The 219,134-nt window shown below is 40.8% G+C and overlaps 6 protein-coding genes across 8 annotated transcripts; 2 read left to right on the plus strand and 4 right to left on the minus strand.

Moving 5' to 3' along the window:
* Nucleotides 1-18,421: 18,421 nt before the first annotated feature.
* LOC308394496 (interferon-induced protein 44-like) lies at nt 18,422-25,408 on the minus strand (the record flags this gene model as incomplete). The annotated part of the gene is made up of 9 exons (XM_080878852.1): nt 18,422-18,589; nt 18,798-18,898; nt 18,968-19,139; nt 19,236-19,388; nt 19,614-19,809; nt 20,323-20,356; nt 20,891-20,911; nt 21,845-22,037; nt 25,391-25,408. The coding sequence occupies 9 exons, from the start codon at nt 25,406-25,408 to the stop codon at nt 18,422-18,424; spliced, it is 1,056 nt and encodes a 351-aa protein (XP_080734978.1).
* Nucleotides 25,409-30,902: 5,494 nt separating this feature from the next.
* On the minus strand, nt 30,903-33,535 carry LOC308394498 (interferon-induced protein 44-like; the record flags this gene model as incomplete). The annotated part of the gene is made up of 8 exons (XM_080878857.1): nt 30,903-31,070; nt 31,282-31,382; nt 31,475-31,646; nt 31,742-31,894; nt 32,119-32,314; nt 32,828-32,861; nt 33,397-33,417; nt 33,514-33,535. The coding sequence occupies 8 exons, from the start codon at nt 33,533-33,535 to the stop codon at nt 30,903-30,905; spliced, it is 867 nt and encodes a 288-aa protein (XP_080734983.1).
* Nucleotides 33,536-36,503: 2,968 nt separating this feature from the next.
* Nucleotides 36,504-41,770, minus strand: LOC308394499 (interferon-induced protein 44-like; the record flags this gene model as incomplete). The annotated part of the gene is made up of 7 exons (XM_080878858.1): nt 36,504-36,683; nt 36,891-36,991; nt 38,339-38,510; nt 38,591-38,743; nt 38,984-39,179; nt 40,866-40,899; nt 41,707-41,770. The coding sequence occupies 7 exons, from the start codon at nt 41,768-41,770 to the stop codon at nt 36,504-36,506; spliced, it is 900 nt and encodes a 299-aa protein (XP_080734984.1).
* Nucleotides 41,771-64,863: 23,093 nt separating this feature from the next.
* On the plus strand, nt 64,864-175,459 carry LOC308393994 (uncharacterized protein). 3 transcript variants are annotated; one of them, XR_013971074.1, is made up of 3 exons: nt 64,864-65,413; nt 153,603-153,706; nt 174,844-175,459. XR_013971074.1 is itself a non-coding variant. In XM_080878075.1 (3 exons), the coding sequence occupies exons 1-3, from the start codon at nt 110,219-110,221 to the stop codon at nt 174,852-174,854; spliced, it is 471 nt and encodes a 156-aa protein (XP_080734201.1). In that variant the 5' UTR covers nt 109,937-110,218; the 3' UTR covers nt 174,855-175,459. The 3 variants fall into 3 exon arrangements, 1 of the variants encoding a protein (XP_080734201.1); XM_080878075.1 differs by lacking the exon at nt 64,864-65,413 and adding an exon at nt 109,937-110,574; XR_013971075.1 differs by lacking the exons at nt 64,864-65,413; nt 153,603-153,706 and adding an exon at nt 162,893-163,470.
* Nucleotides 127,350-129,100, minus strand: LOC308394135 (uncharacterized protein). The gene is made up of 3 exons (XM_080878308.1): nt 128,954-129,100; nt 128,527-128,809; nt 127,350-128,399 (listed from the first exon to the last, which is right to left on the minus strand). Exons 1-3 carry the CDS (start codon nt 129,043-129,045, stop codon nt 127,728-127,730), a joined length of 1,047 nt encoding a protein of 348 aa, XP_080734434.1. The 5' UTR covers nt 129,046-129,100; the 3' UTR covers nt 127,350-127,727.
* A 2,704-nt stretch (nt 175,460-178,163) lies between the features above and the next one.
* Nucleotides 178,164-180,424, plus strand: sox1b (SRY-box transcription factor 1b). Its single transcript, XM_080878091.1, has 2 exons — nt 178,164-179,799; nt 179,918-180,424. The coding sequence occupies exon 1, from the start codon at nt 178,496-178,498 to the stop codon at nt 179,552-179,554; it is 1,059 nt and encodes a 352-aa protein (XP_080734217.1). The 5' UTR covers nt 178,164-178,495; the 3' UTR covers nt 179,555-179,799; nt 179,918-180,424.
* The last annotated feature ends 38,710 nt before the right edge of the window (nt 180,425-219,134 follow it).

A 219,134-nucleotide genomic window follows, 5' to 3' on the forward strand; every position in this document is an offset into this window, starting at 1 on the left:
GTGTATCCCGACTCTATGACAACTGGGATAGGCTCCAACACCCCTGTGACCTGTGGGAATTTTGCTTAATCACTGAAAATTAATGGGAGATGCTTAGATGAACTTTACATATTGCTCTGCTAACAGAATGATGTGCTCCCTGTTCAGAAGGATAAAAACAGCAGTCTCACGGTGTGAAAGACTGCATAAAAAAGATACAGGTGGAAAAGGAAAGACACCGCTCACACTTACAGAGCACATTAGAAACTAGATTAGAGAAGAGGCAACAAAGAAAATGTATCTAATGGACGGAACAAAGGACAAAAGAAGAGTGTATGTGCGTTATCTTGTTTTGCAGGCAAGTGTCCATGTGAGGTGAACCCAACACAAAGAAGACCGGAGATTATTGCCTTATCAGTAAATACCCAAGAGACAACCAATCACAACATTGTGGGGCGATCGTGGCTCAAGAGTTGGCAGTTTGTCTTGTAATCGGAAGATTGCCAGTTTGAGCCCCGGCTCCGACAGTCTCGGTCGTTGTGTCCTTGGGCAAGACACTTCACCCGTTGCCCACTGGTGGTGGTCAGAGGGCCCAGTGGCGCCAGTGTCCAGCAGCCTCGCCTCTATCAGTGCGCCCCAGGGCGGCTGTGGCTACAATGACTAAACGTGTAAAGCGCTTTGGGGTCCTTTGGGGCCATTTACCATAACAGTATACTGGCTTCCACATATCATAAAAATGTTGTATCTGTGTAAGGGGCTATACGCTGCATACACACTGTCTGATGCAGTGAAAGCCTGGCGCTTCATTGTTTCAAATATCCATCCTGTTAGTAATATTCTTTCTCTCAGTCTCTGATAACATTACGGTAACAAACACAACAGACCTTGAATGAGAAGACAAGTGGAAAAAAATACATATTTAAAATGTTGATCATAATGTCTTGTATTTCACTGTGACATATTTCACTTACTGGTTTTTATCAAGTCTTAAGACATTCGTTCAGATTTTTGTTACAACATCACACTACATTTTCTGGTCCTAGCATGGCTGTGTGTGTGTGCTTTAAAGTGGTACTTTTTGTGTTATTGAATGTTACTCTTTTTAGAATTAGCCCCCAAATCCATAGAAAAGAAAAATGTAGGGATCTGAGTAGGTATGACCCCCCCCCCCCCCACACACACACACAAACACACACACGTTAAAAAAAAAAAAAAAAAAAAAAAAAAAAGACATCATACTGTTCTAGAGATTGTACTTTGTTTGTATTTTGTATTTTTCTTTATTTCAAACTGTCATGAAAAGAGCATGTGGTGTGCAGAGAGCAGACCCAAATGCAGAGGTTTAGCTAAAAACCACAGCTTTTATTTGCTGGAAAAAGGCTTAGCAACAAAAGAAAAGCACACACTGGGGCGTAAATTGCACAAGTGAACTCGACAAAGGAAAAACAGAAACACGAAAGAGAACAAATGTAACATATAACAAAACAAAAACCGGGAACTAGAAAAAACAAACTCAGATGCACTAGAGAACACAGACTTAAAGACAGAACTAATACAGAACCAAACTATATGAAAATCTCTTAAAATAAAAAGAATGAATCACAATACACTGTAAAACCCTGCTGAAGACCCAGGACTATGACACAAACCAGTCACCTTTAATGTGTCTTCACTTTGTAGCATGGGAGAGAGGAGACCCACCCATGAATAAATATCTCAAACCATACTGGATTTATCTTCCTCATTGTCTCCTTCCTAACTCAGCCATCATCATTACAAGCCAAAGTACTGGATACTCAAAATTAAATTCATTGTGTGTTCAGATATTATAGCAGTGAAGATTATTACAGTAGTTGCTGTGACTAAAATCACCCCACCCTCCTATTAATTTCACCCATTTGTCTGAGTGAATAAAATGTTGAATCAGATTTTTCCAGGTAATTAATATCTCTGCCGTCAATAAGTTATATGAGTCAATTTAATGTTTTAGCTGTTAGGAGTACTAAAAAAATCCCACCTTCCTTAAATTTGTTATAATGGAGGAAATTGTCCTCAAAGTACAAGAGTTTTTTTTTTCTATCAGGTGTTTAACGTACTCTTTAATGCTGTAAAATTTGACACTTTTGGAATAAGCCTCAAGAGGTCATTGGGGGTACTGCAATTTTTGGCACTTTGGCATTGGCTTTACTTTTCAGCACAGTATGATGTGTCTTTGACAAACAAATAATTCTAAAAGTCCCGTCAAAAAATGTTTGTTGCTTAGTGCTCAAATTTGACAGCTTTATATGAGGGCAATTCTGTAAGTTTATAAAATTAAATACTGTAAATTCATTTCTTTTTCCTTTTTGCTTGTTTGTGTTGTTATGGTCATTAAAAAAAAAATACTTTTTAAATTTTTTCTTCAGCCTGTACACTGCTTCCACTTTTCTTTCCCCAAGAGCTTTAGGTCGCCTGCTTCACAGAAAAACAAAATGTGTACAGTGAAAATTACTCTGAGGACATATAGACAGGATAAAGCAATCAGTTGCTATCCTCAAAGCTGAGAAAAGTTTATTTTAGTATTTGCATCACTAACGTTTGTTTGTTGTTCTTGTTTGTTTTCCCCCCCTTGCTCTAAGTTGATTAATTCATTGACCTTGTGTGGTTCTGGTCACCACCCTAAAGGGCATGTCTCAGGACTTCTTAAGCACAGCTGTTCCCTCGCTTTGTTGCCATCCAACTACAATTCTCTTGTACGAATGACATTCCAGTGTTGTTGCTATACATCTTAGTGGTGTTCATTAGTAAATCAATGTCACATTTACTCCTGTCATCCATATAGAAGAGGTGGGTAACATTTCTTTCATTTTGTAGTTGGTATCTGTAGCCAGTCTTGTCAATGATTTGGCTGACATGGTTTAGGCCTTTGCACCACATCCCAGTCGATGAAGGCTCTTACAGTATGGTCCTGTTGATCTTGTATAGTTCGAGGCATTCCATGTGTGAGGCATTGAATCATAGGCTTTTCAGTGATCAATCATTGCACAGGTTGGTCAGTCTGGTCTTGCAGTTTCAGGTAACTGCTCTATCTACCAGTAGCTGGTGTTTTGCCCCTCTGGTGTTTCTACCATTTCCTTTCTGTTCCATGTTCATGACATAAGTCTACTATGATGCTTGACAGGACCTTCCATATGGTACTGAGGAAGGTTGTTGGCTGGTAGTTGGATGGGACCGGTCCCTTCTGGGGTCCTTAACGATCAGGACTGTTCCGGCCTTTAGTTAGCCATTCTGGGTATCGCTCATCAACTAGCAGCTGGTTCATTTGTACTGCCAGACACTCATGGAATGCAGTCAGCTTCTTCGGTCAGTAGACGTTGTTGGGATTTAAATATATATTCTTAGTGCTTATTTGCTGATTATATTGTTTTATGTATTTTAATAAAAGAGAGCCAACTTTGAGTGTAAACTAGGTCGCAGGCTGACAGGAAACTGCATGCTTTTGCAGAGCACAGGAGGTGCAGACAGAAAGTGAAACTAAGCATAGTGTTTTGATCGAAACTATATGTGACGTAGCAGAACTATATATACACATTGTTAAATTCAGTTCTTTGCATTCTTTTGGCGGCGAAGAAAAACACGGCTAAAAGTGGTCTAACTCAAAAAAGGATCTTTATTTTACATTCCCGGGAATAGGGAGCTGCTAGGCGCTCTCATGCCCCAACAGCTCTGTAACAAATCACCAAAAAGAATCTGTATGTTCGTTTTTTTCTCAAGGGTCGGAGCTTCACCGCGTACGTCGATCATAAACCCTTGACATTCGCGATGTCCAAGGTCTCTGATCCGTGGAGCGGGCGCCAGTTGGCAGCCATTTCCGAGTTCACAACTGACATTCAGCACGTGGCTGGTAAGTCCAACTGCGTGGCTGACTGTCTATCCCGCGTGCTGGTTTCTCCCGTTTATGTTGGCATAGACTTTGAGGCTATGGCCGCTGACCAACAGGCCGACCCGGACGTCCTTGCCCTTCGGTCTGCGCAAACGGGCCTTGTACTGGAGGACAGACCCGTGTGGAACGGCGGGCCTAGCCTACTTTCTGATGTTTCCACCAGCCGTCCACGCCCTGTAGTTCCCCTTTCGTGGCGTGTCGCGTTTTTGACTCCATACACGCCCTCTCTCATCCAGGCGTCCGGGCCTCGGTCAAGCTGGTCAGCTCTAGGTTTGTTTGGCCGGGCCTTCGTAAATCGGTGAAAGACTGGGCTGCCGCGTGCATCCCATGCCAACGTGCTAAGATCCATAGGCACACACAGGCGCCCCTCGAACCCTTCCGCGTTCCAGGGAGGCGTTTTAATCATGTGCATGTGGATCTGGTTGGTCCTCTGCCGCAGTCAAAAGGTTTCACGCACCTTTTGACTGTAGTGGACCACACAACCCGCTGGCCCGAGGCAGTGCCTCTGGCGTCCACTAGAGCAGCAGCAGTGGCCAGGGCATTTTTGTCAACGCGGGTTTCGCGTTTCAGTCCCCCCGCCGACATCACCTCAGACAGGGGCCCCCAGTTCGTTTCCAAGCTTTGGTCTGCCATGGCTGACGTCCTGGGGGTCAAGGTCCACCGAACCACTGCGTACCACCCGCAGGCCAACGGGATGTGCGAACGTTTCCACCGGTCGCTTAAGGCCGCGTTCCGTGCTTCTCTCACAGTTGGCAACTGGGTTGACCGCCTTCCATGGGTTTTACTGGGGTTGCGCTGCGTGGTTAAAGAAGACCTCAGGGTTTCCCCGGCTGAACTTGTCCTCGGTAAGCCCCTCTGGGTCCCCGGGGAATTCTTGCCCAAGAGCCCACCCCCGTGTTTCGCTCCCTCTGTGCTGTCTCTCCATCCCCTAACAGACTCGTTTTCTCTTCCTGGCCCAGTGCACCATTGTCTGCCCGACACCTTTGTTCCGAGGTCGTTGGACTCTTCGCAGTTTGTTTTTGTCAGGCATGACGCTCATAGGCCTCCGCTGCGTCCACTGTATGATGGCCCCTTTAGGGTTATTCAACCAGGCCAGAAGCATTTCCTTTTGGATTTTGGGGGTCGGCAGGAGGCTGTTTCTATTGACAGACTTAAACCAGCACATGTGCGTCTGGATGATCAGGTGGTGCCGGCTCAGGCCCCCGCTGTGGCCGCACGCCTTCCACTGGACTGGACAACCCTGCTTCTTTCTCTGGGAGCGCCCCCCACCTGGCGGGGCCCGAGCTATCTTCAGCTTTTCCTGACTGAGGGCTCCACTCACACCCAGTTCTCAGGAAGTGTTGTTGCTGTGTTTTGGAGGGAAAAGTATTCAGTTGTGTGGTGATGAGTAATAAACCAGCAGTGTTAATTGAGAGCTCTCGTGTCGTCTGTGTTTACCTCCACAGTGTCAGATTTCCAGTGCAGCTTTGCACTAACTTCCCCTTTTCTCTACTTCCCCTGTCTAAGGGGCAACTTGTCATCCTTAACCTAGTGCTTGTCTCATCTGGGTCTGGTTTATAAAGGCCTACACAAAACAATATAATCAGTAAATAAGCACTAAGAATATATATATATTAAATACAACATGCAGCTTGTGATTTTTTTCAGAACTGTGGGTGCATGATAGCGCCTGTGGCCATCTCCCTGTACAACGCATCCACTTAACACACTGTTTGCTGCTATAACTACACAGCTATTTATTTATGAGTGACTTATGTATGTATGTATATATATGTATATATTGTACTATTCTTAGTTAGTGTATTGTCTGTCTAGTCTTAATGTTGGTTTATAATGGAGCACTGTAACAAAAAATAATTTCCCCCAGGGATCAATAAAGTATGCTGATTCTGATTCTAACAGCTCTCTGTTCCCGGGAATGTAAAATAAAGATCATTTTTTGAGCTTTGACCACCCTGAGCCCAGGCTTTCTTTTCCGCCAAAAGAATTAAAAGAACGAAATTTAGGCCAGGGCCTGATGCTGGTGATAGTTATTGGATCCTGTTCAGGGAAGTTGCTGTGGTCCCTTTTAGATCCACTGAGCATTGCCTAATGGGTTGCACCATTCAACCATATAATCTTCCAGTATTGCTCTCCAGCCTTGGTTGTGTTAAGTTCAGCACACAGTTCTGGAGGCCGACCGCGAAGCCAGCAGTGGCAATTACACAGTTCAGGGGCCGGCCGTGTGCAAAGCGAAGCAGCAGTGGTGTGGGCAAAGAAAATCCGGTGGCTGAGTGCCCGGACAGTACCAGTGATGTAATAATGGACTGCATTTATATAGCGCTTTTCTAGGCACCCAAAGTGCTTTACAATTCCACTATTCATTCACGCTAACATTCAGACACTGGTGGAGGCAAGCTACAGTTGTAGCCACAGCTGCCCTGGGGCAGACTGACAGAAGCGAGGCTGCCATATCGGCCATCGGCCCCTCTGGCCATCACCAGTAGGCAGTAGGTTAAGTGTCTTGCCCAAGGACACAACAACTGTCACGGCAAGTGAGAAGAGCCGTGTGAAAAAAAGGAAAAAGAGGATCCAAGTGCAGGCAACAACTCAGACTGAAACCGTTTCGGAGGCCTGCCGTGCGGAAAGCAGTGGCAACAAGAAGACAGGTCCAGAGGTCAACCGTGTGGGAAATGGCGTAGGACAAGATGACGCAGAGCCAGACAAAGCAGGACCAGATGGTGGCAGAACAGCCCCTGGCACCTGAACGGGTGACGACATGGCTGCTGTAGGTGGATAAGGCTGTTAAGCTGGCGATTGAGCTGACGCTGATGGTGGCACTGATGGCTGGATGGACCCTCCTGAGCCTCCTGAGAACAGAAGAAAACTTGGCAGGTTCATCAGAGCCCCCAGCCAGCACTGATGGCGGCGTGGAAGCCATGGACAGCTGTAGTGAGTATTCCGTGACCCCAACAGAAACAGATGGCTGGAGCGGCTCTCTAGTGTCTCCAGCGGCAACAAACGACTTGCACAGCTCTCCAGAGCCCCCAGCAGGAACTGAAGCAGGACCAGTACCTGCGAGACCTCTGGTTGAGGTGGAGTTGGCTGGAACTGTGCAGACCATTTGCTCTGTTCAGGCAGCAACAGCCCAAAAAAAAAAAAAAAAAAAGTCCGCTGCTGGCTGAGTAAACTCACTGGAGCTTCAAGCAGAGAATGGAGGTGGCTGGGTTGGCTCGCCTGCACTCTCAGCAGAGACAGGGAGCTGAGACGGCCGGCTGAGCTCCCAGGTGAAACAGGCTGTGCAGATACATCCAGGGGTGCAGAATCAGCTGAGTTTGGCAGCTCTGCCTCTGGGGAAGCGGTAGGGGAAGTTTCAGTCTTTCTAAAAACCATTTCTTTGGCAACAGAAACAGGCTAGGTAGAAAGGGTTTCTTGCTCAGAATGACCAGGTGTCCTGGCAGATTTCTTTTATTTATCGATCACTTTAGTAATTGTAACATCACTTTCTCACTTAGTTATATGCATTTAGAATAACACCACAAATGGGCCTTATGCTGTATCACATACACACACACAGTGGGGCCATTGTAAGTTCATCCCAGCCAAACACCCTAGCGTTTGCCTCAGTTACATAAAAGGCTCATTTGACATGTCACATAACTCACTGGCCGGACCGTCAGAGACAAAGAGGAAAGAGGAAGAGGAAAATGTGATGGTGATCTATAAAGATTATAAGAAGTATAACAGCAAGAGGCAAGTGAGAAGTGGTAGCAGAAAACGATTAATCTTGTAAATTCATAATTTCATACATTTAGTTTAGCACTCAGTGCATGATCAACACTGATTTATTGCCAATAAGACAGCTGCACATTGGTAAGGTTTAAATCTTTCTACTGATAGATTTACACATTTTATAATCTGCTATGACACTGACATCAAATAACAAGCACGAGTCAATAATATAAGTCACATCAAAGTTAAGAGATGGAAAATATGATTGGAGGGGGTCTTATAAGTTCGAAATACCTAAAGTGAGAACCAATGTTAAGTATAGATGTGTGTCAGTTTGTGTTTTTCTTTGTCATCTTTCAGGAAGAATTTAAACATTTGTATCATTCAACGTTACGGAAATTTGGCTTGATGAATTACTTTGTGTTGATTTAATTTGTTGATTTATCATTGATTTCTTTTCAACCTGTTATATAACTTATTTGGTTAAGGATTTGATTATTCCTATGGGATAAAGGATAGGATAATTATTGTCATGGTTGGCGAAACAAAACACCGAAGCACAAGAAAGCCCCAAAACAAAACATGAGTCCAAAAAAGAACAGTTCAGGGGGCCGGCCGTGCGGACGGCAACGGCGGCGACGTGGAAACAGTTCAGGCGGCCGGCCGTTCGGGCGGCAGCAGCGGCGACGTGGAAACAGTTCAGGGGGCCGCCCACGACGGCGATGACGCCCGACCAGTAGCCTGGAAGGTGGCCGATAAACCGCAGATCCAGATGAGGCTGGATCAGGCGACGCTGAAGGCGAAGACACGGAGGCAGAGGCAGAGGCTGCAGCTGGCGAGGCAGAAGCAGAGGCTGCAGCTGGCGAGGCAGAAGCAGAGGCTGCAGCTGGCGAGGATGAAGAGGCTGCAGCTGGCGAGGATGAAGAGGCTGCAGCTGGCGAGGATGAAGAGGCTGCAGCTGGCGTGGGTGATGACTCGGAGGCTGCTGAAGGCGAAGGCGTGGAAGCCGGAGACTGAGGCGCTGCAGGCGGAGGCGTGGAAGCCGGAGGTGGTGGCTCTGCCGGCTGGACGGATCCCTCGGACCCTCCAGCGACGACAGGAGACAAAGGCTGGAGCGGTCCCTCGGACCCTCCAGCGGAGACAGGAGACAAAGGCCGGGCGGTTCTTCGGACCCTCCAGCGGAGACAGGCGACAAAGGCCGGAGCGGTCCTTCGGACCCTCCAGCGGAGACAGGCGACAAAGGCCGGAGCGGTCCCTCGGACCCTCCAGCGGAGACAGGAGACAAAGGCCGGAGCGGTCCCTCGGACCCTCCAGCAGAGGCCAAAACAAAGCCAACAGGCATGAAGTCCTTTGGCTGACATGAGGACAACTGGCGCTGCAACGAGCACTGACTCTGCCCAGCCAATGCTAACATGGTGCAGTTCTTAGGGGGCTGCTTAAACTTCAGGGGTCCAGAATCAGCTGGGGACTGAGACCTAGCCTCTGGGGAAGCCCTGGAGTGGCAAACTGTGCCAACGGCGGCTAAACCATGAAGAGTACCCTGAGTAGAAATTAAGTTACCTCCCTGCATAGAGTGAATGAGCAAAACTGGCGACACAGGAGACTGAGCAGAGAGTGGGAGCTGAGCAATTGGAGACACAGGTGAGAGTGGGAGCTGAGCTACTGGAGACACAGGTGAGAGTGGAAGCTGAGCGACTGGAGACACAGGTGAGAGTGGGAGCTGAGCTACTGGAGACACAGGTGAGAGTGGGAGCTGAGCTACTGGAGACACAGGTGGGAGTGGGAGCTGAGCTACTGGAGACACAGGTGGGAGTGGGAGCTGAGCTACTGGAGACACAGGTGGGAGTGGGAGCTGAGCTACTGGAGACACAGGTGACACTGGTGTGGTGGGGTGAAGGTAGCAAGGATGCAGTCTCTTTCTTAAGGGAGGATCGAATAATTTAGTGATAAATATTGATGGGAAAAAATGCTGATGCTGAGAATACCAGGCGGTGAGGGCTTCCAGGAGGGCAGCTGACCCTTCCTTGCCTGGACCGCCCATGCCAAACAGTTCGAAGCAAATCCTGGCTCTCAGAGCTGTTATTAGTTGTTTTAATCTTTTAATGTACAAAAAACCAGCTGTGCAGAGGGTGGAAGACAAAAAGTTGTCAAAAAAGACTACCTGGATGAGTCTCTTGGGAGTGTCCTCAGCGTGGATTACGCCCCGGCAGTAATCCCACAACTGTGCGAGATACAGAAACCGTGAGTCCGCTGGATCCATTTGATCCATTTCAGCCTATTCCTTTTTTGGTTACTGTATGATTGAGTACTTATATGTAAAATGATAATCTGTGTTGTTGTTGTTGACCGAAATAAATTTCACTTCACTTTCACTTTCAAAGTTCTATAACTCAAAGAAGGAAACACGTCCGTAACACTAACATCCATGGTATGTTCATTTCTTTTACCTCGAAAACTGTAAAGCAAACATGTTAATTGTGTGAATCCCAACAGAAGGAAATGGATTCAAATTCATTATACATTATTATGTGTTGGTTTAATCTTAACATTTGAACAATTTTGTTTCATATTTTTAATTTCTTACAGGGAGGTGAAGGGGGAGGTGGAATACCTGCAATTAAAATATGACAATGTAGCAACATGTTAGCAACACTTTTTCCTATTCACTATTACTTTATATGTAATTTATTTCCTTATGTCCATGTTCACATCCAAAGTACATGATGGTATCTTTTCCATTATAAAATCAAATCATCATAAAAACAAATCTGCTTACCCCAAACAGATTTTATATTTTTCCAAACGAAGCTCATGTTTTTTTTGTACTAACTACATGTTGGTAATAAAAAGCAAGCTGAAGAAAATAGCGAAGTCTTTAAATTCTTCTAGAAATTAAGTCTTTTAACTTGACACATACTAGTGGCTTGTTACGCATGCAGACTTCTGGATGTTAGAAGGCAATTTATATTGTTTATGAATAGGACTAAAGGTGGGAAGGTGTCTCTTTATAACTAAAAATGTTAATGTCGGGTTGCAAATTTTGAAACCAATATGATAAGCTATTAAAATCAAATCACTCAAAGAAATCCTCTGGAATAGGAGTAGAATTCTTAAAACAGGATTTATTAAACAGTGGCCTATGAACAGTAAACAGTACAGCTGGCTCTTCTGATTCACTGCAAAGCACATTTGCACATGACACATCACTAGTGAAGATGGACAGAGCCCCAGGCGCATCCTCAGCAGGGCCAAGTTTCTTTAACCCTATGTTTGGACTTGTCACCACAGGCCATAACATGATCAAAGGTTACTTATTGATCCTAATTACTATATTTCAAACAGTATGGATCAGCAGGTGCTCATACAACAAGTGGCACAGACTTTATTAATATAATTGTAGATAATATCTGGCCTAAATATATGGGTCTTGTGATTTGAACATGTAGGTTAAATGCTTAACACAAAGATTCCAATATATAAAACACTCCGGTGTAGGTGTATGTTGTGTATACCAGTATATATGATTACATAGTACATATGATTACAGTATGTGGTATAGAGCTAGGCGATAGAACGATAACGATATGTATCGCGATATAACTTTTACTCGATAGAGAAATTAAGCTATTGCGATAGACCTCGTCGCTCTTGTCCTCTTAAAAAAAAAAAAAAAAAAAAAAAAGAACAGCCAATCCAAATTAAGTAGCGCAGAGCCGAACCAATCACAGCCGCAGCGTCACGTCGCGTGACTTGTTACGTACAGCACAAGTGCCAAGCCGCACGTGTGTTTGTTTGGGAAGCAGCCAGCGGGTAATGGAGGAAATGAGTGTGCCGACTAGAAAAATCAACCGAGCGTGACCGAAGAGAAAACAGATAATGGTTCCAACGCCGGAGAGATTGTCGAACGGAAGAGCCATAGAAGTTCCGTAGTGTGAAGGTATTTCGGCTATTTCAAGTCTGACAAAAAACAGAGTAGCGTGCACTGTAAATTGTGCCGAAAGCAAGTCTGGAAATACAATGAACTGGTGCATGCGTCACACTGTGCGCCACGTTATTGTTTTGGTGAAATGAATTTCTACAATACTGTTAATTCTACTCTCTGCAGTGTTTAAATGCTTACATATACACACAGTTACTGTCCCTCCACACATACGACTCGGTTCTGCTTCTATGCCCCAGCTTTGTTTACTTTTTCCCACCGAGGCTTCTAGACTTCTGATTGGCCAACATTTCTGCACGGTTAGGAATCTAGCGCCACCTGCTGCTTTGGCATGTTCATAGCAGCGTTTTCCTTCATTTCTGCCTTTATGTGTGGACGGGATTATTTTTTAAAACGTAAACGGAAAATCTCAGTTTTCAAAAATACCCGTGTACGTGTGGACGTAGCCTCAGTCTCTGACTGGAAGCGCTAATTCGTCATTCGGCTTTTGTCAGACTAAAGTAACTGTTAAAACTGTTTGAAAAGCTAAGCTATACAACAAGGAGAGATTGAGAATTTCCTTTTAGTTCTCAGTTTATTTGATATTGACAAAAGTTAGTCAGTTTTGTCTGTTCTTCTGTAAAACAAACTAAGATTTATTTTTAGAATTTATATTTTGTTTCTAAGTGGAATTGACAATTTAGTCTGTTTCGTTTGTTCTATTTTGAAACTTAAACGCTTTAGCGGCTGCCTTTTGTGTAGTTTGCAATATTTGCCTTTATTTATCTGAAAAAGTCTCATGTTCCTTAAGTACATCTACCCTGTTGAACTTATTATGGGAAATAAATATTTAAATAAAAACAAGCTGCTGATTATTTCACATTTTACTTGTGAGCAACGGCACATTTAAATCTTACAAATATAGTTATTTGGCTTATATCGTGATAGATATCGTTATCGCCTGAAATGAAAAAAACATATCGTGATATGAAAAAATCTCATATCGCCCAGCTCTAATGTGGTATATATTAGGGGTGCAACGATACACAAAATTCACGGTTCGGTTCGGTTCGACACTTTGGTGTCACGGTTCGATATTTTTTCGATACAAAAAAAATGTTCATGCCTTTTTAATTTGTCATTTATTAAAATTATAAATATATATTTTAACTCAAAAGTACAGTTTTTAAATTTAACCCTAACCCTTGTGCGTGTTTTTTATTTTGACAGCGAATGCGCACCTGCGGACCACTTATGTGCAGCCCTGGTTATTTAGCTCGTCATATTGCAGCCACAGAAATTATTTTGTCCATGAAACCATAAAGCTGCACTTTCTTTTTGCCTTATAGTCTGATTTGTCATAACTTCTCCTGCTGCTTTTACACGCGCACTCACATAAGCTCAGCGATTCTCTGCGCGATCAACCTCTCACATGTTTAAGCTTGCTGCAGGAGATTTCACTTGTCATGTTTGCATAGTAAGCTAACGATTAATAAGACGATGTCAGAGGAATTGGTGCACAAATTATCATCACTCACCAATCAGTACTGTCGCTCTCTATACACAGTTCGCACGATTGCAAAGTGAAAGCAAAAAAACAAGCGCAAATTCAAACGCGACTTCAATATGTCACATATTGACAGTGGCTCACCGATGCCAATGACATAATTACCCAGCTACATTTCTGAAAGAATGCAAAAGCATTGACATATATTTTTCCTACAATAGCCCGACGGGCAGGGAAGAGAAAGATTTTGGTAGCCCGACTGAAAAAATCGCTAGCTCCGGGACGTCGGGCTAGCGATATTGCAAGCCCTGTATCTGATTGAGGAATCACTCATCTTTGGAAAAGAGAGTTTATTACAGAGAAATGGCTCTTTCCAAAATAAAAGCTATACTATCCGCTTCTTCTGGGCTATATTCTCAGCAGCATAAGGAGAATCATGTGCTAACAGCTGTCTAAATGACTCGGCTAAAGTTAGTAGCATGCTTGTTGTTTTTGTCTTTGCACTAGGATGATGTCGGCGTAAATGTGCAGTCATATTCGTTGTGTTCCCACTAGTGCTTTCAGGTTAATCTCGTTGAAATGACCTTAACGCCACAACACGGCAAATCTCCGTTAACGAGCTACCGCCGATCGCTCCGTGCATGGGGCTAGACGGCCAACACGTTAACGAGCTAACTGCGCTAACACACTAGTTCACACCAATGTAATTGAGCATTGCATGGCACATCCAACATACTGTTTTACTTTAGTCCATGACTCGCTTACCTTCAGGGTCATACGTCACATGAAAACCAAAATAATTCCAAACGCCAGATCTGAATGAGAGTGGGGGAGGTCCATGTTGCTGAGAGCTTAACTTCTGTCTCGCTAGCTTGCCCTGTGCTCTTCCTCCTGACTATGCTGTCTGTGTGGAGCGCTCAGTGGATCTGCGCTCGACAGTGCAGCCTAGGCGGAGTAGTCGAACACAGATTCACTGAGCGCGCAACACAGACAGCATCGTCAGAAGGAAAATTGATAAAATAAATTACAAATGTTGTATTGTTCGATACATATGCGTACCGAACCGAAAGCACTGTATCGAACGGTTCAATATCGATACGAATATCGTTGCACCCCTAGTATATATGTATATATATGTCATAGAAAAATTCCCAACATTAATAGCACCTCTAGATTTCTATCATAGTTTATAATATAGCATGTGTATATTGGTAATAGCCTATTTATTTTAGTATAGTGGTGTTCTCGGAAAGTCCACACGAGGCCAGATTTCAGAGATCACGTGGGCGTTATCTGTGATACCCCTAAAGTATAAGTTGTCTAAGTTAACTTGAGGTAACCAAGCCAGACAGTTTTTTTGTAATGAAAATGTAAACAATTATGTCGCCGGTAAGTTACTGCAGTGCCAGTTGTTTAATTCACACAACCTTATGCTGTAACCATGGTAACCACGGAGCAGCTGGATCAACACAGGTCAGACTCTGGGAAGTATCCCTCATCTCTCTTTGTGTCACGGCACTGGGTCAGCAACCCATTGTTTTGTGTTTGTGTTTAATTTATATTCCTTGATTATTGCTATTCATAGTTTTGAGTTCTCTTGATGATTTTCTGTTCATGTTATATTTGTTGTTCCTGCTTTTAGTTAAAGTCACTGTATCTTCCCTGTGTTCCATGTGTCATATTCATTCAGCCTGTGGTTGTGTCCAAATTCTTGGGCTGCATCCTCCTGAGGACCCAGCCTTCGCGGTCTACGTTTGCCGGGTAGTAGGCCGGAAGTAGACGGCTGGGGAAATTGGACGGTCTAGCCTTCTGATTAGCGTCACCGCTATCTCGGTGGAGTTTAATAAACTCGGCCGTCTGCTCCTTGCTATCTAAAATATAACAGGACACTGGCGTAAATTCTCGACCGTCTCATACTTCTGTTTAATCAGTTTTCTGTTTGATGTTTATTCAGCTGTGTAAAAACCAAGGAGGAACCCACCAGGGGGATTAATAAAGTTTTCTTTTATCTAATCTAATAACGTTAATCTCAGCCAAACCGATTGACTCACGAACAAATAAAACACTGAAAAAAGCCCAACAATAACATTTTTAGGTTATCTAAGTGACTTATATATTACGTTTAACCTGAGTAGCGAAGGTCCGCGGTGATCTGAAAATAATGTACCGGGAGTTGTGCCGTTCTCGGCGGCTTCAGTGACCCTCAAGCTCCCGACTAGCTATTGAGCTGGTGGGTAGCAGACGTCTCCGAAAACGTCGAAGCACTTTTGCAAATATGCGATATCTTGATAAACCGAGCAGATATTTGATGTTTACACAGCTACTTTCTCGCCTGAAAATATGTTAAAAGTTTATTTTGTGACCCAGAAAGATTAGTAAGAGTAATTTTAAAACTTAGTAGCGGCCGCCATTGTTGGAAACTGGAGTTTGGGATATGGTAGGCCACGAAGGACACACCCGACCCATCCTTCAAATTCGGGGAAAAGGAGGACGCATTTGTCGGCTGCATTCGGAGGAGTCTACGAATTTGGACATCCTTCGGCGCGTCGCTGTGACGTAATCGGTCTACAAATGCGGCCTCAGGAGGATGCAGCCCATGAATTTGGACACGCTATGTGTCTCAATGTCAATTCTGCATCTTTGTGAATTGTGTCATGTTTCCTGTTTTACTTTGAAAGTCCGTGTCCTGTCAATTTATTGTAGTGATGGGATTTCCGGATCTTTTTAGAGAACCGGTCATTTATGGGATCAGAACGATGCCACCTTGAAATGAAACCGAAAAAAAATATAGTAACTGAAATAAATGTACTGAAAAATCTTATATTGAAACTGGAAAAAAAAAAAATGATAGTGAAAAACAATTAATTGAAACAAATTTTGTTGTTTTCACTTATAATTTTTTTTTTTCAGATTCATTCCAATTTTTTTCGGTTTCAATCAATTTTTCGGTTTCAAACCGTTTTTCGGTTTCACTCTGCTGGCACCGTTTTGCCGTCCGGGCGCGCTGGGGGGGGGATTCCGACCCGTATGTATTTGCAGACATTATAGAGGCCACTAGTGCTGACCAAGCTGCCATCCTTCTTTCTTCCCGTCTTTCAATGGCTGCTTCAATTTCAGCTTGACCCTCTAAACCGCGGGTAAGTAATCATTTTTTGTTATCTTTCTTTGCTGTCCCACTGAACTGGACATTAGTTTAGTTTTTTTAACTACATCTGGTGAAGTTCTGGTAAAATACTGGTATTAGCCTATTTGTCGTAGCAAGCTAGCCTGAAGCTAATATTTGCTAAATTTAGTGATACCGTGTCTCTTTAGGAGTTGGAGGCCGGTGTTTTAGGAGCGGCACAAGATCTCATCAACAGGCAGTGTTAAATACAAAATATGAGTAAATGTATCCGTTACAGTTACCGTTCAATAGGTGATATTCAGAATAATAATAATAATAATACATTTTATTTGAGGGCGCCTTTCAGAAACCCAAGGTCACCTTACAAAAAACACAATTAATAAAAGGAACAATAGTCATAAAATACATAAAATAAGTTAAAATTACAAAACAGAGCGTGACAACAGATAAAATCAGCATTAAAGCGAATAAGCCAGTTTAAACAGATGTGTTTTGAGCTGAGAATACAGTTACTATGCTGAAATATATGGATTACATGGCGGTAATTTCCTGTTTCATATGTTAGGCCAGACCTTCCCAAAGTGTGGGGCCCGCCCCCTGGGGGGGAGGGGGGGCTGAAAAGGATAAAAAAAAAAAAAAAAACAAGGCTTGGACACTGTTAGCACGGGTGCCCACACAAACGCAAAGCAGGTGATGAAGCATAGCTGAATATGTTTCCAAACCAACTTCATTTTAAGCCAAAGACTAGAAAATATGGTGAAGCATTTCTTCCCTTTGGGTTCCATATGAACCAACGCAAAATCCCAACACAATTAAATATATTATATATTCATATATTAAAATATGAAAACAAAAAGAACATGCCGTTCTCTGTAATAATGGTAAATGGACTGGTTCTTATATAGCGCTTTTCTACTCTTCTGAGCACTCAAAGCGCTTTGTACAACTTGTGCATTCACACAAGCACGTTTATCTAAGTGCTTCTTTTAGCTAACATTCACACACATTCATACTCCGATGGATGCATCGGAGAGCAATTTGGGGTTAGTATCTTGCCCAAGGATATTTGGCATGCAGACTAGGGGAAGCCAGGAATTGAACCCCCAACCTTCCGATCAGTAGGTGACCTGCTCTACCACCTGAGCTACAGCTGCCCCACCAACTTGCCAGCTTGCCATCACCAGTGTGTGAATGTGTGTGTGAATGGGTGGATGACTGGATATGTAAAGCGCTTTGGGGTCCTTAGGGACTAGTAAAGCGCTATATAAATACAGGCCATTTACCATTTACCATTTAGTGTTAGCATGTATTTTCCAACAATAAAGCTGCTGCCTTTCATTAATTATTCTGTGTCAAAGCCCAGTATTTGGATCCTAACCAAGCCTCCCACACAGCTCACTTTGTCTTTCCCTGATGAGCATCAGTAATAAAGTCATAGGCACAACTTTATTTAACTTCCTCATGTTGGCTAAAAACTATTTTACAGATATGATCTTAAACCAGGACACAGACACTGTAATTGCTGACCTGATATCAAGTGTATACGTAGACTGAGCCCATCTTTGATGTTTGTTTTTATATCTACTCTTTCCTCTCAAACTTTTAAACAGCAGCGAGCAATACATATACACTGTTTATTCCTACAATGTTCTTACTCTCACATTGACAGTAGTAACAAAGTATCAGCGTGGCTGAGTTTACTGTAAATGGAAATAATTAAACAAAAAGCTGAGTAGGAAAACTTACTAGTTTCATGAATAGTAGTCCGACTGTGACTAGAGGACAGATGATCTGTACCATCTGATTAAGCTCTCAAATGCATAGTCAAGGGGGGGGACTAAGTACATATCCTGATTTGGACTTATATATCTAACTGGATGTTTATATGGGTTGAAAACCTAAGTAATTAAATATCTATTCATCGATCCTCTACCACTTATCCAACTTAAATTACAGTTCTTTAAACAAGAAATCACTGATTCACAGTGGAGAGTCTTACATCAAGGGTTAAAATGATTTATTTGAGTTACACGGCAGATAACAGTTTACAAGCATATATGTGTCATTCTTCATGCAGTTACCATTTTGAATATATAACATATATATATATTTATTTGGATTTAATTTGCAAAAGAAAGGAAGTTTCTTTTCACACCCTTTTTGTGTGACTGTAACGATGGCAAATGAAACATGAGCATAATCACTTGAAGAGTAACTGAACATTTTCGTTTTCTAGCTCCCTCACACATTGATTACAGGTCAGGATTGTATGTCATTCAGGTAGTCCTCTCCATAGTCAATGGTCTTTTTCAGTACACTCAGTATCAGTGAATCCACATCGTTATTCGTATCAGTTTCTTTGTGGTAGTTCTTCACGAAGAAGATGCAGTTCAGTGGAATACCCAGGTCCCTGTTCACTGTGTCCATCTAAGTTTAAACAATATTACATTTAAAAAACTGAAACTGTATTGTTGCACTAGTGATATAATTATAAATTACTTGTTCAAATATTTGTACTCATTATAGCTGAGGTTTCTGTTCAAATATACTGAAATGTACAGCTGAATTAGAGATGTGACATCCATGTGTAAACTGTCTACAAACTCGTGAAACTTATGAAAGTCCTGGAACATACCAGCTGATTTAAGTGTTTGCTCCTGTAGGCGTTCTTTATGTCTCTTTTGACTTCAGGACAGGCTTCATCAATTTTAGTGATAACAGCTATTTGTGGGATCCCTGCCAATACAGAAAGCAATGCAATCATTTTAGCTCATGTTTTTCTACTATTCTACTTTCTGCTCTCACCTTTGTCACGAGCATGTAGTCTGACTTCTCTCATCTTCCTCCATGTTTCATCATTGATTATGCTCACTGTGTCAGCTGGAATAACAACAACCAGTATGTGGACTTTGTCATCTAAAGTAGGAGAACTGTTGTAGTAAGAATCCGATTCACGCAAGAGAGCTGTGGGTTTGAACTGGGGGAAAAAAAGCAAAATCAATTAAACCTTTTTGCACGATACAGTTTCTGTATCACAGACTGTGTACAAGCATCTGGATGAAAAACATCATACCGTGTAACCTTCTTTGACATGTCCACTAATGGCAAGTTTGATGTCTTCTACATGAATTCCTTTCTCAGCGCCCCTCTCATGCCCCATGGTGTCAGTGAAGACAAAAGAGTAAAAAGTTTCTGGATTTCCTTTCTGAATTTTAAATGTCCTGTACTGTAAATAAAAAAAATGTGGTGTTGTTATATTAGTGCCAGATACTAAAGATCCTAAACAGTTTTCAGAATAATTGACACACTAGTTGTGCTGACTATTTTTCACTCGTTTATAGTTTAATGCTTATAAAGCAGCTACCACTGCAGTGTGCTCCTGTAGTCATAGAAAACCTCAAAGGAAATGAGTGTGCAACTATGATAAGAATAGATACATCCTCATACATACTGCAATGGTGAAACTGTCACCAAAGGCTGCTGCTGCCAATGCTCGAGTTGCGATTTTGCCTCTTAAAGTACTGTCGACAGAGTTGATGAAGCTGGACTTTCCAGCACCTGGTGGTCCATGAAGCATAATTCTGAGATGCTGGACATCTTTGTGAGGCTTGTAATCTCTGACAAGCTGCAGTTCTCGCTCTCTTTCACTGTTCATTCAGAAAATTACAATAGGATTTAGTGTGCATTTACAGTTTATACAACAGTGTTATGAACAAACACAAAATAACACAACAAACAAACAAAACACTTGAGGGCTGTACTACTGAGACAGGCTGACATCTGTTTTCTACTACCTGCAATTTCAGAAGCCTGAAATAACCAAATATGCATTTCTGTGTCACCATGTGAAACTATGTGAATTCCACATTGTGACTCAGAGGTTTGTGCTGCTGTAACAATTTGAATGTATAAAATTTAATACTTCAGCAGAGAATCACTTACAGTGACATCAGAATGAGCAAAAATGTGACACCCACAGATGGGTTTAAAGTCAAATTGAACGAACATTAAACATAAGTTACCACAATGATCAAACAGGTCAAAAGAGATGGATTTTGTGATATAAAATTGTGACTCTAGGATTAACACAGGTGAAATTAAATGGTTAATCTTAATAATTCTAGTACACCTCTCTAAGCAACCACACTCTTAATACTCACCCCCATGGTATGCTCCTCTCTTCTACCTCTAACACTGCAAAGTGAAAATGTAAATTGTATGAGTCACACTGGAAGGCCAACGTTATAAATTAATTACACATTATGTATTAAGGCTGTTAAACACTGAACGTGTTGCATTTTTTGAGGAAAATCCTTCCTCAATAAACGCACTGTGAAAACTAAAAATGAAGCCGACATCAAACGATGACGAGCTGAGAAAAGTAAGAAACTAAGAAAACAGCAGCAGGGAGAATTTAACGGTTGGATCCAGGAGCTGAAGCTGTGTGTTCGTACATAGTTCTGGATGTCAGTGGGACAGTTTGAGGCGAGGCAGGGAAATGATTTCAGAAAGCCGCATTGAGTAGCTGTGTGTCTGAGGTAAATAGTATGACATGATTACACTTCCTGGAATTCTGCTGCTCAAACTGTCAGTGTGAACAGCTGCATTAGCTGCACTAACAGACGAGACCAGAAAATATTTGCGCAGATTTTATTTGTCCAGTGTGTAAAAGCCTCGAGTTTTTTCCTCAGGACTAAATAATTTTGTATCATATTTAAAATATCTTACGAGAAGGTGGTGAGCGATTACCTGCAATTGAAATATGACAAAGTAAAAACATGTTAGCAACACTTGTGTAGCTCAATATTACATGTTAAACCCACGAGGGCTTCACAAACATGACAATATAGGGCAAATCAAAAGAGAAGCATGAAGAAAACCACCAACAATGAATATGAAATGAAAAAAACTGCTTACCGGAAAAGATTTTTTTAATATTCAACATTTTTTTGTCATCAACTATCTGTGAATTAAACAAGCAAAAAAGACAGTAAATTATAAAACAGTAAATTCTTGAAATTCTTCTTGAAATTAAATTATTTAACTTGACACATGTATGGATTGATAACCTAAGTCATTAAATATCTATCCATACATCCTCTTCCGCTTATCCAGCTCAGGGTCATGGGGGTGCTGGTGCTATCCCAGCTGTAATAGGGTGGACAGCAGGGAACAACCTGGACAGATCAAAGGTTTATTACACGGCTGACATGCTTCACAATGATGGCTTTATAAAATAAATGGGACTTAAAAGCATACCCTAAAAATGAAAATGATGAAATGAAAATAACTATTTATGTGCTATTTATTCTGATTATTTATTTGGGAACTTATTTACCTGAACACATTGGAGTTAGAAAGATGGGAGAAGTCCTAAAGGTGGTGTCGGAGAGGCGGATGTTGTCCGCGGATGTTGTCCAAGATAAAGACAATGTTGGATAACACCTCCCACCCATTCCATGACATGCTGGTCAGTCACAGGAGCAGGTTCAGTGAGAGACTGAGATTACTGAAAAGCACCACTGAACGACACAGAAAATCATCCCTACCTGTGGCCATCTCTGTACAACTCATCCACTTAACACACTGTTTACCGCAATAGCTACACCCTTCTTGCACATGTTCTTCCTTTTTCAGCTCTTTATTAATAAGTGACTTTTATATGCATGTTGCCGTCCGCACGGTCGGCCCCCGGACCCCCTTCGCCTGAGTCGTTGCCGTCCGCACGGTCGGCCCCCGGATCCCCTTCGCCTGAGTCGCCGCCGTTGCCATCCGCACGGTCGGCCCGCTGAACTGTCGGCTCGTCGTTGCCGTCCGCACGGTCGCCCCCCTGGACTGTTCGGGCTCCTGTGTTGTCGGCCCCCGGGCTGGCCCCCTGAAGTATTCTGTTTTGGACTTTGTTTTCTCGAGCTCCGGTGTGTTTCTTTTTTGTCTTCTTTTGGTTTTGGACTCGTGTTTTGTTTTATGACATTCTAGTGCTCCTGCTTTGTTTTGCTCCGAACCCTCCTTCCTGGACCCCCGCCGCCCACCCTGGTCGAGTTGTTTTCTGTTTTTTCTGGATGTTTTTTTTCTTGTGCTGTCTGGAGCCAGCCTTTGAGGGGGGGGTCCTGTCATGATCCAGAGTCTGCGACTCCGTGTTTATCTTAATATTATTCTGTGGTTTTGGTTACCTTGGGTGTTTGTACTCTTCTGTTTCATGGTTCATGTTCCTATGTTCTGTGTCCCCCAGTCTGTGTTAAGTTGGTGTGTTATGTCATTACGTGTATGTGTTTCCTGTTTTACTTTGAAGGTCCGTGTTTGTTCTCAGTGTGTTCAGTTTACTTTCCCCCTGTCTCATCAGGTCAGATTACTCCCAGCTGTGCCCTCCTTTTGTGTTTCATTCCCTTGTTATCCTTCTGTGTATTTAAACCTCGTGTCTGCCTCTGTTAGTTGCTGGTTCGTCTGCGTTATTCCCCTCCGTTATTCCATGTTTGTTCCGCCGTCTTCCTGGTGATTCTCCCAGCAAGGTACCCTCGTTTGTGTTCTGGCTTTGTGTTAAATTTTAGTTTTCCCAGTTTAGAGTATTTTCTGTTCTGTTCCTCGCTCCCCTTCCTGTTGTGCTGTATTTCACCTTTTGTTAATAAAGCTCACTCACTACTTAGCAATCCCCATCTTGGGTCCTTATCTCCATTCCACACGTCTGCTACGCCAGGCGTGACACAAAGAGTTGGCTCTAAGAGCCGTTTCGTTCGCGACCGACACATCACTAATGTATTGAGTTTTGCTTCCCCTTGTAGTGATGGGATTACCAGCTCTTTTTAGAGAACCGGCTCTTTCGGTTCTGCTCACTAAAAAGAGCCGGCTCTTTCGGCTCCGAACCGGCTCTTTAGGTTGTTTTGTTGCTTTAATTAATTTATTATTAACAACAACATAAAATTACGCACAAAAGGAATTATTAATGTAAAAAAAAAAAGTGGTTTTAGTTATATATGTCTATATATAAATATATGCGGTGGCCCCTAGAGACAAAGCATGTACAAACTCCAAAAAGCATGTACAAACTGCAAAACACATTTCTAGCGTTAACTGAACTTCCAAAACAGAGCTACCTAGATGACTTAAATTACACAATTGAAAGCATATGTGTATTGTTTGTGTATTCATACACAAGCACTCATATATATTCAAATAATTCAAAAAAATGTTAATTTACCTGTTACTACCACACACCAAATCCGGTCATTGGTACTTGCTGGCTTGTGTAGCCACTAGGTAACAAAAGCTGGCGTCCACGACAGTGGTGACGGTGGCCAGAGCATTTTTGTCAACGTGGGTTTCACGTTTTGGTCCCCCTGCTGACAATACAGTGGGGCAAAAAAGTATTTAGTCAGCCACCGATTGTGCAAGTTTCCCCACTTAAAATGATGACAGAGGTCAGTAATTTGCACCAGAGGTACACTTCAACTGTGAGAGACAGAATGTGAAAAAAAAATCCATGAATTCACATGGTAGGATTTGTAAAGAATGTATTCGTAAATTAGGGTGGAAAATAAGTATTTGGTCACCTCAAACAAGGAAAATCTCTGGCTCTCACAGACCTGTAACATCTTCTGTAAGAAGCTTTTCTGTCCCCCACTCGTTACCTGTATGAATGGCACCTGTTTGAACTCATCATCTGTATAAAAGACACCTGTCCACAGCCTCAAACAGTCAGACTCCAAACTCCGCCATGGCCAAGACCAAAGAGCTTTCGAAGGACACCAGGAAAAGTATTGTAGACCTGCACCAGACTGGGAAGAGTGAATCTACAATAGGCAAGCAGCTTGGTGTGAAAAAATCAACTGTGGGAGCAATCATCAGAAAATGGAAGACACACAAGACCACTGATAATCTCCCACGATCTGGGGCTCCACGCAAGATCTCATCCTGTGGGGTCAAAATGATCATGAGAACGGTGGGCAAAGATCCCAGAACCACACGGGGGGACCTGGTGAATGACCTGCAGAGAGCTGGGACCAAAGTAACAAATGTCACCATCAGTAACACACTACAACGGCAGGGAATCAAATCCCGCAGTGCCAGACGTGTTCCGCTGCTGAAGCCAGTGCATGTCCAGGCCTGTCTGAAGTTTGCCAGAGAGCACATGGATGATACAGCAGAGGATTGGGAGAATGTCATGTGGTCAGATGAAACCAAAGTACTTTTTGGTATAAACTCAACTCGTCGTGTTTGGAGGACGAAGAATACTGAGTTGCATCCCAAGAACACCATACCTACTGTGAAGCATGGGGGTGGAAACATCATGCTATGGGGCTGTTTTTCTGCCAAGGGGACAGGACGACTGATCCGTGTTAAGGACAGAATGAATGGGGCCATGTATCATGAGATTTTGAGCCAAAAACCTCCTTCCATCAGTGAGAACTTTGAAGATGAAACGAGGCTGGGTCTTCCAACATGACAACGATCCAAAACACACCGCCCGGGCAACAAAGGAGTGGCTCCGTAAGAAGCATTTGAAAGTCCTGGAGTGGCCTAGCCAGTCTCCAGACCTCAACCCCATAGAAAATCTGTGGCGGGAGTTGAAAGTCCGTGTTGCTCGGCGACAGCCCCAAAACATCACTGCTCTCGAGAAGATCTGCATGGAGGAATGGGCCAAAATACCAGCTACTGTGTGTGCAAACCTGGTAAAGACCTATAGTAAACGTTTGACCTCTGTTATTGCCAACAAAGGTTATGTTACAAAGTATTGAGTTGTATTTTTGTTATTGACCAAATACTTATTTTCCACCCTGATTTACGAATAAATTCTTTACAAATCCTACCATGTGAATTCGTGGATTTTTTTTTCACATTCTGTCTCTCACAGATGAAGTGTACCTCTGGTGCAAATTACTGACCTCTGTCATCATTTTAGGTGGGGGAACTTGCACAATCGGTGGCTGTCTAAATACTTTTTTGCCCCACTGTACCTCGGACAGGGCCCCCCAGTTTTTTTCTGAGCTTTGGTCTGCTATGGCTGACGGCCTGGGGGTCAAGGTCCACCGCACCACAGCATACCACCCGCAAGCTAACGGGATGTGCGAACAGTTTCACTGGTCACGCTCCGAGCTTCCTTAACAGGTGGCGACTGGGTCGACCATCTTCCGTGGGTTTTGCTGGGATTGCGTAGCGCAGTTAAAGAAGACCTCGGGGTTTCCCCAGCTGAACTGGTCCTCGGCCAGCCCCTCCGGGTCCCCGGGGGATTCTTACCCGAGAGCCCTCCCCCATGTTTTGATACGTCTTTGTTGCCTTTTCGCCCCCCAAGAGACTCATTTCCTGTTCCTGGTCCTGTGCACCACTGCCTGCCTGACACTTTTGTTCCCAGTTCGTTGGACTCTGCTCGTTTCGTTTTCGTCAGGCACGATGCCCATAGGACTCCGCTGCGTCCACCATATGACGGGCCATACAGGGTTCTTAAACCAGGCAACAAACATTTCATTTTGGACTTTGGCGGTCGGCAGGAGGTTGTCTCTGTTGACAGACTTAAGCCTGCACATGTTATGCAAGAGGATCAGGTGGTCCCGGCCCAGGCCCCTCACCACGGCCGCCCACCTGCCACCAGGCTGATGGATTCTGTTTTTTCCCCAAGGAGCGACCCACAATCAACTGAGTCCGAGTCGTCTGCAGCTTTTTCTGACCGCCAGTGCCAGCCTCGCTCCCGGGCTGGGTTGCCCTCTGTCAGTCCCCCCCCCCCCCCCCCCCCCCCCCCCAGTTCAGCCGTTCAGGCCGTTTGCTTAAGCCCCGGGTCCTGGACTAGTTCTGCTGGGTGTTCGGGGGGGGGGGGGGCGGCATGTGTGGTGGACCACTAGAGGGCTCCACTCACACCCAGTGTTGAGGAAGTGTGTTCCTGTGTTTTGTGGCGCGATATGTGCAGTTGATGTTGGAGAGGAATAAAGAAGGAGTGAGAACTGAGAGCTCTGTGTCGTTGATGCTTACCTCCACAAACCGGCTCTTTCGGTTCGACTCACTGAAAAGAGCCGGCTCTTTTGGCTCCACACTGGCTCTTTAGGTTGTTTTGTTGCTTTAATTAATGTATTATTAACAACAACATAAAATTATGCACAAAAGGAATTAGTAATGTAAAAAAAAAGTGGTTTTATTTATATATGTTTATTTATAAATATATGCGGTGGCCCCTAGAGACAAAGCATGTACAAACTGCAAAACACATTTCTAGCATTAACTAAACTTCAAAACAGAGCTACCTAGATCACTTAAATTACACAATTGAAAGCATATGTGTATTGTTGGTGTATTTATACACAAGCACTCATATACAGGGAGTGCAGAATTATTAGGCAAGTTGTATTTTTGAGGAATAATTTTATTATTGAACAACAACCATGTTCTCAATGAACCCAAAAAACTCATTAATATCAAAGCTGAATGTTTTTGGAAGTCGTTTTTAGTTTGTTTTTAGTTTTAGCTATTTTAGGGGGATATCTATGTGTGCAGGTGACTATTACTGTGCATAATTATTAGGCAACGTAACAAAAAACAAATATATACCCATTTCATTTATTTATTTTTACCAGTGACACCAATATAACATCTCCACATTCACAAATATACATTTCTGACATTCAAAAACAAAACAAAAACAAATCAGCGACCAATATAGCCACCTTTCTTTGCAAGGACACTCAAAAGCCTGCCATCCATGGATTCTGTCAGTGTTTTGATCTGTTCACCATCAACATTGCGTGCAGCAGCAACCACAGCCTCCAGACACTGTTCAGAGAGGTGTATTGTTTTCCCTCCTTGTAAATCTCACATTTGATGATGGACCACAGGTTCTCAATGGGGTTCAGATCAGGTGAACAAGGAGGCCATGTCATTAGTTTTTCTTCTTTTATACCCTTTCTTGCCAGCCACGCTGTGGAGTACTTGGACGCGTGTGATGGAGCATTGTCCTGCATGAAAATCATGTTTTTCTTGAAGGATGCAGACTTCTTCCTGTACCACTGCTTGAAGAAGGTGTCTTCCAGAAACTGGCAGTAGGACTGGGAGTTGAGCTTGACTCCATCCTCAACCCGAAAAGGCCCCACAAGCTCATCTTTGATGATACCAGCCCAAGCCAGTACTCCACCTCCACCTTGCTGGCGTCTGAGTCGGACTGGAGCTCTCTGCCCTTTACCAATCCAGCCACGGGCCCATCCATCTGGCCCATCAAGACTCACTCTCATTTCATCAGTCCATAAAACCTTAGAAAAATCAGTCTTGAGATATTTCTTGGCCCAGTCTTGACGTTTCAGCTTGTGTGTCTTGTTCAGTGGTGGTCGTCTTTCAGCCTTTCTTACCTTGGCCATGTCTCTGAGTATTGCACACCTTGTGCTTTTGGGCACTCCAGTGATGTTGCAGCTCTGAAATATGGCCAAACTGGTGGCAAGTGGCATTTTGGCAGCTGCACGCTTGAGTTTTCTCAGTTCATGGGCAGTTATTTTGTGTCTTGGTTTTTCCACACGCTTCTTGCGACCCTGTTGACTATTTTGAATGAAACGCTTGATTGTTCGATGATCGCGCTTCAGAAGCTTTGCAATTTTGAGACTGCTGCATCCCTCTGCAAGATATCTCACTATTTTTGACTTTTCTGAGCCTGTCAAGTCCTTCTTTTGACCCATTTTGCCAAAGGAAAGGACGTTGCCTAATAATTATGCACACCTGATATAGGGTGTTGATGTCATTAGACCACACCCCTTCTCATTACAGAGATGCACATCACCTAATATGCTTAATTGGTAGTAGGCTTTCAAGCCTATACAGCTTGGAGTAAGACAACATGCATGAAGAGGATGATGTGGACAAAATACTCATTTGCCTAATAATTCTGCACTCACTGTATATTCAAATAAGTCGAAAAAATGTTCATTTACCTGTTACTACCACACACCAAATCCGGTCATTGGTACTTGCTGGCTTGTGTAGCCATAGGTAACAAAAGCTCAACACTGCGCCTAGCATGCTGGAGCACTTGTGTTGTTTTTTGTACGTGTTTTGGAGTTTTTACGTGCTTTGGAGTTTTTACGTGCTTTGTCTGTAGGGGCCACCGTAAATATACTTTTATTTATTCACTCCACATAAAATGTAATAAATAAATCATATAATACAAAAACCAACTATTCACATTTCAACTTTTAACTATTTAAATTTTCATCTTTTTCCTTTTAAACAAATTTAAAGTGAAACAACACAAAAAACCGCAAACCACAACACAATTAAATATAAATTAAAATATGAAAACAAAAAGAAGATGCACATTCTCTGTCATATGGGCCTGCATGAATAAACTTTCTGTATCTTTTATTATCTGCAACTGAAAATAGTTGTGGATGATTACTATCCGGTTGTTCAGTGATGACACGACGAATCCTACTTCCGGGTCTAAAGTAGTCTGCGTTTAATATGGCTTTTGTGTTGTTAACATGTTTAATGTTATGTATTTTCTTCTATTTGATCTCAAAAAGCTCCTAAAACAGTCAGTGATCACTGTTGACCTCCCTCGGCTTTTATTACCACTAATCATTTATTTAAGCTCAGTTTTTAAACCCTTAGGATGTAACTACAGCCCAGCCCATGCAGCAGTATATGAATGACTAACCTCGTATTGTGGATGGATTATCTCAGTTGTTCTCCTGGCTGAAGTTTGGTCCTTTTACAGCATCCTGCCATGCGATTACATTTGTTCCTGACCACCAAGAACACTCACGTTATCTTTTATCGAGTGGAAAAAAAGTTAGCTTGTTTATATTATGCTAACATAGCTGTGTCGCTAGCGGTCATGTAGCACATCATTATATACCAGCTAGCCAAACTTCAGTAACCCTACAAACGTCACTGCTGTTTAGTTTTCTGTCTTCATTTATGTTGGAAGTGATAGCAGAGCTGTACGTTTGAATTTGTTTCCAAAACCTCGCAGTCAGGACATGCTATATTGTATTTAGATAGAAGCTAGCGAGCTAACTCCCTGCTAACTTCTAACTCCATTAAATGTCATAAATTCCGTTTTCATGGATGCCTGGATGTTAAACTCAATTGTTACACCTGGTAGAGCAGAACGCTGATCATTTTATTAAAGATGAAAGACTTTAGACAGTTTTTCAACTCTCAGTAATGCCATAGTGATCGTTTTATATATGGACCTGCAGCCGAGTTTAGGTCCAGACACGGCTAGTGACGTCAGACTGAACAATCGGATACCTTTCTAATGTGATGTTGTCCCTGGCTCTCTTTCTTTCTGTCTCTCCCTCCTGCTCTGTTCCTGTGTTTCTGCCAGTGTAACTACTGCCCCTCCCCCCTCTGCCCAGCGCAAAGCACAAGGCTCGTGTGCAGAGTGAGGTGGAAAAAAGTGCGAGAGAGGGTGAGAGAAAGAAAAAAAAAACTCCACGGCTCGCGATAAGGAGCTGGCTTGCGTCGTTTACGTCAAAGATCCGGCTCTAAGAGCCATTTCGTTCGCGAGCAACACATCACTAATGTATTGAGTTCCCCTTGGTCTCATCACTTTTGATTACTCCCAGCTGTGCTCTCCTCCTGTGCCTCATTTCCCTCGTTCTCCCTCTGTGTACTAAAGCCCTGTGTCTTCCTGCTTGTTGTCACTTCTTCCGCAGTTGCTGTGGAAGCGCCTTGTTTTATAGCCACGTCATGTTATGTCTCGCCTAGCCATTCGTGGTTTAGCGCAAGATTCTTAGTTCTCATTTCATGTTTGTTTCCTTTTTAGTGTTCATGTACTTAGTGTTAGCATGTATTTTCCAACAATAAAGCTGCTGCCTTTCATTAATTATTCTGTGTCAAAGCCCAGTATTTGGATCCTAACCAAGCCTGCCACACAGCTCACTTTGTATTTCCCTGATGAGCATCAGTAATAAAGTAATAGGCACAACTTTATTTAACTTCCTCATGTTGGCTAAAATCTATTTTACAGATATGATCTTAAACCAGGACACAGACACTGTAATTGCTGACCTGATATCAAATGTATACGTAGACTGAGCCCATCTTTGATGTTTGTTTTTATATCTACTCTTTCCTCTCAAACTTTTAAACAGCAGCGAGCAATACATATACACTGTTTATTCCTACAATGTTCTTACTCTCACACTGACAGTAGTAACAAAGTATCAGCGTGGCTGAGTTTACTGTAAATGGAAATAATTAAACAAAAAGCTACGTAGGAAAACTTACTAGTTTCATGAATAGTAGTCCGACTGTGACTAGAGGACAGATGATCTGTACCATCTGATTAAGCTCTCAAATGCATAGCTAAGGGGGGGACTAAGCACATATCCTGATTTGGACTTATATATCTAACTGGATGTTTGTATGGGTTGAAAACCTAAGTAATTAAATATCTATACATCGACCCTCTACCATTTATCCAACTTAAATTACAGTTCTTTAAACAAGAAATCACTGATTCACAGAGGAGAGTCTTACATCAAGGGTTAAAATGATTTATTTGAGTTACACGGCAGATAGCAGTTTACAAGCATATATGTGTCATTCTTCATGCAGTTACCATTTTGAATATACTGTAAATAGCAAAAAGTACATGTGCTGATTTTCCTTGAAGTTTATTTGGATTTAATTTGCAAAAGAAAAGAAGTTTCTTTTCACACCCTTTTTGTGTGACTGTGACTGTAACGATGGTAAATGAAACATGAGCATAATCACTTGAAGAGTAACTGAACATTTTCGTTTTCTAGCTCCCTCACACATTGATTACAGGTCAGGATTGTATGTCATTCAGGTAGTCCTCTCCATAGTCAATGATCTTTTTCAGTACACTCAGTATCAGTGAATCCACATCGTTATTCGTATAAGTTTCTTTGTGGTAGTTCTTCACGAAGAAGATGCAGTTCAGTGGAATACCCAGGACCACGTTCACTGTGTCCATCTAAGTTTAAACAATATTACATTTTTAAAAAACCTGACACTGTATTGTTCCACTAGTGATATAATTATAAATTACTTGTTCAAATATTTGTACTCATTATATCTGAGGTTTCTGTTCAAATATACTGAGATGTACAGCTGAATTAGAGATGTGACATCCATGTGTAAACTGTCTACAAACTCATGAAAGTTATGAAAGTCCTGGAACATACCAGCTGATTTAAGTGTTTGCTCCTGTAGGCGTTCTTTATGTCTTTTTTGACTTCAGGACAGGCTTCATCAATTTTAGTGATAACAGCTATTTGTGGGATCCCTGCCAATACAGAAAGCAATGCAATCATTTTAGCTCATGTTTTTCTACTATTTGAAATCGTGATGTCATACATGTAGAACATCTGCTCTCACCTTTGTCACGAGCATGTAGTCTGACTTCTTTCATCTTCTCCCATGTGTCATCATCGATTATGCTCACTGTGTCAGCTGGAATGACGAAAACCAGAATGTGGACTTTGTCATCTAAGGTAGGAGAACTGTTGTAGTCAGGATCCGATTCACGCAAGAGACATTTGGGTTTGAACTGGGAAAAAAAAGCAAAGTCACTTAAACCTTTTTGCACGATACAGTTTCTGTATCACAGACTGTGTACAAGCATCTGGATGAAAAACATCATACCGTGTAACCTTCTTTGACATGTCCACTAATGGCAAGTTTGATGTCTTCTACATGTATTCCTTTCTCAGCGCCCCTCTCAAGCCCCATGGTGTCAGTGAAGACAAAAGGGTAAAAAGTTTCTGGATTTCCTTTCTGAATTTTAAATGTCCTGTACTGTAAATAAAAAAAATGTGGTGTTGTTATATTAGTGCCAGATACTAAAGATCTTAACAGTTTTCAAAATAATTGACACACTAGTTGTGCTGACTATTTTTCACTCGTTTATAGTTTAATGCTTATAAAGCAGCTACCACTGCAGTGTGCTCCTGTAGTCATAGAAAACCTCAAAGGAAATGAGTGTGCAACTATGATAAGAATAGATACATCCTCATACATACTGCAATGGTGAAACTGTCACCAAAGGCTGCTGCTGCCAATGCTCGAGTTGCGATTTTGCCTCTTAAAGTACTGTCCACAGAGTTGATGAAGCTGGACTTTCCAGCACCTGGTGGTCCATGAAGCATAATTCTGAGATGCTGGACATCTTTGTGAGGCTTGTAATCTCTGACAAGCTGCAGTTCTCGCTCTCTTTCACTGTTCATTCAGAAAATTACAATAGGATTTAGTGTGCACTTACAGTTTATACAACAGCGCTATGAACAAACACAAAATAACACAACAAACAAACAAAACACTTGAGGGCTGTACTACTGAGACAGGCTGACATCTGTTTTCTACTACCTGCAATGTCAGAAGCCTGAAATAACCAAATATGCATTTCTGTGTCACCATGTGAAACTATGTGAATTCCACATTGTGACTCAGAGGTTTGTGCTGCTGTAACAATTTGAATGTATAAAATTTAATACTTCAGCAGAGAATCACTTACAGTGACATCAGAATGAGCAAAAATGTGACACCCACAGATGGGTTTAAAGTCAAATTGAACGAACATTAAACATAAGTTACCACAATGATCAAACAGGTCAAAAGAGATGGATTTTGTGATATAAAATTGTGACTCTAGGATTAACACAGGTGAAATTAAATGGTTAATCTTAATAATTCTAGTACACCTCTCTAAGCAACCACACTCTTAATACTCACCCCCATGGTATGATCCTCTCTTCTACCTCTAACACTGTAAAGTGAAAATGTAAATTGTATAAAAGTCACACTGGAAGGGCAACGTTATAAATTAATTACACATTATGTATTAAGGCTGTTAAACACTGAACGCGTTGCTTTTTTGAGGACAATTCCTCCTCAATAAACGCACTGTGAAAACTAAAAATGAAGCCGACATCAAACGACGACGAGCTGAGAAAAGTAAGAAACTAAGAAAACAGCAGCAGGGAGAATTTAACGGTTGGATCCAGGAGCTGAAGCTGTGTGTTCGTACATAGTTCTGGATGTCAGTGGGACAGTTTGAGGCGAGGCAGGGAAATGATTTCAGAAAGCCGCATTGAGTAGCTGTGTGTCTGAGGTAAATAGTATGACATGATTACACTTCCTGGAATTCTGCTGCTCAAACTGTCAGTGTGAACAGCTGCATTAGCTGCACTAACAGACGAGACCAGAAAATATTTGCGCAGATTTTACGTGTCCGGTGTGTAAAAGCTTCAAGTTTTTTCCTCAGGACTAAATAATTTTGTATCATATTTAAAATATCTTACGAGAAGGTGGTGAGCGATTACCTGCAATTGAAATATGACAAAGTAAAAACATGTTAGCAACACTTTTCCATATTCAGGCACAGTTATATTAGATTTTCCAGTCAAATGAAATGTTACTTTTTGCCAAACCAAAGGACATTATGGTAACTTTTCTGTTGTAAAATAATTTTGCAAACATCTATAACAAATTCAGATCAAGATCACTCGAGTCTCCAGTATTTCCTGATTTCAAAACTGTTCAGTCAAGTCAAGCCAGTTTTACTTGTGTAGCTCAATATTACATGTTAAACCCACGAGAGCTTCACAAACATGACAATATAGGGCAAATCAAAAGAGAAGGATGAAGAAAACCACCAACAATGAATATGAAATGAAAAAAACTGCTTACCCGAAAAGATTTTTTTAATATTCAACATTTTTTTTGTCATCAACTATCTGTGAATTAAACAAGCAAAAAAAGACAGTAAATTATAAAACAGTAAATTCTTTAAATTCTTTTTGAAATTAAATTATTTAACTTGACACACGTCAACCAAATGTGAGATGACTCAATAAAGGTCAATTTAATAATTTAATAACTGGATTTCCTGCATTGGATTATTAACACAGTGTTACCGTACCTGAATGCCCAACTGTGCTGTGAAGTTGCCGTGTCTTGGTTGTTGTTCACACTGATGTAGATGATGTTTGACTTTGGATTTATAAATGTCGTTTCACTTTCTCTTTGGGTCATGTGACTTCTATTATTCACTCTATCTGATGCCAGTCTAATGTAGTTGTAGCTGCATAGCTTCTTAACATGTATGTGTCACTTACACCTATTTCTTAAAATGAAAAACTTACTTCTGTCATAATCCTGGGTTTTGTAACCAGCGTTTTCAGTTTTAGCCTCTGATGTAGTTTTAATGAACTTTTTACCTCCACTCCAGTTGTGTTTTCATTCTGATTTAGTATTCATAGTTTTCTTTGTTAATTATTCTCAAGTTTTTCTTCTACTGTATGTTCCTGGTGGTTTTGAGAATTTATTGTGTTTTGTTCTGGCTTTTTGTATATTAGTTTTATTTAATTTCCTTTAGAACTCATTATATCCTCTGTAGTTTCTGTTTATAAGGTAGTTCATCTACTTGATTTTATTATTCCAAGTTACCTTCTTTTATGATCCCGTTCTGTTTCCTACTTGTGTCCCTGTCTCTGTCTTGTGTCTTTGTGCTCTGGTTGTCTGTTTCCCTATTTAGTTGTGTCCATTGTTTTCCCATTCAGTCATATTTCACTTCCTGTTTGCTGCATGTGTGTGTTTTAGTTCATGCTTTACTTTGATAGTCTCATGTGCTTGATATTGACCCCCATGCTTCCCCGTCTAATACTGATTTGCTCCCTGCTGTTTCGGTCTCATCTGTATTTATTGTGTTCCAGCATCAACGCTTTATTGGATCACATTGATCATTTGAGGCTCAACACTGTCCTCTAGTGGACCAACGAATACTCAAGAGGCACTCTAACAGTAGGTTGACATATGTTTGCAAAAACAGGTGTAGATATTACAGCAGTAATTACTACAGATAACACTCTCTGGTAAACATTACCTCTACACAATAACATCAACTCCTTATTTGGACTTGTATATCTACCTGGATGCATGTATGGATTGATAACCTAAGTCAGCGGTCCCCAACCTTTTTTGCGCCACGGACCGGTTTATGCCCGACAATATTTTCACGGACCGGCCTTTAAGGTGTCGCGGATAAATACAACAAAATAAAACTAGTACCGGTACCGAAAAAAGAAGATTTATTCATAACACACGTGAAAAGACCCAACGATAAAAACGATAACAAAATAACGCTCAAAACCGAAAAAAACCCCCCTGAAAACCACACATTTCACACCTGAGCCTCAACTCTCGCGGCCCGGTACCAAACGACTCACGGACCGGTACCGGTCCGAGGCCCGGGGGTTGGGGACCGCTGACCTAAGTCATTAAATATCTATCCATACATCCTCTTCCGCTTATCCAGCTCAGGGTCATGGGGGTGCTGGTGCTATCCCAGCTGTAATAGGGTGGACAGCAGGGAACAACGTGGACAGGTCAAAGGTTTATTACACGGCTGACATGCTTCACAATGATGGCTTTATAAAATAAATGGGACTTAAAAGCATACCCTAAAAATGAAAATGATGAAATGAAAATAACTATTTATGTGCTATTTATTCTGATTATTCATTTAGGAACTTATTTACCTGAACACATTGGAGTTAGAAAGATGGGAGAAGTCCTAAAGGTGGTGTCGGAGAGGCGGATGTTGTCCACGGATGTTGTCCAAGATAAAGACAATGTTGGATAACACCTCCCACCCATTCCATGACATGCTGGTCAGTCACAGGAGCACGTTCAGTGAGAGACTGAGATTACTGAAAAGCACCACTGAACGACACAGAAAATCATCCCTACCTGTGGCCATCTCTGTACAACTCCTCCACTTAACACACTGTTTACTGCAATAGCTACACCCTTCTTGCACATCTTCTTCCTTTTTCAGCTATTTATTAATAAGTGACTTTTATATGCATGTATATATTGTGCTATTCTTAGTTAGTGTATTGTCTGTCTTTGTTAATGTTTGTTTATAATGAAGCGCTGTAACAAAAAATTGGGATCAATAAAGTATTCTGATTCTGATTAAAATATCATTAACTGCCAACGTTATCAATGTTATTTCAATATAATAAATACAATGAACAAATAAACACACACGCTCTGGTCAGTCGTCATTATTTTAAGTGAACAGATTTAATTACAGTTCTGGAAACAAGAAATCACTTACTCAGAGAGGACAGTCTTACATCGAGACTTGAAATCAGTTATTTGAGTTACACAGGAGGCAACAGGTTACAGGTATATAGCTGTCATTTTTCATACAGTAAATAACAAAAAGTACATGTATTAGTTTTCTTTGAAGTTTATTTGGATTTAATTTGCAAAAGAACAAAAAGTTTAATAAAATAAGAACAAGAAAAAAATGAGTTTGATAAAGTTTCTGGTGAAATTAACTGTTTGTGTGGCTGTGATTGTAATGATGGTGAAGCAAAATCACCTTTTTCTATCCCCCTCACACATCATCTGGATCATTCTGGTCATTCAGGTAGTCCTCTCCATAGTCAATGATCTTTTTCAGTGCACACAGTATCAGTGAATCCATGTTGTCCTTCGTGTAAATTTCTTTGTGGTAGTTCTTCACGAGGAAGATGCAGTTCAGTGGAATACCCAGGTCCACGTTCACTGTGTCCATCTAAGTTTAAACAACATTACATTTTTAAAAAACCTGAAATCGTATTGTTGCAGCAGTGACATAATTATAAATTACGTCTTGAATTATTTGTACTGATTCCAGCTGAGGTTTCTGTAAAAATATACTGAAATGTACAGCTGAATTAGAGATGTTACATTCATGTGTAAACTGTCTACAAGCTCATGAAAGTTACTTCTTTGAACATACCAGCTTATTCATGTGCTTGCTCTTGTAGGCGTTCTTTATGTCTTTTTTGACTTCAGGACAGGCTTCATCAATTTTAGTCATGAGAGCTATTTGTGGGATCCCTGCCAATACAGAAAGCAATGCAATCATTTTATCTCATGTTTTTCTAGTATTTGAAATTAAGACAATTAATCCATCGCTTAAACTGCACGGTAGGGATATCAGGATCTGTTCTAAAGTGGTTCACCTCATTTCTGGAAGATAGGACGCTTTTAGTTTCAGTGGGAAACTTCCAATCAGACGTGGCTAAGCTTCTATGTGGAGTTCCACAAGGTTCGGTTTTAAGCCCCCTGTTATTTTCACTATATATTCTTCCCTTAGGCCGGATCATTAGCGGTTTCAAAAATATTTCCTATCATTTATATGCGGACGACATCCAATTATACATTTCTTTTAAATCTTGGGAATTAGACAAGCTATCCACTCTTATGGACTGTCTTAAGGAAATTAATCTTTGGATGACAAACAATTTCCTGCAGCTGAACGCAGACAAGACCGAGTGCTTAATCCTAGCCCCAGAGAATATCAAGCCCCAGATTAGTCAACATCTGGGTGCTTTTTCATCGTCGATAAAAGCCACTGCTCGGAATCTTGGGATAATTTTCGACCAATCTTTGTCCTTTGACGTTCATATTAAATCCGTGACCCGCTCCTGCTTTTTTCACTTAAGAAATATTGCCAAACTCAGGACTATTGTCTCCACAACCGAACTGGAGATGCTTGTCCACGCCTTTATTTCCTCCCGGCTGGATTATTGTAATGCACTTTTCTCCTGCGTATCTAAGGCCTCACTAAATCGGCTCCAAGCGGTTCAAAATGCTGCAGCAAGGCTTTTAACCCACAGCAATAAATTTTCCCATATCACTCCTATACTAAAATCCCTGCATTGGCTTCCGGTTGAGTATAGATATAAGTTTAAAATCCTCACCTTTACGTTTATGTCTCTACAAGGTGAGGCCCCCATCTATATCTCGGAGCTTCTCCAGCCCTATTCTCCAAAGCGGACTCTTAGATCCACTGATAGCGGTCGTCTATCTATTCCACGGACTCGTCTGAAAACAAAGGGGGATCACGCTTTTCAAACCCTGGCTCCAATACTGTGGAACGGTTTACCCTCCTCACTACGCACCATCGACACGGTGGCCTCTTTTAAAAAACAGCTTAAAACTCATCTGTTTAGACAGGCATTTGGGTAATGTTAATGCGTAATATGTTGTTTTATTTTATATTTATATTGTACTATTGCTTGTTTGATATGCTTTTATACTTCCTTTATGTTGCTATATTGTTTGTTTGACATGTTTTCTTGTGAAGCACTTTGTAACAGCGTTTTTGTCTTAAAAAGTGCTATATAAATAAATTTTACTTACTTACTTACTAAATGCTCTTAGAACCACATCTGCTCTCACCTTTGTCACGAGCTGCTGCTCTGACTTCTTTCATCTTCCTCCGAGTTTCAACACTGATTATGCTCACTGTGTCAGCTGGAATAACTAAAACCAGAATGTGGACTTTGTCATCTAAAGTAGGAGAACTGTTGTAGTCAGGATCCGTTTCAAACAAGTGACATTTGGGGTTGAACTGGGAAAAAAATGGAAAATCACTTAAACCTTTTTTCACGATACAGTTTCATAGATTGTGTCTGAATGAAGATGTCATACCCTGTAACCTTCTTTTACATGTCCACTCATGGCAAGTTTGATGTCTTCCACAAGAATTCCTCCCTCAGCACCCCTCTCCAGGCCCATGGTGTCATTGAATGCAAAAGGATAAAAGGTTCTTGGATTTTCTCTGTGAATTTTATATGTCCTGTACTGTGAATGTAAAAAATAGTGTTTATAATGTCATATACTAAAGACCCTAAACAGTTTTCAGAATAATTTACACACTAGTTGTACCGACTTTTTTCACTCTTTTTATAGTTTATTGTCTACAAAACAGTTACCACTGCAATGCACTCCTGTAGTCCTAGAGAACCTCAAAGGAAATGAGAGTGTTTTCATGCAAGCATTTAACAGCAATTATGATAAGAATAGATACATCCTCATACATACTGCATTAGTGAAACTGACACCAGAGGTTGCGTCTGCCGAAGCTCGAGTTGCGATTTTGCCTCTTAAAGCACTGTCCACAGAGTTGATGAAGCTGGACTTTCCAGCACCTGGTGGTCCATAAAGCATAATTCTGAGATGCTGGACATCTTTGTGAGGCTTGTAATCTCTGACAAGCTGCAGGTCTTGCTCTTTTTCACTGTTCATTTAGAAAATTACAATAGGATTCAGTTTACACTTACAGTTTACACAACAGTGTTATGAACACACACAAAATAATAAAACAAACAAAACACTTGAGGGGTGTACAACCAAGCCAGACTGACATAGGCAGGTTTGAATTGTCTAGTCTGATAATATCAAAAACCAGAGTCAGAGAAAATTAGCATCGTGATGGTGGTTATTATTGATAACTCAGGCTTTTTGCCTCAGTGTGTGATGCTATATAAAAGGGGCATTTGACATGTCATCTAGCTCGTTGACCTGACTGTTGGAGACATTAGAGCAAAAGGTGCTGTGGATCTATAATGAAAATGATTCATCTTTTGAAATCACAATTCAACACATTTTTCTGCTAGCACAGTTCTTCAGTGGAGGATTAAATCTTTGTATTGATACATTTACACATTATCTGCTGCAATCTGTTCTGACATTAACATCTAATGGCAAACCTCTAAATTACATAAGCCACAGCAAAGCTTTATTAATTTTATTGATGGATTCTCTGTGATAAATATCCAAATAAACCAATCAGTGTTCTAATCTGTTTTCTACTACAGTGGTACCTTGCTATAACGCGGCTTACCTTTTCGTTTTTGTGCAATTTTGAATGCTTTTTTTGTTTGTTTGTTTTTTTACAACGTCTTGTTTTCTGTGAACTGATTGGCTTAGATCATCAATCAATCTCGTCCCGTGTCTCGTCCCAGTACAGAATGCGTTCAGCTTTCCAAATTTACTTAAATCTTCGATCGCTAGCAGTGTGACTCTGAAGTGCTGTACTGTATGTTTGTAAGTTTTCTCTCCAACATTGTCGACTAAACGTTTCGCACCGTCAAAGGCACCTGCGGTAGCACCCAAAAGGCAGAGGAAGATGCTAACATCGCACAAAAGTTGGACTTCTGGACAAAGGAAGGTAGAAGTTAATGTATTTTTCGGACCATAAGGCGCACCAGATTATAAGGTGCATTAAGCGAAACAAAACAGATAAGTCAACCTTTACTCAACTCATTCTTCTTGCTTCCTCTACTTTCGTACCATTGATTCATTAATGTTGAATTCTCTCGCAGCTACTCTATTCCCATGTTCTGGACCTGAAAACAGGGTTTGATCTTTGGTTTCATTCTATAATACTGGACTTGTTTTTTTTCGAAGGCCTTAAAACATCTATAATAATTGTAAAAAAAAAAAAAGATGAGCATTTCTGCATCACCATGTAAAAGAATGAAAATTATTATTATTGTAGTAGTTGTGGGAGTCTCCTAGTGTGTGTGAGTATAGTGGCAGACGTTTCATGCTGCTAGTGTGTCTGTTCCGAGAGAAACCATTCATAACATAACATAACAGGCTGGCACCGATGCCCCTACATGTATGTACGGGCGGAGTAGAGCCTTGGAGACCTAGCCTGTATGGTCTTATGTTGCTAATGTCAAATAAAGGTCTGTTGTTCGATTTAACTGACTGGCTCCCCCAACAACATGCTCGGTGGACCTGCTAGCCGCTCCTTCCTCGCCAGACTGCTGTTATAACAAGTTGAAACAGATCAATTTCGTGATATAAAAATTGTGACTCTGGGATTAACAGAGTCACAGAGAGTTGGTGAAATTAAAGAGTTATTTTTTAATAATTCTGGTACACCTCTCTAAGGAACCACACCCTTAATACTCACCTCCATGGTATGATCCTCTCGTCTACCTCTAACACTGTAAAGTGAAAATGTAAATTGTATAAAAGTCACACTGGAAGGGCAACATTTTAAATGAGTCACACATCATGTGTTAAGGCTGTTACACACTGAACACGTTGCGTTTTTGAGGACAATTCCTCCTCAATAAACGGACTGTGAAAACTAAAAATGAAGCCGACATCAAACAATACCAAGATGAGAAAAGTAAGAAACTAAGAAAACAGCAGCAGAAAGAATTTCATGGTTGCATCCAGGAGCTGAAGCTGTGTGTTCGTACATAGTTCAGGATGTCAGTGGGGCAGCTGTTGTTGAGGTGTTGTTGGTAGAGTTGGGACCAGATCTCAGGAGGCAGCGAAATCATTTCACAGAGCCAACTGAACTGGATTATCATGTAACTGTGTGTCTGATGTAAATAATATCACGTGACTATTTCCATCTGGTTGTGTATTCAGTACAGGTGTCATGTGAGTTAAGAGCTGCCAAATGCAGTGGGCTTGTTGGTCAGGTCTTTTTTATTTAGATTCAAGAAATCGGAAGAATCGGTTGGTCTGAAAAAAAAAAATGCCGCGATTTATTCAGGGTTTCAGTAACGTTGCTCTGACTCTAATCAGTCTCACCTCGCCCAAAGTTCAATTACTGAATCTTTTTTTTCTAAACTTCCTGGAGTTCTGCTGCTCAAATGGTCAGTGTGAACAGCTGCATAAAGAACAGATGAGTCCGAAAAATATTTGTAAACCAGGAAGTATTTGCACGGATCCGGTGTGTAAAAGCCTCTTGTTTTGTCTTCAGGTTTGAATTTTGTATAATATTTAAAATATCTTACGAGGAGGTGAAACAGGGCGTGCTGGCCGTTTAACTGCAATTGAAATATGACAATTTACAAACATGTTAGCAACACTTTTCCATATTCAGGCACGGTTACATTAGATTTTCCAGGCAAATGAAATTTTACTTTTTGCCACTTTCAAATCAAAGGACATCATGGTAACTATTCCATCCATCCATCCATCCATCCATTCGCTTCCACTTATCCTTTCCAGGGTCGCGGGGGGCGCTGGAGCCTATCCCAGCTGTCATGGGGCGAGAGGCAGGGTACACCCTGGACAGGTCGCCAGTCTGTCGCAGGGCCAACACACAGGGACAGACAACCATTCGCTCTCACATTCACACCTAGTGACAATTTGGATTATCCAATTAACCTATCCCCACAAGTTGCATGTCTTTGGACGGTGGGAGGAAGCCGGAGTACCCGGAGAGAACCCACGCAAACACGGGGAGAACATGCAAACTCCACACAGAAAGACCCCGGCCTGATGGTGGAATTGAACTCAGGACCTTCTTGCTGTGCGGCAACAGTGCTAACCACCGTGCCACCGTGCTGCCCCGGTAACTATTCCATTATATAAAATATTGCAAACATCTGTAACAAATTCAGATCAAGATCACTTGAGTCTCCAGCATTTCCTCATTTCAAAACTATTTGTTAAGTCAAGCCAGTTTTATTTGTGTAGCTCAATGTTACATGTTAAATCCCAGAGGGCTGAACAAACTGTGTTAAGGGCAAATCAACAAAGAAAAAGAAGAAAGTCACAACAATGACTTACACTGAAAAAGTTTCATGTCTTTTTGTTACCAACTACCTGTAAATAAAACAAACGGAAAAGAAAAGTAAACTCTTTTAACTTAACACATCTGAACCAAATGTGAGATGACTCAATCCGCTCAAATTAATAATTTAATGACTGGATTTCCTGCATTGGATTATTAACACAATGTTACCGTACCTGAATGTCCAATTGTGCTGTGAAGTTGGTGTGTCGTGGTTGTTGTTCACACTGATGAAGATGATGTGTGAGTTTGGGTTTTAAATTGTCGTTTCACTTTCTCTTTGGGTCATGTGACTTCTGTTATTCTTTCTATCTGATGGCAGTCTACTCTAGTTGTACCTGTATAGCTTTCTTTAGTTCTCTGTCATGTTGTACTGTTTGTCTGCCTCAGTAATTTTGTCTCCTGTTTTTTTCATCCACCTGGATTTGATGCTTGCGCTGTAAAATGGTAAATGGCCTGTATTTTACTTTACTTAGTCCCTAAGGACCCCAAAGTGCTTTACACTACATTCAGTCCTTCACCCATTCACACACACATTTACACACTGGTGATGGCAAGCTACATTGAAGCCACAGCCGACCTGGGGCGCACTGACAGAGGCGAGGCTGCCGGACACTGGCGCCACCGGGCCCTCTGACCACCACCAGCAGGCAACAGATGACGTGTCTTGCCCAAGGAAACAACAGCCGAGACTGTCGGAGCCGGGACCAAACCGGCAACCTTCCAATTACAAGAAGAACAGCCAACTCTTGAGCCATGATCGCCCCACAAAGGTTTATTTTTCATTTCCTCAAATCAGTCTTGGAGTCTGCATTTGCCTCTTAATTCCTAGTGATGCGCAAATGAAGCAATGAATCAGTATTGAACTACTTAATGAATTGTATTGAAAATAGGTTTTAGTGGCAAATTAAGACAAAGCAAAACAATGTCTCAATAATCATGTGCTGAGTGCAATAACGGTTTTTATGATTGATACAAATACAACCAAAGCAATTGCATTGTAGCAGTTGTAAGCAGTTGGAAACAGGATGTGGTGGGATGATAGGGTGTGCTTGTGTAACTAAAGCGGGGTGTGACTAATCTTACATGGGACCGGGATTTAAAGACTTTTAATCACAATTATTTTTACATTGGTTTGTTTTTGGTTTTTAGTTTCTTGCTAGCAACTTCTCCAGCTTTCGAAAACACACATTCACATGGGAATAAAATGTTACAAAGAATCTCGTGTAGCAGTATCAATTGCTTCAAGCAGATTCAAGGTGGAGTAGACGTGAGGAGACATCACGGGCCAAGTGTTTGTTTGTCTGCCCTCCGGCATTAAAGTAAGCTTTGAAGCAGTGGTTCAAGGAAAATACAAATTGGAGTTGGAGGCTTGTATTGGAGCATCGGTGTCATATGGCCATTACTACTAATCCCCCCTAAACAATGACAGATTCATAGACATGTTTTAGTTAATGACTATAACAAATGATTACCAAGTTGAATACAATGATGTTTTTTAAATGTAGGTCTTTCTGAAAAGTGAAAGAAGTAGGTGAGCGTGAGTTGTTTATACGTCAGTGAAATCCAGCCACTCAGCCAACTTGTTCTACAGGTAGTACAGGACACACATTCATTAGCAGAGACACGCAAAGCCCAGCCAAGCCTAGCTGTTTTTTGCTTCAAAGCACTTTTTATAAAGTGCTTTAAAACAATATGCTGGCTAAAATGCTCATCATTAAGCTCACAATAGAAATTCAAATTCATTAATAATAATAAAAAAATTTTAAAGTCAACTCTCTCACTGTGGCCAATGAAAAAAGGTGGGCTTTAAATAGTTACTTAAAAAACGTCAGTGCAGAAGCATGTGTAATATGCAAGGGCAGTGAATTCCACAACTTAGCTGACATTTGTGACTAGGAGGGTGAGTGCACCTGTAAGAGCTCAGAGAGTGGGGCAAGGTCATTTAAAGACTTAAAAATAAACTACAGAATTTTAAAATGAAGTCTGGAAGATTGTGTTTGACCAATTGTATATGGTAAATAAAAAAGAAGACACTCGCTCTCACCACAGCACTGAATTGCTTTTAATCACTGTCCATTTTGACACCCAGGTTAGTGACAAAATGTTTTGTATTGTGTAAGAAGGCCCAAATCTAAAGGAGGAGACCCACCAGTAATAACTTTTACTTTATCAAGACATTTAAGGTTTTTCTAAGTTAACGGGCATATACACCTGACTGTTACCAGCATAAAACTGGGAAGCACATTTATGCTTTCTAAACATGGAGCACAGGGGAAGAAGATTTAATAAAAATAGCAGGGGCCCAAGGGTTGAGCCCTGAGGTACCCAACATGACAAGGAGAACATGATGACTTAAATCTATTAAAGATAACAAAATGTTCTTTCAGCCAGGTAGCACTTACACCAATTCAGGGTAGTGCCATTAATGCGTGCAAAATGTTCCAAACAAAATATCAGAATAATGTGACCCACTGTAGCAAAGGCTATTAATCTAGTAAAAACTAGGATCAAATAATTCCAACCATCTGTAGCTAAAAGAATGTCATTAAAAACCCTTAGTAGTACAGGTACTGTCCTATGAAAAATTTTTAAACCAGACTAAAATCCCTTAAAAAGATATTATAATAATATAATATAATATAGACTCTTTTTTTTCCCAAAATGTTTGAAATAAGGTAGCTTGGAGATTGCTCTAAAATTGGACATCATGTTGGAAGCCAGGCCAGACTTTCTAATTAGGTTACATGATAAAATAAAATAATGAAAATACAATTTTATTTATATAGCACCTTTCTCGACAGAGTCACAAAGTGCTGCACATAAGCCTAAAGTCTTTTGGAGTTACAGTCAAGGACAAGCTGCTGTTGCTAACAAGAACTGGCCCCAAAGCAGAAATCACCTCTTTTAAATAGTCAGGGTGGGACTGCATCTGTGGGGAACCCGAGGACTTCTGTTGACCAACAACCTCATATAAAAAAGGTAAAGTCACAGGCTTAAAAAACTGATAAAAGGCAGCAGAGCAGGGAAAAGAAGATGATGGGTAAATGGCATATGGTGATATCTGAGTTCTCATATTAGACACCTTATCCACAAAGACATTTGAAAAGTTTTCACATACTTCAAATACAGATTCAGTGCAGTCTGTGGAAAATCAACAACAGCATCTAAAGTATTAAACAATATATGATGCTTATTGCAGTTGCAGAGACACGGCCTTATAGAAGCATTTGGCAGCTTACAAAACCTGCCAACTGTTTTTTTTTAAATAAAACTGCAAACATATATAACACAGCTATAACATAGTTGTGTTATATCTGTTATAAGCCTCTTTAGAGTTTCTCAGCAGTATCTCATTTTAAATGTCCTTAATTTTTGTGGCAAACAATCCAACACATTTCAAACACTAAAGTTACTGGGAGGGAAATCACATGCTATACACATGCTTAAATTCTAGCTTCAACGATTTGCCATCTAAAGATGTATTTGTGGCTCTAGAACTCAACGTATTCTTCAACTTGGCAACTTACAGTACAAGCTGGTAAGGTTTTCTTAATATATTAATTTTTCATATAAGGATATAATATACATGGAAGCAGAAAACATTTATCAGGGAATCACCCAACATGCTTTTGATTCATATTATAGCAGATCCAATATAACCCATTGTCTCTGGAACGTGGTTCAGTGCTGTCCCATTGTAATAATGTACGGTCATAATATAATGACACGGTATTGGAGAACTGTGTTTATCACTGCCACACTTTAGGCACACACCATCACTGGCAAGTAGAAATATGAAATTGGTATAAGTAGGAAATAGTAATATAAATATATTCATATATTCAATTATTCAGGTAAAAAAACAAGAAAATATCATCTTAACTGTGAGACAGAGGCAGATAATACAATATGGTATAAACCCACAATCATAGTTAAATGTGATGAAATTGTCATTGTTGTATAGAAACTGCCCTCTTAAGAATACACTTAAATACATTTAAATACATGTGACACGTGGGCTCACATATGTGGCTTTTTGCAAAGACAGCGTAGATATTACAGTACTAATTACAACACACAACAAGCTCTACACAATAACAACAATCAACTGAAACAGTCTGTAAAGCAATGCTATTACACTGTTTACTGCTACAATGTTGCGACTCTCACACTGGCAGTAGTAACAAAGTATCAGCCTGGCTGGCTGAACTTATTTTAAATGGAAACAATTAAACACAAAGCTGAGAAGGTAAACTTACCAGTTTCATGAGTAACAGTCTGACTAGGGTCGGAAAGCCGGACATATTTGTGTACAGCATCCAACCTACATCTCAAGTTCCTGGCATTTCTTTCTGAGTTTGAGATGTCCTGTACTGTAAATGTACTTATAGTTCATCTACAAAGCAGTTAACACTTCATTGCACTCCTGTAGTTCTAGAAAATATTGCAGGAAATGTGTTTTTCATGCAAGCCTCTAACAGTAACTGTAATAATAAGAAATGTGACTCTAGGATTTATAGAATTGGTGAAATTAAAGGGTTAGTCTTAATAATTCTAGTACACCTCTCTCTAACCACACCCTTAATACTCATCCCCATGGTATGCTCCTCTTTTCTACCTCTAACGCTGTAAAGTGAAAATGTTAATTGTATGAGTCACACTGGAAGGGTAACATTTTAAATTAATATTTATTAAATATTATGTTTCAAGGCTGTTACACACTGAGCTCCTTGCGTTTTTGAGGACAATTCCTCCTCAATAAACGGACTGTGAAAACTAAAATGAAGTCGACGTCAAACGATGGCAAGCTGAGAAAAGTAAGAACCCCCCCCCCAAAATTACTTTCCAAAATATACAGAATACTTTCTAAAACAGATGAATCAATATCACTTCCTATTGCGAAATGGGAAGCAGATTTATCAGTTAACTAAGAACAAAACGTCTGGTCTCAGACATGCTTAAAAACCTTTCATTTAATTAGAAAGCCCAGTCTTCAATTAATTCAATACAAAATACTACATAGAGTACACTCTACAGGTCATCGGATGTTCAAGATAGGCTTTACGTCTACCAACAACTGCTCACACTGTCAAACCAATACACCAGACAATTATATCCATGCTCTCTTGGTAGCCTGGCTGCCCATGGGTGGGTCTGGGGGTGCTCCGTCTCTGGGCTGGGGCCCTGGCTGGGCCTTGGGAGTTTGGGTCCTGGTTGGAGTGTCACCTGGGTTGTGGGCGGGTGGGTGTAAGGTGGCCCAGCCCTGGCGCAGGGTGCCGCCAGTGCATCGAGCCACCTGGGGGGCTCTTCGACTGGTGGGGGAGGCTGTTACATCTTGCAGGAGGTCTCCTCTCTTCAGAAACTCACTCTGCAGGAGGGGGAAATATAGGAGATCTCAGTCTGGGTGTCTATTGTCTTGTGTAGTCTGGAAGATGAGTGGATGACGGGGTGAGTGCAGTTTTCTCTGTGGTGGAGCGGGTGGGCTGTCCCGGGCTTTGTGGAGCCAGGCAGTGCTGCTGAACTGGGCCCTGGTCCGGATGGGCCTGGGCCTCCTTTCCCTGGTGGGTTGCAGAATATGGGGGCGCCTACTGGGGTCAGCAGGGGAGCTCAACACTACATATGAGCGGGTGGAGGGAGGTTTGGAGGCTTCACACACCCCCGTTCTCTGTTGTCTGTTGGGGCGGGGGGGCTGGGAGGTGTGAGTACTATTGTTTGCACGTGCTTTTTATTTTACTGCTTGGCAATGAGTGAAGCGACCACATTGTTTTAGGTCCCAACGCACCCGAGCCACGACTCAGGCCTGCAACGAGGGGTTTGCTAGCAGAAAGACTGTATCACTTGAGGTGTGTGTGTGCTGGTGAGAGTGTGTGTGGGCCCACAATATTATTTGATTATTTTGTTTCTGTTGAGGTAGATACCTTACCATTGTTTAACGAACTTTATTAATTTTACTTATTGTCTTTTGTGTTGTTGTTAAGTAATCGTTCACTAAAGTGGAGTTAACTTTCTAATTGACCTGCTTGTGTGTGGTTTATTTCCATATAGCGTAGTTTTATTGCATATTTTATACTATAAGTATTAAAAAGGGAGTATCAGTAGGAGAGTAACAACGGGAACCCAGGGCTCCTCTCAATAGAATGTGGGACGGGTGTTGCAATCATTACAGAAACTTTTTTTTTCCAAACTTCCTGGAATTCTTCAGCTCCAACAGTTAGTGTGAACAGCTGGATAGAGAATAGATAAGTCAGTAAAATATTCTTTGTGCAGGATTATTTGTATGGATTTTACACATCCAGTGTGTAAAAGCATTTAATTTTGTCTTCATGATTAAATATTTTGTACCATATTTTAAACATCTTACAAAGAGGTGAAGCAGGACTTACTGAGCGATTTCCTGCAGGTGGAGGGGGGGTACATGCAAAAAAGACAATGTAGGAAGTTGTTGGGTCTGTGTTTCCACAAGCCCCGCTAATTCTAGAGACTTATTCGTCATGAAGAAAACAAGACAGTCGATCGATCGATTACTCGCGCAAGAGAGGCCTCGTCTGTGTCCACCAAAAAAATGACCCCAAAGCTGCCTTTTATTGAGAGACAGTTCACACAAAACACATCACAGCAAAGCAACGCCCAGACAAGGCATCGTATGTATATGTGTGAACTTCTGTAAGAATGTGTGTGTGTGTGTGTGTGTGTGTGTGTGTGTGTGTGTGTGTGTGTGTGTGTGTGTGTGTGTGTGTGTGTGTGTGTGTGTTACCTCCTGCTGACCAAAGGGTCATAAAAGCAGGAGCAACATCACAAGAAACAGATCTTCCAGATAGGATGTATAATATAATAATAATAAACTTTATTTATAAAGCACACTTAAAAACCAAGGGTATACCAAGGTGCTTAACAAGTAAAATAGAGTATAGGAGGAGGATAATAGAAATAGGACCAAAGCAAGTACTAAATATGCAAGCAGATAACTGTCACTAATACATAGGAAAGCAACAGGTACAGAGCAAACAAGAATTTAAATGAGCATAAAAGTGCATGATATAAAATCATAAAAGAAATATTAACTAGAGGGAAAGGCAAGATTGAATAAGTGGGTTTTTAATCGTGATTTGAACAGTGCAATGGAATCAGATGCGCGGAGGTCGAGAGGAAGGGTGTTCCACAGTACCGGGGCAGCCAGAGCAAACGCACGGTCACCCCGAGACTTCAGTCGAGATCTGGGTTGGGTCAGAAGTAGTTGAGTGGCAGATCTGAGTGTTCTAGCAGGAGTATGTGGTTTGAGAAGTTCACTAAGATAACTTGGCGCTAATTTATTAATAGTTTTGAAAGTAAGAAGTAATATTTTAAATTGAATACGGTACTTTATGGGCAGCCAATGCAGGCTAGCTAGGACAGGGGTAATATGGCAAAATTTCCTGGTACCAGTTAAAAGGCGGGCTGCTGCATTTTGGACTGTTTGCAGTCTAAGAAGAAGAGAAGAGGGAAGACCATAGTACAAGGAGTTACAATAATCCAACCTGGAGGTCACAAAAGTGTGAATAAGCTTCTCCAGGTCCTCATGCGGAATATAATGCCTAGCCTTAGAGATAAGGCGCAGTTGGTGGAAGCTAGATCTCACTACAGCAGACACTTGCTTATCGAGTTTGAGCGAGCTATCCAGCAGTACACCCAAGTTACTGACATAGTCACAAGAAAAACTAGCAAAGGAACCCAGGGCAGCACAGAGTTGGGCACGAGGGATTTTACTGTTGAACACCACAATCTCAGTCTTCTTATCATTTAAAACGAGGGAATTACTCAGGAACCATTCTTTGACCTCCCGCATGCATTCTTGAAAGTAGTGCAGGGACACAGCAAGGTCGTCAGTAAGTTCAAAATAGATCTGTATGTCATCGGCATAACAGTGGAAGGCGATATTGTATTTTTCAAAGATTGCACCTAGAGGGAGCAAATACAATGAGAAGAGAATAGGGCCTAAAACTGATCCTTGAGGCACACCACAACAGACCGGAGCGGAGGAAGAGGAGAAGGTGCCTAAGTGAACTGATAAGGATCTATCAGCGAGGTATGATTTAAACCAGTCGAGGGCAGTGCCTCTAATACCCACAGTGTGCTCAAGTCTTAGTAATAAAATGTTATGGTCTACCATATCCAAGGCCGAAGAGAGGTCCAGTAAAACTAGGACCATAGAGCGTCCAGTATCAATGATTACAAGAATATCATTAAGAACTCTAACCAATGCTGTTTCAGTGCTATGCAATGGCTTAAAGGCAGATTGAAATTTCTCAGCAATATTGTTCGTGTCCAAGTACGCCTGGAGCTGGGAGAGAACTAGTCTCTCCAGGATCTTGGACAAGAACGAAAGCTTAGAGATTGGTCTATAGTTTGAAAGGTCATAACAGTCAGAATTTCTTTTTTTTAGAATCGGGTGGACTACAGCATGCTTAAAGGACAAAGGAACACAGCCTGAGAGCAAGGAAAAGTTCATAAGAAATAGGATACTAGGTCCGATTACATCAAAACAGTCCTTAGCTAAACAAGATGGAAGAATGTCAAGCACAGTATTGGTGTTATTCATTTGAGCAACTAGCCGCTTAAGAGTCAAAAGTGACACAGGCTCAAACTGGTGGAAAGTTGAAATGCACTCAGGATGGGGAGAGGATATAAAGCAGGGGGAAGGGAGGACTTAAGAGATGAGAACTTTTTTTAAAAGTGAGTTTGAAATCGCTCACAAAGACTCTGAGAATGAATTAAAGGCATGTCCGGAGAAGGGTTAACCACAGAGTTAAAAATTTTAAATAAGGTACGTGAGTTATGGTCATTGTCCAGGATGATTTTGGACAAGAAGGACGCTTTGGCCGTTTTAGCAGCACTTTGGAATTTTAAGCGGCTAGTCCGTATCATGTCATGGGAAACCTGAAGTTTATCTTTTTTCCACCTTCTCTCAGCGCGCCGACACACGCGACGTAAGGCGCGCGTAGTGTCATTAAGCCAACACTGAGAGTAGGTTCTAGGGCGCTTCATCTTAATGGGGGCAACAGTATCAAGGATTGAAGAAATCAGCGATAGGAAGGAATTAGCACAGTCATCAACCGAGTGAAAAGAACAACAGTCGAGAGTGACAGATGCAGAATCCAAGAGAGACATAGAGAAGTTTGACATCACTTCAGCATTAATTACACGTAGCGGGCGAAGGGGAGCCGCAGGATGTAGTTCATTAGTGCATAAGCCAGTATCAAATATAACTGGGAAATGATCCGAGATCCCAGTGTCACTTATATCCTTGATACAAATGTCCAGACCATATGAGAAAACCAAGTCCAAAGTATGTCCTTTAACATGCGTTGGGTCATTAACCCACTGAGCCAGGTTAAAAGAGTCCGTTAAGGCAAGGAAGTCTTTAGCAAATGAGTCATCCTTACAGCAAGTGTGTATGTTAAAATCACCGACAATGAGAACACAACCATACTTAAAAAGAACGGAGCCTAGGAGATCAGCAAAGTCCGTGATAAAATATTTGCTATATTTAGGCGGTCGATAAACCACCACGCAGAGTGTGGTCGTGGATGCAGTCATCTCCAATAATTAGACTTCAAAGCTAGAGTAGGTAGGTGAGGGTAGCTGCCGAACTGCATACGAATTCTTAAAAACCGAGGCTACGCCGCCACCCCTACCAGTAAGCCTTGGTGAGCTAAAAGCAACACAGTCCGACGGAAGAAGTTCAGTAAAAGGGATGAACTCACCAGGACGAATCCAGGTTTCAGTCAGGAATAAGGCATCAATCCCATTAGTGGAGATGAAGTCATTTAAAAAAAAGGTCTTATTGACCAGCGACCTGACATTAAGCAATGCCATCCGTATCCTAGGGGCTAAGTCGCCACGGGTGGTGCGTCGTAGGACACTTAGGTTGTTTCGGCAAACGCCGCGTCGGAGCGATGTTATCCAAACCCGAGCAGGAGAACATGCCACAGGAATCGCAGGGTAGACTTCGTGGTCGGCCAAGCAGATCCAACGGTGGGTGAGCAACTTAGCATCAGAGCGCTCCTGGGAAGGAGGGAAAGAAGATAAGATATCCAGGCTGGCATGTGGGTAGCCAGTGGCTCTGGCTTTAAAGTAGAGCCTGAAGCGAACGCGACGGCCGCTCCTTCTACCGCGTTTCCTATAGCGTTTCTTGTGTAGATTCGGAATAGATAGATGGAGGAAGCCGGTCGGAGGGACCGGTCGGGGCGCGGTGGCGTCACTCAGGTTCCAGCAAGGATCAGGCCGAGAGGAATGAGAGAGTCTTAGATTTAAAAGTGTTTGCTTGTCGTATGTAATCAGTGCACAGCCATTAGATGCGCATACAACTAAAAGGATAAAAAAATACAATGCCAAGGTCCATAAAGAGCGTAGAGAGGGTAAGAAGCAGCGAAGCAGATGTAGCCGAGGACGGCAAGCCACGTACACCGGCGCCATCTTGCTACAGGAACTGGGCGAATAACACACTCGCTCATTCAGCAGACCTCTCTCCTGGGGCTGCGACCTGGCCAGGTATCTGCAATAAAACATTACAGCCCCCCAACCAGAACCTCGAGAATCTGGGGGGAAGGACAGTGGAATTCCTTTCATCAGAGTTGGCAAGCATAAAATGACAACATTTAACAATTCACTCTAACAGAAGTCATTTGATTTTTTCCTCACGTCAAATGAAATATTAAGTTAGCCACTTTCAAATCTAAGTAAATTATGGTAACTATTCCATTATAAAATAATTTAGCAAAGATCTATAAGTGTCCAGAATTCCCTTATTTCAAAACTGTTTGTCAAGTCAAGCTAGTTTTGTTTTTTTTAGCTTAATATTACAAATAAAGCCCTGCTGGCTTCACAAATATGACAATATATTAACTGCAAATCTTTTACAGTAAAAAAAGATAAAACAACAAAAAACAAAAAAAAAAAATGTCATACTCAGATTTGATGTGTTTTGGGTGATTTTTTAGATCCTTTGTCTTAAACACCACTCTCTGCAATTGGATCTTGGACTTCCTAACTGACAGACCCCAGTCTGTCTCTGTAGGAAATAAAACCTCCACAGACTGAGTACAGGATCGCCGCAGGGCTGTGTGCTTATTCCACTGCTGTTCATCCTGCTAACACATGACTGTACTGCACAGTGCAGCTTAAATCACATCATCAAGTTTGCATATGACACAACAGTGGTGGGTCTCATCACCAACAACAATGTCTGAATACAGAGAGAAGTAACTGTTAAATTGATTGGCTTTTCAACCAATCATACATTTGATATTTTAGTTACAGGTAGCACTATAGTTGTTCCAATCTACCATCACCTAAAAAAGTAAACTTAGAAGGATGAAAGATTAACCTGATTTGGACTTTCATATCTGGATACTTCTATGGGTTTAAAACCTCAGTCATAAAACATCCATCCATCTATTCTCTTCTGCTTATCCAACTCCGGGTCAGAGGGCTAGAGCCAGCTAACACATTGAATTAAGGATGGCTTTAGAAAATAAATGTGACTTGAAAGCAGACCTTAAAAATGAAATGATGAACTGAAAATAACTTTATGTGTTATGTATTCTGATTATTTTTTGTGAGTTACTTAACTGAACACACTGGAGTTATAAAGTTCCTCAAATATCATTAATTGTCTCATGTTTTTCTACTATTTCAAATTGTGATATCATACATGTAGAACAACATCTGCTCTCACCTTTGTCACAAGCTGCTGCTCTGACATCTTTCATCTTCATCACAGTTTTATCATCGATTATGCTCACTGAGTCAGCACGAATGACTAAAACCAGAATGTGGGCTTTGTCATCTAAAGTGGAGGAGGCTCTGTAGTTAGGATCCATTTCAGACAAGGGACATTTGGGATTGAACTGGGGAAGTAAACAAAAATCAAACTCACTGAAACCTTTTTGCATGATATAGTTTATGTATCACAGACTGTGTACAAGCATCTGAATAAAGATGTCATACCTTGTAACCTTCTTTGACATGTCCATTCATGGCAAGTTTGATGTCTTCCACATGAATTCCTCCCTTAGCTCCCCTCTCAAGGCCCATGGTGTCAGTGAAGACAAAAGAGTAAAATGTTCCTTGCTCTTCTCTCTGAATTTTATATGTTCTGCACTGTAAATAGCAAAGTGTGTAGGTGTTACAGTGCCATATACTAAAGTCTCAGAGAACAGTTTTCTGAATACTACTTATAGTTCAACGTCTACAGAGGAGTTACCACTGCAGTGCATCCCTGTAGTCCTTGAAAACCTCAAAGGAAATGAATGTATTTTCATGCATGCATCTAAAAGCAATTGTGATAAGAATAGATACATACTGCAATGGTGAAACTATCACCAGAGTTTGCTGCTGCCAAAGCTGGAGTTGCAATTTTGCCTCTTAAAGCACTGTCCACAGAGTTGATGAAGCTGGACTTTCCAGCACCTGGTGGTCCATAAAGCAGAATTTGGAGATGCTGGACATCTTTGTGAGGCTTGTAATCTCTGACAAGCTGCAGGTCTCGCTCTCTTTCACTGTTCATTCAGAAAATTACAACAGCATTCAGTTTACACTTACAGTTTAACATTTTACCATACTAATATGAACAAACACCAATTAATAAAATAAACAAACAAAACCCTTCAAGGGGTGTACTACTGAGACAGACTGACATCTGTGTTCTACTCCCTGCAATTTTAGCAGCATGAAATTACCAAATATAGATTTCTGCATCACCATGTGAAACTGTGAATTTCTGTGGCATTGTAACCTCAGCAGTAACCCTTAATACTCACCACCATGGTATACTCCTTGCTTCTACCTCTAACACTGTAAATGGAAAATGTTAATTGTATGAGTCACACTGGAAGAGCAACTACACATCATTATGTGTTAAGGCTGTTACACACTGAACACGTTGTGCTTTTGAGGACAATTCCTCCTCAATAAACGAACTGTGAAAACTAAAAATGAAGCCGACTTCAAACAATGACAAGCTCAGAAAAGTAGGAAACTAAGAGAGCAGCAGCAGGGAGAATTTCATGATTGGATCCAGGAGCTGAAGCTGTGTGTTCGTACATAGTTCAGGATGTCAGTGGGACAGTTTGAGGTGTTGTTGGTAGAGTTGGGACCAGATCTGAGGAGGCAGAGAAATCATTTCACAGAGCCGACTGAACCAGAGCATCGTGTAACTGTGTGTCCAAGATAAATAATATCGTGTGACTATTTCCATCTGTGTATTCAGTACGAGTGCCATGTGGGTTAAGATCACAGTTGTTGTCAAACCCAGTGGCCTGATCAGGTATTTGGATCTGAAAAATAGGACAAAGAATTAATTCCACTATTTACTCGGGATTTCAGTAAAGTTGCTCTGCCTCTAATCAATCCCACCTCATCTAAAGTTCCATTACAGAAACCTTTTTTTTTTAAACTTCCTGGAATTCTTCAGCTCAAACTGTCAGTGTGAACAGCTGCGTAAAGAACAGATGAGTCCGAAAAATATTTGTGACCCAGGAAATATTTGCACGGATTTTACTTGTCCAGTGTGTAACAGCCTCAAGTTTTGTCTTCAGCGCTAAATAATTTTGCATCATAATTTAAATTTCTTACGAGAAGATGAACGATTTCCTGCAATTGAAGTATGACAAAGTAAAAACATGTTAGCAACACTTTTCCATATTCTGGGCAGGTTTTTTTTTTTCTTCAAGTCAAATATAATGTTACTTTTTGCCACTTTCAAATCAAAGGACATCATAGTAACTATTCCACTGTAAAATAATTTAACATCTATAACAAATTCAGATCAAGATCACTTGAGTCTCCAGCATTTCCTCATTTCTAAACAGTTGAGTGAAGTCAAGCTAGTTTTATTCATGTAGCTCAATATTACACTTGAAAGCCTTGAGGGCTTCACAAGTATGACAATATATTAACGGCAAAGGGTGGCAAGAAAACCACCAACAATGAATATGATATGAAAAAAAATGCTTACCCCAAAAGATATTTTTAATTTTCTCCATGTTTTTTTTTGTCATCAACTAATTGTGAATTAAACAAACAGAAAAGACAGTAAATTTAAAAAACAGTAAATTATTTAAATTCTTCTAGAAACTAAATTCTTTTAACTTGACACATCTGAACCAAATGGTAGAGATGACTCAGTCCAGTCAATTTAATAATTTAATAAATGTATTTCTTGCATTGGATTATTAACACAGTGTTACCGTACCTGAATGTCCAACTGTGCTGTGAAGTTGGTGTGTCTTGGTTTTGTTTCAGCTGATGGATTTGTATGACTTTCAAGTATGAGTTTGGATCTATAAATGCTGTTTCACTTTCTCTTTGGGTCATGTGACTTCTATTATTCCCTCTATCTGATGGCAGTCTAATCTATCTGATGGCAGTCTAATCTAGCTATGCAGCTAGATTAGATGTAGCTGCATAGCTTTTTAGTTTGTATGTGTCACTAACATCTATTTCTTAAAATCAGAAACTCACTTGTATCATAATTCTGGGTTTTTTACAGCTCAATCAGTTTTAGCCTTTTTACCTCCGCTCTGTTGTGATTTAGTATTCATAGTTGTCTTTGTTTGTTATTCTCAAGTTTTTCCTTTTCTTCTACTGTATGTTCCTTGTGCCTAGTCTGTGTTTCTGTTAGGTTTCCCGTGTTTAGTCAGTTTTTGAGTAGGCTTCCTGTTTTATTTTGATAGTCTCTCAACTTATGTACTTTACAGTAATAATAGTAATAATAATGATGATGATGATGATGATGATATTATTATTATTATTATTAACTTTATTTATAAAGCACTTTCAAACAAAGTTGCTTTTGTATTAATGGTTCTAATGGTTCAGCTTTATAGACATGCTGTAGTTAGTGGCAACAACAAATATTTACCATGTTGAATACAATGACTTATTTTAAATGTAGGTCATTCACTAATGAAAAGTGAAAGAAGTATCTAAATAGTTGTTTATAGGTCACTGAATTCCAGCCAGCTTGTAGTACAAGACACACATTCACGAGCAGAGATACACCAAGCCCAGCCGAGATACTTTATTTATATGGTCCTTTGAAGTTCTGACTAAGGTGCTTAACATTAAGAACACAATACAAATGAAAAGAAGGCGTATTGCAGCTGCAGACAGCCCTATAGAAGTGGCTAACAAAACCATGGCGTTCAGCTATGTTTGAACCAAAACTGCAAACAGATACAACAAAACTCGAACATAAAAAGGAAAGGTAACACCTTCTTTAGAATTTCTCAGCACTATCTCATATTAAAGGTTCTTGTTTTTCCTTGCAAACATACACATTTCTAGCACTGCTACTGGGGGAAGAAAAATCACTCAAGCCCCTCGCTTAAATGACAAAATCTTGTGTTTGTTGATGTAGTTGTCCCTCTTGGAACTCAACACACTCTTCTTTGCAACTCACACTACATGTCTGCACTGTTTTGTTAGTTGATTTCTTTTTCACTGACTTTTTTTTGTGATTCCCTGTATTTTTGAGAATCTATTGTGTTTTAGTTTGACCATACTTTGGTTAAGAGTTTCCTTTAGTATTTATCATATCCTCCGTAGTTTCAGTTTGTAATGTAGTTCGTCTACTTAGTTTTATTATTCCAGTGAATAACTCCAGTGACTCATCGCCAGCTAGTCTTCTCAGACACCTCCCCGGCAGGGTTGGGTACCACTCGGTGCCTAAATTCTTGTTATCCAGTGTGCATTTATTGTCTCCATCTTCCACTGTCCTTTGTCATCTCCTACCATCATAGTTTTGCACTCCTTGCTCCATGTTCCCAAGTTTACGCACTGCGTAGTTTTCCCTAGTACATAAACTTGGGAACACAGAGCAAGGAGTGCAAAACTATTCTTGGCTCCAGTATTTCCCAGATTTTGTATTTCATACTTGTACCCAGAGGCGGAGCCAGACATTTGAAACACCCGGGGCTTAGCCCAAAGAGTAGTATGCATGTGGGATTTTTTTTTTTTTTTTTTTGGGGGGGGGGGGGGGGGGGGGGGGTGTAGAAATGACTGAAAGATTAATAGGCTCTGTTCAAAAAAGAATGACTTCATATAGGGAAAAATATATATCACATGTGCAGGACACCTTAAACTAGTTTTTTAATTAAGCAGCAAGGCAGAACAAGGTCAGGGCTGTATCAAGACACGAGGACTAAACCCCAATTCAACCAGACCCAGAACTGATCCAGAATTAAAACAGGACTACAACAGTTCAAAATCAGGACTACTGAGGACTTAACCAAGACAGAACCAGAATCAGAACTAGATGATAGCACTAAAAATCATCATAGACCTGCACTACACTTATTTTTTAATTCTACCAAAGTCCACTATTTAGATTGAGAAAAGTTTATATAATTATTTAGCCTTGTTGTGCAAATAAGCCTGCAGAACTTAATAAATACAGAATTTGAAAAATAACAAACCTAAAAAGAAACACTAGGTACGAGATACATGAGGACCTATGATACGGTGATACTTTTGGTAAACAACCATTTGACTAACATGTGTGTCTCACCTGCTCTTGTTCATCTGTTCTGTCCTCGTTCTCCTCTCTCTCCCTCTTTGTGCTGACAATCATCAAATATACAGTTGAAACCAGATATTTACTCTTCAGATAAAAACACTTTTTTAATTGTAACATCAAATCAGACTAAATGTTTATTTTTTTAGATTGATAAATATAAAAACATATTTGTTAACTTTAAGAGTAAAGAGAGAAACTATCTGTATTTCTTAATTGTAAATGGCACCAAATTGTATTCAAACTTGAGCCACATTTATGGAGCTCCACAGTTCTGTTCCTGGTGTTTTGGTTGACATCTCTTGATTTTCCCATGTCAAAGAAACAGGCTCTGTGTTTTGCCTTATATGCATCCACAGCTGTGCCACCAGTTTACTCACATGGACTCTACTAACCTATCAGAAGCTTCTTCAGCTCAGAATGGAATCGTCTGGAGTTTTCTTATTAATTAACAATAAATTTAGTGTACATGTACTCCTAAATTTGATGAAAGTGATAAAAATAGCTCTGTCTCTCTTTATTCTGAAATTTAACTAATTCAAAATATATTTCAATATTTATCTAAAACAAAAATTTACTCTAAATTGATGTTGTACAGTAAAAATGTTTTATGTTTTCTCCCTAAAGTGTATGTAAATATCTGGTTACAAATGTGAATATCCTGCTGTGTACTGAAATCCCTCTTGTTTTGCATAGAAATATACTGAACAACATACAAAGCATAATATATAAAATAACATTTACCTGAGTTTTTTCTTTGAAAGAACCCTCGAATGTCCATTCTTATGTTTCAGTACATAACTGAAACCGATTTAGTCGGGGAGGGTAAGAACTGAAAATATGAAATAAACACACGTAAGCTAAGACTCTCTAAAAAAAATAGCATTTGTTCGGCTTTTCATTTCGCCATTTGTTGATTCACTTGAAGAGCAAGTAAGGTAATATTGGTCAAGTGATCAGTTTCATATCAATCTTTCGTGATGCACCGTCATATTTACATTATTTGTATGGTACGAATGATTTGCTTTGGTACCTGGTCAAACTTAAGCTCTCCTTAGTATGGCTGGCTCCGTCTCTCCAACAGCGCACTCACGGGCAGCAGCTGCCCCGCCCCCTCGCTCAGTCGCTTAGTGCCTGAGCTTGGATCATACCAATATCAGGGGGGGATTCACGCACAGTCGTAAATTCCCACAGTGTGCACTATGTGCTTCGAATATTGTGTGTACTTTTTGTTTTATACAGTTGTCAGCCAGGCATCTAACTATGAAAAAATTACACTCCAAAATACCCCGGGCTTCTGACAAAACAACCCGGGCTTAAGCCCCGTAAGCCACCCCCCCGCTCCGCCCCTGCTTGTACCAACACAAAGCAGCTGCCTGACTTCTACTCCTACAGAGGTCAATAATGTTGTTCTTGTACCTATCTTGTACTTATATTGTAGCTCCTGTGAAAAAAAGAGTTTCAAATGAGAAGTACTTGACTCCCAGGTATATTTCTCAAACGCGCACTTCAGGCAGATAACTCATAAGCTGGAGAGGGAATAGCATATCACATATTTAGATGATCATCATTTAGCCATGGAGAAATAGTTTGCTGCCTTATGAGAAAGCCCTCCGTAAAGCTAGAACATCTTACTATTCATTATTGAAGAAAAAAACCCTGGGTTTCTCTTATAATCTGTTTATAATCTGGGTGTCCCAGAAGAGAATTTAGTTTACTTTAACTGCTAGTCTGCTTGCAAGAATGCTGCAGAGTAGGGGTGATGCAGTGAGCTCACAGAGCGGAGTGGAGGCGGGGAAGAGCAGGTGTGCTGAACTGGTTTGATGAAGGGCAACTCTTTTTGTCTTGCAGTGAGACGTAGCAGAAGAGAGTGACAGTTGCAGAGGAGTGCCGGCGTCCTGGGCAGAATCCCGAAACCACAGTAATCACTACTGTCAATAAAGGCACTGCTAAACGACAAAGCTGAAGCGTCAATCCTTGGGTTCTGTGTCAAATTACACTTTACTAAAGTGATTATTTAACGTAAAATAAAAACACTAAATATGATTTGTTTTTACCAGAGAAAATTTCTGTTTTGTTTTATTAAGTGGGGTTAGATTATGGGATTATAGTATATTGTTGGGAGAATGCCAAATGCTAAAGGGGAAATATTTTTGAGGCAACTCAGTTACCATTAATTGAAGAAACACATGACTGATAACTGTTCTGTTTTAAGTTTATTTTTATGACATAGATTGGATCATGAGTGGGGAAACTGAGCATTTTTAAGTTTTGTATAGTATCTTGACACATGAAATGTATCAAGATAAAGGGGGGTTTAGGGTTTAATAATTTAATTGTTTAATAATTTAGGATAATTTCAGGACCTTTTGGGTTTTTGATCATTTGGATATGGTAAAACTGAAACTGTTATTTTTAAGTTAAGGTTAAAGGATTAAAGTGAACTTGTCACGGTTTGCGGGGCAAGCCGTGTGGAGTTGTAGAAAAGGACCCAAAAGGCGGCAGCTCTGGTGCCTTAACAATGTGCTTGCACAAAGGGCATTTAGCGTTGGTATTCATGCTTGGTCCAACATGATATACAAAGAATTGGAAGCGACTGAGGTGAAATGGAAAGCTGAACCTCAGAGTGGCTGATGCAAGTGTCCCTGCATTTAGCCTCACTTAAGCTTGTGAAAATATTGTGTCCCAGCAGTACATCACTGCCCTCTGCCAAGGCAAAGAGTGGAGGTGACGCTATTGATTTAATTTCATTCACTCGGATTCACTCGCAATTGGACATAGATGATCATCAAGGACTCACCTTCATACTCAGCTTTTCCCAGCCTCCACCACAGGGTGAGACTTGTTTCAACGTAGCTGTTACACAATGTGCCACAGCACACCTGGTTTGTGTCTCTCTGGGATCTCCAAGTTTTATTTCACAGGAGTGGGAATAGCCTGGGGCTGCACAGGTATGTTTTGAGATTAATTACAGCAGGTTTCATCAAAGAGCAAAGAGTCCTGATAAAGATCAAAATGCGTCCCAAGCAAACATCTTAACTGGACACAAGGTGTGACGCATTCAGTGTGGATGTTAGGGAAAAATCTCTGCCTGAGTATGAAAACCAGAAACATCAACTGGGTAAAAAGTTAACTAACCTCATCCTCTCCAGACTCCATGGCACAGACAGAGTTTATTTACTGATTATCAGTGGTTTCATTGAACTTCAGGAAGTCAGAGAAAAGATATTTACTGTACACAATTTGTATGCAGAGCCTCTGTGAAAACATTTTTGTTGAAGCTGATCACCAAATATGCATTTTCTGATGTTTCACAACACATTACTGACAGTGTGATGGTTTCCATGGTAGATACCTAATATCAATGCAATCAATAACATCACATGGCCAGATTGCCAAGAGGTTTTGGCAGGACACCAGCGTAAAGCATTATTCCCATAACAACAGACAAGAAAGGAGTCTTTGTGGAGTTGTCCTTACGAAATTGACAAGGCCTTTTACAGCCTTTGATACAGGCTGGCTGCCTCACACAATAGAAGGCATATAAATTTGCAGATGTCGTCTGGAAAGCTCAAATGTCAACGCTTTTCACAACAGCACCCAGGCTCTGCGAGAGGAATAATTGATCGGCTCACCTTTTGTCTTGAGCCAAATATTCATTCTGCAGGACAAAGCCGGAGGCAAAGTGAAAGATGAAAGAGAATCTTCAGTTTCACAGTGTGTGCGGATAGTGTTCATCTATTCTCTTTGAAAAACAAACAAACAACAAGTCTAGCTTGTAAAATACCAGAATATTTGGTGCTCATGTGCTGACTTAAGTGTCAGTTCAGAAAACTTCTGACTTGCCCTCATTAAACTATGCCTTCTAAAATTATGTTGACGTTGAGGAATACTGAATGTTAATATCTAAAACATTAAAATCACGGCCTAATATCACATGGGCTGCTTGTTCGTTTACTTGCTTGGTTATTGCCCTGAGATGCTGACAGCTGGGCCTGTGCCTCCTGTGAGATGCTGGCTTTGGGGCTCCATGGATGCTTGTTCGTATGAGGATCATCACCAAGTTCATCTTTGCTACATGTCATCACTTGCACCCAACCTTCTCGGTAATAGCTCACTTATGGATGTCTTTCTTTTTCTCATTCATGCAGTAAGTTTCTCATCTTGTGCCAACTGACCAGGTCATACTTACGTGAGCCAGTGAAACGTATCACTAGAATCAGCTTTCGTCACCTTGGCTTTTTCAACCCACGCCTAATTTTTGTCTGCCTTCTTGAACAGTATTGTTTGAATTCCTTCAGTCTGCTTTTTTTTCTCCCTTACAACAGCCCCATCACTATCTCTTTAACATACCACAAAGTAAACATTTACTTATATAGAAACAAGGGTGCATGACAGACCTGTGATTCAAATCTCATTCACTGATGCACGCGACAAAAACAAAACTGGCTGATGCAGATATTTTATAAAGCTGATGCGTGTTCACTTGTTTTGCGTCTAAGTCTAAGAACATTTCAGTTTAGCTTCTGTTGTAGTCAGAGCGTGCCATTGCCACTGGGTGTGTGTGTGTGTTTTCAACTAAGATTAGGTGGTTGGTAATACCACAACCCAGCAGAGAGAACATTGCTTTGTAAGAAGATGACCAAATAACTGCAGCCCCCTTCATTCACTTAGTGTATGAGTGGCAATCTTAAACTAAAGGTAGTTCTGTGGAAATATTACATAATGTTCTTCTTTCTTCACAACAACTTAGACAGAAAAGCTTCAGCAGCATTAGCACTTTTGACTTCTTTTTCAGTGGTGTCAGCGGTTTTGTTGCCCATACTTGTCTAACTCCAAATGTAACTTAGTTAAATTTAGTCCATTAACAAGCATCACTGTTCACAGATCAGTCGACAGGCGACTGGTGGCAGAGGAAACTAATAATCAGGAGCTAGACTGCAGTGTGAGTCCACACATGCATGCAGGATACTGACTAAGAGTGAAAGGAATCACTGGAGTTTTATTGTTTTCGTCCAACAGGTGTCTGCTTTGTGAAAGGTACTCCCACATGCACACAGGCAAAGTCCTCTGGAGCCGTACAGTACCTTTCTGTCTCTTCATTGTGCTGAATAGCTTGTGATAATTTCTATTTGACTTGTATTGTTGCATCGTGTCCCCCTCTTTCTTTCTCACTCTTTCCTTCCAAAAGCCTCACCATTAATTTTCAGCCTCTGCAATTTTCCTCTCCAATAGCAGAAAGGAGCGAAAGAAAAGGGGGAAAGAAAGATGACAAAGACAACACAGGACTCCTCTCTTCCCCCGGCCCTGTTATTGTACAAAATAGCCCAGCAATAATTTTTGTCATTGGTTTACTCCTAAAAGCCCATTTGACGTCGATCCTGAAAAGAAAGCAATAAAGAAACCTTTTCAGTGGAGTTGAATGAGCGAGAGAAGGAGGAATGAATCCCTTTGGGACGCTGCGACCGGAGAGGCCTTTTTATTTTTCTTTGCTCTGGTAATCAAATGGAGCTGAAATGAAAATGGAGTTTTCTATGAAAATAGGGGCCTTTGTTGGCTTGGAAGGCTGGTAATTCATAAACAATAAGCCGACTCCTTTTGTTTGGGTTATAATATATTCCTGCTGCTCTGAAAGAGGTCTCTCTCTCTCTCTCCCTACACACACACACACACATATACTGAAGCCAGGGTAAAAGCCAAAGTGAGGCAGCAGGGGAAGAGAGAAAGAGAATATAAAGGGAGGCAGAGAGGCAGGCTTTCCATTCATCCTCCTGGCTGAGAGACGACAGGATGCTCGCCTCCTCTCTCCATCCTTTACCCCGTTTCTCTGCTGTCTCTGTTGGAGAAATGACGGTGTTGGGGCTTGCTCTTCTTTGACTTGTTGCTAGAAAAACATTAGCTTGACTGGGGTTTTCTTGGCCAGGCAACAGGTGTGGAAGGATTACTTTTCTCTGAGCACAGCCTACTTGCCAATTTGAGGAAGGTTTTTCTTCTTCATTAAATTAAAAGTGGATTTGCAATTTTTTCACCTCTCTGGTTGCTAAATTTGTTAAATCTGCTGAAAGTTGGAAGACTTTAAGCAAAATAAAAAGAAGACAAGGAGGTGCAGGTTGAGGGGTGATGACAAACCTCAGCATCAGCAGTATGGCAGGACCACAGCGATGTACCAATGAGCAAAAACGCGTCTCTTTGCTTAAAAACTAACAAAATGGCAATTATACAACTTCAAAAGACTAGGACTTCAGTGCTTGGAGAATAATTTATCTGAACGTTTAACCCTTTAACAGAGAGGGAACAGTGACATCATCATCTGCTCCTGCATGGAAATCCACCTGCTGTGTTACAGTGAAGACATCCAAGAAATAAGGTACAGTTTAAAATCGGGACCAAACTTTTTGACAAAAGATCTGTTGCAAGTGCTGCTTTTGCATATTTTGTTTGTTTGGAATCGAATGTTTTTTTTAAGTCTTGTTGCACACAGAAGGAATATTTCAGTGTTTTTCTTGATGTTTCTGTTAGTTGTTAAGTTGTTAAGCAACAGCCCAAGCTTAAAAAACAAAACAAAAAAAACAACAACAACCCATATTTATGATCAGAATGAATTTGATAGAAAACATAATTAAGCTGGTTTCTGCCCATGAAACAGGTTATCACAGCTGACATTAAAGATGACACCAAAAGCAGGATAAGAAAAGCTTCATATTCTTTGCTTTACCCACTGTATACAAGCTTAAAGCTGTCTGATTATCCTCATACAAAGCTGCGACATTCTGGTCGGTTGTTCCAATTATTCTTACTCTGTCCATGTTTGGCTTCTCTGTCTGTGTAGTCCCTGTGTAAATCTAAGCTAAGAAATAAGATGATTCATTCCTTCATTGGTTCACTTTATTACATACTGTTTAATTAGTAATGGCCTTAAAGTTCACTAAATAAAACATTCATCATCCTATTTTGGGAAACAGATTTAGGTTTTCCTGATGCATCCATGTCTGTGTGTTTGTGAAGCTAGTTAAAAATCATTGCTATATTACAGTCACAACATTTTTTGTGTTGCAAGTGTAGCACATAGCCATGAATAAGCAAAGCACACAGAGAGAGCAAAGGCAGACTTTTATTAAACATGTGCACTTATAAAGCAGTTCAGATGCATCAGACAGAACTGATCTGTTCACAGCTGTGTGTTCGCTCACTCTAAAGTTATATGATGTTCATAAAAGTTTTTAAGGGGATCCTTGAAACTAAGGATCGAACATGTTCCCCTGCAGCAAAATAAGGACAGAACAGACTCAGATAGGTTGCATCTTAATCGTGACTGAACAAGAGATCTTGTATTTAGTCACATGACTTATCGGCACTATTGGTACTAACAAGAACTCAACACGAACTCAACATGGTGAACAAATCAGAGTGACTGCTTTAGGTGAAGCAACTAACAGTATCCCAACAAAGAATCATTTTCTCCATTATTATTTACCTGCTTTTCTTCATGCTGGATCCTTCCTGGTACCAACCTTTCACATTAAAAGCTTTCTGTGGCTACTTTTGAATCTGATTATATCAGGAGACTTTGCAGACATCAGAGCTATAGCAGTGTTGACATACAGATGTTCATGCGTGTGTTGGTGAAATGTTTAAATTAGAATGAACACTCTGAATTGTTTATGAACCATATTCATATTACACAGAGTGTAGATGATTGCATTCATAAAACTGATGGTTAATATAGTTGTTTTGATTCTGAGTATCCTGGAAGCAAATCTGTCCTGGCCTGCATGAAAGTTGTTATTAGTCCGTTAATAATGGTTTATCGTTAGTGTAGTGTTCAAATGAAGTGTGAATTTCATTTTATTTTAATGATGCAAATTTACTGTATGGTTGTTTTGCACTTTTGTGCAATGTAGCTACACAGTCTTTCAATCCTGCTGCTGCTGTAAAGCATTTGAATGTTAAAAGTTTCTCACTTTGCTGGATAGCCAGCATCAAGCTGTTCAGGCCACAAGTGTAAAAGAGGAAAGAACTTCAAAAACTGACTCTAAAAAAAGGGTGTTTCTGATATTCAATGTAACCAATTATATAAACAACAACAAATTATACAGCATATTATTTTGTTTTAATACAAACTTTGTAAAAAGTTTCAGATTTAAGTGCCAGGCTGAGGCTAAAACCTTCAGGATGAATTTAACTGTTCAAAATGACATCACTGCTTCATTAAGCATATTTTGAAACATTGGTTCTTGTGATTGCTGAGGCTTCCTGGTTTCTCTTTAATTACAGATCAACATTAGTCATAACAGAGCGCAGCATTAAAGACCTCGTATATTTAAGTGTACACAGATCTGATATGATTTACTGTATTTCAATTATTGTTTATTACTTTTTCTAAACTGGACTTCCTGTCAGTGAAACAGTCTCATATTGGTGGCTGCTGGTGTTTGGATTTCCAGTGTATGTGAAGATGAACCATACTGAATCATGTTCGTCATGACAAGACGCTTCAGGTCAAACACACCAGAAGGTTAAAGTGCACCACTTCCTGTGTTTTATCTTTAAAGTGATCCTTTGCACAGATGATGACGAGTGGTTCTTTTTCAAAGAAGGAACATCGTTTGATCTTGTATTGCATGACTTCAGACAGTTTTCTAATGCTTAGGATGTTTTAGATGATTTAAAGTGCAGATGCATCCAGTGGAATTTTACCCAGAAGAGATCAATTTGCCATCAAATAGGACAAACAGGAAATGAAATGAGTGCAGTATATTTAAAGTTGATCTAAATCTAAAACACAATTATTAAAGGAATTTTTTAACAAAAGCTGGAAGAGAACAGACTGGTGAGATTAGATTGCTCTGTTTGAGTTGACAGATGGTGTGAACCTTGATCAGATCACTAGATGGCAGCACAGTCTAACAAACAGGAAGACAGTGTCGGCACACTCATGCTGGACAGACTTACTCCTTTTGGCAGGTAACTGCAGTTTTACAGTTTTAAGTTATTCTACAGAGTTAGACATTCAGTTTTATCAGAGCTATCAGCTTAAACGTTTCAGTTTGTGAGCATGTTTTATTTTATCTGACAGAGCCTGATTTGAACAATTAAACTAGCAGCATGCCAGTGTCCTTTTTTAAATGTTTTTTTCTTTAAGAGGAAAAAGCCGCTAATTGCTCATTATGGTGAACTAAGACAACAAATTTAACCATAAAGACATATAATTACCACCAATAACCTCTATAGTATTATTTCTTCATGAATTTTGTTAGCTTAACAGTCATTTACAATACACATTCCTGTCAAAATTACCAGTGTTTTGAACTCATTTAGGTCAGAATACTATCATAAGACATCATAATAAGTCTGAAAATGGTGTTAAAAATGTGGAAATGTTGATATAAATGGAAAATCATCTTTAGGTTATTCAAGTATACGATCACTGCATCTTTTTCTGGCTCTTGTTAAAGTTGTGTATGAGCTGAACATTTAAACTTGACTTTCTTTCTCTGAAGTATAGATATATCTGTTTCCCATGCTAAGCTAAAACACCAATATTTGCATTTAGTTTAATTGATTTTTCTCACAACAGTGGCACAGCACAGATTAAAATGCCATTTTTGTTATTTATATAGCCCAGTAACAAGAGTTTTGCACTCTGTTTGGTACATGTAGCATATGTAACATATAGGAATAAGGACCTGTTGCACTGAGCGTCTGAGAGAAAAGCTCAATATAGATTCTTTATTGCTACGATGAAGAGGGTAGACACCCTCCACTAGAGGGAGCTTGACATCCGCCTCAAAACTGCTCATTGAAACCACCAACAGGCCTCTGAAGTTGTGTTAACCCGAGCTGCTTGTGTGTACTAAACTCTATAATACTATATATAACTATAATGTTAACTGACCAAGAGAAGAAAAATGAAAGCCTTCTGAATTGGTATTCATAGCTGGTTGTTGTGCCTCTAACAGGCTGTGCAGTGTGAAAAACGACTGTAAAATCCAATAAAGTTTGTCACACTGTAAGTCAAAGTTCAGCTAAGAGACAGCTTAATTTGAGAGAATGCCATCTCTTCATAGCAGTACAAGGCATCACATTACAATAGTGTTTGTTTAATATTTGCTTTTTTATAATGAAAACATTTTTATATTCTGGGGAGAAAGGACTGACCCCTGTGATTAAACTGAAAACACAGAAGATGACATTTTAATTTTCCAAATAAGAAATGAAATACCCCACAAAATTAGCATCACAGTCTCATTAAACATGCAGTTTCGGTTCAGTTTGAGGTAGACCTTTTTAGCATGGCCTCCAAATGTCTCCATTTAAGATTCAAGTGCATCAGATTAGAGCTAGAACAGAGAAATGGTCACATCACCACAGGCTGCGCAGCTCAACCACAGTGTGAGAATAATTTAGATTATTTATTTATTTAAAATCTGCAATTTTAGTTCATTAAAACACTGTAAAATATTAATCCACAGTTTCTGCTCATACACAGGAGAACCTTTCATTGCGCCTGTTTTTTTCCAGAGGCTCGGAGATTAAAATATGAATAGGTGGGTAGGAAATATCACTTCTCCTCACTATGTGCGCATTATGCCATTTCTTCAGCTGTTATTTAGACTAACTGTACCATAATGGCCAAACGAGCTTGAGTGGAATAAAGCCTGCCATTATGTGAGCTCGGAGCCTCGACCTGTTGCTGCGCCATTAGCTTCAGTTCTCAGATGTGACTGGATTGTGAAACTGTTGTTCACTCCTCGCTGAGACCGGGGTTAACTGGGTACGAAGACTGGAGAAAAACAACAGGTGGTTTGACTCTAAATGCTGCAGGAAGTCTGATGTGTAAAACTAAACACAAACTTTCTGTGAAAGAACTTATCTGTTTAGATGTGCCATAGCTGATAAGTCTGATGTAATTAATTTGTTTATATTTGTCATTTTTATCCTTGTGCACAGAATTTAAACAGGTTGGGTTAAAACTGTAAGTGTCTCCAAATATCAGGAAGGTCTGTTGAGCTAATTAGTTCATAAGTCTTTATTGTCATCAACAAGCATAATGAAATTAAGACAATACTCCCTCAAATGTTGTAAAAGAAAAAAAAAAAGACTCTAATAACATAAATATACTCATATAATGTAAATCCAAATAAAATATTTAAACACAATTTATTGATTTTAGCTGTCTTTAAAAAAATCTGCACTCTTGAACTGAAGCATGTGAGCTCCTTTAATCCCAGGTTTGACCTGTAGGCCCAAAGTCAAACTTTACAGTTCCTCCCCAGTCCTGTTGGGCTTGTGGGGAGTGCTGAAAGCAGGACGTCATGGTCAGCCGATGGTTATCGCTGCTTATAGGAGAAATACAAGGTGACCAGCACTCGTATCACAACACACATTTCTTTTTAAAATATAATCTGTTTATTTCTTTGGTGACTGACTCGTCATTCTACTATATTAATAGTATAGACATTTTGAAAACATTTCCAAACACTATTTTAAACAATTATATAGTTGTAACTTTATATTTCATAGTTACTTTCCATGATTACACAAGTGCTGAATGTCCACCACTACATTAAACACACAGAATGCATTTAAAGCACATCTAAAGCTCTGATTGTGCACACAGTTAGCTTGTTCTTGGTTTTACTTTAAAATATTATGATTTCTTTCTATAGCTGAAAATGCCACAAAAATATGTTGAATTTAAGGTGGAAAACTATTTTACAGACAGTAATTTTAAATGTATTTTTACATATTTATATATATTTATTATATATGTTCTCAGTCATGCTCATTTTGCTTTACAATTCTCCAAACAACAAAGACACATTCAGAGGAGGCTTTTAAATTTTTGCCGCTTCTATTTTTTGTCTTCAAGTCTGAATTCAGGTTAGGTATTCGAGTTGCTCGTCTTACAGTTTTGTACTGGTTGTTTCTGAACTCTGGTCCAAATCTAAGATTTTTTGCTCTGAAATGAGTTTTAAAAGCTTTGTCATATATATAGATCCCAAGTAGCAACGGGCAAATAGGTCTGACCACAGAATGTACAGTTTACAGTAAGACTGTAGAAGTGTTGGATCTTCTCAGTCTAATCTGTTTGCCGTCTTTAATGATGTCAGACCTCCAGCTCTTAGCGTGCCCTGGTTGATGGCCGGTGAGTCTTTGGTCGTGGCTGCTGGCTAATGGTGTATTGGCAGTTCAAACCACTATCATTTTAACATCTTTGATAAAAATGATTTTATGACAACATCTTATTGGTGATGTCCTTTGTCCTCTAATTTTACATTTGATGTTTTGCCATTTCTACTTTTTCTTTTTAGTTATTTTCATTTGCAAATCTCACAGAATAAAGGCTATAGAAGGCATGCATGAATGGCCAATGTAAAAATGTCTGGTTGCAGTTGAAAATGAGGAGAGATTTGCTCTGTGTCAACATTTAAACATAAGTTTAGAAACAGTCTGCAAACTCGAGTAGGTATTTCACTAAAAAAAGGAGGTGAGAGCTATAGAAATGAAGCCAAAATAAATAACTTTACTGCAGAATTCAATAAAACAGCCAAAATCTACCAGCAACAACTACACTGAAATTGATTTTAAAAAAGAAACCTGTGAAATATAAGTGGTGTGAAGCTTTCCAAACCATTTGCAGAAAAAGCAGGGACCAGTGGGATACGAGAGTCTTCCTGTGGACTGAATTGCCTCAAAGTGCCAGCCTGCTATCAAACCGTGCTAATGTGATGGATATCCGAATGCATTCATTCTCGACGCAGTAAACATGGGAGCTGACAAACAGATCCTGGTGAGAGGGCCTCCAGCACAGAGCGACCGCCTCTCCGCCTCTAATGCATCAACAAATATAGCCTGGGTTCAAGTACATTTTACATAAAAATACAAATACAAACAGACACACGTTTCCTAAACCCAGTCTTTCCAAAAATCCAGAGAACAAGCAGTTTCTTTCTCCTTATCTTTCTTCTTTTTTTACAATAGAACAAAAACAGCTGTTGCTTTTATAAGAAAGAGGGGGGTACGTTCATGGTGCTACTGCGTGGAGCTTGCAGCTACTTTCAGTTATTTGTCTTAATATTTGGTCTTAATATTTTAAATTAACCGAAAGACACATTTGTGCTGCATTGTGAAGAAAACAAAATATTGGGTAAAAATCCTGACTGCTGAAAGCTGAAAGTGTAATGGTGATCACCTGATTCAATTAGGAAAAAGGGCAGCAGGAAGTTATGCATTCCTCAACTTAAAATTTTTCTAATTGCTTATCTTAATACTATGAAATGGATTTTATTTTCTAGTAAATCTTGTAAATTAATATTGCTGTTTGGTGAAGATGATCAGATTCAGAAGAGACAGTTAAATAACTGCAGACCCAAGTGTACTGTTGGTCAGTCTAAAAAAATTGTATTATCATAATTCAAAAGCCCGTCTAGCCTAATAAATGTCAACGTTTCAGTTAACCTGAAAAAGGGCACTTTTTGTGGAATTATTTTGGTGTTTCTAAAACTGAATCTCAAAGTGCAGACTTGTGAGGAGAAAACCAAGCTCTTGTCATTCATGCCCACATAGCCAGTGCTTACCTGATGTTGATTACTGCCCTGCTGAAACCATATAACCAGCATGTGTCTGCAAACACTGTCACAGTAAGTGCATTGTGGTTTTGTGGTTTTCACACCCCAATGAGGCGAGCGGCAAATTGTGTTCAGAGCTGGAAAGAGAGTCAAACACCAGGGTCTTCATAACTTAAACAAACAAACAAAAAAACCAACAGGAAACTTTAATTTCTGCCTTACAGTTGGGGTATGTGAGGGTAGCGCTAAAGTGCCCTAAACTTGCAGTCTTTCTAATAGCCAGTAGGTGGCGACTCTGACTCTTAAGGCCATTTCTTTATATTAAGTTTATTGGGGGGAATTACCTTACTTCTGATTTTATTTACTACTTGAGTACACATTTTCCTGGTGATTTTATTTCTCGGGAGGTAGTTTGATGTCTTTTTCAATAAATAGTTATGTTCATTTTGAAAAAGTTATGGTCCGAGTTAGAGTAAAATAGATAATGAACGAGTGTATGGGTTAGGCAAAGTGTAATGTATAAGTTGTTGTGTCTTTGCGTTCTCACTCAGATCCAACCCTCATTTTTGAGATCCAGGTTTTTAAAATCCAAAATGGTAACTTGAAGGTACCCAAAACAGACTCCACGAGCAAATGAGTGATGGCACATTGGTCACATCCATCTTTTGCATACAGTTTATGGCTTAGACTTGGCCCAGGTGATTTTGCTGTTGGTTGTGTGTTGTTCCTGTAGTTTGGGGTGTATATCAGCACAGCTTTGTCTTCCTGTCCCATTACATTCACTGCAGGGGCAACACACTCTCAAGCAGCACAGTTGGCTTCATTTTTGAATCCACATTTTTAGGAATAATAAGTATTTCCTGGTTCTATTACTCTCCCCTCTATCATTGCTGTGATCCCGTCTTCCCCAAAACATGCGCTGTTCTCTGTTGATCCATTGTTATTACTGTCTGAGACCTAATTTGTGCTGCCATCATATAAGGGGAAACTGCAAGGTGGGTCCCATCAGTTTAGGCTGATTTGATATTTGAATCACGGGGAAGTAAATGACAAATGACACTCTTAGAAACTTGGCTTTTTATCAGTGAAACGTAGCCACACTTATACTATAAATCTAAAAAAAACAACGTGGGATTAAAGCTGCTGTGTGAACTGTTGACAAGCATCATAAATGCAAATCTGCCTGTGTATATATTTAAATAGACTCCCCAATCATCCATGCTGGTGTCCCCCCGCCCTACTTATACCCCTACACGATGAAGGAACTACACCGCCATCATCACTCTACTCCGAGCATTACACAAGATATTCAGTCTAAGTAAATGGCTGGGCCAATTACATTGATTTTAGAGGAGCTATGTTGTTTGAATTAGTGGAGGAAAATGGACTGCCATTTTCCATGTTGTTGAGAATTGAGCTCTTTTCAGGGTCTATAATGGACAGGATACCAATCAGCGGGCTGATGTAACGCTACACGCTCCTCTTTTTTTTCCTCTTTTTTTTCTTTTTTTAAACCGTGTATCACATTGGGTACTTACACCATTAGAAAGTCTTTTCAATATATTTCTAATTACATGAGCAAATGTATTTTTAGCTTTGCTAGTGAGTGCACAGGGCAGGAAAGTAGGCAGCACAGGGGCTGGAGTGATGCTGGTATCCAAACATGCTGGAGGGGAATGTTTAGTGTGACGTGTCCTATTTTTTTCACGCTGCTTACTTTCATAGAGGAGACATGTTTTGCAATCAAAATGGGGATCCATCTTTTCGAACCAGCACTCCCCACTATGACTTTTTTGATACGCTAAACCACTTTAAAAAAGTTATAGATTTTGAAATTCAGGCTTCAGAGTGACAAGATCTTTTTAACATAAAAACTCTCAAAATGAAATTAGTTTTATGCACATGCTTGCAGATAAAGTACAAGCTGTTATTACAACTTGTACAATAATGAAAGTTAAGAAGTGTCTATCGGGTGTTTTAAGAAATGCCTGTAAAATGTGTGCTGTTGTGGGAATGCCAGGCAAAGAACAAAACAAAAAACAACACTGTTACTAATGTGTAACATCACTTTGTGGTAAGCAGTTGAAGTGACTACCAGTGACTTTAAAAGATGCTGTTACTTCATTCAAGGTGGCTAACACTAACCTGACCAGCGCTAGCTACAAAGCAATCAAATCTTATTCGAGATGAATTCTAAAACTCAGTCTATCACTAAACTTGAATCTCCTGATTCAGTCATGTGCATTTGGCTCCTAATGCAGACTGTATCAGTCCTCATACTTTGAAAAACTTCAATAACACAAGTTTTCCATAGGTAGTATCAGAACTTAGCAATTTTATTGACCAATATTAGTTAGCTTCTAACTAAATGATTATATTAGTTGGTTGAGATAATTGCTCTAAACTGGACAATTTCAGGTGGTTGATGGTCCATCCATCCGTTTCCGGTTATTCATTTCAGGGTCGCGGGGGGCGCTGGAGCCTATCCCAGCTGTCATAGGGCGAGAGGCGGAGTTCACCCTGGACAGGTCACCAGTCTGTTGCAGGGCTAACACACAGAGACAGACATCCATTTGCACTCACATTCACACCTATGGGCAATTTGGATTAATCAATTAACCTATCCCCACAAACTGCATGTTTTTGGAAGGTGAGAGGAAGCCGGAGTACCTGGATGGAACCCACGCAAACACGGGGAGAACATGCAAACTCCACACAGAAAGACCCCGGCCTGATGGTGGAATTGAACTCAGGACCTTCAGCAACAGTGCTAACCACCATGCCTCTGTGCTGCCTGACAATTTCATCCATTTATCCTTTTGAGGGTCGCGGGGAAAATTTACAAAAAAAAAAAAAACAACAATAAAAAAACCCTGAACATTTTGGGTAAACACAGGGAAACATTACCTTGGCCTCTGGAGAATGTTAAGAGCCACTTTTGAGCATTTTTGCCTTTTAGAGAAGCCTGACCAGAAGAATAGTCCCTCAGCAGCATATTAGCAAACAGCAATCGCAAAATACATTTTTAACATCAGCCATATTTCCACAAAAGACCCTTCTGTTCCAAAAGCCGTTGGTTATACAGTCAGTGGGGCTGTTAGGAACAGTCAGAAACTTATTATATTTCCTAATGTAAAAATAAAAAATAAAAACACGTCATTGTACAGGCATGAATAGGGTTAAAGCAACCACCCCACCTCCCCCATGTAATACACACACAGACACACTCCCATGCACTCCTAAACCAGAGCACCACTAAGTAAGAAATCAAATGTCATTCTCGGGGGCCAAGTCGATTTCAATCTCTATTTTCACCTTTTCCAAAAACCCATAAATGCAGCTCTTAACACAGGGCTGAGAGCTGGGAGAGCAGAGGGTTAAATTGGGGTCCAGGGCTCTGTCAGGCTTGGGTTAACTGCCGTGTCATAGTGGCTTTTGTCCTCTGAACCGCGCAGCGCTGATTGTGCGTGGCGGACAGCACAGCCTGAAGTGATCTGGAAGGTTGTCGGTTTGAATCTACACAGTGAATTGGCCCCAGCACTGCTGCTCGAGAGTCTCCGATATGGCTGCCAGAGAGTGTTTTATGTGAACCTTTTCAGAGGGACCGAGCTCTTTTTCTTTGCTTTAAATAGAGCAGAGGGATGTCTTATGGGCCTTGTCACTCAGCAAAGACAAATATCTTGTTGTATATGTTGCTGCTGTATGATCAAAAAGCTTTCGGGCCTTATAGCTGGCAATAACCACAAGAGAAATGCCTCTCCAGCCACGTATCATAGCTGTCTCACAACAAGCCTCGCCTCAAAATAATTTCTTAATCCATTAATTGGCGTGGAGCAGCATTCGGGGCAGGGCTTTTTGTTCAGTATGTTTTTCAGAGATGCATACTAATCATATAAAGTGATCCTTTGTGCTCAGGTTGACAGCAACAGCGAGGGCTTTTAGGCGCACGCGCGCACACACACTCAGCGAGGCATGTGTCTGGGAGCGCCGACGGCAGAACGAGTGTATTATTTTCCCTGAAGAGTGTTATTTTCCTGTCAAGGCTTGATGGCAACGTGCCAACAGATGTGACAGGGAGCGATCATCCCTCCTTCATACAGTACAGAGAGAGAGGGGAAGTGAGGAGGGATGGATGAGGACAGAGAGAGTAAGACAGACACAGCCGCGCTAGCTGGGTTTCCATGCGGGCACATTTTTATGCAAATTATGATGTATCGAATTTGAAAAGCAGCATGAAAAATGGCTAATTCTAATGAAATTTTCTCAGGAAAAACTTTTTCTGCTGGAGGCCAGGAGTTTGATTTAAGACTTTAGATTGAAGCCCATGTTGTCACCGACATGGGGATACGATCCGTTCACCCTGAACTCCCAGCTGCTACCACATAGAGTCATACATCCACTTATGCTAAATCCTAAAGTTATTTCTTTACAGCAACCGACTGTAGCTAGCATACTTGCAGTTTTTATGGGTATTAAGACTTGCGTGTGTTCCTTGTTTGTCAAGCTGTGGCTGTGTACTTTCTTTTCTTCTGCCTTTTCCCCTCCTCACTGATTTTTGAGGTTTTTAAAGTTGACTATTCAGTCCTTTTTACTGCCTACTCCATACTTGGCTTTTCAGAGTGCTGACGTTTTTTTCCCACCAATTTGAGAAGCATTTGTGGTGGGCATACAACACTTAAAAAAGACTTTTTGTAACAGTAAAAGTTAACAGCATGTCACTGTGACTCTGTGCTGATTTCACATATTCACCTGCTTCTTTTCAAAGGCATTGGTCAAAGTTCCAGGTTGGTAGGAAAGTCTTACAATTATGCTTTGTAGACCTGGCTGTCTTTCATCTAATCATATGATATTTTCCCATTTGTGAATTTTAATTGATAGAAGACAAATACATAAATACATAAACAATTTAAAAATATTGCAATGTAAATATTAGAAAGTTGTGCAAATGATTAGGATTGGACTAGGTCAAATAGAGTATATAGACAAATAAGTGAAACATCTGTATGTAAATGGGTCAGTATACTTTATCGGGATGTATGGGCACAGATGTATTACTGAACCGGTCTGCTCAATGCAGGCCTATCCTAGTCTTTTTCTTTGAGGTGGTGGTTAACATTTATTCCTGGCAAGTCAAACAATGACAAAGAGACACAAAAAGGTTGTTGTTTTAATGTTTCCCACAGAATTAGATTCACATGTGTACACATGCAATAAATTACTCTTTCATTTGGGTAATTAGCTGGATCTCCAGCAGTAAGTCCAACTCCAGCATCACAGGTGCCTAAGCCAATTAACCCAAGGTTGCAGGTTGTGGTAATTAAGTTACAAAATATACCTTGGTAGCCTACCTAGCTAAAGGCAAACTAATGTAGGACATGTGGGAACTTTCTGCACGTTTGGGTTCACTCTTGTTGCCATGCATGTTAAGGTCAACAAAATAAGACGTATCTGAAGGGATGAGGAAGTTCTATACCTAAAAGATGGTTGCGGAGCGTTAACTATATTTTTGCCCAGTGGTCTTTAGCAGGATCGTTATCAGGTGCTACAAATCTGTGGGAATCTCTGCTTCAAGGAACCCACTTGAATCACTGCTGGATGTTGCTCCTGCAGACTAAATTTGGATTTCCACTCCAGATCTTGCCTCAGTAATCTGATCTCCTGAGCCAGCTTTTCCCGAGATGCACACAGTGAGACTCGCTGATGAGCACTGCTATTCAGAGCTACCTGATAAATAACAGCTGCAGCAGATCAAATTATAGTGTGTGTGTGTTAATGGCACTGTTCTCCTTTGTCATCTGGTAAAGTCTGTAACTAAACTGATTCTTGCCATTATCTCCCTCTCTTTCTGTGCTCCTCAATATCGCTCTCTTTGCTCTTTTACCCTCTTCATTTACTACTTCCCTAACTAAAAAACAAAGAAAAGCAAAACAAAGCAGAAGAAAACAAAAGGAAAGAAAGAGGAACATGTCATTACTGGTTGTGTTTCTACAGCCGCACAATACCCTGACCACCCTCATCAAGTGATAGAAGGAGATCGCGTGCACGCGGGCAAGTACGAGAGAGCGATAGAGCCCCCGTGCGACGAAAGGCAGTTTAATTTAGATAATTATCTCACAAATTAACCACAAACTCCTTCCCTGTTAATTACCTGTCCTGGGGAGCGGCGCAGGAAAACAAAAAGCAGAGCCAGGGAGGTCTTTGTTCAGATCTTCTTGGGGGGGCCATAAATTGCTTACGCCCCTGCTGAAAAGCCAGATAACCCTTTTGAAGGAACAACCACTAAAGCATTTGATAGGCTAATGGGGAATACTGTTAGCATCCCTGCTTGTAATTGGACGTCATAAATCTGGCCCAGGTGATGGGGGGAACAAAAGAGGGGTTTTGTCTGGGTGTCAAGGCCACAACGCGACTTGTAAATCCTTCTCCCTGCTGAATGGCACTATCTGACGTTCCACATAGAGCTACAAGACGAGATCTCCCGGTGTTTACATGTGCTCACATACGCACAACAATATATACACTTTATATGTATATATGTCTGTGTACGTGTGTGTTTGTATCTGCTCCAGCGTGCTAATAAAAAGACCTTTTCTTATCTCGGTGTCTGCTGAAGGTGATTCTGTCAGCTGCTATTAACCTTGCCTTTATAATGACAGCTCAGCTGATTAGATTCGACACTTAAAGCCCTGACATTTCCAGTTTCACTCCGTTATTTTTCTTCTTCGGGTCTTTGTGGCTGTTACAAACATGCTCTCCACATCTTTATCTTCTTTAATAATGACTTGTGTTGTTAGGGCTCCTCATTAAAAACCAACATTAAAGCCTTGTTTTTTTTTAAGCTTTCAACAAACAGCACCAAAGTATTTTTCCATAAGTAAGCAATGTGCTTAGAAGAAAATCAAAAGGTAAAACTGTAATAAAAAGAAAACACGTTTAAATTTAATAAAACTTTAAAGTAAAAAACAAAAACAAAAAAAGCACAGTAGGTAGTCCAGCTGCTTAAAAGAAATCTTGGAAACAGATTATATTTTAGCTTGTGTGGAAAAATTTGACAAGGTTAGTGTTTTTAACAAAAGCCGCTCAGCTTAATTTCCCTCTATGTCTCCTTAAGTGCTAATAAAAATAACCGTCTTTATCTTTGGTCAGTGTCAGGGAGGCATTTTGTTATCGCCTCATTTCAAAGTTGGTGGAGCTTTAGTATGATTATCAGAAGTTTAGCTGCCTGACACTTTTTCTCGCTACTAGCTGGAAGGTCAGACAGCGGTCATTGCATGAGTAATGTCTAAACTATACAGTTTTTAAACCCTTAGCAGACACCATGGCAGTCTGCTTCACTAGTAGAGTCATGCTTATAACTTTGTTAACAAGGTTAAAGAGCATTTAATGTTGAGTGCAGCTGAATCTGATGATTGCATTCTCACACACATCTCAGTGTAGAAATGTTCAGGGCTGCAGTTCACCTGCGATATTGGCTTTATTGATTTAGTAAAAATAATGCCAACTGATGGCTGCTTTTGAAGCATCTCAAGTTCCAAAGATCCATTCTTGTTTTGGTTTGAGTTTGGACTACTTTTTCTTTTTGCTGGGTGAAGTTTCAAGTTACTCTTGTTCTTCTACCTAACCTGTACCTCTTTTCAGCCCAAGGAGGCTGAGTACCATCTTCTTTTTCCTTCATTTTCCTGCCCAGTAGCAAGGCTAACGAACAGGTGTCAAAGTGCAGACAATGTCCATATTCAGTTGCCACTACAAACAAGTTAAAGCAAAAAAACGTTCTCAATTTCCAGTTTTTGTTGCACTTTTTAAAGTTTTAGTACCGCTCAGCTTCCAGTCAGCATGTTTTTAAAGACAAGCATGAAAAACCACAGGTAACAGTGACAATCTGATAGCAATCGAAGCAATCACTGGGAGATTTTTGGTGCAGTGCCTTCTTTGCAACTGATTTCACCCAGCGAGAGCCAGCAAGCTCCAGGAACAACTTCCAACCAGTCACCCAATATGGTGGACAACTCTCAAGGAATTTGCACATGACATCACATTGTCATAATATTATACATTAACTAAGGGCAGGTAGAAGCTGGGTTGAATTTCTTTAGCCACAGCCAGGCCGGATTATTGCCACATCTGTTCTCAAAAAAGAAATCACTGAAATAGGGCCTGCCTGACAAAGCGGAGTAGACCAAAAGCTCCTCAAAAGACAGGCATCATGCCGCGATCCAAGGAAATTCAGGAACAAATGAGAATGAAAGTGGAGCCAAAATCCACAAATGGCAAAAACATGGAACAGTGACTGGCCAACCAAAATTATCCGAAGAGCACTGCAACGACTCATCCAAGAGTTCACAGACAAAGACCCCAGAACAACATCCAAAGGACTGCAGGCCTCACTTGCCTCAGTTGGGAGGTTTAAGTCCCATTACATCTGATGTAAAAGTAACAAAGCATTGGAGAAACGGAACATCACGCCAACAGTAAAATATGGCGATCGTAGTGTGATGGTCTGTGGCTGTTTAGCTGCCTCAGGACCTAGAAGACTTGCTGTGGTAAATGGAACCATGAATTGTGCCGTCTACCAAAACATCATGAAAGAGAATGTCCAGCTATCTGTTCTGACCTCAAATTGAAGCACATTTGTGTGTTGCAGCAGGACAGTGATCCAAAACACATCCGTTAGTCCACATCTGATTGGTTTAAGAAACACAAAAGTGGCCAAATCAAAATCCTGATTTGAATCAAATCGGAAGCATGACCATAAAAAGGCAGTTCGTGCTCGAAAACTCTCCAACGTCGCTGAATTACAACAATTCTGCAAAGATGATTGGGCAAAAATTCCTCCACAGCACTGCGAAAGACTCACGGCCAGTTATCGCTAAGGGGTAACTTAACTTCGTTGAGGGGGGAAAGCATTTTTTCACACCACTGTATATTTTACTTGTGATGATTTTTACTCCCTTTTTCTTCTTCACTCATCTCTTTTCACTCTCTGTGTTTATACACCACTCTGCATTTAATTATTAGTTATCATTAATCTCTGGCTCACCTCCACCTTACCCCTAACTGGTCATTGCACATGTTCTAGAGTTTTCTTCCTGTTAAAAGGGAGTTTTTCCTTCTCACTGTCCCCAAGCACTTAGTCAAAGGAGGTTGTGTAATTGTTGGGGTTTTCTCTGTATTGTTGTAGGATCTTTACCTTACATTATAAAGCTTCTTATGATGACTGTTGTTGTGATTTTGCACTATTTAGTTTAAACCGAACGGAATTCAATTAAACTGAAAAGTCTGCAGGAGTAGCACTTAGCTTGGATTATCACCATGATTTAACAAGACCAACCTTTTCTGGCTAGAACAGATACATTTGGGCAATTTTTAAACTGTTGTACAGGAGCCCCCTCCAAAACATGGTCTTGTGATATTATCGAAAGAAGTTGAAAAACTCGTAAGCATTTGGATTGAAATGATTTTGACCACAGTTTTGTGACTCACATGGATGAAAAAAGAGAATACGGTTCAAGTGCTTTTACATACCTGCTTATGTAGTCCAGTAACATTAAAACAAATCTTCATCCTACAACTTACAGTAGAAGCAGAAAGATCTCCTTTATTTGTATGGAAACTATTATACATAAAGAAATATGAACAACTAAAACAAAAGCAGACTCAAAAGCAAGGACTATCCACTTCAAAGCTTTCTATCCTTGCGAGTACATTCTAAATAAATGAACATACACACACCAATACACACAACATTGTTGTTGAGCTGTAGCTATGTTCTTCAAACCAGGTGTGAGAGACATGAGAGTGCACACAAACAAATACACACACACACACACACACACACACACTGCTCATACTTAACACACACCATGAAGGGGAACATCGGAGCTGCACCAATATTTGTGTTTTCGCGGCTGTCACGTATTTGTCCAAGTCCTTGTCGCTGCTCTCCACAGCTACCGGCAGCAGGTGTGAACAACTCTTGTGCTGAGAGAGACGCACTCTGCTGTCACCCTGTCAGAGAGAGAGAGAGAGACATAGGCACACACATTCTCAGGCTGGGGGAGGAGGAGGGAGAGATCAATAGTAGTGAGTGTGGAGTTTGGATAATTACAGTTGTTAGCAGGGAGAGGAGAGCAGCTATAGTGGCCTCTCCACTCAGAGTCTCTTATCACTCTCTGGCCTGTCATTACAGCTTTAAATGCTGCTGTGGCAAAGTGGCAACTCCATGTGTGTGTGTGTGTGTGTGTGTGTGCGTGTGTGTGTTTTTTCCTCTCATCTCCATGTTTCCTCTCCTCTATATCTCCTTTCCTCTTTATAGTTCCTCTCCACATCTTGTATCTTCTTACCTTTTCTTGTTTTTTTAATCTCTCATCTCTGCCCTTCCTCTTGTTTGAGTTCCTCCTGCTCTTCTGTTCATTGTCTTTGCCTCGCCTCACTTTTTGGCTCTTCTTGCGCTCTTTTCACACCACCACCTCCATCATTTTTCTTTCACTAATCTCTTTTAATCTCCATTGTTTTTCCTGCCGTGCCCCTCCTCCTTCCCTCTGCACCAAAACTACCGACCGTTTGTACGGTCTGTGCGATCCTTGTTCGCTTTCAAGTGTTGGAACCCAGATCATCCCCGTAAGGCAGCTGGAGATCTCAGTGCAAGCCTCCTCATCTTGATTTCATGGTAAATCTTTTCTGACTGAAAGTGGCACCTTAACCCAAACCACGATCTTTTCCTAATTCTCACTGAGTAGATTTGTTAGTTAAACCTAACCAAGCAATAAGTAATAATTGTTTTTTAATGTCACAGAATATGTAGAAATATTTGTCTGCTAGCTTCCATGTGGGGACGTTTCAGAGGCCATGCACAGAGCCCTGCTTCACAAACATGCCTCACATTTCTCTCTGCAGCATCTTGCTCAGCTCAACTGTTTTTGTCTGCTGTTGTGAAGTTCTGTGAGACAGTTTGTTCATGTTCAAGAATATTGCACAGTGCTGCAAATGGTAGGAGTCTTTCTGCTAGAAACGTCAACAGGAAGAATTGCCGGTTTGCCATTTTCAAAATTCTGTCCAAATTGGGGATGTGGGAGTTTGCACTGTGGCACTAAGTTCAAAAACACTCATGTCTTTGTATAAACTAAAAGCATTGGATGAATGTCCTGGAAGGGTTTGTGTTAAAGTTTTCTTTCATCATTGCATCCTTGTTGCTTTTCTATCTTATTCCCTTTTGTCTGTATATATATATATATGTCCCTCATCCTATTCATGTAGCCTCTTCCGCCGGGGTTACTTGCCCACTGATGCCTTCTTGTTCCAGTAGCCTACTTTTCGTCAGGGTGCCCTGGTTCCTCAACACCTGACGCGGACCTTGTTGATCCGGGTGACGTCCGAGCCGGCATGCCTTCATATTTATCTGTCTCGCTCATGTCTGCGGTAGGCCTGTAGGGGTCTAGCCTTAGGACCCTTACTGGATTACAGACGCCCCAGGCAGGAATCGAACTTGCGATCCTCTGCTCCAAGATGCTAGCAAGATGCTAGCAGGCAAGGCATACATGGAACGCCATAACCAAGTGGCCGGCATAGTGTACAGGAACATCTGTGCCGAGTATAACCTGGAAGTCCCGAGGTCAAAATGGGAGATGCCCCCAAGGGTGGTGGAGAATGACCGAGCTAAGATCCTGTGGGACTTCCAGATACAGACGGACAAAATGGTGGTGGCTAACCAACCGGACATAGTGGTGGTAGACAAACAGAAGAAGACGGCCGTAGTGATCGATGTAGCGGTTCCGAATGACAGCAATATCAGGAAGAAGGAACACGAGAAGCTGGAGAAATACCAAGGGCTCAGAGAAGAGCTCGAGAGGATGTGGAGGGTGAAGGTAACGGTGGTCTAGAGCTGGGCGATAGAACGATAACGATATGTATCGCGATATAACTTTTACTCGATAGAGAAATTAAGCTATCGCGATAGACCTCGTCGCTCTTGTCCTCTTTTAAAAAAAAAAAAAAAAAAAAAAAAAAAAGATCAGCCAATCCAAATTAAGTAGCGCAGAGCCGAACCAATCACAGCCGCAGCGTCACGTCGCGTGACTTGTTACGTACAGCACAAGTGCCAAGCCGCACGTGTGTTTGTTTGGGAAGCAGCCAGCGGGTAATGGAGGAAATGAGTGTGCCGACTAGAAAAATCAACCGAGCGTGACCGAAGAGAAAACAGATGATGGTTCCAACGCCGGAGAGATTGTCGAACGGAAGAGCCATAGAAGTTCCGTAGTGTGAAGGTATTTCGGCTATTTCAAGTCTGACAAAAAACAGAGTAGCGTGCACTGTAAATTGTGCCGAAAGCAAGTCTGGAAATACAATAAACTGGTGCATGCGTCACACTGTGCGCCACGTTATTGTTTCGGTGAAATGAATTTCTACAATACTGTTAATTCTACTCTCTGCAGTGTTTAAATGCTTACATATACACACAGTTACTGTCCCTCCACACATACGACTCGGTTCTGCTTCTATGCCCCAGCTTTGTTTACTTTTTCCCACCGAGGCTTCTAGACTTCTGATTGGCCAACATTTCTGCACGGTTAGGAATCTAGCGCCACCTGCTGCTTTGGCATGTTCATAGCAGCGTTTTCCTTCATTTCTGCCTTTATGTGTGGACGGGATTATTTTTTAAAACGAAAACGGAAAATCTCCGTTTTCAAAAATACCCGTGTACGTGTGGACGTAGCCTCAGTCTCTGACTGGAAGCGCTAATTCATCGTTCGGCTTTTGTCAGACTAAAGTAACTGTTAAAACTGTTTGAAAAGCTCAGCTATACAACAAGGAGAGATTGAGAATTTCCTTTTAGTTCTCAGTTTATTTGATATTGACAAAAGTTAGTCAATTTTGTCTGTTCTTCTGTAACACAAACTAAGATTTATTTTTAGAATTAATATTTTGTTTCTAAGTGGAATTGACAATTTAGTCTGTTTCGTTTGTTCTATTTTGAAACTTAAACGCTTTAGCGGCTGCCTTTTGTGTAGTTTGCAATATTTGCCTTTATTTATCTGAAAAAGTCTCATGTTCCTTTAGTACATCTACCCTGTTGAACTTATTATGGGAAATAAATATTTAAATCAAAACAAGCTGCTGATTATTTCACATTTTACTTGTGAGCAACGGCACATTTAAATCTTACAAATATAGTTATTTGGCTTATATTGTGATAGATATCGTTATCGCCTGAAATGAAAAAAACATATCGTGATATGAAAAAATCTCATATCGCCCAGCTCTACGGTGGTCCCTGTGGTAATCGGAGCACTAGGTGCGGTGACTCCCAAGCTAGGCGAGTGGCTCCAGCAGATCCCGGGAATAACATCGGAGATCTCTGTCCAGAAGAGCGCAGTCCTGGGAACAGCTAAGATACTGCGCAGGACCCTCAAGCTCCCAGGCCTCTGGTAGAGGACCCGAGCTTGAAAGGATAAACCGCCCGCAGGGGCGTGCTGGGTGTTTTTTTTTATAAAAAACACCCAGCACGCCCCTGCGGGCGGTTTATCCTTTCAAGCTCGGGTCCTCGATTACCACGGGGACCACCGTTACCTTCACCCTCCACATCCTCTCGAGCTCTTCTCTGAGCCCTTGGTATTTCTCCAGCTTCTCGTGTTCCTTCTTCCTGATATTGCTGTCATTCAGAACCGCTACATCGATCACTACGGCCGTCTTCTTCTGTTTGTCTACCACCACTATGTCCGGTTGGTTAGCCACCACCATTTTGTCCGTCTGTATCTGGAAGTCCCACAGGATCTTAGCTCGGTCATTCTCCACCACCCTTGGGGGCATCTCCCATTTTGACCTCGGGACTTCTAGGTTATACTCGGCACAGATGTTCCTGTACACTATGCCGGCCACTTGGTTATGGCGTTCCATGTATGCCTTGCCTGCTAGCATCTTGCACCCTGCTGTTATGTGCTGGATTGTCTCTGGGGCATCTTTACACAGCCTGCACCTGGGGTCTTGCCTGGTGTGATAGACCCCAGCCTCTATGGATCTTGTACTCAGAGCTTGTTCTTGTGCTGCCATGATTAGTGCCTCTGTGCTGTCTTTCAGTCCAGCTTTGTCCAGCCACTGGTAGGATTTCTGGATATCAGCCACCTCCTCTATCTGCCGGTGGTACATACCGTGCAGGGGCCTGTCCTTCCATGATGGTTCCTCGTCTCCCTCCTCTTTCTTGGGTTTCTGCTGCCTGAGGTATTCACTGAGCACTCGGTCAGTTGGGGCCATCTTCCCAATGTATTCTTGGATGTTCCTTGTCTCATCCTGGACTGTGGTGCTGACACTCACCAGTCCCCGGCCCCCTTCCTTCCGCTTAGCGTACAGCCTCAGGGTGCTGGACTTGGGGTGAAACCCTCCATGCATGGTCAGGAGCTTTCTTGTCTTTATGTCAGTGGCTTCTATCTCCTCCTTTGGCCAGCCTATTACCCCAGCAGGGTACCTGATCACGGGCAGGGCGTATGTGTTGATGGCCCGGATCTTGTTCTTACCATTCAGCTGACTCCTCAGGACTTGCCTGACCCTCTGCAGGTACTTGGTGGTTGCAGCCTTTCTAGCGGCCTCTTCATGGTTCCCATTTGCCTGCGGGATCCCCAGGTACTTGTAACTGTCCTCTATGTCTGCAATGTTGCCTTCTGGTAGTTCAATCCCCTCAGTTCTGACTACCTTCCCTCTCTTTGTTACCATCCGACTACACTTCTCCAGTCCGAACGACATTCCAATGTCATTGCTGTATAGCCTGGTAGTGTGGATCAGTGAATCGATGTCTCGTTCACTCTTGGCATACAGCTTGATGTCATCCATGTACAGGAGGTGGCTGACAACTGCTCCGTTCCATAGTCGGTATCCGTAGCCAGTCTTGTTAATGATCTCACTGAGGGGGTTCAGGCCTATGCAGAACAGCAGTGGGGACAGAGCATCTCCTTGGTAGATCCCGCACTTGATGGTAACTTGTGCTATGGGCTTGGAGTTGGCCTCTAGTGTTGTACGCCACATCCCCATTGAGTTCCTGATGAAGGCTCTTAGGGTCCCATTGATCTTGTACAATTCTAGGCATTCCAGTATCCAGCTGTGGGGCATTGAGTCATAGGCCTTCTTGTAATCAATCCAGGCAGTGCACAGGTTGGTCAGTCTGGTCTTGCAGTCTCGGCTGATTGTTCTGTCTACCAGTAGCTGGTGTTTTGCACCTCTGGTATTCTTGCCAATTCCTTTCTGTGTCCCGCTCATGTATTGACCCATGTGCCTGTTCATCTTAGCCGATATGATGCCTGACAGGAGCTTCCATGTAGTACTGAGGCAGGTTATTGGTCGGTAGTTGGAGGGGACCGGTCCCTTCTTGGGGTCCTTGGGGATCAGGACCGTCCGACCTTCAGTTAGCCATTCCGGGTGTCTCTCGTTAACTAGCAGCTGGTTCATTTGTGCTGCCAGACGCTCGTGGAGTGCAGTCAGCTTCTTCAGCCAGTAGGCGTGAACCATGTCGGGCCCTGGTGCTGTCCAACTCTTCATACTGGAGACCCTTTCTTGGATATCTGCCACTGTGATGGTTACTGGACCCTGTTCAGGGAGGTCGCTGTGGTCTGCCCTCAGATCCACTAGCCACTGAGCATTGCCGTTATGGGTTGCATCCTTCTCCCATATGCTCTTCCAGTATTGCTCCGTCTCCAGCCTTGGTGGTGCTGTTCTGTTCCCTTGCCACTGAGAGTACACCTTTGCTGGTTCTGTGGAGAACAGCTGGTTTATTCTCCTGCCTTCTATCTCTCTGGTGTACCTCCTCAAGCGGCTGGCCAAGGCTGTGAGTCTTTGCTTGGCAGTTTCCAAGGCCTCAGGTATGGACAGCTTGCTGTATTTCTTAGGCACCTTATTTGTCGCACCTTTCTGCAACTCTGTTAGTTGGCTAACCTCCCTCCGTGCTACTTTGATCTTGCCCTCTAGCCTCCTTCTCCATGGAGGGTACTGCCCCTTGTGGCTGTTCAACTTGTAGCCAAGCATCTCACTGATCACTGCTGCCGTATTGTAGATCAGCTTGTTAGTGTCGGTAAACGTGGTTGTAGGTATTGCCCGTAGTGCTGCATTAACATCATCTAGCAGACCTTCTGAGGGTACTTCACGTAATCTTGGTAACCGGCTACGGGGGATCCAGGTTTCAAGCTTGGCCATGATCCTATTTTTCAGGTCAGTTCCTCTTCTCGGGTGGGGGTGATGATATCTCCCCCCTGACCTGGCGTCCTGACTCCTCCTTGCCGTAGCATTTGTGTTGTACCTCGTCAATCTCTAGCTGTGAGAGCAGTCCCTTCTTTCGAATGTTGGAACACTGAGCTACTAGTTGTTTCGCCGTCATTGTGGATGTTGGGTATCGAAGAATCCATAGGTCCCTCATCCTATTCATGTAGCCCCTTCCGCCGGGGTTACTTGCGTAGTAGCATTCCAACAACGCCCTGTTTTCGTCCCTTGCCCACCGATGCCTTCTTGTTCCAGTAGCCCACTTTTCGTCAGGGTGCCCTGGTTCCTCAACACCTGACGCGGACCTTGTTGATCCGGGCGACGTCCGAGCCGGCATGCCTTCATATTTATCTGTCTCGCTCATGTCTGCGGTAGGCTTGCTTAGCATAGGGGGTCTAGCCTTAGGACCCTTACTGGATACAGACGCCCCAGGCAGGAATCGAACTTGCGATCCTCTGTTCCAAAGGCGTGTAGTTTAACCACTACGCTATCCAGCTGCTATATATGTTCTATATATATATATATATATATATATATATATATATATATAGAAAACATATATAGTATCTTCTCCTTTATTCAGTCACCTCTTTTCTCTTCCTTTTCTCCTAATTTTATACATCCCTTTTCTCTCCCATTCCTTCTTATGCTTCACCTTCCTTTCTCTTTCATCCAATTATCTCATTTGTTCTTCCTGTATTTCTTCTCCCACTCTGTCTCATTTGTCTCTGCTCTTCATCTCCAGTACCTTCTTGTCCAGTCTTTATCACCTCCTCTCTTATAGCTATATATGTCGTTCAGTAATCCTTCTCCATGTTTTCCTAATTTGTTCCCGCCACCCTGCTGCTTTCTCCACCTGATCTCCTCTCACATCCTTAATCTCTCTTCATCTCCAATCGCTTTTTCCTTGCTCCTCTTCCCTTCTCCTCCTTTCTCTTTCCTTTCTTCATGCCATCAGCTGCGCCAGGAAGTGGCATTTATTCTGGAGAGATCCACGCTCTAATTTCTCAGAAGGAGACAGTGAGAGGTTTTGACTGTCCAGCCAGACATTTTCTTAGTTGTCGAGTCTTGACACGCGACACCAAAATAGGCCTGGAGAAACTGGAGTTAAATCCCCTTTTGGATCGCCGTGGTTGTTTCACCATTCTTGGGTTTCGTTGATCTCCACTCATGGTGAGGAGCCTTGTCAGACATAAGAAGGAGATGAGAATGATGGAGAGAAGGATTAGATGGGTGCAAAACAACAGCGGTTTGTCCCCTCCGGGCTGTTTGTTCTGATTTAGATGGAGCAGGATTAGCTGAGGATGAGGAGATCAGTGTGTGCAGAGTGTGTTTTCATGTGTGTGTGTGTGTGTGTGTTGAAGAGGAGTGGGCTGGTGATACGTAGACGCTTGAGGCAAAGCTGTCAGATATTCGACCGATTTTTCTTGTGTTCCGTAGGTGGTGCATAGCATACCATGCAGGATATACACACACACGGATCCTGCACTGCATCAAACCCTGCAGATCACGACTAAAAACTAAAGTAAAGTTTCAAATATCCAACCCAGATGTTGTTGGTTATATTTCAAAAAGTGTGCAAAATTGACACAGGACTGTTTTTTCTCCATTAGACTTAATAAAACGTACTTTTTCTGTGTCATCACACTTGCAGATGGTCCAAAACTCTATGAGTAAATAGTGTGATGCTGATGGCGGAAGCGGAACTATATGAATGTGGTTCTGATTGTAAGGAAGCGCTAACATGGCCACTCATGCAACCAGACTGTCAGCTGTCTCTCAAATTCTCTGTCTCTATGTGTGAGTGTGTGTGTGTGTGTGTGTGTTACAAGCACTGAGTCGGGTATCACAATGAAACAGGAAATCACTGCACGGACAAAAAATTCTCTCTCCCCTCCTCATACAAAAACACTCACAAATAACCCGCTAATCTCTGCCCGTGCCCGCGTGCCATTCAAGGCTTCCTCCAATTAAAAAGCATCAGGGAGTCGAAGCCGCCATCTTATTTATCATATTAATTAGAAACTCCCCTGACAACAAAGAGAGGCCTACAGCTGTGGAAGCAGAGGAGAGGCCTGGGAAATGAAGGTTGGTTTGATTTGTTGTCTTGCTAATGTGACACCTATTATACAGGTTGGACCACGAATACAAAGACGCACAAAACAGCATATGGTAATTGTGAGTGTGCACGTGCAGGCAGGCGGCTGTGCGGCGAAGGATCTGCTTGAGCTGAGGAGTTTGGCGCTTGGTTATCCACAGTTTGCTGCGTTTCATGAAGGTAACGCTTTAATGACTGGTCACCATTCAACCACCTGTAGCTTTGACGGACTCAAAAGCATCACATTCATGAGGCTTGTGCATCAACTACCTACAAAGCAGTGCTATCTGTACTTAGTTTTAGTAAACAAGATACAACTAAAGGTGCCGATTTTATTGCTTTGAATCTACCCTGTTCTCAGTCTTTGCATTGGTAGGACAGCCAATTAAAGTCAGTTATAGGAAGGATCGATGTGACCACATGTGTGCCATACAGCTGTGTGGCCCTTGGCTTTGGAATGACTGCTTAAGGAGAGAAGGTGACAAAATTTGTGATTTCACTCGAGTCCATTCGAAAGACCTTTTTATATTTGTTTTCATGTGATGTTTTCTCTCTCCATCTCCCTCTTGTTGGCCATCTGTCATTTGATAATTCCTTGTGTATCAATTAGTTTTTTTATGTACTTTTTTACCAGTTTATAATTAGCTTTTGTTTTGGGGGGATGTTTTTCCCTGGTATCTTAACTGTTCTTGAATTTTATCCTGTTTTATTTCTGTCTTTTGCATGAAATGTGTGTTTGGTCAATTATTTCTTGGTTATATCACTGCTTCTACGTTTAGAATAAAGAATAAAGTTTCTCAAGTTGAGCATTTGTTTATGCTCTAACCTATAACTTTAGCTGCAATCTGAGGCAGAGAGTTGTGGGCAGGAATGTGTGTGAAGTCTCGTATTGTGGGAAGTGGTAAATAAGCTGTATTAGTAAACATAGTCTTTATATATATAAAATTATATATGGAAAATCAGAGTAGCAGGTATGCAAATGATGTAAAAGCCCAGTTCATACAACTTTAAGACATACTCTCACCCAGCCTGGCCCCCTCATCGATGCAGGCCTGAATGGTAAAGGTCTGAGCAAGGTTGAGCATGTGCTTATGTACCATTATGCAACTATCAGCAGCACCAGCCATAGTTAAACTGCTTAAAAGTAAGATCATGTATATATAGGATGTTAGGTCAGCCAAAGCACTAGCATGATTTAGCATGACACACATGAAGCCCAGCTAATTATTCTGTCAGTTCCACACATTTAAAAAGAAAGTTAATCATAGTGAACTGTTGAGTCTGATTCCACTGACAAAATTTGTATTTGGGGAAAGCCCGAATGCTAAGATAGCTAGCCAGCTGCAGACTCCATTGTCATATTAAAAATTGGACAGATATGAAAGTGCTACCGACTTGAATCCAGGAGTCTAGAGTCAACTTAACAAGAGAACGATGACAGCTCAAATCTCCGAGTGAATCACGTTTTCTGTGAAAGGAAAAGAAAAATGTGGGTGAATGAAATCTTTTGGAAGAAAACGGCTTTAAGACCTTGCTTCTGTCAGTTCATTAATGGAGATGTGAAGGGTGGGGGGGGGGGGGGGGGGGGTGTAAAAACAGTGGGACAGGCCCAGATCGAGGGTGAGCAGGAGGGTGATACGCTCTGTAATCAGGGGTCTATTAAACTGCTCTCCATACAGCTCATGATGGGGCTGGACCAATGCCCTGTGGAAGATAAACGTTCAGCATATTTAATAGCTGACAGGTGTGTGTGTGTGTATGTGTGTGTTTTTGTGTGTCTCTGGAGTTCGTGTGTGGCATGACACAATTTCTAACCATAGGCGTTTGTCCTTAAATCAGTTTGAAACCTCCTGAACGGTACTGCTGCACCAATTAAGGCATTGCTCTTTTAACAGAACTGAAGGTCTGGTTGAGTCAGTAAAATCCTCCTGAGATGTGTTATGAAATCACATTTAATACAATTTCATAACACAATATGATACATAACTGAATAGCACTACACTGTTTCTCCAGTGGGAACTGCATTAAGTATGCTGAGAAAGTAGATTTTAGACTTGCTGTAAAAGTAATGTGTTGGATAATCAATTTTCGGGGGGGGGGGGGGGGGGGGGGCATCCTTGGATTTTATTAAGGAGAGCAAAACACTACCATATTGGTTTTGCCATCCATCTAGATGCTAATACCATCAAAACTGACCACAAGACTACAACCGTAAACCTGCACAGACTGTTTGTTGTAAGGGAGGATGGGAATGATGATGGTTACATGAAAGGAAATGTGATCAGCAGGTAAGTTTTTATACACATACAAGGTGACCTCATCGACTTGACAACGAGCCTATTATCTGTAGAAGTTTACTCCCTAACTATAAGTAAAAAAATGTTTTCCTTCAATACACAACTGGTAAGTGATTATTGTAAGAGAAGAAGGCGAGTTGCTGACCGTGGTGCTGAAGCTGAGACCGTCAGCAGGGAAGTTGCTGTCCTCATTACTGATCATCAGCACACTCTTAGCTACAGTTTGCAAAGAAACCTGCTGATAAATCTATGTGACACTTTTTTTCTGATTGTGCAATGTTGCTGTTTGTCAGTCTGGTATTGCTAAAGGTGATTAGTCGGATTCCAATTTCTATGTAACTCATTTTGTTCGTACTTTACAAATTTAGAAGTACATATGGCCATCTGCGCTCACATTGCTTCACAGTATCCCCTGCTAACAAAGCTCCAGACATTTCGTTACATTGGTTTTGGTGTGGACGCCGACTTAGAGTTGTAGCCTGGTCAGGTTGGACCCAGTTTCTCGTGCATTAAGCTATTACAGAATTCAGCATCTGTGACAAGCACACAAGAATTTATTTTAGATAAGGAGTTGCTAGATTTATGGTTTATTAATAAACCCTCTGCTCTCCATTTAATCTCACAGAATTTGGGTTAGGAATGAAAGAAATACAAGCAAAAATAGAGATGTTTAGGTAAGGGAGAATATGGATATGGATGGATGTGGAGAAGGATTTCAGAGCTTCAGTGAGACGATGATAAATGGGTTGAGGATATCTAAGCTCTCATTCTCTCTATGGCTTCCCTACAGTGTCTATATTTTTCTTTCAAGCCACCAGCTATTCAGTTTTGATAGACGCTGTCAAGTGTGTGTGCGCGCATATGTGTGTGTGTGTGTCCAGCCATCTGGTAACCAGGCCATTGTTTACTCTGTCACAGCTCAATATTTGCCCATCCATCTCTTGTCCCTGTGCTGCAAACCACAAGTGTGTGTTTGCAGAAAAGTGTGTGTGTGTGTGTGTGTGTGTGTGTGTGTGTGTGTGTGTGTGTGTGTGTGTGTGTGTGTTCTGGATGTTTATGTGCATCGTGCAAGCTGCGAATACACACATTTCTGACAAAATGCAACCTTTTTTTAGATTGAAATTTAATCTCCTTAAATTATCCAGATTCTAATGAAGAAGAGAGGAACTCAGCCAAACTCTTGACATGAACTCATAAATTCAAGATAGCATCTGAATGAGACTAAATCATTCAAGAATACCTGCTAGTGTTCCATTTAAGGTCAGTAATCCATATCATCTCGAGTGTGTTTGAATATCACTTTATCCTGTCTCTGTGTCATTTATCTCCATTTACCTAGAAAGTATTCAAATACCTCAGCAAACACACCACACTGTGGCATCTTCCTGTTCTTTAACAGTCAGCCAGACATGCGCAGCTTGGACAATAGTCCACTTGTAATAAGATTAACCACGTCTACAGTGGCAGGTTATACTTTTAAAAAGATTTTTTTTACAGCATTGTGCCCGAGACGGTCCATCCATCCTATCCTGTGCACATACCCAGAGAACCAGTCTGGCACGAACATTAATTTGGACTCAAGGAAGAACTGATTCAATTTCGGTGATTTAGATCAAGGTCACTCTGACCTCATGTCAGTTCAATTTGTGGATGTGATATCTCAAGGATACTTTGATAATATTTCACCACATCTGGCACAAATGTCCGCTTGGAGTAGAAAACAAGCTAAAAAGAATTTGTTTTTTTAATGTTTTTTAGTTTCTGCAATTCTGCTTGTCTACATTTTCTTTTAACGCTCACGTTAATTAACAGAAGCCAACTGTGATAACCTGAAAGGTGATTAAACTGTTATAAAAACTGGTACCTGTCTTAGTTGTGAGAGCACAGTTGAGACCAAAGTTATTTTTGGTTAGGGTCCGGGAAGGAATTTGCTCACTGGCAGTCTTCACAGCAGCAGAAATGCACACAGATGTGTGTGCGTGCGCGTGCGTGCGTGCGTTCAGTACTGAAGCCGTGCCAGGGTGTAATTTTCCATTTGGCTGCTGGACAGAAAGATGCATGTTGGCTAGACAATCTACTTATTGTGGTAAACACACACACATGACAGCATGGAGATCTGTGCTATTATGTAGCTTTCACAAGTTTGTTTTGGCATAAAGCACAACCCCAAACTAAATACACTGCTTTGACATACCCCAATAGCAGTGCACTTAACACAGGAAGGGAAGGATATCTCTGACATTGACGTTATTGCTCCCACGGATCTCTATCTGCCTCTCTTCCTCTGGAACACTTACTCTCATTCCATCTAAGTTTCCTTTCTCTCCCATCTCTTTGCAATCTGTTGCTACTCTTCCCTCTGTTCCCTTTTCTCCATCTGCCCTTCTCTGATCTCCTGCTGCTGTCTGAGCATCAAAGGTATTCAAGAGGTTTGCCATCTCACCTTCCTCCCCACAGATCCCTTCATCTTCTTCAAACAGAGGGAAGTGCAAAGGCTAACTGTGGGTTTCAGAGCATCTTTGTATTGCTCTACATCTCACGCTTGCTTCTCTGTCCCGGTCTTTGCTATTAGCAAAGTATCTGACAGAAGTGTTCTGGGTATAGAAAAGGCTGATCCTCAGATTGGACTTGTATGACCTTAGATCTCAGCTCTAAGAGTCTCAGTTTTTTTTGTTTGCTGGAGTGACAAGAGTTGTAGCTTCACAACCTTCAGATTTTTAGAGTAAAAGGACGCCTGCTTTGGTAAATGCTTTGTAAAATGTTGTTGTGAGGAACAGTAATAGTTATAGTACTTTGTTTTTATTATTTTAAAATACTGCAGAATTTGCTTAAACAAATGGATGACTGCTAAAGTGTGCTTAAAGCATGAAGATATTGACCAATGTGTACAGGCTGTACTGCCTCCAAATACTGATATAGGATGGTAACGATGAGCACTTTCACTGTTTCCTTGCGCAGGCAATATTATCTTAGCTATTATGTTAAATCAAATAGATGTCTTTTATGTTCTGGGTCAAACTGACCCCTGTAATTTAATTTAATCCCACCTTTAATTGAAACTGTTACCCAAATTTACTCTTCCAAACGTTAATTAAAAATACACGAATTAGGATATTGTTATATACTGGGTTAGAACTCTTTCCCTCCGGTCATGCTGACCTCTGCTCTGAAGCTTTTCTATTCTTGGCCTTCCACTATTTTGATTGTGATCTGAAAAACTGTTGGCGAAGGACACAAGCATTCAGTCTGTTGTGTTAAATGCTGCCCATTTACACTTTTGGTGTAAATGATTGACAAGCATAACACTATAACCACCCACCAAAACAAACAAACTCATTTATTCAGACTTGAAAAAGAGGGTAGGTTTTAAAAGGCAAGTAAAAACAAATCAGGGTGAAAAACTGAAACAAAAAACATGTTAACATTTAGATGCAGTCCTTTGACCTTCTAACGTGGACACTACAGCTCTTTAAAAGGCTACACAGTCTCCTCACTTCCAGTACTCTCACTGACGGTGTTTCCAGGACTGATGCCTAAAGACTCTTTTGTGTAAAACTGAGACACCAGAAGCCTCTGACAGACTGGCAGGATTTGACACACTGATATAAGATGAATTTGCAGATCCCAACGTTTACAAAGCAGTTTCTGTTTTCAGGATCTAGATCATTCAACCCGAGGATTAATTTAAGCAACACAAACATGTTTTAAATGATCTCCAACAATGAGCCTAAAACACCTAGCTTGAAATGCTCGAAACATTATGTATACCAATGAGACAAGTCTATAGACTCCCGCTATCCATCAAATGAAAAGAAATTGCTCCACAGTAATTTTTCACATTACATTACAAATAATTGATTGATTGATCAACTTTGTTTTTCTTTCAAAAAAAAAAAAACGTTTGCACTATCTGACATCCCCACGCTGGAGTTGTTTCTATATTATTGTAATAATTTTAGTCCAAGATCAACATTACAACCAATGACCTATGATGTCATCTTAGCACTCAGTCAGCATTAGCCAAGAAGTTAGCTAAGACGATTACAAACTATCACAAGCGAACCAACACGAGTAACTTAAGTCTGGTTAACTGGAAGCCTAACTTGATAATATATTTACTGTATTGTACAATACTCTACAATTTGTACAATATAATAAAAACAATGCTGTACAAATTAATAAAGAAAAAACACTTGAAGTCCTGATAATTTGTTCCAGAAGAGATTTTTATATAAAGAAAGGCATTTTTCCCCTTTTTTCCTCACATTACAAAGCTATGATATCACAACAACAGGGTCAGTCAGCTGTAGTGTTGATCCTGGACCAATATGAATATGGCGATGCAGGAAAAGTCACAAGGCCAACCTTTTTAAAGGAAAAACCAAAATAAAGGTCTTAAAAAGCTCTCGGGCACCTTTACTGACTCTACGGGAGTCAGTAATGCTCTCTGACATGTTTAGTTTAGTTATGATGTGGTTATATGATTTACAGTTTTTTCAAACTCATGATATGGTTCAGTGAGCCTCACGTTCAGTAGACTGAGGCATTTTCCATATTGGAAGAGATCATTTCCATCAGGAAAGAAGTGTTAGGATCACCCTCTGATCATTAGGCTAGAAGCCATGCCACCATAAAGGCATAAACGCATAACAGACCCACCAGTTATCCTCACTGTAAGGCTCAGGTTTCAGGTTTCTTCAGTCATCGCCTGTATGCAGATTTACTTTATAAATCTGCAGTTTGTATTCAGATCTCACGGCAGCAGGTTTGGATTTCTGGATTTTCAAATTGAGAAACCTGCTATGATATCGTCTGGTTTGAGGTGCTGAATTGTCCATCTCCTCGTGACTCTATACAAGTGTGTAAGAGGATCCTGGCAGCTGCTGTTTACAGTTTAAATACACACCCACATGATGTATGTTTGAGTTTGCTGACTATACTGTATGATCACCTGCTTTTGTGGTGATGAACAAACAAAATTGTTATTACTGTGAGAGAGAGGGAGAGTTAAATTTCAAATCCTTTAGATCCTTTAGATTGTTTCCTGTTTAGCCTTCATCTGTGGTGCAGGCTCTACTGCACCTGAGAAACATTGTTTTGTGATTAGTAAAAAAGCAACACAATAGTGAAAGTACTGCTAATATTAGTATATTTACGTATGTATTTGTGAAAGATTATATGGAATTACAGGACATTTTGCACTAACACTAAATCCCCTTGGGTATGACACTGAAAAGGGCCCAAAGGCCTACACCTTACATGCCACATCAACATCCACAAACCCACACATATACACACAGCCCACACACAGCACTCTGACCTTTACCCTAAACCCATTCCTCATCTCTCTGCAAAAGCAAACCAAGTGAATGGCCTCGCTAAAGGCTTTTTAATAGACTGCTTTGTGTGAGGAAATCTGTGGGTGACGAGGGGGGGGGGGGGGCGGAGGTCCCCAGGGAGACACAGGCAGGGAGAGACGGAAGGACAGCGAGAATAGCTCGCTGAAAAACCATGTGGGCAATTGGTGTTTGCTGGACTATTGATTCTTAAACATATTTAAACACCTTATTTAAATACAAAAAAATCGCAGTTGCATCTGTGACATTTCCTAAAAAGTAATTGGCTGAAGGCGCAGATATCAATTTTACAGTGCTGATGAAGACCAAATAACTAATTACGCCGAGTCCCACTGAAGATTTGAGTTTTTTCAGGCGTCAGCTAAAGGGTTTGAACCTCACATTTCTCTCCCACCCTATAATCATGGCAGCCAGGAAAGCTTTCCATTTGCTGCTCGGTACATTCGCGGCTGTGTTTGCATCAAACCCTCATTTTGTTTCAATTTGGTTTCCATTCTCAGAGATTATACAACATTCAGGCTTTAGAGGGGTTTGAAATAGCTTGAATTATCTCCTCCTAAATGCACCCACACATACAGTGAATACCCTTTCTGGAAAAGAGTATGTTGGATCATGTTAAATGAAATAAGAGCAAATCCACATTTGTATTTATACTGTACTCTTATTTATTAATTATATTTACAGTAGAGTCTTTAAGCGCTGACAAAAAATAAATAAATAAAACTATTCAAATGGAATCCATGCTGTTAATAAGATGTGCAAGGGCATGAAACCAATCCCTTAGTCACAGAGTTTTCAGAAAATTTTAAATCGTGTGAATTAATCTTCCACCAAGTACTTAAGTTTTTAGCTCACATGGTACCACAGAGTCTAGCCACATTAAGAGACCATCCAATTTTCCATCCAGAAGACAGAATTGTTTTCAGATTTTGCTTTTACTTTCATTTCTGACCTCTTATTTTCATTTGCTTTTTTTGTTTGTTTTAATTCATCACCCTTTTCATTACCATCTGCATCGGTGACAGAGGTGAAAACAGCAGAGAATATTTGGCTATAGTCTCAGTTCTTGATGTCCTGAGTTGTCCAATAGAGTTCAATGGAAGTCCCTCAGCTTCTGAAACTAATGATGTACTCTGTGCAATAAAATGTGCTCTAAGGAAGTTCTGTTCAAGCGTAACTTTAACTGTTTTTACTGTGATCTATACATGAGATATAAGAAATACCAGTTGGGACGTCATCTGTAATACTGTCTGGTTCTGGTGAGACAAACTCAAGTATTTCATTAGTGTGTTAGCACTAATTAGTAGACATGTCTATCTGTGTGTTAAACGCTTCCAGTTTGTGGACGCTGCTTGAAAACTGAACTTGCTAACCATTGCTGATAGATTAGCTCTGCACTTGTTTATCAAAAGAAGTAATTATACTGTAAGTAAATGTAAGTACTGTGCAAGTAATAATATCTTCATGTGTTTTACAGGAAAGAAGAAATGATTACATTGTAAGTACAGTTAAGTAGTGCATAAGTAATTTTACCAGGAAGTTACACAAGAAAAAGTACAGTGTACTTACGATGTAGGATGTTTGTTTTTCTACAAAATTACCATGAAATTGCAGAGTACTTAAAGTTACTTATGCAGTACCTAAAATGACTACTTAAACAATAATCTCCTTTCCTGAATAATTTTGCACTATATAATTGCTATATTACTTACACACTACTTAAATGTACTCGTTTTCTGTTAAAACCTTAAGTAAATATAATTACAGTGTAATTTCATGTAAAATACATTTAAATTCTGCTTATAATACGGCTTGCACCTAAGGACATTTTTTTCTATGTAATTAAAGTGTTACCAAACAAATAACATGATGAGGACTAATGTTGAGGTTTGAGTGCAATGGGTGATGTCATGGTGGGTAATCCAAGGCTAGTTGTCCAGTCTTTAGTATGGACCTAATGACCATAATGTTATTTTCAGTAATACTGTATGATTGATATTATGGGAAAAGTCTTAACCCCAAAACGTGACAAAAAATAAACTTTTGCCTTTCGTTACAAGACCCATGTTACATGTTTTACACCAAATTTTTTCCTCTTTCTTTTTTTGTGGGTGGTTCCAAGCTGGATGCCACAGTTTTGGGTCAGAACAAGGTGACATGTTTGCCATAGCTGTGTACTCCGGTCCCCTCTCCACTGCAGCGTATGAATGAAGACATTTATTACAACAGAGACACAGAGGATTAGCAGAGAGCTTAAACCATTCTCATGGTAATGCACAGAGCTGGGAGTGCGCAGATAAACACAAACACTCACCTTATCAAAACACCCAGACCTGAGAGACTACTCCTTAACAGCACCGACGGAGTGGCTGAGAGACCCTGACAGGAAACAGGAAACCGAGAGAACAACCTAAGTTAGCTGAAGCAGATTATTCAGGGGAAAAAAAGTCAAACAATGAAGTCATTCATTTCATATTGCACTTTAACGCAAAAGGCATGACTTCATTGTCTAAGCCAACACATAAAAAAAAACAAAAACAAAAAAACTTTCATACAGGCCTCAGTTTGGTCTCACAGAATCAGACGCTTAAATCTTAAATTTGATGTTGCTGCCTAACGTATTTAAATGGGGCGCGTGAATGTGTCACTGTAATACTGTTTAAGTAATCAATCAGTGCATGAGTCATGAGTATTACTGTATAAAACACGAATATCCAGAAGGTCTGCTATTACTGAATAATGTAATGCAAATCTGTGCGATGTGTGTGAGTTGTGAACATTGTGTAGCTGCTGCCGAGTCGTCAGGCACAGACTTTTTACCTCTGAAGCTTTTTAAGAGGGCAGCCTAATGTTTGATACATATATTATAGTCATGTAACGAGCTCCAGCACCTTATGTACAGGCAATCCATCATATCTGATGTCTAGTATTGACCCATAAGAGCAGGAAAAACTTCTTTTTCTCTGAATGATGGCTAATAATTCAAGTTAGTGAAATGTGATTTTTGCAGTAAATTGAATATTTTTGAATATGACACCTTTGGATGACAATAATCAGACTTGTGAAGATGTTCATGTTGTGAATTACGGATTTAGATTTTCAAAATGAATTAATTCACCAAGAAAACCATATACACCAATGGGGAATGGGTGTTTCTGGTTAAACTAACCTTCAGATCGCTCTACTGTCTAATGACTGACTCCTTCTCGAGTTCTATTGTGGTCTGTGCAAAGAAAGACAATGTGAAAGACAAACGCAGCAGGGAAGAAAGTAATCTGTCACGGCATCCTACCCGCTCGAGGCAGTCCACCGCTCTCACTTATATCTTCTCAACATTGTAGTGAGACAACAATCTCAGCCACTAAAACCACGAGGCTCCAAATCTTCCATTTTGGCTCCTTTGAGAGAAGACGGGCCAGCAGCTGAGCTCTGTGGATTTTTATAAACCGCTTTTGAATAGACTCTACCTCTTTGAATGTTGCATTAAGATTCATCCAGGTTTCATGGAGCCTTAAAATACTGCTAAAGCAAGCATAACATAAATGAGCAAGATTTTCAGAGCGCATGTGGTTAGAACTAATTATCAGAGGTGTGGACTCGAGTCACATGACTTGGACTCGAGTCAGACTCGAGTCATTAATTTTATGACTTTAGACTTGACTTGAAAAAATGTTCTAAGACTTGTGACTTGACTTGGACTTTTACACCAATGACTTGGGACTTGAATTGGACTTGAACCGGTTTACTTGAAAAGACTTGATATTTTACCCCAAATATAAAATTTAACATGCATATTATATAGAGATTGAAAATGTGACGTCATTCACGGGTAGAACCGCAAAGGATTCTGGGAACTCGTGGCAAGCGGTACTAGCGCACGCAGGCTTTCAATTAAAATCAGTTATACAGCGATAAAAAGAAACACAAAAATGTCAAGAAGCTGTTGTATTATTAACTGCAATAGCCGGTCGCATGACAGCCACTGGAAGCCGACGGGTAAAGAGATCAGTTGTTATCGGATTACGTCGTTGAAGAGAAATTGTTCAGCCATGTTTCCGAAGTAACAAAGAGGCGACTGGATTGCAGCCATTCAAAGACCAAATATAACGTCCCAGAACACTCCAGCTCACAGGTTAGTCTGCTCCAAGCATTTACACGAAGGTCAGTGTTTTTTAGTAGTTAATACGTCATTTTCATAACATAATTGGTGATATAGGTTACAAGCAAGTCTGGCGCTGAACAGAAATTGTCGCGCTATGCTCCTTTGTTTATTGTGCATAAATAGTGAATTGTCCTGACACAATATTGCGTTTCGCCTCTGTTATTATGGTACATTGACAAAAACATATACTTTTATTCACAGGATAAAACAGGTTTTTTGTATCACTAATTGTCCAGTACAATTACAGCATATATTATTGTCACTGCTACATTTCTGTGATGGGTACCAGAAATTATTTCCACTACTAATTAATTACCGTTGAGCTCAAAGGTTATATTAATAAACGGTTAAGGAATGTATATTTATGACGACGATTTGTGAGACTGGTAAACTTATGATACGTACGATGGTCTTTCGTTCTACACGGTGCATTTCAAGGTCCTGTACCCATCCGTCAGTAAACTGTACCTGGGCTTGTTGCAGTGACCTGAAGTTACTAAACTTCATGAGTGTGTGCACTCACTCCAAGAACCGTATGATTATAAATATGCATATAAATATGCTACGATGAGATAGCTGACTTCATCTAACTAGCAAATGTTGTCCAGGCTACGTTGGTGATACAGTTTTTTTTAATGTGTATGATATTTTTGTCATGCGATTTTAAAGCCGGTCCTACAACCGCATCCAAGAATAACATGCAGCTTATCTCAGAACTGTGAACTGTGAAAACTATTCTTGGAGCTAGGTTTAATTGAGCTGCATTTTAAAGAGGTGCAATTTCACAATTTGTGTATATTTTCTAAGTTCACTATTTTGTCATGTGTTGAGAAAAACACAGATTTAAAAATTACATGGTCTAATATTTACATTTAGCATATAACTGCAACATTATTTTTTTCGTTTTTTTTTTTAAAGACTCGAAAGGACTTGAAATTCAAAGTTTCAGACTTGTGACTTGACTCGGACTTTTACACCAGTGACTTGAGACTCGACTCTGACTTGCCTGACATTACTTGAGACTTGACTTGAGACTTGAGGATAAAGACTTGAGACTTACTTGAGACTTGCAAAACAATGACTTGGTCCCACCTCTGCTAATTATTAGTGTGCAGGAATAACACGACCAAAGGATTTAGGACCAAGTCAAACGCAAACCTCAAGCTGTTCGAGAACAGGCCAAGTGTAATCTCTATAATAAGTCCTTCGCGTTTAATCAAGCTAAGAGTTTTTAAGTGTCATCTTCACTGTTTTAACACTGACTGATATGCTTTTTTCTCTCTCTCTCTCTCTCTACACACACTTTCACCAAAAACAATTTAAAAAAGTGCAGGTGTCAAAAAAGCTAGCACCCAAAAATTCTCCAAAGATGGAACCACTAACACCAGTGGCTACTGCTAAAAATGAACCAAAGATCTGTTAATGCAGCACTCAGACACGGTGTGAGAATCCTGATAAAAATATGTACCCACTTTTTTCCCCCCAGTGGCCCTAATCCTCTTTCATACAAACTGCAGTGCTCGTGACATCACACGGCTGATGGCTGCAGTGATGTAGTAGATATAGACAGCATGCTTTCTAATGAAAGTACCAAGATAAGTCTCAGATGTTTCAAAGACTGATGTCATTTAACAAAACAAATAAGTGTTTGGGGGCTAAAGTACGACGCCAATACTTTTAACTTATAAAAGCAGCTTATGTAGGGGACAGCAGTGTGCCATGAGATGAATCATCATCAATCTGAAAAATCTGAACACATTTTAATGATTTAGTATTTAGTATTTATTTATTTATTGTCATTGTCAAGAACAATGAAATTGCGTTTGGGGCTTCCATACAACCCAAAAAAAAGAAGAAAATAATAAATACCCCTTAAAACCCAAGTGTACATATTTAACCCAGTGTGACTCCAATGCAATAAGACAATCCTTAGCAATAATGTTCATAGAAATTCAGACAAAGACCTGAGAAACATGACAAAATACAACAATGCAACCCATTCAATATTATTGTACTGTGAGATATGATATCAGATATGATAGTTATCTATTTAAGAAAGGGGGGGGGCAGGAGGGGGAAGAGAATAAAGATATGATGCACCAATGCAGACCAGTTCATTGCTATTAAGAAGTTGGATATGGTTATTGTCCGTGAGAGGGGGGCAGAGAGTTCAGGAGCCTCACAGCCTGTGGATACAGGCTGTTGGCCAGTCTGGATGTTCTGGCCTGTATAGACCTGTATCTTCTCCCTGAGGGCAGCAGATGGAAAAGGTGGCGCGCAGGGTGATGTTGGTCCCGCAGGATACTGTGCACCCTCCTCAGACAGCGAGTGGGGAAGATATTACTGATCTCTGGCAGACTTGTTCCAATAATTCTGCCAGCTTCTTTCACCACCCGCTGGAGTGCTTGCTGATCGGCCTTGGTGCAGCTGGGGAACCACACTAAATCACTCTGCTAGTATCGATCCAATACCATAGTTGTTATTGAAACTATCGATATTTGGATTGATCTGTCGATCCCTAATAAACTGACTCATTCTGTTTAGTATGAAAGTGTAGTAAGGGTCAAGGTTAAATTCTCTGACAGTGGTGTGGTGTCATGGGACAGATTCAGTGCGACCCTTGTAGGCATGTGTAATACCAGTGTTTTACCTTGGTGGATGATTTCTGCTAAAGTGACTTCACTAAAAAAAAAAAAAAAAAAAAAGTCTCTTTTTTCTAATCAATGGTTCAGTATCACACAGTATCTAAACCTATATCAGAAACTATCAGTGCCAACCACTTGAGCCCCTTGGAAGCTTCATGTGACATTTATTGAAGCAATCCAAAATATTACTTTCATGCAATGAATTGTTACACAGGGATGGTTTGAAATTGTGTGCGTTTTAAAACGTGTTTTTTCCTAATCTTTTTGATTGGTCATCTGAAAACACACAATCTAAACCCAAAATTTCTCTCTTTTTTAAAATTCGCCCTCTATAGGATGAGCCTTTAACTTTTGCTGTGTGCCACCACCATATGATTTTTATTTTTTATTTAGACACATGTTGTTCTTCCTCCCTCCCTCCTCTCCTTGCCTCTGACTGCCAGTCTTCCACGCAGTGACAGAGATGTAGCTTCCAGATCTCTCCCCTGCCACCTCTGATTAAGGCCGCTGTGAGCGAGACACACCTGTACAGCTGATGGGAGACAATGCCGCTGCTTCCTCCTAGAGATTGATTTTCTCCATTAAAACGGGCCCTTTGTCTAAAAACCCTGCACCCTCTTTGTTATGCTAAAGAGAAGATGGAAGATTTCCAATTCAATTTGGGCTGAGCCGAGGGCCGGTCAGCTATATGGGCCTCCATTGTCCTGGCTGAGCCCGCTGGGACAACGCTAGCGTCTCCCAAACGCCAATTAAGCTGGACGGAGAAACGGACGAGGGATAATTGACAGGCAGGAGAAAGGCAGCCTCTTCCTCTGTTTCATCATTGAAAAAGAAAATCAAAGACACAGCAAAGGAGAGGAGGAGAGAAGTGAGGGATGAGAGGAAGGGAACAGTAATAACCTGTAATATGTTGCCCGCAGCAAATTACATGAAGTGTTTTGCTCACGTACATGAAATGGGCACCAACAGAGCAGAGACAAACACAATGAGGGCCGTGATTAAGAAGAAAGTTGGAGGATGTTCATGAAAAGTAGCAATGTGGGGGGAGAATGGATCGAAATGTCAAGCACTGAGAATAGACAGCTGAGTTAAAGTACACTTTTTGTATGATGCACTTTAACCTTTTAGTGTCACGGACCGCCGGGGCAGACCGTGTGGAGTGAGTGGAGGACCCAAGAGCAAACAGAGGTGAGGACACAAAACCGGACTTAACAGAAGGCGAGCCTTTATTTAGGGCCGAAAACATAAGGAACAAGGCAGCAAAGGAACTGAGGGAAAACCTGAACATAGACTGGGAAAACTATGGCTAAACAAGGTACAAACTAGGACTAGTTGAGGCTGGGGAACTATGACAAGGGGTAGGGGAGATAACACAGACGACGCGACACAGACTACATGAAACACAGAGACTAAATACACAAGAGGGATGATCAGGGGAAGTGGCCACACATGGGAACACAGCTGACACAGATAAACATAACAAGACATGGCAGGAGTAAACAACACTGACGGGAGACTGTCAAAGTAAAACAGGAAGTACACAGAGGTACAAACAGGAGGAGAGAGAGAGAGCACGGGCATAGTGGGCTGGGGAAACATGGAATAAAACATAAGGAGAGACGAGGGCTCACAGATACACAGAGGGGCACACAGGGGGCAAAAGCCACGAATGGAAAACACTAAGGGAACAACACAAGAGGGCAACTCAGAAAACGTGGCCTAAAATAAGGAACGAAATACAAAAATACAAAGAACTAAGAATACTGGGCCCACATGGCCCAGGACCATGACATCACCCCCCCCTAAAGGGCTGGCTCCCGACAGCCCAAACCCGAGAAACAAAACAAAAACAGAAAACATCCCACCCAGGGCGGGAGGCGGGGGACCAGGATGGAGGGACCAGAACGGGAAACAAAAACAAACAGAAAACACAGGAGCACATGACCATAGTCCGAAGAAAGTTCAGGGGGCCGACCCAGAGCCCACAGGCACAAGAGTTCACGGGTCACACGGTCGGGGGGCCGACCAGGCGGGTGGCACAGGTGACAGAGCTGGTCCGGAGGCCGGCCGTGCGGAAGGCAATGGCGGCTCTCCAGTGTCAGGCATACTGGCCGAGGCCCGGTGGGCACAGGACCAATCGTGGCGGGACCAGACGAAGCACAGGCCGGGGCCGCAGCAGACGAAGCACAGGCCGGGGCCGCAGCAGACGAAGCACAGGCCGGGGCCGCAACAGACGAAGCACAGGCCGGGGCCGCAACAGACGAAGCAGATGCAGAAGCCGAAGGTGGCTGGATGGGCGACTCGGGCCCTCCAGCTGACGAGGCATGAGGCTGGACGTGCTCCTCGGGCCCTCCAGCAGGAAGAGACGGCTGAAGCAGAAGGCAGTCTGAGGCGGAGAGAAAGCTCACGCCATTCCTAGCAGGCCGAGAAGCAACCTGTACAGCAGACGTGGCATGAGGCTGAACGGGCCCCTCGGACCCTCCAGCGGAGACAGGAGGCTGAACGGGCTCCTCGGGCCCTCCAGCTGGAAGAGACGGCTGAAGCAGAAGGCAGTCTGAGGCGGAGAGAAAGCTCACGCCATCCTTAGCAGGCTGAGAAGCAGCCTGTACAGCCGACGAGGCATGAGGCTGAACGGGCCCCTCGGATCCTCCAGCGGAGACAGGAGGCGAACGGGCTCCTCGGGCCCACCGGGCACACCCGGGCATCCAGCAGCAGATGCAGGTCGGGCTGCGAACTGGGCAGGGAGCTGCGCTGCTAGCTGGGCTGAAGCCTGTGGCGAAACAGACCGCTGGGACATAACTCCACGCTCTGAGAGGGCAGGTGAAGAACTGTCCTTAGCACCTGCAATCTTCAAACAGGGGTCAAGAAAGTGAACGCTTTTAATGTTCACAGTACCGGCGTTAGACTCTGAGAACACAATGTCTCCTGAGTCAACAGTCTTAGAATCTTTAAACTCAGAGTTCATTGTCTCAGGTTTAATGTGAGAAAACTTGGTCACATGGACGACCTCCACATGGCTGCCAGCGGAAATATTGCCTAGGGGTACGTTTCCAGTGTCACGATCAGTAACACATACAATGTTATTCGTCATGTCACAGAAAACCAAAGTAGACTGCACTTCAAACTCAGCCTTGGGATCATTAGCTTCATGGGGCGTGGCTGAGGGAGCAACACCTGAAACAGAACTTTGTCCTTTTAAGCCATTAACGTGGCTTCTGCTGCCCTTGGCTGCCCTCGCTGTGGAGCTAAACACAGTTTCCTTATCTCTCACAGCATCCAGAACACAGTCCAGGTTATCCATAGACCCTCTAGCATGAGTCATGACTGTCTCAGGCCGAGCATGTTCTGACACACAATACACCTTCTTGGCTAACGTGCCCATGTACTCACTGTTTATCAGTTCGCCACCTGGTCTCAGGTCCTGGACTGAATTACTCCTGGCAGAGGTGGAAACAGGTGCCCTGCCCTCACGGAATGGAGGAGGGTCAATTTCTGGGTCTAAGTTCCCATGCCTAGAATTCACAGTGGCGTCCTCACCAACTAGAGTGGGTTCATGGTCACAATTCTCAGACGCATTCAACTGGGAGTCAAAAGGCTCAGTTATATAAGCCACACAGGAAACAGTCTCTGGTTTCTCTAAATCATTAACATGGTATCGAATTTCCTTATCTGCTCCCTCAGAACAGGTAGACACAGCCCTGCCATCCTCGCTACATGACACTGGCAGGGTTTCTGTTGGCGCTTGTACGGCCACATGAAGAGCTTCTACATCACAATTCCTGGAAACCCCACTTAATGGGTCATGCTCAGTTTTGCTCACATTTCCAGCAACAAGAATGCCCCCAGACTCATCATCAGTGATTGAGTGGTGGTTAACACAGGTCACACATGGAAACGCTAAACATTCATGTTGAGACACTCTACAACCCTTGGGGGGCCTCTCTAGCTGTTCAATTTCAGTCTTGCTGCTCGTAGTATTACTATCAGCTGGTCCATTTACAGTCTCTTTAGTCTTGGCCGGTAAAACAGATATTTGCACGGACTCTGGCTCTTTGATACGATCGCCTCTCTTATGGCTGAGCCCGCAAGGCAGCAGTTCAGCAGTGGGCATGATCTCGCCCATGGAAAAGACACGTGGAGCAAAAGCACAGTCACTCACCTCCATTTCGGAAGGGGCACGAGATGAAACGAGACCCTCCCCAACCGCCAGCTGCCGCGCGGCGCCACGGTGACGTCGCCGTCGCCTCTTCCCTGAAGGCGACGCGGTGACGGAAGCTCCGGTTGCAGGGGAAGTGAAACGGGGCAGGCCCTGGCAGCTCCGCGGGCCCCCAAGAGCGAGGCGCGTTCCCCGAAAGACTTGCTCACAGTCGGGGGTCAGCCACGGCTTCCACCGGAGCTTCTCCTCCAGCTCCGCGAGAACCACCTGCTCCCGTTCAGCGATGTCCCGGGCAGTGATTTGTGGGGACATCTCCTCAGAGCCGAAAATCACTGCTGACACGGACTCGGCTTCGGCCAGCGGTTCCGGCCCAGGCGACTGCTCTGACGACACCCCGGACTCTGGCTGCGCTGACGTGCGGCGGCGACGAAGGCGCCGCTTCCTCCTAGCAGCGGCTGTTGACACAACATTGATAGCTGTGACGGCTGGCTCCTCATCCTCCGACCACATCCGTGCCAGAAAGGAGGCTGGAGAAGCGAAGTCCGAACGAAACGGCGAGGGTGAGCGGCTCGTGTACGAAGGAATGGATGGTAGCGACCCCAGGTTGCGTCCGAGTCTCAGTGAGCCAACTTTAATCACCCCGGAGCCGCAAGATGGTGGAGGCGGTGATGGGGAAGTTGCGTGACAGCGGAACGGTGGTGACGCGGCCCGTGCGCTGGGCGCCTGCTCCTGAGGACGGGGTTGGAGGATGGTGCGGAGGTAATCAGAAATCAGGGGGGGTAGCGCCTCCCACAGCCAGGGGAACACGGTTACGCTCACCCGCAATGGGTGAAGCAACTCCTCCGTATCCTCCTCCCCGGAACGCTGCATCCACTGACAGCATAGCGCTTCCACTGTCTGAACGACCTCCCTTCTCTGTGTCGCTGGGTCCATACTGGTCGCGTCGTACTGTCACGGACCGCCGGGGCAGACCGTGTGGAGTGAGTGGAGGACCCAAGAGCAAACAGAGGTGAGGACACAAAACCGGACTTAACAGAAGGCGAGCCTTTATTTAGGGCCGAAAACATAAGGAACAAGGCAGCAAAGGAACTGAGGGAAAACCTGAACATAGACTGGGAAAACTATGGCTAAACAAGGTACAAACTAGGACTAGTTGAGGCTGGGGAACTATGACAAGGGGTAGGGGAGATAACACAGACGACGCGACACAGACTACATGAAACACAGAGACTAAATACACAAGAGGGATGATCAGGGGAAGTGGCCACACATGGGAACACAGCTGACACAGATAAACATAACAAGACATGGCAGGAGTAAACAACACTGACGGGAGACTGTCAAAGTAAAACAGGAAGTACACAGAGGTGCAAACAGGAGGAGAGAGAGAGAGCACGGGCATAGTGGGCTGGGGAAACATGGAATAAAACATAAGGAGAGACGAGGGCTCACAGATACACAGAGGGGCACACAGGGGGCAAAAGCCACGAATGGAAAACACTAAGGGAACAACACAAGAGGGCAACTCAGAAAACGTGGCCTAAAATAAGGAACGAAATACAAAAATACAAAGAACTAAGAATACTGGGCCCACATGGCCCAGGACCATGACATTTAGGTTGAATTCTGCTGTTTTAATAAACAAGATTCCCAATCACAAGAAAACAATTTTATCAATGATCCTAAGTGAAAATTCGACCTGGTCATTGTTATAATAACTCATGTATCATCATCATAGCTACTGTACCTCAAAGATGAATATACCACATAAACCAATTTTTAAAGAAATGTAGAGCACACAGTGAGGACTTATGAGAAATACATTTTCTTTCTGGTGTTGGATTGAGTAGTTTAAGCTAAGAATAACACAATGATTTGGGCTGAGAATCTGACCTTATCAAAGACTAACCCTATCTGCTGAACTAATAGGTAAAAGTTGTTATAAATCTGGACACCCTGTTCATCTAGGACAGGGATGTTAAAATAATTTTGCATTGTGGGCCATATACGAGCCAGACCAGACAAACTCCCCTTTTCTGTCAATGTATAGAAGTCTAACTACACATTTCATTCCTGAGATATCTTAAGATAAGTGAAAGAAATGCAATTTCAACAGTAGGTCTTATCTTTTTTAGACATGATAAAGAAATGCTGCTGTATTAAATGTAAGACATCCATCAGCACGACTCTTTGGACTTAAACTGTAACAAATAAATGTGTAAAATTACAGGAAAAGTTTTGCTTGTTTGTTGCCCAAAATGTCCTGTAATTATAAAACAGAGGTTTTGTTAATTGACAGAACATTGTGTTCTTACTGTGGGTCCACTGTAAAAATCTGAGATTTCTAGATTGTAAAGAAAAGACTGGAACTTTCTTTCATTTTAATGTTCATCTACTGGTGATGGGGGAGGTTGTCATGATGAACAAAAGCTTAAAAGCTAAATAAATAAATAAATAAAATCACATTTTGGCCAGATTGTAGTCCCTATTTTGGCCCCCAGGCCTTATATCTGACACATATTTGATCTAGGAGTAGAAGTATACAGATTCAAAAGTAGTAGTTTCTAATTCAAGGTCATCACATTATGCTGTGTTTATGATGGTCTTGGCACCAAACATATTTATAGCTGTTAAATACATTAAAGCAGCGGTCCCCAAACTTTTTGCGACACGGACCGGTTTATGCCCGACAATATTTTCACGGACCGGCCTTTAAGGTGTTGCGGATAAATACAACAAAATAAAACTAGTACCGGTACTGAAAAAAAAGAAGATTTATTCACAACACATGGGAAAAGACCCAGGAAAACCAAGTTAACGCTAAAAATGATAACAAATTAATGCTAAAAACCGATAAAAACCCTGAAAACCATACATTTCACACCTGAGCCTCATCGCGGCCCGGTACCAAACGATACCCGGGGGTTGGGGACTGCTGCATCAAAGGGTTTTGTCTTTTTACATCTCATTTTCTTGATCACCCTTCTTTTCGTTTGGTGATTTGTGTAGATGTCTAATTGATCTCAGAAAACTGGACAAAAAATTTTCGCTGTCAAGACAATCTGCGTCTTAAACTCGTACACTACAATGTAAGTAAGAGTTGCTCTTGAAGTGTGGATTGTGAGAGATCCTTAAGCTGATTGCTGCTTGTTATAATATCACTAGTCCAGCAGACTGTTCAAGACAAGGTTAAAACATATGCAGGGGTTTAAGGAAAGGTAAACTACCAAGGCAGAAGGTTCGACTGAATAGTCTGTTTTGCTAACTGAGTGAAGTGACCCAGAAGCAGGATGCACTGAAGCAACCTGTATGAAAGGAAAGGAGATAATTCCCACATATAAAACCAAATAACACGGCACTCAACTATTCATGAAAATGATCAGAGGTGGCAAAGTGGTACAGATCTTGAAAACGGTCCTAAGTGTGTTTTCCATTTAGATAACCTGCTGATATGTTTTGAATTTTCAGCAACGGGCTGGTAAAGCCAAAGCTAAACTGTTTACTTTACACTGTTGTAAGAAAGTGTTGCAGTTCACGAATGTCAACTCATACAAGCTCTCTAAATCAAGTTTAGAGAAAATCGACTTATTTCATTTTATTCTTTAATTGTTTTTTTGTTCCAATCTTTGTAATGAAGTCATCTTTTTTTCTCTTTTCAAATGTTTTAGTTTCTATGACCTTCATGAAACAGCGTTAGGAACATCAAGAAGTTTAGTATTAGTGCAGTTGGACACCACAGATCTTCTTTTCCCAACTCTTTAGAAATTCTCTTTTACACCCTCCTTGACTTCAGAACATCTTCCACAAGGAAAAATGATTAGGAAAAAGAGGAACAGTAGGAGGTAGTTTTTGGACTATTGAACCATATCCAAAGAACTACTGAGACACTACCGTGTGTCTGAAAACATTTTAAAAGCTGACTCAAATTGAGACAGCACTTTGCTGCAGAATGAGTGTACAAACAACTTGACTTTGAATCATAAGGTTAAGATTTTATGAGCAGTTTTACAGCAGGGGTCCTAGTGACCCAAAAACGGGATCTCATAGGTAAAAGTCTGCCATGCCTGAATCTTACTTAGACGCTCCTCTTCTGGGCAGCCATTGGCTTCCACTCACGTCTCATTATACTTTGAAAATACATTACTGTAGCTGACTGTTGAAACTTATTTCACATTGTGCAATCAATAACATGCATACTGAGCCAGCATTAATTTAATAGATGGCATATTATGTCTATATGGTGAAGCCACATTGCATTCCTTGTAGTGAATCTCAAATTAATTTTGAAGGTTTTAACTTGAAGCTCAAATGAATTATTTAGAAAGTTGCACATCTCAGTTTTCCAAAGGAAATTATAAAAAAAAATGATTTTAACCAAAGTCGCTGTCATTCAAACAAACACACAGCAGCAAACACACTAGCTGAAAGCATAACTCTACTAGAGGTGAGCGGATTGATCCAAATATTGACAGTATTGATAACAATGGGTCGATGCTGAACTACAAAAAATGTCTGAAACTTCTTGTGTTGACTGTCGCCTTTCTTGTAGCGCATTTAAACAGACACTGATCCAAAGTGCTTTAGAGACTGGCACAATTACATTCCAGGTCTCAAAAAAAATGATAGGTGTGTTTTGTTGTGTTAGCTAATTATTTTGGAAAGTTGGGTTTATAAGTTTAAAGTATTGGTAATGTTATTTGTATTGACAGAAATGGCCCTGTATTTACTTGTTGCAGGATTGATACCAAAAATTGCAGCATTGCGCAGCACTATGTCCTCTCAAGTATCAGGAAGACACATCTCTATACTATTAAAACATATTAGTGCTTTTCTTATTTTGTAAACCTCATTATTTTGTCAGAATGGCTGATATATACACATCTGCATATCCCCCCTAAAAAATATGAAAAACTATGAAAAATAGTCCTTCCTTTTTTTTACGTTTTCCTCTTTCTACATTTTATACTCAGTTACATTGTGTTAATTTAGAAAAATTATCTTGCTGCAGAAAAGTGTGTTTTTGTTATTGTCACCTTCGTGTCTAGAAGTAAGAAAGCAAGTCTCCGTTTCGGGAGAACTGCTTTCATGTGTAAAACGGGAGCTGAGAGGCTTGATTTAAACGAAAAAGGTTTGAGTTCTTTTTTTCAAAAGTGATTCCAGTGATACAGACACAAAGGATGAACAGTACCTGCTCCTCTCCGTTTTACCACTGAGAGCTGTGTGAATGTGCACAATAACTGAGACACATTCAAACGGGAAAAGCTGCCTATTTTAGATCACGTTTAATTTTATTTATGTTTTGAATAGGTCTGTTTGAGCTACGGGCTTGTATATAGCATCATTAGTTATGATATCATTTTGGAGTAAACATGTCTTTGAATTATATAAGTCATAGATTGCATGGCAGGAAACAGGCTTTCAGGAGGAATGACACACAAAAAATGAAAAACGTTGAGCAACTATGATCCTAAAAATCTTACTCGCCTGTATTCAGATATATGTATCTATATGTACAGTAAATATCTGAAGGGAAACAGCTTGTAGCTACTTGTAAAAACCATCCTTTCTTCACTTTCTTACCCCCAACACCCCCCCCCCCACACACACACACACACACACACACACACGCACTCACACACAATTTTTAGCGCTCTTTCTCCCGTCCTCTAATTGCAATGTCTCTCGCTCCTTCTCTCTATCCCTCCCTCCCCCTTTCACTCTCTCTCCCTCTCGCTGCTGGCTTGTGACAGACGGCCTAATAGGATTTAATAAGCCCCATTTGCATGTCAGCCTTTTAGATTTTCTGTAAGAAAGAAAGGTGATGGGAGGGATAGGGGTGGATGGAGGGGGAGGGAGAGAAGGAGGGATAGTTTGGAGGAATAGAAATAAAAGAGCAAAAGAAGGGAGCGTGAGGATAAATGGGTTGGTTTAAGGACTTTCCCCCCCCTTTTTTTAATGAAGTTTATAAAGCTATTAAACAAATTGGTTTAAAACAGTGCTCGATTGGCTTTATCTTTAAACATGTAATATCATGCTTTCACCTTTTTTTCTATTATTATTTCTTTAAATCAGAGTGTGAGCTGAAAACTGGTTCCACTGTTTAACATCAGCAATAATTGTTAATCTCTCTTTTTTTATACAATGGTTAACACACGTGAAAGAACAAAGATTTTGCTGTAAATTCAATATTCAGCCTGATCCTACAGTTTCACGTCCCTTCTGCTAAGTGGCTTTCGTGCTTTTGTTTGGATTATGTTTGTCATTTAGCGCAAATGTGCACAAAGGACAGCAGCAGAAAGTCAAGATTCTCAAAAACGGATCACAGGATGATGAGTCATCCAGGTATTACTTGACAATCAAATGTCATCATGTTGGAAGAGCTTATTGTTTCCACCCATACTCCAAAGCCCAATCATTTGTTTGGTTTTTGGGTTTTTTTTCAAGTGCTTAAAACATCCCATTTGTAGCACCATGACTTTAAAGAGTGACTGTTGTCACACTGAAGCAAAGGCCGAGGTAGCACCGTGATGTTCGGCCTTATTGAAGAGGAGGCCGGGGCGGATGTTTTGACGTAAATCTAGATAAGATTGCATCTTGTTTCCACCAGCGTCATGCTTTTTTTCATTCTTCCTCTTCGGTTTTGTGACAGGTGATGATCTGACATCCTCTCTGTGCTTTGGGGTCTAGTTTGAAACATTAAAATGAGTCTTGGAGAATATTTGCTGTGCATATTTAAGATAACGTGCAAACATGCTTCTTTTACAGGACGTAGACAATGCAACACAAGATTTTCACATGACACAGAGCTGAAGGTATGCTTCATGATGTTTGAGATTTATTATGGTGAACTGTGCACACACATGGCTTTATAAATCTAGCGAAAGGAGTGGTGCACCTTTTTGCTTTAGTTTGAATTCTGCATCTAAACGTACCCACAGCCACAGATGCCGATCAAGAGCCTAATGAGGGGGAAAATGACTTCTCAAATTTGCTGAATACGTTTCAAGAAGCAAATACAAACACAGATTTACGGTTCAGTTTATGATTTTATGCTGGCCCTGACACAAATATTTACTCAAAGCATAGGTTGTGAGAGACACACACAGACCGTCGTTCTCTAAGGATTATTATTTTTGAAAAAAGAAGAAAAAAAAGAGTCCAGCCAAAAACCAGAAGTGTTGCGCACACATCTCCACATGCTCTCTCACACTCGGTAATCCGCATGTTGGTAGCTGTTGTTTATTGCCGTGTAATGGGATCAGGATGAGGCAGCGCTGATATCGGAGCAAACATCTCTCTCTCTCTCTCTCTCTCCCTCACACACACACACACAACTGCTGATCAAACATATCCCAGGAAACATTGTGATCCAGGAGAAACGAGAGGGCTAATCCTTTTAGCCCTCTAAGAAGTCTCTCCCTCTCTTGCTCTCTTTCTCTCTCCAAAACCATTCTTTATCTTTCTCTCTCTGTCGTTCTTTCTTCCTCATTTTTGGTCAACAACATTTTTCCTCTCTCTCTCTCTTTCTGTCTCTCTGCCACTTTTACCAGCAAGAACCCAGTTAAGGGGAGAGAAAGAGAGCGAGCGAGAGTGAGAGAGCACTACTGAGCTAAATATACACACCAGTGTGTGTATCTATGTGTTAAGAGGAGATTGATCTGCTTGGTTTGCTGAGAGATTAGGCCTGATAAATCCTCCTTTTAAACCAAACGAGCCTTCGTCAGCCTCCTTCCACCTACACTCTGCATCCGTCTGCCTGTGCACATTCCTTCATGTCTCCACATTTATCTCCATCAAGCGCTGGAAGTTTAGTTCGAGCTGTTCTGAAGTTCTGGAATGTAAATGTGGCCCTCTTACTGGATCTGTTATATGCTAGATGATGTAATTAAGCCTTTTTGTTTGCGCCAACAGTTTTACACTGGATGATTTGTACACTGTAAAATAATGGGAAATCTTGAGTTTCATTTCATGTCTACTGTGTTAATGGCTCCATTAAAGGTTTGTTCTCAATCTTTACATGATAAAATATGAAAAATGAATGAAGCATGTTAGGTTGAGTAATCTGGGGAATCGTGATGTTAGAATACTAAAGATGTACAGATTAGCATCTGGATCCAAAAGTAATAGGATGATGACAGAGTTTGGGTAAATTTGCCTCTGCACACCACCGCAGCTGATATGAAATGAAACACAGTGCAGATCTTCAGCTTCAATTCAAGGAGATTTACACAAACATTGTACTAACTGTTTATGACCAGTTACAGAGCATCGTCATCAGGGTGAAAAATTAAACACACCAATCAGAGAAATAGTAGAAACTTCTCAAAAACACTATTGAGGAAGTAGTGTAAGGCAGTTGCGTTCATGTTGTCTGCTTCATATTCTGACCCTACCAAATCTCAGAAAACTGCAGAAATCAAGACTCATCAGACCAGGAAACGTTTCTCCAGTCTTCCATTGTCCAACCAGTTTCTACCAGGTCCTTGTAGCCTTAGTTTCCTGTTCTTAGCTGATAGGAGTCACACCCATTGTGGTCTTCTGCTGCTGTAGCACATCTACTTTAAGGTCCGATGTCACGTGCTCTTCTTCATATGGTGTTTATTGAGTTATTCTTGTCTTCCTATCAGCTCAAAGCAGTTTGACCATTCTCCTCTGACCTCAAGAACGGCCATTCTTTGTAAACCCTAATGATGGTTGTGCGGGAAACTCGTAGATCAGCAGTTTCTTAACTACTTACCTTTTTTCTCATTATATAAAATAATTATTTAATATAATAAAATAAAACAACAATATGGTACATTTTCTGCAAATTCATTCAATTAATAGTTTATATAGTGAGTTTTATAGAGTTTTTTTAACATAATAAGTTATTTACTCAAAGATGAATGGTACTCTGTGGTTATTTTCTTCATTTTGTTTGGACCTTCTAGATAAATCTCTAAGAATGTAAAAATCTGACATATGTATGAAATACAGCATTTTCAAAACAAATAAATAGTTTTAACTGATGAACTCGAGGGCAATACATTGGACCAATTTATACCAATTTTTGATTCTTTGGTACAAACACACTTTGTCCATCCAAATTCTGCATACCACACAACACTGAGGCTCATTGTTAGATGAGGTAATATTGCAGACTGTTTGGGTATAACAACTGCTGTGTGGAGCTTGCCGTGAATAGAATATAACAACCAGAATGGTCATGTCATCATTTACATAATAACATTTCAAATATATTTATTTCCTTTCTTTCCACCTGCAGTGTAAGTGCTTTGATATAATATTGAATTTCTATATCAAAATATTATTTTCTTTTAGCTTGTGTTCAGTGTAATGTCAGTGCAGTCGCGTTTTAGAGCTGTGTTTGTCCTGTCGGACGTGATATTGTTTTATTGCTGTTTGTCTTTTTTATTCATCCTGTTAAACTCAAATAATCTTCACTCTAATTGCCGTGTAGCTATTTGACAGCGTACACACATAAAAAAAAAAAGACAGTATGATTAGTGCATATCACATTCATAGGTTCATGTTAATGCTCACTTCTGCGAGCAGGACATGCTTGTGAAATGTGTGCGTATGTGCGCATGTTTGTGTGTCTTCAAACAGAGCTGTGAGTGCTTAATGAATTTACTTTGCTCTGATTGAAAATTAATTAAAACAGCCTCAAACAGACAGCCGCCCACAGAGAACCACTGGCAACACACTGACAGACAGATTACCGCTCTGAGGAGGGAGAGAGGGAGGGAGGGAAGCAGGAGGGAAAAGAGTTTGCAACTATCTGATGCACTTCCTACGACCCTACATGTCATGGATTATAGCAACCTTAGCCTAGCCGTTGGTGTAATTTTTGAATCTGTTTTATCAGTCGTACCGGTAGAACAACAGCAGTCTCAATCACAGACTAGTAGTCTTCTCCCTGGTGAGTTTGTGACAGCTGGTGACATCCAAAGCAATATTTGGCTTCTGATTCCTCTGAACAATGCAGGGAGCAGATTTACATAAATTAAGTTCTGGAATATGTAACTGACAGTTCTAGCCAAATGTGTTGCTATACTGCTTTTGTCCCAGTGGGTTAAACTCTGGATATTCTGGAAGTAGATGGAGCAATGACATTTCAGGATCCTTTATCTCTTTTCTTTCTTTTGTATGGACCATGTTCATCAACAGTGATTTCATCGGTGTTTGAGCCCATCAAGTAATTTTTGTCCTCACTACTGAATCAGGCCTATTTTAATGCAGCGATGGGGTCGGTCACCTCAAGTTAGGGCTGAGAAAAGATCACTGGCGTTCAAGTGTCCCCTTCATGTGCCCCATCAGGGGCACGCTGACTTTATATACAGCCTCTGCGATGTCATCCAGTCATCTGGACACTCCACTCTGCTCATTAGTGACTTGCCAATCACAAGGTAGCCCGCCCTAAATCAAATGTGGCTTTATCTTCAACTTGCAAGAAAGAAGCAAAGAAAGTTGTAGTTAAAGGTGAAGAAAAGAGTGCAGGCAGGGTGGAGATGAATGTCAGGGGAGATGAAGAAGAGTGAACGAGAAGGGTTTCATGATCACAGGGACAGCTCAGGTTGAGCAGTTTGGAGACTGAGTCAGAGAGGCAAGAGAGGCTGAGATGGCTTGTTAGGGACATGTGCAGAGGAGGGATAGTGGATATACTAGACAAAAGATGTTGCAGATGGAGCTGCCAGGCAGGAGAAAAAGAACAAATATTTGTTATGTAGCGAAGGAGGACAAGTCTGAAGAGGATGCTAGAAATAGAGTGGAGATACAGAAGATGATCCGCTGTGATGACCCCTAAAGGGAGCAGCTAAAAGAAAAGGATGTTGCAATGAAAAATACTAGTAGCTAGTCAATGCGACCGTAAGGTTATTGGGAACGTGAGGTTCTATACAATCTGATTGTTTTTTAATCATATGGGTTTTGTGCTCACCACCAGCCAACCCCTCCGGCGGGGCATTAGAAAGAATCCAGGTTTAAGCCACTTTCATTTCGGCTTCACTTTTCAGACTTGAACGCTACATCCATCTTTTATATACACTTTATAAACACTCACCATATTGCTTCTGAAATCAGAAACGTTTTATACTTCATTGCCTTTAATGAGGTATATGATGCAAAGTGTTTTATTTGTTTGGGTTTTTCTTACTGTTCTTCTCATCCTTTTTTGCCAATTTTTCTGCCACTAGGGTGAAGGGTCGAGGGGGTTTTCCTCATCTGTACAGTATATTCACAGTTATGTTTCTCCCAATGGAAAAAGGCGAGTGTTTTTCCTGCCTTGGGCCTTCTGTGCATACATATACAATGCGAAGGAGCCTTGAAAGGCTTCATTGTCTTCTGGAATGAATTGAAGTTCTGCTTCTGTTACTGTTCTGTTACTATACAAACAGGGTATTACAATGACCCAGTAAAGCTGTTGGGGGGGAGGGGGGGTCACTTTTGTGCCAAGTTTTACATTTTTGTGTAGTGATCAAACCCATCTGACACAGTGTTATGTTGGCATATTATGTGAACCATTGTACATCTGACTTTGCATCTACACAATTATTGTAAATGTTAATGGTGTTTCTTTCCCATTTCCCATTTTTACATTTGAGTATAATGGAAACACATTTTTACTCAGCCTTCGAATTAACTGCAGTCACCCCCCTGTGTGTGTGATGCAAGCTGTCTCTGTCCCAGCCCTGAATTAACCCCAATAACATCTAGGTTTTTCACACACCCCTATTTGCTGACTGAAGGATTTACACTAATAGAAACATTTTATTTTTCTAAGCAGCGTGTTGCTCGTGTATTCACAAAGATGAATCAGCAGTAATGCGCTCGTTCACAAAGCCCAAGTCACACTCGTAATTCTGAGGAATATCGTTTCTCCACCCCTCGTGTTCAACCCCCTGCGTCTCCACATTAACCATCTCTCCCCGCCTCTCTGTGGAGGCGAGTCTCACCGTTTTAAAGTCCCTGTTCTACGTAATGGGGCATGATCAAAAGCTCCAGGACAGCTACTATAGCAGACTGTGAGGTGAGCCTGCTTCACCATGCCTTTAAACCAACATGGATGACAAGTGATGAGAGGAAAAAATTAAAAAATGAAGTTTAACGCAGCTGAGACAAACTTAACTTTGAAGATAATGTGACTCCGCTAAGTTTTCTAAAAAAGCTAATAAACTGAGTTAGTGGGGAGGTGTTCTATCAAATAAGGACATATATCAATGTCAACAAGGTGTGAGTGTGTTGTCTGAGTTTGTCGTGTAGTTAAATCAAGTTTATTGTGTTAAATGAAGCCAGACCCCAACTGTTGATGCGTCTGAGCCTCTCTGCTCTGCCTCTGGTTCAGGAAGTGTTAACCGGTCCAGCTCCCTCAAGCACACAATGATGTTAAAGACTAATTGACGCACACTTTAAATAAGTCCTAATTAGAGCACGGCTGGTAATAATTGGGCAGGCGGTCTGAGCACTAATTAGAAGCCCCTAGTGTGTGTCTGTGTGTCTCTCTGTGTGTGTGTGTGTTACTATGTGGATGAATGATCTCTACAGGGGGGCTGATAAAGCCCATACTTTCAAGAAGCAGCCAGAGCGAGAGTGAGCGAGTGGGCGAGAGAGGTAGATGGAGTAAAGAGAATGGAGGGGTGGGTGAAGGGGGGGCAAACCTCCATGCCACTTCGCTCTTTTGTGATGGCGTATGGTCTGCGGGTGGCCCGCTCTGCATGGGAAGACTACAGCTGAGGGCAGGTGTGTGTGTGTGTGTGTGTGTGTGTGTGTGTGTGTGTGTGTGTGTGTGTGTGTGTGTGTGTGTGTGTGTGTGTGTGTGAGAGAGAGAGAGAGAGCGAGAAATGAACTTACTCCTAACAAGCTAACAAGACTAATTGATTCTGTAGCCTCTCTTTATCCATCCCCATCTTCCCCTCACTCACTCCCGCTCTTTTTTTTTCTTCATCTTCTCCCCTCAGCCTCTAATTGTTTGTGCTGAGAGGCGTCTCGAAAACGGCAATAATAGATTTCCCACCTGCTGCAGGGACACATTAGTAGCACACTCAAACGACTTGTTTGCCTGTCTCGGTCTCTCCCTGCTGTTGTTTGCTCATTGTTTACTGCTCCTCCTTTCAGCCGCTGACCCAGGTGTACTGATATCCTCTGGTTCTCGGCCAGGAGGCATACTGAAAATACATCCAGTGCATCACTGTTAGATTTTTATCTCTATGTCATCACATTTCATTAGTCACACTTAAAAAGCAGAGGTTGAATGCAGCCTATGAAGGCCCGATGTGATTATTAAATCCCATATGTAATATGACCCTCAGTAGGATTGGGTGGTCTGGTGCATGTATGGCACTTTTCTAGTATAACTGTGGACTCTTTTTTTTAACTTCAAGCCTCATTCACTCACATTCATACAAGCACTTTTGTCTATATCTAAGCGCTTTGTCTAACTTGAGGTGACCGACCCCAGAAGATTAGACCGTCAAGATCATCAAGAACACACGTGCAAAGTATTTTCAGCTTGCAGTGCTGTGTTACACTAAATACTGATTTATGCAAGATATATGCTCACATTAACTACGTTTTCATGGAGCCTTAAAAAAAAACACCCAACTAAAGATGTACAAAAAGTCTGTCTGTCAAAAGCACAGACTTAAGACTTTATGATGTCAGTAAGTGCAGGTATCCCTGATATAGGGAAGCATACACAAAAGCCCCACCAATCTGCTATTCAAACCTTTTGTTTATGAGGGGAAGCCTATCAGAAGAAAGTTGGCTGTCTGGCTACACTAAAACAGGCAGATGGTGCATGAGATGAAACTGAATCATACACTGCAAATCCAGCATGTCCAAATTAACACTGTCAGATTTGATTTCAACACTATTAAAGTGTCTATATGGGTCCACACCAGAGAGTGTTAATTTAACTCCTTTTGGAGAGTTGGTAAGTTAACTCTGATTTAGTGTTAAACACCAAATCTGTCTGGAGTTGATAATTTAACACTTACTAATGCTAACTAGGTGTTAAGAGTTTATATATTAACTCTCAAAGAGTATTTTAGTTCTGAACTTCTAGAAATTTCTTTTGGAAATAAACATTTACTAAAAAGACGCAATGGTTTTTGAAAAACATTTATTCTGAACTGTGCACCACAATTTCAAAACATTTGCTGAAAGATGTAACAGTGTACATATTCTCACTTTCATTAGAATTTTGTTTATCAAAAGGTCTGACATAGGTGAGCTGGTAAATGCAAATAACAGCATTCTCATCACTTATTTCTTCAATACAATATGCATGTCCTTCATTCATCACTTTGTGGAACTTCAACGCACTTCTGCTCTCCCCCATATTCCATCTTCACAAGCATATCCTGTGTGGAGATTGAATAAAAATTAGTTGACACTAATTAATGGCACAAATAATCCAGTAATCAATTGCAGCACAGTAAAAAAAAAAAAAAAGGAATCCTTTTTGAGCCATTACTTGTGTAAAGTATTTTCCCAAAAGACAAGGACACAGGCAACAGGTAATACTGAACTAAATGTAAAACCTCAACCTTTTTCATTTTTACCTAAACCGTGTGCACAAAACTCTGGAGGGATCTAAATGCTAACGTAGAACCCAGTCAGGACGTCAGCTACTGCTGTTTGCTCGTTTTTTTATGGGAGATCATTTTCAGGCTTCAAGTAGCACCATTACACCAACATTTCACATTCTAGACATTGTTTTAGGTGTATTTGACCAAAAATTTGACTGAAAATTCACATGCAAGCTTTTTGTCAAGGCTGTGGTATTTGCCCGCAAACAATACCTTTCAGCTAGCTAAAACAGAATATTATGCTATCAGCGAGCAACATGGCTAATGCCTTTCACACAGCTTTGTCTCAACTCCAAAGAGCCACAGAAGTAAAAGCTCATAATAATAATTGAAACAATCTTTGAAAAAATGACTTACCAAGCATGGCAAACAACTCAAATATGTAGAGCAAAATGTTCTGAAACGGCTTCACTTCAGCTTCAATTGGAGCCTATGGTGCTGGGGGCGGAGTCTGTGAATTTACTCTATTGGTGTCATAGCCCCTGTAGGAGTTCAGAGTTAAGAGGTCAAGAGTTAATGTTTCCATTGTAACACCTCCAGATTTGACACAGAAACACTCATTTTTAACACTCGATTTTAACTACTATCATTTTACACCTCAGAGTTACATTAAAAGAATGTGACTCTACTTAGAGTAAATTTAACTACTTTTGCAAGAAGACTACTAACACCAAAACATTTAACACTTTTGAATTTGCTGTGTAGAAAGCTAGCTTAGCATGATTCCAAGGATAGAAATTAGGAGCTAGAAATGAACATAATGGTTCCCATTTAGGTTCACCAGCTTGCTGAGGCCTTACTGTGTACTTCCCCTCCAGACAAAAGATAAATAAATTCAAGAAACACAATCATATGCATACGACCCTGATTAAATATATTGTGCAGGGTTACACAGCTGTTTAAGGACTGGCTTAATTTTGTGTAGCTCACAAAATGATTAGATTCACTAGAGAAAGTCATAAGATCATATCCGGTGTCCTGTCTCCCTCCCCTGACCCCTCATTGGTTGTGGCTGATGGCTGCTCCACCCTGACCCTGGTTCTGCCTGAGGTTTCTTCCTGTCAAAAGGAATGCATCGTGTGTGATGTTTCCCATTCTAACTTTAGTTTAACATGTTAAGAAATAGTAAAGCAATTATTAAAGATGGGGTTATGTTAATATCTGTGCCAGATTTTATGATAGTCCACAGAGCAACTGTTGAGACAGTTAACTCAAACCTATGAAGGTCAGTCTCAGAGTAAAGCTGCAGAAAAGTAGGACTCATCAATCATCTGAGATGTCGAGCAGGGACTGAGGCAGCGGGACCATCGAAGGGAACTAGTTTAAACTTTAAAATAGTTTGAACTTTGATCACAGTGGGTAGGTGATGCACAACATCAAAAGTAGCCCTGCTTGAAAGCTCCACTGTGATTTTGCTGATCAAACCTTGGAACTGAAAGAAGTGTCCTCCTGGCCTGAGACCCAGCAGGATTCATAATTCAGACAGATTTATAATTGAAAATTACTTCAAATACTAATTAATGGCACAGCAGAGCCAATCTAGAATTGGCTGTCTGGTTTGAACATGCCAGCTGTAGAGTTGTTGGTCTCTAATAGGTGTTTAATTAAATATCCAGTGGATTAGAGGAATTATGGGCAATTGTCCCTTAACGACCTTTAACAAGGTCTTGATTAGTGTCTTCAGCCATATCCTGTGGCTAAAATGATCCTTCAATTAGTGATGGAAAGCTCATGAAGAGAGCACGTCACATGATGGACAGCAAGAATGGGATTTTAAAGCCATCACTTTAAAATGAGAGAAAGAAAAGAAAGTTTAGATGGACAGTGATGGATGCGTGTGTTGAAGCGCTGCATTTGAGGATTGTGGCTGCTTTTTGTTGTTTGGTTTCCTCAGGTAGTCTGTAGGTGAGCTAAAAATACATATTAAAAAAAAAAAAAAAGACCGATCAAACACACCCACGCAGATTAATGGTCCCACTACATCAAGCTACATTCAGAAAGGTTAAAAAAAAAACTCAAAAGCTGTTGTTTTTTATAATCTGCTCCAATATGTCAGTGATATTCTTAATGCCTGAGAGCCAGTTTTATATTTAAAAAAACATGTTTTTATTTGGCCATGTAATTTTTGAAGTGTGCTCCGCAAAGGGAGGCCTCTCGCCTTTTGTTAGGAAATGTGGAATGGACACGGGGGACAAATTGTGAAACAGTTTCAATTTGGATATTTTTCAGGACAATAGGTTTTTTTGTCCACATGCCACCTGTGTAAGTCACGTGTTTGTTAGTCTATAAACAACTTAAAACCAGTTGTTCAAAAGACTGCTTTTCATTGATTCTGGCGGGTTGTATTTCCAAAATTTCTCAGGCACATTGTGAGAAATAAATGGCAGAATGTGAGACCTGCTGAAAAACGGGTTCACGATTTTTAGTAAGAATTTTTAGCTCTGGTGTTGTGGATTTCTTATGTTATTATGAAAAAAAAACAACTTCAACAGCCAAGATCTGTCAGAGAAAAGATCAGCCAAGATCAATAACCCAGAACCGCACAGTTATTACAGTTTTTTCTGAATGCTTAAACCCTAACTGGGATTCTTATAGTACAATTTCTAAAACTATTAGTACTTATAGCAAAACCATTCACTGAGTTTGCAAAACTAAAAGCACAAACACTGCTTTGCACTTAGTTTGCCATTTTGTAACACACACTTTGCAAACCTGTAGCTACAATCCACTGCACAGCACTCTTTTTGCAGAACTGTAAACACAACGCACTGCTTTACACTCAATTCCCAAATGATCAACGCATTTCTAGCAAAACTATACACATTTACGGCCATTATTTACACTATTTTGCCAACTGTCTGGCACACTGTCACATGTGAAAACTTTTTTAGATAATTAGTTCACTTTGCAATCAGCCTAAGCACTATAATACAGGTAAGCTCTGTGTGTGGAGTACAATGGAGGGAGCAGGAAGAGTGAGAAGTAGAAGAGGCCGAGCAAGAGGACGTGGAGGTGAAGTAGTAGGATGAAGAGGACGACAAGGACAAGGAGGAACAAGAGGAGCAAGAGGAGAATGAGGAGGGGGGAGAGGAAGGGTAAGAAGAGTATGTCTATGAAGGTTCTCAGTCATCCAGGTCATCGTAGTCAAAGGAGCTTGCAAAGAAAAGCGTCTGGACTTCTTTACAGTTTTTCTCGATTGCTAAAACACATTTCTTGAAACTACGCCTCATATCCTCACAACTGTAAACACAAATCCATAACATCTCACTCAATTTCCCAAACATCCTATTTCCAGGTCAAAATGAAGCTCTACACCCAAAACTATTCACTCCTGCTGAAAAACCAAACTTTGCCCTCAGACATCAAACACAAGCCCTCAAAAACACACACACCACAACAGAGTTTTGCACACTGGTACAATTAATTCAAAACAATAGTTCCAAAACAAATAGGTTGCTTATGGTTCTCCCCTTCAAAACCCTTGTCACATGATAAACACAAAAGACACAACCAATGTATGTACAGTGGCACATTGTCATTCATGTACTATACAGTACAACACACACCAGAAACATTATCCCACCTCAGCATCTTGTCTTTGGTCTGGGTCAGGCCAGAGAATCTCATCCACATCACAGGCTATATTGGCCCCAGCCAGGCAGCGGGGGTAAAATCCTCTTGCATGCCTGATCCACCCCTGGCATGCATCTACTGATATGTCTAGGCAGGCCTCTTCCATGGCCTGAAGGAGGTGAACACGGACATAAGGTTCTCGGTCATACACTTTCCACCGCCATGCCGAAAATAACTCCTCTATCGGGTTTAGAAAGGGAGAGTATGCAGGCAGAAAGATATTAGAAAACCTTGGGTTATTGGTAAACCAGTCACGAACCAGAGCAGCGCGATGGAAGCTGACGTTATCCCACACAACAACGTAGTGAGGCTGCTCTGGCTGTGCTGGTTCCCTGTAGTCCAGCTGGAACATATGTTGTCTTAAACCATCAAGAAAAGCAAGGAGAAGCATAGTGTTATAGGGTCCTAGTACGGCATGGCGGTGGAGTACCCCTCGTTGGCTGATGGCTGCGCACATAGTGACATTCCCCCCACGCTGACCAGGGACATTTACAATAGCCCGATGGCCAATTATGTTCCTCCCCCTTTTCCTTCTTTTGGTCAGGTTAAAACCTGCCTCATCCACAAAGATTATTTCATGGGGAACAGGCCGTCCTTCAATCTCAAAGATTCTCTGCAAAACACATAACACAGTAGAGTCAATCGGTACCCTGAACCACAGTTCAAGAGTGCTGAAATGGCAGCATAAACTGCCATGCTGTGATGGTACACAATACTTTATACAGTATCAAAACTCATACCTGAACATATTCCACACGTTGGTTTTTCACTCTGTCAGAGTTTCGTTCGAAAGGGACTCGGTATGCCTGTTTCATCCGGAATTGATTCTTTCGGAGGATGCGGTCAATTGTGGAGAGGCTGATGGCATTTATGCCTCGAAAAAGATGATCATCCTCAATCACTCTCCTTTGAATCTCTTGCAGGCGGATTACATTATTTGCAATTACCATGTTTACAAGTTCCCTCTCTTGCTCCTCCAACAAAAGCCTTAACCTGCCTCCACCAGGTGGTCGTCTCTGTGTCCTACAAAAATAGAAGCACTCATTACTGTAACTGTCACACATTCATTTTACAGGCAAATAATGGAAACATACTGAAACTCAAGACACATAAGTTCAGTAACTTAAACGTTACTGTACAAAGCAGTCTTACTGCAAGTACACCTACCTGTTTTCCTCCCTGAAGGTTCTGATGATGGAGACAACAGTGAAGCGACTCAAATTCGGTTGTACTCGTTGCCCAGCCTCCCTCATAGTCATCCCATGGACAAGGACATGGTCAACTAAAGTGGCTCGAATTTCATCCGAGACTGACTGTCTTCTTGCCTTTGCTCTTCCCCTTCCTTGTCGCCGTCGTTCTCCACCTCCACCTCCTTCACCACGTCCTCCTCCTCCTCCACCTCTCCCTCCTCCTCCACCACCTTCCTGTTGTCCTAGACCACCTCCTCCTCCTCTTCCACTACGTCCTCCTCTTTCACCATGTCCTCTTCCTCCACCACGTCCTCCTCCTTCACCACGTCCTCCTCCTCCTCCACCACCTTCCTGTTGTCCTAGACCACCTCCTCCTCCTCTTCCACCACGTCCTCCTCTTTCACCACGTCCTCCTCTTTCACCATGTCCTCTTCCTCCACCACGTCCTCCTCCTTCAACACGTCCTCTTTCTCCACCACGTCCTCTTCCTTTGCATCTCTTTGGATCCATTGTTTCAAACCTGAATGAGCTGACTTTGGCCCTTTTATCTATCCATCGCAGGTTCTGATTGGTGTGTGCTAAATTTTGACTCCTAGTGTTTCCACCTGGTTAATTGTGTGCTAATTGAGCTCAAGCTATGCTGACTTACAGTTTTTTCTGATTGCTTAAGCACATGTTATGTAACTATTGGCTAATTTAGCAAAACTCTACACACAAATAAAACAACCTGTCACCCAATTATCCAAACATTTTAGTTCTCTTGCAAAAGCAAACACAGCTAGATTAACTCTTCACACCTTTGTAAAAATGGTGTTTCCGTATCAAACAGTACACACAAGCCATCATCTACTAAGCACACAATGCGCCAACTGCACACCGATGGTATGAATACAAAACACATCTGGCGTTTGCTTTCCCTGTGCACAAGGTAGGCTATGTCAGTTTGAGCTCATACTTCTGTCATAGATCCATAAGCATGGAGGGATCCAAACTTCAAGTACTGGTGTTTAGTCAAACACATCAAAACAAACACAAGTGTTTATTTCCAAGTATAGGATTATTTGCAATCGCCATAATGACTATATGGGTTACGTGGTCTGCAGTGAACATGCTTCCTCTGCCCCCTCCTCGTCTTCCTCTTGCTCCTCCTTGTCCTTGTCGTCCTCTTCATCCTACTTCTTCACCTCCACGTCCTCTTCCTCGGCCTCCTCTACTTCTCACTCTTTCTGCTCCCACCATTGTACTCCGCACACACAGCTTACCTGTATTATAGTGCTTAGGCTGATTGCAAAGTGAACGAATTATCTAAGAAAGTTTTCACATGTGAAAGTGTGCCAGACAGTTGGCAAATTAGTGTTAATGATAGCCATACATGTGTATACTTTTGCTAGGAGTGTGTTGGAAATTTGGAAATTGAGTGTTGTGCAGTGAATTGTGCCTACAGTCTTGCAAAGTGTGTGTTACAAAATTGCAAACTGAGTGCAAAGCAGTTTTTGTGCTTTTAGTTTTGCACACTCAGTGAGTGGTTTTGCTATAAGTCTGACTAGTTTTAGAAATTGTGCTACAGGAATCACAGTTAGTGTTTAGGCATTCGGTAAAAACTGTAAGTTAACATTATTGCATGCTAGTGCTTTCTAAATGACTACATGGTGTAAGCACTGTAAAATGTAGGGATTTGTGTGTAGAGTTTTGCAGTAACAGTTCACCAAATTTGAGTCATGTGTCAAAGCAGGGAATAGTGTTTATAGTTCAGGGAAATGGGTGAGCTTTTTGAACAATAGCGTTACGGTTTTGAAATTTTAGTTTAGAGGCCTGGTTATAGTGTTTAGGCAATCGAGAAAAACTGTAATATGATGGCTTGTGTTAACTGTTGGATACGAAAATACCATTTTTACAAAGGTGTGGAGAGTTAAGCAAGGGTTATTCGCTTTTACAAGGAAACTACAATGTTTTGCTGATTGGATGAAGGGTTTTCTTATTTGTGTGTAGAGTTTTGCAAAAATAGCCAATAGTTACAAAAAATGTGCTTAAGCCATCAGAAAAAACTGTAATCATTAATTAGTTATGACCAGTTTGTGAATGACAGGAATCATGATAACTATATTCTCGACATTTTTTAGGTATGATTTAAGGCATAGAAAGTTCAGATCTGTCATGTACTGTCCGCATTCAGCAGAAGTTTGTGCTGCTTTTTAGTATTTAAAACATCACTACAGCTAGATACACAACCTCTTTCCAGATCACGTTGTTACATTTAAAAATAAAAGCGCTACCTCTCAAACACTCGCTATAGTTCCCAGCCTCTTGTACAGAAAACTGAAGCCAGTGTGGAAAAAAGTATTTTTGGCCTCTATAGCTAAAATGTTTCCTGTCTGCATTAAAAAGGTATCATCTTTCTGAAACTTACTTTTTTGCATAGTGTTAAAGCTCAAAGCTCAGGTGTGACTGGCAGGTGCCAGCACAGAACAATGCAGCTGACAGCTAGGCCTCACCTCTGCCAGCTGGATCACCGGTGTGGACGTGTTGATTGTGTTTGTGCTGCTAAGGCACTAATATTCTTTCTTGCTGCAAGTTACAGCCCACCCAGGAAATCCGTGCTCCTTTTTCAAGCAGGGGCATGTGTCTGTGCATTGCACCCACAAAGTTAGCGCTAACTCTTGAGTCTTAGATGATAACGGAGCCCTTCAACCTATATCATTAAAAAAACAATGACGAGGCTTCAAAATGCCAGATGATGTCCATCTTAAATATACAGTCTGTTTCCATGCATAACCTCTAATGCAATGCAGTATTAAAAGTATTATACACACAACTGTGAGTGCTGTTGTTCTCGTTAATATAATTCATAGGCTGACTTTTTTTTTTTACCACACATCACAAAGGAGTACAAAGGCCTCTGTAAATTTCACTACACCCAAAGAAAATAGCCTTTGGGGGCTTTAACAGAGACCAGCATATCTGAAGCTGTGATGTACTTGAATGCACTGACACATGTTGCATGCACACGTGTGTGTTTGTGTCCATATTTCATGACACTGATACTGACAGGAAGATTTCCCTAGCCTCTGCAGCCTTGGCAGACATATGATTGCTGTAGATCTTCCATCATACACTTGCACGTGCGCGCACACACACCCACACACACACACTCATACACACACTGGCTGGATGGAGATAGGAAGGTGGCTGACATTTTTGGTTCCTCGGGTGAGGACATGGCCTTTTCTACTCATTTCTCTTGGCCAATCACCCAGACTGAAAGGGGAAAGAAAGATAAGGCCTTTTGTTTGGCCTGACAATGTCCTACTGATACTGCCATGGGAGACCATTCAGTGTGTGAGACAGTGTGTGCGCGTGGGTGTGTGTGTTGGGTCTATCCCACCCTTTTAAGACAGGAAACCCCTCTGAGAAGACATTATTACAGGAGAGCATTTGCCATCAGAGCCACCTTCTTTTAAGTCTAACACGCCATCACAGACATACAGTTATATGGTTTAAATGCCACAGATTTTGTCTTACAGCTGCTCTGTCTCTAAGAATTTGTGCTCTTGTGCAACAATCAGCCCTACAATATGGACTGAATAATCAGCACAAGGGCCACATGCATCTTAGCATTAGAAATAGTACAGTTCTGGAAAAAGCATGTACAGTAAATGCCCAGTGAATTGGGACTGGACCTGATATGTAAATGTGCCTGTCTCTAAAACACTTGGCCAACTCTGTTGTTTAAATGTGCTATTGGCTATAAATAAGCATGACAGTCAACAAGAAAGGTTCATACATTTTTCATAGTGCATGTTTGAGGTATATTTTTTCCATTTAAAAAAAGAATTAATGCAACACAATTCAGTGGGCTATATACTAAACTTGAGAATAGAAACAAATTATTAATCGAATACCACCAGTGTTATCGGTCTGGTTGATATTTGGATTGATTGACTGATTTAAAAAGCTTGACACAAGTTACAACATCCCAGGTAGGCATCCTAATTTTATTATTTTATTATATTGTGTTGGCTGATAAAAAGCGAAAAGGTTGGGTTAGTTTAGTTATTGTTAAAGTGTGAAGCAGTCTAAAATTGCAGGGGAAACACAGCCCATGTGGCTTCTTGGCTTATGTTTGACTTCTGTTGTGTCACTGTGTATTATGCTGTGTCTTTACTTTGCACTGTAATGCTGCTGCTGGCATCTTGTGGCAACTGATTCACACTTAGCTGTAGTGTCATCAGTGACAGTGGCTTATTAGAAGAGAAGGGAAAACTCCCTTCATTTGAGTTGCAGTAATAAATGCCTGGAAGATGCAATCAGCGACAGAATATGGTTTAGTTTTTGTTTTTGTCACAAATGTGATTATCACGACTTTCCTTAAAATATGGTGATATAATGTTGAGGCTCTATCAGCCACCACTGATAACCGCTAAAGCAGAATGTACGTGAAACTGAGTTGTCCAAACGCAGCCACGAGCCTTTTCCATCTCGTACCAGCATGCATGAATGCACTGTTCACTGCTGAACAGTGACAGCAGCTCGGTGGTGACAGCACTGTATGATGTGTGAACAATGTTGTTCTGATCTGAATGATTTCCCTGCAGTCACAAATGCTTTATATTTCTGACATTCGGACTCAGCGCGTACAAGGTATCATGTGAGCAGCAGGCATATGGACAGCTAACAGTTTTGGCTCAATACCCCGACTACCAGACTACTACTTCACATCCTTGAGACGCCATGCTGGCCTGATGTCGTCCCATATCATTAGGCAGCTAGATCTTACACTGTTACCAGTAAATGGTGTTAAGATAGTGTCAGGTGGGAAGGGGGAGTGCACTCATTTAAGGATATTGCTCCCAGAAAAAGGGGCAGCAACCAAATGCAGGAGGATTGATAATTTTGTCAAATTGCCGGCAGCACTTTGAGGTCTTACCGTCAGCTGTCGAACATCTTAAAGAAGATTCTGGTATAATATATGAAACCATCTTCATAATGTATCAAAATTGAATGGCTGGAATACCACTTAAGGTAGTGGTGGTGTAATTGGTACTCAAAAATCTTAATAGTATCATATATCTTGGGCTGGGCTTTTAAAAGGATCTATTGTGTGATCCTGCCTTGATCTCTCCCTCGCTTCCTCGCTCACATACACACTCATGGGATAATGCATTCAAGCCATCATTTCATCTTGGAATTCCCAAGCGTATCGGGACACCACATGCTATAATGATCCTCTGTAAATGGCTTGGTTGGACCGCTAACTTGTGTAAATAGTGCAGGGAGATACTAATGTACTATCTTGTAATAGGGGGGAAATTACCTGCCTATTACAGCTAGACCCTCCGAGAGGGGAGGAAAGGGGGAGGAAGGAGCTGAAAAAATGATGAATGATGGGAAAGAGAAAAAGAGAGGATGATGACACTGATGAAAAAGATGAAACGGAAGCTGAGAAGCAATTGAATGCGTATAGGTCTCCGTTCTGTGTGTGAGGAAACTTTTTAACAGTAAGAAAAATCAAAATAAAGCAGCTGATTGGTCAAAACCAAACAGATTATAAAACAACACCGGGCCCCATCTCCCATACTTTCTCTTCTTTATACTTAGGAATTTTTGTCCACAAGAAATTGAGATTTTGAAAATGTGGCTGATTTATCCAAATAAAGCTTTTTAAAGCAAGCATCCAAGGTCAGAACACCACAGTCCTTCTGTTACTTACCGGTGGCACTGATGTCGCTGCTGTGTTTAAAACATGATGTTATTTCTCCCTGAAGAAATGTTAAAATCTAATATTTGCTTGTGGGCAGATTGCTTTTGGCTGAAAATTAAGGTTCAAGCACAGGTTGTGCTGTGCTTTTTTACTTTTGACTTGCAACAGACCTTCTCGATCAATTTAAATGAAAATGAAAAGGGGAAAAAAGTAGCATTTATAAAGACACTTAATTATAAAAAAGATTGTAGCTGCATTGTTGAACCTCATAATCCAGATTATCATGAACAATCAATACAAAACAAGTGTGGGACAGAGACAGCCAAACAACTGCAGGAAATGGAAATTTCCAACACTAATTATGCAGTAGTATTTGTTACAGCTCCAGAAAATCTCAAAAGCCACCTTCAAAAGACTAGAAATCTGCACCCACCATAATTGGGTACGTAGAAAAGATTTACAAGGTACAATAAAAGAAAAATCTGCAACTCAGCCCATTGCTTTGCTTTGATATAGTACATTATCTTTTATGCCCCATTATGTACCTTTTCTTTCTGATCAACAGCAAATCTGCAACTTCCCCATCTGCCTCAACTTTACACAGACAGCAAACATCAACTTCAGTGTCAAACCCAACAGATTACAAAACAATCACTGAGGATCATCACTGATGATGGAAGCAGGGTCTGACTATAGTCCAAACACCAGGCCATATGGCAAATTGGGCGACGTCGTGTAAGATGTCTTTAGCCTCTGCGTCATTTTCGGCAAAGATGGCGCTGTGATCTGCGAACATCAATTTAGTTGCAGATTGGTCTTCAGTGAAACAGACGGTGGCCATTGGTCAAAAGCCGGCTTGGTCTTCTCCGCTTGACTGCTTATGATGCTTTTTTAGGTGCGACTGAATGATTTTCATAAAGACCTTACCAGCAATGGAAAGAAGGCTAATTCCACGATAGTTCTTGCATTCGCGGGTGTTGCCTTTCTTCTGAAGTGGGATGAGAGAATAGTCTCTCGTCTGTTCTCCAGATCTATTGAATTAGTCCATGAAGTCGAGAAAGGAAGATGTTTCCTCCAGTTTTGATTGCCTCTGCAATGAATTTGTCCTGCCCGGGTGATATCCCATTCTCTAGCGCATGGACTGCATGTTTGACTTCTTCAGTTGTTGGTCTGGCATCTGACATCGGTGCATGTCATGCGTCAACCACTGTTGTTACCATGATATTACTAGGGTATTATATGGTTATGACCTTTCAGGTGCCCTTGATAGGTCAAATGCACTGGAACCTAAGAAAATGTCAGCAAATAGAAAAATGCTGTAAAAGCACACAAAACAATCTTTTTGAGGAGACAATAACCTGAAGGAACAGCTGTGGAAGTGACAAGCTAACAGTAAACAGCTAACAGCAAACATGTATCTACAGCATTATATGACTTATGTGCAGTGTAGGGACTAACACCTTATTAAGTAACGCGTTACAGTAACTACGTTATTATTGTGGTAACGAACACGGTAACGCTAACTTAATCATTACTGGGATTTAGATAGGGTCGTTATTCATTACTTCTTGTGGTGGCTATCGCGGAGCTTCCACAGATTCAGTAACATTAGCAAGTGGTGGAGGCCAACAGGTGGATGAGGGAAAGGGGAGGCAGGAGGAGAAGAGACCCGAGGCGGCCGCTTGTCCGAGTGTCAGGTGTACTGAAGTTATGACCTGCAGTCTATCTGGGTCAGATATGAACCAAGTTAAGGTGGAGTTTATTTTCGTTATGCTGACTTTTTCGTACTGGGTACTAGCTAGCATGACGGAGTTTCTATACAGCTGGGTGGTGCTATGATGTTACTGATGTTGAACTTTATTTTGTTCATAAGGTTAATTATTAGAGTTGCCAACCGTCCCCTAAAAAACGGAATCGTCTGATATTCAGAGAAAATATTACGCGTTTCGTATTGAGGTGAAAAGGAATGCAGTTTGTCCCGTACTTCAGCTACAATGAAAAAGACACACAGCTGCAGTTATTCTGTCATTACGCTGCACATCTGCCTTTATGATTTTTCCTATAATGGTGGGCCGGTCTCTAGTCAAAACGCCCGGGCCGATTTCTTGTCCCAGTTCAGCCCTGTATGCAGCTCATCTGTAGTCAGTTGTTACCTACATCTTCCTATTCGGAAGGCAGAATTTCCAAGTTCTGAGTACAATCGAAGCACTGCGACTGCAGTTTTCGTGTTGGATGTAAAAAGCGCACATGACGCTGTGACGTAGGCTAGAATCATGGCGGCGGTCAACGACGGTCCAGGCGTGGGATTTCTCTCGTGGAAATATGCGCATTATTTTTTCCTTTCTATTGGTACGTGGCACAGTGCACTTGTGGCAAGTAAGCAAGCTAGAAGACTGGCAATCTGGCTGGGTATCCAGTTACGGAAGCAACACATTAACAAGAGAATTCTGAGTAAAACCAAAGTTACTTTCCCTAGTCACTAGTTACTTTTAAAGTAATGAGTAACTTGAAGTAACTGAGTTACTTTTGATAGAAGTAACTAGTAATGTAACTAAGTTACTGATTTAAAGTAACTCACCCAACACTGCTTATGTGATAGAAAAACACATTACCTCACATCTTTTTCTCCCTCAGAACACTGACAAATGCCTCAGTGCAATCCTCCACATCTTTAGGTTTCAGTCACTTTCACAGCTGTCTGCTCGCATTATTATGTCCCTAAAAAACACTTCCATTGTGTTTTAATCAACTTCTGTTGTGTTTTAATCAACTTCTTTTGTGTTTTGTGTATTTTTGCATCACTGTTCTACTTGTTTGTGGTTGCGGTGTATTTGACCTTTGAGGAACAGAACTTTCATGAAGCAATCTAAAAATGCCAAGTATGCTTACAGCTCCACCCAAAGGTACTACATATATGGAGAAATCTTTATCATTAAAGCCCACAAAGTCAGCATCTGTTAAAAAACAAACACTTTTAGCTCTAATGGTGCTTTCTCTCATTTTAGATGTATTAAATTATGCACTACTATAAAACAAGCCTTGGTCTTTATGCTTTACTTTTAGCTTTTGGGTGTTTAAAGTCCAGCTCTAAGGGAGGATCTATTGACTCAGAGTATTGGTCGAAAAAATATTTGCAAATGTTAGCTCCTGTAGAGGGTCTATAAGTGTTAATTAAACAGCTGTAAAGAGCCATTCATGATGTTTTGGTTAATTTGGGTCTCATTCTCGAAACAACATGCCATGCCTAATGAATCTCCTTTTCTAATCTGGATTTTGTTTGCTGACAAAAATCCAGTCTTTATAATGCCAGCACTATGTTTTGTCATGCGTGTTTACAGAAATTAATTGAAAACCTTTGGAGAGTTGGTTGTAATGCGCACTAATTTCCTTCAGCTATTGGTGAAGGATAAATTGGCAAACACTCGCATAATGTGTTCATGTGAATAGACAGTTTAGATCGCTGTTTGTTAACAATATTTGTTTGCTTAGTTATTGTATTCATGGAGACAAATATGAGGCATGTCTTTTTATGCTGCTTCATTTCTTGTTAGTTGTTTGCTATTATGATAACAAGGATCCATTTGATGTCAGCAGGCCTTTTATCTTCAAATGAGCCATTTAAATGTCATTACTGTAGGGCTGCCTCTGTGGTGTGTGTGTGTGTGTTACATTTTTTACAAGGCCCATTCATGTCTTGTCATTTTTCCTACAATGCGAAATTACTAGCATTCACTCTCTGCTGCTGCAACAGTAACAATATTCACTTTTAAAAAATTTTTTTTCATTGTGACATAAATTCAAGCTTTTGTCCATTTTACTCTCCTCAGTTGTTTACTATATAAGCAATGGGCCATAGCATAATGACGCAGGAAATTAGAATCATTATTCACTAATCCAATAGCTTCCTTTTGAGATTTTTAGAGTTGGACATAATCTGTTTTTGAGTTTCCCTTTCATCTTTTCAAAACAGTGGAAAGCTAATAGAATTTTTTAGTAGATTATTCTGGTTATTATCTTTCCACCAGAGCTGGTCTAACAGTCAGTGAGTAGTCATGCTAAAAACTGTTTATGTTATTATGTTGTTTGCAGGACTTTGGTAGGTGGGGGAACCCTAAGACTGGGTGTAGCGGCGAGCATGGGAAAAAGAATTACTCTGAAATAAGTCAGGACAAACTGTGTTGTGAGCTTCAGCATATTTTTCTTCATGTAGTGACTGTGATCAGGTGACGTGTGCTGCTGCTTCACATTCACCGCTCCAGGCACGTGCAGAGGGGGGGGCTAGAGGGGCTTGAGCACCCGCCCCTTTCCTGATGGATGCCCAAAGTGCCCTTTTGTTGAGGCAACTTTTTTTTTTAAAAAATTTTTATTTATTTTTTTTAATGTGTGTGTGCGTGTGGAGTCCTGTCTGTGCCCTTCAACAATAATATTTAACTATTAATCACAGTTTTGCTAAATAAAAGGATCTGGCTTGCATCAGTCACATGATCACATTTAACCAATGATCGCCCTCGACGGCAGAACGCGCTGGTTACGAGCCGGGAACGAGCTCACAAAGAGCACGCGCATTTTTTGCGGTCCGGAGCTGTAGGAGAAACACAAGTTAACTCAGAGACACAGACTGATGCGACAAAACCAGTAAGTAGGTGTACAGCGTACACTGTAGTGTGTAGCACCCAGGAGTATTGGCTTATTACGTACACGTTGGAAAGTTGTCTTGTTGCAACTGACGAACTGAAACAAACGAGCGTGCTGTGTGTGCAACAGCGCGACAAACATTACCTGTCCTTTTATTAACTGCACAAGTAGTCATAGCTGCTGGCTACCTGTGTAAGGCTGTCATGGGTCTGTAGCTCTGTCACCCTTTTAGGGAACATATTTAGTTTTAAAGTATTTAGAACATATTTAGTTTTAAAGTAAGTTTCCGGGCTTTTCCTGCCTTTCTGGAGGGATTATATTTCACTAAAAAACGATCTAATATGCATGTCCACATAATTATGCATTATTATAATTATAATATATTAAAAAACATGCTGTATTTTAAAGAACATACATTAAGAAGTAGATTATATTCGATTTATATTTTAAATAAGACAAAATTTGGATTTTACAGCAGTAAAATTATTGTATCTCTGCAGTTTAAAAATGTAATAAGCTTTGCCCCTGCACAGAGTGGATAGTGAAACAAATGGAATCATCATAAATACATTATTTCATATTTATTACTTCCCCCTCCTCATTGCTTTATTATTGTAGCTCTAGTAATAAATAATTATGTAAGGATTCTGGATCAGCACCGTGATGCCCATAGTATATACAGTATTCTGAAGAAGGTCTAAAATGTCACTGTGTTCAATGTGCCCCTTTTTAACTTTGAGCACCCGCCCCTTTAAACCTCTCTGCACGGCCCTGCACCGCTCTTTGTGGATTTATCCAACTGAAATATAAACAGATGTTTCATGAGCTATATGCCTGATTTCCAACCCCCACACAGAACAAAGCTAATATAAAAAGTAGAATTCTGTGAGTAAATCAACATCATTACTACAAATATCAGTTGATGTCTGCTACCCTACCAGTCCAACACAGTGCATCACTGTCTTCTTCTTCACAGTACTAAACAGCCTGCATTAAACTGTCTAATATGTTCATACAACCTTAGAATAATACAAACTTAATGTACTTCAGTTTTGTTTGCAAGATGTTTAATAAAATTTATTTAGCAAACCATCATGTACAGCTCAAATATCTGACTCAAAATGCATTTAGGACATTATATATAAGTGCTAGAACGTTAATCTGGAACACTTAAATTCCTGGTTGTTTGGCTGTTATTTACATTTTTAAGTTATACTTTTCCTATTACTTGTATTTGCAGAGAAAACCTACCGGTTATTCATGTTGGTTCAGCTCAGATACATTTTACAACAAGAACAACAGCTGCTGCATTTTTCCAACCATCTAATGACACATTTATTACTAAATTACTCCACAGTGAAGCCGATAATTTACAAATACTAGAAATATGGGCAAGTAACATGTAACCTTAATGCCTGATTAAAAGCTACTTAGTTAGCTAGCAACTAGCTGTTAGCTAATTGCTCTCAAAGTAGTTTGGTAGCAAGCAATTAATGGCATATCGTGCTAGCAGGTAATTAATGTCCATTATGATAAGATGTGTTCAGTGTTTTAAACTCATAGTGGAATACATTCACAAGAATAACATTTCACAAGAATAAAATTTAACAGAGGAGTTATACTGCAGTTCAAAACTGCATTAGAGTACTTGAGTAAATGTATTTATTTAGTTACTTCCACACTGCATGATTACTGATGAGCTCAGGGCACCTGACAGTGCTCACTACTTCACTGGCTTCATGTCTTGCAGTGCTCTAACCTTCACAGAAAGATTGCCGTCTCTCTCTTTGCTGGAGCGGCAGACAAGCTATAGGGCAGCCCTCCCAGTGCACTACTGGTAATTTAGGAAATCCTTACTGGCAGGTTGAAATGACAAGGCCACTGTCTTTGCGTCTGTGCTCTGTAATTTGCTTGTTTTCCACTTTGCCATAGAGCTGACGCACTGCAGGAGCAGGCAAGCCAAAGAGCGTTTTTCTCTCTTTTTCTCTCTCCTACTATCTCGTTCCCTTGCTCACTCGCCCATTTGCTCGGTTTATGCTCTCTTCTATTGTTGTCATTGTGTTATTCAGCTCAGCTCTGCGGCCTCCCGAGTTAAAAAGAAAAACACAGGCCAAAAACACCACAGAAATCAGAGCCTAATGTCTCACAGTGACGAAAAAAGACTGAATGATTGAAAACGCAGCACTCTGTCGGTTTTCCGAGTTTAAAATATGAATGCTGCCTGTACGGTATGTAAAGAATTGAGGATGATTCAACTGACTGTTCATCATTTATCCTCCTTTGATTGTAATCTAAATTAAAAGGTGCCAAAATATCAACATCTAGCTTCATTTTCCCATTTTGTGTAATTGTAAAAGATTTCTAAAAATAGCCTGTTTTGTCAACAGAACACCCATATAGGAGAACACGTTTTAATTTTTTTTTTTTTGTGTGTGTATGCCCCCAAAGTGATATGACTATAGTTTGATAGAGTAGTCTGTTACAGTTAGTTTTCCTAAACTGAATATAAAATCCAGTTCTTACATGAATATAGTGAATATGTAGAAAATGTTTCATACCCTAAAGCTGCAACTCTAACTGAAATCTCTATTAGTAGTAGTGTAGTAGTATATAGATGTGGATTATTTGTTTTGCAACTTTATACAGTACAGAGCCCTAATAGTGCCCAAAATAGATTTTAAACAAAAAAAAAACCCTTATAGTAAACACTTACAGCTTTAAGGAACCATATTGTACATTTTTATGGTATAATACTGTATTTTTCTTTTGATAAATGCAAAGACTAATATAAATGTAAAAGTTCAAATTTAGAAGTGTTTAGAAGTGTACGCCACCGTTTTTTCTTTATACTTTGAATCTTTTACATGTTTGATGTGGTTTCCAGGATTTGCACAGCTCGGATTTTTGAAAGTCTGGCTAGCATGTGTTAAAATGTCAAATACAGCAGCATATCAGTAACCTTGGCGTGATTAGGGCAATTGTCACAATGCTGCTGATAGTTCACAAAAGAGAAGAATCCGAATCCAAAGTGTAGTTATGTTAAGCAGTGATACTGCTCATGGAGATTGCAGTAGGAAAGGCAGTCAAACAGCTGACAGTATCACACTGGAAGCCTCATATTCTCTATGGCATTGTACAGTACTTTTCTTTTCACAGTAAGAAACTGTAAAATAACAGTAACAAGCTGAAAAAGCGATATTCTAGTAAATTACTGTAATCTAACAGTGAGAGTTCATTGTTATTACAGGAATGCAGTTTTAGCCCCTAAAGCATTGAGATGAATACCTGCCTGTAACTATATACAGTTTTTGCATTTGTATCCATTTGAATTTGTCCCTAAATTAAACTTCTGAATTGCAGCAGTTTGGAAAAAAGGAGCGTTGGATACAGGCTTCACTCGTGTACGTACAGTACTCTGTGTGTCTCTGAGTGTGTGTATCAAAAGAACTTTGACAAACAGCTCCCCTGTTTACCATGGCGACGCCGTGGCCTGTGTTCTCTCGTCTCTACGGTAACCGTGGCCCTGAGCTCTCTTATTGGCTGAGCCACTGAACTCCCAGCAAGAGACAAAGGAGAAGGACCTGGCGCTGGTAATTTCTTATCACCAAATCCCATTAGGCTCAGGGTTTTTCAGTTTTTTTTCATTAACCCACACAAAAGTAAAGTGGAAATCACCATACCCAGTCAGCTCAGCCCCTACTGTGAGGCTGACTAGGCCCCCTAATAACATCGCTCTGCTCTAGCTTGTGCTGTATGAATACAAGAGACACTTACAAAAGTACGTTAATAGACTCAAAAATGAAAAGCTGTAAAAGAAAAAAAACAGCATCACTTCATTATCGCATTTATCCAGATCGGTTTTGTGAAAAATTATTGTGGAAAAAAATGGAACCACAGCAGATAAAGTTAATAGACCCCAAATTACTTCATTGATACTGTTAATTAATAATAATTAGTTTGTGTCCACAGATAGTAAGTCATTTATTAATCCCAAAAGAAAACTGCTGTGTTCCATCACAGGCTACATTTTAATTGGTATATTTAATCCAAAATGCCAATTTCTTAATTTTAAGTAATATAATCACAGATTTTGTTGTCAGATAAATAATAAATAAATACAAATAATACACATCAGGATCAGTATAGCAGTCTTGGCAGTAACACAGAGCCTGTGTAAATAAAAGGCTTCAGAGGTGCTTTGTTAAGTCGCAGAAAATAATCTCTGCTTGAACTTGAGACTTTAACCTTTTCATGAAAAAGGCCGTTTACCTGGCAGCAAGGCTTTAACAAAAAGATCCAGTTCTTCAGTAGCTCACCTCACAGCAGGATCTAAAAGTCAGGATATCTCTGCTTCTGCTGACACGTTTTTGAACATTGTTTCAGTCCTCCAAATAAATCTGTCACCAGTAAATTCCCAGCATTTCCCATACAGATATTTGACAGATGCAAAGCTGGTTGTTTTACCTGCTGTTATAAATATGCAAGGTAACTTTCTGATTTTTTTAACATAGTTTATTGTGCGTATCCTAACAACAACATTAGTAGAAGTGACGAAAGTGAAGAGAATATTCTATGGTGCACACTGTGATTTCTCTCTTTAAGCTGCAGGGTTCAGTTAAGGGGATCTCTGGGCTGTTTGCCTGTGTAGTTTGGTCCATTTGAGCTGATGTGCAAGCTGCTGGTCAGTGCCCGACACTGAAATTCCCCAGCATATGCGACGTCATTTCGTAAACTAGCATTTTTCTTTTAAATTTAACTAGGAACATATATTTATTTCTACTCTACATGAAATTTGAAAATCAGGAAAATGGAGAACATAGCGTATGTTTATGTATATGTTTCTGTTTCTATGTACTGGGGCTCTTTCAGATTGAATATCTTTTACCATAATGGAGTAGCATAGATATAACTAATTATTATTTATTCTAACCAAAAGTGTAAAATTCATCACTGAAACTTCTGCAGTAATTAGATTATAGTTCTACATGCAGTAAAGTGACTAAAGAAAAATTAGGACTTCTTATGGAATTAAAATCTATCACCTTTTTGGGAAAGTACATTCAGAGAAGCTTAGAAAATATGAAAGAAGTACCTGTAGTAATAACCTGTAAACTGGATTTTTTTTTTCCCTTAACGTTTTAGCTTGTCAAGTCTTCATTTCAGCTCAGCACTCCACTTTCATCTTTCACCTGTCACCCTTCCTGCAGCCAACAAACTGAGCGTGCATGTGTTACAGCTCCAGTTCCACTAGATCTGACACCTCTCAGCATACTGAATGGGCCTGATATACCTAAGGCCGTAATCACTGCACGAGTATGTGTGCTGATAGGTGGTGGTTACGTGTATGTGGTGTGTGTTTGTGTGATAATCGCCGCTATGAAGTCGGATTGACAGACAAAAGCCTAATCGCTCCTCAGCTCCAGCAGCCAAACAGCTCAGAGGAAGTATTGACCCAAAAGCACCATAATCCCCTTCACCTAACACGGGCAATTTCATGTAATACCTGTAATAACACACATTCAGCTCAAAGTAGTCATCAAAAGAGCTTTGAGCATCTGATTTTGAGAGGTGAGCTGTTTGAATAAAGGGGACCTGAAGAGTATATCAATCTGTAATAACAACATTGTGGCCTGAACCCACTTTCTTTTCAGTTCGCCTTATCACCACTCCTCTGAATCACTTCACTCATGTTCTCTCACTCACTTTGTGTCTCTCTGTCTAAATGTGTCGCTCATGTTTCTTTACAGTCACTGTACGCAGCCATGCAGAGGGGTTTTTTTTAAGGAAACATATAGAAACTCACACAGTAAAGATAAGCAGTGCACCAAAGGGGGTCATTTTCATTTTCTATTTGTGAACATGTTTGCAAATTCTTGCCTGGAAGTGACATTTTCATTTTCCCTGGTTCCTGTAACAGCATCAATGCTCAGACAAAGAAGTTGCTGAGTTCTATGGAGACCTAGTGGGTACAAATATCAGTAAAAGATCTTTATCTCCTAATCTAATATGATCTAATCCTAGTGATCATTACTGGACTGCCACTAATCAGCTGCTAGGACTGACAGGGAACACTAGATCAAACATTGTGTGATTAATTCCCATTTTAGTTCCTTTCCACCAAAAACTGCTTACTTGTAAAACAAAATGTAATTTTGCCAATAGTAGCTTTCTATATCGCCAGTTCCTCAAATCTCACCCTGAGCACATGTTAGACATGAAAGAATCAGAAGAAGCTGTGGAGAAAGTTATGCTGCCTGTAACATTGGTAAGCATGTGTCAGTGATGGACTGGGGAGGCATATCCATGGAGTAATGCACAGACCTCTACAAGCTAGGCAACAGCACCCTGACTGCCATTAGGTGTCAGGATGAAATCCTTGGAGCAACTGTCAGACCCTCCGCTGTTGCAGTGGGTCCTGGATTCCTCCTGGTGCTCAACAATGCCCAGCCTCATTGGGTGAGAGTATCCAGGCATTTCCTGGAAGATGAAAGAATTGATACAGTTTTAGTAGTTTAAGGCTCTGTCCTTAGTCTACTTTTATTTTGAGTATATTTCTTCCCTTCAACCAGATCATTAATAGAGATAAAATCACTCACCACAGCTATGCAGATGGCACACAGTTATGTCCCTCCCCCTCAAACAACTCCAGAAGCCTTGATACTGTGTTCACCTGCCTAAATGCTAGCTGTCACATAACTTTACAAAAAAGAGTCATGATAAAACTACAGTATTAGTAATTCGTAAAATTCCAGTACCCTGGCCTACAGTACACTTGGTTCATTGATCAAAGCTGTCAAACTGCTAAAAATCTCAGAGTTATTTTAACACCACGCTCTGATTTGATGCTTACATACAGCTTTGTACGGACAGGACATTTTGCATGTGCTTACATACTGTTTTCAAAACTGTTAAACTCATGGTCAAAACAATAACACAATGCAAAACTTGAAAAGACAGCAAAATCCAACGGCAATATTTTATTGAAACATATTTTAAATCTAACAATGCAGTTTAACCAGCCACAGCTGATTCTCATTGTAGATGAACATCTACACAGTTGTTACTCCTTCAATTTTTCAACTCCTTCAATTCTGGCAGCCAGAAGATTCTTTCCTAGGTGTATTGCCCTAGATGACATAAGATGTGATGTGGATGAGAACCTGTGGCCAAATGGAGGAGACCGAGTAGATTAGCATTACTATTGTATGTGTATCAGTGGATGGTGTGTATACAAATTCTTGTATTTTGGGATTACTTAGTGCAAAAAAATAAAAATACATAAACATAAATACATGTCTGATTCATTCCAGTAACATACATTGAAATTATAAACAGAGATGTGTCCTTGTTTTACACAGGAAAACACTGTGTAATGCTACATGTTGTTAGTGTTTTTTAGGTCATTGTTTTGTGGGTGACAAAGTGTGTTTGTCGGCTGTCAACCTTTGCTAGTGTTCTGGAGGAATGTGTTCATTGGAGACCTGAATGAAGTGTTTTGGTAGTTGTAGTGCATTTTGAATGTGAAATGAACTGCTTTGCCAGGCTGAGGGTCAGTTAGGAGAAATGTGTGAAGAGTTTTGCAAAAGTGACTTAAGTATTGAGAAATGTGTCCTAGCGTCTGTAAAAAACTGTAAAAAGTGTCCAGTCGTGCCTTTTTAAGATTTAAAAAGGCACGACCAATTAATTTTAAGCATATAATGGCCTAGTTCTTAAGAATTTCTATGACTTATTAATCCCTAATGGGCCTGGGTGCTTACTTGGATTGGTGAGTGGGGTGCTGCTGGTTATTCTGAGGTCTTGGCTAGCAAACAAACGCCAGCAGACTTTTGGTATTAGAGCCCCCATTCAGACCAGAATGGTAACTTCCTTATTATCTTTTCATATCTCTTCTTAAAATGCTTATCATGAAGCTTTCATGAATATTTCATAGTCTGTATTTGCTGCGTTTTTAACTATTTCTTGGATTTAAAAAAAAGTCTTTCTGTGAAGCACATTATTGTTGGGGAAAGTTCTATATAAACAAAGTTTGATGTTGTTATTATTATATTTGCATCATGCATACACACATCCATCATCATCCCATCAATTTGCACTCACTCAGACATGGACGCACACTTTTTAGCCTCTGATTTGGTATTCATGTCACACAGATTAATCAAGCTGCTCATCCCATTTGCAGTTCCACACTGATACACACCACTCAGTTTACCTGTACCTATAGGTAGCTGTGCACGTGTTTGTGTGTGCGTCTGTATGAATGGGAGGGTGGGTTGGTGGTGTGCACATGCTTGACAGACAGCGAGAGAGGCCTCTGTCACCAATCTGCATATCTAAATATTAACACTGGACCATCCCTTTAATTTCCTACAGGGGCTGATAACCATCAATCGTTTCCCCCAGCGTCTTTGTCACTTTCACAGTGTGTGTGTGTGTGTGTGTGTGTGTGTGTGTGTGTGTGTGTGTGTGTGTGTGTGTGTGTGTGTGTGTGTTAAAGAGGTTGTTGGCTGAATAATACCGTCAGTTTTTTCTCTTGCTCACACACACACACTCATATCTTAGTGAGGACATCTAATTGACATAATGCTTTCCCCAGCTGCTTACACTAACTTTAACCATCAAAAATGAATGCCTTATCCTAACCCTTAGCCCATACCTAACCATAACCTAACTGTAACACTGACACTAAAACCACATTTTGAGCCTCAAAACTGCCTTCAAACGCCTGGGGATGAGCATTTTAAACCCCTAAGTGACTATTGGACCCCACAAATACAGTGGCATGCCAATTATCTGTCGTCACAAAGATGTATAAACACACGCACGAGAGGGTTGTCAGAAACTAATCGACATGCTATTGATTTACTTTTCTATTTAATGAGTGAAACCATCTGTGAGATATTAAAAGGAATTTTGGAGAGAGAGGAGAAGAGGAGACAGGTCAAATAAGCAACGACAAAACAGATTTGAAAATAACTCTGTTTATTCTTTTCGGGGTGGGGAAATATTCTGAATGACATTTTGGTCATTGTGAGGCACTGAAACTCTACACTGAGACATCTGATGACCACGTAGCCATTTCCTATCTGCTTCACGGGGCTGCAGTCAAAGCTGACACGCCCAGAAACCCCTCTCTCCAGCCCACTCCTGTACCTCTTCACGTAGGACACCAGAGTGCTCCTGAGCAAGCCGAGCGCAATCTCTCCAGCATGTCCTGGGACTGCCCTCTTAAACATCTAGAAGGCATGCAGGAGGGAGGCATCCTAGTCAGATGTAAAAGCCATCTAAACTCCTTTTAACCCTTCCACACATAGTGGTCACTGCAGTGGGCAGCTATTCAAAGGCTGTTTTCTTGTATTTGTGTCAGTGTTGATGGTGTACTTGCACATAAACCACTACATTGGACACTGATGTGTCACTCCATACAACTGTGATGGGTCAGTGAAATGGACAATAGTGCTTATTTTAATCTTTGACATGGTGCCACACTGCATTACATTTTACTCGGGGTCACACATTCAGAAAACTAAACTTCACAGAATGTGATGTGACAGTCTTTCATAGGCTTATATACAGATTAATAACTACCCGTGTGTGTCCGTGTGGTCACAGATTAGTTTAACAGCTCCACAGTGATAATTGTTTCACATTTATTATCTCTGTGTTGGCAAGCAGCCTTGCAGTAGTCTGCATGTACCCACATGTGTGTTTGTGAGTCAAACCACATCGCAAAGAGGCGAATGCTAATCTGCTATCTGCCATTATTCTCCGAGACCTTGAGAGGATGGAGGTAGAGACGAGGGAGTGAGACAGTAGAGGGGGAGAAGTAGAAAATGGCAAGGTTATGAATGAACCTTTTGTTGAGGACGTGTTTGTGTTAGAGTGTATTAGTAGTAGAGAAGAGTGGCAGAGAAAATTCGTGATATAAGAGGAGAGGGTGCCAGTATGAGAGAGAGAAAACTAAGAGAGGCAGAGAGAGGCATTGTGGTGATGAGGTGATTGAGACGGTGGACATGTCTGTTAAACTGCCATCCAGCAGAAACATGAACAGGTTCATTTCATTAGAAACGGACTTTCTCTGATTTAAGGAAACACAATCTAAAAGCGCTTTATATTGTAAGGTAAAGAACCTTAGATTAGATTAGATTAGATTAGATTAGATTAGATTAGATTAGATTAGATAGAACTTTATTAATCCCTCGGGTGGGTTCCTCTGGGAAATTCGATTTCCAAAAAAGCACAGCACCGACAGAAGTTACAGAGTTACAGAATATTATATATATATATATATACACACACACACACACACACACACACATACACACATATATATAAATACAGAGACAATATAAATAAAATATACAAAGGGGATAAATAGAATAAATAGGAATAAAAAATAAAAATACAAGTGAATTGCACATTTCAAGTATTGAGTCTATTGCACTGTTGACTATTTACAAAAAGTATTGCACAAGGTATTGTACAGTGAGGTGAAGAGGCACTACAGCTTAGTTGTTCCCTCCTTTGTCCTCCTGTCTCCCCTCCCTCTCCCCTCCAGAGAGGAGTTAAACAGTTTGATGGCGTGTGGGACAAAGGAGTTTTTAAGTCTGTTAGTTCTTGTCTTGGGGAGAAGCAACCTGTCACTGAACAGACTCTTCTGGTGGTTAATGGCCGTGTGCAGAGGATGCCTGGCATTGTCCATAATGTCCATCAGTTTCTTTAATGTCCTTTTCTCTGCCACTGTCACCAGAGTGTCCAGCTTCATGCCAACCACAGAGCTAGCCCTCCTGATCAGTTTCTCCAGCCTGGATGAGTCCTTCTTTGCTGTGCTGCTCCCCCAGCACACCACAGCATAGAAAAGTACTCCAGCAACCACCGACTGGTAAAACATCCTCAGGAGCTTCCTGCAGATGTTAAAAGACCTCAGCCTCCTGAGGAAGTACAGTCGGCTTTGGGCTTTTTTATACAGGTGCTCTGTGTTGCATGACCAGTCCAGTTTATTGTCCACCCACAGCCCGAGGTACTTGTACTTGTTGACCACCTCCACCTCCTCCCCCTCTATCTGAACCGGCAGTGGACCTGCTCTAGACCTCCCGAAGTCCACAACCAGTTCCTTAGTCTTTGAGGTGTTGAGTTGCAGGTGGTTTGTGTGACTCCATGCGACAAAGTTCCTCACCAGACTTCTGTACTCCTCTTCCTGATCATCCCAGATACACCCCATGATGGCTGTGTCGTCTGCAAACTTCTGAATGTGGCATAATTCAGAGTTGTAGCAGAAGTCAGAGGTGTACAGGGTGAAGAGAAGAGGGGACAGCACAGTTCCCTGTGGTGCTCCTGTGCTGCTGACCACTGTGTCAGACGTGATGTCCTTCAGCCTGACGTACTGTGGCCTGTCGGTGAGGTAGTCGGAGATCCAAGCCACCAGGCAGGGGTCCACCTCCATCCTGTTCAGTTTTTCCTGAAGCATACAGGTATTAAAGGCACTGGAAAAGTCAAGAAACAGGATCCTGACCGTGCCGTACAATACCACTATTCATTCACACACTGGTGGAGGCAGCTACAGTTGTAGCCACAGCTGCCCTGGGGCAGACTGACAGAAGTGAGGCTGCCATATCGCGCCATCGGCCCCTCTGGCCAAAACCAGTAGGCGGCAGGGTGAAGTGTCTTGCCCAAGGACACAACTACCAAGACAGACAGAGCAGGGGATCGAACCGGTAACCTTCCAGTTACAAGATGAGCTTCCCAACCTTCTGAACCACGGTCGGCCCACATTCACAATTCACCTACAAAGTACGTTCAGGGCTTGTACATTCACTTAAAACCAATGTAATGTGTATGTAAAGGGTCATGTTTACCATGCTGCTTTCAGGTCTAGGTTTTCCAGGTTCTGCCTTTCATGTCATTGGCCAGGGTTTGAGTCCTGCAGCCAATGGATGCCCTCCAGGACATATGTAGGTGTGGTTAATGCACTGTTAGTCTTTGCTTTATGCTTGTTAGGTTCAGATTTTTATGCTTCTCATTAGCTGTGTACAGAGAGTTAGAGTGGGGCCTCATCTTTCCTCAGCCCTCAGCCTCAACACCGGCTCTCCACAAGGCTGTGTACTGAGTCCCCTACTGTACACTCTGTACACACATGACTGTGTTAGTTCCCACCCAGACAACACAGTCATCAAGTTTGCAGATGATACCACTGTGGTGGGGCTCATCTCAGGGGGAGATGAGACTGCATACAGAGCTGAAGTTCAGAGGCTGTCAGATTGGTGTGCAGACAACAACCTGGACCTCAATACCACCAAAACAAAAGAACTGGTAGTTGACTTCAGAAGGAGGAAGTCCGAGCTGCAGCCTGTCAGCATCAACGGGGAGTGCGTGGAAAGGGTCTCCAGTTTCAAGTTTCTGGGTGTGCACATAGACACAGACCTCCAATGGAGCTCTAACACCTCTGCGGTCTTAAAGAAGGCCCAACAGCGTCTCCACTTTCTGAGAATCCTCAGAAAAATGGACCTGAAGAAGGAGCTGCTGACCGTCTTCTACCGCTGCTCCATTGAAAGTGTGCTGACATATTGCATCGGTGTGTGGTTCTCCAGCTGCACCACAGCACACAGAAAGGCACTCCAGAGGGTCATCAACATGGCCCAAAAAATCATTGGACATCCTCTTCCCTCCCTGAAGGACCTGTACAGCACTCGCTGTCTCAAGAGGGCACGCAGCATCCTACGGGACTGCACACACCCAGGACACCGGGTGTTTAAGCTGCTGCCGTCTGGCAGGAGGTTCAGGCTGCTGAGGTCCCGAACAAATAGACTCAAGGACAGCTTTTACAACAGGGCAATAGCCCTGATCAATGTAAATAGCTGACCTGACTGGATACCTCCCTGGACTTTTTAGGGGGAGGTAACAATGTTTAAAACGATAACAATAATATTTATATTTATAACAAGGTGCAATAATAATTAATGTGCAATAATAACAGTGTGCAATACACATACACTTATTCTTCTTTTTTATACTAAGTTAATATACTGTGTTGTGTTGTTTGTTACGTTGTGATGTGTCATATCGTGTCGTGTTGTGTTATATGTAGTGCCGACGTAGGACAGTTTTTCCAATTTCATTGTACTACTGTACTATGTATGACTGTGCAATGACAATAAAGAGTTATCTTATCTTATCTTATCTTAGCTTGTTTGTGCTTATTCTACTTTATTAATTGGTTCTTTGTTACATTGGTAAGAGAAGCTCGTAAAAGGAGAGCTGTCACCACCTTGAGGTGCTGTAAAGTTTCTTTTGACTTAAGTTATATAGTTGATGGAGTTTTGTTTAAAGTTAATGCTCTTTTGTTTTGTTAGTTAAGTTGGCCTTGGCTCTCCCTGAAGTAAATTTATGCTTCCTTTTTAACATCTCATCATTAAACCATTTCAAGCTGACTCAAACACTCTCTTCATGTTAATTTGTTTACTCTTGGGACCAACATGGGGACATAACAAGGGCTAACGAGTTAAGCCATGAAGCACTCTGACATGACGCGATGTAATATTAACTACAAAATGTTAATATTTGTGATATTTTCAGCTGAATGTCTGTTAATTATTTAGAGACGGTGTTTGAGTTTCTTGAAAAATGTCTGTAAAATAATTCAAACTAAGATCAAACCTGTTGTGTAGCAGTCTATAGAGTACATATTAGAATCTATTGTTCATATCTGCAACATTTACAAATGTGTTATGTAAGTAAAATGCAGAGATCTTAAAGTTGCATCTGTACCTGACCATCAGAACAACACAAGCACAAACTCACCTCTGCGGAAGAGACATTTTTGACCTGAAGCTTTGTGTGAACGATTTAATACTTTGTCTTTGCAGGAATCACTGTTTATTCACTCTTTGTCATTCTTGTCCCTGATCTGACAATTCCCAACTAAAGCAAATAACTTTGCTCAAGGCTGAGAGATGACAGCAGGTGAAAAAATTGACAGTGCTGCCTCTTCAACAGTGTCATATTTTTATCTGATATCAAAATGTGGTAAACGTGGTAGCTGATCAAACTTTGCAAAAACGAAATCATGCCAGGTTGAAAAATTTCATCCAGAGTGTTTGAGAGGCATCATGTGGCTGCTTTCATCCCACCTCATTTTTTCCTTCACTGATTCATTGACTCCAGGCTTTCGTCCTTTCTATTTCCTCTTTTCATCTGAAAAGAGGCTGTGTTTAAGCCCAAATACTTAAGGTACTCCAGTAAGTGGCTTTGTAGTTTGTGCATGAATAACCATCTTCTCGCATCTATCCCCTTTTTCTAGGACAAACATCTTGTGGCGGTCAACGCTGAAGCTAAAAGCAAAAACAACTCAAACATCTCTAAAGAGAGAAGGGCTCCTTCATGGTGCTGAAGTACTTCCCAAAGGTAAGAATTGTATAAGCATTGAAATTTGAACCTCGACAGACAATTCTGTTTCTCTACATCCTTTTATATGAAGAATCCAGACACAGATCAGGTGATTCTGATGGCTCTAATCAAGCCGTTTTTGCAGCCCATTCTTCCAATTCAGTATGATGTGCAACGAGCATCATACTGTTAGTTCATCAGATCAAACTGAAACTTAAAACATACTGCAAAGGGTCCATTTTAAACATTTTCATTTTAACTTTACTGTTAAAATCAAAATGATGAGATTCAAGATAAAATTGCATTTAACCTCCTAGGACCTGGCGTCCACATATGTGGACATCACATTTTAGGTTGTCTTGACCAAAATACTAAATTTTGCTCTACAAGGACCTGATATCCACTTGCGAGGACATTATACTGCAAAAAAAAAAAATCTGGTGATTCTTTGTTTTTACATTCATCAGGTCCCAATATGCCCAAATATCAAAGAGAAATTAAAAATGCATGCCATGAAAGAGTTCAGGTCTTAGGAGGTTAAACAATTTTCGCCCACCTTTTATTTTTTGGTCAGATTGCTGTTCTATAAAAAGTTTTTCTTCTTTCAGTCTTTCCAGGGCTGACGATGTGTGTGTGTGTGTGTGTGTGTGTGTGTGTGTGTGTGTGTGTGTGTGTGTGTGTGTGTGTGTGTGTGTGTGTGTGTGTGTGTGTGTGTGTGTGTCTGAGCTTTCAGTGAGATAAACACTTGAGTTATAGATTCTCCACAGGAGGAAATCTATAATGTTTAATACAGGCTCAGTAGAAATATTGGTTTCCCTCAGTGAACAATCCAATTGAACCCTTCAGTTTATCAATGTGCATGTAGTTTGGATGAGGTCAGTGCAGTGGCTAATACCCAGAGATCCATTGAATACATTTAATTCATGGCATGCCAATTCACAACAACAATAATCTCAAGGTACTTTGCAGTGTTATGGATTGAAAACAAACGATTCCCTTTGATCAAGTATGTAGTGATAACAGAAAGGAACAAAATCTCGTAACAAAAAGAAACCTCCAGCAGAACCAGGCTCAAGGTGGACGATCATCTGCCTCAGCCAATTTGGGGTAAAGAGGAAATCGATGAAGCTGACTACAGATCAGGAGCATGCAGTTTTAGCTCCTCCTGCCTGATATATGATAACCAAACAACAGTGCTAAACTATTTAAAACTCACCGAGTCATTTTCCAAGGTGAGACTGTGGGCTCTTGTTAAATGAGTACATCTTTCAGGGGAAAGTATAAGGTTTGGATTACTGTGTGAAAGAGACTGTCCGACAATACCTAAAACTTCCTCACGTACTTAAAAAAAAAAAAAAAAGTACAGGACAATACAAATGATACAGAAGGCATTAAACTCCTTCTCAGTTGACTTATTTATAGTCCCAGGAATATTCTGTTGCATAAAATGTGAAAACGGACAGACAATAACTCACCACCATTTCATAAAGTTACAAAATGACCCTGCTTTATTTTTTTCCAATTCGTAAACAATTATTACACCATTAAATATGATGAAAATTTAATGTAAAAATGTAAATTCGATGAAAATAAACGTATATAATTTATTTCTATAATTGCATTTTATTTGAAAAGTATTACTATAATAAATCCATTAATTTAACAGTAAATGATGGAGTAGTGACTTGTGGGCGGGAATGGTGAACTAGGACGCAAGCTATAGCTTCGTGAGAAACAATTAAGGATTGATCTTCTGTGATTTCCAGCCTCAGCAGAGACTGAAGACCCTGGGAGAGATGGTATGAGAGTGACATGGGGAGGAGATACAGGTCAGGTTCATCAGGTCAGGTTCGTTCATCTCAAATTCGCAAACCTGGAGTATGGGACGAGTTTGACTATCGTGTGGATATGTGCCGCGCTTGCAGAAGGGGACACACTGAGTACTTATTAACATTTTAAGAACCTTTATACTCAACTATGTATTTAAAATTTACTGCAAACTTCTTTGTCCGCTATTTTTCAGATCAGATGATTCTTTTCCAAACACCCAACAGAATTTTTAGTCCTCAGCCTTAAACTTGATTACATGATTACTCAAGAACAAGGTGACATAGGATTTCTAAATTAATACAATAGGGGCATCTGTTAAAAATCTCAGACAAGTTCGGATGTCACTGACCATGACCTCTGACCTAGACCATGAGGTTAAGTTTTCTGAAAGTCTGGTAAATGCTATGTCTCAAGAAAGAAGCCGCCAAGGATTTTTACATTTATGGTGCAGCTACTACAATGCTACTACTAAAATTCAGATGTGTAATAAACACACATGTAGGGGTGCTAAAGCAGTGCTAGGAATGTGTGATTTTGTGTCCCTAAAAATACGCTTATGTTGTCAGTCAAACTGAACCAAGAATAATGGACGTGTTATCAGTGCAAATTGACAGGTTGTGTGTGTGTAGTTCGGGAGTATGCTGCTGACAGCACAGTGATGAGATGATAAGGTGTGGTCTTCATGCTGGAGAAAGCCAGAATGATGGACGTGCCTGTTTCTTACTCTTATCCTGATCATCTGTCCAGTTTGTCTGACTGAGCACTGATGCTCTAGATTCTTCACCCAGCATACACCCACCTAAATACCTGCCTGATGCACACATGGAGGACAGGATGTGGAGGGATTTTTACAGTGATTTTTCTCTTCAGAGATATTTTCATTTAATTTCTAAAATAATTATCTCACTTTCCAGCCGGGTAGATCCAAGATGAGTTCTGTGCATTCACTTCCTCTAACCCTTACTCCTGGTGTTGTCCTCCTGTCACGCTCTTGATCTCTCCATCACCTTAGTGTCACTGCTTTTATCTCGTCACCCTAAGCAACCTCTTCATCCTATTGTCCTGCTGCTGCTATCTGCCTCTTTGTTACTGTGATGAGGGTCAGCGGGTCAGCCGGGGGGCTCGTCATTAGCTGTGCGCGTGCATGTATGTGTGCACATGGTAAAGTGTGTACAGGTGTACATAAGATATGAGGGCCTTTACTGATCGCTGTGAGGAAGCTGTGTCAGAGAAGGAAACTATAAACATACATCTGTTTGGCACATATACTGTATTAGTTACATAGGAACTAAACCTGTTCAGTTTCTTTTTTAAATATTTCCAAGGCTACCATCTTTACTGTTACATAGAGGCGGGCGGAACGATCCAAATATCAATAATATCCATACCAACTCTGATATTGGTATCGGTTCGATGCTAGTACCATAGGATCAATACACTGTTTCTTTCTGGCACGTTCAATAAGTAGCCCACAGAAAAAAAGTTTATTGATTTAGTGGTCATTAAAATGTGTTCAGGATTTGCAAATTAATGGTGATCATCTCATAAATCATGACACATTGCTCTCCCCTACATAAGCTGCCTTTATAAAGTAAAAGTATCTGTCTTGGTATTGGCAACACTGGCCCTGTATTTACATGGTATCACACCGACACCAAAATCTGCAGTACTACTATTACAGATTAATTTTATCTGAACATAACATATGAGATGGGGACACCATCGGACATTGACTTAACTTTTAAGACACCAAGACAAAATCCCAGATTTGGATGTTTTTAGAGATCAGCTGGGATGTGCTGAGTTAAAGCCTAGCATGAACACATGGAAAGACAGCTCCATTTAACTTCAATTCAGAAAGAAAAAGCATGAAGCTCTACCACATAAACTGGAAAGTTGTGTATAAAAAGACTGGTTAAACTCTATATAAATGCAAAATAAAGAGTTATTTATAAATTTGGCTTTTTTTCCCCCTGACACATCATGTCACTCTGCCAGTGTTTTTCTTTCTACTGCCTTCTGTGCTGACCACTTACACACGCTCTCTCGTGCTTTATCTATGTCAGTCGAACAAAAGGAACCAATAGGAAACTGCTGATGCTGCTCGGGTTGTGACAAACAAATAGAATCCAGAGCTGTCCATCAGCCTCCCATTTTTAACCAATCTCATCTTTTCTGCTCTGGTTAAAATTAGAGATTTATGTGAGCCTGTATGATGTTTAAACATTTACACATAGGAATTTTATCTGTGTTTTTTTTTTTTTTGCGAAATCAAAAAAGCTTTACTGGACATGCAGTTGGAGACATTAGCATAGCGTGTGTGTGTGTGTGTGTCTGGCTTGCTGGTTTGTCCTTCCAGTCTCGCTGGGCTGCAGTGTAGTCCTTCTGTGTTTCTGGACATCAGCTTATTGTGCCTGCTGGTAATGAGAGCTGCTTAGTGTGTGATTCTGCCATTGCTGTTTGTTTAGGTGTGTGTATGGGTGTATTTGCATACATGTGTACACGTGTGTTTGGATGCCACTATTTATTCAGCTTCACCGGCTTCCTCAAGGTTGCCTCTTCTCAGCCAGGAGACAAGAATAATACTGTTGTGTGTGTGTTTGCCCGGGGGGAATAGAATCTAGAGTAAACACACGTGTCCGTCTCATTCCCAGGTGGAGTTGGATGAATGAATTCAGTGATAGTGACAAGCCAGCAGCTACCTTTTGTGTGCATCTGCGTGTGTGTGTGTGTGTGTGTGTGTGTGTGTGTGTGTGTGTGTGTGTGTGTGTGTGTGTGTGTGTGTGTGTGTGTGTGTGTGTGTGTGTGCGCATGTAGACTGGCTGCTTAGCTTGTTCACATTTCTGTTTTTTATTGTTTGTCAGGAAAACTGTGAGATATTACTCTCTTTGTAACATAGAAATTTCACTAACTGCTCTGATAGCTGTTCACTCATAGTTATTGAAGGAACTTCTGGTGTTTGATTTTGATTTTGGAAATTTTGCCTAATTTGAACTGTCATTTTTTTAAAAAAAAAAACAGATTTGTCATCCTGCATATGGCCAAAGACAGAGAAACCCAGCTGTGCGCAAAAACAGCCGAGCAATGACACAACCAACAGAAACTGGACAATATTTGTTATTTTAACTAAATGGTCTACAAATATTTCTCAAAACTATGTCAGAAAAAGTGAATTCTAAGAGTTTGTGAAGCATAAACTGCTGTTATAAAATGTAATATTTGGCAGCAAATCCTTTTCCAAGAAACCTCTCAGGTATGAGAGAGAAAACCGTGCTCAGCACAGCCACACCTTCCAGCTGGCCCGGCAGTCAAATATGTCCCTTTAATGAGGCTGGCGACTTTTCTGTCTTTACAGCAGGTATGCTATACTGCCAAAAGTATTAACTCACCCTTCTTGATAATTGAGTTCAGGTGTTCCAATCACTTCCATGGCCACAGGTATAAAAAAAGAAATCAAGTACCTAGGCATGCAGACTGCTTCTACAAACATTTGTGAAAGAATGGCTCGCTCTCAGGAGCTCAGTGAATTCCAGCGTAGTACTGTGAAAGAATGCCACGTGTGCAACAAGTCCAGTCATAAAATTTTCTAGCAACTAGATATTTCACAGTCAACTGTTAGTGGTATCATAAGAAAGTGGAAACAGAGGTACAGAGGTCGACAACTTTCTGAAGAGTCAATCACTGCAAATCTCCAAACGCCATGTAGCTGTCAGATTAGCTGCATCTAACCTGGATGCAGTGGTGTAAAGCATGCAGCCACTGGACTCTAAAGCAGTGGAGATGTGTTCTCTGGAGTGATGAAACACACTTCTCCCTCTGGCAATCGGGTGGACAAGGTTGGGTTTGGTGGTTGCCAGGAGAACGGTACTTAACGGTACTTAAAGTAAAGTTTGGTGGAGGGAGGATTAAGGTGTGGGTTGTTTTTCGGTACTTGGGCCCAGGCCCTTCCCATATGGAAAAGAAATAGTAAAAACTTATAAAAGACTTGCATAAGATGTGGCCTACTTCATATAGTGAATCATATAAGGCTTATATGATTTACTCATGAATGTGGCCACCTTCTCATTACTTTCATATATTGTTTTAGTAAGTATCCAAAACATACAAGTTTCATTTATATAATTTTTCAAGGGATCTTATATCTGTTTTCACTCTTGTATGCTTTTCACACAAGTTTCACACAAGACACAAGTTTCGTGTGGGAGAAGTTGACTGGTCTGCACAGAGTCCTCACCTCAACCCGACAGAATACCTTGGGGATGAATTAGAGCAGAGACTGTGAGCCAGGCCTTCTCGTTCATTAGTGTCTGACCCCACAAATGCACTTCTGGAAGAATGTTCAAAAATTCCCGTAAACACACTCCTAAACCTTGTGGAAAACTTTTCCACAATAGTTGAAGGTGTTATAGCTGTAAACTGTAGGCTGGCGAGATATTAAAACCTGTGGATTCAGAATGGATTATATGAGTGTGAAGGTAGATGAGCGAATACTTTTGACTATATAGTGTACAGTATCTGTAAATTGACAGTTTCTATAAATTTTGTGAAATTTTTATCAGATGTTTAACCATTTACCAATCTAGTAAAACTATTTATCTTTTTTTGTAACTTGATCATGTTGTGTCCCATTTGTGTTCAGCTAAACTGACTCAGTGTTTTTTGTGCCAAGACTTTATTTTTTCTGGCATTTTGTACGTTGGCATATTATTTCTGGTATATTTTATGAATGTAATAACAGATAGAAGCTAGAGAGTTATCCAGCAATGCTAGCATAGACTAGCTAGCTTGGTAAATCTATAACTCACTGTGATTTTGACTAGCGTGAACATTTTCGGTAGCAAAATACAGGACTGTACAAAAATAATGCAGGCCACCCAGTGTTTCTGAGTTCATGTTATTTTGTTTTTTCATCTGTATTCCAGTTTCTTTTCAGTTTTCTAGTTAAGTTCGTCATGTCTAGTTTACAGTTTTAGTTCATGGTTTATCAGGTTCCCCTTGTGTTATCACCCCTGTGTCCAAGTTCCCCTCATTGTTGTATGTGTCTTATCTATCATATTTCTGGTCTGTATGGCTCTCATTGTCAAGTTTGTCATGTCTACTTCTCCATGTTTCCTGTTTTATTTTGAAAGAGTTCTTTGTTCATTGTGTTCAGTTTCACGTCCCCGGGCCTGTCATTAGGTTTATGTGTGTCAGCTGTTCTCCCTCATGTGTTTCCACTTCCTCTAATCATCCCTGTGGGTATTTAGTCTGTGTGTTTCAGTTCAGTCTTTGTCAGATCGTCTGTTATCCTCACCACAGATTTCATAGTTTTCCCTCATTGTTTCACTGTGTTTCATAGCATTCCTAGTAACTCTGCGTGTATAGTTTTTCATAGTTCTTTCACAGAGTGTCATAGTCTTTTAGTTTACACAGTGTTTTAGTCTCCTTAGTTTTCCCAGTTTCAGTGTGTCTCTGGTATTTTTCTCATGCCAGCAGCCACAATAAAGGCTCACTTTATTTTTGGAAACTTAGTTCTGTCTCCACCGTGTCTGCTTTTGGGTCTACCTCATCTTCACACCGGCGCACCCCACCGTGACAACATCTACTAAAAATCTCAGATGAGTTCAACTATCTGTTACTTGTAATGCGTTACTGTAATCTGATTACTTTTTTCAAGTAACGAGTAAAGTAAGGGATTACTATTGCAAAAAGGTCATTAGATTACCGTTACTTTCCCGTAGGAACGCTGCGTTACTGCGTTACTAAAACCGTGATTTTTTTTTTGCGAGAATGTCTCATGACAGTGACGTAAGCAAGTGCGACGTTCGTGACAACAGCTGTGTGCAGATCAACAATGGATCATATATCGAGTGCGGGAGAGAGTATGAGCGTGCAGCGTTTAAAGCGTGGAAGTACTGACCTTACTTTGAGTTTGATTCCATAAAAAGTGACAAAAACATTAGCGTCCGTTGTGCGTGGGAAGAAAACTTCTTTTTACAGCGAAAAAAAACCCTAAACAAGCACCGAGTGCGCTACGACGTAATGGGAAATTCACAGAGAAACTCACGGATTCTTCCACTGACCGCTGCGGCACACCTGCACCAGGGCAAACCTCCGCCTACCTCACTCCTGCTTTACAGGGGAAAATAGAGCAACAGGGCCGCTAGTCTTTGATTTTATTTATTTTCTGCTGTGTTTTACTTGCATCTATTTGAAAGACTGAGTGTAAACACAAAAAATATTTTATTTTATGTGCTGGAATGTACAGAAAATAGGTTTAAATGTTAAACTAATTTCTTCCAGTCAGAGAATGTTGCATATAATTTAATTTTTGCTTGATGCATAAAGTTAAAAGATTAAAACTGATAAAACAAGTTTTAAAAAAAGAGACTTTTCCATTTGATTACATTTTGTATGATGGATTATGCAGAAAAAGTAGAATTGGGCTGAAAGATCTATCGCTTTATCACCTATTCAGGTTGTAAATCGTGTTTTTAAAAAGTAACTAAGTAACTAAGTAATTACTTTTGAAAATAAGTAATCAGTAAAGTAACAGGATTACTTTTTGGGGGAAGTAATCAGTAATTAGTTACTGATTACTTTTTTCAAGTAACTTGACCAACACTGCTTCTAGGCCTGACGACATAACATTTTAGCTGCCTAAAAATGGGGACTGTAATTCACAGACCAATAAGTAAATATGTTAATTTCATCCAAACAGTCTGTAGCATAGTAAGTGCAATGACTCATGCACAGATATTTAATATAGGTACATTTTGTTCACGTTTTACAGTCTATAACAGACTTTTAATGGGGTAAAAAAAGGACATGGATTGTGCTGGTGCACTGAACTGCTGTGATAACGTCTCCCTCTCTCACACACACGAAGCATAGAAAGACGGGGATAAAGGGCCTTTTTTCCGTTCCACATGCCAGGCAGCTCCCAGTGGCCTCTCTGTTGACATAGCTGCCACAATGGGAACTAAAGGCCTCCCAATGCATCCCATTATGAGCCTAACCCCAGGCCCAGTGCTGCACTGCAGGGTTAGCCAGTGCGGGCCAGCCGGCATCAGCCAAAGCCCCCTTGAATATTAGTCTGGGTATATAAGACTATCCTCTCGCTCCCGCCCCCTGCCACATTGTTCAGCGTTATTCTGCTCCCACAATAGGACATCACACTTTGGAAGTAATTTTCAAATAGGGGAAGCCAATCAAAAATAATGGCACTTATTGTTTCTCTTTTAACACACATTGCTGAGCGCCCTGCCCCTCCCTCCTCTGTTGCTTTCTCTGCCTGTGTAGCCCTAAACCCCAGGGTTCATTCACGTCTATTATATGGACAAATTAAATAAAACCCGGTATTGGTTGGAGGGGAGCGGAGAGCCACGCCGGCCATCGGTGGTGGCACTGGAAAGAATCAGAGATGGGAGGAACACCAAACGGGGAAGGCCCGAGGAGTTGATTCAAGGCAGCACCAGAAGAGGTTTTAGGAAGAGCTCAGAATAACCCAGGAGGAAAGCACTGGGAAAAGGAGTGAAGTAGAAGAAAAAGTCATGGGTACTGAAAACGGGGACAGAGTTTAGTTCTCCAACACGTAACCAAGTTTGTGCCATTAATGGATATATAAACCTCTGTGGGAGCTACCTAACGAAGATGTGCTAGGGGACAATCTGTCACTGCTAGCCAATACACAGACTATTGGAAAAGTAGTGGGAAATGTATCTAACTAGGAAAAACAAGAACTTATGAGGAATAATGGAGACAGCACCGGGCATCCATTCTTTTGTGCTCACCTTCTATTTATCCAGAAAACATTGCTTTTAAAAAGTGTACAAATCAAAGCGTCTCTTGCCTCTTGATGGACTCGTTGGTTACTGCAAGGGCAAAATGGATATTTGGGAGGAAAAGTTCTCAGTTTGCCTACCTGCTGCTTTATTGTCATGGATGCATGGATGCTGGTAAAATGAGGGAAGGTATGTTGCGTCTTCTAAAGGAGGGAGGGTCCTTTGAGGCCTGACAGTGTGTGTGTGTTTGCATGGTTGAAGTTTTTTTGCTAATAAGTTGCTGAAGGTAAATGTATATTTTCGTGCTTTGAAAGCAGGGAATCTGTATAATTATGCAACAACTGTTCTCATATAAGCACTGCTTTCACAAAAACTACAAAAAGCCTCAACATCATTGGCGAAAAAAATATAATAATTGCACCAAGTTGTAGCAGAGGGTCCCTGCAAAGAGCTACTATGACTACTGTTGATGGCTGGGTTTGTTAGCTGGCAATGGAAAGAAGTGAATTGGGGAAATTTATGTGCATTCGCCAAGAGCCATGTGGTGTCTTTTAGTTTTAGTCAAGAATCTTACGATCATGGGAAGATTAATGCTGGTGTCTTATACTTATACATTCAATTCTCAGTGCTGATTTTGTGATGAGGAAGAAAAGTAGGCCTTCACAGATTTTCAGCTTTAACAAAATGGTTTTATTACCACCGAAAGTGACCACAATGCAGAATCAGAGAAAGGAACAGCTTACGTGGTGTGCAAAAGCTCTAGTGCCTTAAATATGACATCGGTGTTTTTCAGAGCGTAACTGTTGTCTTGGATTGGATTCCTGGGAGCAGATTCTTAAATGTGAGCATGTACTTACAGATTGTTGCGAAACATGTGGCTTGTTAATATATGACAACAGCTCAGATTTCATTTAAGGGGTGATTTAAGCCCAACGAAGAAACCCTGGGCTAGGAAAAATCTCACTCAAAATCACTCTTCTAGCATGCTCAAACTAGAATCATACAAAGCAGACAGAAAGCAGATAGTGTAACTCCAGGTGGAAACACCAAGAGAAGCAAATAGGATAGACAGAGAGACATAAATGGGAGGAAGAGGAGAGAACGCTTAAGTGAAGGACAGGAGTGAAAAGGAATAGGGAAGGAACAAAATAAAAAGAAAAGGTTATCAAGAGAAGGGAGGAAAGGGCAGGTGCGGGATAACTGCTCTTTGGGGTCTTTGAAAGCAGCTGGCCCTGGCTTGAAGCTTGAACCCATTTAGGATGAGCAAGAGACATTGAGAACAAGTGCAAGGGAGCGCGAGAGAGTGAGGTAGCGGCTCCTCAACCCCACACTTAAAGGCCCTCCACAGGAAGTCCTCATTCTTCCCAGAGCGGACACCCCCTACCAACACCTACGAAAAAGCCCTCATTTAGGATGTGTAGGGGGAGAGAGAGGACCCCCCATCCTCCTCTGAGGGGGGTCCAATATCAAAACTTTCCCTCAGCAGGATAGAGAGAAATGTCAGCAAGAAAAACTGCTTCAGGCTCCTGCCCTTCATCATTTTATTTGGATATTGATTTGTGTGTAGGTTTGGCCTTTTCTGAATTTTGTGATGTTGAATTTAAAGTTTGTGGGGATAGGTTAATTGGATAATCCAAATTGCCACTAGGTGTGAATGTGCGAGTGAATGTGAGTATGAATGGTTGTCTGTCCTTGTGTGTTAGCCCTGTGACAGACTGGCGACCCGTCCAGGGTGTACCCCGCCTCTCGCCCTATGACAGCTGGGATTGGCACCAGCACCCCCCGCGACCCTGAAAAGGATAAGCGGTAGCGAATGGATGGATGGATGGATGGATGGATGAATTTAAAGTTGACCAGTCCATTACTGGACACTAATAGAAATGACTGGTGAAAAAAAATAGTTATGAATTATTAATATTCTTCAGGTCGTGTAATAACTTATATCAGGCTCCCTCTGGTTTTTGTGGATCCCCTCATATACAAGTAAAAGAAGAGAAAAAAAACATAATTATGATTTTCAACTTCTTTATACTCCAAAAACTTAATTTCAAATGAAAATGATCTACTTCATGTTAAAATTTGTTTTCTTAGATAACAGAACTGGTATTGTGTTACTTTGTACTGAGGGTAGGGGACAATTTTATTTGAAAATAATGACCTTCACACTTCCTTATAGTGTCTTTATCAATAAGCTTAGAGGAGCCCAATTTTCCACAAACAAGCCACTGCTGGATTTTTTGGATCAGGTCGTGTCTAAGCGTCTAATTTGAAGACATTTTTCCCATCCCATAATTTCTTTCCAGTCATTATTAAAATTGGCAAAGATGACCCTCAGACCGACCTCATAAGTTATATGGATTTTTGCTTTCAGAAAGCAAATCAACTGAAGATTGCTACCCGACCATACGCTCCCAGCTTCACAAGTTCATTGAGTTTTTGGTGTTGCTTTTTATTATTATTTTCTTTGTTAATAAAATTAAGTTATAATTGTGCGTTTGGGAAAAAGGATCATTATCATCTGTATGCTGAATTTCTATATTTGCCTATACTTTTTTCATTATACACGGTTTTTACATACTCTCAAATTCCTACTACCTTTACCTCCTACCAAAAAAATCAGAATATGTCAAACTTACTTTGTCAAACAAACTTAGACTAATAAATCAGACAGCTAATTTGTAAATGTCACCATTTTTAAATTGTAATTTGAACTTTATGACTTATTTTCTTTTACTTTTTCACTGTATTGCATGTTTTTTTAAAGGTAGATAAAGAAGTGGGCTTTAATTTCATTAGATGTGAATTTGTGTTCTAATAGACATAAAAAAAAAGTAGATTTCATAATTAATCTTGTTTTTTCTTAATAAAATGTTAAATCATGTCTCCTCAAATGCATGTTGTTAGCCAAACATTTGTCAAGTGAATAAATTAATATGTTTTTACACACACCGTACTCCACAACCTCATAAACTGGTAAGTTAACATAAAGTTAGAACAACTGTGATTTCAGCTGACAGAATCAGATGTGTCAGGTAAACTCGGCCACAGTGGGGTTGTGTGGGATTAGCTGCTCTTTGCCACTGGCACTAACCACACACACACACACACACACACACACACACACACACACACACACACACACACACACACACACACACACAGAGAGAGAGAGGTATCTGTTGGCAGTCAGCTGTTTTCTCTGCTGATGACAGAGAAAGTAGGGGCAGGGTGTGTATGAAAGTAGCGCTGTGCTTGTGATATCATTGCATATGTGTTATACCAACAGTGAGCTGGACTCATTTAACTTCAGCAGTTTTGTTAACAAACAAACAAAAAGTAAATCCTGAATGTCATGCAGAACTAGTTAATTTCTTTCATTCATTCATGATTTACAATAGGGGGGAAAAATCAGATCTCATAGGAGGATATGAATCTCAGAATTGCTGATGCATCCACCTCCTCTGGAGGAAGTACTACACTGCAGTTCTTGCACTCACACCTGTGACGTCACGTTGTCCCAGGGAAATGAAAGAGGTGAATGCACTGACAGTACTGAGATCCATATTCTACGATTAATGGTGTGTAGTCTCAGTTAACGTGTCTTACTTTACGTTTGGTTATTATTTGAAAAGTAGATAATCCAACTTTGACATTTGCATTGACTGTAGTTCTGTGTTGAAAAGGGCCAAACTAGGGTGTGCCAACCACCATCTACTGTAGGTACTTACTTTGCTTCTCTTACTTTTACATCCCCACTTTAAAGCTCTTACCTTGGATTATGATTGCAAGTTCTGAAAGTTTAGAAAAAACGAATTTTGATCTGCATATAGGAGAGAACAACCTGACCTGTAGCTCCCAGGAGACTTGAGCTGAGCCCACCCGTTGAGTCGTTTAAAGCAGCAAACAGTTGGTTTTTTTGTAAAAACCCTGTCGTAAAAAAGAATTCAGCTGCTGGATTTGAGCAGTGGAATGAAAGCGAGGTTCCAGCATGCATCATGATTTCACACTGTGTGTGCAGTGGATGTGCTTTGTGTATTCTGACAGATATGTGTGTGTTTGCATTAACCAGACAGGTTGAACTGATGCTGATCACTTTGATGTGTTCATTGTGTGTGTGTGTGTGTGTGTGTGTGTGTGTGTGTGTGTGTGTGTGTGTGTGTGTGTGTGTGTGTGTGTGTGTGTGTGTGTGTGTGTGTGTGTGTGTGTTTGCATTGGCTGAGACTGACTGCTCTCTGAGGGACTATCATTGCTGGTAATCCTCTTCATGGCCGACTAATCTGTTTTCGCCGGGTCACTCCATCCCCGCCCTCCCTCCCTCCCCCCGTCTCTCTCTTTCTCTCTCTCTCTCACACACACACACACACACACACACACACACACACACACACACACACACACACACACTTCCCTTTTCTCTCTTTTCACCACTCCTCAGCAGGGTTCCTCCCTCTCTCCTTACCTTGTTCTTCAAAGGTCACTTCTTAATTCTTCCCTCGCTCCTTTCTATCTGCCCTTCTCCCTTTAATAACACTAATCTTATTATACAAAGAATCAAGGCTTTCATGTTTACCTCCTGTCCATTTGAAAATCAAACTAATAATAAGAGGTTAAGGATCTCCTTCCTCCCCCTCTGTGCTCTTCCTCCTCCTGATCCTTCCACTCTTCATTTACCATTTCCTCCAACTTCCCTCTGATCATGTAAGAGCTACAGGAGTGGCCTTACAAATGCAGGATTCTTTCAGGAGTAGTAGTTTCCATCTGCAGCTATTTATATCTTGTGGCTATTGCAGTCTTTTCTGGGACCTCTGTGCCCTTCCATGCACACATATGTAGAAATGTGAGCAGACAGAACAACAGAGCAGGCATCAGTGTCAACACATATAGCACTACTTAAATGCAGAACTCCATGTGGGATTTGCTAGTTCACTTCATAAAGAGCTGATTTACCAGGAGTGTGGCTGAGTCTGACCTTCTTGCTTGCCTGAGCAAAAATGTGATGATTGTTTTAAAGCCATCTCTATGATGCTGTTTCTTGCAAGAATCCTGTACTGCTTCTCAACACACAGTTTTAGTTTCTTTTTAGTAAACGCTGATTGCAAAGCACCTTATGTCATGAATCCCAGGGATTAACATTTCTATGCAGTATACGACAAACACCTTAGACCTCCATTAAATTAAAAAATACTTCTTTCCAATCCTTCCAATCATCTCCTCATCTTTCTCAACCCTTCAGCTTACCTCTGCTCTCACCGCTGACAAAACCCCAATCAGATTTCTTCCCAGTTCCTGCACAAACAGGCAAACTCAAACACGTGGTCTAATCATATTTCTGCCTATCTAGAAGCAATCAGTGATAGTGTTGGCTGCTCCCGAGCGCCTCGACAATACTGGCAGAGAGGGAGGCCACGCATGCTCTAATTAAATTAAATGTGTATTCTGGTGTGTGTGTGTGTGTGTGTGTGTGTGTGTGTGTGTGTGTGTGTGTGTGTGTGTGTGTGTGTGTGTGTGTGTGTGTGTGTGTGTGGAGGGTTGTGGGTATGTGGGGGATGTTATGAGGGAGGGGGGCACAAATAAAAATGTAGCCGCGGCATCAACACTGCTTGACCCGCCTGCAGCAGATGGAAGAGCGATGGAGGAAATAAAGGCTCGATGTGAATAGCTCAGCTGAAAGTGCCAAAGGTCAAAGCAGGATGTTGATCATCGCTGCTACATTAACAGCATCATGTTTTTTTTTTAATAATCTGTTTTTACACATCACGTTTCAGAAATTACTCATTAGAGTTTGACAATTTCTGCTAATGAATTTCCCATTCCTTTCCTGCTTGTGTTTGGGAACACAACATTCCCGATCCTAACCTATCACCGACAGACAAGACTAAAAAAAAAACAAAGAGTTAAACATGAGTCTGAAAAGCAAATACTCACCTGCTTACTGCAAAAAAGACTTTTGCACCTGTGAAACAGTTTTTGATTGCTCATTGCACAATGGACTATGTCTTTTTTGATCTACCTTTTTCTTAAGTAGGTCCCTGTTTGCCTGGTTGCATTGTACGCTGGACAAACATTGAGATGGAAGGCAAAATATCAATTTCTGCCTAAAGGTTCAACCTTTGACTACATCTTGTACAGTTAATACGAGAGGAAAGGAAAAAAAGCAACCAGACAATGTGCCAACGACAGAAGTAAATACTGTAGAGCATAAACAATGCAGGTTATATGAAACAGTCTTTTCAAATCCTTTCTAAAGAAAGGAAATGCATTCAGAATGCTTGTAAGGCGTCAAGGATGCACGTAATGCGTAATTTCCCTGGTTTAGAGCAAAAATCCAGATCACCTCACAGAGCATTTGGTCTCAGCTACGATGTAGAAGCTCATCTGAAGCTGAAACATGAAGTCAGTCAGAAATCATGCGCTCTTACATTTGGTACGGCAGTATAACCAGTTGGCTTTAATGGACTTTATTTTTAAGTTTGCATGCTTTTCCTCCACCCCCATACTCCCACCAAAGGCTCTTAATCATTTGTAGTAATTACACAGTTCACAGCTCAGCAAGTCTTTCTAAGCATTTTCTTTGAAAAGTTCAGATGGGTCCTCAAGAGGTGGACCAGAGTAAGAGTAGGGAAATGGCACAGCCTGAGCATCTCCACTCTAAGCATCTCCATGCTGTTTTTGAGATATAAAGCTCAAAGCAAGTTTCTGGTCATTGCTGCTAGATCCCATTAGCAAAAAGTGATGTGGCTGCTAATTGTTCAAGTATTTGAAAAGAGATGACCTGTGGTCTTGTTTACACTGAGCTGAAAACTGTTTTATTTTATGCAAACGGACCTGACCGGAAAGAAAGGCTCAGGATATGTGACTTTAAGTGTCCAACATCTGTATTAGAAATGTTAGAGTAAATGGTTTTAAAGCTCCAGTGTAAATGCGGACTTCTCTGCCTGCACCCTTAGCTGTCTGCCAGACAGGCAAAACCCATTAGCAAGGCTCTGTTAGCAATCGTCTTGTAAACCGAGACCCCAGGCATTCATTAGGCATCAATCAAAGGACGAGGTGTGATGATTAAATGATGAGTGCAAATGCTTAACAGTGTTCGGTACACCAGGCCACTTTACTCTGACACTTGAAAATGGGGTGGGGGGAAATGGATGGAAGAAAGATGATGTTAGTCTCTGTGGAAATGGCTGGAACTGGATGGTTGCAACTGGTTAATTTATTCATGCAAGTTATTAAAGAAAGTGAATTTCAAAACCTTGAAGTCAAAGCTTGATGATGCCGCCAATTGCTAGTGGAGCGAAGAGAAGTTAAAGTGCTCGCATTGTCTCTCAGTAATCATCATTAAACAGTTCAGGAATTTGTAGACTTTCTTCCAATTTCACAGCTCAGAACATTTCAGTGAAGCGGCCGTAGTATCCGAACAAAGTCTGTGATTCTCCAGTGTTCTGAAACCTGTAACAGTAACAATGAATACATCAGTTTTAAATAACTCACATGACATATAATGCAGCCATGTTAAATTCTTTTACTCGTGCTAATATTTGCACATTTGCAAACATTTTTTTCCTCGTTTATTTGGTTAAAAACTGCATTTGAGTGTCAGTCGTAACTCCTACATTTGTGCTGTCCAGGGGGCTTTGGTAACCACCAAAGGGCAACACCCATAAGACAAAATCACAGACTGCATTGTATCTGTCTGTGCATAAATTCAGCCCATCTCACTGGAACATGGCACAGTGTTTTGGTGGTGGTGGTGGGGACGTGGGGGATCACAAGTATACTGGCCAAGACCAATCAGCAATCAGAAAAATGTGCTGAAACAGTCTGGGAAAGACGCCTATCACATTTTAATATTTGAGATCGCTATCAGTGCCACACACTTTGCACAAATGCTCCAGTACCCCATCAGTCTACAAAGAAAAGAAAGTCTTGATTTATTTGTGTATTAGCCTACTAAGTATTAAAGTTCAATAATGAGTTAGTCAAGTTTTGCTCAGTGCAATTATATAAGTTACACCAAGCAGCTTAAAAATGTAGAAAATTTTAAAAAAAAAGTTATACTTTACAATGTACTTTTCATATCCTGGTTATACTCACCTCAAGTCTGTTGTTTCTACCTTTTGACAGGAATAATGTTCTTACATATACTGGAAAGCATCGTGCTTTGTTGGAGGTCATTACAGCAGATCCTTTTTCTAAATCGTCAGAGGCTAAAACGTGAACTTCGCTGTCAGACATGCCTGGGCGTAACTCGTTATTGTCCACACAAGGAAAGGGAAATGCATGCCGTCGCTCTGTCATTGGTATTACAAAATGACATCTTCATGTGATGTAAAGGTTAGCCTCAGTGGGCAGGGGCTAAGAGAGTCTATAGATTTTAGCTCCCAGTCACACAGGCTTAGAGACCATTCAGCAACCCCCGGTCGCTATAGGGAAAAATTTGTATTTCCCAGTTTGTAGTAAAGTGGTTGATGCTGGCCATTGCTGGTGTAACAGTGGTGCAGATAGGTATATGGTGCAGCAGAGTATACATCTCATCAACTGGTCACTAAGCATTAGTAAAAAAAAAAAAAAAAAGGTGAGGCACAGAGGAAACTGAGACCACTCGCTTTCAAAGTAAAAGTTGTCCCATTTTTTATGCGTATGTTCCAGCAGTAAGACAAATGGTCTCTGTTTCCTTTTGCCTCATATATTTCAAGTTTCACTGCTGCTCAGCGAGTAGTTGGCAAATTCTTGTAGACAAGTCAGAATGTTCCATCTTCCAATCATTCAGCTTGCATGTATGAGTCTTTACAGATGATCTAAATCGTTTGTATTTTGCTAAGAATCAGTACACAAAACACTAACAACCGATCCAATCAAAAATCCCACTATATTTTGTCATTTACATTCTTGATTGGTATTAAGGTTTTCAAAATAAAAGCATTCTGTAATAACTTATCAGGATGATAAGGAATTATCTAAATAAAAGCAACTGTTGAATGTTCACCATAATTTACAATAGTCCAACCATACAGAACACAGCCCCCGACTGCAGCAGGTGTCTCTGCACCTGTACGCATTGTTACTACGAGTACCTTTTCAGCTAAAATAACACCCCCGCCCCCCGTGTGTGTGTTTTTTCACATGAGCAGAAAAAAATGCTCTAAAAGTATTCAAAATATATATGTAAATATTGCCTCTTAATAAATGAAGAAAAAATGAAGCTTTCAGAAAACAAAGCAACATCTGATGTGATACTGTAGCTCCTTTTATATGACGAGCCAGCCCATGATTAGATAACATATCTGAAGCGGCGCTAGCATTTTCTTTAAAGAAAAGCTTAATTCGACTATGCCAGGAGGTTTTTTCTTAACAATTTTTCTAAACACTTAACATATGTCATACCTTCCAGCTGTGTATTCATACTGTATGCAAGCATGCATGTGTGTGTTTGTGTACTGTCTGTTCAGTCAGAGCTGCTGAGCTCCAGTAGAGCTGACAGTTTGCTGTGACAGTGAGCCTTAAACAAACCCACCGGGTCGGCTGCTGCACAGAAGAAATGCCTTTGATTCTGTTAGAATGTGTGTGTCCGTGTGTGTGTGTGTGTGTGTGTGTGTGTGTGTGTGTGTGTGTGTGTGTGTGTGTGTGTGTGTGTGTGTGTGTGTGTGTGTGTGTGTGTGTGTGTTCTTGGACTTATAGGTTAGAGACTTCAGGCCTAAAAGCAGATAGAAATAATATCCTTAACACCTTGTTTTATCTAAAAAATATCTGATCATGTGCTCTGCGCAGGAGTGAGATCGATATGATGTATTAAGTAGAGCTAAACAGATTGGGATATCTTTTAAATTCCCTTTTTGCAATATTATTGTATGTTTTATAAAAAGATGAGGATAATGGAAAGTGTCTTTGATACAATTAGTAACTTAAAGTTCTAAAAACGTTGCTGAGGAGCATCGAAAGGTAAAGTCTACCAAGTAAAGGTTCCAGTCTGTTGTACTATGAAGTGAGAATGATAGGTTAGCGACCTATGTGGAGCATAAAGTCTGATTTTACTGGGCTAAATCAACTTTCAGAGCTTTAATGTGCAGCTGAGAGCAGCAAATAAAAAACACTGGGAGCAGCAAAATAAAGAGAACTTGAGACAATCTTCTTTGTGATTGCGACTGATGCGTGGTTGTGATTATCATCACCAGTGCACCAGTGTTGCATTTTGCTGTTATATTTTAATAATCTTGTAAAATCTCTATCACCCATTCTAATGACAATATCTCTGCTAAACATTTTGCTCACGAATTTCATGATCTCAGTCACTCGTTCAGCTTCTGCGGAATTAAAAAAAACTTCCTATTTTGTAAATCTTGGTTATGCTGTGTTTGGCATGCCGGCAGTGGAAGCTGATCTTGAGCCTTCAAAACAGGACTTCAGAAACTAGTGGATGGCATCACAGTAGTTATGTCAATTCTTTTAACATAGGCTGAAGCAGAAAGCTGGGTTAACAAAGAAAGCTGTGTTGATTGACTGGGGTTTAAGCTTTGTTAAGATAGCTAACACAAAGCAAATCTGACTATGTTGAACTTCCTTCGTAGTTGTGAACATATTGTATTGACTACAGAGTGATCATCATCTGACGAAATGAGGGTTTCTGACAGCACAAAAAACATCTTTTACATGAATTACCTCTGTCTGAAAGTGCATACACATAGATTTTTAATATATAGACCATGAAACAGAAAAAAAAACATAACAAAATACAGCAGTGAATGCGCTTATTGAAAGAAAAAAAACATGTCTGATAACACAAGAAGTCATCCAGTGTTTCATTATTCCTTTTTGGCTTTTATAAACTTGAAAAACTGAATAATTGTTTTAATCCCACATCTGAAAGTCTCACTTTCCAAAAATCCAGAGTCGACCTACAGCAGAGCTTCCTGCACTGTGCTATCGGCCCGCTGGCTGCCCTGACACAAACAATATCCGTCAGAGCAGTCTGGATATTTCCAGCCTGTCCAGGCTCACTCAGTGCTGCTGTCTGCTTAAAATCCAGCAGCTGCTGGATACATGCATATGCAATTTTTAATTTTAAGTACAAAAATAAAAAATATTCATGTGCACCAACTTTCAGGTAATTGAACCAGTGCAAACTATTTTAATAATGTCATTTCGCTTATACAGAGGACTTTTGCTATTTTAGTGTTTAGTATGTTTAAGCATTCAATTTGTTAGAAATGTGAAGGATTTTGATGATGGGAAAGCATCTAGTCTAATTTTAAACCACTGAAGAGATAAATGTTCCAGGGAAAACACTCATCTTTTTTTTTTATTCACAAAACTAGGGGGGGGGGGAAATAAACCCAACCAAGCTGTAACTTTGGCCATGACTTTTGAATGTGATTTTGAGGAAAGGCTATTTATTTATTTAGATTAGCTGAGCTTGTCAGGACAGCAGCGCTCATATCAAGAGCAGTAATAATAGTATAAAATGAGGGAAACTGTCTGAATGAAGCTGTTGTTTTTGTGCTTCCTCTTTTAAAGTGCTTTGTTCCCCACCCCCCTTCTATCAAGTTTGCTAAACTGCTCTGTCTGTTGCAGACTTTCACTGATCTGAAGTGAAGCTTGAAAATGAAGAACTGCATCTCATCAACATCATCTGCCACCTCAAGACAACAGGATTACTGAACACACAAACTCAGGAGTTTTGATGGCTAAAAACCACATAACTGCTAACTCTTCCACTGAGACACTGAACAAACTACTTGTATCCTTCCGGGTTTCTGCAGATAATGTATGATTGTGGATGTCACACGCTGCCTTATCAAAAATGAAACTGCATGATTCAAGCTACATTATCCATGCTTTCTCTGTCACTCTCACATCTTTAATTTGTTAACATTCTCTTCCTATTCAGCGGCACAATAAACAGTTGAGGAGCTGGTGAGCTTTAACACAGCCAGCACAAAGCCTCACTTATAATACACAAGTTGTTGCATTGACAGGAGTTATTAGGGCAATACATATGTCAATACACTCCCTCAGTTACATCTACACCACCTGGAATCTTAACATGTTGTTAACCTTCTGTAAATACTATAAAGCTTCACTTGGATAACCTGATATGAGTCAGTTCTTTATTTCATCACATTATTTTTGTCCACTGGCTCCTTAATAACAATTAAACATGCATGCAAAACACAGCAGCTATTTACTTAGTCACCATTTACCCCTGTTTCCATGGCACAGCAGGGAACACAAACTCCAGCAAGCTACCCTTATCTTTTTTAATAATAATAATAAAGTTAAAGAAAATTACCAAAGAAAAAAAACTGACATGGCTTAAGAAAAAAGATGGATGAACTGTTCATTTGTTTCCACTTCCAGTTCTGTGCTTTTTGAATATATAACACAAATTGTTTTTCAGAATAACCTGATAATGAAGATTAATATGAAGAGAATACCTGATTAGGTTTGGAAATCAGGCTCAGTCAGGGACGGAAAAATAAAGATACATTGGATTAGTATTGTGAAGGCACCTGCACTGGCTTTTCTAACTTCATATGGTTCAAGGTCACATATAAATAGTTCTCCAAATAATACAGAGTGACTCCAGTAGATCAAATTTTCACTACAATGAAGAAAAGTGGATCTCTATAACAGCGACACACTTCACCAGGCCCTCAAATATTCCTCTGAGCATGTGCAACTTGTTAAAAAAAATAGCCTTAATCATTCTCTAATTGCACTTTTGATGTGCATGCAAACAAGCTTTAATTATGTCACAGATGGAAAAAAAAAAAAACAGCAGCAATAATGTTTGCTACTAAACATGGTGCTCGTTGACAATCAGAAGCAGACCAGATTTCCTTCGGGGATATCCAAGGGGCTGCTTTTACCTGGAGCAGGTAATTCACCTGCAGTAAGACAGCACACGGGACCAATTAACTGATGATGGAGTAACAGACAGGGTGGGAGCAGTGTCCTTGCGGCCTTTTTCGTGTAAATGAAACCATCCAAATGTCCCCAACAAAGAATCTTTCAAAGAGTTTTAATCTCTATCAGCTGTCAGGTGAGCCCTCAGTATGTGACAAAGTCCCTCTCCCTCACTGCCGCAAAATCAATAAATGAATAGATCAGAAAATAGCACAAAGTGCATTCACTGACAGGATATTATTATTTGTTCAATGGGAAATATTTCTGTCAATTCTTTTGATGTGATTTCTCAAAGAGTTCCTCTGCTGGATTTAAATGTGCTCATCCGTGCGCGCGCGTGTGTGTGTGTGTGTGCGTGTGCGTGTGTGTGTGTGTGTGTGTGTGTGTGTGTGTGCGTGTGCATGTGCGTGTGTGTGTGTGTGTGTGTGTGTGTGTGCTGGAAGCATGAAAAAAAGAAAGAGAAAAAGCAGAGAGATTTCACAGTGAGCGCTAAACAGATCACACAAGCCACTTAACAGCACTATACCCAACTGGTACAAGGGAGCGAGACAGGAAAATCCAGCCGTGCCAACATGCCAATATAGTTTAGCAGCTCGCTGAGAGGCGGGCAGCACCTGACAGATGCCACTTGGGAGCATAATCCCAGAGGGATGAAAAGATCCTGCACATGATGGGAAGCCAGGGAAGCAGGAGGAGACCGGAATACCTAACAGCAAATTGAAATGTTAATGTTATCTGTCTGTTATGTGTTCTTTCTTTTTTCTATTTTAGGGCTTCGGAGCTACCACATGGGCCCAAAAACAGATTCAAATGCAAATAAATTGCACTCCTTTTAGCTCCTGTTGATTAATTATTTGAATTATTTCTCTATTGGGTTTCAGATGCTTACATTTAAGCTGAATATCTTTCCCTTTTGGTCTGTGAGTAGTCAGCTCAGGAAAACTGTGATGGGCTTTTTTTATTACATTTTTCTGACCAAACAATTAATAGACGCAGTAATGTGCAGATTATGATTATTTGTGGAAGCCCTAATAAAACGTGACTTGTGCATTTGTAGGAATTTATGAACAGTTATTCAGAGGGGAAAATATATATATATATATATATAATGTATAATAATGATCTCTGCAAAAGCAGGAGCATGGAAGAAGATCTGGGGCCTAATGCAGCAGGCCTGCCGCTGCTTGACAGCGTCGTCATTATTATTAGTATTATTATTATTAGACCTCATTAGTTTATTAAAATGCTTTCATTAAGAGCCTCTAACATTTCCAACGTTTATTATGGGATTACTGTAGTTTTTGTTTTCTGGCCTCCCTCCTCCTCCTCTTTTTCCTCTCGTGCGTGCTCGCCACGGGAGCGCCGGTGAAACAAACAAAAGATGCTGCTTTGTATGGCACGTGCTCCGGGCGTCACTCACCTGTTACCTAGCAACGGGCACAACAGAAAAGCACCTGTGGCTCTGAATGAGAGGCAAAAAAATGGTGGGGGTGAGCTTTTTAGGGACCATTTAGGTTAAATGTATAATACTTAGCAAAGGATTAAATCTCATAGCGCTGCGGCTAAACGGGAAAGCTAAACACGCAGCTGAAGGCGCTCTGCTTTGTAGTTTTCACTGGCCGTAAGCAGCGGGCTAACACGCTTATATGATGCCTGTGAATCTGTTGTTATTAATTATTAATATTAGTATTATATTCGTACTTGCTTGTGGCGTGAATTTGCCCTGACGGCGTCTTGTTTTTATCGTAAACACTGATTAAATCAGCCTGTTTGAAGCAAGAGCACGTGCGCAAAAATTACCGGAATTAAACTGTTTGTATGTTGTGTGTTTTCTCTCTCTCTTTCACACACACACACACACACATAAAAAAAACAGATGACAGAGGGAGTAATTTTTAGGTCTCGCGCTCCGACGTCACCAGAACCTCGAGCCCCCCCTCCCTGCATGCAAATCACGTCTGCGCTCGAGCCTCTCCATTGGCCGTCTCGCGCTCATTTAGCTGCTGTCAAAGCGCGCGGCCCGGGCACGCTCCGGTAACTTTTCCCCACTACAGCTTCAACCAAAGTAAGCTCAAACAAGCGGTTTCCATTCTTGTCTGCGCTCGTGGATGACAGAGGGGGGAGAAAAAAGAGGAAGAAAAAAAGAGGTGAAAACGGAGGAAGTGCGGGAGCAGGTTTACCTCTGAGCGGATTTCATCCCCTCTCTCTGCTTCTTTCACTCTTCATCCATCTCTCCCTCGGAGGTTTAGCTGCTGCGCGCGCGGGCCAGCCTGAATGTTTCTTCGTGTTTGACTGGTGTCCCACAAAGACGAGGTGAATGTACAGCATCATGATGGAAACGGACTTACATTCCCCCGTGGTGCCCCAGACCAACCCGTCCAACCCGGGGGGACACGCGGGAGGCGGAGGCGGGGGGGCCGGAGGCAAAGTCCCACAGGAGAGGATCAAGAGACCCATGAACGCCTTCATGGTGTGGTCCCGGGGTCAGCGAAGGAAAATGGCACAGGAGAACCCCAAGATGCACAACTCGGAGATCAGCAAGCGGCTCGGCGCCGAGTGGAAAGTGATGACGGAGGCGGAGAAGAGGCCGTTCATCGACGAGGCGAAGCGGCTCCGGGCCATGCACATGAAGGAACACCCGGACTACAAGTACCGGCCGCGGAGAAAGACCAAGACGCTGCTGAAGAAGGACAAATACTCGCTGGCCGGCGGGCTCCTCGGCTCCTCAGCGGCTGTGGGGATGGGCGGCGGGCAGCGGCTGGAGAGCCCCGGAGGGGGGCACGCGGGGCCAAACGCAGGCTACGCCACGCACGTGAACGGCTGGGCCAACGGCGCGTACTCGGGCCAGGTGGCGGCGGCAGCGGCGGCGGCTCACGCCATGATGCAGGAGGCGCAGCTGGCGTACACGCAACACCCGGGCACCGGGGCTCACCCGCACCACCCGCACCATCACCCGCACCACCACCCGCACAACCCGCAGCCCGTGCACAGGTACGACATGAGCGCCTTATCTTACAGCCCCATCTCAAACTCTCAGAGCTACATGAGCGCGTCTCCGCCGGGCTACGGTGGCATCACCGGCTACACCCACCAGCACCAAAGCTCCGGCGTGTCTCCGGTGTCCGGGGCCATCGGCGGCACTTTGGGGTCTCTCGTGAAATCTGAGCCGAGCGTGAGCCCGCCGGTGTCCACCGCGCGCGCACCGCCGCCGTGCCCCACGGGGGACCTGCGGGACATGATCAGCATGTATCTGCCGACCGGTGAGGTGGCGGGGGACTCCTCCGTTCAGAGCAGACTGCACGTGCTCCACCCGCAGCACTACCAGAGCAGCGGCTCCACTCCGGTAAACGGGACGGTTCCTCTGACCCACATTTAAACTCCCCCACATGTCCTGCAAGCACCACAAACCACAACCAAATATTTACACTCTAGATGTGGGCACGAGCTGCTGATGAATTGTAAATTATAGGCGGTTATAGCCATAAAAATGCAATCACTTTGAACAAACTTTTTTTTATCGTTATTATATTTTTTTCTTTCAGTGATGGATTCTTCTGTCTGTCCGAGTTTAAAGGAAAGCGCACACGGTTCACTATCGCTCTCTGGAACAGAGCATGCCAAGTGTTTTTTTTTGTTTTGTTTTGTTTTTTATTTTTTTCACACGATTTAAATTATAATCCGTGAAGTGCTGGTGCGATTTGAAGGTTATTTTTTTCCCGACTTTTCTGTGGAATTAAAGGCACCAGCGGTGTGTTTAAGGGATCCATAAAAGCTGTCCGAAAAATGAGCGGAGGGCGGGAATGGAAGATGTGTTGGAGAAGAAGACTAAGGAGAGAAAAAAAGTTTCTAGGCTGCAGTTTTTAAAAATGATTTCCAGTTTTAATGCTTGTAAACATGTGAGTCAGTCGGTGTAATTTGAATTTTGTTTTTGTTGTTGTAAAATCTTGTAAATTGTGAATAAATAGGCCTACTGAAAACGCTTTTATGCAATTGTACATAATTTATAAAAATGCGCAATTTCTTTTTCTTTTGAGGGAGGGGGCGGGGTTAAAGAGGAAACGAATATGCGCCGAGTTTAATAAATTTTAAAGAATTTCTTCTGTCTTGGAGAAAGCTCGTGGTGTGTTTAATGTCTGCATATTTAAACTGCTCTGAGAATTCCTGGTTATCTACATCGGCTGTATTGTTAGGATATAACGACACATGCTCGTCCTTGTATGGCTGGATTAACGTTAAAGTAGACGGGGAAAAACAAATCTGGTCAAAAAATGCACAAAACAAGAAATAAATAATAATTAATACGTTGCACGCACGCCTGTTTCCTAACCACAGAGGTGACTTTGATAATAGCATGCCTTGAATTAGTCTCGGCGTTTTTAATAGATGATTTCTCCTCTGATAAAAACATGATCAGGTTTTGCTCTTCATTCTGATCGAGCCTTTTTTTAAATTTATTTATGTTTTATTGATACAGTTAAAAAACGGTATTTACCCGCCATTAAGATCTTAACATCACTCTTTACATTACATGATTACATCATTACTCTTTTCATCATCATTATTAAGATGATAACAGACATCTGAGAACAGATTCAGATTCATTGGTGTAAATGCAGATTTTTTTTAATCGTCTTTGTTTGTTTGTTTATATTTGGGGTTTTCTGCACTAGAATTTTTTTTTAAAAAGCATTTCAAAATAATAAACACTCAGGTGCTGACAACATAGGATCCTATATTTTGTAATCTGATAATTTATCTGTAAGAGTGCAGTCGATGGTTAAAATATAGACAAAAATTGACTACATTTTTAGCCAAACACTGTCCTAATACTCAAGATTTTTTTTATTTTTTCTTAAATATAATATAAACTGTGCCTTTATTCTTTAATATCTATGTTTAATACTGTCCCTCATGTGATTCGCATCCATAGATAGATACAAAGCTTTATTTTATTTCCATTTTGAGAAATTGTTTCATGTTGTTGTTGTTTATTTTTCAGTATCTCTTACATCCAAATTCTAAAAACACACGTAAATGGTAAATAAATGGCCTGTATTTATATAGCGCCTTACTAGTCCACGTAGGATATGTATTTGAAAAAATTACTCATAAAATAGCCTCAGTGTGTGCGTTTGTGGAAGTCATGGCTAAAATATACCCTTCTTTAGGATGAGAGGACATTTTTGTCTCCATCATCAGTTTGACCTACCCGATCCTACTTGATCATTTAAAACTTACTTTATAATGTGCACCTGGCTTCTTTAATGATTGTACTTATAGGCCAAGACAAAATATTATTATTATAATAATTTTTAATTGTTTGTTTGTTTTTGGTTTTCCTCTTCAGTCTTATTTACTGCAGGGTCATGACCTCAGCAATCTGAAGAAAATCCAATAACGCAAGTATCCGATAGTCAATTCACCCAGTGCCCTCACTCAGGCCCACTTCAACGCTCGCTTTCACCTGGGTGCTTTTACTCTACTGCCGGCCCTCAAATCTTACCCCATCCCATGACCTCCAGCATCAAATGCCTCCATCTGTATGTGCAATTGTCACGGTTATTACATTATTTCCTTTTTTAAATTTGATGGCTGAATCTGTTGAGGCCCCCGGGTTGGGAGAGAGCAATGAATGAGGGCAGGAGGAGGTAGGAAGGGAGAAGGCGAGGAGAGGAGAGGAGGTTTTTGTGTTGGAGGAGAATGGGGGATTAGTCCTGGTGTAAGCCGGGGCAACCCGGAGGTCACCCCCAACAAAAAAGCCCGGCAAACAACACCCGTGGTTTTATCAGACTAATTCCCACTCGGGTCTGAACTCAAAAGCGAGAGGGCAGCGTGGATGCGAGTTACATCTAGTAAAGATGATTCCAGCAGGTATTTAATATGCACACAGTTGGTCTTATATAATTTCTTTCTTTCCCTACATAAAATGCCAGGTTTGTTTGGCTCTGTCTTTGCTCTCTGATATTAAAAAAGCTGCTAACATTTCGATACACTATGACAGACTTTTATCATCAGGATTTATTTTTAACGCGGGAAAACAGCCCATCAATCAAAGAGGGGGTCATTTAGGAGCTCACAAGACACTACTTGGATTATTTTCAACAAAAGGTTAAAACAAGAAAAAACAAAATGAACTAGTTAGCAGAAAGCTTTAACAGGTCAGTGGATGTTTCAACATGGACTCTGATCCAAGCAGGCTGGGAAAAGTTTAAAACTAAGACCGTGTTAAAAACAGACAGCAGAATAAAAAATGCTCTTCGGACATCACACAGGTGACACTTTGTGGAACTCCATGCAAGCGTCCACGGCTAAACGCAAGACTCCAGATTCTGACTGAGCCCAGGATCAGAGGTTAAAGGTCATGTGTTCTAACACGGACAGCTCAAAGTATCTCACTGTAAGGTAAGTTCTTTTTAAATACATACTGTAAATATAGAAGCTAAAATACAAAACAGCAAACTAGAATCTATAAGAACAAAATCATTTCTAAATGCAATGATGTACATTAGAGAGATTTTTCTGAGTTTTGACACAACCCAACTGACGTCAGGTACAGATGAACTTTTTCTTCGTTACTTTAGAATACTTCCTGTTACATTTATAAACCCCATTCCCCATTATTCGTGTTCTTGTTCATGGAGTTTACAACATTATCGGCCAGATGTTGAGGCTGTAAAAGACTTGCAAATCAGGTTTCGTGCTGCATGAAATGAAGCGCTACTAAAAAAAAGAGCGTCGTGCAGTCTTTGCAAAAACGCCAAGTTTGAGCAGGAAGTTAACTTCACTTCCTTCTCAGCTCCTCGACGCATTTCTAAAGCGTGGCTTCCTGTGGAAGAATGGGGATTAAAAAATAAAGATAATTTAAACAAAAAAAAAGTGAAGAGATATTTGACTATTTAATTATCACTCATCAAAAACTTGTTTCTGCAGGATATTATTATTTGTTCATTGTGATAAAAGGTGAGATGATTGCCTCTGAATACCGCTCTGATTGGACTTTTTGATCGCAAATGTCTTAATATGATGATAGGGAAATGGCAGAGGGGAAAGTGGAGGATTCTGCCGCAGCTATTCTGATTGATTCGCTAAACCTCGAGGTATGATGGGAGCGTTTCCTCCGCAAAGTGTAAGAGAAAGGGAGTCAGTAATTACTATTATCAGAGAAGTGGGACTCAAATGATCAGGCTTATCCTCGGGTCCTGATGTGACGCGAAACCCAGGTAAGATGAAATTATACCCGAGTGACACTTGTCTAGATACGCCACGCAAAAAGACATCAATCAGCGCATGCATCAGTCAGAAGTGCAGCTCGGTCTGGTCCACACTGTGCTATACGCAGCAGCTTCTATCATCAGGAGAGGCTGAGGGCTGGACCTGTGCATCCGCACATCCACAGTCATGTGTCTGCAGGTCTTCCTCCTCTCCTCATGTTCAGCTTGGCACATGTTTGGACACCACTGCTTTGGCACGTCCCACTCCATAACCCCGTGCACCCGCTTCCCCTCCCCTTCCCCAATCCATTCCATGTGCTCCTGGTGTCCTGAACGTGGATAATCAGCGTCAGTTTATCACGCCTCCGCATATTTCCCTCCCTCTCCTCCTATAAAAACCCTCACCTCTGTCGTTGGACCCGGTTCTGTCATGGGAGATTACGGGGGACCGATTGCACAAGACTGAATGTGGCGCGAGGAGATTAGCCGGGGACGCCATAGAAAATAGCAACGGGGCCAACAGATTCCTCGCGAGGGGGCCTTATCGTGCAATTACACGTTGACACGTTTTAACCATTTTTCAGCCTCTTAATCCGAGCAACCCCCGCCCCCCCCTTCCTCCCCCTCCTCTTTTCCAAAAGCAGACCTATTGGTGCTGAGGGAGTCTCACTGCTCTCTGTCTGACTCTCTCCATCAGTCTCTGCTGCCGTCTAAAAAGTCTGCCTCATTTGCTTTCTTTATCAGCTTCTGTCGACGTTCCAAAATCTTTCAAAAAAGAGGGGAAAAAATACGGATGAACACAGCGTTATCTTTTTTTCTCAATTGGAAAAAAGACTTTTAAGATAAATTAGATGCCCCAAAAAGTTAACTCCTTTGGAAGAGATATAAAAAGATCAGTAACATCTAAGATCGAAACTGAACAGAAAAAGGATCATTTTGTGGCAAAATTCAGTCAGCCTGGAGGCGAGAATCAAAAGTCCCAATGAGTATGAACAGTTTTTCTGTCTATGTTCACATTTGTTTTTAAAAATTATTTGATGCTCTGCTCTGGATAATTGCTCTTGTTTTGGTTTTTCTGAGACTGATTCACAATGTGAGGATCTAACTGTACCCAAGGATGGAGCACGAACTGGACTGTGGTGATTTTAGTAATACTGAACATATTAGCTTAAATTCCACATAAAAAACACCAGATTCTTGCATGCTGTCTAATTTAGAGTGCATGTCCATGTTAAGCTGGTTGGGAAAGTTAGATATTTCAATATTTCTCCCACTGCTCACCCTTACCTTTTTTCTGTTATTTGGAATATATGTAAGATGTTTAAAGCTTTTAAATGTGCATTAAAACTGGCTTCTCACACACACACTGATCAGCTTTTTATTAACCTGATTTAGTTGCGTCTGAATGTTTGTAGATTCACCCACAGACCATTTCCATGATATGATTGAATTGAGCTGTTTTCTTTACATCCCTTCTGTTTATTCCAAGCAAACATGGTCCGAGGTAAAGGTCAATATAAAGCCAGTGTCTCACAGGCAAACTTTAATTAAAAAAAAAAAAAAAAATATATATATATATATATATATATATATATATATATATATATATATATATATATATATATATATATATATATATATATATATATATATATATATATATATATATATATATATATATATATATATATATGAGACAAAACAAGAAGGTGTCTGTCTGCGGTAAGGTTTTTGCATTAAAAAAAACAAAAGAAAAAACACCTGAGGGCAAAGCAAGTGACACAAATAATAGATTTTAAAGCACAAGTCCTGGCATCTATGGTGTAAAAGTAGCATTTTGGCTAATATGAAGATGACCTCAGTTAAAGTTAATGTGAAAAATAAAAAGAATTCCATTATAAATCTCCCTGCACTCTTTATAGTGGAGCAGCTGCCTGGAGGCATTTTAAACAAGTCACCAGGCATCAAACAGACTGTGTGGTGTCTCGTTCCCCACCGCTTCTCAATTCAATTAGAGCCTTTCATGACAATCAATTAGGGAGTACCCCCTAGATCTCCCTGGGGACCTATAATCATCACTCGTCGCCTGGACGCTTCAGTATAAAGTAACAGGGCCACTGGGAACTGCAAGGAGACAGTCTGCGGTTTATTTCAGGGTATTTTACTTCATATTATCCTGTGTTTGTTTTTTTCCCCTTTCTCACTGGCTGTGTGTGTTAAATGTAGATTTTCCCCCTGTAAGTTTTACCCGCCTGCGCCATTTTCCAGCATATTACGGGTTTACTAGGAAGGCTTTACTGCCTGTCTTTTTATACTTCTTGTCTTTTTTTGTTTGTTTTAATAGTTCTTCCAGCTTTCACTCATAGCCAAAAGGTTAAATCACAGCTTCCTGAAACGCTGTTCTTAAAACAGAAACCATGAAGTACTTAATGATGGCAAAATTCTCCGCTGCGGGTCTTACCTTGCTTCATAATGGAGTAATTAGATGACTAATGAAGTCTTGAGTTTTCCACCCAAAACCATATGCTCTTGCTGTAGCTAAATATAATTTTCTACTCTGCTATATCCTCTGCTCTCTTATACTTCTCCTCTGTGATGCACTCAGAGATAAATATTGTACCTATATTTTTCACTATAACACACATATACACACACACACACACACACACACACACACACACACACACACACACACACACACACACACACACACACACACACACACACACACTTATAATTCACATGATCACAGGTTTTTGAGTCAAACAAACACACACACATCCCATAAATGTCTGTCTGTTCAGGATTAGTTAGATGTTTTTCTCTACAGCAAAGATGTCTTTCTGAGGGCATTTTAATCTGGATGCTTTTCTCTCATATTTTCATTACTTTGATGGGGAAATTGCTCCAGAACTGCTCGAGTATGTAACTATGTAGATGATTATTCAAAGACACTGGTATTGGTAACAATATATTATAAAAATCCCATCATTGTAGATATATTTTGGTCGTCTCCACTTCCTAATTCTCACCTATCGGGCAATGATGGAGTGAAATAGACTGTTTATTACATCATCAATCATTATTAGATGCCCTTATTGAACATACAGTAAAATGCATTAAACTGTGAGCTGTCCAGTGCTGAATTGAGCCAGTAGTCAGATTGCTTACCACAACTACTACATTTCTTTTTATTGGTCCTTTTAAAGTTTGCTAAACCAGACTCATGTTTGCTAACAAAATAAAGATTGTTACTGTCCCGCGATGGCCTAGTCTATGTTTCAAAACACCGGCAATTTACTTGCACACAGTTTTAAACCTGTTGTGGTCTTCTTCCGAGGGAAATGTCACAATTTTGAGCCACTGAACAACAACGCAAAATGTTTGCAAGTGGCTGTTTAAAGGCCTTAAATGAAGCAACAAGTGTTCTTTGAGAAAAACAAAACACTGGTCGAAAGAAGGCAAAGAAAAGCTTCAGGCTATCTACTTTTAACCAATTATAAATGCAGGAGCAAAAGTGAGGTCTCTTCAAGCCAATTACCTCAAACACCAAGGTGCTTTTCCTGGAGGGTTAAAGCACTTTAGTGCGGAAAGAAAAACGCAGGTGAGAGAAGAGGAAGGAATGGAAGAGAGCAGGAAAACGCTAACATGATTACAACTGTAGCTCAGGCTCAGGTAATCACTGGAGTTAAAAGGTCTCCTGCCAGCCCAGAAGCCAATGAAACACTCTCTCTTCCTTTCACCTCTGCAGAGGGGAACTCTGTCATTTGCAGATTGCAGGTGAGATCTGGTTCAAATCTCGCCTCACTTCCACCAAACCGGGTGCCAAACACACTGGTGAATTAGCGCCATTCATCAGCAGCGGTTCCATAATTATCTGGTGTAGTATGACATGGGGAGAATTCTGTGTGCATGTGTGTGTGTTTATATCTTATTACTCTGCATTTTTAACATATTCAGGCTGGATTTTTATTTTTTTGTATTTAAGAGTCAGACCTTTAAAAATGAAAAAAACTATTTACTGTCTAAGCAGGAGCCTTCAGTGCTGACTGTGTTCCACCCATGTTGGACAAGGCTTAGCTCTAATTTTTGCTTTATCCTAACTACCAGCTTTCCTTTTATTGAATAAAATAACTGAGTCTCATGTCTGCAAACAACAGACCCTACAAACATAATGCAAACTATTTTGGTAAACTTGTATGACAGCTATCCCTTTATAGACAAGACATGCTGTCACGTACATCTCTCATTAAACACAGTGGTTTACAGAATACCAACAGAGTCACTGCTGATGGACAGGTGTATCCACGCAAGAAGCTGCAAAACTTTACAGGTAAAGGATCAAAATGAAGGTTACTTTGAAGATGGGCGTGGTTCTGACTCAAGAGTACTGCGTGCTAGTAATGATTATCTTACATTACTTGGCAAGTGTCACCATATGTCTGAATGTGTCGTGTATTCAGCTCTAGTTTCGTCCACTGAGGGGTTATGATTTGGGTAGCATTTGACTGTGTGCATGTCATTCTGTCTGTAAACATCTTGTGTTATATCGTTAAAGAAAGTATGATCAAGAGAAAAAGAGTGAGCTACCTAATTAGAAATATGCTGTAGCATAATATAATATAATAAGTTATTCATGCCCAGTTATGTACAAATCAATCATAATGTCACATATCCTTCCAAGTAAGTGGAGTTGTGCTAGAAACCCTAACTGTTACAATGCACGGTGATGCAGTTACAGGAACTACAACAGTACAGAGGATGGCCAAACACAACCTTATTGGGGGAAAAAACGGGAACCATTATCTACCTGAAATTAACAAAATGCACATATTTTATCAGTGTTGTGAACACTTTAAAGTAATATAAAACGTGTGATTTATAGACTAACACACCAGAGCACAATGCTCTTTTTTCCCCTAAAAAGGCCTAAATAAGTCACCTCCCCAAACTGGACTGTGAATAGAAGGAGTGTGCGTACATATGCGTGTAAGTGATTGTGCAGCCTCTACAGGCAGTTCATGCACTCATTATAACATGGTGACCCACAGTAGCCAAGGTAAGACACAGGGCAGAGAGCCATTAGTCACACTACTTAGGCTGTCTATCAGAGCAGTGTGTGTGTGTGTGTGTGTGTGTGTGTGTGTGTGTGTGTGTGTGTGTGTGTGTGTGTGTGTGTGTGTGTGTGTGTGTGCACTAACGAGAGGGAAAAGAGGCAGAGCACCAAGACTCACTGCATCCAAACTGCATTAGTTCTTCAGTTAAATGCTGCCACTCTGCACATGCTATGAATGATTTGATCTTTTTTTCAGCATGTGTACAGCTGAAACATCCTAAAGACTTTGACTTTTTAGTGGACTTTAGATCAGTAGTGACATTAGGGATGTCACAATCTCAAAAATCTAGTCATCAGTACCAGCAGAATGACACGATTTTTGAAAATTGATTGTCCCATGTACTCAAACGTAATCCTAATTCCTTATGAAATTCCTTATGAAAAAGTGTTTTTATATCACTGCTGACAGCAGACCATTTATTTAAAATGTTAACGTTCTATTTTAGTGATGGGACACAGATTGTTAGAAGATTACCCACTGGAAGCATTTAACCAGAGGAACAAAGGTCTCCCAAATATAATGGCTACGTGCATTTCAGAAGGATAACACTTTGGATGTTGTTGAATATTGAATTATGACTCATTGACTGTCTTTGAACAGCTCAAGTCTTTCAGGTGCTTTGTTCAATTTGAAGGATTTCCTTCTTTGGTCTGAAAAGAGCGATAGCATTATTTGCATTTTGACTTTTGCAACTCAATTATGACTCATCCATCTCAAATACAGTACTTTCATTGCCAACTGTGTTTTTCTTATACAGTTGAAATGGCACAACTGTGGGATAAACAGTACACAACACGTTAGCTACCATGATGTCATCTATTGGTTTTTGAAGTCTTGTTTTGAAGCCTCAACATAAGTTTCCACCATCCCCATCTTTCAAAAAAAGGTTGATGGGAAAAAAAGAATGGCTTGTTAGCCAATGAGCGTGTGATTTTATTCCACAGAAAGCAGAGGTGTGGACTTGAGTCACATGACTTGGACTCGAGTCAGACTCGAGTCATTAATTTTATGACTTTAGACTTGACTTGAAAAAATGTTCTAAGACTTGTGACTTGACTTGGACTTTTACACCAATGACTTGGGACTTGAATTGGACTTGAACCGGTTTACTTGAAAAGACTTGATATTTTACCCCAAATATAAAATTTAACATGCATATTATATAGAGATTGAAAATGTGACATCATTCACGGGTAGAACCGCAAAGGATTCTGGGAACTCGTGGCAAGCGGTACTAGCGCACGCAGGCTTTCAATTAAAATCAGTTATACAGCGATAAAAAGAAACACAAAAATGTCAAGAAGCCGTTGTATTATTAACTGCAATAGCCGGTCGCATGACAGCCACGGGAAGCCGACGAGTAAAGAGATCAGTTGTTATCGGATTACGTCGTTGAAGAGAAATTGTTCGAGCCATGTTTCCGAAGTAACAAAGAGGCGACTGGATTGCAGCCATTCAAAGACCAAATATAACGTCCCAGAACACTCCAGCTCACAGGTTAGTCTGCTCCAAGCATTTACACAAAGGTCAGTCTGCTGTTGTAGTTAATACGTCATTTTCATAACATAATTGGTGATATAGGTTACAAGCAAGTCTGGCGCTGAACAGAAATTGTCGCCCTATGCTCCTTTGTTTATTGTGCATAAATAGTGAATTGTCCTGACACAATATTGCGTTTCGCTTCTGTTATTATGGTACATTGACAAAAACATATACTTTTATTCACAGGATAAAACAGTTGTTTTGTATCACTAATTGCCCAGTACGATTACAGCATACAATATTATTGTCACTGCTACATTTCTGTGATGCTACCAGAAATTATTTCCACTGCTAATTAATTACCATTGAGCTCAAAGGTACTATTAATAAACGGTTAAGGAATGTGTATTTATGATGACGATTTGTGAGACTGGTAAACTTATGATACGTACGATGGTCTTTACTTTCTACACGGTGCATTTCAAGGTCCTGTACCCATCCGTCGGTAAACTGTACCTGGGCTTGTTGCAGTGACCGGAAGTTACTAAACTTCATGAGTGTATAAATGGCCTGCATTTGTATAGCGCTTTTCTAGTCCATAGGACCCCAAAGCGCTTTACACTACATTCAGTCATTCACCCATTCACACACACATTCACACACTGGCGATAGCAAGCTACATTGTAGCCACAGCTGCCCTGGGGCGCACTGACAGAGGCGAGGCTGCCGGACACAGGCGCCACCGGGCCCTCTGACCACCACCAGTAAGCAAACACGGGGTTAGTATCTTGCCCAAGGATATTTGGCATGCAGCCAGGATGCAGCCTGGGATCAAACCACCGACCTTCTGATTAGTGGCTGACCTGCTCTGCCACCTGAGCTACAGCCACTCACTCCAAGAAGCTATAATTATAAATATGCATATAAATATGCTACGATGAGATAGCTGACTTCATCTAACGAGCAAATGTTTTCCAGGCTACGTTGGTGATACAGTTTTTTTTTAATGTGTATGATATTTTTGTCATGCGATTTTAAAGCCAGTCCTACAACCGCATCCAAGAATAACATGCAGCTTATCTCAGAACTGTCGGTGAAAATTATTCTTGGAGCTAGGTTTAATTGAGCTGCATTTTAAAGAGGTGCAATTTCACAATTTGTGTATATTTTCTAAGTTCACTATTTTGTCATGTGTTGAGAAAAACACAGATTTTAAAATTACATGGTCTAATATTTACATTTAGCATAACTGCAACATGCTTTTTTTCGTTTTTTTTTTAAAGACTCGAAAGGACTTGAAATTCAAAATTTCAGACTTGTGACTTGACTCGGACTTTTACACCAGTGACTTGAGACTCGACTCTGACTTGCCTGACATTACTTGAGACTTGACTTGAGACTTGAGGATAAAGACTTGAGACTTACTTGAGACTTGCAAAACAATGACTTGGTCCCACCTCTGACAGAAAGTGCTCCATTTTCCAACGTGGTATCACGAACATTTACAAAATAAACTTATTTAATTCAATATGATCTAAAGCGAGTGACTGAGTCCTTAAACTCAGCAGGAAAGTGTTTATCCAGTCACAAAGCTGTTTTCCTGTAGACTTCCATAGGACCGGAAGTACTTTTACAACCACAGCTATCACCATCTGGTGGCCATCAGACAGAATAAAGGCTTGTTCTGTGAAATATTTTGGAAGACACCAGCCCGTGAACCTATATATTAAGTAGCCAACCTGGCTAATGATGAGAAGACGCACTTTACCATTAGTTTGCAGTTTGTCGCATTTCCAATCTCAACTAACGCTAACATCTGATTCACGGTCACTTTAAACAATGTTCCAGTTTATTACAGCTCAGCTCATAGTTCAGACCAACAGTTATGTTAACACAACAGGGATGAAAGAAGTCTAAAGAAACAGTGGAGCCTGGGTCATCAAAACCAATTACTCTGAAGGTCAAACTCACAGGTGAATGAAATCTACACAGTAATATTTCACATGTTTCTCACGTATCTGCAACTTCAACTTTGTAATTACAACCTTATTATAGGTGACAGGGATGCTTACTAACACAATCAAAATAAGACCCAAACTGTAAAATGATCATTATTGCCAAATTAAAGGATATAATGCATTTTTTGTTTGTTTGTTTTTAATATTAGCTGTTTTATTAAAGCTGTTTACTTTGCAGTTCTTAGTGCCATTAGAGAGTGTCTCTGCTCAGAAAGATTAAGTAAAAAACACCCTACTGTTTATCTACCCAGCAGTGTGTGATGTCGCTTACTAAAAAGTCTCCAAAGAGGGGAAAAATGTTACGGTCCCCTTCTGTTATGGTTGAGGAACGACTTTTTTAATTCTAACTTTTAATTCGTGATAATGTGAGTGAACATTTCCCTCCAGTGTCCATGCATCTGGGGCAATGCAACGCTACATGTTCATAATCAGTAGCAGAGAGTGCGTGCATGTGTGTGTGTGTGTGTGTGTGTGTGTGTGTGTGTGTGTGTGTGTGTGTGTGTGTGTGTGTGTGTGTGTGCATTAGGGCAAAACAATATGCTAATCTCTGGCGTGGAGTGGAGGGATTTGCTGTATAAAGAGTGAGAGAGAGACAGGGAAAGAGAGGGGAGCATGCTTGTTAGCGATAGCCTGGCTGAAGTTTCCTACACACACCCACCTCCCTGATCCACTTATGTAGGCCTTCTAGTGTGTGTGTGTGTGTGTGTGTGTGTGTGTGTGTGTGTGTGTGTGTGTGTGTGTGTGTGTGTGTGTGTGTGTGTGAGTGAGAGAATAATCTGTCAGAATATGTGGTGTCATCTATACATGGTTTTCCTGTTTGTGTCATTTGTGGATGTTGCATATTGAATATTGATATTGTTGTCTTTGCTGCGATTGTAAGCGTGCATGTGTGTGTGTGTGTGTAGGTGTGTGTTTATATGTATGTTTGTGTGAGTGCATGGATGATCTGTGTTGGCAGCCAGTAGTTATGGACTCAGATTAAACATGGAGAGGGATTCAGTTTGAGGGTATTTACAGATTCTCATTATAGCCTCAGAATCCGAGCGTGTGCAAACACACACACACACACTCTAATCGTATCACCTATATAGCTTAATCTGTTTACTGTGATTAGACCAAATTTGAACATAGCATATTTTCAGTTTAACCTGGCTTCTTTGCTTCAGGTTTGAATGTACATGAAAATACACTGAATTTAGAAGGTAAAACCATATTTATAGCACAGTGCCTACCTCTGTCCAGCCCTGTGCTAAACAAGAAAAGCTGATTCCTCAGTTTCTACTATACATGATGTTTCTTTATGACGTGTACACTTGAACTGACCTATGAACTGAGGTAAGTCTGGGAAGTATGCACAGTATGAATACAAATAATATACAGAGAAAAACCCAACAATCATATGACCCCCTATGAGCAAGCACTTTGGCGACAGTGGGAAGGAAAAACACACTTTTAACAGGAAGAAACCTCTGGCAGAACCAGGCTCAGGGAGGGGCGGCCATCTGCCGTGACCAGCTGGGGATGAGAGAAGGAAGGCAGGACAAAAGACAAGCTGTGGAAGAGAGCCAGAGATTAATAACAAGTATGCTTCAATGCAGAGAGGTGCAAGGATTGCAAGTCCAGTCCTTGTATCTGATCATTTTCAGAGGAATGTTTTTGTTTGTTAAGCCATTTAACACTGACCTATGTTAGGTATAAAAAAGGCACCTAAGGTAAAGAATGAACCAGTGATGTGTGTACAAATAACAGAAAACTGAAAGCAAAGAAGCCACTTTATTTTGTATCACAAGGAACTTTGTTGGCCCTCCAGATCAGAAAGGAGAAACAGGCAGAAAAGGCTGAGGAATGCCAAGTTACACAAGTGCTGGACTGAAAATTAGTGGCAACCGGAAAGATTCATCCAAATGTGAAGTTTCTGATTCAAATCAAATTAAATCAAATCAATTATCGATATGTGCAAAGGATGTCAGGAGAGAGTGTCTGCAGGCCTCTGTAAAATGTGGAGGCTCTCTTACAGTATGGGGCAGAATTTCAGCCAGTGGTGTCGGGGAGCTTGTCAAAAGTAAAGGAATCCATCATGCAATACCATGTGGGAAGCAGCTGACTGACAACAGTTTCATTTTCATTCAGCATGACAATGATCCCAAACACACTGCCAGTGCAGTAAAATCTGGATAGAAAAATACACAGTGGAGCACTATCAGTCATGGATTGGCCTCCCCAGAGCTGGACCTCAACATTATTGAAGCAGTGTGGGATCATGTTGAGAAAGAACAGAACAAAAGGCAGAAACATCCAAAGCAGAGCTTTGAATGTCCTTCAACAAACCTGGAGAACTATTCCTGAAGAAATCACACGAAAGAGTTCAACAGCTCAAGAGTTTTGCACAGTACAGTAAACAGAAATTATACCTGTACATCTACTGTCCAAGTCCATCTTGGAAAACAGCACCTTCAGAATATTTATAGAGCTGACATGATGTAAATTGGCAGACTCGAAACAAACCGTGATAACAATGGAGAAAAGTTCTATGTTGATTTTAAAAATATCTTAACCTACTCCCTATTTATATCATGTCTGATCAGTAAAAATAAATCATGTTTATTAAGATGTGAATGAGCAAAATACAAAAACCGGCAAGAAAATACTGCAGTGCTGATGAGGGATTATTCAACCTTGATCTAAACTTTGTGGATACACACAAAGTATGTGAACACTGCAGCATTCTTCATGTTGTGCACTTTACCCCAGACCAAACTCTTAAATCTAACCAACACGCAAAAAATTGGGAAGCTGTTAAACTTGTGACTGATTCTGTTATTGCCACATCTGGTGTGTCAGGGCGCCGACACCAAAGAACACCTTGTACATAAAGGGAAGGCGCAGGAAGCTTCTTGCATAACCTCATTATATCACACCGTTTTCGTGGAATAAATATTTCGAAGCAACACAGGGCCGGTAGAACAAGTTGTGCACACAACAGTGAAAGCTGATGGAGTTAAAGTGATATTTCAGGCTAATCTATTATTCATTCATTTGGCACTTTAGCTTCTAAATGCTTAGAAATGTTGACTGTGACTCCACGTCTGCTGATTGCAGATGAATAAACCAACTGCTGCTCCACAGAGCTGAGGGGAGTTGGTTTTTTGTGGGTTTGTCATTACCGGCGACCAGTTTCACGTAATCATTTAACCTGCACCTTATGACAGCTGGTACATCTTTTGAATATTTAAAACGCAAGAATAAACTAATAGGAAGAACAAAAGCAAGACATAGAACGGCCCGCCGACTCTACAGTCGTGTCAAACATCCTCATGAAGAAACTTTAGACAACGTGGCTCTTGTTTAGACACAAACTTTTTCTTGTTTTTTTTTTGTCTTTAAAGTAGACAACTTGGTCGGTGGAGATGAGAAGAAGAATTGGGGGAGGGGGGGTGATGGTGAGGGATGTGGAAGGATGAGAAAAAACAGAGGGAGGGAAAAGCAGTGCTGAAACACAACGGGAGCATCCATCCTTTAACCGGTGGGGAGTTATCGCCTAACGACAGAGCTTTTCCAAACGCTTTAAAAAGCACATTTGAAGATGTATTAGTGCATCCCCGGATCCACTTGCTGCCAATAGGGGGCTGCTCACTGGGCTTTGTGCATGTCTGTGTGTATATATGTGATTTTTTTTTTTTTTTTTTTTGTGTAGCTCCCTTCAAATTCCCTTAGCGAGCGTTGCTAAGGTGCTTTAGGGATGGGATTAGCTGGAGGCTCATCACACATTCCAACAGGAAAAAAAAGTATGAAGGAAAAGAGAGAGAGAGTCAGAAATGAGGGGAAGAATTAAAGGAAGAATACGGAGAAGAGAAGGAAGGAAGGACTGTGATAAAATAAACAAATTTAAAAGACTAGAAAAACTTTTTTTAAAGAAGGGAAGACGTTAAAGACAGGAAATAAAGAGGGAGGGGCAATGTGATAAGAAAATGAAGTTACACATGGATAACAGACAAGAAAGGAAAGCAGACGAGAGCAAAAAGATGGAAAGATGAAAAAATATAGAGCTACTGAATAGTTGTAGAAACGCCATGATTTTTAATGGTGAAAAAATAACAAAAATTTGGAGTAAGGAAAAGAAATAACAAATGGTGAGAATGTAAAAAGGAGGAAGGAGAGATGAAAGAAAGGAGGCAACATGGAAGGAGGTCACTGAGAAAGAAGAAAGGACAGAGTAGAGAGAGGAGGGAAGAGGAGTGAAAGAGTGAGCTTGCTGACTGTTGCATCAGCATGTTAACCGAGGGCAATATGAGGAGAATAAGCCGCATAATGAAGCGTGCAGGCAGCTGCAGAAATGTGTCCAGGAAGCCACCTTGTCTCCACTGCTGTGATGTCTGAAATCCATCAGAGGAGCCGTCTGCCAGGTTTGGCATCCCGGTTTAACACGACACTGAGATTAAAGACACGCAGGCAGATGAAACCGCTAATCTTCAAGATCGTGGGTTATTTGTGGTGAGGTGCTTATGCACTGCACTTCCAAGATCTCCGCTCAATCACGTTTTTTGCTGCGATAGCTGTTACTGCCTGTACCAATTTTAATAAAACAACAACGAAAAAAACGCCTCCAAATGACACGACAAAATGTTTGTTACCGTAAAGTGTTTTCTGATCTGATGCTGCTATCTAAGGACAGCAAGGAATACAATGTAAAAAAAAAAATGAATGGAATACTCAGATCTCAATGGGAAAAAATATCATGCTGAAACATAAATGAAATGAAAATAATCAACCTACAGAGGGCTGAATTCAAAGACTTAAAATGATGTGGCTGGCTAGTCCAAATGGTGTTCCTAATGAGATGATGGATGGTGTCCCGGAGGATCTGCCCCCAGATCTGGAGCTGGGCATCACTGAGATCCTGGACAGGCTGAGGTGCAACCTTGTGGCATCAGATGAATGAAAACGTAATGTCCCAGAAGTGTTCTGTTGGATTTAGGTCAGGTGAGCGTGGTGGCCAGTAAGTGGTATCAGTTTTTTCACCCTCCATGAACTGTCCACATACCACAACATGTGTCCAGGCATTGCTGTATACCAGAAGGAACCCAGGACCCACTGCACCAGCGTTGCGTGTGACAACTGTCCAAAGATTTCATCCTGATGTTTGATGGCAGCCATGGTGCTATTGCCTAGGCTATAGAGGTCTGTCCATCACTCTATGGATGTGCTTCCCCAGATCATCACCACCAAACTAGTCATGCTCACTGATGTTACAGGCAGCAAATTATTCTTTATGTCACATGTGCTAAGGGTGAACCTGCTCTCATCTGTGAAAAACACAGGGTGCCAGAATGTGACGTGCCAATTCTGGTATTTGATGCCAAATGCCAATGCCAGCCAGTGAGCACAGGGCCCACTAGAAGACACCGGGCTCTCAGACCACCCTCATAAAGTGTTTCTGATTGTTTGGTCAGAGACATTCACACCAGTGTCCTGCTGGTAGTCATGTTGTAGCTCTGGCGATGCTCAAATCAAATTCAAATCAAATTCAAATTTTATTTGTCACGTACACAGTCATACACAGTACGATATGCAGTGAAATGCTTGGACAACTGCTCGTGACCTAAAGAAAACAAAAAAAGGAAAAGGCTATGAATAAGATAGGAAATAAATATGAAAAATTAAAAAGGGAAATAAATATGAAAAATTAAAAAGGGTAAATTTTACTAGCAAGGAATAAAATATAAATTAAGGTTAAAAAGGAAATAACTGTACAACACAAATTAGAATGAAGGGTAAATTTAACTGGGAAAGAATAAGATAAAATATATAAATTAAAGTTGAAAATAAAATAACTGTACAACAAAATACACAATATAGAACTATATAAGAATGTATGAAGAAATATAAATAAATATATACACAATAACAGCAGCTGTACAAGTATTAACTGGAAATGAAGAATACAATGTCCAGTGTTGTGCAATCCACATTATGTCTTGTGCAGTGCAAATATGCTTAAAGTGATTTAAGTGATGAAGTGAAAACAATGTCCAGAATGTCCAGTGTGTGTGTAAGAACTATATGTGTGGGTCAGTACTGTGTGGTGGTGTGATTGAGAGACCGTATCGCCTGCGGGAAGAAGCTCCTCCTCAGTCTCTCTGTGTTGGTCTTCAGGGAGCGGAATCGCTTTCCTGACCTCAACAGAGAGAACAGTCTGTTGTTGGGATGGCTGAGGTCCTTCACCATCTTCCTGGCCTTGGTCCAGCACCGCCTGCTGTAGATTGAGTGCAGGTCAGGGAGCTCGGAGCGGATGGTGCGCTCAGCTGATCGCACAACCCTCTGTAGAGCTCATCTGTCCTGCATGGTGCTGTTTCCGAACCAGGTTAAGATGTTTCCCGTCAGGATGCTCTCTCATCCTGTTCCTCCTTGCACACAGGAGCAGATATCGGTGTATCCTGCACACTCCATTCATAAAGAAGGGAAAAGGGATAAAAGGCAAGTCATCCCAAATTGTACAAAATGACAGCAGGTGTTATGCAGTGAGGAATTAAAATTTGACATTTTTGGTTAAAATTCAGAAAAGTAACATCAGGTTTTATGCAATATCATCTGGAAACGCATCTTCAGCATGACGATGATCAAAAGCAAACCTGGATAGAAAAAACAGACAATGAAACATTATCAGTCATGGATTGGCCTCCCCACAGCCCGGACTTCAACATTATTGAAAGCAGTGTGGGATCATGTTGACAGAGAACAGAACAAAACATCCAAAGAAGAGCTTTGAATGTCCTTCAAGAACCCTGGAGAACTATTCCTTTAAGACTACTTAAAGACATGACAAGAAAGCTGCCTAAGAGAGTTCAGACTGTGCTGAAGAATAAAGGTGGTCTTGGCAGATATTGACTTTCAAGCTTGTCAGAATTGTTTTGCCTTTATATTCTGTATTTCCATGTATGTTTGCACATGTTTAAAAATTGCTGAGATTATGTATTTTATTCGATTTAGGGCTGTTTGTCATTTATTATTTTACTAATAAATAACAACTGTGAGCTGGAAAAAAGTTGAGTCAGTGCATCCCTACTGAGAATAAGAAGTCATGGTCCCTGAACCACTCGCTCTACAGTAAGTCCTGCACATTAAGCAGAACAGCTGCCACCCACTAAACTCCTATAATAGCCTAATGTACATGTCAGGTCTCATGTTTTACCTGTAAGACTCACATTTCAGTCCCTCTGATCACCACCTGTGATATGAAAACATCAAATTTCCACACAGACAGAGAAATACAGCATCTCTCCAGTGCCGTAAAGTTTCTTAGGTAAGAGGCTGAGGTAGAACAGGCTGCCCAATTTGTACCCACATTTAACCCTACTGTACTTCTACATCAGGAGCTACATATCCTGCTATTCAAAGTCTTTTTTTAAACTTTGTTGTTGTCGCACTTAGCAGCACTGTGGCAAGCCAACTAATGGACCAACCAATTATGACAAGTGCATGGGGGGGGGGGGGGGGGGGGGGGGGGGGGGGGGAGTTAAAAGCAGTAAAATAATAATAATGTTGATGTTTTCCTGTTTTTTGAAGTCCAAAGGCTTTTTTCCAGCTGTCTAATAAAGTTTAATATTTTCAAACATCTGACCTTCTCTTCTTCTTTTCTTTAAAGTCAATACCAGTTATAGATTTTAGTGATTTCTATGAAATCTATCATCTTTAGACTGGCATGAAAACCAGCCACACTATACATTTACTGTATTTGCAAGCGTTTGCTTGTAAAGCAGCGGGATCAATGTTGCATAGGTGTTGTCTGTCAGAGCTCATGTTACCTGGCCCTGCAATGCAACCTGAGTTTCCTCTGTTTGGACAAATTGACACAGTGAACTGAGCCGACAGGCAGCCAGATTTCCCTCTCTGTTTATCTCCATCTCACTCTATTCATATTTACTTATCACTTTCTCTCCATCCTATTAAATAAACAGAACTGCAAACAGATTAACAACAAAGTTAGTGAATTTTTAACATTAATGAAGTGTTAGATATTTCAAAATTATCTCATTAGGATAATTCAGCAATTTAAGAGCATTTTATTCATTCTTTTTTTTTTTAAATCTTGAAACTTTAGATATCTTAAACTTTTCATCTATGCTCTGTGATTTGACCTCTCTTCTTTTTCTTTTAATATATTTTTTAATTTCCATCTTTCTTTCTTGTCCGAACCAACCGTTTAAGGTTTCCATGATCTCATTATGTGTCTATGAAAAGGGACAGGTAATGCAATCTGGCATGACGTGGCATGAATTATGTGTGTGTGTGTGTGTGTGTGTGTGTGTGTGTGTGTGTGTGTGTGTGTGTGTGTGTGTGTGTGTGTGTGTGTGTGTGTGTGTGTGTGTGTGTGTGTGTGTGTGTGTTTGATTACCTGAATGGCGGTCAACAGAGTCTCCATTTCACCCGCTTATCTTGTCGAGAAATAATCATCTAATCAGATGCACACACACACACACACTGCATGAAAGCTTCTCATGCTTGCACAGCTGAATGCTTACACCCAACCAATGAGAACAGTGTTTACTTACAGCCCTTCTCTGTAAACTACCTTAAAGGGGAACTGCTGGTACTGAAAAGAGGAGCTTGTTTGTTGTTGAGGCACTGTAATAGGTATCAGTAAGCGAAATATTACTAAGTTGTCATATACTTTCATTATGAACACAAATACTAGGGGAATAGTGTGTTTATTTTGGGTTTATATAAACTCCAGGTTTTGCAAATTTTGACGCTTTTTTTTAAATAGAGGATTTTTTTCCCATAAAAACAAGTTCTAGTCAGAGAAAAACCACCAAAATCATTAATGATGATAAAAAGATGAAGAAGAACACGTTTCCTACTAAATTTTCAGAAATAGCAGGACAAAACAAAAGTCTCTGTCAAATAAGATCAATTGTTGTAAAAGCTCTGGTTCTGTGCATTTAATTTCAGGAAAGGTTTTAAAGTCTTGCTTTATATGAAATCTTTATCAAACCAATAATGTGGTTAAGAACAATAAACTAAAAGGAGCAATGCTGATATGTTCTTATTAGTTTATCATCTATTGACAGTTTATCTATAACACATGTGTCAAACTCAAGGCCCGCGGGCCACATCTGGACCGGCCGACATTTATATCTGGCCCGCGAGATCATTTTATATAGATTTATTATTATTGTTATGCGATATGAGGCGCTAGTAACACACAAACTACAGATCCCATAATGCAGCGCCTCCTTGCCAAACGCTAGGCTAGCTGGGAACATTCCCGGTGTTGTGCCAAAAAGTGATTGTCTGCCAAAAATTGATTTCCAATGTTTCTGTGTATTTTTTATGTGTAATATCTTTACGTATGTTCGTAAATAGACTTCGGTGAACAGGGTTTACAAAGGGGTTATATAGAGAATTAAAACAATATCTGTTTTTCAAGTATCTTTACAACTCTCTGCTATTGTACTTACATTATAACCAATCCGGTCCTTTATCCCCACTTAAAATATTTTTACAGAAATATTGTAATATTTGCTGCCATTGCTGCTGTCCTCTTGGCCAACTTACTCTTACAAAAGACATTTTTAATGTTAATGAGATTTTTTTTTAACTGTTTAAATAAAGGTTATATAAAAGTCACTGCCAAAAACTGATTGCGGCTTCTACCTTGTTACACGAATGTTGTTTGTGGCTCAAGATGACTTTATGTCATCCATGAGGGATGCATTTGACATATGTTTCACATATTATAGCCCAACAAGTTACTTATAGCAGTTTAAATACGAGCAATCAGTTTTTGGCAAATACCGGAAATCACTTTTTGGCAGACAATCACTTTTTGGCACAACACCGGTCAATCAAGTCAAACTTCTGTTATTGCGAAGCTAGCCCCCACAATGGCCAAGAGAAAAGTTGATTCTGAAAACAGAGCCTTTCAGCTCCGGTGGGAGGCTGAATATATGTTTACAAACATTGCCGGTAAACCGTGTGTCTTATTAGTGGAACTAATGTGGCTGTGATTAAGGAATTTTATTTAAGACCGCATTACCAGACAAACATCACGATAAGCTGAAAAACCTAAATGCAGAGCAGAACATACAAAAAGTAGAAGAGCTAAAGAAAAATCTGACATTTCAGCAGATGTTTTTCACCAGAGCAAAATCACAAAGTGAAGCTGTTGTGAAAGCAAGTTTTATTGTAGCAGAGGAGCCAAATCAGCCCAGTACCGCTCTGAAGAGCTGCATGATGAAGCTGTGCGATGTCTTGTGTCCAGACAAAACGCAGATTTTGGCAAATGTGAGCCTGAGGAGAAACGTATGTCAAAGTGCAATCGACATGAAACTGCCCTGGGACAAACTTGTTGGACTTACAACAGATGGAGCGCTGTTGTGTGGTGAAAAAAGTGGACTAGTCGGCAGGATGCGAGTAAAGATGCAAGAGAACTGTACCGGTGAGTTAACAGCATGCATCACACACCAGGAAAGGTTGTGTGGTAAAGTCCTTAAAAGTGAGCATGTAATGATCACCGTGACGTAAACCGTACATTTTATCTGAGCTAAAGGTTTAAATCACTGTCAATTTCAGTCTTTTATGTGGGAAATAGATTCAGAGTTTGCCGACATTCCTTATCATACAGAGGTCCGTTGGCTGAGTTGGGGAAAAGTGCTCAATAGAGTTTTTGAGCTCAGCAAGGAAATCTGTCAGTTCATGGACGATGCGGTGAAGTCATTTCAAGTGAAGCTGTCACAAATGCACCAGTGCAACTTGCCTCGCTTTCCCTGTTGCCAAGTAATGTTGAACCAAGTCAGTGCAACAGTGTTCCCAAACGCGCACTTTGCTGATAAACTGAGCGCACTGAGTTGGTGACTTTGAAGCACAAAATGAGAATTTCGAGCTGCTTCACAACCCATTTACAGTCGACGTGGAAACTGATTCAGATGGAGCTGCATTGTAATGGGACACGCAAGGCAAAGTACGACACTGAATGGCCCGCAGAGTGTATTAGTTCCATTCCTAAAGCAACAACCCAGCTCCGTCTACAGCTCCAACCATGTGTATGTTTTCATTTATTTTTTCTGGGGTTTTGGCAGCATGTTCATATTTCTAACTTGCATAATTTTGACAGGATATATTTTTATGGAGAGCAAAATATTTAAAGTTAAAGTTTATTTTTTTTTAAGTTTATTTATTCTGGATTTATATTCCTGTCTCTTTTTATTCATATTTATGTTTACAAAAACATTGTTTTAGTGTGTTCAATAAACGTTTATCTAGTTTGACCCGCGACCTAAAGTGTACCATGAGGTTTGGCCCCCTGTGCAATTGAGTTTGACACCCCTGATCTATATTATACTTAAAACATACTGTAAATCAAAGAATCCGTGAAAACGCAGCACTTTCAGCTGGTAAAAAGAGAGACGCTTTCATGACAGAAAACTCTGACTTTAAGCTCAACATAGCTCGCTAATCCATTAATGTCACCTCCATAATACACCCTTCAGTTCACCTCTGCCCACAAAGAACACCGACACAAAAAACGTTGTAGCTTTGGGAGGTCTCAGCATTCTCTAGTTTTAATTCTGCACTCCATTTATGCCTGTTAAAGTTTAGTAAAGTCACTATGCAGTACCCAGAATCAATTATTAAGCCTCTGTACATATGGTTAGGTTAAAAAGCGAGATGAGCACAATCTGGATCTTTATCTTTTTATGGCAATAACAGCAGGTGTTACATTAACCTAAAACTATGATTTAATGCAAAACTGTATAGTTAAGAGATATAAATATCAAGACAGTGAGAGCAGTATTACATCCCAACAATATGACACAGTAATATAATTACTCATATAAAGATGTGTCTCAGCTGTGCATAGGCCTTGTGCTGGAAGTCTCCTCTCTCTTGTTATTTCCAAGGCATAAAAAACACATAATTCACATACTTTCATTTCTAGCAGTGTTTGTGTCCACCGATGCTCTTTCCCAATGCTCAATTGGCAGGTGTCTATGATATTAAAAATCACATATTGAACTGCAGTAAAGTCACAACAGCAAGAGAACTGAAAAATAGATCAATCGGGTGGTGATGAAAAGAAAGGGAGGGAGGCTGATCGACTGTAGTTCTGACCTCTCTGCTCACACAACACTCAAACCAACCAAAAAAGAAAAAAAAAAAAAGCCTCTGAGCCCTGCACGGCCAGGGCATTTTACTGTAGCAATCCCCCCCCCTCCCACTCCCACGCCCTCTTAGCCACCAACCCCACATGGCTGGACAGCCGATAAGTTGGAGCCGAGGACTAAAAGCTCCCGCAGGGCGAGCGACAATAGGACTCCTACAGCCATGGAAAGGAAAGTGCTCTCTCCTCTCTCTCACTTTCTTCCTCAGCAACTCTCTCTCACTCTGCTTCGCTGTAGGGAGACATTATGGAAGTCATTATTCTGGCCCTCCAAGTTGCCACAGAAGCTTCGGGGCTTTGACCTGGCCGTGTGTGTGTGAGTGCATGCGCACACATAAGCCCCGCAGGACGTCCTCCAGCCCCACAAAGTGTGAGATGAGGAGAATTAAGAGTCATTTTTCCTGACTTTTTTTCCTGCTGAGGAGCTACGCCACACATTTTACATTTCTACTGGATACATTTTGATGTACACACACACATGCACACACGTAGCATGGGGTAAATTTAAAGTAGGTAATATTGAAAAGCTGAAATCCAAATCTACGCTGTTAGAGCTAATGACTTGGCTCAAACAAACTTATTATAAACATGAAAAACTGTCACCCACAGAGAGCGTTTTCTTGTTTTATTTTGAAATAATTATGCGTCAAAATGAATTGTTAATCAACATCATACTGGTCAGCATTTATGTAGAGTAAAGAGTGGGTGGTTTTTTTATATTATTATTCAGCACCCTTAACACTTATTACCATTTCCTGCCGTTTCAGTGGGGATTTTTTTATATATATATCAAACTACACTTCCTTACCGATGTAGAGGACAGCTGCTGTTATCATCTTGAATTACAGAGCAATTACAATCCTATTTTCAAAAAAATAGTTAAGAAAATGTTCAAAAGATGTAAAAAAATAAAATAAAATTAAAAGAAGTTGTGATTTTATTTTATTTTTTTAAAGATATGCTCTTTTTACATTTGCAACATATTAAAAACATTGGGACAGAAATTATGGATACCCCATTTTATGAAAAAAAATTATTAATTTGGGAACTGAGGAGATTAAGCTGTAAATTTGAAGGGAAACTATTTTCCTATCCTTGCTTTACATGAGATTCCAGGTGCTCACCAGTTCAGGGCCTCCTTTGGTGTATTTTCTGGTGTTATTAGTGGAAATGCATGCATTATATGGTTTGATGTCATCTAGCTTAAATCAAGAAGGCACTTCAATGACAAACACATTACTTGGATGTGTTTGTTCTGCTCTAAAAGCCTTCTGTTCAGCATTAAGGTTGCCTTCACAGTTGTGCAAGTTACAGAAACCATGTTTACTAATGAATCCTATCGTAAATGCTGGTTTGGAAGTTGGGGGTTTCCCATGATGCACTGAGCCTTTCTTCTTCCCTCACCTCCTTTCACTCTCCATGTGTTTATAATCACATGAATTTCTGCCCCTCTTCCAAAGTATGTCTTTTTTCCCATCTCCCTCCCCAGACCCCCAGTCATGAGTGGTTTGAGGAGCACAACAACGGGTCTCCACATCTTAATCCAATCGAGCATCTGTGGGATGTGCTGGACAAACAAGTTCGATCCACGGAGGCCCCACCTCACAGCCTACGGACTTTAAGGATCTGTTGCTAACATCTTGGTGCCAGATACCACATCTGAGTCCATACCTCGACGGGTCAGGGCTTTTTGGCAGCAAAAGGGAGAACAACACAAAATTAGGCAGGTAGTCACAATTTTATGCCCGATCGGCATTTTCCTCAAGAAAGTAGAATCATCTTTCAGACCAGCAGGTTATGTTGAGCACTGAAATCCAATATATCCCTCTCTGAGAAAACAGGTTAGACAAATTGTCCCCTCTGGTTGGAAGAGTTATATGTTCAAGACCAATGAAATGCTGGGTGGCAGGAGAGCCATGTTTACAGCCATGATAGTGTTTATCTATGGCATACGCCATGCTTTTAGTATGAATGGCTATTATTATCTGAAATACACTGTTTGTCCAATAAGAGCTTGACTACAGGCGCTGTTGAGCATGTAGACAAATGATGTCATATTGTAGTCTGTCCATCCATTCGCTTCTGCTTATCCTTTTCATAGTCGCGGGGGGGCTTGGAGCCTATCCCAGCTGTCTTAGGGAGAGAGGCGGGGTACACCCTGGACAGGTCACCAGTCTGTCGCAGGGCCAACACGTAGACAGAGACATCCATTCGTGTTCACATTCACACCTATGGGCAATTTAGAGTTTCCAATTAACCTATCCCCACTAAGAGCATGTATTTGGACTGTGGGAGGAAGCTGGAGTACCCGGGGAGAACCCCCGCAAACACGGGGAGAGCATGCAAACTCCACTGGGCCTGATGGTGGAATTGAACTCAGGACCTTCTTGCTGTGAGACAACAGTGCTAACCACCGTATTGTAGTCTATGAACCGCTTAATAGGAAATTTCTTAGGGGATTTCTTCCCTTAGCTATGTTTTTTATTATGAATCGTTACTGTTATAGTGAAGAAGAGTATTGCAATTCATGGGTTTCATATAAATCGCAGCATAGATGCATCAATCTTGAAATTTAGAGATGGCTAGATCAAAAGTGGTGTTTTAATCACATTTCACTGTAAATCACATTCAGAAACAAACTTGAAGTTATATTTATGTTTATATGCTTATATACTTGAAACATTCCAAGTTCTTCTATTGTGCCATTCCTAAACATTAAGATTTCATCCAAAAATCTTTTCCACAACTTGCATTCACATTTTCGTTATTCAGACATTACCTCCTCCTCCCAGTCGCTGTACTGGAGCAGTTGCTGTACCTATGCCAGTGTCCTTCATTTGTAAAAAAAAAAAAAAAAAAAAAAAGTAGCAGTCCTCAAATCTGAAATAATTATTTGTTAAAACTAAAATCAACTCTCTTGTTGAGAGTTAAAGGCCTCGTTGAGAAATATATTTGAAGTTAAACCCGTTTCATTCAGAGTACAAATATACAGGCTTTCCACAGCCATAGATACAAGCAGAGTTATACACAGTACAATTTTCCAAGCAATTTAATACATCATAGAAGGTGTTGATGCGACAATACCTTTCAAAAATGTTTCTTTTATTTGTCACTCATTTTAAAAATAAATAGAAAAACAAGCATGCAGCTTCAGTGCCCAGAAGTGTCACTCTAAGCGCCACATTTGTGATGTGTTGGCAAAATAAGGCAAGTGAATTTGCTCCAAAGATGCCTGTCAGATCATCCTCAGGACAATGTTTTTTAACTGCACTTTTTTGGGGGGTATTGTTTTAATGCTATCTTCATCCTGTAGTGTTACGGTTCAAGTTCAAGCAGCAGCAGAAAAAGCATGTAAAGATTCAACCGCATGACATTATTGTTGGTTCGGTTCAGGTAAACTGCTATTTTGTGCCAGAGAATTTAAGTTTATTTTCCAATATAGAGCCTGAGTCAGTGCAAAATTAACAGGCAGTGCATAAATAATTTTTCTAGACTTTGATGATGGTGACATAACTTTAGGTGAGCTGGTTTACAGAAGAGCAATTTAGACGTCATGAAGAATGATGCAGGGCTGGCTTTGCAGACAGTTACTGCCACCTAATCTAAATGTTACAGCCAGATGACGAGGCAACCAAATTGAACTGCACAGAGAAGCAGGGTAGCTGCTTAAATTGATGCCACAAAGACAGACACATCCAAAGCTGGTTTCCACTTTTCTCCACAGATGGTTTGTGGATGCATTTTTTAAACTGGCTAGTCCTTGTAGGGGTAATTCATGGGAATCCATACTGTCAGCTCTTTACTATAGCTTACTCAATATTAACTGAAGGTTCAGGAATAATCCCCAAGGTCAAAATTTATTTTTTCTTGTGGTCATGTTACACTACTCCCATCGTTCAGTCTAAGACTATACTTATCTTTAGTTTAACTAGACTACTTAAATCTGTCATCATCACCTCTAATCTTTACATTATTCCCGTATTTGTCATGTTAAAGATCGTCATCATAGGTTTCTATCTGCCGTTATTGTGTCTGCCATTGTCACGAGCACCTTTATTTTCACCCTCATCATCATCACTGCTGTTGTCATCACTTTCCTCTTTAGGCTCTTTGATTGTTCTGGACCTCTTGTATCTTTTTATCCAGAGTCTAGAATGGGCCTTTAGCTTTTAGGCTGAGCGCCTGATGGTTAGAGAGAAAAGGGGACAGAAAAAAAGAGGAGGGACGGAAGAAAGCGGGGAATCAGGATGGAGGCTGTAATAGGAGACACGCAGCAGGGGGGCTGTTTACTGTCACTGAAGGAGGAGAAAGAAGAAAAGAGAGATGGGGGGGTGAGACGGAGGGAGACGAACAATGAGAGGGAAAGAGGGAAGATTAGAGGAAGATGAATAGATGAGGGTAATGTTCAGGGGGAAAAGACAGACAGCACAGGTTCTATACAGTGACAGAAAAAGTTTCATAAGGCTTGTACCATCACAGTCTTCTACCATACCACCGTACAGTAACAAAGAACCTTTGTCCAACTTTCTGAAATCATCTGCTCCAGCGCCACTATATTCTAAGAAATGTTAAGGATTTTGAGAAATCTTTGACCTGGAAATGACCTTGTCTGACTTAAAATCAACAGTCAAAATTTTAACAAAATTTTCTGTATTCAATGACCTCCCTGTATAAAGACTGCTATATATCATGCTTGAAGATAACACTTCATTCATTTAGAAGCTGTTCAGGAGGTACATATAGAGAAATACGTCCACATCGTTAGCAGCTCGTGCTTTCACTGGAGTCATTTGTGAGTTAAACTATGACTGTTTACAGACAAGAATGGCACAAAAACAAGATCAGACCTTCAAGAGCTGGTTATGTCGCCCAATTTACTCAAACTGTGATACTAAAAACACTCATTAGAGTCTCATTTATTTAAATTTGTTTTCACTGGCAATTCTTTTGCAATATTTAGATTAATGCATTTTCCCTTGATAGGAACAGCCTAAGTAAAACAGCTTTAATAGCTTCTTCTCAGAATCCATCTCTTTTTTGGCCAGGCATGATACATAACTTCCCTGTGAATCTCTCTTGACCTCTAAACTATTTAAATACACCTACTCTGGTTCAAGTGGAATACGAGGATAGGATTATTCAATTCAGGATCAGAATAAGTCCACATGTATTACCTTGAGCTACTAATATATCAAAAACAACTACACTGTGGATAAATCCAGAACAGTCATAATGAACCCTCTTTTCCAACAATGTGGACTGTCACACTTCCACACACAAAAAACAAAGATTCCTGGCACCAAGCAGCAGACAACAGCCCACTCACAACCACAAAACTACTGATCTGAAAGCTCAAGAACTACTGATTCCATCAGCATGAAAGACGCTCTCACTTGCAGAGACACCATGAAGATTATGACCATCAGGATTTTATTCCCATGAAAAGTATCTTTAACTGTCTCTGTTTAACAAGAGATCATGCTTGGCTAACATGTTGACCTTTGGCAATCAAAAGACACCCCAGTAGAACTGGTTTCCCACCAGCACCAGCTCCGACACCGGGTTAGTTGAAACCACTACATGAAATTTGCCACAGCTCGGCTTAATCGGAGCTAAAACATTACATCTGCTTCTACAGACTGTTGCATTAAATGCATTAATGAGAATTCTTTTGAAAAACCTTTTAACTGCTACTTTTAAGTAGCAGATCAAGACTCCCTTTGTAATGTGAAGTTTAGGAATTGCTTCGCCCACAACTTAACCTTGATGTACTACTGCTTTACAGCCCTCCCCTAACTCTTTCACTCCTCTCCCTCACATCACCTCTGGTTTCACAGCAGAGACCATTCAAGGTAGCAGCTGCCAGCCACCGATGGATGCTTTGCTCTGCACTCTTCATGATTTTGTACATGAACTGGCACCTGGCTAGTTGAAAATAGGATAGCAAAAGACTCTGTGAGGGTTCTGCAAAGAAGCATGACTAACCACAATCAAAGGTCGGTCTTTGAGAGCCACTGCTCTGACATATACTGTCAAATTTCCATTACATAGAGATACACACACGTATTCCACACTATGAAGAGACATGGCCAGAAGCCATCTGGCGGGCAAGGCGCCAATGTGTTAGACATGATAGGAATGGTATAAAGCCTGGCTTACTGTAATCATGTTTTGGTGTTTTCAGGTTTGACTGAACTGCAGTGAATACCTGCCACCTTTTCCTCCAACCACCAAGTCCTGGCTGGATCTGATAAACTTTGAAATATACTGACCAGTTTATAATGACAAGTCATTACAGTTATAGAAGTGATGGTGGATGTTCCATACAGGTAGACGTAAAGACCGTCCAGGATGTTATTGGAGGTTTTGTTCTTCCCGTAAGTACAGTTATTATATTTCTTTGTGAGTATTAAAACACTATTAAAACAAACAAACAAACAAATTCATGCGTGCTTGTAGACTTGTTGCACACACATACACGCAGAGACGAACATGCACAGACACAATATTAGGTCCCAGTGCAGTAGGGAACATTCACACACCGACACTAATGTATGCTGCTGCTTTGAAGATAGCTGAGCAATGGGGTAGGAGGAAGGAAAGAAATTGGTAAGGGATTGCTAGAAAGCACAGTTTCTAGCAATCAATAACAAAAAGGCTTCCAAAAGTAGCATGAGTGGTTCCTAACATGTTTAGCACGGTGCTGTCAAGCTACTTTTCGAACTTTGGACGTCGATTTCCAAGAAACTGCTCAAGACAACACGCATTGCTTTAGTTTTAGCAACAAGGTTAGAAGCAGCTTTGATATGAATCAGCTGCAAACAGACTGAAAGAACATTTAATTTCACCGTTGCAATGAACAGTACTGTCTTACTTCTGCCACGGAAATGTGTTTTTGGTAGCGTTTGCGTGTGTGCATGCCTGCCGGTCTGTCTCTAAACACAACAGCTTGAGAATTCTGATAAAACTTTGTAAGAGAGAGGCCATGTTAATGAGTCATTAAAATCTGGCTTCCATTTTCAATGTCACATCAATCCTTTATTGGCGGAAAATTGATAAAAATAAAAAAAACTTGTGGTGTGTGTTGTGAACATATAGAAATATGTCACATTTGACCTCTACGTCAAGGTCAATGGCTTGATCTGAAGGTCAAAGTGATAATAATGTGATAATAATGCCATAGATATACTTAAACCTATTTTTCTTATTGCCATTGTTTATACTGACAACATTTAGGGAATTATATATGGGAATTTTAAATATCATGTCATATTTGACCTCTGACCTCACTTTCACGTATGCTTTTCTGTCAAGTTGACCCCATAATGTGTTATATCTTTCAAGTATAATAATGAAAAATAAGCTACCCTGTTAGAAATATATTGTAGTTTAATATCATATAAGCAGCTTAGGTTATTCATGTCCAGTTCTTTGAGTGTGATATTATTTCCTAGTGCCTCTGAGTTTGTGATCTTTGCTTCTAGTCCTTGGTTCCTTTTTAGATGATGATGTTAGTTCTCTTTCGAGTCCAGCCTGTCCCAGTCTTGCGCGTCCTGTGACAGGTCACTCCTGACTAGGATAAGTGGAAGGGAATGGATGGATGGATGGATGGATGGATGGATGGATGGATGGATGGATGGATGGATGGATGGATGGATGGATGGATGGATAGTCTCTTGTCTCTTGTGCATTGTATTTAGTCCTTCTTCCTTTGTCTCATCTTCAGTGATTAGTCCCAACTGTGCTTCCACCCGTTTCCTTTTCCCTCATTACCTTCTGTGTATTTATTGTCTGTTTCTCTCTCTCTGTTCTTTCTTGTGTCCTCCCTAGAGTCTAGTCTTGTATTCCCAGGCCCAGCCCTGTCTCACGTGCGTTCTTGGTCCTAACCCTGCCTGCCACAAAGTGTTTCATGGCACAAAAAAGAAAAAAACAAACAGAATATATAGAAAATCCAATACTATTTCCTTCAAATTAAATACTGACCAGAGGTCAAGCTGAGGTTTGAGCTCTTGGAGTGCTTCTTGTTTCTTTATATTTTCACATAAAAATTAGAAATAGGTGCCACAACTTACTGAAACTTGCAAACATACATTAACATACTGTATATATGGCAAAAACAGAGTTTTTACAATTCTAATGAGCTTAAATTCCAATATTTGGCATGAGTGCCTTTATTCTACAACACAACCTGAACATGAGTGGAGGGAAAAAACTAGAGATTGCACGATACCGCTTTTTATGTCCGATACCGATATCATAAATTTGGATATCTGCCGATACCAATATGAATCCGATATAGTGTATTCTTTGATCAATAAAACAGTTTTTTATAAATATGTTGCTGGATTTTGTATAATGTCATACTCAAGTTAAAAAACAAAACACTAAAGCTATTCTGTTATACTTGCATGCAAAAAATACACTGCACCCAAAATATGTCATAGTTCAGCAATACTGATCAATCTAATAAACTTAAAGCTGCACCAGCCTCCCTATTCTAGTATCTTAAAAAGCACTTAGCGGAAATATTAAACAACCTAACTAAAAGGGTTGCCAACTCCCAGCAAAAATATTAGGAAACCACCCCCCACCCTCCACCTCACAATGCTTAATCGACATAATCAACTTTAATTTAATGCACGTGTAAAGCAAATGCACAGAAATCAATTATTTTTCTACAATAATTAAATAGATTCAACATCTTTCTTCAACAGAATTGCAGACTGCACAGATGGTACCTTCCCAAAGGAAAAAGTACTATAGCTTACTAGGATGTATATTAGACTTAATAGTTACTATATACAATAATGGATTTCTATACATTTAATCAGATGACCACTTTGGTTGTAAGATTCAGATAATTATTTATCAAAAGTTAGTCATTTTAAATGAAGTAACAAAGAAAAGTATTTTCTTGTGCCCCCCTTTTCCCTGTTAATGCCCAACCTGGCCCCCTGTCAAAACTTTGCTAGACCCGCCCCTGCACAGTTACCAGCTGTCAGCTACATAGAAAAGGATCCTGGTGTTATTTGTCTCTCAGAAACAGTTCATAACTTCAACTCATTCATGTCACCTAAAAGGTAAACCTGTTTCTCCATCACCTATTCAGCTCTGATGATTCAGTAAGGACATGTCCTGGTTTCATTTTCATGTTTCCCTCTCACCACATATCCAAACCAATATCATGACCAGCAGCTTTACAGCTGTGGCTCCAGCAAACATCAGCTGATACTAGAAAGTAATATTAAATACATTCTAACAACAGCTTAAATGTGCAGCTGTTTATCTGCTGGTCTCCTCTTTCTGGCGCAAAGTGGGCGATAAACAAACAAGTAAGACGGGACTTGCAACAGAAAAGCCGATCAGCTGATCATTGATCAGTTTCATGATTGCAACAGGGGAGGGAGGGGGAGAGAATGAGAGAAGAAGAGGCAGCTGTCCGTCAAAGATAGGATAACTCCTGCCTTTTTTTGTGCCTTTTTTTCATTCTAGCTGAAGTACGGGACAAATCACTTCCTTTTCGCCTCAGTATGGAACTCCAAGGGCCAGTCCAGCTGTGGCTCCATATATCAGTTGTTAAGCTTAACGTGGGAATAGTATGCAAAAATTCAGAAATGCACTTACACACTTTGCTTCTCTGGGATAGTTTTCGCCAAGATGAAATACCGCGGTTTGGAAGCATGTAGCGAGGCTCCAAATGCTCCACCAGACTACCGACATGTCTCGCAGACAACAGCCGCTCTATCACGTGACACATACTGCTCCAATGTGCTGAGCTGGGTTACGCCAAGTAGCGCATTTTGTGAGGCGATTTTGTGATACTTCGGATCGGATAAAATTTTTTATTTCTTTCCGATATCCGATCCAGTAATTTAGGTCAGTATCGGACCGATACGTAATATCGGATCGGTCCATCTCTAGAAAAAACAGCAGCCAATGTGTGAGATGTGATATTACCATCCATTTTATTTAAGATGCACAAAGTAAATAGAATAAAAAATTTAATAAATAAATCTTTGGGTCCTGGATGTCAAACTAAATGATCCTAAATACCTAATTCAGAATTGCCACCAGTGTATTGCTGAGTACAAATATGAAATTGTTCTCATGAACATTCTCTTCAACAAAAGGACTACATCTCTCATTTGTTCTGAAATACTCAAACAAAGTATACTGTATGTATTCCTCCACTTAAAAGGAGAGAAAATCCACAAAAGAGTGGAGGTGGAAATGGTAAAAATATATCTGATGTTTGCCCAGGAACCTTTAAGTAATTCGTTTGCTTTGCTTGCCACTAACTGCTACTGATTTTTACTCAGATTTTGTTGACATTTAGTCAAGTTTTCAAAGTGCTGAATACACCACATATACATAAAACAGCTGATAGGTCTCTTAAACTCAACACATATTTTATAAATCCAGTTTACACAGATAACCTAGGGGAGGATAGTCCTTTCTTGTCTAATTCTTAATGACAACATGGAACAGCATGACTCCCGAAATGTATAAATGCTTCCTTTAAGCTCTTGGCAAACAGTGCAGATGCTCTTCAAGCAAAAAGACGATGCTATAGATTAAAGAGTGCTTCTTACTCATTCATGGAAACACTCTTAACCTCTACGATTGATTCTTATCAGATAACACAGCCCTGCAGTGTACCAAGACCTCACTTACACTCACACTACACACCCACTCAAGCTCTCACCTGTCGTGCTCTTCCAGCATTCTTTACCTGGCACTGGGATCAGCTCCAACAACTGTCAATTATCTGTAAGCCAATCCCACAAACGATTGACAAGCCAGTAGAGCCAGGGATCAAGTTCGGTCTCTCTGGGATCTGTGTGTGTGTATGTGCGGAATCAAGCAACAACACTACTAAGCTCTGACTTCAAGCAGCTCATGTTGACTAGAAATCGATGGGCTGATAAACTGCAAAGTGTGTGGTGTCAGCCTTGTTGTCTCAAGACAGAAACCATGGGAACACATGGACACTGCTCATCCTTCAGCTCCCACTGACAGAAATCAACATATAAAAGCACGCATGCATGTATTTTGTTAGACTGGGCAATAACATTAACCAATGGTTTAGCCTAATGATTTAATTATGAACTTTGTAAAAGCTACAAACAAACAGTTTTCATTACAGATAATAAAACTATGACATTTCTACACAAAGATTAAGCTTGGGGCAACCTGGAAAACAACTATTGTATGACTACTTAAAGGGACAACAAGCACTATTTTGGTGTTTCTGGTGTACAAACAAAGTTTCTAGCACAACTTTACCCACTTCCAAAGTTAGGGTTTGGTTAACTGGTAAATTGGCAGAAGGCCATGCAATAGACTGTCTACACCATACACTGTCACTAAATTCAGACCCTGAATCTGGGGAAGAAAAAGAGATGTTATACAGGACAGGAGTAAAGTAGGGAAAATACAAAAATAACCGATCATTTAAATCCACATACATACAGCTTGAGTGAGAAGTTTACAACCATCATGGGATATGTCATGGTAATTTGGGGCTTTTAATGATTTATTTGAACTGTTCTTTTACCAGGTCTCATCTTTAATGACTTAAAAAAGTCGACTGGATGCACATTTTATTTTATTTTTTTAACTTTGGAATTTACACAGAGTCAAAATTATATATATAGGCTCAGATATATACATATGGCCCACTGGTATTTGGTTAAATTACCCTGCATCACAATGAGATGTGATGTGCAATGGCACGCTGCGAGAGACCCTGCTTATGCAGTTCAACAACTCGACCACGTTTAAAAACGGAAAGTTCCCTAATCCTTTGCCACCAGAACATCATGACAGTGTGAATACCTGACAGAAAATGACAATAAATTTTTCCACAGATTTGGCCTTTTAAAGGCATGTGGTCCTAAACTTAAAAACTGCCTCTTTCAGTTTAAGCATTCTTTTCAGTAAATTGCATCCTCAAATAAATGTTTTGTCTCACTCCCATTTCTTCTTGTTGGATGTTGAAGCTCTACTTGGAACCTTGTGAAGATCCAACCATGCAAAATAAGATTTTTTTAAATTTAAATAGATTTTGATTCAGACTGTATCTGGTGGGGCAAAACTACAGACACATGCATACGTGTTTGTTATTGGACATTTATGGGGACAAGGTCAAGACTTCTGCTTCTGAACTTTGTTATTGCCTGATGAAATATAATTAAGTAGAGATTAATTTCAGCAAATGTGTTCCCGCTTTAGTCCTAACACACTTGGGAGATTTAGTTTGTCACAGACAGTCAGGTGTACAGGAAGATATAATAAGTTATATTCAGGTTTATATTCTAACCGAACTTTTTTAGATCCATCCATCCATCTCTTCCGATTATCCTTATCAGGGTTGTTGGGGGGCCTGGAGCCAATCCCAGCTGTTAATAGGGTGAGAGGTGGAGTGTTTTTAATAAGAATTTTCATAGAAAATAAGAATGATGCCATGAGTAAGATCAAGACAGGTTTAAGGATGGCTCTTAACCTCTAAACCTGCATGTGTGCGTGTGTGTGGGTGTGTGTGTGGGTGGGTATTAATTTCCCGTGTTTAACAGTAATTATTCTCCTTTAATGTCCCCATACTGGGCCATCCATCAGATCCTGACAGTGCTGAATCAAACAGGCAACTTTGAACTCCTATCAGATATCAGCTGGGGGAGAGGAGGAGGAGGAGAGAGAGTGAAGGTGGAGGAAAAGAGTATTTTTCACATGGACTTTCTGTGTAAGTAACGCAGATGGCAAGTGAGTTGTTAAAAAAAAGAAAAGTACTGCAGACAAAGAAGTATTTTTGTGAGTAAATCTGTTCTCTGACGTCATAGAGGTCAAAGTAATTCTGTCAGTTTGCACAGACTTCACATTAGGTGAACAGCCAGAAGCTGAGTATAAATGGCAACTTGTTATGTGTATGAACAACGTGTTCTCAACCTGATGCATCAAATACTCTTTCAACTGAAGATACTGGCATCACACACCTTGTCCAATGTGCAACTGACTGCAGCTCCCTCAGACAGATTGGTCAAGGTTTGCAAATAACTGTTGTCTAATTTATAAATGCAGACAGATTTCCTTTGTCTTTGTCAATGAGCATAACTCGAGGGAACTCGACTCAGCTGGTTGCCAGCTGGTTGTATTGCTGAATTATCAGAAATAGATATATTCACAAGTTTAACTTTGGGGACATAAATTACAATGATATTGTATTGCTCGTGTCTGGTAATTCCCACATCTAGTAGACACATGTCACTCCAATACTGCATGCAGAGCAGTAAAGGTCCATTTTTAAAGTGCGACAATATAAGCCTTAACAGAGGGATAGAAGTGGGCTCGGGCTGTTGGTTGACAAACTTGTCGTGCTTTACTGTTGAACATTTGTTTTAATGCTGTGGTCAGGAAAGAAGCGCCGCATTAAAGAAGTGGATGACACCAAATGGCTCCGAGCATCAGCCCAACCTGTGTCTGCACTGCATTCAGCTCCACAATCCTTGAAAACTCCCAGAAGGTTAAAAAACTTCACAAAGTGCCGCAGCTTCCCAGGCAAGTTCTATTCAACAGCTCCCCCTTGAGAATAGCAGCTCTCAGAAGCATCCAAGGTTGGAGGGAAAGAAAAAAAACAGAGAGGTAGAGAGAAAGAGTGAGATGAAGACGAAAGAGGAGATGAATGCTAGCAGAGCTCAATGCTGTTTTCCAAGGCTGCTCAGATGGGATCAATTCAGAAGCGAGTGAGAACTGTGAAGAGAGGTAAACATATTAGAAGGTGTGTGTGTGTGTGTGTGTGTGTGTGTGTGTGTGTGTGTGTGTGTGTGTGTGTGTGTGTGTGTGTGTGTGTGTGTGTGTGTGTGTGTGTGTGTGTGACTGAGTTTAGCTGTGAGTGTAGGAGTTTGAATTCAGTCGGGGAGGTCTTTGTCTTCAAGTGAATCCAGTTAAATGGAGGGGTGATGAGAAATATGAATCCTCGGTCCAAACCAATTGATTGCCTGCAAGGTTAGCCGCTGTAACAGAGAAATATTAACCAAGACAGCCAGCGCAATGGACAGACGAGACAAACAATGATATCAAGATCTTCTATTCTCGGTGTCCTTGCTCCTTTGAGTTTTCTCCATCTCTAGCATGGTTATTTTCATTTATTTCTCCATAATGGTGAATAAAACGAAATTAAAGTGTTCTTCACTGAAGCCTCTTCTCCTTTGAAGTCCCTTAAAAAGAATTCGTAAGCCCTGTTTTATTGATCAGTTAAAAGCTTTATTTCAATACAAAACAGTAAAACAATTCGACTACATTTTTTTCTGGCGCTTAAAAACAAACACACAACAGTACAGCCAAATAAAGACAATTACACACACAGACAAAAACAACCAAGAGAAGATTGCAGTGAAAACCAGCACAGCGTACACCTCGGCTTGAAGTTCCTTCCACATAATGTTCGTGACTTTCTGAGTAAGATAAGTAGGAAAAGTATGTCTTATGTGTGGAACTTGTGCTTTGAAGTCCAGGTGTGAAGGCCACACACAACTTGCAGTGTCTATCTCTAGACTGTTCTAAATGTGGGAAAGAAACACGGTGGTCTTGCAGCCCAGGAAAGGTTCATATAAAAAGCCAGAAATCCCTTTTTGTGACCATTCATCTTAATCACTGAATGAGTGCCAAGGTCCACCCTTCATGGCTTAACTCCTTCAATACAGCATTAGTACTGCAAGAGCTAAACTTCCTGCAATTTCTTTAGAGAGGAAAAATATCTGGCAGTGAAGCACGATTTCATCTTCATAATCAGAGGTCAGCATCGTAACCCTTTAATTATCAAGTTTTTATTTTCCTCTGAGCTGTTAAGCATTTCTTAGCTAAATGTCTCTTTTGAATGTCCAACCTTGACTCCAACACTGTTTGCCAATTAACTAGAGATCCAAGTGGAACAGTTTTTTCCTTTAACTGGACAACTTTTCCTTACTTAAAT

The sequence above is a fragment of the Rhamphochromis sp. 'chilingali' genome, assembly GCF_963969265.1.
Source record: "Rhamphochromis sp. 'chilingali' genome assembly, chromosome: 3".
Lineage (NCBI taxonomy): Eukaryota > Metazoa > Chordata > Actinopteri > Cichliformes > Cichlidae > Rhamphochromis > Rhamphochromis sp. 'chilingali'.

What these genes read in the sequence shown, in the direction of transcription:
- sox1b (XM_080878091.1), top strand. Translation starts at nt 178,496, where the DNA reads ATGTACAGCATCATGATGGAAACGGACTTACATTCCCCCGTGGTGCCC.
- LOC308393994 (XM_080878075.1), top strand. Translation starts at nt 110,219, where the DNA reads ATGGTGGAGGCGGTGATGGGGAAGTTGCGTGACAGCGGAACGGTGGTG. An exon ending in GGACCCAAGAGCAAACAGAG is followed by an intron (nt 110,575 to 153,602) that starts GTGAGGACACAA and finishes CCCTTTTTCTAG; the next exon opens with GACAAACATCTTGTGGCGGT.
- LOC308394135 (XM_080878308.1), bottom strand. Translation starts at nt 129,045, where the DNA reads ATGACTATGAGGGAGGCTGGGCAACGAGTACAACCGAATTTGAGTCGC. An exon ending in ACCTTCAGGGAGGAAAACAG is followed by an intron (nt 128,810 to 128,953) that starts GTAGGTGTACTT and finishes CTATTTTTGTAG; the next exon opens with GACACAGAGACGACCACCTG. An exon ending in AACGTGTGGAATATGTTCAG is followed by an intron (nt 128,400 to 128,526) that starts GTATGAGTTTTG and finishes TGTGTTTTGCAG; the next exon opens with AGAATCTTTGAGATTGAAGG.